Source organism: Spea bombifrons, chromosome 1 (genome assembly GCF_027358695.1).
Source record: "Spea bombifrons isolate aSpeBom1 chromosome 1, aSpeBom1.2.pri, whole genome shotgun sequence".
NCBI lineage: Eukaryota > Metazoa > Chordata > Amphibia > Anura > Pelobatidae > Spea > Spea bombifrons.
The window spans coordinates 37733866-38022223 of NC_071087.1; the positions used below are offsets into that span (position 1 = coordinate 37733866).

The 288358-nt window shown below is 38.5% G+C and overlaps 2 protein-coding genes and 1 long non-coding RNA gene across 4 annotated transcripts; 2 read left to right on the forward strand and 1 right to left on the reverse strand.

The window, feature by feature from the left end:
• Window positions 1–30798: 30798 nt before the first annotated feature.
• Window positions 30799–233368, forward strand: INPP4B (inositol polyphosphate-4-phosphatase type II B). 2 transcript variants are annotated; one of them, XM_053460982.1, is made up of 23 exons: window positions 30799–30978; window positions 36936–36980; window positions 73254–73372; window positions 77511–77627; window positions 130371–130409; window positions 141562–141641; window positions 161499–161613; window positions 164236–164308; window positions 170355–170502; window positions 181086–181216; window positions 182412–182516; window positions 186722–186830; window positions 187457–187634; window positions 191556–191765; window positions 201784–201922; window positions 206470–206642; window positions 208926–209049; window positions 211491–211608; window positions 212504–212644; window positions 213587–213684; window positions 218098–218210; window positions 223411–223565; window positions 232789–233368. In XM_053460982.1, the coding sequence occupies exons 1-23, from the start codon at window positions 30888–30890 to the stop codon at window positions 232919–232921; spliced, it is 2754 nt and encodes a 917-aa protein (XP_053316957.1). In that variant the 5' UTR covers window positions 30799–30887; the 3' UTR covers window positions 232922–233368. The 2 variants fall into 2 exon arrangements, with proteins under 2 accessions (XP_053316957.1, XP_053316947.1); XM_053460972.1 differs by lacking the exon at window positions 232789–233368 and adding an exon at window positions 230376–230740 and having other exon boundaries at window positions 30802–30978.
• On the forward strand, window positions 43906–44406 carry LOC128484608 (uncharacterized). The gene is made up of 2 exons (XR_008351177.1): window positions 43906–44126; window positions 44279–44406. It is a non-coding gene; the product is annotated as an uncharacterized LOC128484608 (long non-coding RNA).
• Window positions 233369–260155: 26787 nt separating the features above from the next.
• IL15 (interleukin 15) lies at window positions 260156–283423 on the reverse strand. Its single transcript, XM_053459339.1, has 7 exons — window positions 283043–283423; window positions 271142–271281; window positions 268879–268936; window positions 266918–266953; window positions 264678–264719; window positions 262672–262836; window positions 260156–260263 (listed from the first exon to the last, which is right to left on the reverse strand). The coding sequence occupies exons 2-7, from the start codon at window positions 271189–271191 to the stop codon at window positions 260156–260158; spliced, it is 459 nt and encodes a 152-aa protein (XP_053315314.1). The 5' UTR covers window positions 271192–271281; window positions 283043–283423.
• Window positions 283424–288358: the final 4935 nt, after the last annotated feature.

Consider the following 288358-nt stretch of genomic DNA (forward strand, 5'->3'; position numbering starts at 1 on the left):
AAAATGTCAGCTTACGGTTTTCACGTTGTATAATATTTATATATATGCACACGCACGACTAAGGGAATGGGAGGACATAATACATAATTTTAATAATTTATGTTAATATACTATTTCATATCCCCTTGCCTACGGGGTTAGGAAGATATTATAAGCAAAATGTTAAGTATTAATTATTAATAACCTAATTTCTCACACTTGTCTTAGACAGTGAGAGCCAGAATAATTTAATAATAATAGTGCAAGGTTACACTGCCATCATGTTTCTGACTTAGACTGAGCTTCTTATGTATCATGATCTCACTGGGCATGAATGATTTTAAGTAAGCATGATAAGGGCAGGAGCTGGCGCATCATTATTATCAAGCTCCCTACTGAACATATCTTAGGGGAATGAGTTGGATAAAACCTATCCTAACGCTATAATTTCACCTGGGGTATTTTGCGAACCTTGTAATCTCTTATTTGAAAAGCAATATTCAGTGCTTGATATAGGAGATTTTTTTATTTGCTACAGTCTAATGAGTCCTTCCTAATCAGTGTTTACCAATACCAAGTAAGGTATTGTACTGGTCTTTGGTATTATTTTTAAGGATGTTAATAGGTATGTCAATGGAGACATGGTATTTCCAGATTTAGACATTTCTACCTGAGTCTAAACAAAAATATTTATAGAAAGATATACTTAGGTTAAAACAATTATCTCATTGTTAAAATATTGTTTTTCATTTTTTGTACCCTTTGTGACAATGGCATTTCTGCAGTGCTCATGTTTAGCTGTAATTCTCTTCTTACTCATTTACCGACACATGTTATATATTGTTTTGATATAACTAGGGCTTTCTTTATATATCATTATTTTGATCATATCATATAATTTGCCATAAAAAATATACAAAATATGGTGATACATTTTTCTGACTTTTATTTGAAAAATCTTTTACTCCGCTACAAAAGCTAATGGAAAACCCTGCTAAATAGAGTCTAATATCTGAGTGTAGAAATACCCAATGTTTTTATGTTTTTTCGCAAGTTATAGGGCAATACGTACAAGCAGAATATTGTTATTTCAAAATAATTTTTTAAAAATATGGTCATACTGCCCCCATGTCTTGTTTGGGACATCTTTGAAGCTGTCAGTTTAATTTACCGCATCAAACCATATATGTTTTAAAACCAGACACCCCAAGGTAGGTGTTGATGAATGCCTCAACTGACTGCTTCTGTGTCCCTGTCTTCTTTTCTGCAACTCCACTTCCTCTCTTGTCTCTTCTTGTTCTTCTGTCTTCCTTCTTCATCCGCTTCTCTCAGTGCCTTCTTTCTTCTTCTGCTTCTCTATGAACCAGGCCTCCTGAGGTACTTTGGCAAAAGGGCAGAGGACTTCCGGACACACCCTCTCCCCCATTGAAGGAACTGGTGAGAGGCTGTCCCCATGGCTCTATCCTTTTGCAAAATTACTCAGAGAGGCCACCATGATGAAGAGAGATTCACAGAGAAAGAGAGGTACAGAAAAGCTTCTCTTCCTCTGCGAATCAATTTTCATTATTTTGGCATTATTCAAGCTTTGTATGATTGTGTTTATGCACATATATATACTGTGCAATCACTTCTATGAATGAGGATTACGTGCCATTCATAAATGTATGTTTTATCATTGATGACTCTTCTTAGATTTTTGTGAGTGCATCTGCATATTCTCATATATTGCTATGTGTCATGTATTTTTTCCTTTGTATATGTGCCCAATTTTGGAGAGGAGAGTGCTGAAGGGATCACGGTAGAGGACCGAAACTGCCACCATTTTGGTGGAAGTTCACGCCTGGTCATGTCCGTGCAGGTGAAGATAAAGGAGAGAAGATGAAAGAGAGAAGATAGAAGATGAAGAAAAAGAAGATCCCGAAGTGGAAGTGGTCAGCAGAGATGGTAGGGAGAGCATGAGAGAGAGAATGAATGTGAGTGAAAGGGACTGCGAATTTCAGACAAAAAAAAGCCTTTTGCTTTATTTTCGTTCACTTTGGGGGGGTCTGGCTTCAATTACATGGCTTCATATGAATCGCTGAATTTTCCAAAATTCTGTAAATTTGCAATTCATACAAATCCGAATGCACAAGTCTAATAATAACTATCCCATGTGGTATGCAGATCAAGCTCAGAAACTCCCTGCATATGCCTTTCATCTAAGCATCGTGTATATATGTAACATTTATGAGTAAAGCAGACCCATGACATAGATTGACCTATATAGTTTGACCTTACTTTTACCTTAAGGAATCAAGTGAAAAATATGTAGTGAGATTTTTTTACTAGTATCTGCTACATTTATGGCAAATAAAAACTCCTTTACTTTTTATATTTTTTTCTGATTTTTTACACATCTACTTTTTTATCCAAAACATTTTTATTCAAAAGTAAATGGATATTTCATCTTCAAATACTCATCACATCACTGCTACCATTTTAGTGTAAAGCTTTAGGATAAAATCATGCCCGGTATACAGAATAAGCTAGAAAATATACAATCTTCATGCTGCACCTAGTGACTAGACACTCAAAAACAAACATGATTGATCATAGGCAAGTTTTGTGCTTCCTTGATTACAGTTTTGTCATTTCATTTGTAAACTCATTATCTTTCCATGTGCCAAGCAGAATGTAGCTTAATAATGGCAGTTGTCTTGGCACTTATTTGCCTTTCATGGCCTTTATTCGCTTTTTATGAACTGAGCAGCGAATAAACTGTATTTTCTTATTTTCTTCCAATGTTCACTGGCCAGGTTTTTAAACTAGCATATATGATTCTTCTGTAAATTCTTTACAAAGCATATGACAAGGGTGCAGAATGGCTGGGTTTGTACTGTTAAACTGCAAGTGTTGACTGCACATTTAGAGGCATTTTTAAGCGACAATGTGCTGATGTGGTCTGCTTACAGAAACAAAATGTTACCTTAGGGATGTGTCAACCAGTATGTGTAGCTTCTGTTAGGAACCTAATGAGGTGGAACTGCTTCTGTGACACTTTTGTCACATAGAAGGAGTGACTGAGTATTCAGTTCTCCTTAGGTTTGAGATGGGCAAATCTATCAAGTTTTCTCCCAAACTTTTTTCTAATGTATATATATTAGATTTGCACACGTGGCCCAAAGCCATTCGGACAAAATTTTTCATTTTTAGTCTCTTAGTTTTGAGACTATTTGTCGCTCACTCTCGTTACTGTCCTAACCTTAACATGTGAGGAAAGGGGTTTAGGGGTAATTATTTCTGAGGATTTAAAGGTAGGTAGACAATGCAGTAGAGCAGCAGGTAATGCTAGTAGAATGCTTGGTTGTATAGGGAGAGGTATTAGCAGTATAAAGAGGGAAGTGCTCATGCCGTTGTACAGAGCACTGGTGAGACCTCACTTGGAGTACAGTACTGGAGACCGTATCTCCAGAAGGATATAGATGTGTTGGAGAAAGTTCAGAGAAGAGCTACTAAAATGGTTCATGGATTACAGGGTAAAATTTACCAGGAAAGGTTAAAGGATCTTAACATATATAGCCTGGAAGAAAGACGTGACAGGGGGGGTGGGTGGGCGGTCCTCCCCGAGTGCCGCTCATCATGGGGGTGCCAAGTCTAGGGTGACCACATGTCCCGGGCAGCCTCTTCACCACTCGGCGCCCCTCTCCGCGAGGCCTCTAACTCCATCGCGGTGCCGACATGTAATGCTGAGTGCCGGAATAAGACGTCATATTCCGGCGCTCAGCAGTGAAGCAGCGCGCACCGCGGCAGGGCAGGGAGACGAAGGCGTTGCGCTCCCACTGCAGTCCAAAACCTGTTTGCCTTTAAGAGAGGGGGTAGATAGTGAGAAGCGAGGGAGAGGGGGTAGATAGTGAGAAGGGGTACAAAAGGGGGAAAGGTAGACAGTGAGAAAGAGGGTAGTAAGTATATTGATATAAATAAACAGTTTGAATGAGTGAGAGAATGAATGAATTAATGTGTGGAGGCATTGTGTGAATGAATGAGAATGAAAGAATTCATGTGTGGATGAATTGTGTGAATGAGTGAGAGAATGAATGAATGTGTGGATAAATTGTCTGAATGAGGGAGATAATGAGTTTGTGAGAATGCATTAATGAATGTGTAAATGATTTGTGTGAAGAGAATAAATGAGTGTGTGAATTAATTATGTGAATGAAAGTGTGAATTGGTGAGTGACTGTAAATGTGTTTGTGTGTATCATAGATGTATAATTACAGAGTAAAAAGGCAGGGTCTAAGATGTGTACAAATCTCTACAACACTCTGTGGGAATCCCACTGTCCCACACAAAAACAATAATTCAAAAGAGAATAGTGGTGGTGTAACTCACCACAGTGAGTGGAGCAAATAAGCAAACAAAGAGATATAGTTTACCCCTTTGGGGTTAAAATCGATCAGAATCTGGGATGTACATAAAAGATAAAAGAAACAAATAATAGTGCAACCTGTGTGCAACACAAATTAATGCAATAGAAGTAATGAGCTAGAACACTCACATGAGTGGAGCCAATATGACTGGCTCCAATCGAAATCGTTATGTGTGATTTGGGATCACACACCCATCTGTTGGTGAAGATCTAATCCAGAGCCCCCACCCGGGCTCTGGTGTGGATTACGCTGTGCTGACTGAGGGCAGCACTTCCCCTTTAACACCAGCGTAAATATAGATAGCAGCAGGAAAAAATAATGGATCCAGTAGGGGATGAGTCTTTAAATGGTACTGTACAAAACTGAGCAATATGTACAAAGGATGCAGTATGTGCCAGTAATGCCAAATGTGCATAATATGCAAACTGCAGTATTTATTTTAAACACAATATAACAAATAAAAACACATAATCCAAATGCAATACTCAAGTGAAAAATAGTCCCCCCTGTGATCCTCCAATAAAGCGTTTCGCCTTGGGGCTTTCACAAATACAAATAGATGTATAATTGATTTGTGGAAAGGCAAAGATGGCACAAGCAGGATGTTTGAGCCATGGGGACCAAGATGACACAGGCAAGCTGTTTATGGGACAAAGATGGCACATTCCAGGCTGTTTGGGGACAAAGTTGACTCATGCTGGGCTGTTTGGGGTCAAAGATGGTAAATCCTATGTGTGTAATTTGGGTGCTGGTCAGGTTCTCTGTGGGCAGTGTGGACACCAGGGCTGTCATCTATGCCTGTAATTTAGGGGGTTTTATCTATACCTTTATTGTTTTTATGTGATTTCCAGTTGATCTATACCCGCAAAGCTGGGTTTCCATACATTATTATTGTATACCTGCAAATACAGGATTTGTATGTCTGATTCTATGCCTCCAGTGCTCCAGAGTTCACATGCTAACAATATTAATATATATATATATGATTGCTAACAGCAATCACACTCCTATCATGCCCAGGCAACCAGTACATGCTAGAACCTGGGCATGATAGGAGTGTGATTGCTATTAACAATCATAAATATATTAATATTCTTTAATTTTTTGTCCAATTTTGGTGTTTTATTTACTTTTGATAAAATTGTGAGATTTTTTTATGGTGGGGGGTCATTTTCGGTTTCGAGTGCTGAATTTTCAAAAATCAGTGTTTGGCTTAATATACAGTGATAGGGGTTATGCTGCACTGTTGTCAATGTATAGCGATAGGTGTTATGCTGTACCACTGTCGTTGTCTGCCTCAGTATATAGTGATAGGTGTAATGCTGTACCCCGTCAATGTCGGCCTCAGTATATAGTGATAAGTGTTATGCTGTACCACTGTCAATGTCTGCCTCAGTATATAGTGACAGGTGTTATGCTGTACCCTGTCATTGTCTGCCTCAGTATATAATGATAGGTGTTATGCTGTGCCACCGTCAATGTCTGCCTCAGTACATAGTGATAGGTGTTATGCTGTACCACCGTCAATGTCTGCCTCAGTATACAGTGGTAGGTGTTATGCTGTACCACCGTCAATGTCTGCCTCAGTATATAGTGATAGGTGTGATGCTGTACCCTGTCAATGTCTGCCCTAGTATATAATGATACAGTGGGGCAAAAAAGTACCGTATTTGCTCGATTATAAGATGACCCTGATTATAAGACGACCCCCCAAAATCTGAATATTAATTTAGGAAAAAAAGAAAAAGCCTGAATATAAGACGACCATATAGGAAAAAAGTTTTACCAGTAAATGTTAATTCATGTAAACTATTGCATTTTTTAATAAAAGCTATGATTGAGAAAAATATTTTTTTGTTTTTATTTCCATGTATTTTCCAACCTGCCCCCCAGTTACGCACATCTGCCCCCAGGTTTGCCACTCCAATATGGCACTGTGGCCCATCATATGTCTTTGAACCCTCTATATGCCACTGTGCCCCATGATATGCATTTTAACCCCCTATGTGCCACTCTGCCTCCAGAAATGCCTTATACCCCTATATCCCATTCTGGCATTTAGGGGGTTAAAAGGCATATTATGGGGCAGAGTGGCATATAGGGAGGTATAAGGCATTTCAGGAGGCAGAGTGGCGTTAAGGGGGTTAAAAGGCATTTCATAGAGCACTCTGCCTCCAGAAATGCCCTATGCCCCCATTTAACACTCCCCCACCCCACACACACTTACCCGTGCTTCTAAGTTCCTGCTGTATTGCCGGGGCAGCGGGTTGACGTCTATGCGATTCGCGTAGGTAACGTCCGCTGCAGCTGGAAGGAGGTGGAGTTGTCAGCGGGGGTTTGTCTGCATCCATCGCGCAGACCTTCCCCGGCTGTCAGAGATCAGAGTTCCCCGCGCCGGTGCCGGTGCTGGTGCCGGTGCGGGGAACTCTGATCTCTGGCAGTCGGGGAAAGTCTGCGCGATGGACGCAGACAACCCCCGCTGCTAGCCACACCTCCTTCCGGCTGCAGCGTAAGTAAGCGGATTGCGTAGACGTCAACCCGCTGCCCCAGCAATACAGCAGGAAATTAGAAGTACCGGTGAGTGTGTGTGTGCGGTGGGGGAGTGTTAAATGGGGGGGAGACAGAAGGATCCAGGTCCCCTGCAGCGGTGCGGGGGATCTGGATCTTAGTCTCATAGTCGGACCTCTATTTGAGGTCTGATTATAAGACGACCCCGATTAGAAGACGAGGGGTATTTTTCAGAGCATTTGCTCTGAAAGAAACCTCGTCTTATAATCGAGCACATACGGTATTTAGTCAGCCACCAATTGTGCAAGATCTCCCACTTAAAAAGATGAGAGAGGCCTGTAATTTTCACCCTTCATCGGGGGAGTAGGTGTGCGTCAAGGCTTCACCCCGTCACAGAACTACTACACCAGGCTGGGATTATGCTGAGGAGATCTGGGACAAGCAGACCACTGGGGAAGACAGAAGAAATAATATGCAGAGTGTGAAGGAGTGTGTGACAGAACTATCACTGGAGAGGACGGAAAGCAAGCCTGCTACCCACAGATTATGGACCCTGTCTCCCTGTCCTGGTGAGTGGAACTGTTGTCCTCGCCTGGGACCCGAATTCCCCAGTCTTCAAGTGCACCCCAGTACTGGTTAGTGGACAAGTGGCTCTTGCCAGCTTCCCTACATCTACTACTCTAGGAGTTGCGGAGCTGTGCTCTCCGACTGAACTTGTTGCAGACTCAGTTGGGGTCTGGCACCAGTTCAGTCTTCTTTTTGAAGGGGAGATATATGTGATGGAACTACATTGCTGGGCCAGACACAGACCCCCCTGAACTATGCAGACTCATGGGCACTTGCCCATATCCAGCCTGGGCATTTGGGCTATGGTTCCTCCTATGGGGGGGAGTGTGGGAGGTCCCTTGTAAAAATGCAGGTTAAAATGTACAAAGACTATCTGCTCACACCATGGGAGTTCCCTTCCATAGTCATTGTTTCCCTGCACTTTATGTTAGTTAGTTTTTAAATTGTTCTAGTTAAGTCTTGTTAATCTTGTGTGATGTAATTCAATTATGTACTGATGTGATTGAGCCCTTTTGTTCTGTTGTTTAAAACCTGGTTGTTGTCTTGATGTTTCTGTGGATAAATATGCTATATTCTGTTCAATAAAATGTTCATTCTTGCTGTACTCAATTCAAGGTAGTTGTGTCTACTTATTGGGAACACATAGCAGGGTTCTGAGGTGTGCATGCTGACTGGTGCTGGAAGTGTTTTTGGGGACAACAGGAGGATATATCTGGGTGATCTCTGGGAGTGACTAAAGCTCTCTTGGTGAACCTGTTACACAGAGCTAAGGAGAAGCAAAGTCACGGAAGAAGGTAGGTGTCACCCTCTGTGAGGTTCGTCTTACCAGGAGGAATCCGGAATGCAGGAATGGAACACACTTGCTCAGTACAGAACACGCACAAGGGGCCTGGTGAGGGTAACAGGGCGCTTGGCAGTGTAGCTGTAAGCATGGGTGGTCAGAACGTAGCCGTTTAGCAGACCAGGGTCAGGATGCCAGAGATACACAGGAGCCGTTGTGATAGCTGGGGTCAGGAAGCCAGAGGTACTCAGAGTCATTTAGGATAGCCGGGGTCAGGATGCCAGAGATACACGAGAACCGTTAAGCAGACCAGGGTCGGATACACAGGATAATAGTAACTTGAAACACGGAGGGGCTCACGAGATACAGGAAGCACCGGTATAACTGAGTACTGATGGAAGGGAGAACGAGGTTTAAATAGCCCGGGGGGGGGCCTTCCCCGAAGTCTAGGACGTGATCGCGCCGCCATAGCGACGCAGCGGAATCCAGTCGGCGGTCAGCCTCATAAATACTCATGAAGCGACCGTGCGCGAGCGGCTGCTTCATGTGCCAGTGAGCGGTGCCAGCGTTTCTGCCGGGAGGAAGAAGAGGACGTCCAGGACTCATTTAAGGTAGGTGCCTTACACCCTCTTACTTGCTCTCCCTGCTGCTGCTACCAAGGTAGTAGGGAATCCATGTGAAGTCTTCCCCGCAACACCAAGCTCATCCGCATCAAAGAAGTCCGATTAGTACCGCCAGCACTTCAGTGCCCATGTGCGAGCCACAAATTAAAGTAACATTCTCCTTATTTCTCCCCGCTCCTCATTTTGCCTTTGCAGCTGTTGCCAGATTCTTGATCAGTCCCTTTGTTCTTTGTTATGCACAAAAGTATTGGGACACCTGACCATAACACTAACAGGGACTAGACTTGGGCACAAGCCAACTCTTGGTGTTTGTCTTTGTGGGGGAAAAAATCTTCGTATTCCACGAATATTCGCCCGTTCCTGTGTTCGGTTCGGGCGAGTATTCGTGTACATTCTTCGTGATCGTTTTTTTCTTCTTTGTTTTTTGCCTGGCTCACAGTCTCCGTCCCAATTCATTCCAAAAGTGTTCCACGGGTTCAAGTCAGGGCTCTGTGAAGGTTGGTTAAGTTATTTTACACCAAACTCATCCAATCATGTCTTTATGGACCTTGCTTTGTGCTCTGGGGCACAGTCATGGTGAAATAGAAAAGGGCCTTCCCCTAACTGTTCCCAGAAAGTTGGAAGCATAGCATTGTCCAAAATGTCTTGGTATGCTGAAGGGGACATATCTAGAACAGATACATATGAGTTAGAAAATTTAGCAATGATTTACCACATATTGTTAAAGATAGACTGACAGATGCAAGAACATTGCAATTGGATTATGTCATATTATGTTAAATCAACACAGCAAAGCTCTCCTAACTTAACATGACACTGCTGACATGAAAATTAGTATAACACTAGTTGTTATGTAAGCATATCATTACCTTAGTAAATGGATCATTAAGTCATAGGATGTGACGAGTGGTATTGCTTTAGCTAGAATTACTTGCTAAACTTGACTTAATAGCCCTTAATGAATCTAGCCTCATGCATGCATAGAAATGGAAAAGGTTTAGAGGCTGGCTTTCCATAGATGAGTGAGCAGCTTGCGCACCTACACTGGCCAAGCACATTTAAATAATGAAAATGATATTATAAATTTATTGCATAATCAAATTTAAATTTATAAATCTACATTATCATTTTCATTATTTATGTGTGTTCTTGATACTTCAACATTTTTCTCTATTAGAGAAGACCTACAGGAGGAAAAGATATGAGAACTGAAAAGTGAATAGTGGAGACCAAATTATATGCACCTAATGTTTCTGCTCATTTTTTTTTCAGTGCCGAAAAGAAACAAAAAATGAAAAAAAGCTTTCATTGCAAATTAAATTGTGCCTGTGATAAGTCTACTGGCTGTAGTTAAAGTAAAAGTAATGTATGTGTGTATGTATCCATTTAAATGTTCCACCTGCTACCAGATAATTCAGGAACACGGGTACATTATGGGATCTCAAGTGCTCATAGTAACACACATACATTTGCTTACTACACAAAATAACTCCTCAGGGAAATGGTATTATCCAGTATTTCACTTTTTTTTATTTAAGTGGTTAAAATTGCTTGTGTTTACTCTCTGCCCTTAATCTGAGTCACACAGGCATAAAATAACAGATTCAGTTAAAGAAAACATAGAGACATACTGTGAAATGGCCATCAAAAAGAATAAATTGTGTTTAATGGCTATGCCAGCCTACATGTACAAAGTTGCTCGGAAATCCATTTCCAGCTTTTTTGGACAATCCAGTAATTAGGCCACCAGTAGGTTTGATGGGCAGAAATATATAATAGTAAAAAAAAACCTGGGTCCAAAACTACATTAACCCCTTAATGACAAACCCCGTACATGTACGGGCTCAAAATGCATTGTTTTCAATGGGTTTAGGGACCGCCCATTGTCCTTAAGGGGTTAAAGAATGTTAACTTGGTTCCTAAAATACCATATTGCTATTGACTAATGTACACAAGTGAGGTACATGTAGATTTGTTCTTTAAAAAAAAATGAAATTTATTAAGCTGTAAAGACAGAAGCTGCTGGCCAGCAAAATCAGGACACTTGGTAGTTATATTAGAGATCCGTGCATTAATAAGCAATTTTTTTATTGCCCAGAGAGCAAATTATCCATATTTTCAACAAAATATTGAAGCCTCATTTTTTAAATAATTGTAAATAATGAGGGGGTGTGTATAAAGAATGATTTGAACCAAAATTTCAAATGTTCCCTTATCACCATAGCAACCAATTTGCATTTTACTGCTGATTAGACCATTCCCTTGTTTGCTATGGTCACTTGACCACTTTTTTGGCTTTGAATCACTTGTTATACACAGGACACATTGTATCGATAAAAAACTGTTTACTTTGTTTGGCAGAACCCAGACACAGGTGGTAAATAGATCATTTCTCCATATGACCCTTTATCACTTATAATCTATTGCTAAAAATATTAGTGCTAAAAAGTGCATGAGCTGCAAAGAGACAGTAAAGAAACCCCATGTTTTCATTGATTTTTATTGAGTGATTTTTAAATTTTGCTGAACCCCACCTGGAAAATGCTTCCAAGCTTTATGGGGGGGCATGTAAACATTAAGTGATTGATTTCCTTCTGTGGATTCTATATTCCACACACTGTAGGGAAGCACCATGGCAGTTGGCTAGTAAAAATTATACTTGTCCAGGACAAATGGCTGATGCTACAATCCTATACGGTTCTGACAGCAGTACCCCCGTCTGTGGGAAGGTAACTATTAGCCATACTTCACCATTCCTGTTTCTGTCTGATCCACTGAGAGGCAGGGAGGGTAACAACTTACTACTTAAAGACCAAACATTTTCAATGAATGCGCTGGGGGTATCGGCATGTTCTATTGTGGCATTTAGTGTATTTAAGTGTGTACAATGGAATGCACGCACTTCACAGAGGATTGTGTTCACTGAAGGAGTGTGCATGCTGGTTATACAATGGATGGTGAAGGGCTGGCTTGGCTTGCATTAATAAATCATTGGTAACTCCGTGAGGGAACTTTCAATAAACCTTACTGATGTAACTATACAATATACAGGGCCGATTATGTCCTTCTTGCTTACCGAGCTTACTGGGGTTGACCCTTCATAACATGCTGGAAAACTGTAAACAACTTTTCATTTACTGAATAAACCCTTATGCCTCCATATTGGCAGGGATTGACATGATTATTATATATTGTTTTATATAGCTCCGTCAGATTCCCCAGCGCTGTACAAAGGGTAGACAGGACATAACAATTTGTGTATAACATAACAAGCTGACATACAGAAACAACAGGTGAGGAGGGCCTTGGCATGACTTTTTGTTCCTCTTCTATCTATGCAACCTAGGTAAATGCTTGCTCAAAAGGACTGCACATTACACCAATTGTATATTTCCAAGTATCCCTCTTTGGGACGAAATCCCTCTATACCTCTTTTCCCTTCTTTGGGCTCAAATGTTTGTTGGATGTGAATCGCACAGCTCTTACTTTTTATTGTAAATGAAATACATCCTTCTCTTTCTAAACACTCAATAACATAACCATCTATAGCTATTAATTAGTCACAAGAAACAAATAATTGCCACTTTAGACTCAAAACTTGGTTTCGCCACCTCTAGCAGCAGTAACTACAATGAAACCTTTCCTGTAGTAAATGTTTCATTCACTCCGCAGTGGGTCACCTTTTGGGATAGTGTGATAGTAGGGTTCAGAGTGTCACTTGTGCATAGAGAGCTCACCATTATAGTTTTCATTATTAACCTTTATTAATCACTAAAATATTCCGCAGTACAGAATAATTTATGTATAGGGTGATTAAAAAGTACATAAAAAAACCACTAAAATGTACAGATATAACAGTCATTGAGGACCCATCTTGTGAGCTTACAAGCAAACTTTATGGCACTTTCATACCTTGGCAGCAGGCCACTGGTAAACTAAATGGTGCTGCTAAGTGAGGCAATAAATGGTTGGGTAAATGGGGCAGACATCAATTACACACAGATACATGAGGAAGTCAAGTGTGTGATGGGAAATATATTAAAACCAGCATATTCACATAATGCTTAATTTTGATATTAGGTGTGTTTTAAAGCAAAACCAGTTTTTTTTTTTTTATCAAGCCCATTCTATTATTTACCACAACAGGGTGTTTATCAAGTACATAAGGCTGAGATAACCCAGCTAGAACACATGTAAGCTGCCTAAAAAATAATATTATGTGAAAACAAGAACTGTTTAAAAAAATGTTTATTTGTGGGGACAGGACTAGCCGTCTGTGGAGGTGGATCTAGCCATCTGTGGAGCTAGGTGTGCTGGACTAACCCCAGATAGTAGTACGTGGGGGTAAGGATGGGGAGCTGGGGGTAAGGATGGGGAGCTGGGGGTAGGCCAATGAATGTGAGCTTGAGACTGAGGAAGAAGACCATTGCCCAGAGAATCAAACCCAGACAGTTCCCAGTTATGTACACCTGCTGCCATGCATGTCTGATTGACACCTCGACACTCCTCTGTCAATTTAAATTTTAATGGAATATGTTTCATACAGATAACCCTTACTAGATTGATAAATTCTGTCTTCTATAATCTATTTAAGTGTGTTTACTACCGTACTTTTGTGTACTTAATTGACCCATTCCTCAGTATTGCAGCATAAATTACAATGTCAGTGTCAAAAACTCTGTTTGCAAAGCTCTCTTTAGCTGATCAGGCTGGAACACAGACATAAGTGGCATTACCTAATACCCAATGTGAAGCCATTGCAGTGGTAAGAAAATGTGATTAAAAAGCACATTAATCATAACTACACCTGGATTGTTTAAAAAAATCATCCTTATGAAATGTATATGCAGTTGGTATCCTGTCGTAAGGTTTGATTTGTCTGTAAATATTTTTCTTTGTGGGCAATTGCATTATAAATAATGATTTCTGTTTTGAGATAAGCATCAGATGAGATGCAAATGGAATACATTTCACAGATTGCAGGAAGCAAAACTGAACAATAACAGATTGAGAAGAGTCATTCAAAACTCCAAAACGCCAATTGAAAAAGATCATGGCTGGTCCATGTTTTAAATTGAGTGTATCTTCATATTGAAGACTACGAAAGGAAGCCAAGGTGCTAGGCAGATGCCTTCCATAATAAATGTGGTGTTTGCGCCAGTAGGAAAGTTAGAAACATACAGATATATGAAAAGAGCAAGGTTAGTATTAACCCATCCTTGATCAGCCTTTTTTTTTTGTTGATTAACCCATTACTGTTTGACATTTATGTTACGAGGCTTTAATTGTTAAGAGTGCCACATAATTGAAATCCCTGGAAGACAAGGTAATTTGAGTGGCTACAGTAAATGCAAAATGCACAGTTCAAGAAATGTTCTGTGTCACAGAAAAGTACCCCTCAAATGCTTGAGCCAGGGGCGTAACTAGAAGCCTCAGGGACCCGGTGCGAGAATCTGTTAAGGACCCCCCACCGCCAAACCCAATCTACCCCCTTCTCACACTATCTATCCCCTCTCCCACCCTTCTCAGGCTATCTACCCGCCCTTCTCCCTATCTACCCTCTCCCTATCCCCCATTCTCACTATCTACCCTTTCCCTATCCCCCATTCTCACTATCTACCCCCTCTCCCCCTTCTCACTATCTACCCTCTCCCTACCCCCTTCTCACTATCTACCCTATCCCTACCCCCCCTTCTCACTATCTACCCTCTCCCTACCCCCTCCCTTCTCACTACCTACCCTCTCCCTACCCCCTTTGTAGGTCACTTTACGTGCAGTCCTGTGGTGGGGGCGCAAGGCCTCTGTCTCCCTGCTCTGCCGCGGTGCGCACGGCTTCATTGAAGCGCCGGCACCCGAGACAGACGCCTCACTCTCCCATCACTGCAGTCGGGGCAGCACTGAGGCAGGCAATGGCGGCAGCAGTGAGCAGAGGAGACAGAAGGGTGCCGGCACCCCTTGGGCCCCCCTGACTGGCAGAACTCCAGGGCCCGGTCGCAGTCTCGACCCCTGCGACCCCGGTAGTTCTGCCACTGGCTTGAACTGATGAGCTGTCATCTATTCTTTCATACTGCATCAATTCATAAGGTCACATGCCTTACTACTGCTGCTGCTCCTCTGTCTCCTTCCTTATTAATTTTTCGAACGAAGGGAAAATTCCATTCTGCACCAAGGGACTGGGTTTGTCTGCCTGCCAGTGCCTGCCGAGTCCCAGTGCCCTACTGTGGCTGCTCCTCCTTTAATAAAGGGATCAGTTCTTTTAATTTTTCATATATTAAGGAAATTCAGTCTTGCACCAAGAGGCTGCATGTCCCTAACTGCCAGTGCTTGCCCAAGTCACATACCTTACTACTGTTGCACCTGTATTTCCTTCCTTATTCTAGGGTAGTCCATTTTTTTTTCATTTCTTATATTGGAGAAAATGTAGTCTTGTACTATATGGATGTGTCTGTTTGCCAGTGTCCACCCTGCCTCTTTTGCTGCTGTGGCCCAAACTCATTCCTTACTCTGAGGAATCAATTATTTATATTTTTTTCTAATTTTTGGGGGAAATCAGTGTCCTGAACTGTGAGGCTGGATGTGTGTATCTGCCAGTGTCTTCCCAGTGGTCTACTAATACTACTACTGTTGTCACATTACTCTGGGGGATCAATTCATCAAAATAGTAAAATCTTGGGAGAAACTCAGTCCCATAGCATGCTGCTGGATTTGCGTGTCCATTGCAGTGCTGCTGTTGCTCATGGGGGCCCTGCAGTGCCAATACTGCTGTGTAAGGTGAGTCCAGAAGGTGTCATGGACCCCCCCCTAGAGAACAAAAATGTGTTATCCAAAAACTAAACAAAATTTTTACATGCCGAACTCAAGTCTAGTGCATATCCATATACTCATCAGGTCAATAAGTTGTGGTCAACAGACTAACAGCTAAATAGCTGTTCTGATTTTTCGAACCAGGGACCAAACTCATACAAATTATATTTATTGTTTTCAAAACTTCTAATGTCACTGCTAATCGAACAGCACAGTGTTCTAAATTTTCAGACACTAGCACTTGTGTATGCCATTATACCATTGGCGATCATCTTGATGCTTTGTTTTTTTAATACTTTGAAATTAGGCAATGCAAAGGTACTACAGGCAATGTTCTAATTATCTCCCTGTCTTACTCCTCCACAGTTTTCTTTCTGCTATTGAGGTCTGCTGTTGCATTTCAATAAGAATATTACCATCCTACTACTGCAACTAATGAGACAATTGATCTTAAAGTTCTCCACTGTCATTTTAGTTCAGAAACATGCAGCTCCTACTCAATCTCCTAATACTGTATATTTAACATGGAAAAAACAATGTTGCGTGATTAATCTGAATTACAATTTCACAAGTGAACTGATCATTTCTTTATATTTTAGATATATTTAATAATACACCCAGACACTACAGTGCTCTATTACAGAAATGGCTCTTTTGCCACAAATGCTTGCAATGTAAATCAAGATTTATAGTGTATAGATGTATTTGTTGTTGATGGTATTAAAGATAGGGACAACAGCCAAGTCTGTTTTTCTTTCTTTTTTTTTTTTTTTTTTTTTTTACTAATGCAACATACCATATGTATCAAAAATATAAACACTGAATTACTGGCGGTTGGTCTGTTAATGTTAGCAACTTCTCTTGTTTGAGCCATGGTTTCATTCTGCTACAGGTCAATGCCTTCCCAGATGAGCTGTTGGCTGGCCATCTGTACCTGTCACTCAGACAGTGGCCTACTTATTAACCCTATCATCATACTTAAATTAGATCATCTGTTTTGTTTGCTGCAGGTTTAGTGGCTTAGTTAAATTTGGCCATGTTGTTGTTTGAACGGGTTGTTCGCTTTCTGTACTAAGTTATTATATTAACTTATATTTTATTTATTTGAGGTTCAGGATCCTGTATGTGTACCTTAATTCAAGCCTTACATGTAACAATTACCCTTATGTTTGTTATTTGTCGTTCTGTATCTCTGTACATTATGTGCTATGTTTTCCTTCTATTAGTTTTCTACCCCGAATAAAGTTAATTTATCCATTATTGCACCTGAGGGTTGAGCGGGATATGGGACTAGTGCATCATGGTCAAAAAGCATTAGCAATGTGTATCCCATTACATAATTTTGCTTCTAAGTAGATGCTACTGTGTTAAATTAATGCCTAACAATTGTGGATAAGGTTTTATTATTATACTATTTTAGTGTCACTGCTAATATTGAGTATTTGAGTACTTGAGTATTTGAGTATTTGAGTACTTGAGTATTTGAGTACACTTTAACTGGAACAGCATATGACTGTATATGTTACATTTTTTTATGTATCAGCACCATGGACAGGGCCTGTACATGCAGTTTGGGAAATACTAATCAGGACGTTCTGTATATCTCATTGTACTTGTACTAGACAACACGGCTATGATTGGTAAATAACCTATTCCTGCACCCTGGAAAAGCATAATGTGCAGTAGTAATGTCATCATATCAGCCATATTCACATGCAAAGATTAAAACTTTAACTTTTCAAATAATAGTTATAAATGAAAACAAGTAAGGCCTGTCCAACTATTATCCTTCTAATGGAGTTTGGTAGTGCTTAAGAAAAAAACATTCAACTCAAAATATATATTGATACCATCAGTTAAAAAAGGATCCTTAAAAATTCTTTTCTGAGAAGTTTAGTTAACCAGTTTTTGCTATCTACTGAAATGAGAAATCTAATTCAGATTGTATTACTTATTAAGCCCACACATTTCGCCCATTGGAATGCTGGAAGGAAAGAATCTTGCCCATTTGGGACATAATAGTCTATACCGGTATATACTTCTTTTGGAATATCTGTATGTGTAAAGGTAATGCTTGGTCATGTGGCTGAGAATAAAACGAAGAAAAAGCAATGCCAGGTGGAGTACTGGTCGACCTCTAGAAAGGAAATCTCTGTTTAGAATCTCATGCTGGTTTTAAACTAAAGACTCTTCAGAGCTTGAGTCTGCCCTGAAGTACAAGCAAAATAATTGTACATTTCACTCACATTAAATGCAAAAAATGCTTTACGTTTTTTAAGGTTTAACTAAAAACTTTTTTGTTTTACTCTTAACGATAGCCCATTAAACTACACTGTAATTAATACCATGTGTCCAAATAATAGATATTAAGTGCTGAAAACAGATGATGCCAACCTTGTATTCTGACAATCCTCCTACCATTCTGCATACAATGTCAAACGTGAGCTATGATTTCTTTTGCTGGATAATGCAATAGTATATCTACATTGGACTGTGCCATTAATTATTAGCAAACTGTTGAGTCCTTCTTCTTTTCTATTTGTCCCATGCACAAAATTATATAAGTTGTTGTGCTTAAATGGCAAATTTATTTGGCAGGAGAGAAAATTAAGGTAAGCATGGATGGTTTCTGTATAAAAGAAAAAAAAATACCTTCATTTTTCAGAACACGGTTATTTATTTCAAATAATGATGTTAGCACTATGTTTCCATTTGAAGTCGACCAGAAAGAATGATTTCATTAAATTAACACTTATCACTTTAATTACCTAAATCCTGAATCTGCATTCAACTTTTGCTTTCTATACTTGAATATTTAAGACTGCAATTGTGCTTCGCCTTCTTGAATCTTCTTAGTCTCATTGAATAATGAATAAACCTTGACATGAGATTGAAAATGAACATTCTGTGCTGTGCTTAGTCTATGGCTTAAACAGAGGGAAGCTTCCAGTAAAGAGAAGTGGGGCAGGGGGTAATAATTTAGGCTACTGTCTAAAGTCCTTTTTGCACTCTACTTGCAATTCCACATAGAGCCACTGGGGTGTCTAAAGTAACAAGGGCTTTAGCCATTATTTACATCGTGGCAGGATATGTTGGGGTGTATTCTCTAAATGAACAGATGTCATTGGAGTTTGCTGGAGAGTTGTTTCAAACTCCCTCACTTTACCATTCATTATGGTGAGCCAACACTGGCAAGTTTCTCCACCAAGAAGGACTGAGCTGGCTCTATTGAATGGGTGTGGATTAAATATACATTATACAGGGCCAGCTCTTCCTGCAGCTGCAGATCACATGGGTGCGCCTTCCATCATGTAAAGTCAAGTGAAGGAGTTAAAGTGCAACTCTCTTACTGAATGTGCAGTGAGGTGCTAGTAAAAAAAAACATATGGTCCAACTATTCAGAAAATGTCTGGAAAGGGGGCAGAAATGTATTATCAAAGGGGTGGGTATAACAGGGTATAAAATGCGTAGCCCCGAACACAATCTTTCATACCACCTGCATTCCATTAATTAAAAAAAAACATGCACATGGATAGTTTACTCCCTGTCCGATATTTCTAATGAAAGTGACAGAACTGAGATATATCATAAATTGCAAATAATTCATTGCTGTATGCATCTCATAAAACAGATCTTTGCCATCTTGGTTGCTGGAGCAGTTAAGAATGTCAATGAGGTGTTTCATTGTGAGCTATGAATGAACTGCCAGGTTTAAATACCACATGATGTCACAACTTGAAGAGTGTCTTTGATTCATAAATTGTTTCTGCAGGATATTCCAAATACAGACATCAGAAGCTCTGTTTCATGGAGCTTCAAAATTCTATATGCTGGTGCATTTCATGTTCAAATTAAAAATGATGTAATCATCCTGTGGTTACAGATGATGCTGAGTTAATCTCCTTTTGAAAGGGAAATTTGTCATCCAAGATAAGAATTTAATTAAAATTTTTATCTCCAGTGTCTCTTTTTGTATGATTTTACAATACTCAGAGTAAACTAATAATTTGCCATTATCGTGCCAATTGATATCCCTTGAGAACCTCACAAAGTATGCCTCAAGGCATCTGAAATTAATAGAATGTGATACTTTAAATCATTTTGAGAGAGTATCTATTGTCGTACGATAACACACTCATTTCTTCTTCTGGCTAGGATACCATTTTGCAATGGCACGCACACACTAAACGGTTTTGCTTTTGGGTAATGCAGAATGCCGTAAAATGTAAAAAAAAAAAATACAATCCAGTAAAAAGATGCTTTGATGTAAATGAGTTAACTGCCAGAATGATACAGATACCATCAAACTATAGGTTCAATTAACATACTTTACATGTTAGTTTAATAGAAACAGGCAGCCAGCAAACATTAAAAGTGGACACATGAAGTGTATTCACTAAACCTTGTGCTTACACTTAACTTTACCATTCCCAAGGACGAATGTGCTGAGCCAGCGCAGCCTTCATAGGATGCATTACAAGACTCGGAGCATTGGAATATGATTTGTTTTTTAAAATAACATTTTTATTAGTGCAGAGCGTGTTGAAGTGTATTCCCCATATAAAAAGGCATTACATCAAAGTTTACATTATTTTATGTATTAATTAAATCACATATAATTGCTGGAGCTGTCAGTGCACCTTAACTGTTTATGTAGAACATGAGTTTATCTTTTTACATTATTCCAAGCTCCGGAAAAAGATTTCTAGTCATTTTTTGTCTACAATACCCGTGCAAAATATATTTCTTTAATTTGTGCTAGTACTTTGTGAAACCATTTAAGCTTGACGTGGTTTCCTATTGATTTACATGTAGTATTCTGTACTGTAGCCACAAAATACTTTTAGACATGAAGCTGAATCACAAACATCACATTTTCTACTACCTTTCAACATACAGTGGGTGATTTGTTTAAAAAAAATAGTTGGATCATGGTCCCGAGAGTGATTTATGGTTTTTACCCAACAGTTGCTAAAAATATGGGATTTTTTATTTTACTCCATGAGGCATCAAGTGGATCCCATATAGCAGCTCATATTTTTCCTGTGCTAAGCTCATTTGTGACTTCTGGTGTAAGTTATACAATGACAGACATTTTTCATTATTATTTGAGAAACAGGCCAAATTCATCTGGGACCTGTCAGTAGCCTGGCGAGGGATGGGATATCAGTTTATTGGCATGTAACAGTTCTAATAATGGTATTACGTGGTAAAATTCAACAGATTAAAAAGAAAGGATTTCCTAGTTTGGACACTCGGATGGAATTTTTATTCTTGATTAAATGGCAGTTTTACCATGCAATTAAAATGCTAAATAGATTTTGATATCATCAGATAAATGAGATTAAGTGGAAACGTTTATTTTCTCCTGACACTTTTGAAAGAGGTAAAGTGCGCTCAAGAGGCTAGCCCCTCTTTTATGTAAATTAGATAGTTTAGTTATGTTCTAAATGATGATGAAGCTATCAAACAATATTCCCCTTTCCCCATAGGTGATTAACACATGCTACATTAAGCAGACCAATTTGAAACGGTACCGCTGATTGGAAATATGCTACCTTAAAGAAAATCTTAATTGATAACGTAATTAGGTAAGCAGCACTAAATTGTCTTTTTTTTAAGTCTGCAATTTTGAAAATAGAAATTCTCTAATGTGCTTGGTAAAGTGAAAACACTTCTTACTGCACAAAGGTGCAAAGTTCTGATTCATGGAATCCCGGTGAATATCAATAGAGATGTGTGGAACGTTGGCAGGTTAAATATCCCCAAATGGTTTGATAGATTTCCATCAATGTAGATTAAATTTAAGTGCACCTATTATGATAGTTGAGAATTTTTGACCTTTACATTGTGCTAGACAGTTTGCTAGCATATGTATAGGTGGAACATTACAATTAAATTACTTAGCATTGTTTTTAAGCTGTTGGCTAATTGTAATTAAAAGAGAGCATTGTGTGCACAAGTGTATACCTGGTAGCTGTCAAAAATTCTTCAAACAAGGCGGATCCAACTTGGACTGGCCTGCTGGCAGAGGAGGGAATGCAGAGTGGTCCATTTAAGGTGGTGTGGTGTGTATGAAGCGTGATTGGAGAGAGATGGGATGGAGTGATTATGTTTAGTGTAAGTACGTGTGAGTGGAGGGTCTGTGTAAGGGGGCAGAGGGCCACTCAGCTGCACCTCCCCTCCACCAGAAGATGTCAGTCCACCCCTGGTAATACCTCGTCTGTAACATGGACATATTTATGTGTGGCAGGTCCACTACAACGTATCACATCAGTCATTTTACATGCAATGCTTACACTCTGGCTGCAACTTAATGCTGGTTATTCAGCCATTTTTACCACTAAAGTGGCATTTGCCAATAACCATTTAGATCTATTTAAAGTGGTGTAAAGACAACTGTGGATGTAAAGACGCATAGGCCAAATCTCATTTTCGTTTGGCAGCGACAGCCAAACATTTTAAGCGTTAGTCCTTGCAGAACCCCTTAATTAAAATAAGTGGATGATGTAAAGAGGGCAGATGTTAATTGGTGAAATCCACTTCAAAATGGAAAGCAAATGAAATTCTTTAATAAACATTTGTAGCAAACAGTTCTGTTTAATAACTTTGTGGTTAATTTAATTGAGAAGAGGCAAAAAAATCTAATCTCTATTAATTTACTTTTTAAATGTAGCTCTTTCAGTGCAGGCATGCTTAATTAATTTGGGTTTGGGTCACAAAAACAGCAGTTTTTGTAGTGACAATAAACATTGATTTAGTACAGTGGGTGCCCTATAGGACTTAGGTTAGTACTTCAAATTGTTTATTCTGGGAAGTAGATTATATCTGTATGTTAAAGGCACCATTTACTGTCCCTGGAAGCCTCACCATAGAAGAATGCATATTAAAGTTGTTTAATACCTTCTTATAACAAAAAACACGTATCTTACAAACGTCAGGACACTTTTCTCGGGGTCGCGCGATTTTTAAGCAGCAAATCAGTGTCAGAAATCCATTGAAGTCAATCAGAGCACTTTCCACATCTGCACATGGGGACGTTCGCTGAGCCAACACTGTAGTTGACTGGTGGTAAGTATATCACATGCTAGGATATGTCTTTGGCTGTAGATATCTCCTGCATGGAAAGTAGCAGGAGTTAACTTTTAATCAATTTGACTGTACATTAATATTGTCTGATCTTTTAAGTTGTTCTTTGAATTCTCATCTGGTGCAGAGTTAAGGTTTTCTGTGCAGAGAATGTAATTATGTTTTCCAAACAAATCTTCCCCACAATCCTTTTTGTCTATTTATCTTTGTGTTATGCCAAGCCTACAACGCGAGTGTTCTTCACAAGAGAGAGGCAATGAGGTGTATATAACTATGGTTTTATTGCACCAAGATAATGACACCACAAGGTGTGCAGCAGCTGTGTACACAGGACATCTTCAAGCTTGTTTAGGAAAACAAGATTAGGAATGCTATAGTGAGTTGCAACTAATATTTTAATTCTTCGAATTTTGAAGAAATATTGATGTGTTCCCTAATAACAACTTGCACGGGAGGTGCTAGGAAAATTCAGCAACTGATACAAATCTGAATCTAAGTTTACCCTCCATGAAAAGCCACAAATATTTTGGGAATACCCAGAGAAGAACATTTTAATCTTAAAGCTATTCTCTAGCCAATTCATTCCCTTGTGTATAAACAGCGAACATTTGAACAGATTTCTGTTATAAATGTGCAGGGGGGAGGGAGTGTGTATGTTTGAATGCATGTATTTTTGAATGCATGTGACCATAAATGTGTATGTAATCATGAATATCTGTGTATACAGGGAAGGAAAAAAATATTTGATCCTCTTCTGATTTTTTATGTTTGCCCACTGACATGATCAGTGTATAATTTTAATGGTAGGTTTATTTGAATAGTGAGAGAGAGAATAACAACAAAACATCTAGAATAATGCATTTCAGATAAATTATAAATTGGTTTGCATTTTACTCACTGAAATAAGTATTTGACCCCTTTGCAAAACATGTCTTAGTACTTGGTGGCAAAACCCTTGTTGGCAATCACAGAGGTCAGACGTTTCTTGTAGTTGGCCACCACGTTTGCACACATCTCAGGAGGGATTTTGTCCCACTTGATTCTCTCCAAGTCATTATGGTTTCGAGGCTGACATTTGGAAACTCAAACCTTCAGCTCCCTCCACAGATTTTCTATGGGATTAAAGTCTGGAGACTGGCTAGTCCACCCCAGGACCTTAATGTGCTTCTTGAGCCACTCCTTTGTTTCATTGGCCGTGTGTTTTGGGTCATTCTGGAATACCCATCCATGACCCATTTTCAGTGCCCTGGCTGAGGGAAGGAGGTTCTCACCCAAGATTTGACGGCACATGGCCCCATCCATTGTCCCTTTGATGCAGTGAAGATGTCCTGTCCTCTTAGCAGAAAAACACCCCCAAAGCATAATGTTTCCACCTCTATATTTGACAGTGGGGATGGTGTTCTTGGGGTCATAGGCAGCGTTCCTCCTCCTCCAAACATGGCGAGTTGAGTTGAAGCCAAATAGCTCAATTTTGGTCTCATCTGACCACAACACTTTCACCCAGTTCCTTCTATGTACAGGTGTCTTTTACACAGGTAAGAAACTGATATTAGAAGCACTCCCTTTATGAGGGGGCACCACAAGGGATGGCTTAACTAATTAAAGGCGGGGTCATGATAAGGTGTAGCTATAGGGAGGGGCAACACTACAGTGGACCCTTGCCTTTTCACAGCGCAATACCATAGATACCTAATTTATTGCACTCTTTACTGCTATTTACCAGTTTTAATAAGTCAATGAAGATGTTTTCAGCAGTAGTTATCTGTTTATGGGAAGTAACTGCTGTAGATAGATAGAATTCACACTTTCCCAGCTGCCCCTATGGTTGTAATATTGGCCATTTTTGTTGGACACATACACATTGCACATTCCTACATTGCCCTGCGGTATTTACTACGTATAACTACGTAACAAATTCCCTTCAGCAAGTTTATACATTCCACATACGGCAGGACAGAACTTTAAATGTAAAATGTATATACATCATCGCAAAATGGCAGATATGGCAACTCTGCTTACATGCTTTGTCATCATATTTTTGTTCTTATCTTTTTTCTATGACATTTTCTTTGCTATACTTACACCTCCTGTGTGATTGTCTCACTCTGTATTGACTCTTTCAAAAGAGAGCATGAAAAAGCTTGCTATATTTACAGTGATTTTTCAGATGTCCAAGTAAACATACCACATAGAAGCCTTACCCAGCTGCTGCACTGTCAAAATAAACTGTAGTTACTGGAACCCCCCTTATAATCTGCTGTTTTGTATCAAGTGCATCAACCACAGCTCGCCTACATGTCTTAGAACAAATATATTAAGTCTAATGTGGCGCCAGTAAAAGTGTTATTTATAAAGTGTAAATGTATTCTCCCTCACGTAGCTTTGTGATAACTGTACAGCAACACTGTATGGAAAGAGCCAAACACACAAATCAATAAAGAAGGATTCTAGGTTCAACAATCTGGAGAGACAAATGGCTTACAGAGCGATCAATGTCTCAAGAAGGCATTCTAACTCATTATCATCCGGCAAATTGAGCCACAAAGAAGTATTTCCTGATTTTAATAGATTCATTGTCACCAAAAAACATAGAAAAAGATTTTTTTACTTTTAACTATTTATCTGTTTCAGTTTGTTGTGGACTGTGAAGAATATTTTGTAAGTATTTTTCATGCAATACATTGTACAAGTGTCTGTATGGGCACAGCATGAAATAGGTCTTCTTTCTTCAATTACTTTTATGCTACATTGTAGGAGCATGCTATGTCATGTTTGTGTGTGCTAACCAGATGTCAAGAGGTGAATGGATAGTTCTGATCATTACAGACATCATGACAGAATGAAAGAACTTATATAGAATTTCTCATTCTCATTCATTATGGAGGTGCACTTGCCTACACCTTGTTTATTTGTGGGTTTCTGCTATATTACCTGCATGCAATGAGCTGTATTTTGATAGCTGTCGAATGCATTGGTGTCAAAGCCACTGACTTGTCGATAACTTTTTTTGGTAACACTGTTAACCCTTTTTTTTATAGACCTTTTTTTCCATAGACTTTGTGTACTATATCCTTAAGAAAGCCAAAGGTGCACCTACCACCACCCCATATTTCCGTGCGGATAGCTCATCCCCATTTCCAGTGTTCCAGAAATTGTATTTTAGGTGCTCATTTGGGTTTGGATCATAGACCACTTCTGCAGGTGCCTATTGAAACGTGAACCTAAAACTTTGCATAAATGGCTAACTGTTGTCAGTTTCCCAAACTCAAACAAAGCCAGCTCCTCCTTTCCTTGAACATCACTTGAGGAGCCTGATAATTACTCATTGGGGTGCTAAATTGGATGGCCTTCACTTTAGTCTGGACATGTACAGTAACTTATGGCATCAAACGTTCTGCTGCACTATCCCAAGATAAAAATAATTAGTGCCATCGCAAACTAAGCTGAATATCAATATTACATTTCAGAGACAATCATGTGTCCAGGACTATTAACAAGCATATTTAACACCTGATTGCTTAGGTCTGTAGCCTGTGAAGCACTCGTCACAGCCATTATTACCTTTAGTACAGTCCGAATAACGCTAAATAATAAGTATATAAGTATAGTACGTATTTAAGTATATGAGTAAGGTATTAAATTAACCATTTTCAAGTTTACTAAAAATTACTGAAGAAAAAAGTTATTTAATACACAGAAATCAGATTTACAGTAGATAACAAGTAAATAAAAACTAGAGCTAAAGTGTGTGAAATGATTTGCTAAACAGTCTGCAAAATACCCAATTTTTTTCTTTAGACGTAAACATGTCCATTTTTTATCATTAATTAATTTTAGAGCAGTCCTACTAACCCTTTGAGTTTCAAAATATATTTAAGCTGTATTGTAAAAGTCCAAAAACATTCATAGGTCAAAATATAAAGATTTCATGGCATCTCATAAAGTAGGACTGTCTTGTAAACAACTGATTAACACATGTAAACTCTGCCTTATGTTTATGCATGTGGGGGGCCAAGAATGGCCTGTGTGGTCAAATCCACTAGATGAGCTACTGTAGCTCAAATTGCTAAAAAAGTTAGGTGTCAGAACACACAGTGCATTGCAGTGTGTTGCGTATGGTGTTGCATAGCCCATGTGGACCCCTGTCCAGTGCTGAAAGTGGCTACAGTGGGCATGTGACCATAGGAACTGGACCACTGAGTGACGGAAGAAGGTGAACTTAAAAGGGGTAGGATAAAAGCGCTAAAAGCAAAAAAAAAAAAAAAAAATGTCCTTTTTAAAACACAGTTATTGTAGATGATGATGTAGCAGCAGAACCACTTGCCAAGGTTTCCTCTTCTTGGCTTAGACAGGTAGAGTAGTTCACAAGGGGGTTAGTGGCTGCGCTCTCACGGATGTGTATGAAATATATAAAAGAAAGAAAAACACAATAGTGCAATATGTCTCAAAGCTTATTTTTGTTTGAAATGAAGGCCACAAAGGGCTACTCACATTTGGTGGGGGCTTCTTCAGTTAGCCCCAAAGTATACGCTTGGGCGATATAATCCTCGCCTTAAAGATTTCTTTGGCAGCACTATGTAATATGGGCTTCTTCAGTTAGCCCCAAGATGTGCATTTAGGTGGTATAATCCTTGCCTTGGAATTTCTTTAGCCTCAGCCTTTGAAGCAGTCTGGAGTGTCCACAGTTCCTTTTTGGTGAGCAATGATAGAATTGCTCACTCCACAGCGCATAGGTGGTAAAATCCCCACCAAGGATATAGTTGTGGCTGACAAGATATTTTGTCTTATAAATTAAAAAAGGTCCAGGAGCAAGATAAAAAAGTTTTTAAAAAAACTTATTTATTTTAAACTTATTAGAAATCTATAAGGCGAGGATTATATCGCCCAAGCGTATACTTTGGGGCTAACTGAAGAAGCCCCCACCAAATGTGAGTAGCCCTTTGTGGCCTTCATTTCAAACAAAAATAAGCTTTGAGACATATTGCACTATTGTGTTTTTCTTTCTTTTATATATTTCATACACATCCGTGAGACGGAAGAAGGTGGCCCGGTCTCATGAATCACGTTTTCTTTTACATCACGTGAATGGCCGAATGCATGTGCGGCACTTACCTGCAAAACCCATGGCATCAGTATGAATGCATGGAGGCCCCACTTCGCCCCTTACAGGACTTAAGGGATCTGCTGCTAACATCTTGTTGCCAGATACCACAGCACACCTTCAGAGGTCTAGTAGAGTCTAGTAAAGTCAGGGCTTTTTTGGCAACAAAAGGGGGACATACACAATATTAAGCAGGTGGTCATAATGTTATAGCTGATTGCTGTAGATCAAACCACATGGCAACACAGACCTCACTTGAGTAACCCAACTCAAATGAGAAACTTGCAGATTAACAGAAATGGCTATAACATTTTTTAATAAATAACAATTTATTCTCTATTCTCAATTTACTCTCTATACCCAGCATTATTTCCCCTTCATACCCTTCCCCAGCATGCCCTGATTCAAATTTTTGTGTATGTGTTAATCCTCTTACCTCCCTGCCCCGGCCTCTGAGTCTCTGATGACACTGGAAGGCACAGATCTTTTTTTATCAATTGCGGTGCAGCTGCACGTGTATTTAGATGGCCGGTCTTGATACATTTACACTGCCCTTTCAAATGCCTGCCCATATACACACATATAGAGTGCCCAGATACACACGCATGCCCATACACACATTTACACTGCTTTTACACACGGCTGCCCATATACACACATATATACTGCCTATATACATGTCTGCTCGTACATTCATACGCACACATTGACACTTGTACACACCTCTGCTTTGGCGCTCCCTGGTTGTGCATACGGTGATCAATACTGATTTCTGGGATATGACAACATATCCCGTCACACGGCACCAGTCTCCGGCAACATAGTGCTAGAGAGCACGGAAATCAAGGTCTGAAATGACAGACCTTGCACTCCCTTAATGAGGGAGATCTCTGAGATCTAACCGGTCTTGCTCATTGGGCAGTGGACGCTGTCTCGAAGCCTGCTACCCACACCACCACTCCCCTCGGCCCCAGGAGAGGCAGCCTACTGGGGAATTACCGGTATACCAGTCTAACCCTGCAGTTAATGTTAATTTTCACTCTTTTCTATTGTAATAGCGCTACTAAATCTCCTGGTACATTTAAACAACTTTCTAGCAGAAGTGGTAGAGGCATAGTCAGTGAAGGAATTTAGACATGCATGGGATAGGCATAAAGCTATTACCAACCAAAGACAAGACCAAGTCTGAGACTTTACATCAGGAAAAATGGGCAGACTAGATGGGTTGAGTGGTATTTATCTTTTGTCAACTTCTATGTTTCTATAGAGAGAAGGTGGGATGAGGGTGAAGCTGAGAAAGTCTGGAGGATTGTAAAACAGATTGATGGAATGGAGTGAAAGGGTGATAAAGTGTAAAACAAGAAATGGGAGAAGAAGGAGAGACTGGAAAAGGGAAAATGTGGTGATAATGTACAAACCTTCACCTCTCAATGATATGAAGCCTGCAGTCCTATGTGAGAAGAACGACTGATGGTCTGAATGCCCCTATCCAGTTCACATACTCCACAATTCTGTGGATTCCTATTTCTATAATTATGTACGTGCTTTAATTCTTTTTTTTCCCTATAGTGTGCATAAGAGACATTGATTATTATGACCGACATAAAGCTCACTAATATAGTATAATTTGACTTGAGTATTTAAATACAATGTACTTTTGCAAGAAATAGTCTTAAAAAGAAATCACTTCACTATTATGTCAACCTGCATGAGACTGCAGTGCGGCTAGCAGAGTAAGTTCTGTAAGTGTGCATCATTAGGTTTTTACAGAAAATATTATCAGCTCCCAAATGATCTATTCACTAATGGGGGGTACTTACATGGCAATTTATTCATCTAGTATAGATTTCTTTATTGTAAAAAAAAAAAACCTAAGCCTGAAAGTACTCAGTAATTCATTAAAACCAGGGCCAAGGAAAATGACTATATTGATGAATTCACATATTCTAACCCTATTATACAAATGTAGGAAATTAAAAAAAATATATATATTCATGTGTTTTTTATTGCATCTAGAATTGTATATATGTATATAGGTACACATCTATCATGGAGAATATATATTATATAAGGAATATGAGATAGATAGATAGATAGATAGATAGATAGATAGATAGATGATAGATAGATAGATAGATAGATAGATAGATAGATAGATAGATAGATAGATAGATAGATAGATAGATAGATAGATAGATAGAGTTTCCTCTCACTGTAGGAAAGGTCTTGAATGTCTAACCAGGTAAAATATTCTTGCCAATTAAACAAAATGGTTGAGCTTCCTGGCAAGCTTAGGCGTTGCTTCCCAGAAGGTCAGTCATGATGACTTTTATCAGGCATAACAGCAGCAGACAACTTGGCTGGTAGCATTGAGGTGTGCAGCTGCAGCTCCCCCATACAACCTGTTGCTCTTTGTCGGAGAAGCAGTGTCATCCTAAATTGCCTCTGCACCGTGGCACGGATGGATAGATGAATGGATAGCTGGATGGATGGATGAGGGACTTAACATAAAGGACAGGACTAATAGCCTGCATGATGGACACATTCCCCGCACGGAGTCCCTGTGGTCCGTTTGTCAGATTGCTGACTGCTGTCGCGGCTAATGTATCGAATTCTTGTTAAAGTTTGGAGCTCCGGTAGCTGCGAGAAAGCCCCGAGCCGAGCAGGATTTCACATTTCAGTTTGATCATTCTGCCACCTAGTTTTTCAATGCATTAATTGCTCGGGGAGCCGAGCTGGGAAACTCGGACTTTTGCAGTACATTGAACGTGAAGCAACAGGGGGATTGATCGTAAAGAGGTGTCGGAGGTGTCGGTTTCGCTGACAGGGAAGATAAATGTAGAATGGTGTGTATTAGGCTGCAGCATCAGTCCTGCTGCTATCTGCTACCTGCTCCTGCGCTCTTTAGGTAGCTGGAGGGGGTGTATTCCGCAGAGTGGGGGAGAGCAGCCTTTACCTTGAAAGCTGCACAGAACATATAAGCATTGGGCAAACGCGAGCAGACTCCCGAGGACCTCCGACCATTTATCATGGATGTGCACGAAGAAGGTGCCTCTGATCTAGCCCAGAACCTCATCTCCCTGGCTGTAGAAGACATTCGCGATGGCCCGGAGTCTGCAAGTAAGTGCGAGCCTTTAGCATCACGCCATGATCCCTATGTACTATGTGATCGTGTTCACCGAGTTTCAAACTCTCCGGTTAACCTCTTGTGTGCCGGCCGGCTGCCTGGCTGCTCCTGATGTTTTTCCTCATTAAACAGATAATACTGTTTGCTCGCCGAGTGTTAATACGAGGCGGCAGAGTCTATGCTGTATCAGATACCAAAAGTCACGCATCGCTTACTGAGTATTTTAACCCCTTGTAAACTGCTCTATAGGATACACATGTTATGCAACACCATGGCATTCAAACAATCCTAACAAAGAAAAATCTGCTATTTTCAAACCCATTCTTAACCCTGTTGGAGCAGAGACGAGGGTTGCTGGATAGTGCTGTGTGCGATAGATTTACAACGATGCAAAAGCAAACATATGGTACTCCAACAGCATTATGATCACAGACACTGTTGTGTACAATCGCACAACACATGCATGGCGACAAAGTTTATACTGGGGCTCACATGCAGCACAATATGCTGTTTTCAGAAGATCCCTGGCTTAGTTTATTGTTATTGCTGAAGTTATCTTTAGAAGGTGGATGTCTTGTTTGTAGTGATAGCATATGAGAAAAAAAAAGTAATTTCCAGGATCACATTATATTGCAAGAAAATATGCATATTATACTCCATTATGGCAATCAAAGGGCCATGCACTTTTTGCCCCCTCCACCCCCATTACAACCTGCTAGGTGTCTCTTGGACTAATATTTTGATAGGAAGCTTTAAGAGCATTTAAACATGCATGATATAGGGGTATGGCTGTCCCTCAGACAAGACCAAGGACAGATTAAGGTTTTACATCAGGAAACATGGACAGATTAGATGGACTATTTTTTTTTTTTTGGATCTGTCATCAAATTCTATATTTCTAACCTGTCTCGTTATAACCCGACTTAAAATGTATGAATGTTTTTTGGCTCAGTTTTTGTTTTGCTGTTGTAGTCTATGCAAGAATTGCTATTCCATTACCCGGGATCATTTTTCACTGACAACAGAATGTGGCCCAATATGCGGAATAGTGCAGATAGTAATCCAATAAACCTTTCCCATACTTCAGCACAGTCTGGATGCTCAGTTTAATGCAGCCTCGGTGCTACCGAGCTTACGCTGTGTTCTCAAACCTCATTTGTCACAGCCCTGAGCAGAGTTGATTTCTGTGACCTTTTCTAATCTGATTAGTAATGTAACCCTCATACAGACACATTTCCAGAAAGGGAGGGCTCCTAAGTCAAGATACTACTGAATTGAGACCTACTGTTGATTTGATTTGGCAGGTTTATAGCACTAGTCTTGGCATATGTTTATTTTACTATGGGTTTATTATTGCTGGCGCTCAACCGACTAAACAGAGGTACTTTTTTCCCCCATCCAACGTGTTTACTGTATCTTTCCTTTGCACATTTTATTTTAATTCTGTATTGGTCCCTTCTTATCCAGTGTCCATAGCAACCCTCATTGGCAGCAGGAGACAGGCATCAAGCCACAGGGTCTCACACTATTATACTATGTAGGCTGTATACAAGTTTATCTGGAGGTTTTGTGCAATTGCAATCTGGTATTGGATTTAAGTGCTGCAGGGTATTTCTGCCTCTAAATCTATAAAGGAGGATTTGATACAGAGCCTGGAGACCCAGTCTGTTTATAAACATGCCAGCATCTGATTCCTAAGCTGTATAGTAAACCAAGCAGGCCAAACAAAAGAGATGTGCATTTAATTCTACGCCAAAGAAGTCGATACTTTGAGGCTACAAGAAATCAAAACATGATTCTCATTATACGCGGATAAAAGTAAGGTATTATTGCTTCAGCATGGTGAAGTTAGCCAAAAGTATTGTGATTTCTCTTGGTAGGGAGTAGAGAAAGTGGCCATGGCATATAGGTTATTATGTTACACAACAAAGTCGAGTCTTTTAATCACAAGATCTATTTTCTTCGCAAGCATCTTTGCACACATGTAACGGCGGAGACAAACAAAATCTTTATTTACTGTTGACATAGTTTTCTTTCTAAAGTCACATCAGCATGACTCAGAAATTGAATATATCGTGGCCAACACGATGGCATGTTGCATGGAGCATATATATATATATATATATATATATATATATATATATACTGAAACTACAAATTAGTTATTATAGGTTCATCATAAAAAAAGATGTCCCCATTATCCATGGTAACCGGTTTAAATACTGGGACTTTAAGTGACACTCCACCAATCGCATGTGCTTTAATGCATATGATAGCTAAGAGGTCACTAAATCCCTACATATGCATTTGCACCTTTCTCCAACCCCTAGCCACCCTTTTTGACCTATGTATCTCACCTTGGATAAGGCTAAAGGCCACCTTATTTTTTCTTGTTTATTTCCTCTAATTGAATGTGACATCCTAGACCAAGATTAGTATTTCAAGTGTTTTCTTTACAGCCTAAGATAAATGTCGCTGCCCTCCGCCAACTTCATCATTATAGTGATGCGATGCTCGGTATCGCTCAGCTGATTGCTGCTGCATAGCTTTTGCAACCATGGAGCTCTTCGTGGTTTCACATGTCCCTGAGAACTCATCATATAGCACATGACTTAAAGAGGAATTCTTGCCATCACATTTTTGCTTTAGCTGTTTATTTCCCGATCAGGGTAATCATTTTACTTTACATCGTGTGAGCTGAGATCTGTGCCTTAGTGTGACATAGCTGGTATATCTAATTCATTTCACTCCCTTTTCCTTCTCATCACAAAAAAAAATCTTATAAAGACTGCTTCAACCAATCTATAACTAACAACTTAACAACAGAGGAGGTATAATTTAGGGAGAAGGGGTAAATGCGTACGGGGGATTCTGCAGAATTTGCAAATAAGGGCTTTTAAGAAAATTATTTAGATTTTGTCATTTTTACTAATTGGTTTGGTATATAAGGATAAATAAAGAAGGGGAATTATATATATATATATATATATATATATATATATATATATATATATATATATAAATATATATTTTTTTTTATTTACATCATTATATAATGTCATCAGATGCACTTTTAGCCTTAAACTAGGTATTTATGAATGAACTTGTCTTGAAAAAATGTCTTGCACCTTGAGAATTGTTGGGATGTCAGGATGGGTGGGGCTTAAACTAGGGTCAAAGTGCACTTATATGCCCCTTTCCTGTCCTTCTGCTCTTGCCCACCCCTTTTTACACCAGCAGTGTGTATCTTGCCAGTATAAAATCTTGCCAGTACACAGGAGATCAGGCTGTCGAGCAGAACCCTAGTCTCCCCTCTGACAGCTGGTGCCAAAATGTATGTCCCCAAGCTGTCAGATTGAATGCGACAGCACTCAGAATGCCGTTACATTCATCCGTCAACATGTGTGTGCTACAGCCTGTGACATCACCGGGGTTCTCCTGTGCCAACTGAGATCCCACGGGGGATCTCTAGACAGCGTGCGTTGGTCTCTGATAGATGTCATTCCACCAGTGCCATCAACACAACACTGGCAGAAAACAGTGGGACCCTGGCACACCCACCTGATGGTCAGAAGTGGCCTTAATGGAATACTTGCGGACGAAAGGCCACAACTCTAACGTGGAATCAAGGCCAATCACCTTAACTATTCATGAAAACACAGGAACTGGGGTGCAGAATATGGCAGCAGGAGGCAGTTTGTTCACCGAAGGGCTGGAATGTGGCACAAGAATGATTGTTTGCAGACAGCCAGGGCTGGCCCAAGACTTAATGCCGCCTGGGGCGGCATTTTAAACTTTGCAGACGCCATTATCTACCCTCCTCCTTTGTACTTACCGTTAAACAGTCCTGTGGCGAGTCTCCCTGCTCTGCCACGGTGCCGGCTTGTAATGCTGAGCCCCGGAAATTGACCTCACTTCTGGCGCTCAGCATTACAAGCCGGGACTGAGACCGAGCTAGAGGGCTCGCCGAGGAGAGAGAGAGGCGCCGAGCGGGTAAGCAAAAACCACTCGACGCCCCTCTCTCTCCTCCCCTTCAAACAACAACAAAAAAAGCGCCTGGGGCAATTGCCCCACTTGGCTCCATTGTAGGGCCGGTCCTGCAGACAACAGTGAAGCATGGTGAAGGTTCCTTGCATGTTTGGGGCTGCATTTCTGCAAATTGAGTTAGGGATTTGGTCAGAGTTAATGGTGTCCTCAATGCAGATCAATCTGTCATGCAATACCATCAGGGAGGCATCTGATCTCAACATCATCAAGTCTGTCTGGGATTACACTAAGAGAGAAAAGCAATAAGGCTGCCTAAATCCACAGAAGAACTGTGGTTAACAACCCATCTGCTGATTCCCTTAAAAAAAAACTGAGCGAGTTTACCTCGAAGAATTAATGGTGTTTTGAAGCATTTTACCGCAATTTTTGGTGGGCTAATTTTTTATAGTTTTCCTATATTAAATTTAGGTGAAAACCTTACAAATAGGCTACACTTTACCATGGAACGCTATAGTTTTTCAGGACATGTTAAGCTTTTCTTGGACACCTAGTTTAAGGTAAATTGTGCATTCAGTTACATGAAGCATGGTAGAAATGAAAAACGCCTGCATCGTTTTCCCATTATTCCTGCATATATTCCTCCCACATTAGAAAATGTATCCATTAGATGTGTTATTACATGCATGTAGATTGCACAGGCAGCGTTTGGTGAAAGCACACAATATCATCCAGGATAGGCATACATACAATTTAGTTTAGGTGAAATACAAACTTACTTTAAAGTTTCACAAATATGGACTTTGCTGAACTGTGAGTCCACAATCTCCTGCACAGCTTGTAATGCTGTAATGATTAGGGAGTGCATATTTACACAGCTCATCCAGCATATATGTTTGTGAAGAAGAAACTGCAGCTGCAGCGCTGCAGGGCAATGCCTCCTATATAGTAACATACTTATCTACAGTCGGCACTGCCATGTCCCTTTTTGCTAATGACTGTTCTACTTTAATTTAAGATGTGTGGAGTGAGGAAAAGTGTGTTGCGGCCTGTTCAATGAAAGAATTAGTTGTGTAGGTTATTCCAACAACTGTATTTGCTCTCTGCTTCCCTGGGGTAAGCTAGTGCCTTAGTTGCAAATCAATTATTAACAAAACAAAAATGCACAAGATATAACCAGGCTCACTAAACTACTTTAATGTAAAAATAACTACTTTCATTTGAGCCATAAAAACAGTACTATATGGTTATTAAATATATTTTATATACCTGCAAAATTGTGATATTTCATTATGCTCAAACACCATACTGAGCTGACCTTTTATGGCAATGCTAATGAAGTCCTGTTTATCCAATTAAATCATTTCATTAGTCAGTGTGTGTGGTTAAGACTAAGCCTTTCTATTTTTTACTACTAAATATGTTAATAAGTCATTGAATTTGTGTTGTAGATTGGGCTAAAATAACACAGACAAAAGACTAATATAGAGTTGTTTTAAAAAATAAAACTTTTTTGGAAAATGTAGTAATGTTAAATAGTTCTTTAATATATATATCACAAATGCCTTTTATGGGCAAAACTGGGCAAAGTGAATTTGCATTAATATACGTTCTTTTTGAAAGTGTAATAATGTCGGCCAACATGGCCCGATAATAAAATGGATCTCCGCTGTCAGATTATGATCAGCAGCTACTGTTCTATGACCACATCATTTTCTTTACTTTGTTCACTAGAACTGAGGTTAGCTTTATGCTTCATTTGATACCGCAAGGCTGTATTTACTCTTTCACTGCCAGAATGAGGTTTTTTAAAAAAAACAAGAATTTCTCTTCTCCAACCTGCCTGGTCAGGAAATAAAATATTAATGTGTATGTCTTACATGAATTTATGCTGAGCTGCTAATGAAATGCTGTTTAGTGAAGTCTTTATTTTTAATTGCAATTTATCTTGCTTCACTATCCACAGGGATGCAGAGAATTTTAGCTGAACCGAAGCTCGAGTTTGCTCTCGGTAAGAAAAAAAATCCCACATTTTTAAATCATAATATGGTTGTTTGGTATTACTGTATGTGTTACAGTTTTTTTTTATTATTTTATTATTTTTATTTATATAAATTTTCTTAATTTGGAAGTTATTGTGTGTTAAGGTTGAATGCAACTGCTGCGTTGGTAAGAACAGAAAACAGGCATCTTGTTTTGATGTTAGTACTGTCTAGCGGATATTTCTGATTAGGGTCAGGGGGGTTAGAGATCTATGCTCACTTTTTGGATTCTGTAGATGTGTTCCTGTTCATAATCCATAATTATCAGCATTCCCCTGGTTCGGCTTCCTATTGTCACAATACAAAGACAGCTCTGAAGTGTGAAATTTCCATTTGTTTTTTCAGTACAAAGTAATTGTCTTATAAGGAGGACTCATTTTCTGGATTCTATGAAGAAGACAGTCATTTTTTTCCCCGTTATGGATTATATTTTAAGATTTAAGTAAATTGTTACTTTCAGAACATGAATATTTCTTGCAAAACAAAATATGAAAATGTGCATAATACGGCAGTATAAGAGGAATTTTCCAGTTAAAGGATAAATCTGTAATTACTTTTCGGCAACTTCCTTTATAGTATAGGCTGTGTGGATTAGGTTCTATAATAAGACTTCAAAGTTATATATGAAACAAGCACTTGCTTTATTTGTAGCATGTTAAATTTAACAACGTGTATTCTATAGTTCCTAAAAGAAGTACAGAAGGTACGTGATATTCGCCATTACATGTTAGTATACATTGGCTGTGCCACACAACCTTCTCGCGTTATTCAAATAAGACAAGGCCACAAGTAGCCCTTTTCTTATTGGTGCAGCTTGGGAAAAAGTGGGTGTGGCTTAATAATACTACCCTTGACCCACCTGTGTCACAGACATAAAACATCTATTTATACATTTATTTATTTGAGATGCCATTCCCCACCACTGCCGTGATTAACCACCCTTTTCCATCCATACAAGAAATGACGTGTGCATACAATGGGTGGGTCCACCTTTTAATTTGGAGCAAAGTTTCAATACAACTTAAAAGGGACGATCTACTGTCCTTTTTGTATTGGAGTCCACTTTTTCAATGCAGGAACTGAAGAGTGTTGTCAGAGCCGGCCTTAGGTGTTCTGGCGCCCTGTGCGGACTACTCTTCTGGCACGCGCCCCCCCATCCCAAAAAAAGAAAGAAAGAAAAAAAAAATATTGTAACAAAACTCCCCTTTCTCACTATCTATCCCTCTCCCCCTTTATCACTATCTACCACCTCTGCCCCTTCTCACTGCCTTCCCCCTCTCCCCCTTCTCACTATCTACCACCTCTGCCCCTTCTCACTGCCTTCCCCCCTCTGCCCCTTCTCACTGCCTTCTCCCCTCTGCCCCTTCTCACGACCTTCCACCCTCTCCCCCTTCTCACTGTCTACCACCTCTGCCCCTTCTCACTCCCTTTCCCTCCCCCCTTTGCCCCTTCCCACTGCCTTTCCCTCCCCCCCTCTGCCCCTTCTCACTGCCTTTCCCTCCCCCCTCTGCCCCTTCTCACTGCCTTTCCCTCCCCCCTCTGCCCCTTCTCACTGCCTTCCCCTCCCCCCTCTGCCCCTTCTCACCATCTACCCCCTCTCCCTACTTCTCATTATCCTTACTTACCTTGTTGAGCCCTCTGCCGCGGTGCGCACTTCACGGAGAGTGAGGGGCGCCAAGTGGTTGCTGAAAACTTCACGAGCGACCGCTCGCCGCCCCTGCCCGGGACTCAAATTAAAACATTTTAACATGGAGGATGTTAAATAAAGTAAAAAAAACAAACAAACAATGTTTTAATTTCAGCCCCGGGCAGGCGCCCCTGTTGCCATGGCACCCTGTGCGGCCGCACAGGTCGCACACCCCTAAGGCCAGCCCTCAGTGTTGTTATTGTGTCTTTTATATTGTAAATCTTTCTGAATGCTCAGAATGGGCGTTTGGGTTCCTTTCCATAGCATGCTTAAAGTATGTGGAATACTATCTTTAGAAGAGTATATTGTGTTAGGTTTTGCATAGATAAAATGCTTTACTTTATTTTGAATCACTTATGTAATTGAACAGCATTCTTGTGAGGGAGTGAATGTAATCACCATTTGCTTTGTTTCACTTTATGCCTAAGCTCTGTGAAATGTTCAGAGGCTATTAAAGTAATTACCTCCTACCCCTTGACGTCACCGGTTAATTGAATAAATCTGGTCATCGAGGATGTTGAACATAAGCTGAACCTTCTCTTGCATAAAGCATAGAGATACTGTAGGTAAAACAATCCACAACAGTGTAGAATACACATTTAACCATTATAGCAAATAATCAATTTAATAATATGCAGTGTGACAGGACTGGAGCAGATTTTCAGATCTCCTGTTAAAGGAAGTTGTTTACACAAGGGAAGTGGGTGTTTATCACAAAAAAAATATTTTTAAACCAAACCATTCCCCAAAACTCAATGGAACGAAAATAAAATCTACGTCTAAGACCTAGACAAAAAAACACAAGCTATGTCACTTTTTGATTGCTTACGCATGGTTTTATGGGCATTCTTGTTTGCACACACCTGCAAATTTTAGACACAGCGATTGGAATACATGAGTCTGAGTGTTCCACCTACATTCAGTGGTTTCAATCTTTTTAGATCTCACCAGTTAAGGATAGGAATTACTTTGGCTTATGCAAATGAATCTTGAACGATGGCCAGCCAACAATTCTGTATGCTTATGGTGGGTCCATTGTGTAGGACATTGGGACAGCCACTTAGAACAGGAGGACAGTGCCCCATGAAAACCAGGATTGTTGGGAGCTATGTACTCTAAAGTGCTTTCTGAACTCTTTAACTATTTATATTACTAAATCATCATAAATTTGTCCTGTCAACTCTATATGATTCTGAATTTGAAATTGATGGTTTTGTCGAGAGTTTAGTGTGAAAATGTCTACAACACCCTTAAAAAGGGCCAGGCTCAGCTCAGTTACCCAATTAAAAAAAACACACAATATGGGTTTAAAAAGGCCACAGCCATTTTATTAAACAGTCATTCTCCTGTAAAACCTGAAATAACAAAACATAAATGCGTTAACAGAGACAACTTCACCAAAACCACTCCGTCAGGGTCCACTCTAGTCCATTCTGGCCCCCGTGGGGTTCAATACAAGAATTAAAAAAGTCAGACCTATTATTCTACCTAAATCCTAGATTTTTACTTTTCTATACATTTGATAAACCCATGTTTACAGATTATATGTATTAAATATACCATGGGAGATACACGTTTAAATACCTGTTCAGGATCTGATTATTCCTTCTCGTGATTATCTCTTCCCAGTTATGTTTCTGATTTCTATTTATACATTTGAAGTGAACACAAGGGAGATAACCAAAAGAATTGATTAGATAATGCTAGTTCTGTCACCTTTTGCCAAAGATCTCAGCTTGTCTGAAGAAAGCTTTGAAAATAAATATCTACAACACAACGACACTGACTGACAAAAAGCTGAATATTTTGGTAGATTTAATAAATTAGTATCCTAAAACTATTAAGGCAGCAGTTCCTTTTAATATAAAGCATTCTGCTATGAATTGAATTTTAAAATACATCAGTTTATTCAAGTTGGTACAGATGTATTTGACAATTGTCTTCTTTTTAGCCTACATGCAGATAAGCTGGCGGACATAGCGTTGACTGCAGGATGGGATTTATACCAGATATCCACAATCTAACTAATTTATTCCAATCTAAAACGCTTGATGTGGCTGGTTCCCAGTAAAACTGGATTATATATTCTGATTGATTCCATTCACAAAACTCACTGCTGGGAAGACCAGATATTTTCCTCAGACATAAAAATGTCTTGAAAAGATATAATAAAAAATGGCATCAATAAGTGAAATTGGAATTGCTGGCAACTGAATGATAATGTTGCTAGTGAAAAAAAACACCAGCAAAACTTTTCATACAGGTGTGAAAAAAGATACAGTTCAGATAGAGAATTCTTTTCAAAGAAAGGCATGCGTTACTTTCTTAAAAGTAGTTTAGTATTTTTCAGAAACCTTACAGTGTTGGCTTTTTGAGATCAAGACTGGGGATTTATACCGGGTTTGGTGCTTTTAAACTGACAAAACTAATTCTTTTTATTATTCTTATTATTATTCTTATCCACTATTACGCACCAACAAATTATGCAGCACTATACAATTTAATTGGGGTGGTTAAAAACATAAATAAACACACATACATACAAAACATGGGTGAAGGACCCTGCCCGTGAGCTTGTCATCTAGCTTTTTACTTTTACCTGGTTCCTGGCAGGAATGGTGGGTGTTTGTGAGGCTTACAAGCTAAAGGAATAGTACAGGTAATTAAAACAAAGGAAAGAGGGAGTAGTGGCTCTCTTGTAGCAGTAATTAGGGGGTAAGTGGTTTCAAGATGGAAAAAGCGGTTGTATAAATACTAAATGAACTTGTCTGCGGTCGTCTGCTGGATATTAGCATCCACACACTAATTTTCCACCAATGTGCGACCAGGTGAACCCAGATGCGGCTAGCATTGCCCCTGAAGAACGCCGCACTCCTAGAAGTGGGGGAGCTCCAGGTGGCATATGTATAATAAAACCTATTAATTCTATTACTAATGTTGCAGTTATGTATCTGCCTTGTCTCAACAAGGTTAAACTGATATCAAGTTACATTAAGATCTGCATCTCCTTGTTTTTTAATGGGCAGTCTAGTGTCCGAAAGAGATTTGTGTGGCCGAGTGCATTTCTTGCACGGAAAATAGCCGGGGGGGGGCAGAAAAGAGGAAAATGCGTTTGGGGGGATTCTGCTAAACGCTTCAATGCATTTGCAAAAGAGAAAACACGATGATTTAAAGGGACTGTGCAGCTATAATGTGTATAAAAGTCCATATGATGGCTGGGCTGTCCCTTTAAGATGTGTCTTTTAATTTGATTACTAATAATGTTGTACCTTCTGCTCCTGACCTGCGGAATGGAAAAAACCACAATAAGACTGCTATGTCATTTTCACAGCTTTATTGCCGGCTTAGTTAATCAATGCCAACTTCCAGTGACATTAAGGCCAGCGAAATGGGTCACTTTGGTATTTTAATTCAGTGTAAAGCTGCCAGTGCTTAATTTATTAAAAATAGAAGTGTCAGCACTTCCCATCAAATGTTTAAATATATCTACTCTGCGTCTCATAGTGTCTGTCATGGAACGTATTAGATTTGATTGAAGTTTAGAAGTTTTAGACCTAGAAGTTTAGTCGCTGGATTACTGAAACAGGTTTCGTTGGCCGATCTGCAACAGAAAGAGTTAAACGAGATGATATCTCAGTGGCGTTGCCAATTCTTATACCAGCAAATCCATTAAATAAATCATGCTCGAGTAAGCAATAAAAACTCAGTGTAATTGATGCCACATGCTCACAGTAAAATATTATGAGTTACTGTTAAGCCTTGTTATCATATATTGAGAAGTATATACTAGAAGGAAAAGCTTGTTTTTATTGCAATGGACATGGGCTGGATAGACAGATGCCCAGAAAGCATTACGATATATGGGTTCTGTACTAAGCATTAAGATGTTTTGAGTTTATGTTTTTTTTTTTTTTTTTAAGGGGAATCCTCATCTTATTATGTTTCTTTATACGGATACTGTAGTCACTTTAAATATTTCTGCATTGCTGTTCCTTATTCCATATCGCATTTCCCTGTGGCTTAGTGTTCTATCTTTGTTAGCGGCACGCTGTGATAATGTCCGTCAGCTTTGTCTGCGAACCTCAATTAAAGTAACTTGCTGGTAGCCCCAGGAATTGGATTCTGTGTTTTGCTATTGTAATATAATTGAGATAAACACCATTTATGCCTTTTTTTTGGTTAAATTAATTCTCGTATGACAGATTTCTAGATAATAACTCCTAGCTAAAAAACAAGGAAAGAGAAATAAACATGTCTGTACACTTTGTCAATTTGCTTAAAGGAGCAGCTCTACTTAGGGGGCCTCTTAAAATTCTCCGAGACATGTTCTGCATCATGTAACGAGCAGTAAAAGAAACCCATCTGTCATTTTGTTTTTCTCTTCAATGCTCCCTGACACTTGAAAACTGCATTTAAAAAGTTTATTGAAATACAACCGTTGCCTGGTAACAGTCCTGTCAATCCTCCAAAGTCCTCCCCGATGTATTACATCACAGCAGGCTGACCGCCTACAGCCACGCCCACACGCACTTGAAACAGCTATAGAGCCTGCTTGAAATGAAGAAAACAGCTTCACTTCTGATACATTACAACATGCCTAGGAACACACCACTGCACACACCGCAGCACACCCTATCACAAGCACGTTACATACACATTTTATGTAAGTAATAAAAATATACTTGCACCTGATCACAAGCACAGCACCACACCTGAACACAGGCACAGCACCCAGACTGGAACACAAGCACACCTCATCACAAGCACATTACATACAAGGTTTTGTGCACACCTCAACACAGCAGTACATCAGAATACAAGAATAGCAGCACACAATAATAAATAGACACATACATATTTTATGAACTGCAGGCACACATTAACCCCTCCAGTGCTGGGCTAGCACTGAAGAGGTTAATGTGTGTCTGCAACCTCTGTCATTCACAGATTGACAGAGGTTGCAGCATGAAGGCAGTGTGTTGGCACAAGTTAACCCCTTCAGTGCCAGTTCAGTACTGAAGGGGTTAGCATATGCCCAAAGTGTCTGCCATGTGCCTCCAAGATCAGATTGGAGGTGATCTGTCTGACCTGCTTCCGCTAAGGAGAGCAGTGATGAGGCTGACAGTGGGGTATCCCCCACCCCCTTTCTGCCACTCAGTGCTTTGAGAAGCAGAATAACTGAGACAGTAGGAAGGACATTAACCCCTTCAGTGTCGACGAGTTGGGTCGTAGGGTCGTAGGGGGGGTCTCCAGGTGGGCATCCATAGCAGTACCTATCATATACTAGTGCTGACCAGCAAGATCTGCAGCCGTGAAGAGAGCCCTGCCATGGGTCGTGACTAGGGCAGCAACTAAGTTAAATACATTTCTGGTAATATCATAAATATGTACTCCTTTACAATAATTGTCTTTTGTTCAACCACTTAAAGTAGATATGCCATCTGTCCTAAATCCTACATGTTGCAATTGTATGCCTTAAACCCCCCCTTCCACAGTATATACCACTGGATCCGTCACCTTAATTGGTTCTCATTTTTACCCCCTTCTTGTTAAACTGCCTATTTTTGTTGATTTGTTCAGGCAGCCATTGTGATGGAGAAGGGAGATTCCCGACAGGGACTGATTTCATAGTGCTAGTTTGGCCACATTCAGACATAAAACTCAGCTTACCTGATATAAACATTAAAAACAAATTCCTCCAAAAAAAACAGTTCCTTAATTTGCGGTGACAACAGTGCAACTTGAAGCTGTGAACCATGCCAGATTTCTTCTACCAGCGTGCATACTTATTTTTTTCTATTGGAATAATTTTAAATTTGATAGTGCTCACTCTTTTAAGCATTAAGTGTGTTTTTGGAAATAAAATAGCTCGATAGAAAAAAAAAAACATTAAAGAAAATCTCCAATAAAATATTGGAGAACTGAAAGCATGAAAAGGACCACATTAGACTGAATTAAAGTTTTTCTTATGTCTAACATCACAATTTATTGCAAACATTTGTAGCGAGATTATAAGAGGAATCTGTTTAAAATGTAACAGCTCAGTATACAACTACAATATACAAAACACATTAAAAAGGTGCTGGTGGTGTGGCTGGAGTTTGGGAGTGGGAGTGCCAGCAGTGGGCACAGTCAGTGGCTTATCCAAAGAGCCTGCTCATGGCACAAGGTGGCCATCTGGGAGCTGTAGACCTCTATGCTACAACAGCACAGACCTCCATTGGTTTAACAGTTCTCTGGACTCCCCAAAGATCCCAGTGCCTACAAAATTAGGACAGTGGGGCAGCTATGTTGGACAATGTGACCCTCATTTGTCGTTTGAAATCTTAAGAGATATCACCTTCTATTTAAAATAGACCACAGATGAGACAAATACAGCAAACTTACACATTTTGGTAAAGTATTTTTTTTCCGTATAAAAAAAGGTATTTAGAAAGAACTTTGAGACTATCTGCAAGCATGGCAATGAGGTTGCCAGGTTTCATGTGAAACAAACAAAATATACCCTCTGCCTTCTCTAAACCTCCAAAAGCAGAATACCAATTGACCATCCAACTGGTCTCAAAAACATCTGAATAAGCAGTAGTGCTGGACTCCGTCTGCTATGAGCTTAATAAAAAGAACGGTATTCTGTAATTTAGGCCAGCAACTTTAATTAGTAGGACAAAAAGAATCCAATTGTAAAAATGGCTCATGAGGCATTTAAGAGATTAATTGCAGTTAATATCCAAAAAAGAGCAGATATTGCGTAAACTGAACCCCAAATTCTGTTGGATTCTGCCAGTTAGCTCCTGATTTGTAAAATAAACCTCAGGCACAGTTTGTTGAAATGCCCCAAAGGAGGAGAGATTGATATCGTGTCCGTGGCCATCAGCCGAGACTCATACGTCACTTACATTATAAAATAGGTAGAGATGAGATTATCTTTTTTTTGCATTTTGAAATGTTTTTTCTGGCACAGTTCATTTCTGCCAAAAAATGGACTAATAGCTAAAAAAAGGGGGATCTCTGAGTCTGAAAAGCTATTTAACAGCTAAAAGGGTACCGCTGGGACTGGACTATTTTAAGGGATAATGATTTTATGACCGCTGTTCTGGAGTGTGCAGCAGATAGTGGCTCTGATGCCTGACTCTGCTGTGAAGGGAATGAAAGCCCATTCAGGGCTGCTTCTGACTACAGGTGACTGATTGCTTCTTACTCTGAACGTTCACGGTGCAAACCGCCTTTTATGAGTAAATATTTTAGCATTTGGAACATATATTTCATTTTTTTTGGTTATTTTGGCAATCTGTAAAGTTGTGTATAAAATGTTCTTTTATTGAATCTGAAGGTAATTGGCTCTATGTATGGATTATTTTCGTAGCTGAGAATTCTCTGGGTGAAGCACTGCTTCTCAAGGTCGTTTTCTTCTTTCTCCAGGGTAGAAATGTGGTATTTTAGCCACATCTACTCCTTGCCCAATTTCTCTACCATTCCCAACCAACCCTTGCAAAACCACCCATTCAGAAAAAAGGGAAAGCTGTTGGTAGCCTAACCTGGGAAGTCCCTGGTATGGTTATTTGTCTTGGTCTCAATGAACTAATCTGTGACGCGGATGTGAAGAATACTTGGGATGTTGTGGAAGAAGACAATTCTTATACTTTTGGTAGGCCACAAGGGACAAACGTTTGCCGCCGCACACTGCAGAGAAAGGGGAAAAAAATACACTTATGTAAATATGGACATGTCAAGGAATAAGACATGCACAAGAATAATTGTCCGGATTGGATTTATTACCCATGTCCATAGTGTTGTGACTGAAATAAGAAACAAAATGTATCTTGGTCAATTATGGTTTTTTCTGGACACCATTGTGAACTAAACTGCCCTAGTTGGGGCGTAAATGTTCTCAGATTAGCGCTTTGTTTTCCAACAATATTTCTAGGTTATACTTTTCATATTTCAGATGTTAACAGGCAGTCATTCTCAAGAGAAAATGAAAAGTCATAACAATGGCTCACATTAGAGTCTCCTAATGTATTTTGTATCTATAGTGTAAATTATAGGCTTTTTGTGACACTGAGATTTTGATATTTTAAGCATAAGCGGAGTCTTCTTGCTGTTGATTGCAAGTATTGCATAAGATAATACTTGCTCACCTTAAATTACAGAGTACCCTGTAGCAAGGTATGTAGCAACTAAAATACATAACGTAATAATTGCTGGCAGAAGTTGCATAGCGTTGTATCTTTGTAATTTTAAGATCCTAATTAAACTTTAATTTAGTTGATCAATATACTGTTCAGGCCATGAAAAACTGCATTGCAGAAATTAAAACACTCTATAAATAACAATAATAAAAAATAACGCAATAAAATGTAGAAAAGTTTGGAACCACATTTTTTATGTGAAATACCACATACAACTCAACTCACGAGTTTTATTTCTTTTTTTTCTTTTTTTTTTGCAACAGTTTATATTTTTCTCTGGGCTTCTGCTGATGTTTGACAGCTTGTGAACTAAAAGGGAGAATTGCTCTAAGCTTCAATGTCATAGATCGTAATCCAGATGGTATTTGAGAATAGAGGTCTGACAACTGGAAAACTCATGAATATATATTCGTATAGCAGGGACATCAAATGTGATAAATAACCAGTTTTATATTTTCTCAGCATTTGCACTTAAGTGTGTGTGTGTGCTTGGAGGGTGGACTGATCACCCAACGTTTATAAAGTACCAGCAGAGTCTGTAGCGCTATTACAGAGGAAAGTAAAGATTAATAATAACATTCAAATTGACACTATGTAAATTGACAGTAATATCAAAACGCATTAAGAAATACTGTAATAGAAGGAGAAGATGGACATTTACTTGCAATCTTATGGTCTTTTAGGAACTTAAGGAAGAATGAGACAGAAATGAGTGAGACAAGGGTTATATGGCTGTAGGGAGTGTCATGAGGAGTAATAAGGTACTTTCCTAAAAATTAGGGTTGTGGGTTTGTATGCTTCTTTGAATAATTGGGTTTTAAATGAGTATTTGAAGTTAGGATATATAATAGAGGATCTGAGAGAAGGAGGGAAGGAATTCTGGAAAACAGATATAGTATCCTGGATACGCAAAAAGGAAGAAGTGATAAAGTTGAAAAGAGATGAAAGTCATGGGCCGAGGATGATTGGGAGAATAGGGTCAAGGATAAAGTACTGTAAAGGGCTCTGAATGTAAGAATTTAATTCTGGATGATATGGGGAATAATGATAAGATAAGAAAATTAGTCTGGCAGAGGTGTCCAGAATGGATTAAAGTGGTGGAATGAGGGGGGGGGGCAGTTACTAGGAAATTGCGATAATCAGATAATCAACACTGGATATAATATGGGAATATATAATATCTTTCACAAGGAAAGAGATATGGTAGAAGTAGCAGAATTTAGTGTGTGATTGAATGTGCGGGTTGAAGGATAGAGAGGAGCCAAGTGTAACATGAAGGTAGCAAAGTTGGGTTGTTAGCTAAATCTTCAACAGTGATTGGGATATCAAGAATTGGGGATAGAGAAGAAGGGGGAATAATCAAAAGCCCAGTATTGGAGATGTTGAGCTTCTTGTTGTGGGATGCCATCCAAGCTGCAGTTTTAGAGATTTAATGAGGTAAGGAGAAGTATGGTACATAAAGGTGCACAATCAACATACATGTGGAACTGGAATCCAAGAAAGAGACTACAGAAGAGTAGTGGCCCCAGAACTGAGCAACAAGGCACACTAACAAAGAATGGGGGGGGGGACTGCCAGAGAAGGAGATGCTAAATGTATGGTGAAAGAGCCAGAAGAGACGTATGTCAATGAAGGGTTGCAGCAGGACGGGGTGGACTGCAAAGAAGTCCAAGAGGATAAGTAGCAACCTTTTGTTTTGGAGGGGAAGTTGTTAGTAATTCTGAGAAGTTCAATAGGACTGAAAGATCAGCAGGGTATAATATAGTATATAATAGCATATAACAGCATATATATATATATATATATAATTAGTGTGTGTGTGTGTGTATAAGAGCAGTGTATATCAATGTGTATGGGCAGGTGTGAGTAAGGGCAATGTAAGTGTATATGTGTGTGTAAGGGCAGTGTGTGTGTGTGTGAGCAGGCATGTGTAAGGACAGTGTGTGTGAATATGAGCGTGAGACTGAGGTTTTACAGCCAGATGGACAGGGTGAATGGGGGGTTTGCAAAAAATATTCTGCCCCGGCGACTGCAACTCTGGTTACGCCACTGTTGCTGCCTTCCTGGTAGTGAAAGCCAGCTACAAGACAGGCAGCCCTAGGTTCTCAGTCACATCATGACATACCGGTCAGGATCCAAAAGAACACATGTTATTGGGACTGGGTATAGTTTATATGGCCACCTTACCAAATGATGGAAAATTTCCATAATTAATATAACTAACACATAATAGCAAGGGGTTACATAGACAATATTGGCACTAGAGGTAAAGGGATTTTGGAAGTCGCGCTTAAATGTAGGCTAGACAGAGAGTCATCCTCAATATACATAGAAATGGAAACAAGAGCAGAAACACAAAATGTTACAATTTAACCCCTGCAAGTTAATCTAAAATTACAGTCTCAATAATCTTCCTAAAATGGAGGTCCAGCATCTATTACAGGAGTGTCCAACTTGCGGCCCTTCAGCTGCTGCAGGACTACATTTCCCATAAAGCTAAGGGGCTGACTGAGGAGTATCGGAGATGTAGTCCTGCAGCAGCTGGAGGGCCGCAGGTTGGACACCCCTGATCTATTACAATTATATATAGTGAAACTATGAAAAAAAAAGTGGTTTTTAAATACTTTTATTTATATTTTCATTCAAACACATTTCTAAGTTTTAAAAATGTATATAAATTTGTGTGGGTGCTCTCAGTTAGAAAATTATAGTTGAACAACCACCTTGCGAACATTTCAGAAAATAAAACCAGATAATCAGAAATGATTCAGATTTAAAATGCTGCACATTTTATTTCAAATGTGTACCTCTGTGGCTGTATGTTGAATTGCAATAAAAACTGCTGGTGGTGGTCCAAAATTCAAAACAAACCAGCCCTTGGGTACCTTTTGCAACGTTCCTCTGCTTTATGAATAGCTATAAGAACTTCTCAAAGTTACTACTGTGGAACCTGCATATCTCCAGCTTTTGAAGAGCTACAGCTCTCCTGAGGGTCGTGAACAATTTAGCTAATTAATAGCTGAAAAGTGGCTAGTATAATTTGTTCTTACTCTATACCACACATGTACATAAGGCATGGCAATTCAGATCTGCCGATATTGTTGATGTGTACGAATCTCCGAAAACCAGGGACCCTCAATGAAACAAACGAAAACAAAGCTCAGAAAAGTACTGTCATATGCTTCATTCAAACCGGAGTACTTACCTAAGGAGAAGCTGCAACTCCCTGTCCCCCTCTGTGGTCGGACATTTCACGCCACCAATCAATGAATGCGTATGGGGATCTTGTTGGATTTTCCCTTGGAGCGCTTGCTGAGCTAGCACTGGTGCGTGTTGATGACGGTACATCACCTGTCAGGAGATATGTTTGGCCGAACACATCTCCTGCATGGTATGTAGCTGGGAGGAGAGAAAAGGGGCAAATGTGTATTTAACGATATTCCCATGGAGGATGTTCACGAACTTAATAAATGATCTCTAGACCTCTGTTCTCTACTTTTAGGGATTCATGCCCTCGCAAATATATACAATAACAATTTTAGAAATGATCAGTAAATGGAACCAACATGAATCGCAAGCAACAACATTTGAAAAGGTGATGTGAGATTGAATGCTTTATAAAATATCAGTATCGATAAACATTGTTTGTAAGAAGAACAGATTTTTGCTCAACATGCCTCCTGGGCCTCTGTGAAAATGTGATTAGGAACTTAAATCAAGGCTATGCTGTAGATATAGTAGATTGCAGAAGCATTTTGGGGTGATCTTTAAAATAAGGCTTTATTATTTGTTTACTGAATATCGAGCCTTTTCTCTTTACAGCTGTAAACCTGAACTTTGCCTCCATTACTCTTTTGAGAAGCAAATGCAGACACCTATTCAAATTCAAATGTTTGCTATGCTTTTATTTACCAGTATTACATAGTCTGTATATATTAAAGTATTCTAAGACATTTTTTGATGAAATTCCCCATTTAACGCACATAAAGATGACATCTGTTATACATTTCTTACAGTAGCATAGCAAAAGTTTAAACGTATAGCACTCTGATGAGACCCAGGCTGCACCGTACCCAATTTAACCCCTTTTCCTGGTGTCTGGAACTTAATTTAAGTAGTACTCCAGCACAACAGGTATGGTATTTTTTTATTTCAGTAAACTTAAGTTGTTGCAGGGCCAAAAGGTTTTAAATCTGGCCTTGAGCTCGATCACGGCGCTCGCGGCACAGTGGGACCATTTTCTACTGCTGATGTACCAGGTAAGTCATTGGTCCTTTAGGGATGTCTTTTAATGACGTACCTGGTTGGTTGCAAACTGGTTAAAATGTGTTCAGTCATTTGTTATTTTTTTCCTAAATGTTTCACCATATTAATTTCTGTGGAGAATATATAGAACAAAAAATACTGAATACAACAAACAGAGCTGCCTTTAGATGCTCCTCCGTATATGAGAAGCCCTGTTGTCCCCACAGACCTGTACTGCTGTACTTCTTTAACATAGAGGTTCCTGGGGGAAGAGGGGGTTGCTTTATTTGAGGGATTGGCATGTTGGACTGGGCTCCAAGTTGATACTGGGCCTGAACATTTCTGAAGGTGACCATGCAACAATAGTTTGTTTAAGGAGCGGTAAAGTGTTTGCTTAACTTTCCTCGTCTCATTGAAAGCCACAGCACTTGGTAGCCCCTGTTATCAGGCAGTCGTGTCTGTGCATGCTTAACTGGTACTAGCAGTAATATTTATATTAGAAAATGTCAGCTTTGTCCTATATGCATACTCGTTGATGTGTCCTTCGTTAAAATGAGTCTGGGGTACAACGTGTGTGTACGCTTATAGTGCATTGGCTGATCACATGTCAGAATATGGCTCTATAAGAAATGTATCTTGAGTACAAAAATAAAAAATTATTTACTGAAAACAAAATCTCATAATGCTTACTTTTCTATATTTGACACAGAACATGTATATACATACCTAATGAACAAAATAATCTTAAAATCTTGTGTTTTTTCTACTGTGTGATAGGAGCAACTGATGTTGTGCAATTATAAATAGTGAGTAACTTTTTTATATATGTTATATGGCCCTGTCACATCAGTAGATAATCTGACCCGGCAATGTAGAACACATTAGCTACTAATGAGAGGGACTCACCTTTATTGCATAGAATTACTGCTTGATTGCACTGTTTTACACTTTCCGCCTTTTGCTGTGTAAATCTTCTTTAAGTATATTATATATCTTTTTCTATCGTTATCTGCTATCTGCTGAGGTTTACATTTCAAACTTTAAGTAAGAGCGATCTCCCTGTGGTCTTTTTGGAATGTGATTGTAATTTCAAAGTTGTACATACAGCATACTCCTATGCTTCCAGTTTTTCATATTGCCATTGTTCTGGCTTCCATCATTAACGATGCTTATAACTACCTTTAACATTCCCCCAACATCATGATCATCTCCATTCCCTCTATACCATTACCTTGCTATCCACCCTTATATTTATTATTGATTATTATGGCACCCCTATATTCCACAGCACTGTATAATGGGTACATGTATACTTTACATCCCCAACACCACTCGTCTTCTCACTTGCTGTTACATTAGGGTTTATTAACTAATATAGGAGCGGTTATGAGAGCTTGTAGGGAACTTGTGGTTTAAGCTCTTTAAGATCAATATGCATTAGAAATGTCCTTTGCAAATATCTTGCAGGAGGTGAGCTGGCAAAGTGATTTCAAGAAATCTGCCTAAATTAAATATGCTTTATTCATCCCCATTCATACTTCTTAGAGCTGAAGCTTAGAGGAGTTGGCCTTCACAATGTAAAGTGAAGTTTGGTGAGATGAAATGGCAACTCTCTTCCTGACTCCCTCTATAATAAATAAAACCCTAGTTATCTTTGCCTCCTCCAAACCATTATGACCTGCAATACCCCATATTATTAAGCTGTGCCCTTTATTTCATTATTTACAGGATTTGCACACTTTCAAGAATCCATGTTTTCATCCATATTTGTTAAAGTGGAACATTTTACTTTGAAAGCTGACATTTAGAAGAAAGAGATGGTAACTGGCTATACTCTTGTCAATGTTAGTTTTGCGGGATACGTAAGTGTCACCTTTAAAAGAAGATGTCTAGTATTAAATGCTCTTCACTCATTGAATCCCGAACACTAAGTATTTTCAGTAAAGTACTAGCAATTAGGGGAAAAAAATGTATAGGTTTCTTTTTTTTTTTTGTAAAAGTGGCATGGATGTCTGAGTTTGAGGAAAAGGGACCAGAATACTTCTTAACATATACCAACTCATATTAAATGAAAAAATATGTTTCAGTATTACAGATGTTTAATATTGCTTTAAAACTGTAATTCGCTGGTAGCCAAGTCTTGTCTCTTATAGCAGAAACCAGTATTCCAGGTGCGGACAGAGTTTGTGTAACAGCACTGATAGTGGTAATAAAATTGTTCTAACAGCCTTTATATATCATTACTTAGATCATTCTGAATTGTTCACCAGTATTCAAGCAGAAAAAAATTAGCTTTGCTGTACCAATGGGAAAGCACAAATTGGGATGCTTAGGTATCATCAAATCACCCTTACACTTACTTTGACTTGAGTTCCCAGGTATGCACCTGGGTGCCAAGTAACTGATATTGCTAAAACAAAAATTTGAGGCGTTAATCATACTGGCATTTGCAAACAGAAAGAAAGAGATTTTCTTAAGAAAATGAGAAGGTTTTGTATGCTGAAGTTGAAGAGGAATTATGACACATATGCAAGGCTAAGTAGTTGGTTCTACAGGTGGGATGTTCCATCAACCCCCATCTTGCTCAACGTCTCAACAGAAAATACCGTATTATACTCGATTATAAGACGACCCTGATTATAGGACGACCTCCCAAAATCTAAATATTAATTTAGGAAAAAAACAAAAAGCCTGAATATAAGATTTTTTTTATAAGTTTTACTAGTAAATATTAATTCATGTAAACAATTTATTCATATTTAATAAAAGCTAATATATATATATATTTTTATTTCCTTTTATTTGCCAACCTGCCCCCCCAGTTATGCACATCTGCCCCCAGGATTGCCACTCTGCCCCCAGAAATGCCTTATACCCCCTATTTGCCAGTCTGCCCCATGATGTGCCTTTTAACCCTCTATATGCCACTCTGCCTCCAGAAATGTCTTATACCCTCCTATACCCCACTCTGGCATATAGGGGGTTAAAAGGCATATCATGCGGCAGAGTGGCATATAGGGGGTTAAAAGGCGTTTCTGGAGGTATATATATATATATATAACTGCTAACAGCAACCACACTCCTATCAAGCCAAGGCAGCCAGTACATGCTGGAACCTGGGGATGATAGGAGTGTGAGTACAGCCTCCCTATGCCATGCTACCACCACCACCCCCGTACACATCCATGCTATCACACACTCATTCACAAACATTTAAATACTCATTCATTCCATTTATCACACATACTTGCTCAAAAACCCTCCCCCACCCCCTTACCTGAACTGCAGATCTCTCACTCTAAGACTTCTGCAGGGGCCCTGCTGTGCGAGCAACTTCTCTGGCCCCGCCCCCAGAGGAAGGAGGGGAGGCAGAGTTATGTGACACTCTTCCAGCTTCCTGTTCTCCTGCCGCTGGTAGAAGAGAAGCTGCTCGCGACCAAAGCACCGGTAAGCAGTCTGGCCCCAGCGGAGGTCTGATTAGAAGACAACCTCGATTATAAGACGAGGGGTATTTTTCAGAGCATTTGCTTAGAAAAAATCCTCGTCTTATAATCGAGCAAATACAGTATATCAGGTAGATATTGTCGCTCCTAAAAAGGAATGGTGGCACACCAGGCAATTGACCAATTGCAAAGAAATATTTGGGTAACTAGTTCTCTGACTCTTTATAAGCTATTTGGTTCATCATCTTAAAGATAATTCTGTTTGCAAAGGTGTTAATTCTTGAAGCCAACACCAAGTTGAACTGCAACCCTTAACCGTGGTGATGCATTATTTAGTATTTTCCAAGTTTGACATTTCAACCTTTTCAGAAATGTCAGTACCCCCCTGTCGGCATTCTCACAAATGCTTTTTTTGCTTTGCTTCATGCTATTTTTTTTTTCCTCTGCTTTTCTTGTTTTTAATGCCTGTGACGGTGATAAATGTAACACACTGTTCTGAGAAATCAGGAAATAGGAAACAGCAAAAATATACAGGAAACGCTCTGTTTTCAAGACTGGAAACAGCTCAGTTTCCTTTTACACATCCAATGAAGAATAAAGTGTGTTTCTTTACTGATGGCTCCCAGCTTTACTGGTGCAGATGTGATGCTTCCTTTGATGGAAATGTTCCTTTCTTACTTAACTCTCATAGTCCCCTTAATCGTCATCGATCTTTGCAGGGCTGCTTGGCTTCTCTCCTTTATTTTGCTGGCCCTTTAGCCGATTTAATAGTTTATTGTGCTGCTGTACCATTTGAATGCCAGCAGGATTTGAGTACTCTGGAAATCGGCAGTTGTGGGTGTTGGGTGCAGGTCCAGTTGGGGAGATTTGGGGCAGTGGGTATGGTAACTTTTCAAGTAATTGATAGCTGTGCTGCAAATTATCCCTGGAAGTTGTTTTCAAATGTTGGCTACTAGGAGGGGGATGGCAGCCATGTTTAAACTATAAATGAGCACTGATCCTGAGCACTGACATTTGCTTTGACACTGCTGGAAATAAATGTGGGCCTTACTGTTAGATGGACCATTTTGTATGCTCAACTCTTAGCAATATACATTAGTCTTATTCTTGTGAAGCTATCTTGATACCTCCATTTATTCTGCACCGTAGTCATCAAAATTTTCATTTACAGTGAGCTATTGATTGACACTTTTTTTTTTGTTAAGGTTAATTACTGAAATCAGTACGGGTTACTATTAATCCCACATGTAATAATTAGAATCAGGCACAATTCTCACTGGGTGGCTGGTGTGTTTTTCATGTCATGTTTAATGTCATTGGTACCTGGAATTGCACACACATTGTGATTATAAAAGTATGTGTCGGCATATCGTTTCTTAAAGACATCTGCTACAGTGCTGTCAGATAGATCGATATATATATGTATATATATATATATATATATATATATATATATTGATCAAAGAAAATGTTGGGAGCACTCACAGGACTTTTTGAAACTTCAAAAATCAATTTATTTCAGTGTACAGAAAAACAATTGCAGTTATCAAGATAACCCAACAGATTAAAAAACCCACATAAATAGGGAGGAACTCGCCACCAGGTGCACTACAGGTGAATAATCAAAGGATACAAATCCAGCAAACACTCCACCTCATCACCATAACAACCCGAGGAAACTACAGTGAGCGAGGGGGACAAAACAACAAAATCAAAACTACTTCACAGTTGAGGTTATATCTCCATCGCCATAGTAACTAAAGAAACAGACATCTATGCAAAGGAGAGAGGAATATTATAATAAAAGGAATATAACAAAAGGATAGATGAGAAGCAGTGTTGAAACTGGTTACAAATTCAATCCGGTCAGGAGAATTTTTCACATGTATAGGTGACTGATCTCCTAAGGCTCTATCCAGAGCTCCCTGTATGTTTTGTCTCTAGTAAATTGTCCCTCGTTGATAAGATCTAGAAGACATCTCTTGGAGCCGTACATCTCAATTTCCCACCGACGAGTTATTGCATTAAAAAAACCCTTAAAAATACCCTTCAAAATTGCAAACATGGCAAAGGCCTTTTCATAGGTTCAGCGTGAAAACCGTCAGCATGTAATAAGGTATTTCAATCTGTAGGCTTGCGGAATAATGTGTAACTAAGAGAGGAATCACTGCCACAAAATGTATCCAATCATGATGGTGGCACTTGCTTTAAATTATGTAGAAAATCAGGAGTATCCTTGAGTAGAAAGAGCAGTTACTGTCCCCTAAAATGGAAATCGATCCATTCAGCAACAGGTTCCAATGTGCTACCTCTTGCTGAGATTATAGGTCTCCCATGTTGACATTGGGTGTCTTTATGTAATTTAGGCAATGTGTTCAGCAGAGGACAAATAGGATGTCGCTAAAGAAGAACCTCACAGGTCTTCTCATCATGGGCTCCGGTCTCCAAAGCCTAATTACATATTTTTTTAAGTTTAGAGGAGATGACAGTAGAAGGATCATACAAAACGTGTTCAGTGGTGGAATCAGCCAATTGTTGAAGAGTTTTCCTGTCGATACCTTGTTTAGTTTTGTATTACCACTCCACCGTCCTTGTGCAAGCATCTTCAATGAAGGATTATTTGTGTGGGGGTAAAAACAGCTTTTTAACAATGCTTGGCATGTCCTTAAATTATTTCAGTGTTAAATTCTGATTACATTTATACTGATCCAGTGTACTGCTTCTATATTATTTGTTCCAGTGTGGGTTTTATTTTTGCACTGGCATTTTAAACTGTGGCTCTAATCGATAAGAGCTATATACAGTTCACTTAGTCTCTCTCTTGTGTCCCTGAAGAGTGTCTTCTGTGTTTTTTTCCCTTATCTTTGTGTCTGTTCCTCCATGTGGGTGGTAAACGGGCTATGGATTGTGATCTACCTCTTAAACAAACCCTTATGTTGGGAGATATGCCTTTGTCCACCAGAGAACGAGAATAGTGAAATCAGAATGTTTCTAGAGATTATATTAAACTTGTTTCGTAGTGGGGGTGTGGATGGGCAGTAGCTTACAGATTTGGGAGTAGCTTACAGATTTATTGAGATAAAGGTGGTTGAGTGTGGTATAAGTTCGATATAAATTCAAAAATTATGAATTATTATTTAAATAACATCACTTCCTTGACCACATCTTCCCTTTATTGAAGAAACTTTTCATGGAGCTATTTTTTATTAGCTACTTGGAAGAGTTGGCTAGACTGATATGTCCTGAAGCCCTGAGAAGTTGCAGGGCTCAACCCAGTTTGAGGTGAGGGAAGTTTAGTGATGATGGCTATAAAACAGATCGCTCAATAGGGTTCCAACATATCTTCAGCATACTGAAGATACAGTCATAGGCCCTAACTAAAAACAAGTACCCTTAACATCATTGACTAAATAACTGCAGGCTACAAGTAATATTGATATACTGTATACTTGCAGATATTAAACTGTACTGTGTTTTCCAACTTTTAATGAAATAAAACCAATCTTTTGTGTACAATACTGCTAACACCTGGCAAACAGTTTTGTTTATAGAGGTGCAATTTCTGAAATGGTGAAGTTGTTTCCTCTTCTTAAATAACTGTTCTTGTTGGAGTAGTATAGCAGATAAGACCTTTTCTTTGATGCCTTTTCCAGCATCATTGAGTATTGGATGTCCTGTTACTCTGGCAGAAGGAATCATTGTGAAACGCGTGGAGATTCCTGGTACCCTCAGCAAGGCATTAAGCAACATTACAGTACCTCTCTATGATCCTTTCTCTAGGCATAATATTTTTTTTAAAATAATGTGTGCATCCCACCAGGAATATCAGATTCCCCACCTCTACCTTATACAGGAAATAGAAGCAGAGAAGAGTTTTTATCTGCCAAACTTAAAGAACATTTATGACAGCTACAGTATGTGTATGTTAATTGCAGATCTTTTTATTCTGGCAGAAAAGAAATACCCTTTACTTTCTGATAAAATGTGGATCTGGATAGTTATTGGTGAATCCCAAGTAAATCTTAATATAGTTCATTTTGCTTATGGCAATACAATCTAACAGATGTGAACTCTTATCATTGCTCCTATATTTGGTAAAAGTATCAGCTGTTTGAATCTTTATTTCTAATTGTGATGGTGCTTCTAGCTTTCTTGCCGCTGAGCACCACAGAATATATGTAACTATATACCCAAAATGTTTTTTTTCTCATAAAAATAAGCTAGCAGGAATTTTTGTTGGAGGCAATTTCCAGTGTAGCAGTCACACCCAATCCAACTAGGACCGCAGCTTCAATCAGGGACAAAGCATTGATGGCTAGGGGAAGGTATTTAGTGACAAAGATGACTATAGGAAGCTGGTTAGTGGCAAAGATGGAACTGGGAGGCTGTTTAGTGACAAAAGTAGCACTGGGAAGCTGTGTGTGTGTATGTGTATGTGTATATAGTATATAGTGTGTCCCTGAATGGCAAAAATAAAATATGGTTACCCTAAATCAAGTGATTACCTTCAGTGACCATGTGTTGTCTTTATCTGATCTCTTAGTCTGTTATTTGACACCATACTAAAAACCTAAATGTTTCACAATGAAGACTAACTAGATGCACTTAGCAATAATGTCTGTTTTCTTGAAGCGTAGAACGATATTTTTCTTTTTTAAGTATGAATAAAAATGATAAAAGGTTCTCTTTTTTTAGTTTAAGTGATTCACTTAAATGTTACTTTGGTTCTCAGAAATGGTGGTTTACAGGTTAATTTTGTTTTTTTTTAAGAAGTTTAAACCATGTCTTCTTAAAATGGAATTTTTAATAGCACTAAAAACAGGGTCCACTGCAGGTCCACTGCAGGTAAGTAAAACACATTATATATACATTATGCTAGCAAAATAACTAGCAAATGTGTGCATATATATATATAAAAGGCATATACTTGCCTTTTGCTGCATGTGCAGATTTCTACAGAGAGAAAGGTCAACTCTCTGCTTAGTGAATACAGCCCTGAGTAATATTGAATTACCAAAGCTGTCAGCTTCTCAGGCAAGAAGGGTTGAGGTTACACTGCGTAATACAAAGGAGGCATCTTGTCACCCTGTGCTAGCCTGAACATTTATGTATAAAGATCAATTCTAGTTCAAAGTGATAAAAACTAGCAATCAGCAGGATGGCTCCATTGGGTTCTGTGGTAATTGCACCACTTTTACTGTACAAACAAATCACTCTCTGTGTCTTGCTAAATACAATGTACACAGTGTCCTAAAAAATAATCGGGCACATTAATTTATTGTGTTGAGAAAAAAAGCCTACATGTGTTTAAATGCGTAAACACTTATGGCATGAAGACATGGTTGAGATTAAGCATATTTGGTTTTAAATCATATTTACATAAAAAATTTGTATTTTTTTCCGCTCAGCTTGCTATTTAGAGTGTTATGAGAACAGCATGGAAGGTTGGCTAGGTGGTTAATTTATTCCTAATGAGTACTCACCTGTGGTAAAGGTCATCTAGCTGTTGTTTACTGCTGTAATCTCTTTTATATTAAAACATTATTTGCATGGGATTCCTGCAAAGCAAAATCTAGAGCGCTATCATAAACAGAAGTGACAGTCGTAATAAACACCTTTTCAGGCTACCGCAGCGTGTGGCCTTGTGATCTCTATTATTGTTACTACATCGACATACAGTAGTGTGAATCATTCCTTTGGTTTTATTGTTTTATTCATAATATAATAATAATAATTTATTTTATGTTTATTTTGTCATTTCACTTGGTATTTCAGATCTAGCAGTGCTGAAGAACAATGTTGCCACTGACCTATAATTTAATTAAAATAGCAAGAGACTAAATTATGGAAAATTGGATTAGTAAAGCGAGGTCTACAGCTCCACAGATGTGTGTAGGCATGTATTTTATTATATTTAATGCTTTAGTGCACCTATTAGCACTTAAAGTAAAAATTTAGATTGTTGTATATAAGAAACATTGACATTTTCCGCTACTTGATTGCAATGAAGCTTGCCAAAAAATGAGTTATCTGGCAGTTTCTCAAAGTTTAGCAACTTGGAAAAGCTCACATCTTGTTTGCGTGGAACTGGTGCGATTCTAAAGTGTCAACAACTTCCATGATGTGCTAAACTAGCATAAAACTAGCTGGCTGCTCAAGTGTACTTATCAGGTGAAATTTAGTAAAAAATATTTAATTTCAATTGGCATCAGGACCAGTCCAAGACCAAATGACACCCCAGGCAAGAATATTCTTTTGTGCCTCACTCTCGTTTTGTTCAATTTTAGACAGTGTTCTATTTTAACATCATTATTGTGTCCGCTTTGCCTTGTTTTTTCTAAATGTTATTTTGTCCTATAGAACTGTAGAACATTTTGATGTTATCAAACCCACCAAAAGGTGGGACATCAGGGGAGGAAACAGGTGCTCATTGGATTTTGATCCCAATAGGACAACCTAACCAAACTGAAGCAGCCCAGCAGCTGCCACCACTTTGGACATGCCTCCTAGAGAAAATATGCCTGGCTGCCTTGGATACCTGATGCTAAGACCACATTGGCCAGTAGTCACTTGCCCGTTCAACAAGCTCCTTCTTCATACTCTAGGTCAGTGACGTGTCCTGGCCTAGCAGGTCCAGTACAAAATGAGGCAGCTAGTCCTCTTAGCTGACCAAGCCCTCCATTGTCCCACTGTGCAATGGGCCGGTTACAAAGTAGATCTTTGGTCTCCCACACCAGCCTTTTTACACAGCCTTCATAGACTCTCTGTGTTTGAGTGATGTGCTGACATATGATGTCATATCCCAAGGCTCTGCTTCTCTCAGACCTGAGCGCCTGGGTCCTGAGTATAATAGGTTTGCATCACTGGAATCAGGTTGCCGGGGCAAGGCATAAGCATTCAAGAGTAGATGGAATCAAATTACTAAACAGTGTATACTTTTCTGTAGTTTTGCTAAGTAGAAACCGAAGGAGCTGATTCTATTCTGGAACAAAATTCTTTCTGTGTTGACAATAGTAATTTGAACAAAATGTGTTCTTTCATATGCAAATACACCCTGATTTTGGATTCGTTTTGAGTGTAACAACTCATTATTAAAATACTATCTAAACCTCTGAAGCCAACTGCGTAGTCTGTTTGTTTCAAGCCAGCCACCTGAATATCTACAAAGCGGTTTTCCATTCAAAATCATTGGGAAATTGACAGGTATGTGGATGTGGCGTGATCAGTCGTAGCAGCCTCTTCATGACTTAATTATCAGCTATCTGCACTTCAAACAAACCTGGTATATTGGTATTAACATACACCCACTTTCCAATATTCTTCAAATGGTTATGGCTGTAAAATGGACTACACAGCTAGGGAGGGGGCACTTACATTATTGATATGTACTTATTTATTTATGTGACGGTAACATCTTCCAGAGGGCCGTTTTATTCAAAGAATAAGGGTTATGCATAAAGAGCATCTCTGGTACAGGAAGTTAAAATAGTGCAATCACCATGCCAACTAATAGAATCTTGTTGGTGGTTGCTCCACCATGTAACACAAGGGTTGCTAAAAAAGAATGGTGTTTGTTTAGGGCCAAACCAGAGAAGACAAGGAAGTCCAGTAGACGTGATTGCAGCATCATCTGGATATGAAGGTTTACACGTTATGTTTTTATGCTCTTGGAGCATGTGGTTGCCGGGTATATCCAGACACACAACACAGTACATGATCTGCCAATGGTGGGGCAGATCTGGTCAGTATGAGATCTCATCGGGCAGAGACCCACTGCGCATTTGCTGGGTGTGCCAGATTGCCTACGTATAAGGTGTGTGCAGTTTCTTATCTTTGCATAATTATTCTATAACAGGGATAATTTTAAAATAAAAGGGGAATTTTGATTACTTCTCTCAGTTGGCACACTGTCCCATGTATCATATTTTTTATTCAAAGTTTTAATTCCAGCATTGTATTTTGCTTGAGAAATACGATTATTTAAATAGATATAGCAACTACTTTTTGTGTTAGTTAGTAACATTTCCACCCCCCCCAAGACATATGCATGATCTTTAAAAAAAATGATTTAGTGATTAATCACCACTAATACTGTCCTGATTTGAAACTCTTACTTGGGAACTATTTCTCTTGGTTATGGATTGCTGTAATTTTTGCCATTTTGTCAACATTGTTCCTGTAATGCATTTTCGCTGCAGAGTTTTTTATGGTATTCTGTTAGAAATCCACTAAGTGGTGGCTTGTCTTTGCCTCCGTACAAAAGGACCAGACAGCAATTTTTATGACAAATATATATATTTTTCATATGGATCCAAATGACTTTGGCAATTGCCCACTGATGTGAGTAAAATTTGCCCAAGATTATAAAAGAGAAGGCAGCATGTGACATTAATCATGTGAGCCTATATTGCCTTGCCTTTTCTGGTCAGCATACCTTCCAAGTGTCTGTTTAGGAGGCACAATATCTATTTAGGACCTAAGTGCCTCTTTTCTCGGTACTCTCATGTACATACCTGGGAACTTCTGGGCTCCAGCTACCTGGAGCCTTCCCTTGCGGGACGCGGCCAGGACTGCACACTGACGTCAGCGGGTGGTCCTGCTGACGTTAATGGGAGTTCCCGCTGATGTCGGAAACACCACCTTTTAAAGGAAAATGGGCGGGGAGTGTCAAGGCCCCGCTCCCGCGACCCGGAGGATTCGGGTCTTTACCCGGAGAACCGGAGCTCACCCGGCAATCTACGGATCAAACCCGGAGAGTTCCCAGGAATGCTCATGTGTCACAGTATTCTACAGCTCTAAAAATCCTAATAATCTAGAGAAAAAGCAGAAAATGGACGTATAACTGAAGCTATTTCAAGTGGAACAGTCATCCATAAACTTCTGGATGACAAGTTCCACAGGAGAGAGGTATTACATGCGCAGAGAGTTGAACAGGGGATTGTAGGCTTTGTGCCATTAAGGTGACTCCTTGTCATTTTTCAACATTTTAAATAAAACACATTCTAAATCTTCTAAACATGTTTGTTGCTTACTTAAATAGGTCACTTAGTCACATATAACTTAGTAAGGCGCCCCCAGCCATGCCATACCCTTAAAGGAAAAGTGTACCTGTTTGGCAGCTTAAATTTTGCAAAGTATAGTTTAAATGTGTTCTCTGTAGCACAGCACTACAACTCATTTACCACTCACTAATACAGTCGAGTTCATATGCCCATAGCGTCGGCCTCATTATGGACGCTAAAGAGTATGCGGCTCATTTCCACAGCTTATATGCCTCCTGCATTGCACCGCAGCTCATGCGTTCAGTGGTGCACTTCGGTATGTGTCTGCTCAGCAGTGCGCCGAAGCTCATATCTGCTCAGCAGAGCCTGGCAGTTAATCTCTGCTCACTGCTGTACTACATTGAATTTTCTTAGTACATTTACTGCTCTCAGAAGGCCTGTATCCTTGTACTGCACTGTGAACTCTAATCCAATCAAGCAGTTCCTGCCCTGTTCAGAGACAAGCACTCTGAGACTAATTAGAATCTTGTCAGGCCATTCGCGTATGTCCAGAAGGATAGGTTAAGAGAGAGAGAAAAAATAGTTCAAAATTTTCTTTTTTTCCTCCTAAATAAAATAGCTCAGCATATTGGGGAGTTTCAAAGTTCTTTTATGGGGAAGCTGTTCAACAGAGTAGCCTGCCAACGGCATGCATGGATCGTAGCAGGGTTCAATTATGGACCAATCTGGTTAATGGGGAGAATGCTTTGTGAGTGCCCCCCGATTCCTCCAACCCTACCCTTTAATGCTGAGAGGCTTTTACTGCACACAGCATAAGCACAGCAGTCATAATGTAGCCTATTGTATGTCTACCTGGCCATCTTCAAATCAGGCCAGCCCGGGGGAGCCTTCCTGCCCTCTCATCGTTTGGACCTCCTTACGGGGAATTCCTTTTTGGTAACAAAATTTACATGTGCCTAAAGAAGCAGAAGCAATTTTCTTGTTTACTGTACGTGCAGAAAAATGGTCACATACATCTTGGAAAACGTTGTGACCATCTGGTCCTTATCTTTTCCAACCTGTTTTGGAGATATATGAAGGTCTGATGTTGCCTGACATTAAAGTCAATAAGAGGTGGTGGATGATTCATGAATCCTAATGAGCTGACGGTAAATAATCAGAATAGTTCACACACAATGAACATAATGTCAGTCCCTTGTTACTGTTACAGAATGCCACCTGTCATGTTCCGTACCAAGTAGGATGACTGCATTTTCTAACTGCCATTCTGGGACACTTTCTCGAGTGCATTGCATCAAAGTTATACTTTAGACTGGCGGAAACCTGTCGGCCAGTGCCGATACATTTTAACTGCAATAAACTGCAAAAAATGAACACATGTCTTAGTGTATAAATAACTGATATATTATTGTAAATATATTCTTGAAAATCAATATAATACGAACAAGACTAAATTATAAATATAATCTCTCTGAAATATTAATATATTACTGTAACAGTTGTCATTACTATTTTATTCCATGGGCAGTCTGTGCAATATTTATGTATTGTTTAGTTGGTTAGTGGGATACTGGGACACTTACTGGAATAACACTTTGGCTCCATCACACAGGGGCTGACTCAGTGGGGGTGGTTCAGTGCGGCTCTGCAGCAGCCAGCAACAGACATGTAAAGCCAACCAGAGGCTCAGCTGCGAACCAGCCAACAAGAGGCGGAGCTGCTACCTGCCAACCAGCCAATGAGAGACTGAGCTGTCATCCAGAGGGCTTGTTTGCTAAGTGCCAACCAGCCAACCATAGGCAGTACTACTAGACTAGTTGTTGTGAATGACACTTCCTGCACTGTCTCACTCACTCTCCATTATACCTGCTGATGAAACATCCGATGATGTCCAATCCCTGCCGAAACAAAAGCTTATTGATCTGTGTGCAGGGCCGGCCCGACAATGGAGCTGAGTGGGGCAACTGCTCCAGGCGGCACTTTTTTTTTTTTAAAGCGGATCTCTCTCCTCTGCGAGTCCTCTTGCTCGGTCTTGGTGCCGGCTTGTAATGCTGAGTGCCGAAAGAAGATGACGTCATTTCCGGCGCTCAGCATTACAAGCCGGCACTGAGACCGAGCAGGGAGACTCGCCGCAGGACTGCTGAAAGGTAAGTACAAGGGGGGGCAGGATAGATAATAGGGAGGGAGAGGAAGCGTAGATAATGGGGGGGCAGCATTTTAAACTTTGCCCCAGGCGGCATTTTGTCTTGGGCCGGCCCTGTCTGTGTGCACTGCAGTCTGCTCATTCCGGGACACTACCGTGTTCCAGAATGAAGGCACTCTGGACCCAGGACAGTGGCTCAAAATGCATGGCTGTCCCGAGTGATCCCGGTCACGTATCACCCTAGTATCAAGTATTCGAATCCTCTATCAGGTAGTATATGATAAACTATGGGGTAGTATATACAAAACAACCACAGTGAAAATCAATAGATAAAATTTGATGAAGACAAACAACTTAATTATGTGCTATGAAGGAAGGAAGCCCAACAAGTTCATTGTATAAAATGTAAAGAGAAATATATCCATATCTTTTTTTCCTTCTTCAATCTATACTTATGCATTATCCAGCCCTTTTTGCATGTGTTAATCCATCATCATACATTGATGAGATGAAATGGTTGATTCTGCTGGAGCTTACTGACAACTCACTCTGTAGTGAATAAGCCCAGAGAAGACAAATGTTATGTGAGTGTACCTCCAATACTCAAATTATCAGTATGATGTTCATTTTGGATAGCTGGGCTAGCTGAAGATTAAAACAGATCTCAAGCGGACATAATGGAGTTCTTTTGAGACCAGTGTTTTGTTACAACTAGATATGGTTATAGCAAAAGTGTATTGTGGAAAATGGTCCTTATTTAAATCAACTTAAACCCTATAGGGCTCAACTAATGTCTCATTTGATATAACAAATAAATACTACCACAATTAAACTTATTATTGAACTCGCTGTATAAAAGTACATTTCCTCTTCATGCTGACCTTAATATTAGGCGCTGCAGGGGGTAAGCCTTAGTAATAAACAATAACAAAATGGCTTTTGAGGAAATTAAATGTAAAAAGATGGAAGACTCATAATGAAGCACAGCATACACGTGAGACAATAAATCACGTCTGTATAGTATATACATAAATTGTAAAAATACACTAATCTGCGGCAAGACAATACGGATTAGGGTAACCACGTTTTCCAGAACACACGTAATTGCCACATATTGTAAAGTTGAGTCTTGCATATGTTAAGTTCGAAAGTAAGGGAACATTTTATCTCAAGGGGGCCGAGATCTGTGGCCAAGCAAGGCAACGCTGGTAATTTTATTCTTTTTTTTTTGTTTTTAACATGGCTAATTGTCACGTCATTGCTGATGCCTACTAAATTGGCTGTGGACGGGGATATAGTGTGTCCCTGTTTAAAAACTAGCATTAGCTAAGCAATTTCCTGTATTGAAGTTCTCTCCCTTCTCACCCTGAGGCTAAACCAATAAACATCAAAGAACAACTCAGGGATGTAATACAGATAGATTGGTTCTAATAATCTGTGAAAGAACTACATAGGTTTATTAAGTGTATAGAACTATAACATGGATTTTCGGGAGGGTGTTGCAAAATTGAAAAAAAAAACAAAAACAAAAAAAAGCTGAATATTAATATACTTAATGTTATTTTGTCCATGTATATTATATGTGGGAATTTATAGTAGATTTTGAAGGTGAAAGTTTAATTGCAAAAACGGATGATACTTTTTCTGGATAGAAATTATGTAGATGAACATCAACATTACCTGTTCTTCCAGAGAATAATGCATTAGACAAAAGAAAAGATATCTATAAAATGTTATCTATTACCGCTTCCCACTCCCGCATCCATGATTTCACCCTGCTACAACCAGCATCTTCAAAACATGAAGATGTTTTGCCTAATTACCTCCTTTATAAAGAAAAATGCAGAAATGGAACGCATCCTTGTTTTAGATTTGTTTTAGATTTTTTTTCCCTCTGCAAGTCTCTTCTGACCTTCATCTTTAATTATTAATCAAGTTTAGTATAGGAAAGGAACATATAGGTAGTACCTTGATTAATATAATATAGAAGGCTAGTAAAGGTCTGATTAAGAAAGCTTAATTAGGAAATAGTTAGCTGTTTAAGGTCATATTGATAGCTTCTGTTAAATTATTAGACCATTACATATAGCCGTAAATTAAAATAACCTTTTATAAGCAATGACCAAAAACAAACATTAACGATATGTCATTTTTATAATGCCTTTATGCCAGAACGTTAAAATAATAAGTTGTGATATATTAATATTAAAAATACCCTTCTTAGCACCTTTGTCTCAGAATACAGACTTGTAGCCTTTGGATATACAACACCTCCTCCTCAAAACCTATTAATGGCAAATGCATAATTTCCAAATTCTACATTTTACATCTCTATACACTAAAAAAGTGTGCAAAATAAAGATAAAAATAAAAAAACACCCAACGTGTCCACACAACGGGAAATTTATTTTAACTTGCTGTTCTCAGTATCTACTATATTTCTGATTTCTCTCCATTGATATGTATTTACCCTATAGTTAATTGCTGATTTAATTAAAGATATAAAGCTATAAAATCCCATTTATACTCACTGAAGATCAAAAAAGCTATAGGTAGTTTTTAATCAATACATTTAGTTTGTTTCGTTCAGGGTAAAAACTGCAACAGTGACTGTTTCTTTTCTAAAAATGTATGGGTTTTAAAAGCCATGTCTGAGAACTCGATTTGACCCAGAGTCTCAGGATGAAGCACTACTTCCCTGGGTCTCTGGGTCACTTTCCTCTTTCTCTAGGCAGCAGGATTGGCTTTTTACCATATGCATTCCCTACACACTTTCCCTTCCACTTCTGGGGCTAGCTTTGTCCTTATGCAAGGCTAGCCCCACTTCATGCAAAACTAGACCTACATACACAACCAGCTGGCCATGATCCCTCACAAAGCCACACTCCCTCAGAAAAAGATCTCTCCAGGTAACCTACCCTGAGAAGTTCCCACATATGTGAATACAGTTCCCAGTCCAGACTACGTAAGTGCCAGTGCCAAGGCGGCTTTGAGGTCGGTGATAATATATTTTAGTCTTTTAACTATGCAACATAATTTGGGCAACATGACTTTGTGCCTTGTTGGTCCATTCAAAAGTAGTTTCATGTCTTCAGCAAGCAGGACGATGGTGAATCTTAGAGCTATATAAACTAGGGATGAGCATTTGCTTCAAAAATATTTTTATTTCTTGATATGGCTACCTCTGTCACAGAGTCATAAGAACAGAAATAAACATAACTACTTTTTTAGAAAATCAATAATAGAAGAACTTGTAATGTCCTGTTTTATATTTCCACTCCCCAGCTGTGTCCTGTGGGATAAGTGGTCAGGAATCCAGACTAAAGCTTCCTTCCATGAACAGCAATTCTGGAAATATGCCAACAAATAGCAGGTTTCAAGAGATAGTAACGGAAGCGTGGAAAGTGAGTAAACATAGAATGCTCACATATATCAGACTGCTATTTTTTTCAGGTACCAAACAGCCATAGTTTTCTAGAACACTCAGAAGCCAGATTTGTTTCTTCATAGAGTTCATAAATTTGATGCAACTGTTGAAGACGGTAACATTTTAATTGTATTGATTATTTAACACAGAATTTTGTTATATTTTTAGGTGAATTACAATTTGGTAAGTTGAATATTCAACCAGGCCGCCCCGCCGCACACTACTACTGAATACTTTAATATGCATTTATTGTTGATGAAGTACCGTATTTGCTCGATTATAAGACGACCCTGATTATAAGACGACCCCCCAAAATCAAAATATTAATTTAGGAAAAAAACAAAAAGCCTGAATATAAGACTACCCTATAGGAAAAAGTTTTACTAGTAAATATTAATTCATGTAAACTAATTTTCATATTTAATAAAAGCTATGACTGAGAAAAATATATTTTTTATTTCCTTTTATTTGCCAACCTGCCCCCCCCCAGTTATGCACATCTGCCCCCAGGCTTGCCACTCTGCCCCCAGTAATGCCTTATACCCCCCTATTTGCCACTCTGCCCCATGATGTGCCTTTTAACCCCCTATATGCCCCTCTGCCCCATGATATGCCTTATACCCCTATGTGCCACTCTGGCATATAGGGGGTTAAAGGGCATATCATGGGGCTGAGTGGCATATAGGGGGTTAAAATGCATTTTCTGGAGAATATATATATATATATACTGCTAACAGCAATCACACTCCTATCAAGCCAAGGCAGCCAGTACATGCTGGAACCTGGGGATGTTAGAAGTGTGATTACAGCCTCCCTATGCCATGCTACCACCCCCACCCCCCTTACACATCCATGCTATCACACACACACACACACACACACACTCATTCACAAACATTTAAATACTCATTCATTCCATTAATCACACATACACACACACGCTCAAACCCCCCACCCCCTTACCTGAACTGCAGATCTCCCACTAGCAGACTTCTGCAGGGGCCCGGCTGTGCGAGCAACTTCTCTGGCCCTGCCCCCAGAGGAAGGAGGGGGGAGGTAGAGTTATGTGAGGACTGTGCTAGCTTCCTGTTTCCTGCTGCTAATAGCAGACACACCGCTCGCGATCAAAGCCCGATAAGCAGCACGGCCCCAGCAGAATGAGGTCTGATTAGAAGACGACCTCGATTATAAGACGAGGGGTATTTTTCAGAGCATTTGCTCTGGAAAAAAACTCGTCTTATAATCGAGCAAATACGGTAGTATGGGGAAGTAGACTGTTACTTTAAGAGCCCTGCAGTTGCAAAAATTGTGTCACTCTACCCACTTTATGGAGGTGCTAGAGATAAGTAGCTGTGGTGTCTAAATCCCATCTGATTGTGTTTGATAAATTATTAATGGAGAACCCAGGCGTTATGTTTGTGCTTAAATGAGTCATGCTGGTAAGTGCAATTTGGGAGAAGAATGGGAGTAGATTTAGTGGAAAAGGAGTGTTTTTTAGAAGAAGGAAAGCCTGTGCAGCAACGTTTTGTTTATTTTATTCTTTTATAGCGGCAGTTTGCAACTGATCGTTAATGCCCACATCCTCTTCAAACTCATCTCATGCATTAAAATGAACATGATGTCTGGAGTGCTCCTTTAAGAGAATTTAAACTCCTGCAGCTTCTTTAGAACATTGTCAGTGTGTGTGGGAGTAAAATGTGTTGTGTACTGTTCCCCTAAAACTTGGGATTGGTTTGTATAGAAAAATGGAAACATGGCAATGGTTTGTTAAGATTTTTCAAGAGTCGTGAGGCTCGGGCCAAAGGCTGAATTCAATTTGCTAAGCATGATGAAGAAAGGTTCTAGCTCCAACTTAGCTTTATGAAATGGCAGATGGTGCAGGGTGTACCTAGTACTAACGTGACATTCTGTGAGCCTAGATAGAAACATATAATTTGACAGCAGATAAGACTAGTCATATCTAAGGGTAAGCTACCCATAGCACGCTCTCTTCTGGGAGAGTGGTTTTGTGAAGGAACTAGGTGGGTGAGCAAGGACAAACATGGCTCCCCTACCCTGAGAAAAAAACAAAAGTAGCTTCCTCAATAGACTTCCCAGCTATGGCTGTAAGGGGGGTGGGGGGCTAATTGAATTTGCTATGAACACTAAGGTTCTTCTGAAATGATTACAAAGCTACCAGAAATATATCATGGAATGTTATTATCCATTTATTTCCTTCAAGGTGATTCATGATATGTTTGTGTCTTGGCCCATCGTAATGCAAAATTAAGTTGGTGAACAGGAAATGTTTAAGTATATATTTTAAGAGTTTTATGTAAGTCTTGGGCCCTAGGGAGTATAAACGCCAACAAAAAGTATAGTTTGCAGGCCCATGGGTCAATGACATCTATGCGTTTTATGTTCCAATGTGGTCCAGTCTTATGGTCTAGGTGTCAAATATGTTTAGGTATTTTATCAATTGGGAAGGGATATATAGATCCTGGAATTATTTACTTGCCATTTAATCATTCAAACGTCAAAGATATCTGCAGGACACAATAGAAGCCATTATTTTACTATTTGATTTCAATATTTGGTTCCTGTAGAACATTTCATGTGATAAGCACACTTGACTATTGTTCCCACCGAACAATGAAGTATTAATGATACATATTTTAAAGCAAGATAAATTCACTTTATGGTTATTGCTTTTGAAGAGGAGTTGGTCCTAGTGTGTTTAACCCCTTAATGACAAAGCCCGTACATGTACGGGCTCAAAATGCATTGTTTTCAATGGGTTTAGGTCCCGTCCATTGTCCTTAAGGGGTTAATGTTAGAGGCAGTATTTATTTAGTTTCAAGTTAACCAAAAGGTTACAAAATAATGGAAATTGAGACAATTGATGAGCTTCACGTTTCCAAGCAAGTTGAATGGCATCGCATTTACCATTAGAAATGACTTGTTTACTATGATCATTGGTTACATTTTTATGAATAATGCCCTGACATGTGCAGATGAGGTATTGTGTACCTAGATTTGCTTAGATTGTAAAAGATGCCAAGATGGCTTGGCTTATCTCCACTTTGTGATGCTACGCAATATGGCTCCTAATTGTGACCTAAACACTTATCTCTTGAGCCATAATGCATTAACCAAAATGTTAGGATGACCGATAGTAAATATTGTTAAATCCAGGGCAAAGTTAGATGACCCATAGTTCAACAACGGCAGGAGCTGAGCGCATTGACCCAGGATTTACTGGCCTCTGTGCGTGTCTGAAGGTAGCTTGTCGTAGCATGATAGCAATGTTTACACACTCCAACTCGGTCCTATATTAAGAGTATCAGAACAAAACCCAGGCTTTGCTGAAAGACCCTGCTGTGTAAGATCACAATAAACCAATTATTCATGGTCATTTACAGGTATTCTGTCTATTCTACTATTTTTGTATCTTACGTTTAAATTGTGTGGAGATTCTAGTCTTAATAACCATCTAACGCAAATTGTGTTGTTTTAAAGCTTCTGAGGGTTATTAAAAAAATAAACTCCATATACATTAGCATTACAGCCTGTTTAAAATGTGAAGTTTTTATGCATCGTCTGTTTTTTTTTTGTACGATTTTACACTTTTTTTTATCACCATCTGTTTTTTTCAATGTATACAGCAGACACAATACTCTGGGAAAATCAGCTTTGTTTAGAAAACGCTTTAAAGTAGTATGCCAGAGGGGTCTGCAGAGAGAACACTGAATAGGAGACGCTGAGTGATCGGGTTTTAAAAAAGTGAATTAGGTCAAGCCGACGTAGCTCTCCTCTATTGAATCTGCTAGTGTATTGGTCTGTGTAAGTCGCTGCGGATTAGTTTACAATTATATAGCAATGTTTAGCCTCTGGCAGGGAAGTCTTGCAGGAGCTGCTAGTGCAAATGAACTCGCAGCAATAACATGTGACTTCCTATGTCTGCAAAGGTAACTCCAAGGGACTTCCTCTGCTAAATTGCTTCGTCTCCAGAGATGCAATTCAGAGCTCACTATACCGTTTCAGCCTGTAGCGGATTTGCTCTGCATTTGTTTTGTTTTTCTCTCTTTTTTTTTTTTTACTATTATTCTTTTTTGTGCCATTTACAGCATGCAAGGATCTCCTGACTGCCACCCGTGAACGAACTCTGAACACATTTGTGCAGGTCTCAGTAGCACATCCAGCAGAGCAAAGTTTGATCAGATATGCTAACACCGAAGTAGTCGAGGTGAGTTTCTTTTTTTTTCTTTTTGTTTCTCTTTCCCTTTTATTTTTCCCTGTTCTATCGTTACAGAAGCTGCTGGGCAAGTCAGAACAAAAAAGTGAGCAGGGTTAACAAAGTCAAAGCATGTTTAAGGCGTTTTACAAGTAGTCATAAAATAACTTGTTCCTTCTTGACATACGTATTTCAGTATTGCATAGATGCAGCTGCCTTTTCACTCCCGCATTTTGCAAGGGCACCAGGATTTAACCATTCTGAAGGGAAAGCATTGAATTTCTCGACTTTCAGCTCATTGGACTTTTAATAGCCAACCTGGCGCAAAAATGTGCTTACGATTACGAAAAAAGGTATGTACATAAAGCTAGAAGTGGCAGGAATAGCATACTTTGGCTTACCAGCCAGAGAGAGGAAAAACAAGGAAGTCTGGGACAATAATGGCAAACAGGAAGGCATTGTTTATGCTGATCAAGGCACCTCGTGTTAAAAAAAAAGTAAATGGAGTAAGAGACAGGAACCCAGCCGTGGAGCTTTAAAATCACTTTTCCAAGGCACGTTAGGATTTCCTAAGGCAGCCAAATGGGGATGTATATGCCGACATGGATGTTAATTTTCTAGTCGACTGCTGATCTGGCTGGTGGCAATTCGCTATTCAGCAAGTGAGGGGCTTCGACTGCCTGCTTCCGATCTGCACTACTTTCTGGAGTGCAAAGAAAGAGCGATACACAGATTCTTTTTCTACTTGAAGGATGACCCAGATTCTCCATCTAACGTCTTCATTGCCGACTGCATTTCTGCACAGCAATGGTTTTATAACCCACTGAGCATACCAAGGTGGTAGTTGGAATGACAACTGTCCTCTCTTTTTTTATTTATTTATCCTGTTCATTCTTTTTTTGGTTCAATACAATGTGAAAGACTGTGATGGAGCTTTTCTTTTTCTTCTCCGTATACATTGACAGTGTGCCCATCAAAGAGTTGTGTGTCCCACCCTTCTAGTATACGGGCTTCACTTAAGGTTCTAACGTTTTTCGCTCCTTATTTGAAGCATCCGTGCTTACTGAACTCTGAGATGTCATCTTCAAAAAGCCATAGTCGGTGAGATCTCTCAGGCTGGAGACTATAAATGCCGCTTTAATGGAAAAACCCCTTGTTAAAATAAAAAATAAAAAAGCTTTGGGAAGTCTATGATGCTAAATATGATGTCTCTCATGCAAAAAATTACTGAGACGAGCTGAGAACCAGCAGAACCTGACAGGTCTGCTAAACCAAGCTCATACCCATTGCTTCCCTTCCCCTCAGTGGCATTAGCCGTAATGTAGTATGATAAATCTGGGTTTCCCATTGTACGAAATGCCTTGACTCTTGTGTTCTGTAGAAGTAAGGGTTTGTAACACTATAGCTAAAAATCATTGCTGTAATAAATAATAATGACATTTGTGTTTTAACAGCCTTATGGTACTGCAGTATTTTTTAACTCCACGTTTAACCTCCTTGACTTGGTTTTAAGATTTGTAGCTTTACTGTGCAGGAGTCCTGCTGGAGGAGTTTATTAAATCAGTCTTGTAAAGTAATTTAAATGAATATATACTTTGTTTTGTGAAAAAGCCTTATTATCAGCTGGGGCAAGCTGGACAAGCTTTGGTGGGCTATTATTATGGTAGGAACCTCCCCTTGATACACAGTGCATCCTATCCAGTTATGTGGCATACTCTTTGCCAAAAGAAACTGTCCATAACTTGGGTAGAAGGAGCAGAAAAGAATCCAGTAATTGTTTCATGGAAGGTTACCTGATGCTAGTGTGGCTATATGGGGAACTGCAAGTGAAATGCACAGGGGACCCCTGTCCCAGCTCTCCTGGTTGGAAGTATTTGTAACATTTTTTGTAATATGAAAAAAGCTACAAGTCTCTGAGTAAAAGAAAAATCAAATCCTTAAATCTGACACATACTAAACAATCCGTTTTAGATGTGAAAAGAATAAAGCGATAAATAAGTCAGGCACCAGTATATTCATAAACCCCTTGAAGCAGATTTAGCATTTGTTCAATAATTAACATTTCCCCTATGTTTACAACGACGACTTGACGTATGGCAAGTGAGCCCATCTGTATTTATCACATGCTTTTTCCACTAACTGTTTCACCCCTGTAACATCTTAAAAATGTTTTGGGGGTTCTCCATTTTAATATGTCTATAGAATGGTTTGATTCGATGTACAGTAAGTCGTTGGGCCGCTGTTACGATTGCCTCCCAAACATAACTGAAAGAACACATGTAGAAAAGTATCAAACACAGATCAAACAAAGGTGTGTTAACCTGTGTCCATATCTTCCTACTCCACGCAAGCAGTGCCAGCAGCCAAGGGGGTTAAAATGCTTTGTCACAATATTTACGTGGAAATATAAAATGTCTTTTAATAAAGTGAAACTAGTAGTACAGGAAGCATTTTTAACCTCTTACGGGAAACAAACCTGGGTTTGTTTTGAACATTCTGTGTGAATTGTGTTACTGCCTGTTTTTTTTTCTTTGTAAATGGACTATACGGTTTCCCATATTAAAAAGTAAATAAACACATTACTAAGCTTAAGGAGAAGCTTCTCCGAGGTACCATTTCTGCATCACATTGCGTCACTGCGTTAATGAGCCAATCAGTGGCAGGGAAGCATTGGGAGAGCTTCCTGCGCAGGCACATGTGGTCTCATTAGAGTTCTGCCCTGCAGTATGTAGCATGAATAGCTGCTTCCCTTTTGGGAGTTTATACATCCCACATCTATAGGGAAATGTCTATAGGGAAAAAAGTTCTTGTATAACAACAGCTTTAATATTAGTTTGTAAAACCTTTTTGAGCCACTCTCCCGTTTCTGAAGTAAAAGTGTTACTGTTCATGTCTGCTTTCAAAGATTCTACTACATTATACAGTATTTATTTAAACTCATATTATCCGGCAGAATAAGTTCTCAGAAAATGTTACCATGCAGAAACTTTTTTTATTATCATTCATTGAGATCAATCACGTGGAAGTCTCCGTGGAATGATACAGAGATATGATCATATCTGGGCTCTCCTACGTCAAACCTGTAGAGTTCCCTAGTATGCATATGATGTCACTACAGCACCCTAGTCCTTGAATGTGATGTCATAAGCTAAGGATCTGACCTACCACCTGACACAAATACCAGAAAAAATTGGTACATGCCTGCATGCCTTACTAAAGTTGCTATTCAAAAAAAAATGTTGATAAAGTAATAATTGAATTATTTTGTACTGACTTTATTTCCCGATTAATCATTGCTGTTTGTAATCTCTGTAAAGTGTTGCTACGTAGTAGCCTATTTAACTATTAAGATATTTCAAGCTTACAACTTTAAACAATAACCCAACATTAAGCCTTAAAAAAAAGTGATGCTGTCCTACATTTTCGAAGTGTACCTCTGGTGGTCAGGTGAATGAAATATCCTAACGAATATGAGAAAAATGATTAACTATATTTGAAACCAGATGTTCTGGTCGGATATTTAGGTCAACTGGGTGTTATAAAACAGAGTGAGTGGATAAAAAGGCAACTGTCAAGAACAAAGTCTAAATCTCTACACGAACCTGACAGCAACAGGGTTTGCAGAAACAGATATCATTGTCAGCCGACTATTTGACTTCATGGATTTAATTCCCAAATGCTCCTGTCATTACCGATGCCTTCATTGATGTGGATTAATCAGTATAGTCTGTGGCTGTTTGTACAAATGATAGTACACGTCCCCCGAAAGCAGATACAAAGCATTGTGACAGCTGGCCTTGAGGAAACGCTTAAAAATAAGTTCACATAGGAAATAAACAGTTTATTACAGCGCACTAATAAAAGCAAACAGCCGATGACACACAAATCCAGTATTATCGGTGATGCTCGGAAAGGCGGCACTTTCAGCGAGCCTATCTTTCAGCGCGGTGAAGTATGTGGATACTTAAATACTGGCTTAAGACAGGACGGCAATTTTAGTCTTTTGGACGGAACAGAAAGTGTTCTTTGAAATCAATATCCTTTTTTTTATTTCCCCCCCTCTTGTCTGCATGCTTGTCTGTCAGTTGCTTTCTGTGCTGCCAGCAGCTGCCACTTCATTGAGCTCAGACTGTCTCCTTGTGCTATACAGGGAACAAGAGACCCAGTGTTTCTAACCGGCGTGACGTTTCCTTCGGAGTATCCCATCTACGAGGAAACTAAAATAAAGCTAACGGTGTATGATGTCAAGGAGAGACCTCAAGAAACCGTGAGTATCAAACTGGACGTTTGTTTCTTTTTCTCTCACCGCCTGGTTGGGGGCTTTCTGGAGAATTAGAGCTAGAAATGAAAAGGGTGAGTGTACTGGAAGTGCCATTTTGAAATGCGTCTGCTTGTGAATTGCGTTTTAAAGCGATGTGGAGTGATTACAAAGCTGGATAAATAATTGTATTTGCGTGTGTGTGTGTGTGAGAGAGAGCACATCCTCTCCTGAGCCACGTTGAGCGAGCAGCGGCTTTTTAAAAATGTATTCGACACATTCATTTTTCATGAACTGAGCCCTTTTGCGGTGAATGTGACCTGAGGTGCATTTTGCAGGAGCCGTTTTGCGCTCTCTCTCCGGTCTGGCATTTAAGAGGTTAAGCGCTGGCGTACTTAGAACTCAGCGGAGCAGGGCTTCATGCGTTTCCACGACTTGAGAAAAGGAACAGATGGATTTGATGCAAGAGGGCAAATAACCTTACAAGAAATACAATGCACAAATGGGCCTCTTCACAGCAATCTGCTAACCTGTTATATCAACGCTAACAAAACATTTAGCGCACTCACAATTCATGAAGCTTTTATCATCTATAGCCGTAGATTTATCTCTGTTTTAGCTCTACACGTAGGTTGCGTGGACCGCGAGGTTTTTGAATCATATTGGCTCTCTCGGTTTTATCCGCTGTTCCTTTTCCCAACTTTTAACACCGTAACGTGATGGGTGTTCCGAGCTTTAATTAATGTATTAATGTCTTAGCATCAATTGAAATGGATTGCTCCCCCCAGGGTCTAAATACATGGGAGCTTAGTTCCTCAAGTGTGCAATAAGTTATCTTATCACTGTTAATGGTTTGTAAGCCACGGTTGTCTTTTTTTTTTTTAAAAACGCTTATGTGCATCAAAGCAGTTACCAGCTCTCTGAAAATGTATCTTGTTGAAAATGCCACCCACAGAGAACACTTCCATATGCATACAGAGGTACAGGCATCGCATGTATAATGCATACTTTGATGTCAGGGGAGCTGGGACGTTTGGCTGAATACGGAGTTTGTTCCAGATACACACTCGCTCTCCTCTTCTTCTCCGTTTTGTTGTAGTGCTGCTTCCTGTAAACCAGGGTTCTTCTAGCATGGGGGTCACGACTTAGTACTGTGTCATAACTTACCCGTCACTGGGTCGTGGGACAAATATTTCAATAAATGCCTTAAAGGCACCAACTCCTTCCAGACGTATGGTCCTGGACATTTGTTCTCTTACATCTCTGTTACTGCATATTCATCATAAGCCAAAAGCCACCACCAAAGTATGCCACAGCTCCATCACTGCATCGGTCGTAGGGTGGGATGGTCCTCATGTCCAATTTTAAATGTGCTTAGATCATTTCTGCTGATTTAAGGACCACTTAAAATTAACATTCAAGATCTTTCAATTAGCTTATAATTAGCTCGTAATTTGTTTTATTAAATGACAGACATTTTCAAGCCAAAGTCACAAATTCCACTTTTCAACTGTATGCAAACTCGTTCCTGGATTTGGTCCCTAAGGACATTCTTGAAAACAAGAGAAATCTCAATATATTCTTTGTGGTAAAACACTTTTGAAATAAAAGAAATAAATAAGGCCAAATGACATTACTGCACTGGGTCTTCGGTAAAAAAGTTAAAGAACACTGCTGTAGACCATGAAACATTTAACGTGGGACCATCTTCTCTATTGTATGTATATTTTTCTAGTATTATAACTAGTATGTGGTGTGGATTAATGGGGCTAGGAAGTAATGAAAATTGATGCTTTGTTTCTTAATGTTATGACCTTTCGACTTCAAGATGTCTACAGGATGTGATTTTTTTTTCTCGGTGAAACCTACTTATTATCAGCTTCATAACCAAGATCCTGTCTGTGTTTGTAGGTCATTTCTTGTATATATTATTCAGTTGTGGGGCTAGAGTCCAAGTAGTCTAACACAATGCAGTGAGACAATGACATTTTCACTTGGTTGGCCCGGCATAGTGTTCTAAAGTTAATGCCCAACAAATAAAGTATACGGCTGTGTAAAGTGCTGGATTCTGCAAATGGAAAAAACGTGTAACACGTGCAATTTTCCCTAAATGAAAGGACTGTTTTTGAAATAAACATGAATCCAGCTGGATTTAAGCAATCAAATCCCATTATATGAATTCAGTGCTGTTACACTATATAGCCACCTCGTACCACAGCACCTCATTTAGGTTTGAGTGCATTGTACAGATTTCTTGTCGGGTCTGTTATTATGTTACCTTCTCTTTTAGCCAGAGTGGTCTTTTCATGAGACCACTCTGATTAGTTAATTGTATTTTTCAAACGGGCCGCTGTTTTGTGTAGCGTTCTTTGTAAGCTGTATGTCATTAGCTAAGTACAGGGCTATACGTTGGCGGGACTTAGTATGAGAGGCACATGCCAGCCTAATCTCCTCTGCTCTCTCGGAATGCGATCAGAAGAGACGTCTATCCAAATGAATCAGAGTACGGATCGGGACTCTGTCACTACGAGCGAAAGCACTTGCAAACATGTGAGGCATAGTGACGCTCTTGCGAGCATAAAGTGAACCGTTAATGAAATGCGAACACGTATTTACTATACCCTGTTAAAGTACCAGTAGTTTAATTTTCTTCACATGGCCATTCGGAATACGTAACCCCTTCCTATGAATTATGGTGGCCACGTTGACCATTTTTTTCCTGACATGTCCTTTTAACATGTTGCTGAGAGCGCATGGAAAGTACTGCCCCGCAGTATGTGAAGTGTATTAATTCTCAGATGGGCAGCGCTTCACCTGTACTGCTCAGCAACGTGCGAAAATGATGTCTGTCCTGGAAAACATGGCTGATGCGGTCGTTGTAGCTTGAAAAGGCAGAGTAAGTGGAACTGCGTTCATTTGTGCAGCGTTAATCCTCTCCTGTTTGGTACGGATATGGGTAAAGTTTAATAGACATGGTACGTAGTATACAATACGAGTCATTAATCACAACTTTGCCAAAAGTCAATGTCATATTAAATAGCCACTTCTTTTCCTTACTGAAGAATGCAGTCAGCTGTGTTCACTCTGCTGGGATATTATGAACAATTTATATGGGGAAATCAACTCCAGACTTGAAATAAGCAACAGCATAAGTAGATTAATCTAGTGAAAAGTGGGATGTGTCTGTGCAGACAAATGTTTGTCATCAAGGGAAGTCGATGATGCAGGGAAAGTCTGACTTCACAAATTGAAAGTCTTAACAACAACCAAATTCTTCTGCTGGTCAATTAAGTTGGACTATTAAATAAAGCACAATTTAATTAACTGCAACTCAGCTACGATCAGACACATCTCCGATGTGTTATTTGTGGCAGCGTCGCAAGAGCAGTAATGAGTAACGTCCAAAGCATTCGATCCCTAAAATATCGCACCCATGATGTATCTGTTGCGATGTTCCATCATCTTCCATTATTAACCTATTATTATTAAGAGACCACATAGTAATAGTTTGCCCAGATGCCCCTGTATGCTAGAAGGAAGCTGATAATTGCAAGAGCCATTGCCTTGATCCCAAACCACAAGTGTTTACTCACTCCCTGTGCGCCAGGACTATGTGCATTGCAGCATGTTACTTGGCCATCTGCCATTCAAAAGAGTTTATTTGCATTTAGAATTTACAGAAGGTATGGCCTTCATTATGTATTCTTCGTGAGCAGCCTGTGTTATATATGGTTCACGAGATATTTAAACACTTTCGCAAATACAATCCAGGGAATCGCAATTCAGGATAAGATCTATTATTAAACGACAACACTATACAAATATCTCCTATGGTCAGCGGATTTATGACTACCCTCCAGCGAATGCATAGTGTTCCCACTGTACATGTGTTCGCTAACCAGCTGTGTCTTGGGATAGCCGAATGAGTGCTTCCCATCAGCTGGAACATACACCCTCGTAGGATTTCAGGGTTGTCTGTTGATCAACATTTTTTTAACAGTCCCAGTTGTCTCTTGATGTACCGACATTTGTAGAGCGCTGTAAACCTTCATACTGTTTTGTTCAGTTTATTCAGATTGTTATGTATAGCTTTGTGTTTTGTGTGCTGCTAACTCAATGCTTGGGTCATAAAGTATAGTATAGGGTTCAGAATGCCTTATTTAAGCAATAGTTACATGATGAGGAGAACTCGTATATAGAAAAAAAGGAGCCATTACAAACACCATTCCTAGTACTTTCCAGAAATCATTAATCATGTAGATTTCTCATTTATAGGTTTTTTATCTCAGCTGACACACAAGCAGGAACTTATAGGTTGTTTTAATAGAACTAGAAAAAAGCTTCTTAAATGTATCATTTTGATTAAACCATATTGTTTCCTGCGAACCCTCAGAGAAAGGCATAGGATTATAGGTCTCTAAAAATTATTTGCTTAACATATGAGAGTTAAATTAACCCATTCATGACCAATTCCATACCAGTTACATCATGAAAAGATGGTCCTATAGGAACCTTGAAGTCTCTGGTATGTTATCGGTTAAATTGTCTCTACGTCACCATGAATCTCTGTGATTCTGAGCTGGAGTGCAATAGTAAGAAACAATGTTTCCCAGGACCCCAAACCCTGCTTTTTTAAAAATAGAAAAAAATATTTACTTCAGTTTTAACCTTTTTTTTAAAAAAAAATAGTTCATAAAAACATTTATGAATATGGTTCAAAAAATCCCTACTAGATAATTTTTGTGGGTACACTAAATGAGAAAAGTAAATAGCGGTTGAAAAATAAGAGAAAATTGCTCTGGTCCTGTAACGTAAAATAGCCCTGATCCCTAAGGGGGGGATAATGTTTATAGTAAGTGGAATGCACCTTTCACACAATATATTCCCTTTAAGGTTTTGAACTCTACAGGAAGCCAGAACCAGCTTCCTGCAGAACCACTGGCTCCTGGAGGGTTAATAATCGACTGGTCATGAATGCAAGGCAGTGATGTCACTTTGAGAAATCTCCACAGTGACATCTGTTTTCACATTACAAAGACTTTCTCCCCTTATCGCCATCAGCCAGTTTATTTATGTTTCACTGGTTGGATCCAAGCTGTCTTCAAGAGTCTGCCATGGAGCGGTGCACATGTTCTGTCTGCAGCTGTTCTGTACTAGAAAGTCAGACCTGTTTCCTGGAGGACTCGGTGGTTTCACATGGATTGAAGTCTTTTCAGTCCTCACAATAAACATATATTAGGATTTAAGTTATTAAGGGTAAAACTGAGTGAGCCGAACACCTCATATTCATTTAATAATAGTGGGCTCCAGATCTGGATACAGTGATAAGTGAGTGTGCGTGAAGTGCATCACTCGATCAGGTATAAGGCTCTCTGCTTTGTGATTTTTAATCTCAGAATGTAGTGACTCTATTAAGCAGATTCAGCAGCTGCTAAAGCCCCTGTTGATCAAGAAGGTACAGAGAGGAATTATTACCTTTTCAGCAATATGTTTATTTAAAGAACAAAATGTGTGTTTGTGTGTGTGTATGTATGTAAATATAAGAAAATAAAAGAGCACACCTAGAATTTCTAATAGAGTCAAGCACAACTTGTTTAATTTTCACATCATGGTACCATGGTTTTGTATGAAATCCTAGGTGCGCACTCTTACTTTATTTTGTATACATTCTAGTTTGTAGCTGTATATGGGTATGTGTGTGTATATATATATATATATATATATATATATATATATATATATATATATATATAATGTATGTATATCTATATTTTGACAGAGCTGCTGGGGCGTCCAGCATTGAGCTTTCTCAACCCTAGCCTTCAGGAAACTAGTGAGTTCATTTGGATATGCTGAGAAGAAGCGGAGTAGCTGCCAACCACTGGCTCTTTCATACAGAAAAAAGTGATAGCATATGCCATTTTAAAGAAAATTGCTTTTAGGAAAAAAGTGAATAGTCCTCATGGATATATTATTAATATGGAAGCAACTATCTGGATCAGCATGATGGTCTGATCGCTTTAAAGTCATCTCAATAATTTAACAATGCATTATACAGGGTCATCTCAGCCCTTCTTGCAGGAGAAGCTTTAACTGGGTTGGTGTTCTATTATGCATCATGAAGTCAGGGAATTGGATTGCGCTCTTATACAGATGTCATAGCGTAGTGTCATGTGGATGGGCAAGTCGCCTCAATGGCCAGAGAGACCGGGGCAAGGAGACACTTAGCTACAGTCGCTGATTTTAGGTGCTCATCAGTAAATCTAATTAGTAGCAGGAAGAAGAAGGTGGCGCTGCCACTTTACATATTCCTCTCTTCGTTCTTCTCATAACTTGCATCACTCTTCTACCATCATTACCACTTCTCACTCCCGCATTCAGGATTTCACCCGTGCTGCATCCCTTCTGTGGAATTCCCTTCTCCGTCCCATCAGACTTTCTCCCTCGTTCACAACTTTCGAAAGCTCTCTGAAAACCTACCTCTTTTGAGAAGGGTACAGCCTTTCTTCCTAACACTCTCAGCCATCATCCTAATCAAGCCATCAGAACGATCAACAACTTCAACTAATCATCCGGATCCTATCAACTCATCCAAGCAGTCCTCTGCTGCCGTTTCAATTCCCCCCCTAACCACCCACTAGATTGTAAGCTTGCAAGGGCAGGGCCCTCTTCTCATTTTGTAACGGGTTGTTATTGCCCCACCGATTGTGCTACGGAATCTGCTGGTGCTTTATAAAGAAATGTAATGTAATGTGGTTCTCGTATAATTGAATGCCATGCCCGTCATGTTAACATTTTCCCCACTATGAAAATTCCTCTGCCAGCATAAAATCTAGTTCCCTCAGTGTGCTCAAAATAGATGTCATCATGAAGACATTATGGGTTTTTGTTATTATTAAAAGCAACCAGTACTTGCTTGGTCTTGTAGTAAATCAGACTGTCATGGTGACTGATATTCTAGCTAGTGCATGACCCATGATAAATTGTTCCGCCACACCGAGATGACTTAATTGTGCCGTTCCACTGAGTCTTGAGCTGAAAGCTGGAAAAAGTTGTTTCCTATGTTGGCAAAGTGAATATAATAACATTTTGTTTCTTTTTCTGTAATAGAGATAAGGGATATTATAATGTACATGCCTGCATCTTGGAGTAGTAGGTTTCTCTGTTAGTTGCTATATAAGTACTAGCCAGCAGAAAGTTAACCCATTCTAGGCATAGGTGCCAACAATGTGTTACCCTGCTTATGTTCCAGGTTATTATCTTATTAGCGTTCATTCGGAGATAGTAACAACATAAACACATTTTTCTATTTTGCTAGTTTCATTTTATATTAGGATATTATAATAGGAGATAAACCTAGTTGGGTTATTAATAATCCAATACCTTTCTATTGATGCTGTGGTTATTTCCATGATCATTTTTGCGTATGGTCCTGATATTCAAAAGAAATGCATGGAAGCACCTCAAATTTTTATTTTGATCTCATTGGCATTTTGAAATTAGAAGTGAAGACGAATGAGATCTGGGTCTAGATGTGAAATACTGCTGTGCAGGAAAAAATGCATCACTGTGGGGGATTTTGGAAGGAGAGTTGCAGTTTCATCTCACTGGCTTGACTGTACATTATAAAGGACTAACCCCTGTGAGCTCCTGCACCAAGAATTCTACGGAATTTATTTAAATAATTTACATGTACCAGTAATGGCCCTTTAGGGACTTCAGGGAGTTCAAACCACAGCTCTCCTGCAAACTATCCCACCAGCTCTCACTTTAGTAAATAAATCCCCTTTTTCACACCAAAAATGCATACCAAAAACGTACATTATAGCAATTATTATTATAACATTATATTCACTGTTTTATGGAAATTAAAAAGCAGAAATATTCTTCTTTATATTAAGACAGCATACTATGTCCATATCCAAAGTAAAAAAAACATTTATATTAATAAGAGCACTTGAGTTCCCTAATAGATATATCACCATACTTGGGATGTATTCAGAACTTTACTGTCGCTGCAGAATATACCTTGATGACCTCATCATATCCTCGTATGCCTCCTCTGTTCTAGTAATCTATATGAAAATAAGATAACTATATATCCCAGGCAGTGCTGTGATCAGGTTTGTGGATTTATGCTGATGAATTACAACTCTGATGCACAGTACTTGAAGGTGACATTCCTAACTCTGCTGTATTTATATCCTATATCACATTTATACCTCAACTTGAGCTATGAGTAGTACGACATTATGCGTGGGTGGCACATTAAAATGTTTGTATGTATAATATATACATACACACACACATATTTATATATATATATATATTAATGTATAATAATAAATAGCATATTAAGTTAATTCATTTTGTTAGAATAGTTTACATTTTTATTAATTATTATATTGTAAGTTCCTGCGGGAACAGAGCCCTTCATTCCTCTTTTAACTGTCAATTGCTGTATTGTATTTGTCATTATCTGTAAAAGTTTCATCTTGTACAGCGCTGCGGAATCTGTCGGCGCTTTATAAAAAAAGTATAATACTAATAATGATAATAATACTAATAATAATTATTAAATATCTGACGGAGTTATATATGTATTTGTTTTGTATCTTCTCAGGGAAGACACGTTTGAATTGTGATCCGCAAACAGTCTTAGGGCCTGAGTTCTTCCCTTCTATTTGTTACTATAAGAATATGAAGTCCCCCAGTACATGTATATTGGTTTTGGTATAAAAAGTGAAATATTTCATTTTAACTCCCATTCATATTGGGGGTGAATATGTAATCAATGCAGGAACAGCTTCATGGTTTTAGGGGTCATAAGCAAAATGTTTTATTGGGTCCTCATTTAAAACAAGTATACAGGAAGGCAAAGCATGTATGTGTATATATATATATATATATATATATATATATTTATATATATATACTGTAAGCCCCAGGGAGATGATTTCTTTGATATTTGGGTGCAAGTGCTATACAATTCAAGTATATCGGTTCCTGGGGTTTAGCAGTTAGGTCCCTGGGGTTTACCAATTCTCCATCCCCCTTCCACTGGATAATCCTGCAGCTTTGAGCTATTCCAAGAGACTAGATGTCTGCAGGATCCCAGTCTGAGATTCCTACGAAGCCTGCATTAGGCACAGGCGCTGGACATTAAAACCCCCTGGAGCATCAGAGGGAGAAGTTGAGAAGTCCCTCTGTGCTCCCAAGCCAAGGAGAGCTCCAGAGGACAGCCTCTCAGCCAAGATACAGGAGGAGAAGAAGGCCCTGCTCTTGTGAGCTTACAATCTATTAAAAGGTTGAAGGAGAATTAGACAGTAGTAATAAAAGAATCAAATCCTATTTGCAGTAACAAGGAAATGTAGTCCAGACACAAGCTCATTACATACTGGAATCTGTTATATCGACCTGTATGAGGCTTACAATTAGTAACATCAGCAATGTATATTTGACAGCGAAGTTGTGACCAAACTCTTGATTTTCAAGGTTGAGTAGGTGTCAACACTATTTCAAATTAGTGCAGCCGGATAGTATGTAATCTAATATTCTCTGAGACACAGGTTTTTTTAATCCATCTCTGATATTAAAAGTTAATGTTATTGCTGAATGAAGTAGCAGATTCCAGGTATATTGCACACAGTAAATGGGACAGAAATATACAGATGGCTAAAGCTTATTACATCTCTGCTATCTTTCTATGCATGAAGAAGTAGCATCTGTGTGAGCCAACAGTGTAAGACAGAGTGTTTCTCTGGGGCTATGAAGGAATTCACATTCATTTTATTAACTGATTAATTATTTTGTAGCATAACATTAATGGCTGCTGCCCTCCTGTAGTATGCTTAATTAGCGGCTCGTTAATTTATCTAGGCTCTTTTGCGGTAACCTGAATGTATAACGAACATGGGCAAATTACTAGGGCAGAAATCAAGTTGTCTTTAATTCTCACCAATAGCTTCATATTCCCTGTAAACCAGGAACCTGCATTTTGCAATTTAGAGAGTGGTTAACCATTGTAGAGGAAGAATGTACCCATATCCACTATTTTCATAATCGATTCGTCATTGATTATTTTTTCGATTAATCGGATCAAAAACAATATTTTTCATTTATTTAAAATAATTTAATAAACAAACTGTGTGTTAAAAACAAACAGCGGAATAAAAAACTAAAACGTTAAATTTACATTAACATGTGTAATTCCTCTAATCGCCTTCTTATTTTACTACTACATAATAATAAAAGCTATATTACAAGAACCCAAACACAATATTTCTCAACCTAGGTTTTAATACCTAAAAAGCTTTTACTATTAAATATTAATTCACATGTAAACTATTTTTCAGATTTAATAAAAAATATGATTTCTTGTTTTTATTCCCTTTTATTTACCACTCGGCCTCCTGATATGCCACATACCCCCTGATATGCCTTATGCCCACAGATATGCCACTCTGCCCCCTTACAGACTTACCAATGCATTCAAAGACTTGCCCCCCCGTGCTCCAGATTCCCTGCTGTCTAGCGGAGGGGAGCTGGTGAGCAGAATATATATGCAAACCAACGCTGGATTATACAGTACTTTATTTCCCTTCAATGTTTCAATGGATAATAACGTAACTTATTTTTTGTGCATGTCAGAGTAATCACCAAGCACCTCCATACATTAATATCAGACTAAACCCGTTTGCTATTAAGAAGGACTTTGGTTTTGGAGCAATTATAGATGTCAAGTAACAGACACAACAGTGTTATTTTAAATTTAATTGGAATGACCGTATGTGAGATATTGTCCTCTCACTAATGGTTTTTATTCATTTGTTTCTGAAATGCTCACATCATTTCCTCATGTGTCACATCTTTTTTGTTAGTCATATTGGAAGCCTACAGCAGTGTAATTTTGATTGTAAAAAGTCAGCTAATTTGATCTGCTCTCAGAACAGTGTCAAAATTTATAGCAACCCAATTATTTTACCTTGGGGGAAGAAGAACTTCATCCCTTGTCACACTGCATTAACATCCTTTATATGTAGGCTTTGTCACGCAGTAAACCATATTATCAAATATGACATTTGGAATCAACTGCAAACTTCATTAATGTAGCAACATACTCCAATATTAAGATAGTAGCTCTGGGAGTGATGCTATTATATGTATGGATTTTAGTTTCGCTCTCTTCACCACCACTTCCAAAGACTGCATGAAACAATTAACATTAATCAGAAACGTAATATTAGAGGAGATATAATGCAATTGGGAAGAAGAATAATACGGATTCAGAGAACACTAATTTATGATACCTTTTGCCATCATGTATGAGGCAACATTCAGTCCAAATGGCTGGTCCTGCCAAATGACCCAATTCTACAACAGCCCAAGAGACATTTAGTTAATACAATGTGCAACACACTTTTCAAGAATAAGTGCACAAATATCAGTAAAGGAAGCCAAGAAAGAGTGTAAATTCCACTTGGAGTTATTTATGTGATAGGAAACCTAGTGGCTATTTGGGGAATTGCAAGTAAAACACACAGGAAGGACTGTTGTGGTTAACTGCCTTCTTTAAGGACTGATTTGTAACTAAATCTACTTAATCTACCAAATTATTATCACTTGGTGTGCCTTGATCAAAATACAGTACAAAATCATCATGTATTTGCAGGTTTGGATTAAAGTCTTGGTAATGTTTTTTTCATTCACATAAAGTTTTGCTTATAAACAGAAAACAAGAACGGAAACATATTGTTTTTTTTATTTTTGTAAAGAAAAGCTATAAATAATAAAAAAAATCTTCCTCCAAATTAAATAATTGCTTTTTTGTTGATTAAACATTCCAATAAGAAAAATTCAATTTATATACCACATATTGCTTATTGAGAAAATCTACATTAAATTACTATTTCCTTATGAAATATGCATGTTTTCATAATAAGGAAAGCCAGTTTTATGTGCAGTCTTTAAGCTCTAAAATGTGTGCATGAAGGACTTTTTTTTCTCTTAAAAAATAATACTTTTTAGAATCAAGTAAATGGTAATACCATCCAGGGTGTTCTCATACACAATTTTTTAACTTAGGTTCTGCAGCACCTTGAAAGGTCAAGCATTGGTAGACATATTTATCTTCACTACTACTTATTCAGCCTCGTAAAATACCTCTATGCTTTACAATAGACTCAAGATGTGATATGAGACAACCATTTTTCTTAATCCAAAGATACAAGACATTTTGTTTGGTTTAGTACATTTAATTTCCAAGAGCTGAAAACTTGGTATATGGCATTTTTGACATATTCCCATGGAACTTGCAAAATCTAAAACAAATCTTTTATTATCTATTATCTTGATAAAGGTTTATAATGGGATATCTTGAATAATATATAAAATAAAAATAAAATATATTTTGTACATAAATTTGTCTGAAACATCAGTAAATATTTATTACAAAAACACATATATATACACTAGGTTAGTTGCATGTGTTAAATCTGCCTTTTGCTTATAATCATAAGCTATAAATTAGTTAAGTTTCCATGCCTTATTTTGACCAAAGTCAAAGTAAACATGTTACGAGGATGTTAAAAAATACGCTAAAATCAGTATATTTAGTTTATGGAATGTTGTGTATAACAAGTCCCACTGCAGGTAAGTATAATTATCCTAGATAATGGTTCCTGGGGATTTTTAATATAGCTACCTATGTGCTGTGCATACATGCAGGGCCGGCCCAAGACATAATGCTGCCTGGGGCGAAGTTTAAAATGCGCCCTCCCCCCCATGATGCTGAGGCTGTCACTTACCTTGCAGCAGTCCTGCTGCGAGTCTCCCTGCTCTGCCACAGTGCGTGCTGCTTTACTGCTGAGCGCCGGAAATGACGTCATCTTCCGGCGTTCAGCATTACAAGCCGGCACCGGGACCGAACTAGAGGGCTTGCAGAGGAGAGAGAGGGGCGCCGAGCGGGTACTGACAACTTGGTAAGCAAAAACCACTTGGCCCCCCTCTCTCTCTTCCGCGTAAAAAAAAAAAAGGCGCTTGGGGCGGCAAAGTGCCGCCTCTTCAAAAGTGCCACTTGGAGACAATTGCCCCACTCTGCGCCATGGTAGGGCCGGCCCTGCATACATGCACGCTTATCCCAACTGCATTCTGTTCAATCCCAGAACACTGCACACCCCAACACAAACCCAAATAATGGAGGGGGTTGTAGGTATGTTCAAGCAGCCTACTCAGCCACAATATATGTAGTTTTTATCTCTAGGCCAGTTTAGTGCTAGCATAGAGGTAATCCTATAGATTTTGTTCCCAATTGGATAGCTACCTATGTGCTGTGCATACATGCAGGGCCGGCCCAAGACATAATGCTGCCTGGGGCGAAGTTTAAAATGCGCCCTCCCCCCATGATGCTGAGGCCGTCACTTACCTTGCAGCACCTATGAATTGACACCTTGCCATTTGTCAATGACAGGAGCACTTTATGTTCTTCAGGGCAGTTACCAAGAATAAGTGTTTCTAAATGTCTCATTCTTCTCATTATTATGTAATTCCAAATGGCAGTGAATGTTTTTGGTGGGCTTGTTGGCACTGTAAGACCACATTTTCAAGACAATGTAGATATAAATTCAGAAATTGTTAAGCGCCTTCATTCTACTACTTCACCCTAATTTTGTAATGCATGACCTGTCTAAATACATTCTGTTATATTCAGCATGTTAAAAATATGACTTGGCTAAATTTCACTCGTATCTGATCTGCGTTTGAAATATTACATGGTTGCAAAGACGAGGCAAGTACAGTTAGTAATGATACAGTCAATTGTGTGCCGGGATTTAAGAGCTATGCAGTTACATATTTATTAGAGCAAGTCTGCAATTTTCTCTAAAAATTACATTTTATGGTTTGAAAGACTAAGCTAAATAATTTATGGGATGGGAAATAACCATCATACCTCCCCTTTTGTTATGTTACTCCCCCACATTGGTAATAGGTAATGGTGGGGTGAGAAGAAAAAATATATCACTACTGTTGGAAATGTATTAAAAAAACCCAGACAAATCCCAAAACATAAAAAATGAAAAAGTATTCTCTAATTCATATTGTAATACAGTTTACATTGTACACAAATACAATATACCAAATGCCAAGTCTCACTGATTCAGCTCCTTGGTAAGCAATATAGCCATGAAAAAAATAGATAGGGCTTCCAAACTTGGGGTATTTTGATATTTGACATTGACACAACCCCCATTACTATATAGTAAGCCAGACATTGACGTGGTAGGCCTCTACCACTGAACCAGCATGCCTGTGCCACCTGTGCCCCTTTAGCAACCTGCATGTGCCACTTCTGCCCCTTTAAAAAAGTGGAGCATGTTGACACCATATCTGGAAACCCAGCAGAAAAAATGTCGGCACAGAGGGGGCAACATTGAAAATAAATATGACACCAAGCCACAATGAACATTTATCTATACTACAGACAAGGCTTTAGAAAATCGTTGGCTCTTGTGAGAAGTCTTAGAACTGTGTGACTAGGCTAAGAATGAGCCTGTATTAAAATGTAAAGATGCTGAATGTAACACTTTTGTAACTAAATCCAGCTTTACCAACATCATTCCTAGCACTTGAATGCCGAAATCTTTCCAAAAAATAATTCTTTAATCAAGTATACCATTGCCTTGTTCACAATTTTTTTGGAAACACATACTTGTCTAGGGGCATAAAGGCATACATTGATAGGCTGTTGCCATATATGTTGCAATAGTGGAAAAGCATTTGTGTTTATTTATATTAATTAATTAATTAAAAGTTCAGAGGAAGGAAAGGCTAGGGTTTATCAAAGTGCTATTAATGCGTGTGAAAAAGCTCCATTTTAAATGGCTAGAAATTTTATTACAGAAAACTGGTTTACTAAACCTTATGGTTTTCCCTTTGAATGAGATGGAAGAATATTACCGTATTTGCTCGATTATAAGACGAGGTTTTTTTCAGAGCAAATGCTCTGAAAAATACCCCTCGTCTTCTAATCGGGGTCGTCTTCTAATCAGACCTCAAATAGAGGTCTGATTAGGAGACTAAGATCCAGATCCCCCGCACCGCTGCAGGGGACCTGGATCCTCATGTCTCACCCCCCCCTTCATACACACACTTACCGGTGCTTCCTGCTGTGTTGCCGGGGCAGCGGGTTGACGTCTACGCGATCCGCGTAGACAACGTCCGCTGCAGCTGGAAGGAGGTGTGGCTAGCAGCGGGGGTTGTCTGCGTCCGTCGCATAGACCTTCCCCGACTGTCAGAGCCGGGGACAGCCGGGGAAAGTATACGCGACGGACGCATACAAACCCCCGCTGCCAACTCCACCTCCTTCCGGCTGCAGCGGAAGGCGACGTCAACCCGCTGCCCCGGCTGGAAGCACCGGTAAGAGAGGGGTGAGAGAGAGAGAGTGTGTGTGTGTGTTAGTTAAATGGGGGTATAGGGTGTGTGTGTGTGTTAAATGGGGGCATAGGGCATTTCTGGAGTGGCGTTAAGGGGGCATTTAATAGAGCCCCCATAATATGCCTTTTAACCCCCTAAATGCCAGAGTGGCATATAGGGGTATAAGGCATTTCTGGAGGCAGAGTGCTCTATACAATGCCTTTTAACTCCCTTAATGCCACTCTGCCTCCTGAAATGCCCTATACCTCCCTATATGCCACTCTGCCCCATAATATGCATTTTAACCCCCTGAATGCCAGAATGGGATATAGGGGTATAAGGCATTTCTGGAGGCAGAGTAGCACATAGGGGGTCAAAAGGCATACCATGGGGCACAGTGGCATATAGAGGGTTAAAAGGCATATCATGGGCCACAGTGCCATATTGGAGTGGCAAGCCTGGGGGCAGATGTGCGTAACTGGGGGACAGGTTGGAAAATACAAGAAATAAAAACAAAAAAAAATATTTTTCTCAATCATAGCTTTTATTAAAAAAATAGTTTACATGAATTAACATTTACTGGTAAAACTTTTTTCCTTTGGGGTCGTCTTATATTCAGGCTTTTTCTTTTTTTTCCTAAGTTAATATTCAGATTTTGGGGGGTCGTCTTATAATCAGGGTCGTCTTATAATCGAGCAAATACGGTATTAGATGTATTATTTATCTCCATCAAATTACTAAACATCAAAATTGACACAAAAATAGTATATATGATGTTGTCGTTGTACAATATTGATTGCTATTTTGTTTTGTATGCAAGTATTTCTACCAGTTTACGGATATAAAATCTTTGCTATATCACACAAGCAGGGTTACAATTTTGAACTGTGTATCAAAACCAACTTTTATTACTAGTTCTTTTGTTCTCATAACGTGGGCTATTTGGTCATTATCATCATATTGATTCGTTTCTCAGGACTACTTTTTACTGTTTTTCCAGCAGCCCTGCACTAGAAAAGGCGCATGTTGTTTTGTTTCCGTTCTCGAAGCTTTAGAAATAATTTCACCATGTATAAAGAGAGTCCTAAAAGATAATTACTGCTGCTGTTTTTGAAAGAGTGCTTTCTGGGTTTTTTTATTTTCAATTGCACATGTTCTATCAGACATCAATAGATGCATTTCAGTGATTTTCCAAAGAATATTTACAAGTGTATTTTTTACATAGAAGGTAACCGTGACATTGACAATAATTCACTTTGGCATTTTTTTCTTGAATAGTGTTTGTTTTATTTTTAAACCCTTCACTTTCAATGGTATTTTATACCCTGAAGCCGTTCACACAGGGTAACATCAATGCACGTGATTGCCGTGATTAGTTATTACATGTGACCTAGAAAGCACACTATTAGACCCATGCACTAGGAATCAGTAACTAATGGCGGAGAATTGCTTATGGTGTTCCAGACCGCCATAGCAGGCTTTGAAGCCCAATGTTTTAATCACACCATGAAACATCTTAAATATATGCATGGGTTAAATATCTCTTAAAAGTGATAACGCGTAACATTTATTGGCTTCCATCCTTGTGACATGACTTTTCATTATTTGGATACAACTTGTCTATATTATTGTACCAGGGAAGGCCAAGAGGGACACATATAGAAGAAGAATGTTTAAACCAAGATTATAGTGATGCTGTTCAAGTGTCGAAGGTAAAATATTGAGGGGTCAGTACCATCCTCTTTCTCCTTTTGTTTGTCCTTAAATTTCCTGAATTATATGTTACGTTTGTAGCTGGAAATCTCTAACATATGTTGGCTTCCATATGAATGGGGATTTGGAGCCCTCAAAGCCAACATGTAGGAGAACTGCATTAACAAGCTAGGGGACATGTAAGAAAGTGGACAGAACTGTACAATGAGTTGAACAGCACTTCGCTATACACAGATAAAAGGTCTGCTCCTTAATACAGTAAGGGAATTAAACCATGCATGGGATAGGCATATGGCTGTCCTGAATCTGTGATGAGAACGTTAATGATCTACAGCAGGAAAAATGGACAGGCTAGGTGGGCTAAATGTTTCTTATTTTTCATCATATTCTTTGTTTCTATGTATCATATCTACCATATCTAGATTGATCCAGGTTGGTCCCATGTGTGTTCATAACCGTCTTAACCTCTGCTTATATTTTATAGAATAAAATCTTTACAGATTAATGTTAAATATTATGGCCAAGCACAGGAGGTCAGTCACTCTATATCTGGGACCATCCTATATCATTATTGAAACCTGACCGGATACATAAAACACACATGAATATGCAGAAATCTCCAGACAGGTCCCCTCTTGTTAGCAACAAAAGACGAACATTTAATCCACTTTATACCTGCAGTCCAGAAAAACCAATACATAGATTGAAATGTTTACCAGCAGTTGGGTAGCTGAACGAATGCAACCCTCATTTTTTTCTTTTTTGTTCTCCTTTTGATTGTTAATCAGTCAGAATTGTATCATTGCATAGTTAAGTACGGCAATGGATCGTTACCTGTTAATTAGGTAGACATTTGCACTTTAGTGCATTTGAGGTTTTACTGCAATTACTACCTTATAACAACTGCTACGTGACAATTAGCTAAAGAATGCTGTTCAGAAAGTAACTCTGATCTTGGTTTTGTTATAAATTAATATAAATGAACGTAGCAAACAGCAAGAATAGACACGCTTGTGAGAAATAATACACTCCCTAAGCCCTATGTAGAACAAGAGAAGCATTAGGCTTTGAAATTATCTACAATTCTACAATGTAGATTCATTTTCATTTTTAGCAACAATCAAAAAGCTTTTGTTGCAATTTGTTTCATGTTGACCTATAAAAATATAATTCTCAAATTCACAATTATGTTTTTGTTCCATGTATGTATATTGCTCAATGCCCCCTCATATTATGTGTCTTTATCTTTATAAATACGTTGAATTATGTCTTCATGGGAGAGTGCATTTAGGTGAACTTGGCATAACGCATAGAGAGTTGAGAGTAGAGGTTACAAAAACAGACTATTTTGGATTTAAGGGAAGGAAAAAATGCAGATGACCACAAGCAAGATGCACTTGGAATATGTTTCATCCGAGGTGGATGAATAGATAGATATCATAAGCACAGCCCTGTAGGGCAGGCTGCACAACTCCCCAAGGACTGATGGAACCAGTATTCATTTTTACTGATTGGTAATTGTTATTTTCACTGTACAAAATTTTTGATATGATAAAGCATTGTCTGCCATCCAATTTGATGGCAGTTCGTGTCTTAGTTTCAGGATAGCTCTATGCCTATGCCATTTACTCTTTTAGCCTCTACTACTTCTAATGGGAGGCTGTTATCTACCACCCTCTCAGTGAAACCTCCTTACATTACACCACGACCCCTAACACTCTAGTTTTATGACATCTTGTACTTTGTTAAATCCCCTTAAAAAGTTATTTTTCTAACACATCTCCCCTCTCGCTTTTTTCTTCCAAGCTATACATACTAAGTTCCCTTTAGCCTTTCCTAATAATTTTTTTTCCTACAAACCATTCACCATTTTGGTAGCCCACCTCTCAACTCTCTCCAATGAACTGTACACAATACCCTGACCAGAGATCTATAAAACATTACAAGAGACACTTTTTCATTTTAGGAGGGTGTGCTCAGAGACGTGGCCAAGGCACAGGACTTTATCAAGACTTTTACATGCCATTATGTCTTATTGAAAGAAATTGTCTCAGTTCAAGGATATTTTAGTGTAAACAATACTCATAAAATAATACTATTTCTTTTATCATACATATTCAGGATTTTAGAAGAGGATTTTGTGGACACAGATTACCTTTTTACATATCACATCAGAAATACTATAGGCTTAATCGTGCTATTATTATAATAATATTTATAATAATACTTTTATGTTAAACGATTATGTTTTTTTATGTCAGCAACACTCTAGGTCAGTGCTGTCTAGACAAGTGTCTTTTGGATTTATACAGTCTTTGGATTAGCGTGACCCTGATTGCCCCGGACAGTCCCTAAATCAAAGGAGCTGTCCTGAATCCTGGGCATCTCTGTTCTGGGAACATGTCATGTTCTGGAATGAAATAAATGTAATGCAGCTGCCCCTGTGAAACCCAGCAATAGTGCCGATGGAGGCTTCAAGCTCTCTGTTAACACTTTCAGTGATGAGCTGGCTGCAGAATTGTCATTCATTTTTAGAATATGAAAATGTCAATATAAATACAAAGTCACATGAGTCCAATACATAATGGAGATGGAAAGGACATACAAAAACTACACTGAGGCCAATATATATATATATATATATATATATATATATATATATATACCGTATTGGCTTGAATATAGGCCTCACTTTTTTCCCCCACTTTAAGTCTTTAAAGTGGGGGTGCGGCCAATGTTCCCTCTAATTTTTCTTGGGTGATGTGCGCAGAAAATTTCTGTTGTGCAAAATTTTTCCCAGAGCCAAAATTTTGTGCACACAATATGCTTCTACAGTCCATATAAAGTTGGTGGAGCGGAAAAAAAATCACATTGCAAGGGGGTGGAGCTATATATTTCCAACTCTTTTGACTCCATGGTCTATTCTAAAGGTGAAATTCTCACCGCAAAAATGAATTATGAGTGAATCATGAGCGGGGGCTCCGGGCTGCATAAAGGATCAATATATATATATATATATATATATATATATATATATTACTATTTTTGTTATTGGGAAAAACTGCATACCATTGACAGGGGTACAGCATAACACATATCACTATATACTGAGGCACAGCACAACACCTATCACTATACATTGAGCCAGACATTGCCAATAATGTAGCATAACCCCTATCACTATATACTAAGCCAAACATTGATGTGGTGTAGGCCTACTGCTTCAGTGTCTGGCTTAGTATATAGGGATGCACCGAAATGAAAATTCTGGACCGAAAATTCAGCTATCACTTGACCGAAACTGAAAATGACCCCCCTTTAAAAAAAACCCCACTTTATTAAAAATAACACACCCAAATTGGACAAATCCCCCCAACAACATTATATATATATACACACACACACATATATATACACACACACATATATACACATATATATATATATATATATATATATATATATATATATACACACACACACATATATATATACACACACATATACACATACATATATATATATACACACACATATACATATATATATATATATATATATATATATATATATACACACATATATACATATATATATATATATACACACACATATATACATATATATATATATATACACACACATAAATGCATATATATATACACACACATATACATACATATATATATACACACACATATACATACATATATATATATACACACACATATACATACATATATATATACACACACATATACATACATATATACATACACATATATATACACACATATATATATATACACATACACATATATACACATACACATATATACATACATATATATAAATACATATACATATATATACATAATGTTTTCCTACCTTTCCTCTGACTTTTCCTCCTCCTCTTCACTCTTCTTCTTCTTCTTCTTCTTCTGTCCTTCCGGTGCAGTAAAGAAGGTGGTCGTGGCTTCAGTGCTGTGTGCCGGGATCTCACTTCAAATACCGACACACAGCATCACTTGCCAGGCGCACAGCAAGGGAGCAGGATCGGAGGTCTGTATTAATAGACCTCCCGCTCCCTTGATTGATTTTAAGCCGGTTGGGGTGAGATCCCCAACCGAGCTTGCTCCTCCAGCGGCGGACATTAATGTCCGTCTCTGGAGGAGTGCCAGGGTCACCCTGGACGGACTGCCCGCCCTCCCCCAGCTCCCCAGTAGGTACTGTGCGCACAATGTTAGATTGTGTGCGCTCCCTCAAAAAGTTATGTGCGCGCGCACACAAGCGCACAGCTTAGAGGGAACAGTGGGTGCGGCCTATATTCGGGGTCTAGCGCCCGACGCCCGGGACAGGCAGCGGGGTTAGGATACAGATCCCCCGCAGCGGTGCAGGGGACCTGTATCCTACTGTCTGATACGCTCAGACAGCCTCCCGTGCCAGCACTTCCCACGGGGGGGAGTACCGGCACGGGAGGTTGTCTAAGCGCATCGCACGGACGTTCACCGGCAGCAGCGATGCGCCGTTGCCGGTGAACGTGCGCACGATGCATTCTAACCCCCCCGACTTACCAGGGCAGACTCCCGGGTGTCTTGCAGGGCCGGCGGAAGACATCTACGCAATACGCGTATACAACTTCCGGTGCCGGCACTTCCGCTGAGTGCCGGTACCGGGAGTTGTATACACGATGTGCATAGATGTCCCCCTCCGGCCCCGTAAGACACCCGGGAGTCTGCTCTGGTAAGTCGGGGGGGGGGACAGAGTGGCAGCATATCGCGGGGAGGACAGAGTGGCAGCGTATCTCGAGGGGGGGACAGAGTGGCAGCGTATCTCGAGGGGGGGGAGGACAGAGTGGCAGCGTATCTCGAGGGTGGGGAGGACAGAGTGGCAGCATATCTCGGGGAGGGGGGGAGGACAGAGTGGCAGCGTATCTCGGGGAGGGGGGGAGGACAGAGTGGCAGCGTATCTCGGGGGGGAGAGGACAGAGTGGCAGGATGTTTTTTGGTGCTTTTTTTTCTTTAAAAAAGCACCAAACTTTTAGGGTGCGGCCTATATACGGGGGCGGCCTATATCCGAGCCAATACGGTATATATATATATATATATATATATATAAAATCTGTGAATGTGCGTATTTAATCAAGGCTTACTTGACATATTTTTGCTTGGCCTACACCCCCTGAACCCCAATTATAATGTGTGGACACTCTACTTTTGTTAGGTCTTGATACTACAGCTATGGCATATAATAAAAGAATATTATTATTATTATTATTATTATTATTATTATTATTATTATCTTTTATTTATATAGCGCCAACAGTTTACGCAGCGCTTAATACAATACATAAATTCAAGGGGTATGACAAGACAAGAATTGACAGACTAAGACAAACCGATACATTTGGTGGAGAGAGTCCTGCTCGCAAGCTTACAATCTAGAGATTGTAATATATCCTCTACCCCCCCAAGCATAGTTTAGATGGCTGTGGAAAAAAGGTGGTAAGTGTGTAAAACTGAGTGTTACCGATAGAGCTTTGCACCCATTCCTGTCCTTAGGGGGTTCAAGGCCTTCAGTTACTTCACTTTTGTGGAGCCTTCCTTGGCTCTGTCTTTACCCCATGATATCTACCCAGTAACCAGAGGTGTTGCAGATTCTAAAATGATCTGGAGCAAAGCCTAACAATAACTGTGACAGGTGTCATGCCTATTCTGCAATTCCTATACCTTTATATATGCATGCAATAGTACATTTTATTTAATAAATATGGCATTATTAATAGTTTACCCAGCCGATTTTAACCTTACTTGGATGCTTGTGGCTTCCGTCCTCGTATCATAGCAGTGTCACTTGTATCATGGGCAGCCTGCAGGAGTTTCCCTGCATTTTTCTGCTGGAAGGGGCAGTAAATGATGCCCATTCCCTACAGATTGGCAACCTTAGTTAACAGCCACACTCACTGTAGCATCATATAGTATTAAGTACATACTCTTAACATGCTCACCATACATTTACACATACCCTCTCCTTTTCCCAGTCTCCCCTAACCGTAGACACACCCCTGACACACACACACACTTATACACTATAAAAACACCATACTCGCTCTAACACCATACACTAATACACACGCAGACACACTTACTCTTACACATACACATGCTTTCTAACACCATACACTTACACAGCCATATACACACACTCTTGCAGCTCTCCAGTTTTTCACTGCCTACCTCTCCACAATCACACAATCTCCTTCCTCAGCTCCCCACTCCCCATCAGCCCTCACTGGGAGCAGAATAGGTGGAAGTGCTGGGCCCAGAAGAACCTTCCTATTATGCCCTATACAAAGGATGGCCCTGTTTACATCACACCCAGACTGCCTGAATGCCCATTCCCAGAGTCTTCAGTGCCATTCAGTTTCCAGTTATTATAATAAAGCCTCCGAAATTGTTAGGCTGCCTGATGAGCATTGTGATATTCTTGCAAAAAAAGACTGTAGATTGTAAATGATCAGAGGTCCCTAATACAGATAAAAATTGCTTCTGCATCAATGAGTTAAATGTCATTTCACAAGCATCTGTGACATTAGCATACATAGTATAGCAGGCTTTGTTGTTATTTCATAAATCACATCTCTGTTCATCACACTGTGATGTGGCCTTATATCACATATAACTCGTATTTTCTCAGATCTGTTGCGATAACAAAAGATTGCCCTATATTGCGTCACCAGGATCCCTGGCGCACCACTCCCTTGTAACCAGCCCATTCACACTATGGAGGATTGGATCCAGCCGGCTCAGCATCAATAGCATTCTGTATGCACACTGTCTGCCTTTAAGAGGTGGAGCATTAGGGTAAGATGTTAGAGAAGACAGCAGCAGTAATGCTGTTCTTGGTCAGGCCTAGGGCAGCCTCCAACCTAAATACTCTACCTCATACACATACCTGGGAACTCTCTGGGTCAGGCTACCTGGAACCCCCCCCTTGCGGGGTGCAAGTAGGAGGGCCCGCTGACAGTGGGCTTTCCTGATGGCAGTGGGTGGTCCCACAAGGTCAGTGGGAGGTCGCACAAGGTCAGTGGGCAGTCACTCTGATGTTGTGAGAGACACACCATTTTTGGAGGGGAGTGGGCCGTGCTGCAATGCAACTCCTGGGACCTGGAGTTTCTCCGCAGTGACCCTGAGAAGCCGTGCTTCACCTGGAGTATTAGGGCGAAACCCTGACAAGTATGCTCATACAGCCTCATAGGCAAAAAACTGCTTCAAATAGATACAGGTCATCTTATTGTTACTGATTTTCTTAAATAAAGTTAGTTGTTATAAGCAGACAGTATCTTGGAGCTTCATTATGGAAATAATGCAATTTGTGGCAAAAAAACTATAAACCCCAGAAGAATAGCTGAGAGAAGGAGAGTGGACTCATGCAGACACCGCATCTTTTTTTTTACACGGGTATAATTATATGAATGAAACCACAGATGCATTTTTTTCTGAAAGAACAGATGCTACAAAAACGTTAAGACGTTCATTATGTTCCAAATTACATCTATTTCATGTTCATATCCTGTCAAAAAGGAGGGTATTAGATGATTATATATTGAAATACATCGATCTATGTTAGATAACAGAACAAACAGTATAATGAGATTGGAATAATAGAGTTATGAATAGGAAGTCGGGCAGGGGTCATTTTGTGACGTTACATCAGATATCTTTTGTTATGATTTGGTTATTCAGAATAGAGATCCGAAATAGCAAAATTCACATGGAAACAATGAGAAGCTTAAAGGTATACCAAAACCATTAGTGATGCTTCCTCAAACATTGTGTACATTTTGTAATGTGTATGTCTTGGTGCTTGTGACATCACAACTCAAGCGGAAATCCCTTCCCCCTCTCCATTTTTTGGAAGCTCTTTGCCCAGCTTCACCAGTGAGATAATTTAGTCTAAGCGTAAAAAGCCCCATTAACCCATTGATAATAAAACCTTATTTTTCAATAGTACCCACATAGTATCACAAATGAGTCAATTTCCTGCATTGGCTGAACCTATGACTACCTAAGTTTGAGGTTGAATGTCTGTATTTGATCTCTTTGGTAAATGACATCAGCGGTTTTCAGGCTTCAAACATGTCACCTTCCGATTGACAACCAACTTAAACAGTCAAACGTCTGCTCCTCGTGAAGGACCCCCTCTGCCGGAAGCCTGACGCGAGATCCACTCAACCCTCAAATAAGTCCAATAACCTCAGGAAGGATGGGCGGCACACTTTTCATTTCTTGCTGCAATGTCAAAAGAGGGCATCTGAATGGACCCCCCCCCCCCATTATAAATGTCTCTAAGCCCTCCTTCTCCACCTAGGGTCCAATTAACACCGGTCTGACCCCACTGTTGGCACAAAAGCCACCCCCTAACCCTTTTTGCCAGTCTTCCTGGTTCAGGCCCAGTCTCGGCTCACCTTATTAGGGTACTTCTGCTATATTGTGACATTCTCTGTAACCACTGAATATCCTGTCTATGACACTTTAGTGTATTTAACACCCGGCAGTTATAGGCATCTTGACTGTTTAGAGAATTGTGCCTTCTGCTTCACGTTTTTTCGATACTCTGACCATTCCAGTGTCTCTTTTTTTAAATGAACACTCAGCTGAATACTCAGCTTTTTTGGTCTTTTATTTCAGTCAAAAGTTTAAGCTGAAGGAACTCTGGAATTAAATAATTGTTTTTTTGTTGTTTGTTTATTTCCCCAACCACATACCTTTTCATATCTGATTCTGTACAGAGGTACCTACGGCAAAGTAATCCCAGACAAATATCAGACTGTAATGCTTAACAGCTAAAATATATTAAGTATATATTATATTAAAGTACTTAAGTTTTTTGCTTTACTTTATATTCTTTATCTCTAGTGTAATATAGCTTTTAAAATATACATCAGAGCTGCTTGTTGTGTTGTACCACACAAGGAATGCTGTAAAGCAGTATGTACATTCATTATGTAGCAAATACCTTGAGGATATTTACCTTTCTGAGTACAGGGTAATAAACAGACCTGTTCATAAGAGGAGTAAATTACATCTGAAAAGATCTAGAACTCTACTAATTGAAAATAGTGTTTTGGTTGTTTTTTTAGGCGCCTATAAATTAAAAGAACTCAGCAAGAGTCCAATTACTTTTCTGGCTTGTCACTGTATTTTTATACTACTTCACGGAAATGTAAGGGCAGATAATTAAGCTTTCTCCACACTTAACAATCTTTGTGAATTGGTTTTAGAGTGTCTGGTCATTTCTGTAATGCTTCAGGGATTCTGCAAATTGTAGGATCTTGGTCCCAAATAGAGACAGTCTTGCCAAATCTGGGACAATTGCTTGGTGTAAGACTGGACTGCAGGGGTAAGATGAAGCATCTGATTTTCCTTTAGTGAATACTGTGCCTGACCAGCATACATGGTAAATCAAGAATGTTGTATCATATCTGGAAACTTTTATTGTAGTGACCAGTTGGTGGCACGACAATTATTATAATAACTCTTCTTGTGAAAGCTTTCATCATGACTATTCCCATTACTTATTGTACCTATACCCTCTTCCTGACACCTGTAAGGAGGAGAAGGAAAGCTCCTGCGGGGTCAACCCTGGGAGCGTCCCATGTATGGCTATTGTTTATGAGGAGGTAAAGGCATTAGGAATTGACACCTGTATTTAAACAGATATTTGAAATGGGTTATTACAGTGAGAATGCTCTGAATGGAATGCTTAGTTATCATTAAATCAGAGTGCTGCTCTAGACTGCTTGACCCTGAGATGTTATAACAATCAAGAGGCTCTTTGGCAATCCCAGAGAGTTCCCAGGCCTGCGTCACACACATGTTGGATAGATAGTACAGCAAGCAGGGAACAGAGAGCCACACAATGCTGAGTGAGTTCCCTGGAAATTACCTGTTGTTTTTTTTTTTAAATCATACTGGTGCCACCCATCACTTTCTGATAATTTTTTGGGTGTTTCAGTACCAGCAGGTTAAGCAAAATGTTTGTTCCTTTTGCATGTGGATCTCATCTAGGGATACTTGGGTGGTCTGATGACATACATGCAATGTCATCCTCAGATGTATATTGTTAAATACATTTTTTAATTATCCCTAATATTTACCTAGTAATAAAGATTTGATTCAGACTAATGGAATTATGACCTCTTGAACCAGAAGACAATTAATTACGTTTTAACTATCCAAACCTTTTCACATCACAAAGTCCCAAGCTGTACAGTAAAAATACCATACCTGGAGCCTTCCCTTGCGGGACGCAGCCAGGGTGGGCGGTCCTGCTGACATCGGTGAGCGGTCCCGCTGACGGCAGCGGGAAATACCCACAATTAAAAGGAAAAATGTGGGGAGCGGGGAGTGTCAAGACCCCACTCCCGCGACCCGGAGGATTCGGGTCTTTACCCGGAGAACTGGAGGAGCAGCGCTCACCCAGCAATCTCCGGGTCAAACCCGGAGAGTTCCCAGGTATGCAAATTACATGATCATGTGATAGTTCAGCACTTTAATGTTCCTCGTGTATAATTAAGTAGGGGGTAATATCATACCATGGACATGAAGAATACAGAGAAGGCAAAGGGAATTTGATTTGTTTTTTTTTTAAAAAAATGGAAAAACACCAACAAAATACAGTTAAATTAACTGAAAAATATTCCAACATGGGAAACATTGCAGCTAAATAACTATATAAGACATGAGTTAGAATCAAAGGCAATGAACTCTTGAAGGTTGATTCTTTCTAAATGATCTCTATTACTACCATATGGATAGAGCCGCAATTCCATTAGAACTGGTTAAAGTCAGAGCACATATCTGTTTAACAAGTTTAAGCAAAATTATCATTAAAAATGCATATGTTCTCATTTAACTGACAGCCGCGCATTCATGCACCATGCCACTAATGCCGATAGAATATTTGTTTCTGCTCAGAAAAAAAGTCATTATTTTTAATGAATACAGGGGGAAAAAAATGATCATCCTTCCCAGTTTCTGAGCTTAACGGGGCTAATGTGCTAACGAGAGTGGCAGGAGACAACTAATGCGGATTTCAACAGGTCACAGTGTGAGCACAGGGGAATCTCATGCTTTTCACACCCTTGTTAATAGGAAGGAAGCCCACATTCTATATTTCTCAGCGGAGCCATTTTCGTTTGCATAATTTAATACTGTAACTTTGTTTTAAAGAATTTTCTTAATGACAGAATAAACATGGTGTGAGTGTGTATATTTTAACAGCCTTGGATTCCTTGTTTACAGAACGACGGTGCCATGCCACCATGTGGCATGTTACCAAGGGCTTGCCTTCCTACACAACTGTCTTTTTTATATATAGCATCTGTATTTAATTCAGGACAGTGGGTGGTTGAGCAGGCCAGGGTATAATTTTTTTTTCTTTATAGGTACTAAATAGAGCATATTTCAAAGAGTGAGTTCCTTCATGGGTGCTGTGCTGTGGTCTAATTGAGCTTATGTAAATGTTTAATGATAATTTTCCTTTAATGGTTACCATTTTTTATATTTGTGCAGTGTCTCTGCCTGACTGCATAATTAACATGCAGGGCAATCTACTGATAATATATGGGGTTGCCCCAAAGGCTGTGTTGAGTCTGCTTCTACAATCTAAATGTATATCAAAAGAACTGTTTGGGGATTAATAATAATAATGATAATAATTATTAATAATATCAACGCTACTCTATTCATGTTTAAGACAGAGACTCTTTATAAAGGCTTAAGTTCCACCTCTTTATTACTATTTCTAATAATTTTCTGCTAATTATATCATCCATGGATAAATGTGCTTAAATATATTGAAGTGATGCAGTGCACAATGTATAGCTTATTTAAATGCAAGATTGTTGGATATATAATGTTAGATTTTAGATTATTTAGTAACCATATAATTCCCACCATGTTTCCACTTGTTCTTTAAAGGCCACTTGATGTCTTCTCCTAATTCACTGATTAACAATAGCAGGCATTCAGCTCTGATGTCTGAACATGGCATCTTCTTTTACGTCAGCTGAGAGTGATGTGGAGTGCACTATATCAAAGTAAAGTCTCATTCAAATTACCTTTAAGCTCCTATGCTAGGGGGTCTTCATGCCACAAAACTCCCCATTGTTAAACAAATGTTTATTTGTGTTTGATCATTAAAAAGAGGTGTGGAAGCTGAAGCCATCGCAGGAGGAAGGCAGCTGCACTTAAACAAGGAAGGACATCATTACTCAACTCTAAGCAAAATAATCCAGTACAATTTATACTGTAAATAATAATGCTATGCTTCCAACTTTGTGGGAACAATTTGGATGAGTTTGGAACATGGATGGATGTGTTTGGTGTGGAAGAACTTGGCTGGCCAGCATAAAGCCCCAAGCTCACCTCAACCCCATTGAACATCTTTGGGATGAACTGAAACATAGATTGCGAGCCAGACCTTCTCATCCAACATCAGTGTCTGACCCCACAAATGCTCTACTGGGTGAATGGCAAAAATTCCCACAGAAACGCTCTAAAAAATATTGTGGAAAGCTTTCCCAGAAGAGTGGAAGCTGTTATATCTGCAGAAGGGAACCAACTTCATTTTAATATCAATGTATTTAGAATGCCCCTGTTGGTGTAATGGTCAGATGTCCCAATATAGTGTATGTAATTGTGTTGATTTTATTGAATAATTATCATATGACTGTGTGTCATTTGCTGCTTTTTAATTTTTTTTTTGGGGGGGGTCTGTGATGCAACATAAGTGAATTATATCATACAGCAATATGCTATTTAAAGTATACTGCTGCTCTTCTACATCTGAATTTCTATGCTCTCTAATCTTTCTGTCTCCTATTTACATAACACTTTGTGCTTAAACTTGCTCATCAAATACTTCATTCTAAAATCATGGGCACATTTGCTTCCATCAAGCAACGACAGCATTAGTAAGGTACTGATGTTGGGTGATCAGGCTTGGCTTACAGTTGGCGTTCCAATTCAGCCCAGAGCTATGTGCTGTCAAGTCGAGTTCTTCTCTTTTACACTTTTACCAATATATCATGTTTTAGGGTACAAAAATGTGCCCTGACCTCTAGCACTCAAACCATCTCTAAAGCAGACATCCCAAATATTCCGTTGATTCTTGGTGAAATAAAGTTTTTATTTATCCATCTTTTCTGCTTTCAAGAGAACATAAATACAATGTCAGTCATTACAAATCACTGCTTACATTTGAGAAGGTGCGTTTTAACTCTCACTAGCCATTTGATCCGACATAGTACTAGACTTTGTTCTGTGTAATTGTGCTCTGATCAATATTGTGTCATACACATTGACATTACAATTTAGCTATGGCAATTATATGGCTATGTTAATCGTGCCACTACTGTGTGTTACATGGATTTATGAAATGCTTATTGATTAAGAAAACCGTGTATAAAAATGTAGCAGAGAATTTACAGTCTAGTAGTTTATAGAGTGTCTAAAATTTGCAATGATTTAACTGACTGAAGTAGACAAAAAACTGGACTTTGGTCCTATAATACCTGTGATCTCTTAAGAACCACTCATTTGTTTAACAGTTAACGAGATTCTTGTTATCACGATGAAAAACTTTAAACCAAGGAGGTCATGTAAACCCAACATTTTATTGTTTATTCATGTTGGAGCCCATTTTGAATGGACTTCGATGTGTTTTACTATAAGCAAATTGGTAGTTTGTTTTCTTCAGTTATTGGGATTAGGAAATTAGATTTACGTCTTGTTTTCAGCAACTTCTGGTTGCCCTAATGAAACAAACAGTCTTTTTATGTAATCTTCCTGCAAATACTCAGTAGGTCTCTAAAAAGCAATTACATTACATGTTAGCAAAACCGCAGTTTTCATTCATGTGGTTGGATCCTACTACTCTCACTGACTTCAGTGGGATCTCAGCTCCCTTTAACTAGAATGGGAGTTCTACTGAGCATGTGAAAAAAGTATACTGCATAGATGCAGCTGGGGAGGAGTTAAATAAGACAGAAGAGCTGCAAGAACAAAAGAAAGCCTGTACAAATTTACATGGAGTCAAATCCATTACCATATAAAGTTACCGTATGTATTTAACATGATAACCTGTGACAAAACCATGTATTTGCAAAGCATGGCTTTGTTGCTGTAACCATACATGCCAAGTATGCATGTTTAGGAGGGTCTCTTGTCCCTCATTGATGACCAAACCCTCTAATATCAAAGTGTCCCTCATTGGCCATTTCAGATATATTTCAATGTGTTTGATTGCCTTTCAGAGCTAGAAGGCTCTATATCTCTAACTAAATGTAATGCAAATTCAGTGGTATGGAACACTCTGGGCAACGAATAGACATCGAAACTCTGAATACGAGATAAAGGGCTATCTTCAACGTTGTTTACAATATTCTATATTATTAAAGCAGTCTGTTGATTAACATTTCCCCTTACCAGGGCCAGATAAATGTGTGCAAAACTAAGGCTAGGTAGAAAACAGAGTAGCCATCTTTATATGCTAATTTATATGCTAATTTCAATCTGCTTAATTAACCTGGCTAAACATTATGAGTGTTATAGTTACACGGTGTAGAGGTAGGCAGTATAACATTTATGTGCTTCATGACATTTCCAATTTCTTTCAAATTAATTTTTTTTAGGTTACATTTTTTCGCCCCATAGACATGCATATTGCTAAGCAGTGGACTTCAAATGAATGTTAGTGTTTATATTGCATGTTGATTAGCAGAGACTATAATTCATCCACGTTAAAGGGGTTATATGGAAATAAATGCTAATGTATGTTTGTGGCTGTTCAAGTAGCTCCTTATATATTCAGCTGCATTGTACTATAAAACAGAATAACAATAATGCGAAGACAGTAATGTGCCAATAAAGCCAATATCTGTCACTCTCGTGCCCAGTTGGAATAAAACGTGCGTCCTTAGCACATAGTCTGTTAGAATTAGGACATGCCAAATATGCTTAGTCAAGGTACCTGGCTTGGTGTTTTGGGAGGACTTCAAGCCAAACTGTGCCAGATCAGGTCTGTGGCAATCAGTTTTTACACTCAAGTATATGACACCTTTTCATCTAAACGTTGTGCTTGGCAAAGTCTTGGCCATTGTATGGTTGCAATTATTTAACCTGCTGACAGCATGCAATGTTATGATTTATCGTGGGTAGTTTTATTCTGTAGCCTAGAAAATGTTGCAAGGTTCACGTGTGCCCTGAACATCCAGTATTATTCACTAGACTTTTGCTAGATAAAAGGTATACTATACACATGTTCTAGAGATACAATAGGCACTGACCTACTTACATAGGCATTATAAAGGGTCAAACTCATACAAAAAATCTATGCTGGTCCTGTATGTATGTTATGTATACAGTGCATGTGGAAAGATTTAATAGAACTCGTCTCTCTGATATTACTATACATTACACAAAGCCAACGATATCTTCTACCAGAAGGTGCTCACTGGGGTTGGGTTAGGGAGTTGAAATGTTTGTCTCTCCTGCAGACTCACTGTTAAGCGAATACACACTTTTAAAATGATGCCTAAAACATTGGTAAAAGTAAAAAGTAAAGATAAGTAGATATGCGTATACATTATATTGGAACATCAACAAATTAGGAAATATTTTAATACTGTTTATGTCATATTCATTTATTATATTGTGATGTCTATATAAGTGTATATATGTGTGTATGTATGTTTATGTGTTTGCACATGGTGCTGACAGGTGATTCAGATGTGAGGCATCAGAAGTTTAGCCGGTTTAAGTCTTGTCCTCCCTCTTTAGTCCGATCAGTTTAAATCCTGCTTCACAGGAGGAACAGTTCAGTAGACAAGGTCTGGCTTGCAGTCTGTACTTAAGAGCCCACATGCCCTCTTTAAAACAGTTGCAGCAGGTGTTGCCACGAATGGAGCAGTTTTTTTTCCTCTAGTCTCCTCAGTACCCAGCTGCTGCGATTCACTACATTTCTCTTACTGCGTGAGAGATGTTTTTGTGCCAGAGCGATTGCGTGTTTAATCCAAATAAGCAGCACTTGAAAGAGATGTGCTAGTTCCTTCCAGCCTAAAGGGAGGATGCAGAAAGGTAAGGAAGCAGTGTGTGTGTGTGTGGGGGGGGGTGATAAGGGACGCGAAAATCTGTTATTTCCTTGGGGATTCATATTACGTATGAGAGTCGGACAACAGTTTTTGGGACATAGTAAATGCAGACGTACAGTAGCTGGAATCCATGACGTACTTTAGCTTATGTGTAATGTGATGCATTTTCAAGGTGAAACCACTATCATTTTAAGGACACTTGCAGCAGATAGCCAAAGACAAATGTATTAATGTCCTAAACAAAATCTGTGATAAACTGCAGTGCATGTTCAATTAACTTTCCTTTTGCATCATCTTTAAAGACATCATCAGTATTGTTATTAATGAGTGACTCATCTGGCCGCGTTGATTAGTACCGTGGACCTATTCAGGGTTTGAACCTATGCAGATGTCACAGACAGAAACTCGATCAGTCTTTGGTGGGTCTCCAGCCAAGTTTTAATTAGTCTACTTACTAGCAATGCATTTCCGCTGATGTCTGTTTTATCTGGAAATTTGGGATGTATTTTGTGTTGCATTGTATTAGATTGAATTATTTTCCCCCTTTAATTCCTGAAGGTGATTTATTGCTCTTTAGACTACGGCTTTACAAAGGTTATTTAAAATAGGGTTTGGGCTTCCTTCTGAAAGATACAGGTGACTATTACCGTAAAGGAAAGCGAGACGCAGCAAACATGGGTGATAACTTATTCATACATTAGATGTGAACATGTAGAAGCAGATAGCTCATTGTTAGGATTTCTTAGGTAGTCCTTGTGTTGCCCAGTATGTGAAAAATAACTTTTCCTTAACTTCAAACATTAAGGACATTGATGAGTGGACCAGTGGATATGCCAACATGGCTTTTGATACCAATTGTAGTTTTGCATTTTTTGGCTACGCCTGCTTAATTACAGGGACAGACGTCATTTTAAATCGCATTACTTAATTTGGTACATTTAATGCAGACGTGTTGCTTTAAGAGAACATTCTGGGCCCATCAGTGGTTTACTTCTTTCTCCGAAGATAAGCAATTAACTGTGTCTCTAAAAAGCAGAACAAGGCAGGTACATGACAAGAGATTTGACAACTCTTGCTTCTCCACCTTTCTGGCAGCTCCACTTTATTAGAGAATGAACGTAACACAAGGTACTTGTTTTTCAATGTTATAATTGGCACGTACAGGTGTTTATTTATTTATTTTGCGAGATGGCTTTATTTCTGTGCATTTGTTAAATGGATTCACCGACAATGATCGGTGACCTGAATTCTCTCTCGCTCCCCTCATGCTTTGTTTTTATTTCATTGCCTTTCATTAAATCATTTATTTCAAAAAATGTAAAAGTGTTATTCAGCTGACCCATGGTAAGTAAATAGCCACTGGAAACGTTGTTTAGAATAGTATCATTGTTAAGCAAAGTAGTTAATTGCTTCCCAAACACAGAGATGTTACCTTGACCTGCATGGAAGAGAATGGAAACTGCATTGAATAAAAGAGACCATTTGTGCAGTACCGACCTACATAAAAATCGAATAAAAAGATTATTTTTACTATTATTTATAAATCTAAAACTGTATTGCACTGTTAAATGGGGAAAAAACACATTTGTGTTACAATGAAAGAAACATTTGAAGATGCATGCTCATCTTATTGACAATCTATACATAAGGAATGAACGGTTTTAACTACAGGTCCAAGACAGTTGTAGGTAAAATCTTTTTGGCGTTCCTCTAAGAACATCTACTGAGCTAGTTTCATCAGGGTAGGAATGCAGGGAGAGGTTATGGTTTGCTGACAAACAGTTGTGAAGCAAGTCTGATGAAGTAAAGAACACGGTGAGGTAGAGAATATTGTTATCTAGTGTTGGATAGTATTGGATTGATGAGATTTACTTTAATGATGGAGGACTCTGGTTGTTGGCAATGTAATAGGCTTCTCTGATGAAGCTTGCTGGAAATACTGAGGTTAATTCTGTAAAGGAAGAGTTGTCGAGGGCGTTAGCAGGATCCTTTTTATTTGAACACATTTATTTCACTATTCGTTATGAAAGGCCTATCTTGGTGAGCTTCTGCTGCAGGAAGAAATTGGCTGGTCCTGTATAATGCATAGATCAATCAATAAGATTTCAAAATGAAAGATTCTGAAACCCATTGAATTATGCATCATACAGGGTCATAAAAAACTTTTTTTTTGCTGTAGAACTTGCTATCAAGTACTGTAGTAAGGGAAATGAAACTCTCAGCTCCCCCTTTAATGAATAAACCCCTTTGTTTTGTAGTTATGTACATCAAATTAAAGTATCAGTTGGTTTACTATCTACTTTATACTGATAGTCATGGTAAAATGAGGTTGGATTTGCTTCATAGAAATAGTTTTACATCGTTAATTTTTGTAAAGATTTTATATTTTCTCTTGTGGCATAGAAATGTTGTTAGTTTCTACGTTTTTTTTAAAACATTTTTATGTAAAATAAGTTTGCTCAGAGGTTAAAAAAATTAGGCTACTGCCTATGATGGACTTATACTCTTTTTTTTGTAGCTACCTCGCTAAAAAAACTATTTTAGTGCACCATGTTGATACCTCGTTCTCATGATGGCAGGAATATGACGTTTGGAAAATCATCTGCAGCCGAGTAGGACTACAGTACCAAGGCAGTGATACGTACATTGTAAGAGACACAGACATAATAAACAAAGCATTAAAGTAGACATTATGTGTATCTAATCTAATTCAACAAAAGTACACAGCGGTCTAATAAAAACTGTACTAATTGAAACTGGAACAAGAAGCAACAAAGCCAAAATTGTAAATATTTTGGTAGTACCATGCGCCTAAATTTAGAGGACTTTCTCAAGGCTGATAAATTAGTTTTGTTTGAAATACTAACACTAATAACAAACACAAAAGCATGGCTAAAAATAATGCCAGGTGTGTAACTGGCTGCTCCAAGTACGTCTGTTTATGTGATTAGTGCCACCAACATAACATGAGCTCATATTGGCACACCAGTCTATTGTGTTCTGAGTAGCGTCTTGGGAAATACTTTTCAAAAATTATTTTCAGTCCTTTTACATATTAGAAAGACCCACCTGGTCTGCCCATTTTTCCTGATATAAGGATTCAAACCCCAACTCAGTCCTTGGTCTGGTCCCATAGTCAGGATGGCTTTATGGCTAAATCCCTGTAAGTATTTACAAGTTTCTGTTATATCTCCCCTCACTCTTTTTTCCTCCAAGCATTACATATTAAGATCCCTTAGTCTTTCTTGTTGATTTTTCGATGCTACAAACTTACCTTTTTTGTAAATCTTCTTTGAACTCTCTCCGATGTGTCAATATCCTTATGTAAATGAGATCTCCAAAATTGTACACAATGCTTTACTAGACCAGGGGTCTGTAAAGTGGCAGAACCAACTCCCTCTTCCTGCTATTAATGCGTCTCACTATACAACCCAGCACCAGGCTTGCTTTTTCTGATACTTTATTCTATTGTCTTCTTACCTTAAGTCATCAGAAATAATTACTCCTAAATCCCTCTCTTCCTTCATCACTGACTGAACAGTGTCCCCAGTGCTATCATCTGCCTTAGTATTTTTAAGTCCCAAGTGCGTTTTTTAAATTGGTAAACATCAAACTGCAGCTGCCACACTCTTGACCATTCTTCTAATTTACTATAATTTCCCATTTGACTAGTTCGACCTGAAATGGCAACCCTGTTGCAGACCTTTGTATCACTGGCAAAAAAGACATACCTTGCCCTTAGGACCATGTGTAATACCACTATTAAAAATATTGAAAAGTACAGGTCCCAATACTGACCCCTGAGGCACCCCAATAGTAACAAGTCCTTCCAACGAAAATACGCCATAATCTACAACCTTCTGTCACTCAACCATTGCGTTATCCATTCAACTTGACATCCAACCGAAACACTGTGATTTATATATATGTTTTCTATTGGGGCAGTGTGACAGGACCGGCCCTACCATGGAGCAGATAATAGGGAGGGAGAGGAAGGGTAGATAATGACCCCTGGCGTTGGGCCGGCCCTGCTTACTGAAATCTATATAGGCTATATCAACAGCTCCTCCCAGGTCATACCATATTAGTTACTGAGTCAATAAATGAATTACGTTAATTTGACAAGATCTCCCTTTAGTAAACCACTGCTGTTTCTGATCCACAAACCATTTACTTCCAGGTACATAACAATGCTATTTTTTAGCATGGTTTGCCAACTACTCACGTGAGTATTCCCTGCTACCTGTTACTACAATTGGTAACTTCCAGTCCTCTGGACGTACTCCTGCCAATAATGACTGGTTAAATAGGCTGTTAGCAGTTTTGCCAGGACACTTTGGAGTCCATTTAATAACTTTGGTGTATCCCATTATACATGTGACATCTAGCGAAAGAGTAAATGTTGGTCATATATTTAAATGTAGAAAACATGAATAACCATCTCTTGGTAGTTTACATCTAAGATAGATAATGGTGAAAATGTAAAGACATTGTATTGCTTTATAAAGAAATGAGCTTATATCAAAGAATGGCAACTTTTCAGTCTCACAGTCATTTAATGTCCCTTTCACTTTTGACACAATGTATCATCTAATGACTAGGCTTCACCGGTTTTCCTCTGAACACTTGAATGAACTGTCTTAGTTAGTTACATTACAAAATAGGTCAAAAGTTTACTATCGTTAATATGATAAAAGCTAAAGTGCAGCCTGTAAATTGATTTCAGAGTTTGTATGAATGTTACCACAATCCTTTAGGGATTACTCAATGTAGTCTTTCTCAGCCAAAAAAAAAAAAAAAAGAAAACAGAGCGCGTTTTTGGCCTAAATATTACTTACAGGTTTTATTTTTCAATTTCTTTTTCCTGCTTCCATCTGTAAAGTACAAGTTTTTTTTAGTAACAAATTTAATATATATGTGTGTGTGTATATATATGTGTGTGTGTGTGTGTATATATATATATAAATATATATATATATATATGTGTGTGTATATATATATATATAAATATATATATATATATATGTGTGTATATATATATATAAATATATATATATATATGTGTGTGTATATATATATATATATATATATATGTGTGTGTGTGTGTGTGTGTGTGTGAGTGAGTAACTGAGTACACATTGTTTTCAAATGGAAAAGATCAGTAACAGCTTTAACATCTTTTTAAAGCTAAATAACTAGCTAAATTCATGCTTACATCTTAAGTAAAATACACGGTTGAATATAATTTATTGATAACCAGTGTCACGTCCTAGAGGCAATTTTACTGGCATTTTGCCCTTAGGCACTTGAGTCATCCTGCTTTTGCACTATGTGGGTCAATGAATACCAATGTGCATTTTACACTTGATCAAACTTTGGCAGTTTTCTGTTTGTTTTTTTCATTCTAACTTTGTTTACACCATGAAAATTGAATGTGTTGATCTGTGATAAATCAATGTTCATATTCTTAATTGTGCATTCTGATGGGCCTTCTTTTTATAGTTTCTTCCCCATTCATGGTATAGCTGGTCCTTTTATATATTTAAATTAGCCCTTTATGATGTATAATAAGACACATGTTTTAAATCTAACTAGTTGGAATACTAGTATTGTCACGAGCTGAGGACACAGGTTGATAAGGAGCCCAGGTGCAGGGGATACAACATACAACAGACATGAACAAGACAGGACACACTATACAGAAACTAGCCTAGGACTATTAGATAACTATTGGAGATTCCGTCACATCTTATGGCCATAGTATGCTTAGCCCACCACTACGCCAAAGTACTCCAATGACGGTGGGTCCTAACGCTAATCCCTGCAAGACATAGATACGGAACAAACCGACATGTAATCAAAACACATAACACAGAGACATACCTTTGGACTACAGACTAAGACAAACGGAACACACGGATGGGGCAAACCTCATAAGGGAAGCAGAACTTAAGAAAGGAATGTCTCTTGGCTGGAAGCCCTATTGCAGGGCACACGGCAGGAAGCCCAATTGCAGGGCACACGGCAGGAAGCCCAATTGCGGGGCACACGGCAGATAAGCCCTCTTGCGGGGCACACGGCAGATAAGCCCTCTTGCGGGGCACACGGCAGATAAGCCCTCTTGCGGGGCACACGGCAGATAAGCCCTCTTGCGGGGCACACGGCAGATAAGCCCTCTTGCGGGGCACACGGCTGGAAGCCCACTTGCAGGGCACACGGCACGGCTAGAAGCCCTCTTGCGGGGCACACGACTAGAAGCCCTCTTCCAGGGCACACGGCAGGTTGCCCACTTGCAGGGCACACGGCAGGTTGCCCACTTGCAGGGCTCTCAACCAGGGTGGTCCACTAGTGGCAGTCATCCTGGGAGTCGCGATGCAGGGCACTCCTCTTGGGAGTCCACTAGTGGGGCGCTGGCCGCAACTCAGGAACACGGCAGATTGCCCACTTGCAGGGCACACGGCAGGTTGCCCACTCGCAGGGCACTCAACCAGGGTAGTCCGCTAGTGGCAGTCATCCTGGGAGTCGCGATGCAGGGCACTCCTCTTAGGAGTCCACTTAGTGGGGCGCAGGCCGCAACTCAGGAACACGGCAGATTGCCCACTTGCAGGGCACACGGCAGGTTGCCCACTTGCAGGGCACTCAACCAGGGTAGTCCGCTAGTTGGCAGTCATCCTGGGAGTCGCGATGCAGGGCACTCCTCTTGGGAGTCCACTTAGTGGGGCGCAGGCCGCAACTCAGGAACATGGCAGGTTGCCCACTTGCAGGGCACACGGCAGGTTGCCCACTTACAGGGTACTCGACTTTGGAGTCCACTTACTGGGGCGCTGGCCGCAACTCAGGAACACGGCAGGTACTGGAGCAAGGCAAGGTACTGGAGCAAGGCAAGGTACTGGAGCAAGGCAAGGTACTGGAGCAAGGCAAGGTACTGGAGCAAGGCAAGGTACTGGAGCAAGGCAAGGTACTGGAGCACGGCAAGGTACTGGAGCACGGCAAGGTACTGGAACACGGCAAGGTACTGGAACACGGCAAGGTACTGGAACACGGCAAGGTACTGGAACACGGCAAGGTACTGGAACACGGCAAGGTACTGGAACACGGCAAGGTACTGGAACACGGCAAGGTACTGGAACACGGCAAGGTACTGGAACACGGCAAGGTACTGGAACAAATCAGGAACCAAACAGGTAGTCTTCAAACATTACTATGTCAAGGCCCAGACTGCAGGGCTGGGCAGGTTTATAAAGGCTGATTTGATCATGAGATCAACTGCAGCTGGACCTGATAATTAGTCTGAGAGGCTCTGAATAGCAAGGGCGGCCACTAGTGGCTGGAAACAGGAAATAAATAAGGCAAAGTATAAACAAGTCCAGCCAGCGCATGGGGAAGCGTTACAAGTATACTAGGGGAGTATTCATTGTTATTATAATTTTTTACATTGTTATTATTATTATAATTTTTCAATATCTTTACACGTTGAATTTGGAACTAGGAAAACATGCACCAGTGACCCAGCACATATAAATAGTGATTATAATATATGTGTGATATTGGGAGTTATGTACCACCGCCAATACTGGTGCAGTATATAGTGATGGGGGTTATGCTGTACCACTGTCAATGTCTGTCTTAGTATATAGTAATGGGAGTTATGTTGTACCACCATCTGTGTCTGGATCTCTATATAACAATATGAGTTGTAGTGTACTACCCTCTGTGTCTGGATAACTGTATAATGGTAGGAGTCATGCTGTATCACCATATGTGTCAGCATCACTATATAATGATAGCAGTCATGCTGTGCCACCATCAGTTTTTGGATCACTATATTATGATATATTAAATTGTGGTATGCCACTGTCAGGCTCAGATTATATTGACGGTAGTTATGCTGTACCACTTTAAGAGTCAAAATGTGATTAAATCGCTGAGTTTGGGGACATTTGTTTTACTACATTTTTTTTTAATTCTCTGTAGTTTGAATATCAATGTCCTTGTTATTTATTTATCTACTTTCCTCAAGTTATCCTCTATAAAAATATAGTGGGTAGGGGCACAAAATGAGCTAGTTACGGATTGCCCTTACTCAGCAGCTTCTTTAAAGTCAGTGTGATGCTGTTTGGGGGCAAATATGTAACTGACAAACTCTTTGGAGGTAAGTATGGCACTGACAAGCTGTTTGGGGCTAAAAGATGACACTGGCAAGCTGTTTCGAGGTAACCTTGGCACCGACAAGCTGTTTGGGGACAAAGATGACACTGGTAAGTTTGGAGGACAGAGACGGCACTGGTAAGTTGCTTGGGTGTAAAGATTGCCCTGACAAGCTGTTTAGGGGGCAAAGCTGGCACTGTGGGAAGTGAGTGCCCTAAAAATGAGTGGGGTTAGAAGCATGTTTGTGAAGGGGATGAGTAAGCAATATACCCACTCTCGCATATGGGCACCAAAAACAAATTCTTGCATCACCCAGGCATCAATCATCCTACGCTTGGCCCTGACGACACTGTTGTGTATGGTAGCATGAAAGAACCAGCTACAGGGTTATGGGCGGCCAAGGCTTGTTGAGGCACGTGTGGCTGGCCTGTGTGGCCAATTCTAACAGATAAGCTACTGTAGCTCAATTTGCTGAAAAAGTTAATGCTGGTTCTGTTAGAAAGGTGTCTGCAGACCAGTCAGGGTGTCCACTGCTGAAAGAGCCTACAGTGGGCACGTAAGCATAAGAACTGGACCACAGAGCAATGGAAGAAGGTGGCCTGGTCTGATGAATGACGTTGTCAAGTAAATATTACCAGACTTCCAGATTAGATTTATTAATCAGTCAGTTGTAAGGATTTCTGTATTTAAGAAGATTTAGTGGATTTTTGTGTCTCCAAGTCTTGATTAGTAAGCTTTGCAGGGCAGTTAATTACTGATCTATCCTTTAGCATTAAATGTTGTTAAATTGGGTGAAAGAAGCCCCAAGCCATCTAATCTGTAACAACCAGCTCTGGGATTTTTGCAAAAGTTACAGCACTCGACTTCTAAAACAGCCAATACATTTTCACGCATGTGTTTTCAAATCAAGGAACTGAAACAGCAAATCCCCTGCTTTAATCTTTACTATCTTGAATTTCTACAGTACACTGCAACAAACACTGTAGGATCTTTGGATTGGGAATGCCACTTCTGTTTCACTTATTGTATTTAAATGTGTGCACTTATTGGCTCACAATTGTGTCAGAATCTGTGTGTAGATATTATTCGTTTTTGTAAGTACTGTATATTCTGTTTAATATTTGAGCTGATCTTTTTCAGATAATATTGGAATTCTTTATGATAGTGAATAGAGAGGTTACCACATTCTTGATTTAATGGGTTCCCTTGCGATGTTTGATCGACCAAGTTCAGTTCATACTTCAATTGAGCTGCTGAACTCTGGAACCATGGAACCTGGACTAGCCATTGGGCATACTGTGCAACTGACCTGTAGGCTGTTGCTAGACAGAGCTGCCTCTAAAAGTGTAGCATGCATCAGCACCAATGTGGCTTATCAACCGTTGCCCATCAACTGTTGCCCTTAACTGATGTTTTGTGACATCCTTTGTAATATGTTGGGTTGAAGGGAGAAGTTTAGAACGCTAAACTAATGTACTAGTTTTGTCACCTTTTCCCACTTATCTCAGCTTCCTCGAAGTAAAATTGCCCCTTATTATGAAGCCATATATATCCACTGTATATTTAAGAGATTTAAGAGATAACTTAAGTAAGGAAATATATTTTCCACCACATATTATTTTAGCAAATTGAAAGTTGTTTAAAAACACATCTAGAACAAGATGCCATAGTGAAGCAGTCATCCAAAGATGAGTTCATTGTTATCGAAAGTAAATGAGAAGTGCACAAAGTCATTTAACATTATGGATCTCTTTTAATGTTAGGCGTTCATGAAATATTTGGAATCTGAAAAATTCTCTGATTGGATATAATGGAATTTTCATAGCAAGCTCTTCTTTGTCATCACCTGTTACTAAATGTAGGTGGGATATTCAACCCACAATAAGTTGGTCACTTTAAGCATATCCATCCGTGATGTAATGGTCTTCTAGATTGCAAGCTTGTTTGAGCAGGACACTTCTTACATTTCATATCTGTAAGTGAAAATTGTTATACACTTCCTTTTATGTCCTGTGTTTACGTATTGTGCAGCTCTGTGGAATATGGTGACGCTATATAAACATACCTGGGAACTCTCCGGGTTTGACCCGGAGATTGCAGGGTGAGCACCCCTTCTCTTGACATGCCCGCTCCCGCCCATTTTCAGCGGGCAGTCCTGGCCGCATCCCGCAAGGGAAGGCTCCGGGTAGCCGGAGCCCAGAAAGTTCCCAGGTATGTATATAAATCAATAATAATCATACAAGGGAACTTTTAAGCTCCAGCTTGCCTTGCAGAATGCGGCCAGGACTACCCGCTGACGTAAGTGGGCGGTCCTAATGACGTTGCGGGTGGTCCCACTAGCGTTGCGTGCAGTTCCGCTGACATCAGTGGGCGTTTCCCTTGATGTCACAGGACACACTCCCATTTATGGGGAAAACGGGCGGGGAGTAGGGCATATCAGGACCAGGCTCATGCGCCCTGAGGGAATTGGGTGTTGACCCACAGAACTGGAGAAGTGGTGCTTCACCCGGTGTCCCCAGGCGAAGCCCAGAGAGTTCCTAGGTATGATAATAATGCATATCAGCTCTTAAGGTTCAATTCTGTCCAGTTGGTTTGAGTGCCACTCTCACAATTTTCTGCTATAGGTATAAATTGCCGGGATCTCTTTGATGATTTTTCTAAAAATAAAACTGTTCAAAACAGTTGGCAGTGACTTGTTGGTTATTGCCTTTTATTGTAATCACACAAACAAACCTGCTTCCTCTGGCAGTACTTCATATCCAGGTCCATTGTACTTTCCAATTGAGCACTATTGTCATAACAGCCAATAACAAATTATTATATCGTAAGAAGGAAAGTTTGCATTTTTTTTCTCTAAACACAGATGCATTTACATTTGTACATGAAAGGCAAAGGAGGTTATTGAAGGTGAAAGCAAGAAATCAGAGCCAGAATCTTACTTTTGAAGTAAACCATACTGTGCTTGTAATTAAAATGCGAGCTTTATCGTCTAAACTTTTTATACAATATACTTTATTGTTGAGCTGGGTAGCAGCTCTTTAGCACTTAAAGGGTTTTAGAAATAAGGGGGAAAGTTTTTTGTATGCCTCCCATACTCTCAATGTCATTTAATAAATTGCTCCCCTCCCCCTAGCTCCTCGTAACTAGCACAATAATTATATTATTTTCTTTCTTCTATCCCCACACTACTGTACAAGTCAGCAGCTACCAAATAAGAGCAATAACTTAACTTAAGGATAAATACCTTAGTGGATATGGGGGTAATTATGCAATTCATTAAGATGATGTGGTCAAGATGGCTGCTTCCAGTTCATACACACAAGCTGAGATCCTAACACTTATATTACTTATTTTCAACAATTACGTTGGTTTATTTAGTGCACTGAATTGTTAAACGTAGGATTTGGAAAAGGGACAGATCCATTCAAGCTGCAATCTGACATATGTATTTTAAATTGGCAGTGTGGCATGTTCTTGCTACATCCTTGGCTCAAGCAAAAGTCTCGTCAGCTGAATGGCCAGGTTCATTTAACAAAAACATAACACCAGAAAGGGCAAAAGAGATCCTCGCTTTCCACTTGTTCTGTAGTCAGTTTTTCTTAATCGCACAAGATAAAGTGTCAATCATTTTTTGCTATTCACATGCACCTGTTGGGTATTCCAGACCCTGTGCAGTAAGATGCCTATTGCGCAGTGTCAGGGATGGGGTAAAGAAGTCCAAAGAGGTCCAAGAGTACTGCAAGTGTTTTGGTGAGTGTGCCTAAGTGCCACCTGGGTCACATGGCGTAGTCATTGTAGTCACCATGCAGTAGTTGAGAACCTTCTACTTATAAGTCTTATTGCCAATTGCTTTAAGGTGTGTGTGTATATTATATTATGCAATACATACATACATATGTTTATATTTTATAAAAACTGCTACTTTTTGAAAACTATGACATACCAAGAAGGTTGTTTGTAAGAGGGAAAATTACACTTTTCTGTAGAGGAATTAGTGCTCGCTACACCTTTAAGAGATGATTTACATTTTCAATTACACATATTACTGTTCAGCATGCAGCTTTAGATTCCTGTGTTATACTTATACATTATTTTCCAAATGTTAGACTTTCTATTAACACATCAGGAGGTGATTGTACTTGTGATTACCACTGCTAGCTGCCAGTACACTGTAGGAGATCAAATGTATAGGTATCCTGTTGTTAGTGTCATAGAGAAGAGATAATTTTGGCACCTTAGCCTAACAGTTTCTCCTCTGAAGTGTCATAATGAAGACCGAAAATTGGTGACATAATGATCCTCATTGTGGCAGTTATGCACAGTCAGCTGAAAACTTAACATCCATGTCTCATCGAAAGGCAACATTGTAATTCATGATTTGCACATTTCTATTACCATTATAAAAACATGAATAACATCAGTTATTATTATATCTCCAGCCAGCATCCCCTATACACAAACACCATTAAAAAAAAAAAAATATATATATATATATATATATATATATATATATATATTTATAGGGAAAAGAATAGGTATAGGTAGAACACAAACAGGGCAACGGGAAATCTTGTGCTTGGTAAAAGCATGGTTATATATGGGGGTGGTCAGAACCATTCCTAAGTCCCATACTTTCTCCACATACCCATAAAAAGAAAAAGGTGGTCATAGCCTTATGGAAGACCTGGCCCTACACATAGACAAAATAGATTACCCAAAAGTTCAGTTTAAGTTCTCGGCCCCCCTATCCCACCAAAACATAAAAAACTGATGACTATTAAAAACGGTTTGATATTTCTTTTTAGATATCTCCATTATTTTTTTTAGAATTCCGGCTCTAGACAACATGAAATAAATATTCTGTGTGGTAAAAATATTGCTCATGGCAACAGCAATAACGTTGAGCCAAAACCTAGACTTAGGCTAAAAAGAGCTTATTTTTAATGAAAATAAACTGTCATTTTTCAAATAAGCAAACAAATGGTATAGATCGTCACATCTCATAAGAGCACTTCCCTAAAGTATTTCAGAAGATTGCTTCGAACCTGCGGTTCTTCACACCCCCAAACTAATTCAAAACTAATTAGTTCTCTCGAGAAAAATATCATTTAAGTAAAAGAAAAAGTAACTCCCAAGCATTGTATCACATTACCGGCAGACATTTTAATGGTTTAAAGAGCAGTGATTAAAATGCAGCATGAGTATTATCCTCACAGACAACTATACTTTTTTACAATATATCTATTGTATTTTTAAAATAAAGTTTGTATCTAATAAATCTTTATATTGAAAAAGCAGAACATAAAACATTTCCACAGTTTCATAGATTAATATCATTTGTCACTTATGTTTCTTGACTCTGTATAGAATCTTTCTATCTTCTATCTACCTACCTTCTATATGGCCCATATGGTGCTCTTTAAAAGAGAGGGTTCATACTCGGCTGTGATATCGATGCTACAATCTCTGTATAAATATGTGACGCTTTGGATCCGGTTCAATGACCTGTGTAAATTTTAATTGGGTTTTAACGGCGGTGAATAACATGTAGTTTGCGATTTATTGACCTGTATGAAACCCGGTTCACAGAGACTAGGCACCGAGTGCTAAGAAATTCTACAAGAAAAGCCAATGGAAATATTGACAATTTAAGAGATTCACTGTGTTTGTGTTAAATTGATACGTTTTAGTCAGATTTCCTAGACCAACAGAAATTTGTAAACATGTCTAAACTCGATTAACAAAACAGAGCCCCGACAATAGATGCCAGTGCGGCAGTACAGGATTATGTCGTTTATGTAATGCGTAGGTATATCATTTGATAACTAATAATGACAATAATTATTATTATTAATACTTTAATCGTAAAAGTTGTAGAGCATATTGTTCACACCCAAACTGTGTCAGATTGTTTTCCCCTTCATACTCTGAGTATCCATATAAGTTACAAGATGGCTTTCACCAATGAAGACTTAAACTACTGGTCTGAAAGTGGAAGGTGGAAAAAAGATCCTGAAATACTGGTGCCTTTTTTTTTAACCCAGCCCTATGTAAAAGTATAAAGTATGAAAGCAAATTATTTCTGAACATTATTTTTTTCTACACAATAGGCCCGCTACTTCCACTATGGATTCTAATATTAAATTAAGCTTAAATTTAATGGGGGTTTTTTTTGCCTTAATGTCTCGTTTTATTACTTCTAAAAAAAAATAGTAATTAATTATTTATTATTCTTCTTTAACCCCTTAAGGACAATGGGCGGTCCCTAAACCCATTGAAAACAATGCATTTTGAGCCCGTACATGTACGGCTTTGTCATTAAGGGGTTAAAAAAAAAGAACATATTTAAATGCCACTCATATATGTTTGCAAACTCTTGTTAAAGAAATATGATGATGAAGTGTTCGATTTTAAGCCTATATGTAAAAAAATGTGTTTGTGGGTAAACATACATTTGTATCAAGGGGATCTGGACCCATTTTTGCAGCCTTTTGCAGCCATTTTGGCATAATTGAAACAAATTCTAAAATTACTTTGACCTGAGTTGGCTGCCTGTGAGAAAAAACTCCCAGTGTATTTCAAATTCTGTAAGGTACAAAATGTGAATGTTACCTTTGTGCCCTTTTCTGTTGCAGAAAGGGTGCGTTAACATATATATCAGTAACTGGGACACGGAATGGTGATATTTGTGCATTTCCCTCCGGTTAAAGCCGGAACATTACATTAGTGTACATTACGACTTATCTCTGAGTCAATACTGCATTGAAATCCTGCTTAGGTTGCAAACACAACGCTCTGCCCCCGTGATATGTATACATAATTCTCCATTGATGGCTACATTGTGCTGAAACAAAGCATTTCTTGACATACAGGTATGTGACGCTGAAGATTATTTTGTGTTCGGCTGTTAATGTTGCAAATGGAGCTCTCCTTTATATATATCTTATATGCAACATTCATGGTGCTCTTCTTTAGTTATTTATGGGGGGGCAGGGGACACCCATAGTTGTTAACAGGGAAAGGTTGACTCACTGCCTCCAAACAGCACGCATGATATTTGTATTCCCTAATAAGGCCAGATAATGACAATTTTAGTAATGTGGGTGTCTTTTATTGCTATCACAACACACAAAAATATCTGCTCATGATTGCAGCAAATGAAAAAACAAACTTTGGCTATAGATTCCTATAGATAACCAATGTTGTTAAGTGACCGAATGTTAGTTTCATATTAAAGGAAAAAGGAATACTTTCCCTTTAAGAATATTGATTTGTGTGTCCACACAGTCAATGGTAATATAGGCAAAACCCAAAATAAAAGAATGCATAGTGTAAATTAGCTTTGAATCAATTAAAACCAAACCCTTGTATATCTTCACACAAACAATGGTGCGGGGGTCAACACAATGAGGGAGGGGTAAACACACGGGAGAGGTATCCAATTAAATTAATATTTCATGCATCCGAAATGAAAACATAATCTCTGCTTACATGTACATGTAGAAGCTTGAGCATAAAAGTGGAGCTGCAATGTCCTAAAGAGTATCTGAAAGTCGCAGTCCTGTGTATTGAGCTCGCGCTCGGTTCTGTATTTTAGGATTTTGTGACGTTGCAGCCCTCCACGTATGCGCACAACGCATTTCGCCTGAAGTCGGCTTCTTCCAAGGGCTAGTGTTCATTAAAATGTGCAGAAACACTATGTTTCACATATTTGTTACAAATGTTTTCCCCTATGCGTATATGTAAAGGTCTACTGTAGATGTGTGGCCTATGTACCGGAGGCCGCAGTACATAGGCTGCAAGTCTAACACTTTTATTGTGACAGGTGATTAGTTGTTTTATATGTATTTGTTCTCCTGTAGCTGTTGAATAAAAATAGTAATTTTTCTCTCTTTAATCCATGTTCTTCGGCAGGGTTGACAATCCTTATAATAACAGAAGCCCTTTGATTTAAGTAATGTTGTCTCGGTGTGCTCTTGTAAGAAATCATTTTAATTCTTTTTTTCTTTCATATATACACACACCTTAGGCTTAAATATAATGGGATTTTCCAATGTTTCTGACACCACTATATACTGTATTAGTCTTGGCTTGGGTTTCTTGTTCAATCGGTTGCAGTCCAGTAAAGAGTGTATATTTGTGTGTACGTATTTTAGCCCAATTTTTTTTTCCGGTTCTAACAATTATATAGCTAATTTTTTGAATGGTAAAAGACCCCAAATCCATCAAGTTAAACCAGACGGTTCATCCAGAAGGCAATCTTATTCTAGTTGAGTTCAGTTATCCGTTGACCTCTCTGTGACTTCTGTGTAAACACGTGCGAAGCGCTACAAATTAAATATTATAAATATTTTGGTAGCGTAGAAAATGAAATTAGTTTATAACACATGAGCTGGCAATAAGCCGTTTCCCAAAGGCAAATTTTGCTTGCACAAAGATACGACAACTGTATATGTCATGGACGAGAGATCTTTAAAAAGTGATGTCGAACTCATAATCCTATGTAGGCAGATTACAGGAAATCCATTAACAGGGAAAAATTGAGCCCTCACTGCCAATTATTCTTCTCTTCTTTGTGAATATATAACATTATTTATATGTTTGGGTTTAGGATCACTAGCAAAATGTTACATTAAATCTCAATACTTTTAAGTGAATCAATACCAAGATATTAAGCGTTAAGGAAGATACATAGATTTGTGATGACATGGCGGTTGTGCCAAATGGATTTTGAGATTGATCATGGCTACTTTGTAGGAATCCTTTTGTCTAACTGTTTTAACAGGAATTGTTAATAGAAGGAGTGTGTGATATAAATGGCTATAGTTCCACAATCACTATCATTGGGTAGGATTAAAGGTATAGGTACACAGCAGAGCGGAGGGACAGCACTCAAACATCTTTGGCTACAGTACAATCCCATCATGTAAAAATAAGCTTTTGGAATGCCCCATTAAATATTGGAGAAGTAAATCTCGGTGACAGACCCTACAATAATTCTAGGGGCTGAATCCATGAGAATATTACACCCCTGTAGCAGTCACTTAACACAGCTGGCAGATCTTGTGTAAAGCTCAGGTTACAGTGGAATATATTGTGAGATATCAGATCTGTGCATAACGGACTGAATTTACAACCCACGGAAAGAACAAGTGAAACATCCAGCCATGGCGAGAGAACCGTCTGCAAACCAGGCTCGTGTTGCAGAATCTGGCATAGAAATTCACATTTCAGCATTTCAATCTGAACAGCGCTGGTTTAAGCAGAAGAAGTGTTTCTTCTTTAATGTAAGGACCGTTTTACTTTTCAGGGTAGTAAAGCCTCACATGATCGGATCAATACTGATCCGAGTATTACATCAGGAAAGATTGGCAGACTGGATGGGATGGATGGTGCTTATCTGTTTCTATGGTTCTAAGTTTCTATGTTTCTTGGTCTCTCTTCCTTCCGATATGTCACAATAGCAACAATTAATTTATATAGTTCCATAAGGAGCTTGTAGCATGCAATACTGCAATCCTCTCACCGAATATATGATTTAAGTACATTACTTCATTACATTCTTACTTGTTGCTACAAGAGAGGTTATTTCTTACAATGAACTTTTGAGCTGTATGTATTCCCTATGCAGAAAGGGTGTATTTAGTGGCAACCTCTACTGTTTTGTACAAACCTTTGTATTATAAGGCGTGCATTACCCCTGTGGAACCCATAAGATTAATTTATTTGATATCCCTTAGTTCATGACTACAATACACTCCCCCATTTCGCAACCCGCTATCACAACCAGGCTGTTAATCCTTAGTTGCGACTTTTCGGGTAAAGTGCTAAAATCAGAGCTGACATTATGTTCATTCATATTTATTAAGAACTTTTTTAATTATTGTCTTCATTTATCTGTCAAATCCCACGACGCACTGAAAGAGCAGGACTCGAGCAATGTCACCGGCTCCCATATCGGAACGGTCCGTATTCTTAATCATCATAAACACAAAGCAATCCCGAAACAGAAAGCCGTCGCAAGATCAGTCAGAGTCTGGTAATAAGCTGGCGGTGGAGGCTTTTCTTTAATCAGATGTGTAAGCCTAATTAGGCAAATGCTTCAGCAATCAGTCACTTAGTAAACCTGACATGGGAAATTGAACTGTAGAGCGATGCAGGTTATTTCCTGTTAAGAGGCTTGTTAATGGTTTATAGTACTTTTTAATGATATCTGTTAACAGACCATACCTCAGCTTGAATATTAAAGCCCCAGATCACTGCCATATGTGAGTTTTCATTGACAAAGTCCTAAAGCCAAACGTTAGCCGCCCCTTGTTTCGGAGCACTGATCTATATTAGATAATGTGTTACATTTTTTTTTAATTGTCCTGAGTGTTTGTTACATGTTTATTTTACTGTTTGCTGCTAGGTGTTTTCATTTGCATTTGCATTTAAATTCAACCTCTGTGTCATCTTCTGCAATATAATAAAGTGATTAAAGGTAGCGCTTGGAGCGTATACTGGCTTTAGAATATGAGATATTTAAAAGTTAGTGGAAAAGCTTGAAGCGTTCGCACTATAAGAATTTATATTTGAAAGCTTGATGTGCTGGCTCCAGAAAACGAAAAAGCTAAGCTATGCAAATTGAATGTAATGTCGAATATTTGTAAGCACATAAAGAAAACAAAACAAGGAAATAAACAATCAGATAGCCCCGCAGAGGATTGTATTCGTGCAGAAGGAAACATTCAATGGAAAAAAATGCACAAACAGTAGAAAAAGAAGTCTATCCACACGAAAGTTATATACGGGCGCAGGGGAATTCAGTCTTTAATGAGCAGCGCTAAATAGATCACCTTGAGCCTTTACATGAGCATTAATTTCTATAATGTGGACAGGAGCTGGGCCAGGATGCACCTCTGTGCCTCACTTCTTGTTGCTGAGGGAAGCTGGGTAAATCGGTACTAATGAACTATTCATTCTCATCCATTTTACAGTGGTATTGATTTTGCTCCTTCTCCTTTAGAAGGGGATATGAAGGTTGATGATCATGTTTAAGAGTCACCGAAATGGCCAGAATAGCACATCAGGTGCCAATTAACAAAGGGTCTGAACGTTGACTTCATGCGCTTGCCTGCCTGTTGGGAATTGAGATAAGGCCATTGTGGAAGCCACAGGGCACCAGAAAGTCAAGAGAGAATGTGGAAGGGTCAGATCAATAACCTGGAACAAATGCGAATAAAGTAATAGCAGTAAAACCCCTCTAAAGAAGAACTGATATGCACATCTTGTATATTTTTCAAGAATATTTTTGTTTAATTTTGTTTTCTTTTTTCACCTAGGTCGTTCCAGAAGCCAATGAGCCAAGAACAAACATTGAGGTAAGCGAATGGAGATTTTCTGTATTTTTTCTTTAAATGCACTTTTTCTACTGGATTTGTCTAACTGCATGCCAGCCGTCCTACTGCATTTAAACCTGTTTTGGAACTGGTTTTCTCTGTTTAAGGACTGTTTTGTAACTGACCTGAGATGACTGCTGATGTTAAGCTCTGACATTTCGATGCCTACGCTGCTGGGGCCTTCTCAAACCGAAACGCATTCTATTTATGTCAAATGAATCAGACAGCGGAAATACTCAGTGACAATATAGAGTATATGTAGTTAATTCTTAAAATAGGAATAAAAAAATGAATCCATTTGTTGTCCAAATGTCCATTTGTTGTAAGTACCATACTTACCTACAGTGGACGCTGCATGCTTTTTTTTTAGATGGTAGGTCTAATTTAAGGATGTCATATGAGCACAGTCAGCGTATGGAATCATTTTTTACACACAGTATTTTGGGATTTGCAAAGTACTATATACAAGAATATTGTTATTTTTAAATTAACCTCTGCTTCTCGTAGAAAAAAAAATGTATAGACATAGTTACGCATCTGGTAAGCTTTCTTGAAATTGCCTATTTGCTTTTGTTTAGTTATTGATATCAAATTGTGCATTACAGTGCAGTGCAATTTAAAACCTAATAATGCCTCATACTGTTAATGTGTTTGGTAGCTTGGATTATTTCTAAAGAATGGAATTCTTTTTTTAAAAAAAAACTTTTGAGCATAGGGACAACTGATGCCACTCATCATCACCAAGTTAACAATGCATGCACACTCCACGCTGCAGACTTATGATGTCATAGTGCAGCAGCATTTCCATACAGCCTATGGGATTTTCAATACCTTTTGTGGCACAATGATTGCAGATGTTGCGTATCACTATTTGACATCTTGGTTTCCAGTTTACAAGGCACACAATATTCCTCAGCATTTTACATTGCGCAAACACTGTGAAGCTACACATTTACCAAGTGTGGCAATAGCGGTCCCCTTTTTGGATTGTTCATGGTTGTTTGCAGCCATAACCATATTTTGTAAGTCTAAATTGACATCCATATATATATATTAAGCACTTACATCAAACCTAATTACCTAATGTATTCACATTTACCCTGTCCTAAAAATGGCTGACCATTGTATTTACTAAATCCATGCACTTAACTCCACCTTTTACTGCACTGTATCGTAAACTATAAAGTGCTATACATCAGTCAGTGCTGAATAATTAAACATATCCACATGTACAATTTAGCAAAATCTATAGAAAGGGCTGCTTTCTTTGTCACGATATTTTAGTCTGTGCCAGACTTATCTCTTCTTAAACACAAAGCAAACAAAATAGATTATGTTAATACAAATAGCTAACAAGGCACAAGACCAAGCCACTGTCATTTATTTTGATGACTTTGTCACATGAAGTTTCTCATTTGAGTCAATGTTCTTGTTTTTGCAAGTCTGCATCCTTTCAATAAGGAATGCATCCTTTCATCTCTTGAAAGTATTGGGAATAGTGATAATCCTCTAATGTCTTATGAACATATAGACAGATCCCCGGATTAAGACATGAAACTATTGAGTGTATTGACATATTAATGACAGATCATTGTTGAAAATTTCATCCATTACCGCTGGTGATGATTTCTGTCAATAGCCTTGGTTCTTTAAAAGACCTGCCGCTGGAGTATATTTCATCATTACTAAAGACCCTCTATCTCCCACGAGAAAGTAGGCTCAATGTACGCGAGCAAATAGGCGCACTTACAGTATGAATTACTGCAGTTTAGTTTGGCTTAGAAGATGGTATTGCATGAAATACCCCAAAAACATTTAAATGTTTGTAGCCGTTAAGTTAAAGTTGGTAAATGTGAAGGCTTTATGGAACTGACCAATTCTTTTTGTCTTCCCTCTTCCAATAGTGCTAAGAAAAGCTTATGATAGAAATAAGTGCAAATAAAAGTTGCTTCTTTTAGTGTAGATACTCTGGAGGCCATTAGGTGACCTCGCATAAAAGGGATTAATTTGTCATTGTTATTTTTAAAAAAGTGTTTATTTTGTCTGTTGTACTGTGGACGCTGATATTTACATAAATGTTCATTTTAACGATTCTTTACATTTGCATTCGTTAGTTTTTTTGAAGAAATTGTGCTTTTTATCCTGTGTATGTAAAACTTCGAAACAAAAGGACTGACTGTGAATTATCGAACCTGCATTAAACGTCATCCAGATAATTACATCTCTTCAGTTCCTATATTTATCTATAATTGCACATGCAATTGACAACTGTCTCATTCTTTCCTATTTTTGTGTATCTTTGGCCTTTTCGTTTAAAATGCTATTAATTGTACTTTAAATTAAACGTTACATTAAAAGTTATTGGGTATTGGGACTTCAAAGCGAGAGGGCGAGGATCAAGAAATGCGTATGAAATTTCTTTAATGATATACTGTATATGACCTGGCTCGCAGTACAGTTTTCTATGGTTAATAGCATGATTGACAGACGTGATTAACTCAGAGAGCCACGATCCTGCCTGAGACCTGGGAATGTATTGCCGACTCCATCGGAAAGAAACAAATGTGTTATTTATCCGCAGCAAGTGAGGATTTGTTATCTGCTTGAGAAAAGAAGTGGCAAGAAGGACTTGTAAATGGAAACCCATCCACAACATTTATTTTGATATACCAATTGGCAGTATTATTACTGACTACTGAGTTACAAAAACACATTAGAACAAGTGCCGAAAGGGAATTCATAGAGAGGCTCTTTTTCATGTGAATGATTTTTGATTGACCTTGAGAGGAGAAATAATTATTCCACTGAATGCACTATTTATGAGATGGCAACTTTACATAAAGCACCTTTTTTAAGGCACCATTAGTATAAAAAATCCCTTTTTGTGTGACAGAAAGTACATGGGAAAATGCTATCCCTTAGTGTGAAGATTGCGCTCTGGCATTGATATTTGGATGCCATTGCACCATCATTAGTTAAAGCTCCCTCTTGAGAATCTGAATTGGGTTTTTGGAAAAGGGCTTTCCAGCTGTCAGTTGGCCCCACAGAACATCATAAGTGGAGCTGTAGATTTCTCCTGGCGGTATCAAACATTAAGCAGTACTTGGCAAAAAACAAGCCACTCAGAAACTGACTACCTGAACTGTGATGTCACAAGTATTAGACAATGTGCTTAAGCTTATAACACACAAACAGCAATAATCTTTCATGTCCTTATTGAACACACTACTTAAACATTGACAGTGCTGGTGGAAAAAGTAAGTGAACCCTGGGATTTAATAATTGGTGTAACCACCTTTGGCAGCAATAACCTTAAACGAGCGCTTCCGGTAGCTGCGGACCATTTAGACCAGGCATGTCCAAAGTCCGGCCCGCTGGCCAATTGCGGCCCGTGTTCCGGACTGATAAGGCCCCACAGATAAGTTGCCCAAATAAAGATCTTACAGCCCCCCCAGTGAGTCCCTGAGCGCCACTCAGGACTCCTGGGATCTCTCGCCGCGGGACTTGATGTCATCAGCTGGCGCAGGGAGAAGGAAAGCCCAAATCTCGTGAGATCTCGGACGTTGCAAGATTTGGGCTTTCCTCCTCCCTGCGCCTCCACACACAGCCACAAGGGCGACCATTAAGGGCTATTGAAGAAGAAAAAAAACATCTGCCTACCAAACACCTTGATAAGGAGCAGTAACTGCACAGACAACACACTGACAGGCAGACAGGGCTGTGCACTCAGGATACATGTATAAAGCAGACAAGGGAGCATATAGGAATCTGTGGTAGCAAGCTGTTATACCCTTCATTAACCTCTGACTGTCCGTGACTGTGCTATAATTCCATTATCTGATGACCTAGTCTATGTGCTGCAGTCCAGATCTCAGTTTCACCCTTCACATTAGTGCAGGCACGTTTTTTCAATTGAGATTAATACATTGTATTCATATAATACATAACCTCAGTTAATGTCAGTTGGTCTAAATCAGGTATAAATATATTTGAACACATGTATACTTGGTGTTATGTTCCTGTTCACATTTTTGAAGTTAAAGGTGACAGACAACCTTTATTACTTTGTGTAATGTACTTTACAATGTTCCTGACACATTTCAGCTTCCTGGTTTTTTGATATTAAAGGCAGAGTGATTTAACACCTGTTTAGATTTGTCATCCAAGTCACAAAATGAAAAGTATGCCTTTTTTAATAAACTTTGCACAAAATAGTTCATTTGCATTTAATTTTAATGGTTCAAAGAATGTCAGGCAAAATGGTCGGCCCTCGCACATGTTCACTTCATCAAATCTGGCACTCTTCGAAAAAAGTTTGGACATGCCTGATTTAGAACCTTCCTTCTTACAGAACTGCTCAGCCATATTCTAAGGATGTCTGGCGTGGTTCTTTTTTTTAAGCCATTCTGTAGTAGATTTAATTCAATGTTAGTGTGTGTATATATATGTGTATGTATATGTGTGTATATATATATATATATATATATATATATATATAAACAGACGTATAAAAATGTTGATAGAAAGTATATATGTCCTGCTTTGCCAATTTCTATTTGTCCTTACTAAGAAAGCGACAAGCCCAATGACTGTATAAAAGCATGGCTAGTAAGACTTGTGAATTGTGTTATGGTACTTGGTTGAAGTGTTCAGAGAGGGGGGGAAGGCCAGTGATTTAAGGCCAGGATGAAGCTTTTACATGGCTGGATCACATTAGTAATACAAACACTGCTGTAATCAGTTTTCTTGTACTATGGAGTGTGTTTCAGTTGGTAAGTCGGGAGGCCGACCCAAAAGTAGAGAGAAACATTTATGTTTAGTTCTGCCCCGAAAGAGTAAGCATTTATTTCTTATTTAGCCTCAGTTTCTGATGAAGCGTTAAGTAAATAAAAAACACTTAAACCTGAGCATGATCTGGACTTTGCTATTTTTTGGTACCCTAGAAGATATTTGTCTTTAAGAACAAAACTCCAATATTCCAAAGGACATTTTTTCACAATGTGTGTGTATAGATAGATAGATAGAAGCAGCTGAATGTCTGGTAGAGGAATGCCTCATCAAAATTCAAATGAGCGTAGAAAACCTTTTTGCGCAAGGCAGAGGAAGCTGGCATCAGACCTTTCCCGTGTAGACAGGTCGGCTCAGGCCTACAGCTTCTCAGTCAAGTTGTTTTTCATACAAGTCATTGCTTTGCTTATCTAGGCATTAAATGTGACAGATTCCAAACAGGGTGATTTATCTTTTAAGAAAACTTGCTATAGCTGCATGTTAAGGCAGTTTTATTGAGCTATGTGTAGCGTTAAATTGGCAAGCACTTGATAATATAGTGTTTATAAAGCTTTGGTCACTGTACACAATTTATGTAAATATTTAAACCTGTTTTTTGTACGTTACACTGCAGTGCAATTACATTTTTGCGCAGTTTGTTTTAGTTTCAAATTTTCAGTTTTTTCTTTTTTAAAAAAAATATCTGATTATGGTTACTATAACTAGATTCCCATATTAATGGGAACATCTTAACAGTAAACAGTTCTGCTGTTAATAAAAGGCTATTGGGCGATAAGGAAACTATAAAAATTTATAAACCAACCCTGGTTTATAAAGGCCCCCGATTACATGATGAACGACAGGTATGTCAGGAAATGATATCATATCCATAGAGTCCACTGACCCCAAATCCACCTGGCAGTGACAAGAATGGGTGCATTACCTCCCACATGCAAGGTTGCTGGCTCAAATCCTATCATTCCTGATCGGGATCAGATATAAAATGAAATTAGACCGGATCAGTTAAATGCAACATTTTGAAGGTGAAAAATGCAAAGGACAAAGATAACCAATAAAATTAAGATCTAACATGAATTTTTGGAAGAAAACGTTTAATGCCTGCATGAGATTTTTATGGCTTTTACTGCATGAGTTTTCTAAAGCTTGTTTTATGAAAAAGAAAGTCCTAAATTGTGACAGTCATGCTAAGCTAATCTTCCATTTCGTAATAACAGACCTTCTAATACACCATCTATATTTTACACTGGGAGCAAGCTATTCTAGGTGCTGTGGGAACAACTTTGTACAAAAGGAAATCCAGTGTTATTATAAAGCCTCTGCAGAGATGAGAATACTCATGTGCGCTGTCAAAATAAATCCTGTTGAAACCTTTTGTAACTGGGAGAAAAATGCCAGAACCCATTGCACTGGAAAAAGAAGAGCTTATAACTACAAAATACAATATATCAAAATAAAAATGTAATTTGGATTTCCTTATTGTTAGAGACGGGGCTTCAAGACCGATGTGGGTTTAAAAAATATATATTTTTAATTATTTGCTACAAACTCCTACACATTGTGATTTACCATGTTTCCATAGCCCCTACATAACGAAAATGTATAACGTGTATAGAAAGAGCACACAATGTGTTTATAGATTTAACTGTGTTAATAAAGTACTTCTTCTAAAGGGGTTAACTGATAATGTAAATAGTTATCAATAGGTAACTAAGTCACATAAGCCTCAAAGCCTTTTTTTTTAGCCAAACCTCTAACCACATAACCTAAACCAAAAGTGTCTGTCTTCGTCTACTTGAAATGTTCGTTGGTAGCTAATGCTTGGCAGTTGGCACTCTTAATCAAAAGGCCTCCCAGAGGGTGGCATGCTGAAAGCTGTATGATGACTGTAGTGGCGACAGTCCCCCTTTAAGGCAGTGTGGAAAATATTAATTTAATTTTTTCTAGTACAGTTCTATTTGTATTTCCCTTTAATTGCGGTCGAGAGAAATTGGGGAGTTACTGTAGGTGGTTAAGTCTGAAGGCTACTGGCTTTTAAGGAACTGGGAGGGCTTTTAACGTCCCTTTTATGAAGTCAGCACCTTTTAATTACTTACCTGGGATAAGGATAGCTTCATGAAAACACCTGAGTGTATTCATTATATAAGGGATAGTTGAAGGTTTATTGAATCTGTATCTAGTCATTTGTGTGACTGCATTGTATCTGCAGTAAATAATTTATTGTCCTCTTAGTTCTTTCATCAATTTAATAGAATTAAACCTGTTTTTGCGAAAAATGCAACAAAGAAGCTGCACAGAAAAGCTGATACATTTCTATTAAAGATTTTTTGTACAAATCCAAAAGTAATAAAATAGACAAAATCATTGGTACAGCAATAAAAGCTAACCCACAAATGATGGAGAGAAAGCTGTAGATAGGTGAAGATAATTAAGGTTTATTGTTGGGCATGCTTCTTTTCAATATTTTTTTATCAATATCTTGCAAATGGGTTAATATCATTCTAGCAACACATCCACACAGACCTTATTACTTGATGTCCGCACGGAGTTGTGTCTGTGAGGCGCAAGGTCGTTAGGTTAAACCTTCATAATGTGAAGTCTCCTGCTTTAATGAAGAAACCATTGTGAACCAAAAACTGTTATGGAGAAAAGCAACATATCAATATCAATAACATTAATATAAACAAAAGTTAAGACGTACTTGTACAAGAGAAGAGAGCAGGCCTTACAACCTTTAAGAAATAATCAAATATTATTGCAGGTCTATTGTATATGCAAGTCTTTGTCTTCTGCAAAAGATGGAGGAGCTGAAAATCAGACAGGGGTTAAAGGGTTAAATGTAAACATTCATATGATACAAGGATAGTAAAATTTAAAAAATATGCAATTATTCTAATCCTCATTGAATGGGTATGCCAAACCCCAATAAGCCTCATTCTTCTGATATCTATGTACCAACCTGGGAGAATAATATGGTCAAGCTCAAAATATGATGCATGTTGATGCAATTTAAACCTTACACATCATTGTGGGACATCAAATTCAGAAAACTAAATTCCCTGAGTTACTCTTATGATTTCAGATAGTGTAATCCATACCTGGGTACATTTGTTGAATTGTGGCTACAAACCTAGTTCCCTGTTCCCTGTAATGATTTGGCCGTGAATTGAAAACACTGCACACCTGGTAAAGTTTTAGGAATTAAAATGGGGAGATGAGGAAGATGATGTGAACTTTTACACATTCCAAAGTAATCTGGAAACAGGATGAGCAGTCCTTGCACACAAAGGGGTTCACTCTCAGAAGATTCAGTTGGCTAAAGGATACCCAAACTTGTTTGAAGGGACAACTTGGCTTTTTTGGGGGGGAGAAAACTTGCTGAAATTAATGGGGAATGAATTTGAGATCTCTAGAAGCCAAAATTTGTTCTCTGCCAAGCACCCTACCACTTAAAATGTTCACATTCCTGTGAGTTACCAAATGCTAACAAGCTTAGTGTTAAAAGCTAAACTCGTGGTTTTGTGACTAAATGTGCTATGGAGGGAATATAGGTGGATCTGGAGGAGGTTATATTTTAATACCATGAATTTTTTGACATTTCTTGTTTATTAACGGTTATCTTTTAACCATGAACATTTTTCAAGCAGTGTCTTAGGTCATAACTAGTATTCAGTCCTTTGTATAGAAGTAAAACAATGACACAAGTATCCCACCTCTGTAGTGGTATTTATTACAACTAAGCAGCTCCAATAAGTCTGATGCATCGAGGCCTCCTCCTGTTGGGTTTTATTGCTAGTTGCAGGTCATAACTTTTTATTGAATCTACGTAACGCATTATTGAACTAGCCTGACAGTAACATAGCCTTTGGATGTTTGTCAGACAGGTTCTTACACATTCCAAGATTCACAAGAAGCTTGTTTGTGTATTTAGATGTTGGAAGGCGTTTGCAGAACAGATCACATGGCTAATAGCAGATAAAGGTAACGAGTAGTATTGTTAGAATTGGACCATATTAAAAGGCTTATAAGATCTGAATTAGGTGGCACTAGCGACTGCTTCTCTTTAGGGAGTGCAGAAAGGAGAGAGTTACAGCGAGGCAAGAACCCTGGAATCCTATAGAAATTCAGAACTGGGAAGAATGTATCAGAATGATAAGAAAATAAGCCATTAATATAAGTGAGATATATAGACAAAAATGTTTGTCTGTGTCTTATCCCCCTATTTCTTTTTGTTTTGTTTACTATTCATACTGTGCTTTAGGCTAGTTGTATAAACTAAAACAACATAATTCAACTGCTTTTGCAGTTCCTAATGTCCATTTGTTTCTAAGAAAAGAAAATTTCAAAAATACTAATTGCTTCCATTAGGAGTTCTTATCCTACATTAATTACTCTTTAACTCACATCTGCGGTAAACATTTTGCACTCTAACGCTTGAAACGCACACAAAGCAGACATAGTAGTGTCAATTATTAATGAGATAATTGGGCTTGCTAGGCACATAATTCTTCTAAAACGCATTTCCAGTTGCATTTCCTGCTAGTATTCTCCTGTCTGCAGTTTATCCCCTTGCATTGTCTGGCAATACTTGAAGTCTCATTGGTAGTGGCCTTTCATGTTCCAACACGATAATAACAGACAAAGGACAAGGCAGCTACTAATAGAAATTGACATTTTAGAAACATACGACATTTTAATGGCAGTGCAAACCAGGCCTTTTAAAGCAAAGTGCTCATCGTCCCTTTTGGATGGGATGCAGGCCGTCTTTTTCTCTCCTAAAGAAAGGCAGTCGCTAGTGCCACCTAATTCAGGTCTTAAAAGCCCCGCCATCCTAGAGCCACATAGATCTGCAAAGGTACTCAGAAAAAAACTGGAAAAGAAGGTGTCCAGGTTATTGTGTGTGCGTGACAAAAGACATTGAATAGAAACTCCCCACTGATACCAACCTAATTGTTTGTTACTGCTTGCTGCAGTGTATTATGGGTAACGCCATTTTTTTAATGACTGTGCCTTTCATATCATCTCATGTAAGCACCATTTACTAGATGTGAGCAAGCAATTTTCTACAATTATATTGATTTCATAGAAACCTGGGTAATATACATATTGAATTATGCATGAATAAAAGAAAAAAAGCAATGCTGTGTTTTTGCCGGTACCTCAAAAAAAGGTACAAATAAAAAGATGTACCGACTGCTTCGCCAACATCAAATGGGAATGAATTCTTATTTAAGAATGTGATTTTCGATGAATGTAGTTGCTAAAGTGACACTTTCGCTCATGTTTGTAGTGTCACAATGAGACACACACACTGGCATTCTGTGCCTCTCAGTCCTAGGGTCACCTGCCTACCTCAAAGCTCTCTGGATTTTACCCTGGTGTAGCGCTGGCGCTCTCTTCTTCATAATCTCCTATCTCCCTCACTTGCGTTTTATCGACACCAGATGGGTGTAAAAGAATGGCAATTTAATTATTACAATGCCAGAAAATCCTTAACAGTTTGGACATAAGAAAACATTGTTTATTCCATCTAACTAAAAACTAAATCTAAAACTAGAGTGTATATCTGTACATACGTCTCTTGAACATTGTTCTAATTTTTAGCCATACACTCAAAAGGTAACTGTGACCACCACAGCTTTTATTACTTGATTTTTTTTTTTTTTTTTAATATTGTTTTTTTTGTTTAATTGTAAGCGAGATTTAATTATTTTACCTTCTGAAAGCTCTGGTCTGTGGCTGAGCTAGCCTTTACTAATAATGTTTTTTTGTCATGAACCCGTGTAACGATAGCGTCTGCTAAATGGGTAAAGTAACATAATAATAGAATAGCATTCATTTTATGGAGAGGAAGAATCATGCAAAACCAGAAGTTAAAATAACTCGTTCATAGATGTTTCTAATTGATATATATTGCTTATTTAAACCTGTAAACACCATTACAGAGGTTTATTGAATGCACTAAACTGTAGTGATTTGGAAAAAGTGAGATGAGACAGACTGGGAGACCTAAAATCAACAGACAAGGAACAGAATATCTACTCTATACACTGTTCTAATTTTGGACATATAGAAATACGGATATAAAGTTGTAACTACAGAAGCGTTTTAATACAGTGCACAAATTAAACTAATGATAATGGAATAATAAAAAATATTAGCTGCAAAATTCAGTTGTAATTAAAATTTCAATGATGCTGATTATGTCTTTGTGAATAAAATTAAAATCCGTATTGTGGCCGGCACCAGGGACTTTCTGAATTATCACTGTCTCACTTTATATTCGTTATATAACCAATTACAGCATTCGTTTATTAATTAAAATTGGATTTTCTCTTTTTAACTCTAGAAAAGTCTCCTGGGCTGCAGTACCTTTAAAGTAAGAGATCTGGTAAAATCAAAGGAGCAACAGCTGTCTCTTAATCTCAAGTAAGATTTGTTTTATTTAAACGTTTAAGCTTATTTTGGGTCCTTAAACATGTATTACTTTGTGTTTCTGTATTTGATAAAAGTGTTTAATTAAAAAACGTGTTGCGGTGGTGTGTATAGTATGCTCAAATAACATAGACTATCTCAGAGCCTGGGAAATTGCTAGAGGTCTGTGCCAGTGGCAGCACAGGCCTCCACCTCCATGGGTGTCTGCAACTTGCCCCTACTTTGGAAATTCCCTGTCAGAGCCTCCCTTAGGTAGGGGCAAGAGGACCAAGCATACTTTGGCCTAGCTGTCTGTTGGAAGACAGGGGACAGACTGCCCAATTGGGCTTAATGGGCCATTCACTACTGGTACTGATCGCCTGAGATACCATAGGATGTTGGTCAGTAGAAGATGAAGAGAGGGCAATTGGGTTACATACTAAGTATAATGGGTACAATGGGTCATGTATTTTTAAGACACGGTGTTCCTCCAGACAGTTCCTATAAAATTGTACTTAAAATGGTGTGTATGGAGAATATTAAAAGCTTATGGCTAAAAAAATATTTACAATCAATAAAACACATAAGGCTTCCAGACTCTCTTAACCTATAATGTCAATTACTTGAACAAAAAGAGGCCAGTGGCAAGGTATGAATGCTTAAAGAGTAAGAATGCTTCAGCTTTTATGTTCAGCTTATTTAGAGGATCAAGAAGATATGTGTGTGTGTGTGTGTGCAAATGTTAAGGAGCTTGGACATTTTTCCCCATTCTGCTTCTTTTGCTTGGTGAGGATGACTTCCATTTCATTCTCACCATTCCATTATTATTGGCATTGGAAAATATTATTACCAATTTTGGGGGGCGTCATTGTATAGAAACACACACTCATGGTTTGCCTTCATTTAGTTCATATATTTCTTTTGGTTTTGGTGAGGTGCTCAGTTGGGTTTATGGGGTATTATATCTGTGTTAGCCATGTTTCATACACTAGTTCAGTCCTAAACCTTGCTGGAGCTAGCTGACCTGGTGGTGTGGAGTATGCGAAAGTTAATGGCCCACATTTACAAAAACCAAGCTTGGTATAAACTGCTAAACATATCAGTAGAAGTATCTTTATGGTTTCCATAGTGACTGCTTCACATTTGGAACTCAAGATCTGCTCTTTATAAATATGCTAGAAGTCACAATCAATATTTCTTCTTTGTTTCACAACTACAGAATGTTCTTTGTTAAATGCATTGTTCTGTGTGAAACAAATACAAGTGTTTACTTGCAGTATGGATTGTCTTGTATTCTCGGTAGAGTTGCTTATCTCAAAGTTCCTGGCAAGAATGGTGGACTTTTTGAGGGTCCTGCTCATAAGCTTACAATCTAAAGGAATAGTATGGGTACTATGCGTGAGAAGAGGGAGTAATAGCTCTCTGGTAGCAGTAATTAGGGATAGTTGGTTTCAGGATGAAAAAGAAGATGTATAAATAAATAAGTGAGTGGGCTAGTGCTTGTGGCAAGATGGTGGCTCGCAGAGAGCTTGCGGTACTAAAGGAAAGCTGTAGGATACCAGAGGGGGGAGGGGATCAGGAGGAAAGGAATGTAAATTTGAAAGGTAAACAACAATTTTTAGCCAAAAAGAAACAATATCCCAAAATGCATTTTTTGGTACGTATATAGAAAAAATGCATAATAAGACAAAATATGAATTAGTAAATGTGCTGATCTGGCAAAGTAATCCAAATGAGGTTGAATACATTTTCTATCTTGTAAGGAGCCTCTCTCAAGATGCTGGCTTAGAGAAAGCTAGTGGGGGTTTATACTGGGGATGTGGATGCAGTATTCAATGTATTAATATTATTAATATTATTAGTGATTATTTTACACAAACGCCCTTGTGACCATATGTATACAAAATCTATGTATGTATTCAGTGATTTTTAAGGAACAGTCCTCATTTATGGGGTACCCCCAAAACAGGTGTCCCGATGAAATGTTGGGGGTGGTATGGTTAATCTTCCCTAGTTGTCTCGTTAAGTAATGCCCTGAATATGCTAAACTAATCTAAGAATAAAAAACATATTAAGGTACCCTTCCCGAGTTCACTTAACACACAAAGGTAGCCCTGGTAGCCTGGTGAAGTGTGGGGGAGATCTACCACTCTTCTAGCAAGAAGACCTCAGTATCATAGCTCTCTTGCTGTGCAAGCAGCTTCACAGTGCACAGTTCCAGATAATGACATCATATCTTAGCACCCCGTATTAGAAAGGGATGTGTAGCTTGGGGGACCTGTAGGATGGACAGACCACACACTCATTATTTTAACTGTGAGCAGTTTGTCCATGGATTACTAATGAACCCAGTCTGCCCTGCTCAACGAGTAGTAGAATATTTACCGGAGTGATGGTTGGGGGCAGTGCAGTTGTGAGAGGGGTGGGAGTTCTAGATATATGAAGTATGGCTACTGCTGCTTCCTTATACAACGGTCCTATGTAAATAAGGAAATAGTAGATTGCTTGCTTGCACAAAATACTTCTTTAACCTTAAAAGTTGTAGTAACAAATCTTGTGACAAAAAATGACATCAATAAATGAGGGCTCTTGTCTTGCTACAAAGTGTTGTGCTTCCGGGCACTGTTTGGCCCAATAAGTAAAATTTCACAGGTTCTTATTTATATAGTGGCACTTGATTTACAACTTCACTGGAACTATTGGTTTAGAACATAAAAAATTGGTTGATGTTTTTCTCTCCGTGTCAAAGTTTAGCACCTGTTTCCATCCTTCCGTAAATTTAAAGTAAAATGCCAATTACTGAATACAAGTATGTAGCTGTGCTGTGTCTGCAAAGGTTACTGACTCTTTGATATGATCCCCTATGGTAAGATAGCAGTAAATCTGGGTTAGAGGAACTCTTTCAAGATTTCAGTAGCAGGAAGGAAATTCATTGCTGCACTCCTGAAACCATCTTTTGCTCATTAAGTCAGCTGTTCCCTTTCTTGTTCGGTTTGATTGAAAACCAAAAACCATTTGAAAGAAAACTTTTGAAGGGTTGCGGTTAGAAACATTTCTTAGCAGTGGCTTTTTATTCTTTCTTTTGTATCCAATATCATCCATCTTAATTTATGGGCTCAGTTTTTATACCAATTTAAAAGTCAAATCATTGCCGGTCCCTAGGTCTAATTAGGAAAATATGCTCAAAATCAGCTTCTCTTTTATTTGTGAATTCTTAAACTGAGTTAATGTATCTATTGAAATAGATGTCAGACGGGTATAAAGATGCACAGCGGAACATCACAGACATGCAGTATACAGAATAAGATTCCTCCTCTCTTCTCACAAAGCAAAGCCAATTAGAGCAGCTTTTATATTTGTAGACTTAAGTATCAAAGCTTGTGTTTCTCATTCTCATGTCTTGTTAAAGATATCAAAACATACACACAGACATGACTGAAAACTCTAATCATCAATGGGATGTTTTTAAACCATGAAAGACATAACAAGAAAGACATGTGTGGGGTATAGGACCATTGTTGGTCAATATGGCAGTAAAATCACTTAATCAACTTTTCACCTAAATCCCATTTTTTCATAACCCTTACATCTGTTGATACAGGACCTTTGTTTTTTTTGTACTTTTTTCCCCATTATCTGGCAATCAAGATGTTAGCCAAAGTTCACCTAAATATGACAAGAGAGCGTAAATAGAGTTATCATTTGAATCACATTTGGCCGATATGTACCAGAGACCACCTGTAAGTCCTTACTGAATTACGGTTGATTTTTCTACAGTACTTTGAATTCCACACAATTTCGTGCCGTACATACGTTATGTCAGTTCTTCCATACTGATATTGCTTATAGTTTATTTTGTTAACCACACGGCTATATTTTTTTCTACAATCTTCAAAGGACAGACTTCAAATGTTGTTCTTTAAACTTATCTTTTCAGGAGAGAGTTTGTGCTTCACATGCCCTGGACTTTCTGCCTCTTGCCGAAAGTGAACGCATTAAATAGTACACAGAGAGAAGTAATAAATCAATATTCAAGGGTTTAATGAGGCCCAAACTTAGGTTTCTTTGTTTTCTATAATGGATGCATTTCAGTAAAAAAAAAAACCAACAACTGTATGTCTTTAGCATTACTAAGTCTGTTTTTTTTTTCATTTTCAATCAATGCTCCAGATTCAATGCCTTTATCCAGAATAAAACTTGTATATAGTACACTTCAGTGGAATCTTGCACAAAGAAAATCACAACAAATGTTGATAATGAGTGCCAGTGCCTGCCCTATGCTTTACATAGAAAACCCTAGGGCTCACACATTGATAATATTGTAGTGTAGAATTCAATCTTAAATATCTATGGACCTGCAAACCATAGAACGCATCAGTACTTGCGTGCACAGACATGAAGGCAATCTTAAACTAATAATGACCATGGTTGGTGTTAGTGTTTCTCAGTAGAGATAGGTCCTAACTGCTGAGCCCCTTCTACTTTGGACCTCTTGGCTCAAATAATGCCTAAAACATTATGATCCCTCTGCATTCTAAATTCTACTGTGTTATTTTCAATAATTTGCAAAGAGAATTCATTTTGGGAAACTGCCCCCCCCCTCAAAAACAAAATCCAGAAAAACTTTAGTAACTTTATGAACCTAGCTGTTGAGTTGCATTTGTGATCAAAATGTTTCTCCCAAAATTTCTGTGCACGTGTGGTCCTGAAATTCACCTGCTGTGATCTAATAAACCTCATTTTCGAATAGGGATTTTTTGGAAGATGTTATTTTTCGGTTTCAAAATGGAAAATTGAAATTATGTTAAAAACTTCCACAGTGTATTCGCCCTTTTATTGCTTCCACCATAAACAGGATAAGCACATTTCAGTTTAAAAGCAGTACGGTTTACTTAGCATATTTTCTGACTATATAAATGACACATCATTGGAAACTGCTGCGTGTGGGAATTGCAAGAAAATTATGTCAGCGCAACTTAGTACAAACTTTAGCAATGCAGGTAAATGTCTTTAAAAGAGTCAAATATTCTTTGACGTGCATGTTACATTATCTGAGACTTTTGGATATATATGTGTCCAAGCCTCTGATACTCAGTTATTTACATTTATATTGCCTGGTTATTTTTTCCCCATTTACTATAAGCATCATTAGCCCTATGATGCAATAGTAAGATCAGCGATGGACCATTCTGTTTCATGCATACATTCTTTATGCTGCATATAAAAATGGAATTGCCTGAACCGTTAAGATATGTTACCTTTTTAATTTACTTAAAAAGGCCATGTTTAGTGTTTATATCACATTGTACCTTCTAAATTAACACACTTGTGAATTATACATCGTTCTATAATTCTAGTCTTATATCCACATGCCGGACCCTAAATTGTTACCCTTTGTGGGTAAATAATATGAGAATTGGGATCTTGTGCTGATCAGTGCGGGAGGAATTAGTGTGGCCTCTATATATAAAAGAGTGAGGAAAGAGTATATAGAAACATAGGGAACTACGTTAGACTGGACACAATTACCAAAATGGTCCACAAAGCCTCTAGCGTTATCTGTAGAGCATATTTGTTAATGTTTGTAAGACAGGAATATTTACTGCCCTGCACAGGTTGAGAGACGGGTAAAGCAAAACGTTATCAGCAAAGGTTTTACTATTGGGTTACATTATGGTAAATATATAGAGGAGTATTGGTCCAATAAAAAAAAATCTTCGGTCGAAGGTAATACCTTTTTCTGGACCAACGTAAAAACATTGGTAGCGTCACGCTAGCATTTGGGAACGCTGAGGTCCGATTATTTTAATCAATTGAATGAATTGATTCCATTTTTGGTTCTACTAAGAAAAGTACTCACCTACTGTCCCAGGTTCTAAATAATTTGGGAACCTCAGTCGCTTATGGCTCTCTCATGCATATTATTTGTCTTCATGCACATGATGGGGAGTAAACAATTGTTCAGTTATCCCTTACAACTTCATAGACAGATACATGAATTACCGTATTTGCTCGATTATAAGACGACCCTGATTATAAGACGACCCCCCAAAATCTGAATATTAACTTAGGAAAAAAAGAAAAAGCCTGAATATAAGACGACCCCAAAGGAAAAAAGTTTTACCAGTAAATGTTAATTCATGTAAACAATTTTTTTTAATAAAAGCTATGATTGAGAAAAAGATTTTTTTTTGTTTTTATTTCTTGTATTTTCCAACCTGTCCCCCAGTTACGCACATCTGCCCCCAGGCTTGCCACACCAATATGGCACTGTGGCCCATGATATGCCTTTTAACCCTCTATATGCCACTGTGCCCCATGGTATGCCTTTTGACCCCCTATGTGCCACTCTGCCTCCAGAAATGCCTTATACCCCTATATCCCATTCTGGCATTTAGGGGGTTAAAATGCATATTATGGGGCAGAGTGGCATATAGGGAGGTATAAGGCATTCCAGGAGGCAGAGTGGCATTAAGGGAGTTAAAAGGCATTGTATAGAGCACTCTGCCTCCAGAAATGCCTTATACCCCTATATGCCACTCTGGCATTTAGGGGGTTAAAAGGCATATTATGGGGCAGAGTGGCATATAGGGAGGTATAAGGCATTTCAGGAGGCAGAGTTCTCTATTAAATGCCCCCTTAACGCCACTCTGCCTCCTGAAATGCCTTATACCTCCCTATATGCCACTCTGCCCCATAATATGCCTTTTAACCCCCTAAGTGCCAGAGTGGCATATAGGGGTATAAGGCATTCCAGAAATGCCCTACACACACACACACACACACACACACACACACACACTTACTTACTTACCGGTGCTTCCAATTTCCTGCTGTATTGCCGGGGCAGCGGGTTGACGTCTCATTCCGCGGCAGCCGGAAGGAGGTGGAGTTGGCAGCGGGGGTTTGTATGCGTCCGTCGCAAATACCTTCCCCGGCTGTCAGAGATCAGAGTTCCCCGCACCGGTGCGGGGAACTCTGATCTCTGACAGTCGGGGAAGGTATTTGCGACGGACGCATACAAACCCCCGCTGCCAACTTCACCTCCGGAAGCACCGGTAAGTGTGTGTGTGTGTGTGGGGGGGCGTTAAATTGGGGGGGGGCGGCGACGACAGGAGGATCCAGGTCCCCTGCAGCGGTGCGGGGGATCTGGATCTTAGTCTCCTAATCAGACCTCTATTTGAGGTCTGATTAGAAGACGACCCCGATTAGAAGACGAGGGGTATTTTTCAGAGCATTTGCTCTGAAAAAAACCTCGTCTTATAATCGAGCAAATACGGTATAACTGATGTCCGGAACGAACATCTAGTTGTTTATAGCCTTACGCAGTTACATTTTTTATGTAGATTCGATGTAATCTCTGTAAAATACTACTTGTCAGATCAAATAGTGTGTGATCGGAATGCACAATACTGTCTGTCAATAGCACTTATTTGCGCTTTGATTAACGTGGTCCATGAATCTGAATATCAATAATTTACTAATGCAAAATATATCATATTGACTATAATTTGCTGGCTTTCATCTATCTACAATGACAAGGCACCAATACAAAGTGATATACTGTATGTGTTTGGATAGAAAATACAAAAAGAGATACACAGATCATCTGCAATATATCTATGTAGACTGAGATGTTAGTCCAGTGGTGTAAATGAAAAAAAATAAATGATTACTGCAATATAAAATAATACCTTTTTATCGGACTAACATTCCATTTTAAGGGGTGAGCTTTCAGGAGCATAAACCTTTCTTTTTAAAGTCAAAGGGAATACTTACATCTATTATTATTATTATTATTATTATTTATTGTTTATATAGCGCCATCAAATTCCGTAGCGCTGTACAATGGGTAGACAGGACATAACAAATAGTATGTAACATAACAGTTTGACTTACAGAGACAACGGATGAGGAGGGCCCTGCTCAAACGAGCTTACAAGCTAGAACTTGTAGCTTACATCTACTATTATTTACTCAGGACTAGTAAATGTCATGGCTTTGTGCAATAGCTTAACAAATTAGACAAACATTGCCTACATTATTAAAATCCAATTGTTGCAGTAAATGTGACATTATCGAAAAGATCATTGAGCTGATTAACTGCTCTATGTAACATAATGTAAGTGCCCATTATTAACCAGAGATAAAAGGTGATGTTTTTCACTAGATAAAACAAATGTTGCCAGTAACATTATATACATTTTTCCAGCTTTGTTAAATCAATACAATTTTTCTACAGCTGGGCAATTTTTGTTACAATGGAATGTCTATTTCTGGATGGTGGAGAAGACTTTGTGACAGAAGTGCTCTCAGTCATGTTAGAGAGCAAAGGCTGTCACTTTGATGTATGAAATCTAATAACTTATAACACAAGGCAGGCACAAAGATGTGAAGCCTACGACATCACAGCCTGACTCTCCCTGATGTATGAGGCTTAGCTCAAAAGAAGGCTTAGGGCAGAAGTGGACCATGTGTTCAAGTAGTCAGAGAAACCTCTCACAGGTGGACAGCTGGCCTTTGGTCTCAACCAAAAGTATAGCACAGGGGCATAACGGAATAAAGTAAAGGCTTAAGTTATCTTATTCTGCGTATGTTTATCTTGCTAACAGCTTCAGCAAACATTAAGCTTTATAGTTTCTAAAATAAGGATTCGGCATTACACTTCATATAGTAGCTGACAAACCGGGTCTAGTGAAGTGTGAACATGTGCATTAGGCATGTCTGCAAGGGTGATAGCTGTTAATGTTCCTTAGTGGGAAGACAGGAATAAAATTAGTTTAGTAGATGAGGTTAATTATGTATTTAAGCATATCATGCCAATAGTTTCTTCCATTTTGTTTTAAAGAACAAGCTACCTGGGGGGAATGTTATGTAGGTTTACAGAACACTGGATATGTGTCCTAAACTACAGATCAGATTAGATTAATATAGTATGGATCATGGTTTGCACTGGGAGGTAAAGGGTTCCAGAGCTATCATAAGAGTAATTTCTATTTATCTGATCAGCGATTCACGTAATACTACATTGCAGAACATGGCATTGAAGAGATAAAGACAACTGAGTATTAATATCAAAGATACTGCTGTGGCCTAAGAAAGTAAACAAAAATCCAGCTATGGGTGGTAACTCTAGTATTGTAAACACATAGTACAGTATATCCCAATGTTCTGCTCACACGACAATCTGTAAAGGGTAGTAAGAGATTAGGAGTAGGTGGTAGCTACTACCATATATCGTGTAATTTCTGGCCATTTTATGGCAGGCTAAACGATATCTAAGACATGGGAGTTAGAAATCTTGAGCAGCTACGAGATACAACTTGTTTACCACTGCTCTGGTACCACTGTAGGCACCAAATATCTTCCCTATTCATCTTTTATATATTTAAGTGTTTTCATTTCTCTGTCATCACATCTGAACAAGGGGTCTCTGAGGTATTCAACACTTGTGACCCTACAACCTGCTCTGTGGATATGTTAGCAAACTATTGGTTTTCATAAACTTATGAAGACCCCACTTAAAGTCAGATAAACAGATTTCAACACATTGTGCATGGATCCTGGTGGGAGTGATGTGGACAGTTCAGAGCCCACAGTTTGGGGGTGGATGATAATTTCATTAATTTGGAGAGGATGGTAATTTTATACAGGTGAACATGACACATAGCTTATGTTCCACAGCTCTTTATTGTAGTTTTTCTGTATAATGTTTGAAATATGGAAAGTAAAGGATGTGAGAGTTTTTTTCCCTCAGTTAACCCTTTACTTACCGGTAAATCTGGGCTAAAAATCATTCTGATGGAAATTACCTTGGGACCATCACCATCACCATCACACCTCCTTCTGCAGTAACTCTTGCATGAATAGACACCTGCAAAAGCTGCCCTTTTCCACCCCAGTGATGTCACAATCTATAAGTAACGTACGTTCTGATGCATCATTCTCTGTCCTGTGACTGAAATCTCACAATGCGAATGGCAGCAGGACCTCAACATGCAAGCATGATTTTCCCCACAGGATTTTTCGCTGGGTGGAAAATTATACTTTCCACCATTTTCTGTATATTTAATTATGGTTCTATATACAAGCCATATTTGTACAACTATGTGCCATATCAAGATTTTTTAAAGCCCTAGGCCTCGTACTGAATCAGAGCCAGAGGGATTGGGTCATATTTTGCTGCTTAACCCGCTATAAGAATACAACAAGATGCATTGCTTTCTAATGTTTAAAATCACACTACAGATAAAAGATTATTGGATTAGTTCAGTTTATCAGTGAGTTGTTTGGGTGTGATAGGAAAGAAGTGCCTTTTATCCAGCGTCCCATCTGCTTTTTCATATATAATTAAGAAGGTTATGCAAATATGCTATCTAGTATTTTTTGCACATTAAAGGGTAGTGATGGCCATGGGAACTAATTAACAGATATCCTATCTGTATAACCCAAAAGACATATTAATAATCGAGGAGAGGATAAGAAGCATTCCATTTTTCAGTTATTTAAGCAAAAATGAAGCCACCTTAAAATGTTGATGAATGCATGAATGTCTTGGTCATAAATATTACAGCTAAATGTCTGTCTATTTTCCTGTGACTAAGGGCAGTAGTTGGTCTATGAGCAACGTGTAGAGTCAATGTAACCCTTACAGAGCCTACCTCATATAAGAAACCTGGTTGGCATCAAATTGAAATTCCAAATACATACCCCGTATGAGGGAGGGGGACATGTGATGTTCCAGTCTGTAAAAATGCCGCTTCATAGTGTAACTTCTATTCATCATGATAAAATGTCATTTCAAAGAGGCTTTCTTACAGGCTAGTTGACCTATGAATATGGTAACACTAAATGAAACACCTTCATATTCGTATTTTAGACCACTTTCTTTGTATGATATTAATTGTCTTATAGTTTTTATAGTTGGCATTCGCCAAGCCAGAGCTAGAGCTGACTGGTGGGAAGTATATCATGCGTAGGGAGATGCCTTCAGCCGTATACATCTCCCGTGCTGCAATTAGCTGGCGGCCGGAAGGGGCAAACTTACACGGGGAATCCCACCATGCATCATAAAAATTGAAAGGAGCCATGCAGCTATCATATGCATTAAAGTGTATATGATGGATGAAGTTTTTTAATATTGTTACCTACTTCTTTTAGCAGAAGCTGTAAAAAGTACTCCTTAAATAGCATACTTGGCATGTGGTATCTTTTTTCTGCCATTTGTAAACTGTCTAGTATATAAAACTAGAGTTGGCAAAATAAACCAAAACTGAAAAAGCTAATTGCCGCATCACTGTCATTGGAACTTGGCAGGAATGAGTACATTTCAACAATCAGTCTGACTCAGACCCATTGAATCAACATTGTCATTGCAAACTCTGTTGTACTTGTCACAAAAAAAAAACAACCAAATTGAATGTATAAATAAGCGGTTGAAATCGTTTTCTGTATACCGTATTTGTAGAGGTGCAAAAGTAGCGACTATGCAGGGAGTCAGTTTAAATTTCACAACCCAACGGTGAAATGTTTCCTTTTTTGGTGAATATAGACCAGGTATAGAATATTTTCATAGCCTTCACCGTATCTATGGATGTTTGAGTGGGTTTTTATGCAAACCATCCCAAAAGCAGAGGCAACATAGGTACAATCAGGGGAGGCCAGGCCCCACAGTCTGAATGTTGCCAGGCTTCTCCTGATTGTACCATTACCTGAAGCTCTTTACCTGAAGCGTGTTCCAGCGATTTTAGAGTAGCCACCAGGGTGTCTAGAATAAAAAAGACGTATTACGTGGCATTTCCTTGATGTTGTGTTCTTTTATTGCTTTTCTATACTTTCTGTAAACTTGTTCTTATGAAGGATTCTTCAAGTGAGTGATGAGTTTAGGACATGTTTCACATCACTCACTTGAAGAATCCTTCATAAGAACAAGGGTCCTTTAGTAAAGAGACCCATCTATGTGTAAATGTATATCAGTATAGAAGCACAAGCAGTATCTCTGCATCTATGACATATGGAAAGTTTTATATTCATACTGTCTTTTCTGACAGGTACTTGGTTATGGTGATACATTCAATTAGCTGGTGTAATTTTCATGCAACTGTCTGTTTTTTTGGAGCAAAAACTTTGCACAGGAGTCCTCCCATCATAGTTTGTGACCCACTTTCTGTCCCCTTAAAGATGCTGTTCCACTGGAACAAAATCTTCAGCAGATGTTATAAATTAGTCTTTCTTCTGAAGGTTTAGTTGCATTAAAAATCTTTTAAAAACTTTTAACCTGCTTTTATGCCACATGACAAGTGATGTTTGCAAAAGTTCTGAATGACACACAGAAAAAGTTTTGACATTCAGTGTTACAAGTGTTACGTTCAGCAGAGAACAGCGCCTTTAAATGATTCCTGGGGCTTCCCTACGCCAGGCTGAATTGTGATGTGACTGCCCCTCTTGTGAGAAAAGTTTCAAAACTATAGAAAGGAGCTGTTGTTATAATGAGCAATGAAGGGTTTAGTAATGCAATGTGATGTAGATTTAATTATATTTTATGGGGTTCCTTGTAGCAGTTGGACTGGTAGAATTCATTTTGGAAAACCTGTTGTCACAACATCGACACACACTTTGTAATCACAACAACTTATAACGCTTTCCCCCTATTGAGTTTGGGTTATGTGGGTCATTTTACTTATTTGTTTCATTTCATACTAACTGCGGTTTATGTTAATTACTACTCATTTTGAGCAAGTAGCAAGCGGGTAGTTGTGCAGTGGAATAATCGTTTGTGGTTCAAATGAATCTTTCAGATAAGTCAACAATGGGATTTGGCAGGATCTCATGGAATCAGCCAAAGATCACTGAGCTCCTCATTTTTTCTGTCAGCGAGCCTGACAGCAGTGTGAAATCATCTGTATACTTATGCACGGTGCCTTTTACTTCATAGCAAACAAATGCTGCATCTGTTCTGTTTTGTTCCCAGAGTGCTTGATGAGGCACTAAGCATTGAAAGTTCTTGGCCCATTTCGCAGATCTCCCATTCATGCCGAGGAATGGAGGAGTCTAAAACCTCGTATTTGTCTTCATGTAGCTCACTGTAACTCTTAATCACCGGCTACATTGTCCTAATATTTTTGGGGGGTGTGCATTGTCCAGGGACACAATGTTTAGGGACATGCCTGCGCTCCTGACATTAGTCAACAATAGTCGTTTTAATGCCAACAAGCAATGTATGGAGGCGATTGACCCTTTAATGGGTAATGTCCTTCTCTTTTGAAATCTACCTCTTTATTTAGTTTTCTTTTTTATTATACATATGGGCCTTATGTGGGCCATACACGTACATAAAACTACACTTATTTGATACGGTGTACTTAGGGAACTAATAATTGGTTACCTAGGTCATTTATTATATTAGTCTATTACTGGTTTCATTTTATGGCCGCATCTGGTTGTTTAATGCGGAGAAGCAATGTGCTTGTCTCAGTATACTTGAGATTTATACTTACTCATTAGCTATTTTAGCACCAATTAAAGGTTTATGGAGTACTATATAATTTTTTTTTCATAAACAGTAAAGTATGAAGGCAAACACGACACAAACCAGTAATTTAATTGTAGTAAATACCAGCAGATTTTGCTTTTTTTCTGGGAAAAAAAATGCTTTTTGAAACTTTAACCTATAAAAGTTGTTTCTGCCTCTGCAGTTTTATGGGCACTTTAACAACGAACACTAGACAGACCCCCTCCTTTTGTTTCTGGATGCTGCATATGAGTTTTTGGTCCACAATAGCTGCAGACTTAACTCTATTGTAGATCATGTTTGAGGCTGAAGATGGAACACAATCACGCTTTCAAGATCAAATATACATTTTCATTGATCTGTAGTTTGTTATGTAATAATTGCTTTCAGAAAATGAAAACCTAGAAAGCATGGCATTAAATAACACAAGTTTCCTCTATCCCCGTTTCACCTGAGTAAAATTAAAGAAGCACAGACGCAGCGTGCGCAGTTTCTCTCACATCCGCGTTACTCGATATATAGAATGAAGCAATGATACGAAATTGTTTTCTGTGGAGAAAACCCTGGGCCAGCATTAGACTGTTTTCTCTCCCGTTGCATTGGCTTGTTTGCTTTGCCTCTAGGTTACGCCACTAATGTCAAGTCCTCGAGATAGAAAGAACTAATCTTTGTAAATAAAAGATTCTGCTAGCAGAGGCTATGGAAACAATAATGTATTTTCCAGAACTGGACGGCGTTTTGGTGACATAGTCTGAACGTAGGTGTAAGTGCTGAGTGATTTACCGAGAATCTGTAATTTACTTTTGGAACAGAGTGGGATTTCACATCCTCGCCCTACTGAAAATGCCTGGAACAAGCTGCCACCTAAGCACAAAGAAATGTCTTTCTCATCCTTATTGTCAAGTGCTCCCAAAGTTTTTTGTTGTTTTGTGACTAGTCCCCGTAAGTAAATACTAAGATCTTCTTTTAAGAGGTTTGTAGGAGGGGATGTTAAATTAGCATTTACCACAGTTAACTAAAGACCAGAGCCTTAACCAGCGTCTCTCGTAAGAAAGAAACAGTCTTAGAATACCTGCAATCTAGTCCATAAATGAGGAGGATGGTTTTCTCAGTTTTTTCTGTAGGGCGATATATTTTATACAGCATGCTCCTTTTTCCTCTTATTATTGTGAGGTCTCTAACCGTTGTTGTATGTCAACCTGTCTTAATAATGAATAGGAAAATTCTTCATTTAAGATGAGTGCATGTAAGCATCCCCTAGAGTGCCATTTGGTGGGTAAAACCCAAATGTTCTTTGGGTTTGCCTCAGACGATATGGCTACGGCAGCAACTTATTTGGCTTCCAGATTTCTACATTTCTAGTAGCCTCAACCCATTTTTCTACCTCTTTTATCTACTCCTCGCAACCTGGATTAGTACTCTGTGCTCATCGTGGCCCCCAGGGCTACTTCACTTGTTTCTGTGGTGAAAAATCATTGTCCTTCTTTGGCCAGTTTTTGTCATCTCACCTGGGAAACGCAGCTTCAGAAATGCGCTAATTATTATTGAATCTTTTGTGGTGTGTAAGATACCCTTCAAATAAACCGTACATATACAAACAAAGACTATCAAAGGCCGGCAAATTCACACATAGCACATGCGCTTCAGTCATCCAGATATTTTGCATGATGACAGTCAAAACGGATTATATTTCTAGATAGCTTGTTCTGCCTGAGCACAATGGCAACATCTGGCATACAATATATATATATATATATATATATATATATATAGTAATTATCATATAAAAACACATGTGATTGCTTTTTTTATATAAATTATGCACAAGACCTCTGTCATATGATTAAAAAAACCCAAATGTTCCTGGGACTTATGGCTCACACATACCTAACGCAAATATTGTATCGTGAACAACAAAACAAGTGTATATATATAGTCTCTTCCTTTTTATGTCTTCATCTACCATTTCAGAGAGTGTTTATGTCTTGGGAACTTTCAGTATGTTTGTTATAATAATAGTCAAGTGACAAGGCTGTCCTCCCCTCCACCACCACCAGTGGTTTTCCCACAGCCCACTCACTCTTTGTGCCGTGGGAAACACTATTAAATTGCTACAGCCAATGTTTTTAACTCTGTTTACCCACACGTACCAAAGTGGTTCTCCTTTTCTATTGGTTGGTAAGCTCATTTATCAACAAATCAATGTAGAAAATGAATCCCCCAGCCCTAGGTTGTAAAATCCTTAAAATATTCTTATTTTCTGGAGAATGGACTAACAATCTCTTACAGTTCCCAGGTATGAGAGTGACTCTGTACGAATTTCTTACTATCAAGAGCCGTTTTTTATAAAATTAAATGAAAGAACTTGTCTGGAGTCTGTGATAAATACTTGACCCTTCTAATGTCTTCACATCCAGATAACATCCAAACTTGCGCTAGGTCCAACTCTGCAACTGATTATTTCCATGATCCACAGCAACTTATATGACCAGATGCTATTTTGACATTAAAATTGTGACTTGTTTTTTTTATCACTGCCTTAATTTCTTTAACTGTTACAATTTTTTCCCAATACCAAATAGACATTTTCTACACACTGTTGCGTATTTGCTACATTTCCATTCCATTCGAAATTGTAATTTTATCTCCAACATATTCAGTGATCCAGAGTTTGGTAACTAAATAAATAATTTAGATCTAATTTAACAAAGTCTCTTGCAGAAGTCCTGTTAATGTTCCCTGCACAGTTTGGTCTGTGATAAACAAAGCGCAGCCATCTGATATCTACTAAATTTTGCATACTACGCAAGCAAATGTTTAGCATCGCTTGGTATTCATTAGACTTTTGTGCTGAATTGATTGGAACACACCAACTATGATTCTGTTCCAACAACTAAGTACACATCCCAAGAAAGTATTTCTGGCATTGAGACGGCAGCTAACTACAAGGCCCATGTTTAAGGTTCCTTCCATACAATCTACAGCAGGACTTGGAGATAAAACACCTGGCTCAGCACATTTTCTATAAAACTAAAAAGAATGCAAACAACAGAGCAGGACAGTACAGTATTAAGGCCAGAAACGTGATATTTTATCCTATGTTTGCTATTGTTTTTATTATACGGAAATATCACCTCCCATTTTGGCCAGGCTGGACATTAATCCTATATATCTGCGCTGATGTGTTTTAAATGCACAGCATGCTCGTTGTTTTGATGGCAAAGCTGCACCAGTGGTATTTTACATTCACAGCGGCCGGCAAAGCTAATGATGGCTGTTCCCCAGACATTTATGGAGCTGTTTGTTGATTTGTGCACTGGTATCATTCACACGTAAAATATTAATTTCCTTGCGGTGGATTCATGCTGCCAAATACTTTTAAAAGGAGTTTGTAAAGAGGGTTTTTGAAATCAAATCAAAGAAACCCGGAAGATGTCAAGCAAAAACGGATTCAGTGCTTAAATACCTACAAAAAACATAAATCCTAGAAATTACACATATATTATTGTCACAAGCATTGTGAAGGCTCTGCACTTTGTAATAGTATATGTGTATTTTCTACATTTCACTGCAAGTCCAATTGCTTTTATTGTTGGATTTTGATTATATTTTGACCAAATAAAAGGTATCCTCTTTGACCTTTGTTGGCAGTTGACCTTCATGGTTTTAATCTTTTTTTGTATTATTTTTAAGACTCCTATATCCTAATGTGAATGATTGAGAATAATTAAAAACCACCAATCTGTTCTGTTGCCTAAAACATACCAAAGCATTTGCTTCAAGCACATGGTAAATCTAGAACCAGTTTCCAACCGCTGGTGTCTCCAGTCATGTGACGTATACATCACCACGCTTGTGATGTATACATTGGTGCAAATGCAACCACAAGAACACATTTGTTGTGAGAGTTTTTTTCCCTGGGTGAAAAGAACTAGTTTCTTCCCATTTTTGGAGACAAGTGGGTTTTTTGACCTAGCTCTTGTCTGCTCATTCGCTGGAATTTTTGGTTTAAAATTTAACGCTTCTTAATTTTTTTTTTTAATTATGGCCAGTGGAAAATATAAGACATGCGCAAGGTATGTCACTCTTTGATTCCCTACCTATATGGGCTTCCTCATTCACATATAGACATGGATCTCAGCATAGAGCTTGAAATGCATGAGTCTGAGTGTTCCACCTACAGCTGTTTCGAATGTTGAATTAAATCCATGACAGAACATACATATCAGTTACAAGACATACTGCAACACAGCTCAGAACACGATTAACAGCATAAACAAGTATAATACAGTCTATATAAAAAAGGTACACCTAAAAACCTTCAAGGCACAGAAACCTCTGTAAGGACTGTACTGACACAGAGACAAACATTAAGACGTTGAATGGATTCAGAGGCAGTGAAACTGCAGAATCATGGTAGGAATGACACCCGGAGGTGAAGGGTGGATAAAAAGTGGGCAAAGGAAAGGGTTACATCAAATGTACAAGAGCTGAGGGAACAGGAGAGATGCGGCAGGAGATTAGCCCTCCTCCTCCTCAAGACTGTCAATGAAAGAATAATCTTTAAGCAGCACCTTTAAAGATTTATTTGGTTGCAAGGCAATAGAGAGATTTGCCATGTATGATTATATTGTAAGGGGTTCTAAACCTATACCACACGCTGTGTATTTAGCACTTTCCATTAAATGAATGTGATGATTCAGCAGGTCAGTTAGGTAATGAGGCTAGCAGCACTTGAATGACTACAGCTTACAAAATACAAATGGGAGAACATTCTAATTTCTAAAGGTATATAGTAGACGAAGAAAATAAGTCATCATTAGACTTCACAGATATCAAATAAGTTGTTAATACATGAGCTGGTGGTGCACTTGACCATGTTTCAGAGCTTGAAGATCAGTGACAAAAAACATTTAGGCCTCCTGTAGCCTTTGTTGAGGGACAACGTTGTGATGTTCGTGACCTCATAAGGATGTGAAGTGGCTGTCTCACACATCCAAACAAGCGTGAACTCGGCACCCGCTTATGTCTAGTTCTGCTAGGCAAACAGATAAATGCTAGGTGTCAATTTTGCAGCAAGAAATCTCAAAACGGTTTCGTACTCAAGTGAGGTCGATATTATTTCCTTCCTAGAAATGTAGGTGAAATAAAAAGCCCGTGAGCCGTGTTTTGATAATTGCACTGACGCCATATAAATGTGCAGACTGTTAAATATACTGCCATGTATCAGATCAGCTGTGACCTTCAGCAGCCAGCTAAGGCAGAAAATAGATGAATCTGGCAGCATCGGCCAGTGATGTCACACAGTTAAAAGAATATCTATGTAATGAAAGGTACCTAGAGGTGAATCAGACTATGAATGCGCAGAAGGGTATTTTTAGAACATTTGGACTGTAACAGGTAGACTTCAAACAGAAATTTGCAGCCCAAAATAATAAAGATTTATTAACCCCTATGATGCTTGATGCTGTCAGAGGGAATACATCTGTGATAAGTGCCTTTGCTGCAGATTCCTGTAAAATTTGCAGAGTGGTAGATGTAGAGCAGTCTCATTGTTTTATGTGGTTATATGGTTTTTCGGAACTTTGAGCCTATGGCTCATTGCCTAGTGGCAGTCTGCTGGGGACGATGTGCTTTGGATCTTCTATTCTAATGATAGTGTACCTGTGGCAACAGTCGTGTTATATAAACCCAGATATGAGAAAGGACGCCATGATCCAGCCTGAGTTTGGATAAGTAGCAAGGCTGTGATAAGTAGCGTGGGTGATAGTGGGTATGGGAGGGGGGCTTGTTTGGTAGTATATGATAGGTGGGTTTATAATAAAAATAAATACAAATATATATGTATATGTATATAAAGGTGTTGTAGCAATAGTTTACCTTCCTTTTTCTGCAACAGACTTGAAAGCAGAGACATTTCCCTCTCTTCCCCTTGTTTAGAGAGTTATACGTTTTAGCCTGCTAGCATGGTGATTGGTGGGATTATTGGACACAGTTTTGTTCAAGTTGTGGGGGTGCCCATCTCGTTGGTTAGAGTGTACGGTGTGGGCCTTTCCTGCGGGCAGGGTCCCATGGGGAAGCTGGGTGGTAGCACTGACCCACCTGCTGTTGCAGTTTATGGCTGGTGGGAAAAGGCAGTACATGCCAACAACTTGGATGGTGTCCCTGAAGTGGGACTGGTATTGCGTGATTACGTGTTTGTATGTGAGCAGAGTCTGGAAATAACTTGTAGACACCTCCTGCATTATCATTTCTTTTGTTAATAGCAGTATCTGGTTGTAATGATCTATAATTAAACTTGTTGAACAAGTCTAGTTTTAATGAAGTGTGTATCTCACTGGTCCTCCCTCGTTCCGTTTCAGAACCTTAAATGGTGGAAAGAAAATCGGTAATATCGAAGTCAATTTGTTGAAGATGGGGGAGATACAGAATGGGGAAGCAGCAGATCACATTACAACAGATGCACAAGGACAAAAGGTAACCAATTGGTCATATCGTTGAAATGTAAAAGTAATAAAAGCTATTTCAGTACAAAGTGATAAAAGTAGGCAAGTAAAAAGAAACGCTCAATAATCAGGTGAGATCTATAGATGGATTTCTTTTTGTGTATGTGTGTGATGTGTATGTATATACATAATGTCACTTATAGGGATCTTAAGCATGGTCCTCTAGGACGATAATTCTCAGAAACCTGCTCCACACAAGGGAACCACATACATGAATTGTATAGTAAATACCAAACAAATCATCTCCCTAGAGCTTACAATGTCATAATATATATATATATATATATATATATATATATATATATATATATCCAATTAAATGTATTATATAATATATTATTAGCACGACGAGTAGACTAGATTGGCCAGCTAGCTTTCATCTGCCTTCAAATCTTTATTTTTATGTTTTTCCAGAAAACTGCATTTATAGATTATGCATGAGGTTTGGGCTTGAACAATTTGTGTAAAATGTCATTTTAGATGATTAGCAAGGCTAAAAACATAAGTTTTGCAAGATTAGAAATATAAGAAAAATTGTTAAAATTATCCCACAGCTGTGTTTATCAACAGGTAAAATGTTCTTCGCGGGAACATACCTTTAAAATATTCTACTCGGTGGTTATGTCAATTTGCATAGCAATTCGGACATGGAAAGGGTGGTAATGAATGCTCACAATTTTCTACACCTGCTTGCTATGTGATAGCACAAAAAAAATAGAATTGGCCTTTTTCATAGTAAATATGATTCACAGTCTGTTCAGTAGATTCCCAGGCAACCTTTTATGTCAATTCTAAATTCCCTAATCATGGAAGATATTGTGGCTATTGCAGATTAGTCACAAAAGGTATGCTGGGGATGGGAAGAACGTATTTCCAATGCAGGATCAGAAAGGACAAGTGCTATCTGGAATTATGATACATATTTTTATGAGTATTGTATTCCTTTAAATCTCCTGTAGTAATGAAGTTAATGGCTCTGATATAATTTATTGGGAAACACTGTGAATATTTTTGATGCCAACGCATGGGGGGGGTATGAAATAAAAAATCTCAATCAAAAGAAGTTTTGGATAGGCTAATTGGAGAACATAGTCATACATTTACAAATTCAATTCAATATTAGATAAAATATGTACTGTATATTATTATTTATTAAGCAAATGTGTGAAGAACTTTATAGTTTACTCCATAATAAAAAGGGGATGTACAATAAGTGTCAAGTAATAAGTATAGTTGTCTACAGACATATTGATTTAGTGTAAATTGTGCCTTTTATTTTAGAAAATCAGCCCTAAATTTTACAATACCCAGTTGAAATAAAGCAACATATCATTTTTACACTCCACCAGGAAGTGTCTTTGAACAGCCGTGGACCCCGAGCCCAGTTCTCCTCTAATACTTCCTCCTGGCATAGCTAGAGGAAGCACGTTCCGGTGACCAGATAGACCTCTGGTTTGTGGGGGCCTGATGGCCAGCTGTAACGGGCCCCTAAAGTACGCCTGGGCAGCTTCTTCTCTTGCCCCATGTTAAAGACTGCCCTGCTGTCCACTTTAAACAGTCTAGAATGGCACAAACACATTGTCTTAAGAATAATCTATAGCTCACACATTGCTTAGTTCTAGACACATTAAATATTTCTATTAATTACATATATTAATTAAATAACGAAGAATACCCGTGCCCTCTAGGTCATTTGACACCGGTTGGAAAGGTATAATGAAAAACAAGTACCACTACAGCTTATACAGAGCAGTCAAGATGCTGTAAGACACTAATTATGGAAACAATTTAAAAGGTGCTTGAAATTTTTTTTTTGATTCTTTAACCTATTTCATAGAAACGAAAGAAATCAATTGAAACAAAAGTGAAAATGTTGTGATTCATGGCTTAAAGCTCTCTGTCAAGTAACACATAGATGGTATTTGTGTGTCAGAGGAATCCATCATTATTTGATATATCTATTATAGCTCTAGTCTTGTCATAATTTTCAGTATTAACAGAGAAGTGTTTGATCTCATTGCCCCTTGCCTCGGGGAGCTAATAAAACCTAGATATATTACCTTGGTGAACTTTTGTGTCGCATTCTACTGAATGGGATGAGAATACTCTAACCGTATGTTAATTTACATTAACTTTGGCAATCTAAAAATATGCATAAGGCATATAAATACATCTTGGTAAGTGGTGTGCTGGGATTTCCACAATGTTGGCAAAAAAACTGTATGAAAATGAAAAACATGGAGCAGAATAATGCGTGCCTGTGTTTTGAGAGGCTTTAACAATAACGCAGAGAGGGGCAGGAGTTTGCTTCCATGCAGAGTGTTTCTGTAAGGTAAGGATAGTGCGAGTCAGTAAGAGGACACATCAAAGAAAGTCGTGCTATTGTTTGAATATAGTTGAAAGTGACCCCTGTATAATTCCACAACATGCAATTCATTCAGCTGCTTACAAGCAGTAACTGAATCTAGTCAAACAACGTTTGGGTCTGATTTAAGGAATTGTTTTTTTTGTTTTTGTTTTAAAAAAAAATCCATATTTTCAGTAATAACCATATTTTTCCGAACAGTAACCCACCACGTTCATGTCTTTACAGTGTTCTTTGGTTTGTGAATGCTCGGCACCAGAGGCAGTTAGCGGAAGTGACAATTTACCTCTACTAAACACAGGTATGGTGTGAATTCCAATCAACCTTCCAGGACATGTTGAGCATTTCTTTGCAGATCTATTATTGTTTAATCATGTTATAACTTGCAGTTATATCAGAATGCAATGAAAATCCAAAGATGTGTGCATAATACTGCTTGTGTGTTTGTTTTAATTGTGTGAAGGAAAAGGATACAAGATTGTGCAAGTAAAATTAATATATTCCAATTCCCAATAAGAAAAGCAACATGAAATTTCTGGCACCCTAGGCAAGCCCTGCCACCTTCCACCCAACCCTTGGCATTTTCTATTAAACAAAATCTAACCACCAGCCAAACCCCGGAACATTCTGTATTTTAATCGGAGGCTCCGGGTGAAGCCCTATGACTAGCTTTCCGCTTCACAAATCCACTTCCCCAGAGGAGGGAGAGATCCGTGTAGCCTACCCCATGAAGTCCCCAGGTATGGATACAGCAAACCTGCCACCAGCATCAAAACAACTTCATTTGTTGTATCTATTATGTAGAGGAGACATGGCAAATATGTTTCAAACCCATCTTAACAAAGTTAAGGCAATAATGTGCTACATTCCCACCAGGTGTGGGCTGCAGCAGACTTTGTGACGGCGCTTAACTAAATGCCCCATATGCACCATAGAATTCACCAGTCTTGTCATGGACGTCGGTGTCTTTGTACCTTTACTTTGTCTGTCCTGAATCCCTCTGTACATAATGTTCATTTGGTTCCACTGACTACAATGTAGGGCTTTTCACGGATACGGTTTTGTTTTTTTTTTTAATGAAAAATAAAGCTTTTGGTTCATTTTCTATTATTGCCAAAGCTTACTGAAGTATGTTACTGTTTATTGAACCGAAGCCTTAAGCTTTTATATTGCTTAATGACTTCTCTGATTACAGTGAAAACCACAAACTTTATGTGAATAGGTGCTTATAAGGTACATCAGGGGCGCCACAAAGGTATAGGAATACCTACTGCAGCCTTCTTCAAATGCTATACGCAACATTGGGCACAACTAAAAATGAAGCAAATTGTGATTTACCTAACTTTCCATGAAAATAAATATTATTCCTTTAAGTTCCTTGTCAGTGGAGATCTATAAAATGCTTTTTCCTGCTGTTCCACACAGGTTCTATGGCTTTATTGCACAGTCTACTATCTGATGTTTACCAAGTCTTATCTCCTGAGTTTTCTGTGTACATGTATATGATAGAACTTCCACCCACTCTCTCTTTTTCCGCTGTGTTCTTCCATGCAATCTTCTCCTTGCGGTTCCGCTAAGGCTCTGTACAACTCATTCATTTGCAATATTTGAATTGGCTGGTTTATATGTAATCTGTCTTGCTTTATATTTCTGTTTAGCAGTTCTGTGCTCCATGATAAACTAGCCTTGTTTGGATTTTTTTTTACACTACTGCCAATATTTTAGGATTAAATGGATTCGATCGGTAAAAGTAAAGAATTACTTACGCACGAGAATATCAACCAATTAAAGTACAGGGTGATAGAAGACAAAACAAAAGCAGGTGATCATGATGATCATAATTACAATAAATACAGAATTCTATTTCTGAACTAATCTACAAATCAAAACTGAGACAATATACTAATTCTAAAGTGATTTGTAAACTGTTGAAGCAGCTAATTTGCAATCTTTGCATGTTAGATTAAACTCCTTACCTAAAGTGAATTCGCCTGATAAAATTGATGTCATTCACTGTGTTAAGCTAGTGCATGCTGGCTATCTTAGTCAAACATAGAAGCTTCGTATTTACAAACATACAAACTCAAGTGACATAAATTAACCATAAAGCAGTAATTAAGAGTTATATTTGTTGACACTCAAAACAAGTTGAAGGACCAGATCCAATTTTACATAATGATACCGACATTCATTCCTATATAATTGTCCTTGTCAAAATAAGAGTTAAATGAACTGGGTTCGTCTAATAAGGTAATTATGGGTATGTTATATAATTGCAGTGGCTCTAATTATCATCTTGCCTCACAAGTAGTAGCATATACGTAAATACATTTTGTAAATGTGAGGCTATTGCTCAGTTTCCCTTCTTTGGCAGGTATGCCAACTTCTTGAGTTGGGTCTTGAGTAGGGAAGAAAAGACATGGAGAATTTCACCGGCTCTTGATGGGAAGGTGGAACCGCTATCCATAGTTTAATTAATTCGAAAGCGATAAACAAAAGTAATTGATTAGTCTATCTAAATAAATTATAATAAAAGATCTTTTGGTGTTATTCAGTGCTAATTTACACTACCACTTTCAGATATGGAGCTACACGTATAACACCAATGTACTGTGCTTAGTGGATGCATCTTATCCTTAACCTTTTCGGATGGATAATATTTCCTCAAAAAAATCATTAGGAGCCATAAGCTATATATATGCTGATCCCACCTTAGAAGATTTTCTAGAGCTGAGCAGTGAGCAGTCCATTAGAGTACTTTAAAGCTTAACGTAACTAAGAGAATATATGCTTTATTAATAAAAAAAATAATCATTTTCTGTGAAGATACTTAAAAATTTTATAAGCCTGAAAATTAAATTCACAAGATTGTTTAATATTGCAGGGACTTACCTTATATAATCAGTACTAAAATTGTAAAATGTTTTCCAACAAGGAAACAAAAATCTAACAAATATCTTCATTTTTAATCTTTACAGTAAGTATTGTGAGTTTAATAGGACATAAGCTCTGGGTTAGAGGAGGACAAATCTTAGGAACCATGTAGCTGTGGCTCATAGAATTTTATGCTCGCCTCCTAACTTTTTGTGATCATTTTGATTTGTTCCTGGCTGCTACATTTTGCCTCTCTGGTAGAAATCACATTATAATCTTTATCTAAATCCATATTAGAGATGCAGTTCTCTACTTAAAGTAACAAATAAGAAATGGCAATAAAATCCTTAAAATGATTACGAACAGAGCTTTCCTTTCCTTTGCAAATACTTAATTAAAAAATAGCCACCGTAATTTTCACTGGGCAGCAAATTCAAGTATATCACACAATGGGCCATACAAAGTTAATAAAAACTGTTCAGATGTTATCACTAACCCTTACTTTTCGCCCACAAGGTTTCATGGTTAATACAAATAAATAGTGATTTTGGTGCCCCTCTACAAATGCCCTCATTATATTTTACATTTTTCATGTTCAGGTTCCATAAAGTGCTCTGAATAGTCCCGTTCCCAAGGTAGCCTCATTTAAAAGGCTCATAATAATCCTGGCAAGACATGTTTTATTTAACCGACGAAAAACATTTAATAATGGCTGCCAGCCTGGCTTGAATGCTAAGCTTCCACTGCACTTGGGAATTAAATGCCTTTATTCTGTTGACACAAACATTATCCGTTCACCTCTGCTGTTTTAATGCTTAAAAAATAGATATGAGTTGTTAATTTTTTCCCTCCTGATACTCTTCAGTAGAAACAGTTTAAAAGCGAATGCAGCTGTCATAACTCAGCCATTTTATGGGGAATAAAGAACTCCATGTAGTTCTTCCTTGAAGTTTTTTTAATGGTTACTTAAATAAAGGGTTTTATGTGAAGGTCGTTGAGCCCACATATCTGGCATAAACACACCGTAATCATGGCATTTATTATTTCTCACGGTATAAATCAGGCAGAATTATTGTGAGCTCTTTTTATTTCTTCTTTCATTATAAAAGTTTAGACTAAATATATCATATTTATGTATAAACGTAAAGGTAGGACATGCACATGAAGATGCTGCCAAGGGAGAAAGGTACCAGGGTTCCCACTAGGATTTCAAATCACCTCTCATAAATTGCAGTGCTTCCAAATGACTTGCCTGTAAATAATCATCTTCTGGCTTCATACAATATATTTGCAGGTACGGCCATTCATGCAATGCACAGACTGTTTTTAAAAGGTCAATTCTTTATTTTCTTGCAGTCATCTTTTTTTAATTCCTCAACAAAGCCCCATGCGTTGGAAAAAAAAAGTATGCACAAACCCTACCCAATGTTCTTGGTTTGAAACAATGAAAAGTATGGAAAAGCAGTGGCTGACTTTGAACTGCATTCTTTTATGTGTTTTACTAGTTTTTTAAGCTTCACTGCATGGATTCTGTTTATAAGTTAAATCCATATGGCTTTGATAGATACAGATCACATTTATTGAATGGGCATATACAAACCCAGAAATGTAGTGTTTTGCCTGTGAAAATTATTTTCCTGAACTTTTGGATATCTTTATCTAAGTGAAAATTCCTACTAGTTGTGCGGCTGAAATTGTATTTTTAATTCGTGTCCTCCTATATTTAATTTGGAATTGACCAGTGGAATGGTACAATTAGCAGAAGCATTGTATTGATTAGTAAAGCCATTTTGCCCCAGAATTACCATTTTGTAAAGACATCAATATCCCTGCCCAGTAAGCCTGTTGGACTGTTATCTCGGGGGCTTCACCAATCTAATATATAATAGCCGTGTCACAGTGGGAATTGTCAGTCATGCTGGGCGGGGCCTGCAAATGCTGCACTATGATTGGCCGTGTTGCCATCCAGCATTACAGTTCCCACGCTGGCAAGTGTTGCCCTCCCTGTCCTTCTGCCCTGCGAAGCCTCTCTCTGACTCCTCCAGCTCCCGTCTTATCCTCCAATCCTCTTCCTGGCCCCTGTGCTCTAACCTGCTCTCTCCAGCATCCATTTGCTCTGGCCTGCCCATTGCCATCCCTTCCCACAACCCTCTGGCTAGATCCCTGCAACTGCATGAAGAAACAGACTGACACAGTTACATTCAAAGTGATCAGTGCATATCCCTGTATGCTGCAGCACCTGACAGCTGTACTGGGGAACCCTGAAGGTGAACCCCCTGCTGCACAGGGCAACCCTGTGCCAATTGAGATCCCTGGGGTCATAAAAGTTTCCGTTTCTAATAATGTTTGATGAATAAATCATGGCATCGGTGTAATATGTCATGTGTCGTTGTTCATCTGAGGTTGTACAGAGGATTGTTAGTATTAGACTTGTGCATTCGTATTCGGCTTTCGTTTTTCAAAGTGAATACCGAATACTGGGGAGGATCCAGGAGTTAAAGGTCTGTACGAAATCCCTGTTCCTTCCGAGCCAAGTTGCTTAGAGTCTTAGACAACCGCTTTGAGCAACTTGGCCTTGGAGGAACAGGGATTTTAGTCCCCCTGGCAAAGTGCAGGGCAAGGTACAGCTCGAGGCAACTTGGCCTAGGGAGACTTCGGCCTCATGAGTTAAAGGTCCGTAAGAGCGATTCTATTGGTCGCCACCAGGGGGCTCGTCTGGCATTAACCAATGAAGAGCAGTTGCCCTTCATTGGTTAATGGCAGAGGAGCCCCCTGCCGGTGACCAACAGATTCCCTCTTGCAGACTTTTAAAAGCCTGGCGCCAAAGCTGCTGCGTATTTTAACAACGGGCGAATATTCGTGGCATATGAAGATTTTTTTCCCTGGAAGACGAACATGAAGACTTGGCCGGCACCCAAGTCTAGTTATTATATCCTGATATGTTAAACCATAGAATTCAAAGAAGGAGTAATTTATTTTTCACACGACTGTACATGATATTAATACATTGCAAGGCTCAGCATATATCCTTTCAGTACTGTTCATCTTTACAAAAATCTTTTACATAACAAGTATGGGAGGTTGAAAGATCTTTATCACTTTGAACTGTGATAAATATAGTGGTTATTGGCAGGTAGATGTAGAATCAGTGTCTATTCATCTCTACATTGAGTGTGTATATGTTAAATCAGTACCATTCACGGTATCTTAAAATATATAAAGATTATATGTACTCAATCATGGCTGTATTTTAAAGACCATATGGCTTTTTATTACAATTGTTTTAAAACGGGAGAAAAAAACAACAACTTTCATATAGGCAATATCAATGATATGGCAAAAGTTTTCCGTATAGATACAAATGCCACAACATTTTATATGTGGAGACATAAACAGTCTTTAAGTAGTTTACAAAATGCTATTGATGTTTTGTGGTTTCAAATATGTGTGTACCTTTTTCTTCTCCTTAACAGTGCTAAAGAATCCCATCTATAAGTTTTACAGATTCCCGTCAGCTGATAACAAGTGGATATGTGTCCGAGAGCAGATGTCGGAGAGCTGCATGTCTTTTCATATCCCGAAACAACTTCTTACCCTTTACTTAAAAGAAGACACCCAAAGGTAAGAAAACAAGTCAACAATGACATGTTTTTGACTCAGCAGAAATGATTAGCTTCCCGAATATTTTATTTTTAATTGCGCGGCAATCATTGACCATAAGGCAACATCTCCAGTTTGTTCCACGGCTCACTGTAAACGCACATCGAGTAGTTAGCATTCCCAAGGCATCAGCTTTCCTGTTGGCAAGTACTTCATCTAAGTGTTTGCATGGCCAACTTTTAATTGATCCCAGCTACATGTACAAATGAAAGACAAGATAGTGTTGGCATACTGATTTTTTTTTCTCAGATGCAGGGAACATAGCCTCCTCACCCCATTACACAATTTGGAGTGTGCTCCTAGCTTGTAGTGGCTGTAAATTATAAAATGATTTAAAAAATGTTTTTTTTTCCTGAGAGGTAGACACACAGCGTGTGAGCATCTGCTTACTAAACATTTCACACACTCGTCGTTTTGGCAGTGAAATCACAGCCAAAGATCCCTTGGGTTTTTGCAGAGGGATAATGTTATAAGGATGTGCTTTTTAAACCTTTTGTTCATTTACCGAAGGAAAGTGTTCAGGATATTGTTTTCTAGCATTTTGCATTTTCTACTTATGAAGAGCTGTCATTTATAATAGAATAATAAAGTCAGTGGAGCATTCTCCAATTATAATCTGATCATCTTGTTATAATGTAATATATTGCGCACAACTAAAATGACCGTAAATAAATAAAGCTAAGGTGTACATGAACACACACTTACGCTGTCTCACTTTCATTCACTCTCTTGCGCTCTCTCTCATGGGCGTAGGAACCCCTAAAAATATGGAGGGGACAGCATTTTCCCCCATCAGATCCCCACTTTCTCCCCATCTCTCACACTATCTACCCCCTCTCCCCCTTCTCACACTATCTACCCCCTCTCACACTTTCTTACTATCTACCCCCTCCCTTCTCACACTATCTACCCTCTCCCTACCCCCCTTCTCACTAGCTACCCTCTCCCTATCGCCCCCTTCTCACTAGCTTCCCTCTCCCTACCGCCCCCTTCACACTAGCTACACTCTCCCTACCCCCCTTCTCACCAGCTACCCTCTCCCTACCCCCCTTCTCACTAGCTACCCTCTCCCTACGCCCCTTCTCACTAGCTACCCTCTCCCTACCCACCTTCTCACTGTCTACCCCAGGGGTGTCCAAGTTTTTTCTGCAGTGGGCCACTTCATCAGAATTGTATACGTGCGCGGGCCGCACTCATTTTTCACTGTGAGAAAATATGGCCTTTAATAAAATATGCAGATTAAAATAAAGTAAATGACACAAAACCTTTACTTTTCCTCTCACTGATTTCTGGGCCTAGAAAGACAACAAATTCAGGACTCAGGATTATTAAAAATGAAATAGTTCTATTTATTCTAGGGATGCACCAAAATTAAAATTCTGGACCAAAACATTCACGGTTCACTTAGCCAAACCAAAAATGACCCCCCACTTTAAAAATAATAATAAAAACTCACATTTTTAATAAAAGTAGGTAACACACCACAATTGGACAAAAAAAATTAGCAATATGACTTGGCATGATAGGAGTGTGATTTCTAACAGGAATCACACTCCTATCATACCCAGGCAGCCAGTACATGCTGGTACATGTGGTATCTGTCTAGCTACCATATATACACTAGATGGGACACCTGACCGTTACACCATCAGGGACTTTTATGACATTGCATTGAAATACATAGACATTACTATCTAGTTTGTCCCCCCTTCGCAGCTATAACAGCTTCCACTTTTCTGGGAAGACTTTCCACAAGTCCAACCCTGTCTTTACAGACCTTGCTTTGTGCACTTGGCACAGTCACTGTGGAATAGAAAAGGGTCTCCCAAACTGTTCCCACAAAGTTGGAAACATAGCATTGTCCAAAATGTCTTGGCATGCTGAAGAATGAAAATTTCCCTTTACTTCCCTGAAAAACAGCCCCACACCATTATCCTTCCTCCACCAAACTTTACAGTTGGCACAATGCGATCAGGCAGGTAACGTTCTCCTGGGATCGCCAAACCCAAACACGCCCTTCAGACTGCCAAACAGAGAAGCATGATTTATCACTCTGCAGAACACGTTTCCACTACTCCAGTGGCGGCATGCTTTAAATCACTCGATCCAACGCTTGGCATTGTACTTGGTGATGTGAGTCTTGCATTCAGCTGCTCTGCAATGGAAACCCATTCCACGAAGCTCCCGCCATTTTGTGCTGATATTAATGCCAGTTTGGAACTCTTCAGCTGTGGAATCAGCAGAGCATTGGCGACTTTTATTTACCATGCGCTTTAGCACTCCGTGACCCTGCTTTGTGACTTTACGTGGTCTTCTCCTTTGTGGCTTTACGTGGTCTTCTCCTTCGTGGCTGTGTTGCTGTTGTTCCTAAATGCTTCCACTTTCCAATAATACCACTTATGGTTGAATGTGGGATATCTAGCAGGGATGAAATTTCACAAATGAATTATTGCAAAGGTGGAATCCAATCACAGTACCACGCTTGAATTCACTGAGCTCTTACGAATGACCTATTTTTTTCACAAATGTTTGTAAATGCAGACTACATGGCTAGGTGCTTGTGGCAATGGGTTTGATTGAGACACCGGAATTCAATGATTAAGAGTTGTGTCCCAATACTTTTGTCCACATAGTGTAGATCAGTATGGAAAGTAAATCAATGTTCTTTTACATAAGTCTCTGTAGCATATGATGTAGCTGTTTTTTTTTCAATATACTGTTGATGCATTTATGATATTTTTTCAGGTGACTTTCACTTTACTGAAGGTTTTAAGAGTTTATTATCACATTTTAAAGAATAATGTGCTGCATCAATGTCATGGTCTGTTACCTTGCCAGGAATTAGAAGAAGTACTTAAATTCCAATCATGGGAGGGCTGGCCACATTCTTTGCAAGGTGTAACTCCTGCTAAGTGGCCCAAAACACATTCCTGAGAGAATACATTCTGTTTTGACATACACTTCCCAGGAAGAACATCATATAAAACCATAAAAGAAGTATTAAAGGATCCGCTCAATGTAAACTATGTGTGATGGCCTGGTGGTTCTAGGACCCCAGTCGCTATATGTGGAACTCCACACCGAAAGATACTTAAGGCAGATGACCACAATTTTCAGATTATTATACTGTAAGCAATGCTTGTTGTCAGATACACAATACAGTTGAGCCCTGCTCCCACTGCACATAAATGTATTGAGACTGTCATCAATTGCCATTTCTTCTGCTATGTTTTGCATTTTTGCTCAAAATTAAAGAAAAGTGATATACAAGTTTTTCTACACACTTTTTTTTAACACATTTCAGCTGCATAAAAAGGTTTGATTTTCCCTGTAGGTAACAATGAATCACTTAATCTTAATTGCTTCTTGTGCTTTGAAGCAGATAATGTATTACTGCTGAATATCATGGGTTAGTTTTGCAATTTCTTTCTACGTAGAGACAAATTTACTTTTATCCAAGATTTTGTGGGCTATTTCTTAAACTCTGAATTTGGATCTGTGTATGGAATATAACTGGATCTGATAAGGCTGATGAATTCATTAAGAGTGAACAAATGTACGGAAAAGGTGCAGATACAGAAATAAACATGATATACCTTCCAGCATACGTAGCCAGCATCAGAAAGTAGACGTACATAAATTATGTTTATTGAATGGCATATCATAAAAGACTGTGCCATTTGTTTATAAAATGAAATAATGCAGTTAACTATATGCCAGAAGGCTTGTGTTTGACATTTAATTTGCGCTGGCATGGTTATGGGGCAAGTCGTGGCAACTATTTATTTCCATTGTATTACCTATGCTTTATGCTGGCCCAACTTTAATCTCACACTCAGTAGTTTAGCACTTCATAATGCATTGTTAATGTGCCCAAATTGGCACAGCCTACAGAGAGGGTGGCAGATAAATGTAACAGCCTCCCATCAGAAGAACTGATAAAGGTTTGAGTCTCTACATCTGGAAAAATGGGCAGACCATGGGAGAATGGTTTTTATGTGCCGTCAGATTATTTTCCTGTGTTACCATCACTCACGTGGTTGGCAGAGCATGATGAACAGCCCTGTTAAATGGAGCACAGTGCCTCCGTGACCCACTACCACTTTTGTTCTCTGGTGTTCCTCATTTTTAGGAGCCTGGAACATTTAGTGGTATAGGTGTAATTATGTTCTACCGCATTGAAAATCATGGTAACTAATATAGGCCGGAGTTTCCATCATTGCTATAAGCATAACTACAAAGCAGACATTGAGAATGGCAAACACTACAACTCACGAAATTACTTCCTTGCGTTCTGTTTGAAGAAAACATAATGTAAATAAAGTGCTCTTAAAGGAAAAACTTTTTCTTCATTTTTATTTAAGTCTTGAGGTATTTGAGATGCTTTTAACTTATTTCCCCTTACTATTCAAATGGTACTATGCATAGGCTGATTACGAATTATTTTGGACTTCTTTTGTCATTACTATTTCCATAAATTAATCATCTTACATAAATGAATCCATTGCCTAAATGGAGATGTGCTATTTACCTCCTTGAAGGTCAGTAGGAGGTACATTAAGGCAGCAGAACACAGACATATCAAGTAGTGCTGTAAACTACACAACGTGCTAGCACAGGTGGCATAATGGTGTGCCAACCATCCACAACCACTAGGGAATGTATCGCCATGTTTTCCCGTACAGAACTTATACTCATTGTCCTAACAGCAAAATTCATGATGTCTGCTAGCGGGATACCAAATTGTATTTTTATTTATTTTTATATTGTGTTGACCTATCACATTTGACATTTCAAATACATCTATCTACCTAGTTTGGGGGTAAGCCCTGAATGTTATAATAAAACCAACAATGATGGTTGTAATAAAAAAAGAAAAAAACTATTTACTTATTTTTTCAGTGACTTCTGCTTCTAAATTAGTATTCAGATCTATTCTGTAATCCTAAAATCTCTCTAAGATGCACGATCAGTGGTTAAAAACAATAATTTATGTCAGCGGATGGTTTAAAAGCTGTAAAAATGTTGTGCCTGTCAAATAATTCCTCCTTTCTCACTTTTAAACATTACCTATTTTTTAACAGTCCTATTTTGATGAAGTGCAAATACTTCATGCCTCAGAGGCTTAGGTAATCATATAATTAATCATATGCTTGCTCTTTTAGAGAGAAAAGTGCTAACAGCTTAAAATAAAAACTGTATATAATTAGTTTACAAAGCACAGAGAAGAGAAACTTATTTTAGGAATATAATTTGTTAAATGCATGAATGGTGGTTGATGCCTGTGAGTACAATAGCCTCAGATAGAATGCTACTTATGAGTATAAATTGCATACTAAGTATACTAAGACTTAATTTAAAGGAACAGTCATGTCAAAATATTTAATGTGCATTGAGCTTAATGTTTCTAAACATATGGCTTCTTTATTACTGGGTTGTTTGGCTAGCCGTTCTACTTGGACTTAAAGCTACCTTCCCTGGAGAAGAAGTCTAGAAAGAGATTTTGTAGAACCCTGGAAATTTGTGCGATACTTAATACTTAAATCCTGGTCCTCCTGTACCTATTCCAAGAACCACTACCTCTACGCTCACCCTTGACACTTCAATACCATATTCTGACACATACACTCATGATAACACAATATGCTGATGCCCACCTACACATGCAATGGGTGATGGCTAGACGACTGGGTCAGAGCATCTCCAAAGCTGCAGCTCTTGTGGAGTGTCCTTGGTCTGCAGTGGTCAGTACTCATGAAAAGTGGACCAAAGAAGGAAAAGCTGTAAACTAGCAACAGGGTCATGGGCAGCTAAGACTCATTGATGCGCATGGGGGACAAAGGCTGGCTGTGTGGTTTAAATCCAACAGATGATCTACTGTAGCTCAAATTGCTCAAAAGGTTAATTCTGGATGATAGAAAAGTGTCAGAACACACAGTGCATCGCAGTTTATTGCGTACAGTGTGCCTGTGCTGACCTCTGTCTTCTGCTGAAAGTGCCTACAATGAGCATAAGTACTGAACCACGAAGCAATGGAAGAAGGTGGCCTGGTCTAATGAATCACGTCCCTCTTCCTACTACTAATTTGTCTTGCTGTACAACCCAGCACCCTGGTTGCTATTTCTGACACTGCTTACCTTTAAGTCATCAGAAATAATTACTCCTAAGTCTCTTTCTTATGCCCACAGATGTCAGCGGGTAGTCCTGACCATGTCCCCTGGTATGCTCATTAGGCTTTATTTATACTAAACTGGGAGCTTAAAAGTACATTTCCAGCATAGTTGTGACTTCAACTTACTGTCTTTCTTGTGCATTGTGAATACATGTCATACAAAATTTGGTTGGTCGGATGACTGGGGTTTATGCTCTTAATGGAGAGTTCACAGGAGAGTTGTGTTTCCACTCTATACGTTGAAGAGCCAACCCTGGTGAGTGGCTGCTGCAGAATGAGATGGATTCTCCCTGTATTATATTATACTTATATAAGTAAGATTTCTTCACCCGTTGAAAAACTTGCTAGTGCTGGCCTTTCATAATGAGCAGAATTAAACTCTCCTGAAAACTCTCGCCTTAGTGAATAAACCCCCATTGATTTAACTATGTATTATGCAGGGTCTACTAAGCACTTCTTTCAGGTGTTGACCTCTCTGGGGGTAACCCTTTATGCTGTATGTTGGTAAGTTAATATTATACTGCAGTTTAGCATATACATTATTGCATATAGACCTTGGGTTATTATTGTGTAAAATAACAATGAATATAAGAATGGCTGTGCACAGTTTTATTCCCATCCAGCCTCTTTTTATTTCTGTTGTAACAAAAGGAATATAACAAAGAAAAATGCCTTAGCTGTAAAAAAAAATATTACAATTAAAGCAATAGGTCTACAGGGTTTTTAGTGAAATACTTGGAAAGGCTGTTAACGTTCTACTAAAGTGAGCATGTGTTCCTTTTTATAGGCCTCGCAAGTTCATTTATTATACTACATAATAATCCTTTTTCTATTGTGTTGAAATTTCACAGCCCAAATAGCTTTCTTTCTACTAGTGTCTAATCAAAAAATGTATTTTCATACACTAGCTAAGTCATATTTACTTAAATTACCTGAAAGTGTCAAATCCACTTTTTGTTGCTTTGTAAACATTTACATACATAATAGTTAACATTTTTGTATTGTTTTATTTTTAGAGCTGCGTTTATTGCTGCCACTTCTGTCTTTAACTGACAGCAGTATCATAAGTACATAGGAAAATGCTTTGCTCACCCCTCAGGCTTATTGAGTATGTTCACTAATTACCCATATTGGGTGTGACTCCGAGTTAACTCATCACAGAGAGGTGTATTACTGTATGTTCTTGTTTAAAAGACGACCCCCCCCCCCCAAAAAAAAAAAATTGAATATTAATTTAGGGAAAAAAGAAAAATCCTGAAAATAAGAATACTCTTTAGGAAAAAAGTTTTACTAGTAAATACTAATTCACATGTAAACTATTTTTTTAATATTTAATAAAAACTATGAATGAGAAAAATGTATTGTTTTCATTTCCTTTTATTTGCCAACCTGCCCCTCAGTTATGCACATCTGCCCCCCAGTTATGCACATCTGCTGTGTGGTAAGGGGGGTTCTTCATATCTGCCCCTTGGTACATCCATTGGTACAGCCATGGTGCATTGCCTAGCAACCAGGTGTCCAGAAGACATGTCAGAATTGTCAGGAGACTTTGCAGGAGCATTGTGATTTCAGCTCCCTCACTTTACTATTCATTATGAAGGGCCAACACTAGCAAGTTCTCCAGCAAGAAGGGCTAAGCTGACCCTGCATAAAGTACTCTTCAATGTAAGGAGGAGACTTTGAAGAAATCTTATTAACGAAACTATAAATTGTACAGGACCAGCCAAGCTCTTACTACAGTAGAAGCTCACTGGGGTGGGCCATTCATAATGTATAGTGAAGCCCACCAGTCTGCATTTGCTATACCCCCTACCTTATTTGCAGTCCTCTCCCTTAACACCGGTGTGTACACTTTCCTCTTCGTTGACTGGGCCCTGGTTCTTTGGTCCAGTTTCCCACTATTTATATATTGCCTCTAAGGGAACTTAAAAGAGCCTGTCCTTCCATACCCATTAAATAAAGACTAGACCAACTACGAGCAAAAGTGCTTGTTGGTCTGCAATTCCTGTCTCAATCATGCAGGTCTTGAGTGGTGCCATTTCTCTCTTAAGGGAGAATAAATGTACTTTATGTGAAGATATTCCACTACCCTGACTGTGCCACTCCACTGACCCTATTTAGAAAGCATTAAACAGACCTATTTCTAGTTAAATATATATTTTATGATATCTATTGGGACAGATAAATAAGAAGAAGTAGGTGCTGGAAATTTGCACTATGAATCTCTCAAACATGAAAAGATCATATGCAATTGTAAAACACAGCAAGCATAACTGAAAAGAGTTTTGATGTCAAAGGAGAAAACTCCCTCGGGGATAGTTTTATTTTCATACTATAGTATTATTATATATCATTTCAAATTCACAGAGGATAAATAGAATAGTTTCAGACTGATGTGGCAATCCAGTTTTCAGTAAGGAAAACAAACAAAAATCACCGTTCTGGATGTTGGTTACACAATTGCAATGGATGCAGTTTTTTCATGGGCTTATTAAATTTTTCAGTATATTAAAAAAAACAGGGAGTAGGTGTTGTTGTTGTTTTTTTTTTAATGTTCTTTTTATTACCATAAAATTTTGAACAAACTGCAAAAGAATTAGCTTGCAGTGGACTCATGAGCATCGCCAGCGTAGAGCTTAAGTGTCCCCCACCAAGCCAGGACTTGCCCCTAGCACTGCTCTGTTATTAAATCTGATTGTGGTATACTGGGCCCCTTCATAAGCCTTGTCTGGCTTATCTTTTGTGATCAATGTTGGGGGGCGTTCAATAAAAAAGAGCTGACCACCATGAAAACCAGAAGAGGTGGAGTTTTTGTTATTTTATTAGCAGGCGTAATGTGAACATTAATGCAAAGGTAGAAACCTCCATGTGGTTTGTAGTTTTATTTAAAAACATATTAAACCCATGTTAATTGAAAAATAACCAAAGGATTCAAATACAGTGAAAACATTTTTTTACAAGTTTATTCTGTGTGGTGTTGTGCTTCCACTGTGGAAGAGCTTTTCCTTTTATCATACTTAAATCTGGGAACTCTACAGATTTAACCCGGAGGCTCCAGAAATCAGAGCGGATTACGGAGCCTCCGGGTCAGTGTGTTTAATCTCTAGGCAGGGAAGCTGGTCTTCAGATATACGATGTCTCTTATTTGAGAACTATCTGAAGCAGCCCTGGAAAGTCCCCAGACATGCACACTGGTATCCTTTTACATGCAAAGACAAATGTGCTGAATCAATGGTGGTTTGGTTTGTGTTTGTTCGAAATGTAAAAAAGTGTGGTCCTAATTTCATGTTTCATTGACTTTAGCCCAAATTCATTACTGTCTTGGCTTCTTTCTGGCAGGATGATTTTTTTGGGGTGGTACTGTTAAATATAGATCATTGTACTGCAAATATGTGGCTCTAATTTGTTAATTTAACATGCAGTCTGGTTTAGTGGGGCTGTCAGAGACAGTAAATTATCCCTTATAAGTATGCATTATGGAAGAAAAAGTTGGCTAGTTAAATTAGATGAAATTCAAGAAATCTTACTCATCTTAATACATGCTTTCTCTTTCTTTACACCAGTAATACACACAGGTATCATTGGCCTGTTCATTCATGCTAAATGCTACTGCTTTGTCCTCCAGAAATAAATCTAAAGGACATAGAAGCTGTTATCTTGTCTTATCTTTCATGATAGAGTCATTTAGATATTCTTCAAAATCTAATGTGACTTTAAACTACTACTTTCGGTTTAGTGATAAATCTCTAGTATCATCAAATGCATTCAGCTATAGGTAAGCATTGTGAGAGTGGAACTATGGTCCACCCCCTACTCATGGACAGTTGACCACTGCCTAGAGGCCTCTGAAAAGCCCTGCACACTTAGATTATGTGGAATAAATCTAGAGAGATCCTAAGTGTTGAAATGGTCCAGTAGATAAACAGCCACTGCGGATTCTTTAAAAAGACCAGGTATGGGACAGTATTTTAAAAGTGGTCGTATCGCCATAGCAACTGATGGAATGGCCCAGTCTGTGGTTGCTATGATCACAACATCACTTTTCAAACTTTGCTTCAACAGCACACACCTCCATTGATATTACAGCTCCCTGGGTCAGTCAGGGGAGATCAGAGGATCTATTTATCCAGCCTTGATCCCCACTGCCCACAAAAGTCGGAGTCGGAGAGCTATTTGGGACAATGCCCAAAAATCAATATTGTCCCACAAAATAACAAGACTGTTGTGAGGCATATGACACAGGTACCTTTCAATGTTGTCCGAGCACGTCAGTGGTGTATCTGATGATGTCTGAGCATCACAACGAAATTTGTTCATTCAGAGAACTGCTACAATTCTAGGATTACAAAATTATTGTTTTCTTTCCAAACAGAATCGAAGAACTTAAAGAGTTGGGTGAGCTATCACCACACTGGGATAAACTGCGTCAAAGCGTTATCACTCATTACGAGGAGATGGTTTGTGTCTACCAGGAAAACCTTACAGAGTTGGAGAAATATACAGGTACCCGAATATCGCTTTTATACTCATTTCATATACCTACTAGTCCATAAGTGTGTTTTATGCATGTCATGTTGTCACTTTGCAACAGGTAAAATTAGCATGTAGCATGCAACACGTATGAAGCCTTTTCTTCATAATCATGGAATCCCGTAAGCATTTTCCTAGTTCCCATCAGCAGAAAAGCACTAAACACAGCAAATGCCATTCTATTAAGAGACTCGGCTTCATCTCTTGTCTGCATTAGAGCAAACTGCTTATACCACTAGATAAGAAAGAAAGAATTCAGTCACAGCCATACATAGGCGATCCATTTACAGTTTTACTATCTGATCCATTAGCACTGACGGTTCTAGATGTTTTCTGTTGCCGCTGCATCTCCAAGGAGGTATTAGGGTTAAGTGAGCGCTGACAGCTCATGAATGAACTATTGGATTTGCTAGAACAACCTTTAGATGATGCGTTCACCACTCTTTCCCCTAAAGTCATTGACATCATGGAGGGAATATATTTAGTGAGAAGCTATGTTATCCTGTTTATGTTTCTGGCTGGAATCAGCACTCCTTTGATATCAGAAACACCAGCACTGTGGATGGGGATCAGACACCAGGCATTGTGGAAGTTTGCCAGTTCCTGCAGCAATGCCATTGTTTTTACTGTGAAATCAAATTGCAATTCCAATTTAGAAAAAAAGGCAGAATTGCAAAAAAAAAAACACACACAAAAGAGTCGTATGGAACAAGAGAACACAGAGAAAAATATAAAAAATGGAAATGTGTGTGCATTCATTATTTTAATTCTTCTAAGTAAATCAAAACACGAGTTGTATAGCTTTTGACTTATTTAAGGCCACATTTTAAATGCAGCCCAGATATAATGTGTAATAAATGTGGCATCACTTTTCTTCATGCTGGGTCTCTATAGTAAACAGCAGGGGATGGCTGTCACTGGAAATACATTAGCATATCTGCACATTAAATATTGCTCTAGAGATTACAGAGAAGGTACATGCTGAGATGGAGCTATAAAAATCTATTCATTTCTGAAATCGGAGTGCGGGATGGAGTCGAAAGAAGAAACGGGAGAGATCAAATTCTAATATTCTGGTAAAAAAACACAAAAAAGTAAATGGAGGACCATCTGCTTTGCTGCATTACATGTCGGTGCTTAAAATTTTAAATTTCTTCCTCTCCCCCAGGGTCTTCTTTCAAATCCAGCTGTAGTAAAGGAGAAAAGAGTCTAGAATTTGTTCCAATTAATCTACATTTGCAAAGAATGCGTGTTCACAGCCCAAAGTTAAAAGGTAAAAAAAATGCTGATTTTAAAGATTATTAAATGTTTAAAAAGAGTCTCATTTAATAAAAACAAATGCTTTCATCTGTAACTTTCTTAAATTAATTGCACTTCTAGCTAAATTTTAATTGTTTTGATTATATAGCAAAGTTTTAGCTGTTTTAACACAGATGCGTCTTTCAGGTAACTGCCTGCACTGTATTTTAATGGCCCAAATGCTCGATGTTCTTGCGATTCTTTAGATGTATTTTTCTTACTTAAAGCAAAAACATAATAGAAGGAAATTACATTTAAAGGGCAAGTCATATTTTCCTTAAGTTCTAGAACAGCTGATGTCATCGCAGAATTGAATATACAAGCTTTAAAGTTGATAGCTCTCTGCCTTTTATGGATATTAACAAATGTGTTCATTAGCACATAGTATTGAATTGATGATGTCACAGATGATGCCGTGTATTTGTATCCATGTAACTTTTTATTTCTATGTCACAATTGTTAAACATACATGTATAAAATATCCTATTATTGCCTATCTTGCAATGTTTCTGATGGTTTGTAAATACCACATTGTGCTCTTCAAACAAATGTTTCTAGTTTTTGCAAGCTATTGTGTGGCTCGTATTTGTTTTTTTTAAACAACGCAAATTAGGAAATAATTGCTTTATCAATATTTCATTTACCAATAGTGTTGGACAAGTTAATGTTTTTGGCCTGTTATTGAACTACAACTTTTTATCCTGGTCATCATAGGTTTTGCATGATTGCATGGTCTTAAAGTGTTTGATTATTACTATGTTAAGCAACACAGACAGATGTCCAAGTGCCACCAAATTTCGTAGAAGCACTGGAGCATCGTGTCTCTTTGTGCACACCTAAATAAATGACTACTCTACAGTAACTTGGGGTTTGAAGGCTCTTGCCCCTAAGTGGACTGCCTCAACACCTTGAAAATCGTGTCAGCTATAGTTTATCATTTCTAGTGGGAGAAAATCATACAGAAGCAACCCTGAGAAAGGAAATACATACAGAATTATTTAGGATGATAAGAGAGGAAAAACCTAGATCCCAGACACAGAGTTATTTGAGAATGGCCATTAGGGAAGCGTGACTTATCTATCCTTTCACACATAATGCTGCCCTAGACAGTCGTGGAACAAACACCCTGTTTATTGCCTTTTCTTACTACACAACCTTGAAAATATGTTTTACTTTTATATCCCGTTTTCCGACCAGACTCTTGAAAGCGGATGTAGAATCAATCAGGGTCCGACGCATCCATAGCTGGCAAAATACACAATGCGAACTCTCAGTCCCCTACCCACCGAGTAATTTAACAGCGTTGTTGGTTTAATCAGTTCCTGGACTTCAAACGGGAAACATATTCAACAAAAGAACAAAATGACAGCCATAAAACCATATGCAAATCTGTAATGAGGATATCTCCAGTAAAAGAACCAGGCTAATTTGTCTTATATCCTGCTGACAAGCGAAATAACCTTCCGTTACAGGGTACAGTTTTGATTGTGCAGGGTTTTTTTTCTTTTTTTTCCATCTTCATGCATTATGCAAATAATGTGCAGCAGGAACAGCAGCTTTGAGTGTCATAAAGATATTATCACTTTCGGTGGCACAGAAGGGTAGATCACTGGGAGAAGAAGGCACCTGTCAAATGGAAGATAGTACATTTGCAGTGTTTTATAATACATGACAAACATTGTTGATAGTTACATTACTCTTTAGACTTTGTGTCATAAAATGTTGTGACATGCTGGAATTGCAATGGTAAAATAATGCTTTTGGCTGCGTTTAAATGTCGCAGTAACACATAAGAGCGTTTTATGACAATAACTGATATACAATGGTGCATATGTAGCCCCTTTTCTAAAATCATCCTGTTACATTTAATAACAAACTAAAGGGTTGCTTATTGTATCAAAAAGAACCATACTTATTAAAGCAAGTTATTTTCTTGCAAACTTTTTGCGGCTCATAACTTCACGTTTACGGCTCTGTTTTGACACATATGGCCTTGGTTTTTGTTACCAGAGCTGTATTAAAAGTCATTAAGCATAGGATTGAGAAGTGTGGCGGGTCTAGACTATATGCATGTAATTAAACTACAACATTCAATATTTAAATGCTTTTTTAAGTAGAAATATAATAAGATTATATAACAAGAAATATAAGAATAATACACGGCAAACAGTTTGTGTATTATTATATTGAGATATATCTCATAGAATAGATGGGAGGTAATATAACAATAATACACGGCAAACAGTTTGTGTATTATTATATTGAGATATATCTCATAGAATAGATGGGAGGTAATATAACAATAATACACGGCAAACAGTTTGTGTATTATTATATTGAGATATATCTCATAGAATAGATGGGAGGAAATTCCACTTAACATGTTAAATGCAGGTTATAGATTCAACAGTCTACATGGTAACTACACCGGGCATAGAGCCGAGTAAACCTGCTGGGAGTCTTACGCAGAATATACCTTGCAAAATTATACAAATAAGTCCCAGAATCATACAAATCAAATTCAGTAGATTCACGTGCGTTAAATAGTACTATGCATATATATGTATCTGTTTATTTGTGGCAGGGTGGCCCGGTTATTGACAAGAAACTCCAAATACAAATGTCAGAATAAAAGTAAAACTTGGTTTATTGTGGCTTTTCTTTAAGGTACACAGTGCTGTGTTTCACAATGTGTGTGTATGTGTGTGTGTGTGTATAGATAGGAAGAGAAACACTCCAAAACCAATTGCAATGGCAGAGCCCATTTAAAAGGATTATTCTAATTTGAATCATAGTACAGTGATAACATAACACTGTGTCAGATGAAATCTGCACGTACGGTTTGTGGTGGGTTGTTAAAGGAGGGTGCATGACTGGCCACTAATGACTGGCGCTAATGTCCGAATGAGCCAGCTCATGAAAGCGCCTACCAGCTACCTTTCATGCGCAGCCGCATGCCTATGATTTATTGGCCACTGGCCATACGATGCTGAGGCCGATTTTATCTTTTCAGTCAGGTACTGGAGGGAGAACAAAGTTAACACTGGGATCAGCAGGAATTAGAACGCTATATCCTCCCAGCAGATTAACCTCTCGGCTGCTTTTATCACTGTGATTTAATTAATGTTAGAATGGTTGATTAAAAAGGACTCGCAAATACAAAAGTTTACTTATCGATTGACACAGTTATAAAATAAGTGCAGTAAGGAATGAGAATACTTTTGTCTTTAAAGGGCAGTTTTGGTGCTATACTATAGTTGGACGCTTTCTTTGTATTATTACATATGTAGATTTTTCAAAGGGCAAATATCCTTGGATATAATAATCTCAGTTTAGCAGATGAAACTGCAGATATTGTATTATGTTTGTTAATAATACAAACATGACTTACAGGAGATTTGGGGTATATTTTGTCTTATCCTTATAGTATCTTTCCAGGAAAAACTCATGCCATCAGTTCAATGTACTGAATCAGATGAGAGGATTATAGATAAGTGGAAAGGCCTTCCAGTGAAAGTGGTAGATGTTAATATAATGCATGGATTTAAAACGTGCATGGGTTATGCATACGGCTATACTGTGAACATTAAACAAACCCAAAGACTACATAAGCATGGAGGTCTTATAGCTGAATGTGCAGACTGGATTGGCTGATTTGTTCTTATTTTTTTATTGAATCATTTGTTTCATTGTCAACGGTGGTATATCCCAACTTTGATATAGGAGTGAACCTCAACATAATAATAATAGTAATAATAGTAATTATAATTAATAAACACTTAAACTATGTAACGTGATATAGAATGTCTACATAATATTGTATATAAAAAGGAAGCGTTGTACATAATGACAAATATCCATACTTAGTGATGAGTCTCATTTGCACTTAATGAATACACAATTCATTTCTTTCAGACAGAGAATACTATAACATATTGGTTCACACCATGAGAAGCAACTAGGGATCTGGGAACTATTAAAAGCTAGTTAGTTGCTTGTATTTGCATGGGACAGTTAACTAGCTTTCTCCACACTTCCCAAGCCTGTTGGTTTGCAGCAATTAATCATTTGGATAATGATACACTCAAAAATCCCCATTAGGTTGACCATGTACCTACTGTAGCTCTGTTCTCATTGATTCTCTTAATGAACACACTTTTGTTTTCTCTCTCTTTACAGATGCCCTGTATGATGTCATTACCATTGGAGCCCCCGCAGCACATTCTCAGGGATTTAAGAATGGTGGTCTCAGAAGACTGCTTAGTAGGTTCGAGACAGAAAAGAGAAAGTGAGTTAATAAATAACATTTAGAATTTTTTAATTTTTTTTTAAAGTTAAACCATACTTCCCAGCTACTTCCCTGTTCTTAAGTTCATACTAGGAAGCTACCTTGGATGCCATTATGCAACCTGTCACTCTAGGTAACTTGAGAACACCAGCTACCCAGGGTGCCGTAACTCAACCCGAACTTAAACCTCAAACAAAATAGCTTGAACATTAAAGATGACTAGCTGTTGACCCACCATAATCTGTGATCTTGTGTCTTGCTGCTTCATCTATGTATATATCAGCGGAAATGAAAGACTTTCGCACCAAAAATATATATTTTTGAAGCTACTGTTACCTTTAAAGAACTATATGGGTTTCAGAAATTATAGTTTCAGGCCATTTCTTTTTTTCTTTTAGGAACACATTCAAATGATTTAGGATCTCTGTCTGCGTTTATGTTTTAAACAGAAGGCAAATCAAGAACCCCAGCACTCATTTCTAATTTCTTCTAAAGTTAGAGAGAAAATCTCTATGTAGGATGCATAGATCTATCGACCTGAATACAACAATAGAAGCTACATTAATCCTTGTATATAAGACCTTTTCCCAACATGCTAATAATAATTTGCATTTCATGTGTTCCAGTACTGGGTACCAATGTATTTACTATTCACCAGAGAAAACAGCCAAGGCAAAAGAAATTCTTAGTAGCATTCATCATCTCCAACCTCTTATAACAAGCCATACAGACCTCCTGCTTAATTCAGCAAGACAGCACTCTGTGGACAGCCTGAAGAGTTCTTTAAAGGCGCTCTCGGAAACGGTAAGATTGAAAGGTGCCAAACAATGGTCTACGGCTAAAAATAGACCCATTCAGAATACTTATAGGACATTTTAATGGGCATGTTGAAGGTGGCTGCATCACAAAACACGTATTGCTTTACATGGGTAGACTTTAAAATGCCAAGTTATCATTATCAGCAGCATTTTTGGTTTGAAATAAGAAAAGATTAAGTTGTATTTTAACGTTATAGCTAGTAACAAAAAAAAAGTAAATATTTCAATACCATCATCCAGTGGTGATATTTTATGCCATGTAAATATTTTTTAGCAGACAGTCTTTGTGTAAATCAGTTTGTGGTCTGTCCGCTTAGTCAAGCCGCTGTTTCTGTGCATTGTGATCTGAATTTTTGAGAGGTTTATCAAATGTGGTGCTGCATAAAAATGAACATGAATACAAGATTAATAAACACTGCATTTTACATACCTAACTCAAAAGCTAAAATGCAGTTTGCCTTGTATATCACTCTTAGATATAGTTGCTAGTTGTTGGTTATGATGATGTATTAGAGTATTTTTATGTGGTCATGTGAGGATGGAGAAAAGCTAGTTGGTATCAGGAAAGAGGTAAAAGTATGCTATTGTTTAAAACTTTAAAATCAACGAGTGTTATAAATTTACTATAAAGTCATGACTAAAGCCTATTGCGTCTCCTTGGATAGCCCCTAATTGTGGTTTTTTTGTTACACTTGATAATTGCATCAAAATCATGGAAACAATATGTAAGCAAATCATTTTTTATTACTACTCTATAACATCATGCTAATACATTTACTCTCTATGTATTTTCATGCTGAGAGAAGCAAAGTGCTGAGAAATGACACCATATCTAAGCTCTCCACGCAGTGATATAGAGAAAGCAGTTAGTGGTGGCACTGCTGAGCTCTGATTGCCCCTGGTTAAAGGCGTCCCACAACAGTCATCAAGCTTTTCATGCTTTGCCTGCCCTTTTATGATTTTCAGCCCAATGGAAGCCAAGTTTCCCTTGTGCACCTTACTTTCTGCACGCTTTCGGTGCAGTCATTTTTATTAATTATTATCATTTTTAGTCATTATTATGTGCCAGGTGCTTCCGTAGGTGGATATTATGAGGTGAACGTTATTTTGTGGATGATGTTTTTGTGGATGACAAAAATTGCTTTACTCTTTAGCACACACACCTTTTTGTTTTCTGTTGTTTTAATTATTAACGCTATCCACTTTTTCAAATCTTCTATTCTCTCCATGCTATGTTTGACGTGGGTTTAAATCATACCATTCAAATAAAGTGACTTATTTTTACCAGGAATGGAAATAGCATTTCAGGTTAAAATAAGCAGAGTTACCAGAACGTATTTGTATAACCTATAAGGATAAGGTAGGCCTTTCATTCATGGTTTTGACATGTCATTTAGATGGAAAATTGGGCCAGGCAAGTGTCTTAGCAATGCAGTTGCCCTTAGCGTGTGTTATATTTCCAGCGCATTATTTATTTATATATATATTTTTGATTTTGACATTTAGTTGGAATAACTTAAAAAAACAACTACTCCAAAACTCATTCCCTTCGAAACCGGAAAGGCCCCAGAAGTGGAATACAAGGAGTCTATGTAGACAGAGGGCCTTTAAAGCCCATACCAGGTTGCAATTATTTCAAAGCTTGAAACAGTTTGAAATACCGTTTCCTTCCAATGCACAGGAAAGATTGTCAGCGTGCAAGAATTAATGTCCAGCGTTAATGTTTACTAAAATGGAGCAAAGACAGGGTAAAACTCATTGGTTAAGGAACAGTCGTTTGCTAAGAGATCATGACCCTCACAATTACTTTTCCAGAGGACAAGCCAATTTTTCTGTGCTTTCCTTGTTTTAGTATGAGCAGAATAGTATTTCTGTAAGAAACGCTGCTTGGTTATGTAAAGTGAGTGTTGCTTTCCCCAAATCCTATATCTTACAATTCTAAATGCTAAATAACAATATATAGTAGTGTTTAACCATTAAAACATGCAATATAAATGTATTAAAAATAACGTATGAGAAAATCCCCTTAACTTCATTTTTCATGAGCTGTCTGATTATTTCTACCCATTAACTTAATATCCCTATTGTAGCTTTACTAACTGTTCTTGACTAGGTCAGGTAGCCTTTGTAGTGGTCAGTGAGTAGATGAGATATAACTTTAGCAGCGGAAATTGATTAGATAATGTTGGGCCGGCAACAGTCTACTGCTAATATCCAAAATCATGAGGTGAACATGGAGTGTCTCCAAAACAATTACACTCCATAAAAAGGTACAATCTACTGATAGCTTCAGTACATTTTACATTTACTAATGCTAAAAGCTGCGATAGCAGAAGCTCTGACGTAAGTGGTCCTTCTGCCCCTTCAGTTTATGGGATGCTTAGTATCACTAATTAGAACTACCGGTAATTTGCTTCGGTGAGTCCATACATCCCACACTTTACTGGTCGCCACCATTAAAATATATGTGCCATAGAAACAAATTACCATGGTGGTAGAATAGACACAATAGACAATTAATGGTCGCCACCATTAAAATATATGTGCCGTAGAAACAAATTACCATGGTGGTAACTCAACTCCCTAGCTATGGTTTAATCCTTCTTCCTAAAACATTGCTAACCAATCTAGCCATAAATGTGGGCCTACAAAACCAACGTCTTCACTGTATGCTTATTCTGCAGTTTTACCAGAACTGCCCTTGATTATGTATGGTTAAATGATATGCATTTGATTATTTTTTTTTTTCTAGCTGGCATCATTCAGACTCAGAGTAACATTTCAGTTCAATCTGAGGAATGACGGTTTATATTATCTCATCTATGTAGTTAAATTGTTAAATAAAATGTTAATGGGATCTTTTAAACCAGAATTATTTTATATCTGTTTTTGTATTGTAAGTTATGGCCCTTGTCACTGCTTTCAAGAGTATACTAAAATACAATGGTTTAACTTAGTAATGAATGGATTTTTTGAAAATGCTTATTGTCTGGTGCTCTGGCAAAAGAAAAGAAATGTATATACAATGTTATGCCTTACACAGGGCAAGGGGAGGCAAGCATTTATACACAGTGGGTTATTGTATTATGACGCTGATAACATTAGGACTGAGTTAAGGTCAGAGGAGCTGTATGACATCATAGTCTGTTACCGTGGCGGAACTAAAGGGGTCGCAGGGGTCGTGACTGCGACCGGGCCCTGGAGTTCTGCCGGTCAGGGGGCCCAAGGGGTGCCGAGCAGTCGTTTTCAGCAACCACTCAGCGCCCTTCTGTCCCCTCTGCCGCCGCCTGCCTCAGCGCTGCCCTGACTGCAGTGGTGGGAGCATGAGGCGTTTGTCTCGGGTGCCGGCGCTTCACGCTGAGCGTGGGGGGGGCCCTTAACAAATTCTCGCACAGGCGTCCTGAAGCTTCTAGTTACGCCCCTGGTCTGTTATGAGAGTGGATATTAAAACAATATTCTAATTTCTCCCCGTCTGTTGCATCCCCTGGCATAAACTGTCCAGATTTTTAAGCAAAATCCAGGACATTTTCTTAAGAAGTTACATAAGTATTTTAAACATACTTGATAACATTCTGCCTTGGTTTCCTGAGACAGAATGTGGAAATATGGATTCATTTTGTGGGCAAACCGTCAAATTCTGATCATGTTCTGCCTACGTTACTAATCTTAAATATGTGATTTTTGTTTTTTAAATTCTCTGACTGCCACAGAGTTGTATTCAATAACACAACTTAATAAATCGCTTGGGTTTATATAATGATATCAGCTGTGGCAGATAAGGAAGCCGGTGAGGGTGGATAGATGTGCGTAACAGGTGAAAAGGAATGGTCAACTGTAGACAGCACACACTCTACACCTATCTTATGAAAACCGTTACGTGATATTACATTCTTTTCTTTCTCCACAGACAGAGTTATTTGTTCATTCATTTAAGGACCAACTTGTAAGCAATGCTCTTTTGGCTTTATACACAGCCCGGCCAGGCTGTGCTAATAAAAAGCTTACAGACCCTCAAAGTGACACAGGTGGAAGTGATTCAGATGGCCCAGAGTACGCACAGCCAATAACGCGGCAGGATTCCATACCCCACCACTCCGAATACGACGAGGAGGAATGGGTAAGTAGCTCTTGTTCAACTTTAAAGGCAGGCATTCGCATAGTTGTGTAACTCTAGTTTAAGTATTACAATTGTTGTTAGTAGGCTATGGTTCAGATCACCAAAAGCTTTGATTTTATGATAGTCGCAGACTGATTTTTTGTTTTGTTTCGTATTAATGGTATATTAATTAATAATTAATTAATGGTAAATAAGTATCATATCACAAGCAGGACATATATAGATCTTTTTATATGACATGGGCACACTTAATTGTGGTAACGATAAATGCAAACATAGTTTCAGATGGAGTTACCAAAAAAACAAAAAAAAAACACCCATCTCTAAGTACAGTCTCTCTCCCAGGAGAGGTCAGATGGTTTAAAAATTAACAAATCTCTTGTACAAATACTGCAAAAGGACTGCCTTGGCAGTTGGTACTAGTATTTGGTCCAAAGTCGGTTAAGTGAACACAATAGACAATGCAGTATTTCTTCTAACTCCTGCACTTTAAAATAATGAATAAAGAACAATAGTAATTCCCTTGCATATTACATTACTGCTGATCTTTGGCCAGACTTAATTTGCCTGCGTAAAGGACTATGAATTTAACAATTTTCTATACTTTTCTAAAAATATATTTTCATAACAGTATTTCAATATTTCTCTTAATATAAAAAAATAGGCATATGATAGATTTGTTGTTATATGATGTTAAAGCAAAAGTTACATCGCTATATCCACTTGGGAAATTAAAATACAAACCTATGTAGTGTAGGAATAGTAAGTAAGCAGAAGGTAACGCTTAAAATCTATAATGCAGAAGGGTCACCTAGGCTAACTTCAGTGTTGAAAAACTAATGTTCTGCTGTAAGGGAGTTTACTGTGTGTATGTATGTATGTATGTATGTATGTGTGTGTATATATCAATATATATATATATTGTGACAAACCCTATAGCATGAGGGCCATACATGTCACTTTTAAGGGTCTTAAGCACAGTCCTCTAGGGCAATCAGAGTCAGGAACACCAGTGTTTCATAAAACAGCGCTTTATTTGTAATTGCTGAAACCCCAAAAACCAAATCATAAAACAAAAACCTAGCTCCCAATTGGAGCCCTCTCTAACTAAACTACGCTGGTGCAGACTGACCAGCCTAATCACCCACTATCTCAACCTCCCAGCCAGACCCAGCTACGCCAGGCTCTGGAAAACCTCCCCCAGACAGCACACAAAAGAGTCCAGGCAGGTATTGCCTCACTTGGCTCAGGGATGATCTTGTTCAGGGCCTCTCCTTGCCCTGGGAGTACAGGGAACTTCCTCTTCCCCCAACAGTCTCTCTGAGTATCAGGCTCCAGGGGTTTTTAATGTCCAGCACCTGTGCCTGATGTCAGCCTCATAGAAATCCCGGACCAGATCCTGTGGACTTCTTGCCTCATGGAAAACCCGGCATGGAGTTTCCACAAAATGGGGAAATGGAGCATTGGCCCACCCTGCTCTCCAATTGCTCCACCCCAGGGACCCATATGTATACTCTGCATAGCAGCTGTACCCAGATGCCATGCTAATCATCTCCCTGGGGTTCACACTGTCACATATCCTCCCCACCAGCTCAGAACCATGGGGCTGAGCGACCACGGGACTAAGCAGCTCTGCTGATGACGTCCCTCTTAGGTTGGCATCAGGGGGCTTTCCTTTCCACACACCATAAATGTGGCCCGGTAGTGGATACTTTCTCCTTGTATCCATCTGCCCTTCTGGGTTTCTGCAATGATCAGTGAATGGGTAACACTTTGCACAGCCACGGCGCTTCTCTGTACAAATGAAGACCATCGTAGCTTGCCCATTGAGAAGGTCTACTCTGTGTGGTCTACACGATACAGCCAAGCGCACACCATCTTCAAGCTGTTTCCCTGTAGCTTGTTCACCATCACTCCATTTGATGCGAAGCCCATGTTTATGGTCATTTACCCTAGATGCATGTAAACTGTGTACCTTACTGTCACCTGTAGAAGGTTCCACCTTTGAAGTAGGGTTTCTACCGGACCTGGGACCACCTGCTCCCTGGAGCAGCTTAATGCCATGTTGCTCTACTAGTTGGTCAGTACTCCTAGCACCATGTATGGACCCTCCTTCACTTAACCCATAAAGCTTACATTTACTGGCATTCTTAATCACAGTCTTTTTCTCCAGACATCTTGTATTGTACTGTGGCCGCTCATCTGCTGCTTGTACAATATTTAACGTTTCAGATACGGTGTCCTCTTCCTCCTGGACCTTGATCTGTTGCTGCAGAGCTAGCTTGGCCTCCCTCTCTTCAGCTAGCTGTAGACCCAGTTCATCTAACTGGAGTTGTAGTAGTCTGTGTTTTTCTACTGCAGTAACCCTTTGTTCCTCAAGGGTTGCTTTCACCTCTCTCAGCTCTAAGGTTGATATTGCCAGTTGATGCCTGAGGGATTTATTGTCTTTATCCAGTTCAAGCCCAACTTGTTGAAGCTTTACATTCGAAGTCTTGGCATTCTCCAGACTCTCTGCCATTTTGTCTCTCTCAGCCTGGATATCAGCAACCTGCCTCAATAAAGTTTGCTTGTCCCGCTCTGTGTTAGTCAGTATTGCTTCCAGCTTACATTGGACCGTATCCCTTTCCCTTAAAGCTTGATCTCTGGAGCTGATAGCCGATGCTAACTCCTCCTCTTTTAGAAGCATAACTGCCTCCATTTGCTTTAGCTGGGCTTCTGTGGCTTGTAGCTGTTCCTTGCAAGATTCCAGTTCTGCCTTTTCTTGGGAATACTTGTCTTTTAGTGCCACGTTGGCCTTATGAAGTTCAGTGTTCTCTTTACTGGCTTTAGATAAGACCTGGATTTCATCTTGTAGTGGTTTTACGGTCTCCTGCAGCTTTACTTTTTCTAGACGCTCAACTGCAAGTGTTAAATTCACACTGCTATTCTGAGACAGGAGCTCGAATACACGCTCTGCATCCTCTTTACCTTTCTGGGACACCTCCGCGAGACGTTTTTCAACCATCAGCAACTGTTCCTGCAACTGTTGCATCTCTTGCAGTTTTGTTGACAGGTCAACACAATGCTTTTCTCTAGAAGCAGCCATTTCATTTTGCAAAGTGAGGTTCTCTCCCTCAAGCTGGCCAATAGTTCGGTGCAATTCCTCCTGTGATTGTGCTGCTTGGTTTTTAACCTTTATTAATTCATGTTCTTTTAGCAAACACTCATCAGTCAGCTTTTTGTTCTTGCAGATCTGTTTCCCAACATACTCTGACTGCTCAAGCACATACTGATTCAGCTCATCTCTGGGCATAGCTTCCACTTTCCTGAGCTTGGTAGTCCATGCCACATTGTTACCTTCACCACGACTCTGTTTGTCATAGGAAACATTTAACTCTGTCAGTCTCTTAATTTCATAGTCTCTCTGTTTGATAGCATCTCGTTTATCAGTTACTTTCAGCTGCAAGTTCAAATCAGAGACTTCACCCTGGTGCAGCCACTTTAAGGATTCAATTTCCTCCTTTAACTCCTGAGCCTCAACACAGGACCCTGCACACTTTATATCTGCCTCTTGTGCCAGCTTCAGTGGTTCCACATATCCACTGCAGGTTGGCTGGCGAGTGAAACATGGAAAGGACATTTTATTTCTGCTTTGCTGTCCTTTTCCCATCTTGCATTAGACCAACAGTCAGTGCAATACACAAATCCCAGAGTCTTTAATCGCTCCCTCTGCAGTATGTAATCAAGTAATTACCAGCAGGTCATAGCGACAAAATGCTTTTCTTTTGCAGGTTTCACAGATACACAATACTTTTATCCAGCAAATAGAAACTTCACATTCGGATCATCAAGGCCATCCTCCATAAGCATATGTATTTGAGCCAGCAATACACAAAGGCACATACCATGCAACAGTCTTTGCAGAGTTTCCACTCAATCCTCCGGGTTAAGCTGTAATCACTTCTGGCACATCCACTGCAGCTTGGTAGCTTCAGGCTGCACAACACTTGGGGTTCCTGGATCCAGTGTAGCACTCGTCACCAGCATCCACTCAGTTGTTCACTTGGTTCCTGCTTTCTGCCCACAGACCATAGCAGTGCTTTGCCCGCATTCTCCACCATATGTGACAAACCCTATAGCATGAGGGCCATACATGTCACTTTTAAGGGTCTTAAGCACAGTCCTCTAGGGCAATCAGAGTCAGGAACACCAGTGTTTCATAAAACAGCGCTTTATTTGTAATTGCTGAAACCCCAAAAACCAAATCATAAAACAAAAACCTAGCTCCCAATTGGAGCCCTCTCTAACTAAACTACGCTGGTGCAGACTGACCAGCCTAATCACCCACTATCTCAACCTCCCAGCCAGACCCAGCTACGCCAGGCTCTGGAAAACCTCCCCCAGACAGCACACAAAAGAGTCCAGGCAGGTATTGCCTCACTTGGCTCAGGGATGATCTTGTTCAGGGCCTCTCCTTGCCCTGGGAGTACAGGGAACTTCCTCTTCCCCCAACAGTCTCTCTGAGTATCAGGCTCCAGGGGTTTTTAATGTCCAGCACCTGTGCCTGATGTCAGCCTCATAGAAATCCCGGACCAGATCCTGTGGACTTCTTGCCTCATGGAAAACCCGGCATGGAGTTTCCACAAAATGGGGAAATGGAGCATTGGCCCACCCTGCTCTCCAATTGCTCCACCCCAGGGACCCATATGTATACTCTGCATAGCAGCTGTACCCAGATGCCATGCTAATCATCTCCCTGGGGTTCACACTGTCACAATATATATATATATATATATATATATATATATATATATATATATATATATATATATATATATATATATACGCACACACATGCAATTGCAGCAGTTTAAGGGAAGCTATCCTGATGGAACATAGTATGAAAACCAGGTGCATAATGAAGTACAGTAAACGTAGTCATACGTAAATAAAAATGGAAATTTGCTTCTTTTATTAAGAATAATTTCATAGTAAAGCAGTCAGTTTTCAAGCTGCTGCTTCTTAGTGGCCTGCACTGCCTGTTTATAGTTTTTACTTTACAATTATACAGACACATACACATTTTAATCTATAGTGCGCCCTGTTCTTACAATAATAACATTCAAATTTACAACAACATTAACAGACATTAAGGCATGCCGGTATATAAAGGAGGTGCCCTTTCCTTGTAAACTTACAGTCTAATGCGCCCTAAATTAACACCAATCTCTCAACTGATCAGCAAAGTGGCTACCCAAGGTATCCTTTCTGAGAATATGTAATATTTTTTTGTTATTGATCTTCCAGAGGGAACTTAAAGTGTCCCCCGTAGGAAATCAGCACTGTTGAAATGCCTTATACACTATCCTTATACACTATCCATGGTACTGAAATAAATAATATGGGCTCGCCATAGATCTCTGACTTCCCGACAGACAATGTCCTTAAACCCATTAAAAATAATGCATTGTGAGTCTGTACATGTACGGGCTTTGTCATGAAGGGGTTAAAAGTGTAGCTGCTTATCACCGTATTATATTTTGGACAGAGGCGTATCTAGGGTATGGCACCTATGGCTCGTGCCATAAGCGCCATTTGAAAGGGAGCGCCAGTGAGCGGCTTTTAAACGCCGTTTTTTTTTTTTTTTTTGATGCGGAGGAGAGAGAGGGGCGCCTAGCAACCGCTCGGCGCCCCTCATTCTCCTCCACGAGGCCTCTACCTCCGTCCCGGTACCGGCATTTCATGCTGAGCGCCGTAATATGATGTCATATTTCGGCACTCAGCAGTGAAGCAGCGGGCACCACCGAGCGACTTTTAAACGCTGTCTTTTTATTTTTTTGATCCGCATCAAAAAAAAGACAGAGTTTAAAAGCCGCTCGCTGGTGCCTGCTGCTTCACTACTGAGCGCCGAAATATGACGTCGTATTATGGCGCTCAGCAGTGAAGCAGCGGGCAGGGAGAGATGGGGACCAAGATGGCACAGGCAGGGTGTATATGGGACAAAGATGTTACAGGCCGGACTGTTTGGGGACAAAGTTGACTTGTGCTGGGCTATTTGGGGACAAAGATGGCAAATCTTATGTGTGTTATCTGGGTGCTGGCCAGGTTCTATGTGGGCAGTGTGGACGCCAGGGCTGGCTTTGGGGTCTGCAACCTGTGATCTATGCCTGCAATTTAAGGGGGTTTAAATATACATTTTAATGCCGTGTTTTTATGTGAATTCCAATTGATCTATACCTGCAAAGCTGGGTTTTTGTGTTATTCTGTAGATCCATATCTGCTATGTTTCCATATATTATTTATGTGTACCTGCAAATACAGGGTTAATATGTCTTATTCAGTTGATTCATACCTGCAATGCGGTTTCCATGTATTTATTTCATCTATACCTGCGATGCTACATTTCATATATTATTATTGTGTACCTGCAAATACAGGATTTGTATATCTGATTCTGTTTATTTGATATATACCTTCAGTGCTGAGATCACAAGTGAATTTCAGTTGATCTGGGTTTGCGTGTTGATCTATACCTGCTTTCGGCAGCAGGGTCTAATATTTATATATATATCGGCAGCAGGGACTAATAAATGGGTTTTAGATATTTGGACAGGGGCGCAATTTCAGTGCTTGCCATAGGCGCTATTTTCAGTAGATACGCCTCTGAATTTGGACTTGAAACATAAGAATAAGAGGTCCTTTTGTAACTATGAATTAACCAAACTTATTATAAGTAATTTTTTTTGTCCTGTCCTTCCACAAATTGAGTATAGTGTCAAACAAAAAAGATGAGTGGGGAAAGTAAGAACACATAGCTATTTATTTTCAGGATTTACAAGATTTTTTTTGTTGAGTTCGCACAGCTTTTTTTTAATCAACTGCAAAATAAGGGGGATATGTGATAGAGTGAACTTGACATCTTCAACCTCAATTACCGTGTTAGGATGCATATCATTTGTCAATAGTTTCGTAAAATCCCTGCTCATTTCCTAGATAGTCGAGGCAATCTGAACACTCTATTGATTGAAAGTGAAAAGCTGGAAGAAGGAGCTCTCCCCTACAAACATTCCTCTGTTCCACCATTTCATTTATTCTTTGACAGCTAACAGGCATATTTACAAACTAAAATAAATTGTGAGCTTCAGAGATAACCGTTTAACTCGTGCATAATTGCAGAAAATAATAATACCTTAGAGGAACATTGTTTTAAAGACCAGCGTGAATGTGGGTGGACTAATTTCGGCTGTGGTAATTGAAGTTGGCATGATTCATTAACGTTCCTGATGTGGAGGTAAATCACACAGGGATATCTACCATACTGGGTTTTATTTTTATTTTGTTAATAAAGCGTATGCCTTGTATTTATTTCACATATCTTATTTTCCAGAGAGGAAGTCTTAGTTAATTGACAGTTTTAGTTACACCATGCCATTTGTAGGGTGATTTCTTAGGTATTCCATCCCCGTGTTGGTTTTTATATTGCATATTGCTTTTAGAAGGTAAATATATCATACACAAAATATGTGGTTTTAGTTGGGTATAGAGCGGCAAAAAAGTGCTTTCCTCATTAAACTTTTTGTTTTTTTGTTTAATACAATGTCTTGCATAGTAGCCACCGTGAGAATGAGTGATGGTAACTAAACCCTTAAAGACAAACTTTGGTTGACTGTTACAAATTGATCTGAATAAAGAGAAAAGCTCATCGTTGTCATGATTTCCTTAATACTCAATAGACTTTTGAGTCACAGCGGCAATACATGGCTGTAAAACGCCAAAGAAATTAGGAGCACCAAATGAGCTTGCCTTCAAGAACCGAATTACAGGCACACAACGTATTACCAGCAACAGAATTATATATTCCTTTCCAGATGACCAACTATATATCATCTTAGACTCTCTATCTCTTTATCCGTATTACATGTGACCATAGGTCATGTTACAGCAATGTTGTTGTTAGTTGTTGACTTGTCTGTCAATGTGTTCTTTGAAACAAGTACAATAGAGATACAGATTGGGTTGCCTAAGGGTCAATTAATTAAACAGATTGTGAACTGAAACATATCATATCACAAGCCTAATTATGCATCATGCAGGGTTCAACGCCAGCAAGTTTGTCTTGTTAGAATGGCTAAGCTGACCCTATCTAATGCATAGTCATATACTATGGGAGATTTTAGAGGTTTGCCTATGAATAGGGTTTGCCTATCTAATCTGCGGCCTCTGACAGCTGATTTCCTTTTTTATTTCTGGCCACGCTAATAATAGTGTCGTTGACTTTAATCAATATTTTCAACTTTCCTTTAAACTAAGGTAAGTTTTACAGTTTAACAATTCAAGCAAGTGGGTTTTAACAGAAAGAATAAACAAGGCAAATAAAGAAAGATATATGGATGAGATCATGTTATAACCTAGCTGTACATACACATGCAGTGTGTATATATATATATATATATATATATATATATATATATATATAGTTAACCCTTTTCACCCCTATGTCCCTCCTTTGCTTCACAAAATACTACTTTTTTATGTATTTGTCGTAGAATGCCAGTGAACTTGTATACAGCGTCCACCGCCAAATTTGTTACTTTCTCGTCCTTTTATAGCAAATGACTGCCCTGTAATAAAAAAAAAGTACAACAAACCAGCCATTGTGACTGACCCACTTGCGCTTCATTAAGCAGGGATATCTCTTAGACCTGGCCTGCTAGGGATCCCTGAGGACTGTCTGTCGGGAGGCAATGCTTTAAATCATATGATACAAAAACCTAGAAATCAATTGTGTTCCAGAATTTAATGAGCTTCAGTCCCAAATGTCTGTGTGCTTCCGTTATTACAAGTCATAAACCAGGGGACTTGCTTTACTTTTGTTATCCCATCTGCTTATTTTTTTCGTCATAACCTTACCTATTTCTTTTTGTATATGATTAGAAAGTAGGTTATCGAGGGAGTAGCTCACACAGGATTTTCTTTTAATTCCAAGCAAGTGATTTGATTAAATCACCTTAGTACAATATTAAAGGAACACCCCTGAACCCTATTTCCTATATGTTAAATAACAAGTTAAAGTCAATTTTGCTGCAAATAAATCGGCGCAGGTATTGGAATTAGAAAATGAGACTTCTGTGTCATTACACTCCTCCCCAGCTGCCTCTACTAAAAGCAAGGGGCATACCTCAGTATACTTCTTGCACATGCTCAGGAGAACTCCCATTCTAGTCAAGGGGAGCTAAACGCCAATTAAAACCAATGGTAGTAGCAGCAGCCAATCACATGTATGCTGTCTGAACACCAATGTTCCGCTACCGTACATGTGATTGGCTGCCGGTTTGGTGACTTCAAAGGAAGTGCTACTGAGCATGTGGAAGAAGTGTACCTACTAATGCTGCCTGGTTCCTGAAGCATTCAGGGAGGAGAAAAATGATATGACTAAGGAATGCATACACCAATTTGCAGGCAGGAAAATGCTTTGCAGTTTGTTCCACAATTGATGCACTCGAATTCAATTTGGTAACTAGACTGATCGTTTAAGAATGATTTAGGTGGAATGCAGAGGGATCCATATGATCCTAAATGGATAGAAGTAATAGGTTTCTCTTTACATGAACACATGAAGGACGGATGCTGATTTATCTACCGTACTTGTGTGCATATGAGTTTTATTTCCAGTCAAAAAGGGAATACACTGGGGTATCAATAGCATCATCAATAGCCTTACACATTTCCATCTGACTTTGCATGTATTTGTAGACATGCCTGTGGTTTAGTAGCCCTTCCTTGCAGAAAAGTAAATAGGCTGATGTGTCCTTTTCTCCCCTTCTTTTATGGGTGTTTATGCTGTTAGACTAGTTATATGGTTGATGAAGCAAAGTTCTGCGTCTAAGTCTGCGTCTATGTACTTAGTCTGATAGATAAATGGATGGGGAAGATTGATTTCTTACGCTTAAACTTTACACTAGTAACTTGATGATGAGAAAGTTTGTCTTTGTGTGTTCAGAGTGTTTTGTATATGTTGTGATACTTATGTTCTTTTCAGGATAGGGTGTGGGCCAATGTAGGAAAGAGTTTACATTGTATTATTGCCATGACGGACAGGCTACTTGAACAAAGCAACAGCACAAATGAAAACAGACTGGATGGCTCCGCTGCAGACCTCATCACGTCACACATAAATGGTAAGCTGAAAAATAACATCATCCTGATCCTGCAGAAGAGCAAAGAGTAAGCCATAGAGCAATTGTGCCTGTGTCTGATGGAATATGCTTAGCACGATAGCTCTCTAACGATGTTTCTTTATATAAGAACCTATTTCAAAGATGGACAATGCTTTCCTTTCAATAAGAAGCTTTGTTTAATAAATATCTTGCTGTAGCTGCACTAGCTTTGAGTTTAACGTTATTTCATTTTGTCTGCAACCAAAAACTACGGTATGAGCAGTACTTACTAGCAGTGTTTACAGAGCAGATATACAAATGCCAATGTTTGTTGGTAGACTTTGTTTCCATTTTCCAAGATATAATGTCTAAAAACCTATTTACACTACCAAAATATATGTATAAATACTTTGCAGACAGGGCACAAGCAGAACAGGTACATGGCAAATCTGGGAATGGTTGTGGACGTCTCTTCTTTTGCCCAAGGCCAAGGGAACTTAAATGGTTAAGCATATCTGGACAAATCCCAGGAGCCATGCCTCCTATTCTCTTGTGCTATCTTATTTCAATGGATTTATGCCATCATGTCTCTTAACAAAAACAAGTTGGCTCCTAAAATTATCTGACTAGCTTCTAGATTCTTTAGATATGTCCAGCCCATGGTTAAGGTTTGGATGAATCATTTCAAACATATTTTTTAACCGTAGAGGTGCCATGATTGTCTCCTTTTTTATCATTGTTTTAATAGTAGCAGCCATTAAACATTTTCACTGCTAATAAGATCAGCTACTTCTTAGAATCTGAAGCAAACCAACAATCCAGGAGCTCCATAAAATCCATCGTGAGATCACAATATAACAATTAACGTTTGTCCTATCAGAAAAAATAACCTCTTCCACAGCTACATACATGCCATGTATACCATAGGATTTAGCCAGTGGATAGTCACTGCTCCCCAATGTGAGCATTTAAGATGACTCCTGGACATGAGCATCTGTACCATCACCTCTTAAAGTTGTTCCAATTTCTGTTTAATCACATATGTATTTGTAGATAAACAGTCAGTTACAGTGAATTTGTTAAAAATACAAAAGATATATTTAAATTTGAAGGTACCGCAAAAGAAGCTGATATTCATGCATACAACACAAACTTTGGGGGGAAATAAATTATATGAAGCGCAAAATCAGAACAGTAAATCAAGATTCAGGATTTTATGAAGCTTCCATAATGCTGTTTTTGTCTGCTTCCAAGCGGTACTTGATTTGCCCTGCCGATCCTGTTTCCTAATATTGAGATCAAGTGGATTAGCTATCGTCCAGTGTAGAGCATCATCGATTTTGTGTTAAACAGTAGTTTACCTGTTAAATTACCAGCCACTCAAGGCGCCTGCGAAGATGAGAGTAGAACTATAAAAATACCTGGTATTTGGTGAAAAAGGGCTTAAATTAGATCGTCCCTTGTATAGTTTGTCATTTGTATTTAATGGAAGGAGTTCTGCCATTACTATGCCGAGCTGCTATAAAGAGTGGTTATGCATGAAGATCACTGTTGCAATTTTTGCAAAGAACGGTGTCAAGAGGACCTCAGTATAGGTTGCCTTTGTGATAATATATATGTATATATATATATATATATATATATATATACATATAAATATATCAAAGTGATTGATCTTCATAGTTCCCTGGTGACACTGAGTAAATTATATGCGGTGGAGTGTGGAAGACCAACAAGTGTTTATAGCCAAGGACACTAGGGATAAATAAATCCGGGTTTTGCCTTATAAGCAGTTTATATGCCTGTCTACTTAAAGTTATTTCAGTAAATACAAGTAGTTGAGCGGAATAGAAAAACACATCTTTCTTGAACAGCACGCAGTCAGTATTATTTATATGTCATATCGTGCTTTTTAAAATTCTATCAATGCAAAAAAAACAGAACAGTGCTTCAAATAGTGTATAAGGAAACAAGAAGTTGTTAGTATTGGAAAGTATGAGGCTTTAGTTCATCATAAGTACAAGCACGGAGCGACCATTAAATATGAATCTTTTCAGTTCCGTACGTGAACATAATTTAAACATGCATTTGTGAGTGTAATGAAGTAGTGGAATCAATAGTGGGAAAAAATAATGGAAACCATGTTAAAGGAGAGAATTGTTAAATATCTGAATGTAAATGGCTTGCAGGATCAGAATCAGCTCTTGTTTTCTGCAGGGAGATTTTGTCAAACTAGCCTACTTGATTTTTTTTTTTTTGACTGGTTTGCTAAAAGAATAAATAGACTGGGGGAGGAGAAGCAGATATACCATCACTAGGAGGATGGTAGTCTAATGGATCAGTCTTTCAGCAGAAGTGGGAGAAGTTAATACAGGGAACATTAATGGGACAGTTTACTGTTTCTGACAGCCCCACTAAAACGCAACTGCTTAAAGCAGCCAATCAGTGGCCAGGAAAGCACTCCCATTTAAATCAGTGGGAAAGCTTGCTGTTCCTCTGCACAAAGGTCTGAATAGATCGCCACCTGCAGCATTCACCAAGCCAGTGCTGGAGCAGACTGGCAGTAAATAAATATATCTCGTGTAGATAGATGAAGTTTTTACAGAATAGGTTCTTATCTTATTTTGTGTTTTGGTTGCTCCATGAAAGCATCTAATGCTCCATCTGTGAATCTTATTAGTTATTTTGTGTTTAATCAAAAGTATCTTTTGAATTATTCATAGAATACCGGATACTCTCTCTATATATTGGCATTTACAGCAGGCCTGTCACCTTAAGTTACAAAAACTGAGTTTTAACACACCATACGGCAGTCACATAAATGAAATGGTTTACAGGTTTACATGACTGGCCCACTGCAGCTCTCCATTGGGTCCCCTCAGCAGCTGCCATAGTACACTGGTGGTCTGTGCTTCTTCTGCCAAAGACCTTTCCCACTGCATTTGGAGACCACCATGATGTCATATTCCAGTGCCCAGCAGCAGGTGGCACACAGACCACTCAGTGGAATATTCTGGGCCAGTAGCTGTACCTCCACTTAGATACGGCTCAGCTGGGGACACCTTCAGATTTAAAGATGGTCCTGCATACGACTGACCTATCCTTCTTAATTTGCTGATTTAGCTTAGATGAATCCCCAAAATGTTCATGGCAAACAGGTGGCTGAAAACGTTATTATAACCATTGCTGAAACCGCCGTATGTTGAAGCCAGTTTCTATGTTCTATTGAATCCCAAGTTTATCAGCTAGTCTGCTTTTAAACCCTTGAAGTTTTCTTATGCTTCTGTATCGCAAACACATGCTAACGGTACTATGACACATCAGAAATTATTCTGCACACTCCAGACCAAGGACTCCAGTCTTCTAAAGATGACTTTAATGCTTTCCTCAATACATATTTTAACATGTACCAGGGCTCACAGGTTTTAGTCATTTAATTGCAACCTCTGGGATTTCATTATATCATTTAGACCAGATGGGAATTTGTTGGCAAGCTGACATAAGCATTTTCCACCCCCCCCCCCCACTGTCAGGGTCCTTAGAGGACTATGTGGATGTTTTCACATCTAGCAATTTTCATCTTAACGTACCCACAACACAGTAGATAGACTAATCCCATTAAAAATGACATCTAAATTGTGCAAATGATATTGATTGATGATGTCACATGCTGTGAGACACATCTTATATTCCCAATGGATAGTTGTACATAAAATATTTGGGCATGAATGTGTTTTATTTAAAAAATTATGTATATAGTTCCAAAATGTGTATTTTATACATTTACACTTTATACTACCATACTACAGTACTGTACATACAAGATACGTAGGCTTTTGGAAACCTCAGAAGTTTCATCTTCAGATGGCAGCATTCAATCCAAAAAAGGAAACCTCTGAGGACTTGAAAGCTTATCCAACTTTACCTTTTTTTTTATGTTAGCCCAAAAAAAGTGGTTTAAATCTTTGTCAGAATAAATCTCCAAATAGTGCATATTGCCTATGCATACATCGCCCATTTTATACCTGTGACCCCCAAAGAATAATTAATATTATTATTACCGGTATTATTGTTCATGGCAGCCCCCAGAATATAAATCAAGCCCTTCTTATGTATGAATATAGTTTGTGGCTCCCCGAGACGTAAACACGTGTACTTCCCAACACTTATTCCTCATTGTTTGTCTTTTGCGCAGCTGACAGACAAAGCTATTTTGGAAGCTCGGTGCTAATTTTAAGCTTGTCTGCATAGTAATTACGATAATTGTAATAGTATGATCTTTTTTAAGAGCAAAGCCGGTCTGCCTGACACCTGTTCCTAAAAACACACACACTTTAGGGAACAGCTGGTGTTTTATAAGCCTGTCACTACTCGGTATTAAGAGTGACTGACAGCCGGCGACTAGCTGCAATGCCTAATAAATTCAAAAACCCGCGTCTGTTTTATGAGCGCACGTTTGCATAATATTTTCATGTATTCAGTGTTTTCTCAGCATGCCAGCAGATACTCCTTTTAATAATGTTCTTTTTTCACTTTCTTTTGATTGTCGTATCCCCCCCCCCATGCAGAAGACTGGCACGAACAACTTTATCCTCTGGTAATCACGCTGAAAGAGTGCGTGGAAGAAGTGGTGGACAGGGCGCAGAAGTCAATGACGTTTGTCGTATTCCAAGAGTTGGCGTGCGGCTTGCCGCTGTGCTTACAGCTCACCTTTCGAAGAGACGTGGTTTTCAGCCAAGCAGTAAGTGTCCGTGGTGAATGAAGCAAAGTCATTGCTAAGAGAAAGCGAGTGGATTGATAAACCTCCATATTAGCGGCAGCACCACCTGCTTTATAATGTGCGGCATCCATCGTTTAATTATAAGAGAATGTTAGGGGTTTTTTTTTTTTGACCCCCTAAGAATCAGGACATTATGCTCAGTATAGCCACGAACTAATAGATCTGTCAGGACTTGGTTCCTAGGAAAATGAGCAAAATCTCAATGTATTTTCCCCATAAAAAAATTCTAAATAAATTGCTAGTAATAAAAAAAATAACAATAAAGGTTAAATGAAGTTTTTCCTAGACGTGATGAAATCACAGTGATTTTCAACCAGGAAAACTTAAATCTCTCATTCAACAAGCAATACAGGTATTCACTAAAGTTTGCCACAATAAACCCATAATATTGCTTGGGAGTTCTCATACTGGCTAGTATAACACGATTTTCATGTTAACACGAGGGAAACTCTGGTTTGAATTTTCCCCCAAGAGGAGGTCCTTCAATGATGGTATAGTTAGTAGAAAGTAAATTCAAGGTTTTTTTTAAGTGTGTATGGCAGTAACCCAATGGGACGCATAGATAGGGAATGAACACTTTGAACAATTTGTTTGCTATGTTTGCTCTTATTACAGATCGAGTTCTAATGACCCAGTAGATTTATTTAGGCTTAAGACCATACAAACCCTAGATCAGACCTGGGCAAAGCACGGCCCGCGGGCCACATCTGGCCCGCTGAATAGCTCGGACCGGCCCGCAAAGAGTGTCCTGGTGACTCACCAATGAGTCCGGTGTCCCCCCCCGCCCCGGTCACTTACCTTAAACTCCTGTGTTGGAAGCGTTTGTCTCGGGTGCCGGCGCTTTACGCTGGGCGCCGGCATATGACGTCAGACGCCGGCGATCAGCAGTGAAGCGCCGGCACCCGAGACAAACGCCTCACGCTTCCAACACAGGAGTTTAAGGTAAGTGACCAGGGCGGGGGGGGAGATCCTGAGAAGGGGGGGTTAGGGAGTTAGAGGGGAGATACTGAGAAGGGGGGGTTAGGGAGTTAGAGGGGAGATACTGAGAAGGGGGGTTAGGGAGGGAGGTCTTACTGTGTGTGTGTGTGTCTTACTGTGTTTGTGTGTGTGTGTCTTACTGTGTGTGTGTATCTTACTGTGTCTGTGTGTGTCTCACTGTGTCTGTGTGTGTCTTACTGTGTCTGTGTGTGTCTTACTGTGTCTGTGTGTGTCTCACTGTGTCTGTGTGTGTCTTACTGTGTCTGTGTGTGTCTTACTGTGTCTGTGTGTGTCTCACTGTGTCTGTGTGTGTCTTACTGTGTCTGTGTGTGTCTTACTGTGTCTGTGTGTGTCTCACTGTGTCTGTGTGTATCTTACTGTGTCTGTGTGTGTCTCACTGTGTCTGTGTGTGTCTTACTGTGTCTGTGTGTGTCTTACTGTGTCTGTGTGTGTCTCACTGTGTCTGTGTGTGTCTTACTGTGTCTGTGTGTGTCTTACTGTGTCTGTGTGTGTCTTACTGCGTGTGTCTTACTGTGTTCATAGCTTATTCAGTTATTGTAATAAATATTTTAGCCCATTTTTTAGCTCAAAATATTTTTTCCTTTTTTTTCTCCTCTAAAATCTAGGTGCGTCTTATCAGCAGGTGCGTCTTATAGAGCGAAAAATACGGTATGCACTCCGAAGCCTTGTTCATTTTGTTCACTTCTGTGCTGTGCTAATAGTTATTCAGGCCTTACTTATTCAAGCACCTCTACCAATGACGTAGGCTTGAATAACTTTATTAAACAGCACATAAGTTAACAAAATGGACAAGGCTTCGGAGTTTGTAGTTTGTAGAGGTCTGGCCCTCTAAAACCATTCCAATTTCTCATGTGGCCCCATGGGAAAATTAATTGCCCACCCCTGCCCTAGATGGTTGGTTTCAGCTCTCTAGTTGGACACCAAAAATATAAAGAAATGTATATGATGGAAAAATATGCTTTTTAAAAATACCAGCCTACTGCGTAGGGCTCCCGCCAACACCACTTTTGTAAATGCTTCAATTGCAGGCATCCAGGCACAAAAAGGAATCCCAGGTGCGCAGGACTCTGTGAATTGGGCAGAGACTAGGCGACCTGCAAAGCTTTTCTGACTTTTTCTAGAAAGTAGCCAGCAATCATGATTCACCATAGTATCTAATAATGATTATGCAATCTGAAATATAGTATCGTGTTCTGTTCTGTTGTGCAAAATGATCATAACAGTTTATTTTTTTTTTATTTAAAGCTTTCTGGACTAGTCTGTGGGTTTCTAATCAAGATACATTCAAGTTTACACAATCACAGCTTTCTACAGCAGCTGCACACTGTAGGATTGCTTGTGCAATACGAAGGTCTTCTGAGCACATACAGTAAGTGTTGTAACGTCTGCGTTAGGCTCACCTATCATCTCTTTTACTGATGGGTGCTAAGTATTACGGTGTCATTCTCATCTACAAGCTTAAACGACGAAGCTGGTGACAGCTACTTATTACAACCCTTCCTGATTTAATAGCTAGAGAAATATGCCCCGCCTGTAGCTGGCGTAATACTTTACTAGTGCTGTTCCACCATCTCTGCTGAACTAGTTCTCGAATTATAAAGACCTTAGATTTTCTTAAGGAATGTTTAATTGTCATGTGACAAAAAAGCTAGATAGATTGAAAGTTGTTGTCACTTTAAGAACAAAGAAGACGTCCAAGAAGTTTTTGTATTGATCTTTAACTACTAAACCACCCTTAAAGAAAACTAAATTGTCCGGCTTTATTTTCTTAAGACCTTGACTGGCTTTATCCACTAATGCAGGAGTACACATTCTTTTTCCCCTCTCGAATAGAGGCATGACCATATCTTCTAAAGGTAGATGATGGACAAAAGGCAAGTCCACTTTCCCCACCATCAAAACTTTGAGTCTTTGGGGACTTCATGTGGCATTCATTGGTGCATTCATTATCATGTGTGTCAACATGGAATAAACATATACTAAACTGAAAAAAATCTGTGAAAAAAATAATGGACATATGTACAAGTACCGTATATACGTAGTGCAATTGTGAGAATGAAACATTCTGGCCCCTGTGGTGTTATAAAAAAGAATCCAGATTTTGGTAAAGGTACAGTTGTGATAAAGTTAAATTCTCTGAAGTATGCGTGTCATTGAGTCAAGTTTTATAAACACCTGCTTTAGAGGAAAGCTGCATGGATAAGATGAAAAGGGTGAGCTGACGTTTCTTATAAATACATACAGAGGTTATTAGCATTAGTTATGAACAAATCTATAGCTTTTGACTCTGAGCCCAACTTAATTAACCATGCAAAATGACAATTCTTCCCTGTTGGTTTTGGTAATCAGTAAGTGATAATCTCTTAACTGCTCACAACATACTGAGTCATTTCTTTCCTGGAATAATTATTATGGCTCTCTTGCTTCACAACCAATGCACAGCCACTTAAAGAACAAGGATGCATAATTTGTTAGATTCTCATACCTGCGTAAAGCTATTGCAGCTGTGATTTACCCACTCAACCAGCAGCTATGAAAATCACTCATCAACATCAGAAGCCTGAAGAGAGCTGTAAATCAGTCATCTGAAGTGTCCAACCAGCTCAGTGTTCTGCTCTACCCTATCTTGGCATGCAGAGCATATTAAATGATGAATGCAGACAGGCAGGCAGCCTGATTAACATGAGCTCCTATCTTTTTAATATCCTAGAATGATTTGTGCAACGTTCTATCGCATGCAGCTAACGCACTAGAAAAATGTAAAGTAAAAAAAAAAGTCACTCCAATGAAGAGGTTAATATTGCTTTATATTTGGTGTTCATTCAAAAGGGCAGGGCAATTCAGGTTTGCCTAAATCCAGTTGTGTTTAGCCAACAAACCATGCTTTGTGAGGATGTAAAGCGTTTGCAGTTACACATCATTTGTGGCGGCAGCTGTGTTGTTGGTGGGGCCCTTTGGACTGCAGACAGGTGGGATGAGAACATAGGGCAATAATAGGTGGGATGATAATCGGACTTACATTGTACACATATACGGTTAAAATGCTTTGTTACGTGGATAAAAGTAAAATGTGAAAAATAAAAGTAAATTTGAAAACATATAAAATGAAGATGTCATGAGGGGGGTAAAACAGAAAGCTGGATCACTTCCCACAAACATTCCATCACCCACAATGGAAACTTATTTTCCACAGATAAGTATGTATTATTCACAAAGGTGGTCGCATATAAGAATTGATTCTGGTACAAATTCAGAAAGTGGTCTTGTCACTATAGCAACTACTGAAATACTACAATCGGAAGGATTATTTTGTTGTTGCCACTATGTCCCATAAATTAGTGTAATGGCTCATTACAAAAGACGTAACTGAAAAAGAGCATCACCTTTTGCACTATATACTTGTTTACTATGACAGGATATTATCTGATTGCCGTAGCACCTTGAAGTCACAAGTGCACAATGAGATGGACTGAATGGTGTTGACGAAGAGGGCTCAAATTCCGAAATTATTGCTCATTACTAACATTTCTAAATCATTTGTTATTTCACATTTTGACAACCTTTTTTTGTGAGGCTGTCAACTAAAAAAATAAAATAAATACAAAACTGAGTTTTTATTTAGTGCAACCCTCCACTTTCTACCCTATAATGTTATGACCCTCAGTTATTGAGTATTTGTCCACTATTGTTTCTGGTTGGTTGCTGTGGTGGTTGACCACCTGTCAAACTTTGCACCAACATTTTATCTTTCTAATCCACATCTAAGACTTTTCATTTGTTGCTCGCTTTTTCTCCCCTTGTTGTACATAGGTGAGGAGATTGGCATGCTTGAAGATATGGCCGTTGGTATTTCAGATTTAAAGCACGTATTATTTAAGATAACAGAAGCCAAATCAGATGACTTCCTGCCAGTTGTTACTGGAAGACGGTAAGCATTTTCTTTGCCAGATATGAGGTTTCACACATCTGTTGATATTGGATTAAAAAAGCATTTATTGTTTATGGGAGAGCAGAATATTTCACTAGTAATTAGTGTCGTAATGCATTATGTTGATATTACCATAGTTAATTAGTTAATTAAGTCACAGGTTCTGTCTGTTCCTGTTAGTAGATTTGATTTTTGGAATGTCTGTCATCTTCATTTGCACATAATGGCGAAAGAAACAAACCTTTTAGTTAGCAGACAGAACGTAATATATATTTTTTTAAAAGTAGGCTTTTCATCTGCTTCTGTATTAATTTTCTCAAAAGCATTGTCTGGTGAGAAAGTTGTCAGTGAAGGGCAGTTTCCCGCCACTAATGTCATGCTACATTTCCAGAAACAGAAACTCGGATACAGTGCTGGCTTTTTACTACATTTTATACTTATGTTTGGAGAAGACCACAATCATTTAATAATAATGTTAAATGATGAATAATTCTCCCAAAAACCATTACCAGCTAAGTAAAAACCTAGAACAGAGGTGTACAAATTTCAGGCCATCAGGCTGTCGCACGTTGAGCTCAAACTTCTTAAACAAAATGGTTGAAAATGGTTAAATCACTTATGGTCAAGTAGGGGAAATACAATTTCTGGACTGTTCCCCAGGGCCCGGAGTTGAAGATTCCCCAATTAGAACTACACATGAAATGGAGGTTCCAGCGATTATCTAACACCAAACCTCAACTGCAAAAATCTGCTCAGTGTATTTTCATACATTACCCTGCAGCTATTAAGTACTGTGCTGGTCTGTCAAACTATTGCTTTTGGCCATGGCCCTGGTCAGATGTATTTTTTTTGTAATATATTCTAATTTATTTTGTTTATATTGTTGTGCTTCTAGCGGGTGCTTTGTGGTAGAGATCAAACTTCCCACAAAAATGTTTGAGCTGCTACCTCAAGGAATTAAAGATGGCAAAATGCTGTCGGTCTACCCGGTGTTTTTTAATGTCGGCATTAACGAACAGCAAACAATTGCCGAAAGGTAAGATTGCAGCGAAGCTCTTACGCAATTTATTTCAATTTTAGACATATTTATCCATAATTTTCGAGTTTAGAAAAGCTTAATTAAATGAGCTGTAAATCCCTGAGTTTGCATGCGGGAGCTTTTATTCCATTAAATTGTGCAAAACATCTGATTGTAGATTTAGTACATCTTATTACTAATCTAAATTACATTACATGTTTGAGAATGAGGAAGAAATACTTTATGAGAAACAGCATCGGGAATCAATGCTATCCTACGTTTAGGGAAAGTCTTATAGATTAAAAACAAGTTTTCCTTTCAGCATTAAATATTGTTTAGTGTATTACAGAAAGTTTGGTTATTATATTATGTTTGCTTTTTACCTCTTGGCCCGCTGTTCTTCAGGTGTTATTTAAGTGCCATTTTTTTGCAAATACCACTCTTTACAGCAGATCACATTTAGCTGAGATTTACCACTAAGAGTTATGGATAATGTACCATAGTTCTGCAACAGATAAAGAACTGCTATACCAATTGCCATGTCTGTTGCAGAGAATTAAGATAAAATAATTGGAAGGCTTTTTGGTTTTAAAAATAATCTGATACTTGAGATGATTGCTGTATGATGCGGGTTTTAGTTAGGAATTTAGATTTATTCTCCCTAGATTTCATCTTTTGTACCCAAGAGTTATGTTTTTTTGTTAGTTCATCTCCTTAACCAAGGTTAGAACTACCAGAGAGTTAGAAGCACGAGGATACTTAGCTGAAATGTTTGGCAGAATGATTAAACCTGATGCAGCAAAACATTAAAAAAAGTAATAAAACAATATAAAAGCAAAGCCAGTTTACAAGAAGGATTAGCTTTGTTTATCACTGTCAGTCACCAACGTCACCATTGTTTATGACTGGTTCATTACTTTTCACAGCGTAAGCCTTGTTTCCCTTTGTGAACTTTTGCAGATTTGGCGATACCTCTTTACAAGAAAGTATTAACCAAGAGAACGTGGAACACTTGAAAGAATATTATAGGCTTTGTACAGAAAAAAGCACTCCAGACTGTAAGTATAACATACAGAACAATGATTGCAATAAATCTATTTATATCTTACTTCTAAATATTATTTGTGTTGGTCTTTGTTTTTTTTTTTTGTCTGGTCTAGCAAAAGGGAGAAATAACCATTGTAATGCACTCTAAAATAAATATAAATCATATAAAACATCTCACAAACTGGCTGAATGAAAAGTAACAAGTACAACAAATTAAAGAACAAGACAGCCAGAGAGATCACTTTTATTTTGTATTATTAATTGTGCACACATTAACAATTGATGTCTCGATTCTAACACTTGTATAATGATTACGATTAATTTTTCATATACCTTCTTATTTATTGAGCACTTTGGTTCACATTTTATACCATTAACTGTTATATAGTTTATGCCTTGGTTGTAATATATGTTACTCTTTCCTTCCATTTCCTAAATGTTTAACATGTTAGATTGTGACTGTTTAAAGCATGTTATTTATAGGAACATGCGTGTCAGTCACAGCAAGAATTTAAACATGTTTCTACTCGGACACAGTACTTGGCTTGGTGACCGGACAAATTAGTGTACATATAGTTCAGACAATGTCAGGGGGTACATTGGTCAGGAAAACAGGGTCCTCATACGAGCACCCTAGCGGCCAAGGTCCCATACAATTACACCAGCTGTTTTTGTGGTCCTGTATATGTGGAAAATAGAGCAAAGAAAATTACCGGAGCACACTGCGTTAAAATAAATGCATATATAAATATCTGCAAATTATAAATCATCATGCCATATCTCAAATCCACACGGGGTATTTACATCTCATGGTCTCTCCGGCAGAATTAATCACTCGCCTACCTCCTGTGAAGGTGTTCTCAGCAGTTGGCCTTAGTGTCATAGCACAGCACAGTGTGTAACAGGACACAGCCAGGAAGTACTAAGTGCGGCCCGCTGTTACAAAAACAACCAGGGACAGTAAAAGTAAATAGAAAGTAAATAGATTTTAATATGTTGCTTGATGCCTAGACATTACACATTACATTTAGCCAGAATGTAATCAAATACGGGTAGAAGAGCGTGGTAATAAAGTAAAAGAATATGAAAGCGCATCTCACATTGCAAAATAGGAGAGACGGAAGCTAATGGTCGTATTATGGATGGTTGGGCGGAACACCATTTCTTACTAGAACACACCAGCTTTATCACCCTCTTTCTTATTTCCTATTTAAATGCAATGGGATGACATAATTGAAACAAAATGTTGTGGCAATCTGATGCTTGCCTGCCTTAGAAATAAATGCCTCTACTTCGCCATAAAATGGATGTTCTGCAAAAAGCTTTTGTCTCACTAAGCATTTGTAGGTGCAGAAGAAGCCCATTAACTTATGACAGAGATGTGTTTTATCGAGAGAGGCTCCTAAACCACGCTAGCAGAACAGTCACTTTGCGGGAGTTTTATATAGCATTTGTTTGACAGGTCCATACATTTTGAGATATACTGACTTGATATTTTGAGAAGAAAAATGCAATGGCTGTGTTAATCATAAACTTTAGTTTCGGGCCACCACCATTTATGCTTAAGTCAGGTCATGTAGTGGGAGCTAAGGTTACTAATATCGACACACATAACAATAACCAGCCGTGGTTGGCCCAAGCTTCCGAACCGTGTCCTGTCGGAATAGTTTGCTGTGGAAAATTAGCTGGACTTTGTTGTGTAATACAAGTACAAAGCAGTTGTTATTTTTAGCTCAAAACAATGTTCTATGCACTTCTTATGTATAGAATTAAAAAAATTGTCACCATGATATCAAACGTATTAATGATGTTTTTAGTGTATGCGTGAACTGTTATTTTTTGTGCTGTTTGTGAGAGCTGCCACATCACATTTTAACTTGCTGATTCGCCCTTAGATATTCGTGATAATGGCTTTACAGAGGAACTGTATGGTTGTAAACAATCTTTAATGCCAAAGGCTTATGTTCTGTCTGCTGAAGCAATGCGCAGAGCGTAGGAAGTGTGTTATGACTTCCTACTCGGGCTGACAGAAGGGTTCAAATGCGATGTGTATAGAGGCATCGGGTAAACGAGGCAAAATGTGCATGAAGTGCTATGATCAGGATTTTGGTGGATGTCAGAACTAATAAACACAAATTTTAAGTAATTCAAAAATGGGAGATTAAAGAAAAATATTATCATAATATTGACTGTTTTTGAGTGGGGAATAAATACAGCTATATTCCAAATGTGACAGTTTCTCTTTAACATGTTATAATTGTTATTAAAAGGACCCTCCAGTGTCCCAAGGGGCCCCCTTTCTCGTGGGACTGGACTCCCCAAAGGGGTCCCTTCTCCACCTGGCCAAAAGGACTGCAGGATGGCCAAATAGTTTTTTGCATTGCAGTTGGTTCTTTTTCATTATGGCAAACTCTCCCCTAGTAAAATGCCACCTTTATGGGAACTCTGTGGAGGTCAAGGTAATGAGACTTAATTGTAGCTTCACCTATATTCATTTTTTTAACCATTTTAAACGTGTCAGTAATTTGGCCTGTATACCACACAGTATCTGTGCAATTTATGTGATAATTTTAATATGTGGGGTAGGTGCTTCCTTTAAAAAAAAATTGTTTTATCCCCATTTACTACTTAGTTTGGCATAAATGGGGACATAATGTAAATAAAAATATGTTTTGGGGTTTTTCTTTCGCATTTTTTTCATATTATATTGTGAATGTATGCACGTATTCCCTAGGTAAAGTGAAAATGCTTTTGAAGTCTATACAAAATTTATAATATACATTTTACATGAAAATATGACTGCAATATTCCTTTTTTACTTGTACAATCTCCAGGCTGCATCTCATCACTGAATCCATACAGTGGGCTGTCCTTTTGTTTCTAAATGGATAATAGAAAAAAATGAGAAAAAAAAGCCAGTCTGTGTATTCTGTTAATTAAATATTTTTATTTTTAAACAACTGTAGACATTTTTAGAACATTCTGATTTCCCGTCCACTCACAACAAGGACCACCTGATGGCACTACGCAATTAATTTCTGACTTTTGTAAAGGAATTGTGGTGGGATTGTCATGTTCCTTTGAGCGTAATGCATTTACTTTCTACCTACATGCTGTCATTCCATTGAAAAGTCCAGAAGTCTGAGATATAATCTCCAGATGAACACTTGCCATTAGTTATTACATCTCTTCCAATTTTCAGGCAGGTGAACAAACTGCATCCGTCGCACAGAAAAAAAAGCAGAGAACGCCAGTGCTGTCACATGAGATCATAGAGTAAAACATAACACTGTCCACAGCGCTGAAACCTATTGTGTTGACTTGTCAGTGTTTATTGCTATGATGACTCTTAAGTAAAAATCAGAACCTATCATCATGACTTGTCACGTACAGAGTTCATCAGCACGGAACAAAGAATCTCACAACTACAAAATATCAGTATAATTTTTATGATAAACTTTTAATATATAAAAAAAGGATTGTGTCCCTCATACCCGTCTAATTTAAACATGCATGGGATAGGCAAAAGCTATTCTGAATCTACCTGTTTTATTATTTAATATCACCTTAGTTCGTGTTTTTATGGGTCTATGAGTAAGAGGTATTTCAAAAGGGGAAAAAATATGTGGTTAGAGTATTAATGAAAAATAATGTCCTTACACACATTGATTAAGCGATTAAGCAGCATTTTTATACTGCACTGTAAGTATGAAACTTAATTCATGGCATATGTGTAAAGAAAATGAACGACAGCAGTAAAGATGACATAGCGGTTAGAAAATATAATGCAGACCCATTTACAAGGTTTAATATATTCATGATTTCTGTGCTATTGTGGCACTTGGGGGTCAGGGGGGTATTGCTCTATCTGCACCCTTTTCATGAGTTTCCTCTGTAAGCTCACAGTCACCAGTCATTCTGTAGTAACAAGGGCTTTAGTTATCATTTACAGTTGTATTTGTATCTTTTTGTGTTCTTTGAGTTTTTATTTTCTTGCACCGCCTTTGTGTAAATCTGCTTTGGGCAAAACTGCATAGCACACAAGGAGAGTATTATAAAGGGCTACTTGGGTGGACTTGGCCCTTGGGCTGAATGGAGCCAGTCCTCCCCTGGTAGTACATACTTTTTATCATGGTCTTCTGGATAATTGCATTGGGCATGGATAACACATTCTAAGACTTTTTTCCTCTTCATTTTTACATTTCTTAGGAAAAAAGCATCGGCTAATACTTCTTTTTAGCTTGGCTTGTGCTTTTGAACTTAAGCCTGTTTATGCTACACATTTCAATTAATCTGCTCACATTGAACCAGGTAGATTCCTGAAGGGAAGCCATACTAGTCTAGTTTGGGTATGACCTCATAATAAAAATCCTCATTTTAAAAATACAGCTTATTTTTAATTGCATCATTTGTTTTCACTTTAGGCCTCCAGTTATTCCAGGAACAAAGTGACTTGAAAGAACTTCTTGAAAACCTTCACCAAAACACACAAGCCAAAAAGAGGAAAAACGTTGAGATCATGTCATTGGCAGCTACTGTAAGTCACCGAGACATGTTAATGGCTTTATATCATATTTTATGGCAGAGACAATTCGAACAAAATGAATAGTACTATCAAGTTCTAGGTATACGGGTTGTTTAATTTGGTTCTAATGTCCTCACTGCCTTAATGCAAACTGTTGCTTTAGTGACATGCTGGCTTAGGTGAAATCACATTAACATGCAGCCGATGTAAACTCCATTTTAAAATAGAGAAAGAAAATGAGAGCAGCATTCTTCTTCTTCAACAATATCCTTTTTATACAGACATTAATGTTTAAAATCCAAGAATCAGAAAACATCCTATCCTCTTCAATTTACCAGTACTTGTAACTAAACACACCTTTGTAGTTATTTAAAAGAAAAACCAAAACGTTTGGCAAAAAACAGTTTTGTCCATGATCCTGGGCAAAAGAGTTGAGTTGGTCGCTTAAAGGTTCACTCAAGAACCGGAGTGCTAGGGAAGGATGGCTACGCATTAGGCCTAGCTGTGCTTCCTGACAAAAATTAGAGGTTTATTATACTACTAAGTAAAATCCACCTCATTTTACTGAAGGCAAAAATGTTTACTTTGCTGATCCCTTCAGGAAAAAAAAAATCAGTGTGACTGCCACTTTAATTTTAATATTCTAGTATAAATATTTTTTTTATTATTACCATTAACATTATAATGTTCATTCCTTTTGGACAAAATGCATTTCTAGAATAAAGATTTATTTAATATTTGCCTTCATTCAGGCATGAAACTGTATTAATTGCCATTAGATTTGTTGGCACATTACGGAATGCTGAAATGAGTCTGATTGCAATTTTCAAGAATGAGCAATAAAGTACTCTAATAAATTGACTGTGGTGGCCATAGTAATGACCTGGAAATATTGTTTTACATCAATAGTTTTCATCATAACAAATATTAGAGCGGTAATTCTCAGTGGGTAACTAGTTATGTTTCTAGTACAGACACATAAATGCGTTCATAGTCTACGCGTTGCTTCCCTAAGGCTCATGAGCCTTTATTGATCGCTGCATGCTTATAGGCTGCAGATCAGCTTAAGCCAGTCATGAAGCAATAACTACATACAAGAAAAATAATATTTGGTCATATTGATATTGTTTCTCACATTTCAGTGGGCAATATCAGTACATAAGATCTATTAGTAAATTAATAGCATATCCTACACATTTGTTTTATTTTGAATTAGGCCACTTTTTTGTGTTGTAGTCCTATGGATCTGTAGTATAAATATGGCAGTTTTTTTAGTATCTGGTATTTCCAAATTTTTGAATGTTTGAATCTGTTTCATTTACGGTATGCAGTGAAATTCCCTTACAGTATTACAAGCAGGAGAACAGCTATAGATCTTCAGGTCCATTAAAATGCCATTCAGCTTGGCCGAGTGAAAAGATATAGCATGAAGTCTTCTTAATGGCGTCTTTTCATGTGGAAATATCAGAAGTGTGACTTTTTAGAACAAGAAAGGATTCAGTGGAAACTAACGCTGTGTATAACATTTCTACAGCAGTACAGAGTATGCCCCCCAGGAACTGGCGGTAGGCAAAGAAGAATGGGGCAATTCTTCTAAATCTCTTTATGCATTTGCAAGGGGAAGAAAATGGTAATTTAAAGGGGACACTTATCTTTAGCATTAAAGTGCATATGGCGGCTGGAGTGTCCCGTTAATGAGAATGGTCCGATAAATTGCAGAATAAGTAAAGTATTAATACATGTAGTATACACAATATTTGTTCAGATGCATACCCAAAGTTTTTGGAAAGAAGGCTAAACTTTCTACAGGGAAGCCGGTCTGTCAAAGGGTAAATTGAGGGAGGTTATAAGAGCAGGTGCTGAAATAAACGTGTGCAGAGATGCAGGGGTGGAATTTAGGAAGGCAAAAACAAAAAAACTGCTAATGTTGAGAGGGTTGAGTAGTTGGTTGTTTACTACACTTTTTTCCCTGATGTAAAACAGTAGCCTAATGGATTTTTCCTACACTTAAGAATCCCAAAGGCACTTCAGTAGCTTTGTTGATGTCTGCACAGAATGTCCCTATCTTTTATAACGTATCTGTGCTAGTACACTCCCTGTATGTGATTCACAATTTGGTGCTTTACTGGCTTTGTGTATTCGTATATGGCTGCTAAAGAAAGGGACAACTTATAAAGTAAAAAAGATCAAACGTGTCCAACAGTCCTCTTAATTCAAGGACTGTTTCACTAACGCTAAATGCCTGTAACTATCAACACATCAAACACGGTAGTTAATGTAACTTGTTTAAAAAATTATTGTGAGAAACACTGTAGTTTGTTTAACATATATATATATATATATATATATATATATAATATTTATAATATATAATATTTTACCTAAATATGGTCCCACTGTGCTGGACTCTATATTAAATAATACTCTTACAAAACATGCTTGATAAGACAAAACAATATATGATGTGTTTACATATTATAGCAGTAAAGCCTTAAAGTAGGCCAAACACCTTACAAAGAAAGGAAAAACAATTGGCAATCAGTAAATCATCAATATGTGCCTATGTCGGGGGTTGCCTACCCATAGATTTATGACCATTATGGGGCTCCATATAACTTTCTGGCCTACAATAAAATTAAAAAGACACAAGGACCTTAATCCTTTAATTAAAAGCAAATACCTTCTTATTCAGAAATAATGCTACCACCTTACTACAAAGACATCAACAGCAGATCATAGCAGTTTAGAGTGTCCCAGAAGTAGAGTCTTTCTTGTGGCCCCATACAAAGACAGCACTTATGCCACAAAGCAAATCGACATTTGAGTGAACTCTGAATTATCGTTCTTTAACAACTTATAAAGTCAGTTGCTTAAAGCAGAGCAGAGCTTCTGAGCTGCATTCTTTATTCCAGCTCTCATATAGAAATATATTTAACATGAGCCCTCGTTGCACCATGCTGGTTTTCTTTTCAAAAACAAGTTGCACTGCAGGATCATATCCCTTAATACATATTCAAGTGCTTTCCCTGCGATTTATGTTAAAGTTATTGACCAGAAACGTGATTATTGTGATCAAGCCGTATCTCCAATTATATTTCACTTCTTTGAGCTAATCTCATGGCGCTGCTATACCTGCTGTAATGTAATCCTTGAAGATTAATTTAAGTTGTCTAGCAGTGACTGAACTATGCTCTTTAAGAACCTTTAAAAGTGAATGCCTGCAAAGTCTGGTTCTTTTTTACATATGAGCTTTCAAAGATAGTTTCCCCACTCAGCCATTGAAATATAAGGGCCAGAGAGGGGACTACTCATACTGAATGCACTTAATATAAAGACTATTTTAAAATAACCTGTTAAATTCAATGAACAGAGAGATCACCAAAGATTCCTCGGATAGATGAATCTTGTAAAAGTCCCAGTGAAATACTCCACTGTAGATTAGGGTGACCAAAAGTCCCAACTTTCCGGGAATAACCACTGATTAAGGCTGATATCCTTTTGCCTTCAATGTCTTTACCATAGTTAATATCATTATATTAATTCCCACCAGCAAAATGATTTCGTTGAAAACCACCATTGGAAATAACACGAATGTTCCTACAGTACAGCGTTGCGGAATATGATGGCGATGCTTAAATCAATAAATAACAATGATAGCCTTAAATGAGATAGCAATTATTTGTTACAGTGATGTTCGTGATAAAAGTTTATTTCTGATGACAGTTCCTTTATCATTTATATGGATTTTGTTTTTCATTTTATCACACGCTGTGTATACTTAATTTGCCTACGTGTAACTTGTTGGGATTATATAGATAAAGCTATAAAACATGTCCCTGGATTTCATTATAAAAATCTGGTCAATGTACTCCAGGAATTGTGAAAGAATCCATTTGTGGTCTGGACTGTGTTTTCTGAGGGCTACAATGTAACTGTACCTATTATGAATTGCCGCGTGGAGGATCTAATGCCCATCACGTACAAGGTTGGGTTCCACTCAATGTTCTTATGAATGCGTTTATTGGGGCATAAAGCTTCAGAAAACTCTGTGCCAGAGGGGTGAGCAACAGGGTGACCACATCAGCCTTGTTTTCCAGGACGTGTATAATTTGTACATATTGCTGACCAGCCCAGATAAAATGCTGTCCTGCATTACAGGGGATGTATACTACAGGGCAGCATTTTATCCGGGCTGGTCAGCAATATGTAAAAATGGAAAACATGGCCATTGTGGTTACTCTAGTTAGCAAATAATTACATTACAATGCACTGCCCAGCATAGTGTGGAAGAATATAGGGTTAATGTCAGAGATTAAGGGAAGAAAGCAGAGCAATTAAAGCTGATAATGTTGAGAGGAGAATATTGGTTGTTCACTTCACTTTTTCAATGCTTCTTTCCCTGATGTAAACCAGTAATGGATTTTCCTACACTTAAAAAATCCCAATGGTATTTAGTAGCTTTGTTGGTATCTGCACAGAATGTCCCCATCTTTTGAAACATACCTGTGCTAGCACATGTCCACCGCGTACCCTGCCATTCGATGCTTCACTGAAACTTGCATCTAGATTTGGCCATTAAACAAAGGGAAAACTAAAGCAAAACAGATCAAACGTGTCCAACCTTCTTTTGCCACCACCCCTTAGAGACACAAAAGGAGGGCTCTGTTTAAATAAGCTATAACTATGTTACTACATGTATTGCTTTTGCCCTGGTTTCTGCATTATGCAACACTCTTATGCGTTATAATAAAAATAAAAAAATATGTGTATGTACATTATGCATTTAATGGGTTTATGAAGTAATAGATCCTTCTGTCATTGGTCCCCTACCTATGGGCTCCTGACCACTAAGGGCCTCCATATTGTATGAAACCACACAGGGTAGGAAATGTTGTCTTACTGGAAGTATAACAAGTTATAAGTATAAGTTATTAGGCAAGCATATTTTCTTTAATTTAGCAGCACATTTCTTTTGTGTAAGCACATTAGAAGCATATTAAACACATTATAACTTTTTTATTGCTGTCGACCATTGTGATAGAGAGGATAACTCAAGGGAGATGGAACCAGGGTAATTAAAAATCTTTGAAACGACTGAAGCCCTTTAACAATGTTAATGATCTGTTGATTCACATAAAACGTGTTTTTATGACTAAAAATGTAAGGTAGTTATGTAACCCAATACATATTTTTTTGTAATTGATTCTGTTAGATTTGCCGCAAAATGAACGGCGTTCGATTCACATGCTGTAAAAGTGCCAAAGACAGGACCTCTATGTCGGTAACATTGGAACAATGCTCAATCTTAAGAGATGAACATGACCTACACAAAGACTACTTCATCCGGGCACTTGACTGTATGAGAAGGTATGTGTTCACCAACAGTTTTTTTTTATATTATATTTTTTTCCCACACACAAAAACGTTTTGTTATTTTTACAATTGGAATACATTCTATCAATTATGTCCATGATAAGACAAGAGCACATTCTCTGTCCAGGGGAGTTAGGAAAAGTAGGACAAGTTAAGATGTTTTTAGACCCATTCATATTCTTGATTTGTAAGTGCCTCAATAAGATGTTTAAAGAAAGCCAAGTTCATTTTTTCTTCATCTAGATAATAGTGTAATTGATTGTAACCAAAGAGAATATTTAAATATAATTTTAATGACAATTCTGCTCATATTGGTGCATAATATTGCACTCTCACATTTAGTACATAAAACTGTCAGAAGAAAAACACATCTTTCAAATAGGGAGCGGAGTAGTGAAACAAATCAGTGCTTATCTTTAGAACGGTCACTCCAGCCTTGACATTCTTTTAGAAAATAAGCACTATGTTCTACTCAGAGTTGGCCCAAAATGGAAAGATGAATATATATATATATATATATATATACATATATATATATATATATATATATATATATATATATATATAAGACAAAGACAACATGAGTAAACACAAGATGCAGATTTTAAATTATGATTTCATTTATTCAAGGTAAAGTGTTAATCAAAACCTATATCATGATGTGAAAAAGCAATTGCCCCCTAAACCTAATAACTGGTTGAGCCACCCTTGGTGGGAACAAAAGTAATCAAACATTGGCAATAACAGACAATGACTCTGTTACAACGCTATGGAGGAATTTTGGCCCAATCTTCTTGGCAGAATTATTTTAGCGTTAAAGCAACCTCAGACCATCACGCTACCACCACCGTGCTTAACTTTTGGTATGATGTTCTTATCGTGGAATGCTGTGTTAGCGTTACGCCAGAAATAACTGGACTCGTGTCTTCCAAGAAGTTCCACTTTTGACTCATGTGTCTACAGAATATTACCCCAAAAGTCTTTGGAGTCATCAAGGAATTTTTTTTGGCAAATCTAAAACAAGACTTTGTGGTCAGCAGTGGTTTTCGCCTTGTCCCATGGACATTTTCGCATAGTCTGTTTCTTTTTGTGAAATTGTGAACACTGGCCTTAGCTGAGGGAAGTAAGGCCTGCAGTTCGTTACATATTAGTCTGGGTTTTTTGTGGCCACCTTGATGACTCGCTGATGGTGGAATTTTGGTAGGTCTGCCGTTCTTGGAAAGATTCACCACCGTTCCCAATTATCTCCATTTGTACATAATAACTCTCTTTGTGCGATTTGCTGGAGTCCCAGAGCCTTATGACTTTGTTACCCTTTCCAGACTGATAGATGTCAATGACCTTGTTTCTCATCTCTTCTTGAATTTCTTTAGATTGCAGCATCATGTGCTGCTTTTTGAGACCTTTTAGTTTAGCCTACTTCACTTTGCTTTGTAAACATTAACTGGGACAAATATACAAACATAAGAGAAAGGGGCAAATACTTTTTTCACAGCACTGTAAGTTGTATGTTCTTCATTTCCTCTCACGTAGACTTTTTTGGATTGTTCCTTTGGATGAGGGGTATCAGCTGATTGCTCCATTTGTCTGCTTTTTAGTTGCATTCATTTTAAGAGGCAGTTAAGTGGAGGCAATGAGAGTCCTTTTCTATGTTGTAGTTGTGAACAGTTAAAGTGCTTGTTAAATCAAACACCTTATCAAAATTCAGATAGCTTTATAGAATGAAATAACAAAAGAATACACTGTATTTCAAGTATATCTCTGCAAAACAAAACAGCCCCACAGACATTCTGCACTTTTGGTTTGGCTACATAATCTCTTAGGACACATTTTCCAGTCAAGAACAACCCCAGAGGCTTATTCTTTTATACTCTGAATCAATAATATCTTCAGCAGATCCTAAAAGCTTCCAAATAGCTTTAAATAATAGCTCTGTGTAGTGCTCCTCTGTCTTTCAATTCTACTGTAATGTCTTGCAAGAAATAATTCAGACATTGTTTTTACCAAACAGGAGGGTAAGTCACCCTATTGTACCTGGTATCTCTTTAATATGGGTCCACGTTTTTCTATTGGTGCATGTTTTTAGTTCCACTGTCTGTGTGATGCAAATGTTTTTTGCACATTGTAGGGCTTAAATTCAATTGTTTTGACACAAGACATTTAACCCGGAACACAGAGGGATATAATATTTAGTCCCTGTAATGCTGGGGACATAATTGTCTGCACTGTGGTGTTCTGCATTACTGATGATCAGGGCATCAGGTTGTCTAATGGCAGCTTCACCCTCCTAAAGGAGCAACAGAACAGTATTCAAGGATGGATACTTTAGTCCCAGAAAGCCCTTGCAGAATTTTAATACTAGTCTAGTATATACTGTGTTGTATTTCTAAATGTGTGTATTTTATATATAATATATACACTGATGGAGCTGGATAGTCCGACTGACTACCTCCGCTGACTTGTGCTCCCGTGTGCCTGAGACAACACACCCTTTCCCCATTTTTCCAGTCACTAGCCGAGACTCAGTGTAGGGTATAACCAAAACGAAGAGTGCTTTACTTTTCACCCACGGGCCGGATGCGCCATCTCCCGCGGACTCACTCAGCCACTGGGGAGTGATGCCGCCTGGTGCTCCCACTATCGCTGAGGTCATGGGCCGGCTGTCAGCCGCTGGGGAGGGAGGACAATATCCTCAGCTCCCAGAATTGGGATCTGCGGCTGGGCAGGGAGGACAGGTTCCTCCGGTCCTGGACTTGTGAGCTGCCGCTGGGGAGACTGGCCAGCTGCACCATCTCCTGGGCACTCACTCACCCGCTGGAGAGTGATGACACCTGCAACTCCTCCCCGGTGCTCCGGCTGCCACTGGGGAGATGGGCCGGCTCCCGCATCTCCCTGGATCCCAGTAGCCGTTGCAGGTGGGGGGCAGAGGCCAGCAGCACTTTCTTGTTCCAACATGACTTTGCCCCTGTGCACAAATCATAAAGACTACATATGAATGTCCATGGTTTTGGAATAAGATGTCCACAAACTCTGTGTGATGGTCAGCTGTTCACATACTTTTGGTCATGTGGTGTATATTATCCAGCATGCTCTCAAAATTCATACAAAGTAAAAATAAGTAAAACAAAATTAAATGCCTTGCGCAAAATGTTGTTTAATATGAATATGAAAGTTTATCAAGATAAATAAGATTAATGCACACATTGATATGTCAAAATGCATTGATAACTGAATTCCCTTATGCTGTAGAGTGTAAATTACAAGCAGGACCCTGTGTTATCTAATGAGACTCCCCTGTGCAGAGATAGCGATCCTGTTGATTTGAGTGGTTTCCTGGCACTGATTGGCTGTTTTAAGTGGCCAATAAGTGGCAAGAATCATCAGACTACTGAAGAGCTTATACATAGAGAATTGTTTTTTGGTTTTTTTTTTTTGCTTAACCAAAGACAAGTCCTATTTAATGCTTATATCCCTATACCGCTTATAATAGAGCTGAATCTGTGGTACAGCAACACTTTTAACCCACTAAGACTCCCATTCAGATTGTATGTTGGAAGGGAGGGCAAGGGGCAATGATGGCACAGAGCAGCTGTTGAAGAGGGTGAGAGCTCTATGAGTTATTATTATTATCTTTTTATTAAATAGTGCCAACGATTTACGCAGCACTTCATACAATACATAAATTCAAGGGGTATGACAAGACTAGAATTGACAGACTAAGACAAACCGATACATCAGATGGATCTTGAGTTGCACAGATAATAGGAAAGTGTGTGTGGATGTATGTGTAAGTGTTTGGTGTGTGTATGTATGGGTTACTGTGTATGTATGTGTAATTGTATGATGTTAAGTGAGTGATGTTATTGTATAGCGGTAAAGTGTGTACTGTTTGTGTGTTTTACTGTATGGCATTAGAATGTGCATGTGTTAGTGTATGGTGTTAGCCTGTGTGTAAGTATATTAACACGTTTTTTTGAGTGTATGCTGTTACTATGTGTTTATGGTGTTAACATGACTGTGTGTGTGTGTCAGGGTATGGTATGTGTTTTAGTTAGCTGAGGACAATGAAGAAATACTGCACCCAGGCTGTATTAACCCTAGGCTAACCCCTGATCCATACCTGCAAAATAGCTTAGTCCAGGATAATAATCATTTTGTCTCTGTCTGCCCCATAGCACTTGGCTAATTATGAATATTTAAATTTATAAAAAAAGAAAGATGTTTCAAATGAAACCTAGTACAGTCAATTGTGTTATATTATTAGTACTTTCTTTTAAATTAGCTTACAATTTCCCTGGCACAGCAAGTCCTCTATTGATGTTCTCTTGAAGCAAGTTATAAAGCTGCCTAATGGCACTTCATAAATAAGCCTGACATCTTGCAGCCCTTAATAAAGTATGCCTTTGTTCCTTGACAGTTAAAGTTTTTTACTTTTTAGGTTTCAGTGAATGTATGTTATGTTCTCTTGTAAGTCACGAAATGCTATAATCACACACGGTCTTATCCAGGATTATAAAAAAAAAATCATTCGGTAGGTCTTGTAGGCGAAATAATGATATGTCCTGTGAACCTCAGCAGGCATGCAGATCAATATAATTATAAAGAAATGCCATGAATTAGAGAGAAAACTGGATCAGCAGTTTTTGCAACCTGAGCATTGTGGAGCGTAAGGTACAAACATTGCTTGCAGCATGCTGATGTACTTACAGATCACACCGTGAATTAGCTACCAAACAGGGAAACGGTCCAAATGTCCATATTTTATTTTCTTGTTAATAACACAAGGTTTCTTAACCTCAGGAGTACAGCTTCCAAAGCACTTGTACACAACTGAGATGCAGTTAGAGCCTATTGAATTGGCAAAAGTTACTATTTCGCATTATGGCGGTTGATATAAATGCTGTTACCATTTGTGCAGTTGCATTTTACATTTAAAACACATATTTCACATCATGCCGTCATTTCCCCCCCTGGAAAAAATACTTTTGTTAACACCTAAGATTGCAAAAAGTTGCGATCGCTGTTCAAGTCAGCTTCACACAACAATTGGTAGTCAGTTTTCACATCCAAAAACCTCTATGATTATTATTTGTTGCTGGCATCTGGCCATGGACCAGAAAAGAATTCCTACAGCTGTTTTTTCTTTTGCTTAGCAGCACATTAAAACCTTTAATGTTGCTAGAAAATATGTACAGAATTTTAGTTTTCAGTAAGATAAACATAAAAAGAACAGTATAATACATATTTGCACACAGTCACGTGCTTGCTTTAATATCCTTATTTACTTACATAGAAGGATATGTAACGGAGAAAAAGTTCTGGAAAGGGTCTGGAAAGTGTTCCGCCACTCTGATTGTGAGCTACTATCAATTAAGACAATTTAAACAATAATTATGAATAAACATATATAAAAATATATAAATAAATTGTTGCAGAAATAGGAAAATGCATCCTTTATTTGCAATAGGACTGCAGCTTCACATATGATGTTTCCGAAGTCAACTCAGGCTACTTCCACCCCTTGGTGTTCACCTCCAAAAGGTGAAGCTTAACTTTAGAGAACGCTGGATCCACTGCCTGTAAACCACACTAGGATCATATTTATGAAATAAACTAAAATGCAGGCAAACACACTTTGCTGTTATTGATTGCAATGACTACTTTGGTCAGATTATAAAAAATGGTTGTTACTATAAGAAAGACAGGCCATATGAAGCCTAATAAGGTGTCTAATTAAGGATAATTCTGTGATTTATATATATGTATGTGTATGTGTGTATTTTGTAAATTCATATCTCTGTTGTGCGTGTGTTTTTGTTTTATTGTACAAATACATGTGAATGATATAGAATTCTTTAAGAATACTATATTAGATATAAAGGGCATAGATAGGGAAGCAACTAAGAAAGTAAACACTGAACAAAGCAATAATTAGGTGTATGACGATATGGCTTGGTCCCTTGAGTCTGGATTATTGAGATGGATAGTGGCATAAATAGAATTCTACATGGCCCTGTACAGCTGTATAATCCTTTACTGAAATTTTAAATTAGGACATGCTAAATGTTCTTGATGTACAATTTCATACTGTAGAATTTGATTTGCAATAATGAGGTTATATAAAAATATTTGTTATGTTACCTAACATACTAGATGTACAGAAACATATTGTGAAAAAAAATAAAATAAAAGGCATTCTGAAAATGAATGAACAGTGACAGTTTAAGTTTAATATCGTGAATTCCACATGCTATCTCGTGATTAACCCAGCTAATCTCTCCCATTACCTTACTTACTTTGAATAAGGAAATCAAATGTGCATTTATTTATTTATTTATTTTAAATGTGACATGAGATAAATTGCATTAAATGCAGGTAAATGCACATGGCCATGCGGGCAGATTCTTATATTCAAGAGTGTTTTGTAATGTTAGGGGTTGGGAGGTCTGGATAGATGTTTTTTTTTTAATCTAGGGTATTTTGTCAACGTAATTATAGTAATTGCATTTTCCGCTGAAAATCACAGCTGTTGATGTAAGCAAATAAAAATGTCACAGGCATGTATGATTGTAGGGTATTTAGAGAATCTGCCCTAATATCCCTGGCGATTGGTGTGCAGGGACATTTCGTTTTAAGGACACATGAGAATGGAGTTATCTCAAGAGTGATTTTTTGTTAGAGTGTGGACTTTTACTGCCTGCCTTTTCTTTCTTCTTTGTAGAATTAATGCTAATCAAATGCACGTTCTAACTTTCATTTCTATAACTTTGTTCTGTTTTGTTCCTAACTTCAATCATCTAACAGTGGACAAGCCCAGGGAGTGCTGAATGAGTCAGACGATCCCGAGAAAGGCTGTGTAACAGATAACAAGCCAACCTCTCGTCACTTCTATCCTGTCGCCTTGCTTCTTGTCAGCTCGCATTTGTTAGTTGTGTGGCTTATTCTAAGTCTTGCTTTGCTATTAGCCAAATATCAATAATATGCACTTTTCCTATTCTTAATTTTAACGGATGGTAATGATATTTTAATTTGTACAATATATTTTTAATCATTTATACTCTGGACCCAAAATGTGTCCCATGAACCATTGTTCAAAGTCTAAATACAAAGATAAGAGAAAATTGCGTAATTTTATTAGTTTCATTATAGTACTTATTGTATTCACTTATATTGCATTATTTTGATTACACGTCTTTTGTAGTCTTTTTTTTATTGTTTTACTCATCTTCTTTGTTGCCTTGGGTAGAAAATGTCTAAATATAGTTATTTAAGGGAAATCTGGAGAAAAGAGAATGTTCTGTAATAAAGAAATGTTCTGAATGCTGAAAAATGGAATGCTTAAAAGGCAAATTAGTTTTTAGATTTACATTGTATGTACAAAGAGCAATTCTGGTAAAAAGTCATAAAAGTGGAGCAACACGTCTAGCAACTAATATTCCTACTGAATGCACTAGTTTGAACCAGAACTGTAATTGTTGGAGAAAAAAAAGTATTTTCTGTGATATATGTCATAGAAGCCCTTGAATAACATTATTCAGCAGTATAGTTTAATAAAAAAAAATAGATTTGGCTAGAGGTTTGAAAAAAGATACAGGGACAAATAGAGGGTGCAAGAAGGGGGTAATGTACAGCACACAACACCGTTCTTGTTTAAAAAATGTTTAAAAATGTCATTCGCGTGATTGTGTGTCATGAGAGGTACATAGCAAATTGATATGTTTCTTTTTACCTTATATCACATATAAGGCAACACATGCCATCACTTGTTGTATTTGGACAAGATTTGGAAATGTCCTCCTTGAAGGAAAACGCAGCTCACCCCCACCAGGTTATTCCAGTCTGGATTCCTCAAGCTGTTGTTACACCGATCCCCGAAACGTTTTGTTTTTTTTTAGTTAACATTTTTGCAGATTATAAAGTAAAATGTTGCAGGTCCTGTACAGCATGTTATTTAAGTTAACTCTTTGCATGCAAAAAAAAAAAAAAAAAGCATTTTACAGTCCGACACAGATAAAGGTTTCCCCTACAGCAATATAGTGCATGGTAAAAGAACACCGCAAGGGCTACGTATGCTTTGAGAGCAGGTGAACCTTGAATGGGGTATGATGAGCCTTTTCACCTTGTGATGAAGGACATTTTACTGACTCAAACTAATAACTGATGTTCGTGAAGACTTTGAATATGTCACCAATGGGTGATATATTTTTGAAGAAATGCCAGGAAATACGTGTGTTAGAGCTAATGAATGACCTTTCAATGATAGACTGTTATTAAAGTTATACATTCCTGCTAAAAATATATTTCTTTTAATTTGATAATTCACTTTATGGTAGTTTCAGTGGTAAAAAGTCCTTCTTCACATGAAGTTAACATTTTTTTGGCCATTAGTGCTTCTGTACGAGTAAGTCACCACCCTATGACGTGTAGTTTCTGCAGTCGTGTGTTGGGCGTAAATTGGTTCTTAAAACCAAATTCTGTTTTGTAATTAAAGCAACCTGTTTGTATCACGTTATTTGTGTTTACTCTTCTGACACTTTTATATATGTTTGTTTTTTTATCATTTTTCCTGAATGCGTTGGTTTAAGAAAGTGCAAACAGTTTTTTGTACTTTATGTCAATATGCACTTTTCTTTGTACAATAATGGAAAAATACTATAATGAAGTTAAAAAAAAAAAAAGGTTAGCATTAATTGATCAGAATGAAAAATGTTTAAGTATTATTTACAAATCTTTATGGCCAGATATATTTCATGCCTTATTGTATGTAAGATTTGAATCGGATTTCTAGATTTACAATTATAATTGTAAAATTATATTTGTAATTTTTAATCTAATCAAAAGAGGGTATTGCTAAGTGAATATAGGATTTAATTATATGTATGGGGAAATGTATCAGTGTTTCAGAGTGCGTGTGATTTGCAGGGTTACTATGAGCTCCTGTTGATAGATGTAATACCACTCTTTACACTCACGTGAGAGAAAACGCTGCTGAGTGGATTTTAAACACTGATGTTTCATGGTGGTTCTGAGGGCATTTTACTATATCGGTCTGGCCTTTGGATTTTAATCTGTAAGATGTATCATCACTTGTGAAAAAAAAAGAACAAAATGTATAGTTGAAACCTTGTTATTTTTACTTAAAGACTGCAACGATCAAATAAAAGATATTTCTGTAGCTTGTGTTTCATGAAGTTGTCCTTTCTTTCCCTCCTACCAGAGAAGGATGTCGCATAGAGAATGTGCAGAAGAATATCAATTGCAGGAAATATGCATTCAACGTGATACAGCTGCTGACTTTCCCAAAGTACTACAGACCGCCAGATGGGACCTATGGAAAAGTTCACAATTGATTATAGGGAATGTTCTAACACAAATCTGCACGTTGTCACATATCACGGACTGTACTTCACAGTCTGGAGTACATATAACAAGGCATTCACAAGCAATGGATGGTTTTTAGAGGCACATGTGGGAGCATAGATTTACTGTTGCTGTTTGTAATATAGGAGATTTATTCGAGATTAGTGTAAAGGTTGCAATTGGGCAGGGGTGCTGAACTCGACCTTGAGTGCCACACAAATCGATACCAAAGACAGGTGATTCTGTCGATTCCAGTGAGCTAAACAGTTGTAGGTGTTCAAGCTGCTCATTCTTTATGCAACCATCAATGCTGGGGGATTTTTTTGTGGAATCACAATCCCATGTAATATAAAAGGTCACAGGGGCATACACTGGCCAAGTGTTAAAGCTATCTATGTCCTAGCTGGTTTATCAACTGCTGTTGAAATTATTTATTTTTTAACTTTTTCTAGTAAGTTTTCTTTAGCATGTGTAGCGTTTGCATATTGGTCTAGTTTCCCTTTTGGTTTCTAAACATTTTGTAAATATTGTGAACAGGACAAGGCCAAAGGACATATTGAAATTACTATGTTGCCACTGAGTTACTGCTGTTTATTTTTTCCACCTAAAGTGCTCAGGTTTCTATCATTAACATACCTTCAGCTTCCTTGGAAATATGTATAACAGAGATTGATTTGTTTTTTTCTTTGGCGCAGTTTCATACTACTCGTTTTGCACAGTAATATTCCCGGTAGCCCTCTATGTACAGACCTAAAGCTATAGTTCTTAAGAAACTTTAAAATTACATTCCCTTATGTTATTTCTACACCAAAGACAAAGTGTCTGACCCTACACATTGACACAGTGACATTTAATAAAGCAATGTATTGACGTTATAATGCCTATTGATAAACATAGGACATCTCTCTCATTAATGTCACCTTATTGTACCACCACAGCAGCTCCACCTTTATTACTTTCCACCTTTCTAGAAGATTTGCTGCCACTATGTTCAGTAAATGTTCATAGTACGAAAAAAATACAGTAGGATGTTTCAAGTTCTTAGTAGCTTCATTCTGCCTAGTTGAGTCCAGTTTGGATTTTCCACATAGGTATTTAGTGGTGGGCTGACGGGGGATATCCTTGAATGGATGCAGGGTAGTCTTTCTGGACTACGGTTCATTCACAGTATGTTTATTTTCAGTGGTGCTCCAGTTCTGTTGGAATTACACGTGAGCTTGTGGTCCTTATGATTCCTACTCTTATTTTAGGGGCATTGTTATATTTGATGTCACACAATAGGAGGGGATCTGTTGCGTTAAACTAATTATGATTAATAAATACACAGTAACCCCATTTTAAATAAGTATACGTTTTGGCTTATAACCTATGCATATTTTAATAATGGGGAGGGGTGATGATTCAGTAATTCTACACATTTTCCCCAAGCAGTTTGATAAAGGGGAGTTGGTACCTGGAGTTTGGATGTTACTTAGTTGATGAGTTCTACCTATTTAAGTTTTATGTTTCATTTGATCACATGCATTTTTCCCTTTGTTTTGTAACCGTTGTCAAACTGCATGCAAAGTTAGTCATGCTCTAATTCCATGTTTGTTTCATTTCTGTAAATTCATTTTTTTTTTCTATTGCTATGAAAACCTTTGAATGTAATGTTCAGAATTGTGATGTTCTATTGGTCATTATTATTTCTTGAGTATTGAGTATAACCATATTCATTATACACCATGTGTATGCGTTCTATTTTTAAGTTAAATAAATATTATTTTTATTACTTTATGTTTCTATGTTGTAAATGTAAATGCCTTTTCTGCAACGCTTTAAAAAGCAACCTATCCAGACAGATGTTATATATATATATATATATATATATATATATATATATACATATATATATATTGGTGAAGAATTCAATGCACGTACTATACAGGGAGATTAAAATACATTAAACAGGTCAGACAGGAAATTAAGCTGTATTGTTTCTTAAAATAATCCCAGCCTTGATTAGAGAGCCGATACTGGACATGATAATGAATCACCATATTTTTGCATTTAGCCAATGCTATGTAGAGGGCAGGTTGAGAATAAATGCTTGCATTGTCTTTTTTTGCAGGTTTTTTTCTATATGTATACTATGGGAGATTTATAGATACATTTCTGCATTGTGTCTGAAATGTGTGGTGACGACTCCATAGTTCTTTGCTTATGTTGAATTTAAAATAGTAATTTTATTCAGGATGATGGGTTTTACCTTCATTCTGAATCTTAGAGTGAATCCAGGGCAGAATAAGTGGTTTTATAAATACTTTTATTGTAAGTTGTCTTACTGTTCAACTGTTATATCTTGTTCAATAAGAAGTTTTTGGGGCACCCGCACATTCTGCCATTTTATAAGACTCTTTGACACAAATCGTATTGTTATGCATCATTACTTAAGGCTGTCGTCTGGTTCAACACCATTACATGGAAATTTCATTACCCAATTCAGTATCTTCAGTGCTTTTCTTTTCTCCTTATAAGTGTCATATATCCTCTTCTTATATATATATATATATATATATATATATATATATATATATATATATATATATAAGTGTGTGTGTATATATATATTGATGCTCTTTCGAAGGCAAAGGGACCATGGTCGCACCATATATTCATTTGATTTGCTTTTTTCTTTTGTTCACTCACTTAGCATGATAGAAATTAAAATACCTATTTTTGAAAGTATTCTCACTTTACAGAATTCACACCTAAAACTATACAAGAATACATTACATTCAGATGTGCAGCCAAGCTTGCATGGTATCCTTCTCATTGTTCTCATGTCTGTTTATGCCCTATGACAAAAAAAGTTATTGTTATTTTTTTACCTTTAGTAGAGGGTATGTTTTGTATATTAAAAGTATCCTGCCAATATAACATTCATATAATCCAGGCATCCTGATATCGCAACAATATGGGAAGCTATAAACTGAGTAACGAATATTACACAGCTTGAAAGTGAGCCATAAGCCAATCAGTACCCAAGCGTCACATTTTCACTTTCTAAAATTAACCTTCACGAACTTTGCAGTGAATGTCTAGTCAGACTTAATGCTCTCAGACTGCAGGCAAAACAGCAAAGTCATTAAAATAGGGAAAAGCAGTGGGATTCACAATTGTGTGTTTCCAAATACGAACAGAGACAAACTATATCTTTACAAACAATCTTTGCACAATTTCACAAAACATAGGTCATTTGCAGGCGGGGCACATGGCATCTGTATGTTAAAATATACAATTTTATGTAATTATAAAATGCAGATACCAGGGTTAAGGTCGTTAATATGACATTGCTATTTGATGTGGAGAAGAGCAGCAACCGTGGATTCTCAAAATGGTGAGTGGTTTTAAGGATAAAAATGATCAGGAAATACTACTGAATCTCCATTGTTACTATCTCATTTAACATCAATCATACGGGGATGGACCCGAGTTCATATATGCCTGTAGATTTTACTCCACTGCTTGTTAATGCTGTCCTGGTAGCGTTATGTGGCCACTAACAACAAAGAGAAATCCACGATTCTTGTAATATTTAACGCTTCACAAGGCAGGACCTTCAGGTTAAACGTTTATTCGGATAAGTTTAAAAAGCAAGAATCAACCTTGAAGTCACAATTTGGTCCTCAGACAAGACGTCAACTGTCATATAACATGTTTCACCCACCATCTTGGGGCTTAATCATAGGCTGAACCTCCTCTCCAGAACAGAAGATTATCAGGAGGAAAGGGTGTTCCAATCCATTACACAATTGAATCAATTAACCCCTTCTCCCAAACGGTGATGCTGAAAATCCAGAAGAGCTTCCAAATGAGGTAATGCATTCCAATATGTCAATTTATGGACCTTGTTCGGCTAACCTCAGTGAGGTATCAACACACAGTAGGCGAAAGCCTTACGCGCTTCACACGCAAAAATGGTACATAATCATAGGCCTATCTTATCCTTCATATCTGCCAAAAAAAAACATAAAACATTGGATTTGTCTACATTCAGGAGAAATATTAGACTCTATTTGGCGGTTTGGTAAAGATCCAATAAACCTCCCTCTGGCACAACAATGCATGCAAATGACCTCCTCTTAGTGGCAATTTAACCCTTTCAATAATTCGACACCTAAGCTTCTCCGCACCCCCTGTGATTGAAAATGTAATGCTACTGGTGATTTTGTGCCAGATTTTTGGATAGGCCCAGTGTGCTTTCTCATTCGCTCCTTAAAGGAGCATTTAGTGCGTCCAACACGCTTATTGCAGTCTAAACGTGTTACAGACTAATTACCGGCAAACTCAAAGCAAATCTCCCCAGACAATGATATCACTGCCGTTTGCTGCGTTTTGTATGCTGCAGCAATTTAGATAGGAATATCTGCTAAATCCTACAACTTTGTGTTTCCAAATACGCACAGAGATAAACTATATTTACCATTAGAAACAAGCTTTTCACAATTGTTTAAGTGTTATTATCTCATTTAATAACCTAATAAAAAACAGAGATCATTTTCAGATAAAAATCATGGCTCTTTAAGGTATAGTGAAAGATGTGTACATTTAAATATATACAATTAAGCAGGCTTATGTGACTTAATAACTTTATTCCTTTATAGTGGGAACCATATTAATACAATAATAATTAGAGCCATATGAACTTTTAAGACCTCAGACCACATTGCCAACAATATTGTTCTAACCGCTGCAACTTTCATATCTTTCAGTAGCTTTAATCACATAAAATTGCCAATGTTTTAAATTAGCAGTAGTACATGTCACTGTGTGTGCTTAAGTTTGTGTTTCTCTGTTCCTTGTATTTAACCTGTCCCACCTTGGTCCTCTGTTTGATTCATACCTGCTACAAGTGAGCGCCTTGGTTCTGTTTCTCCTGTTTTGCTTTAAGTGTTGTGTTTTTTAGTTTAGTGATAGTGTTAGGACTTGCCTTATGTGAAGTTCCGTGAAGTGGCGACAAGCTTACATCTTATGGCCATAGAATAAACTAAACCATCATGTTTGCATTCATGTCAGCTCCTACAGCTGGTCCGCATGTTTCTTTTGTATCCTTGTTTTGTCCTTCCTGTATCCTTGTCCTCTGCTCGTTTTTGCCTTGACTGCTCATCATCTGGATCTGCCAACTATACCATCAATCGAGGCCTCGACATGGATCCTGCCGTTATGGCGTGCATTTACTTTTGTTCCGGATGCCTACTACTGTGCACTCTTTTGCATGTTGAACTTTCTCTCACAGCACCTGACCCCCATGTGTGTCCTGACAATCACATACTATAAGAAGAAGATAATACACATTATCTATGGCAACACCTTAAAACTAATAATTAATATGATTAACATTGTTTCCAACCCCAATCAGAATATATGTAGTAAGATAATCCTCCTTATGATTACATGACGCATTAAATACACGTGTGTATTTTTTTTTACGTATAATAAAGCCAAAACAATGTATTGTATGAATGCAAATTAAAAACAATTTTCAAATAAATCTGAGCAGAATTTCTCAGTAGACACAAAAAAAAAATCATACAAGAACAGCGTACATTTACATAGACATATAAATGAAGTCATACTATTGAAAGATAAATTATAAATCACTGGACTAATCTAATCATGTAATGCAAAACAACATGAATCTACAATGCAGATTTCGAATCCTCTGTATACACTCGCATAATATTTATAAAGTATTCAAAAGGATACCAGTTCAAGTTTAATCAAAACTCTAACACAGCATAATGAATATATGATATTTTAAGTGGAGCATTACTCTTAAAATGACGCTCCAGCCATTATATGCAGAATGCCTCCATATGCATTTACTTCTTCTACAGCCCCCAGCTGTTTTCTGTACAGAAGATTTGTTTGGCCAAGCACATCTCCGTGCATGTGATATATTTAGCCCCAGCACTGACTTGGGAGGTGATTCTGGACAGGGGTTTGTTCAGATGCCCATGCGCATGCACAGAAATCTCTGGGAGGGCTTTCTGTCACTGATTGGCTGTTTCAAGTAGCCTATCGGTGGCAAGAATCACAAGAGCACAGAAAAGAAAAGCAGCTCCAGAGCTGCAGTTTCTAGCTCAGGTAAGGATGATGGGGTGGGTTGCTATGATAGCTCACTGGTACTGTTCAGGACAGTACCAGTGCTGCATAAGTTACACTATGGCTAGCTGCAGCACCAATCACGGCTCCAGTACAGCGGTGTCCCTCTTCCTCTGAACAGCATTAGTCTTGTCTATCGCTGAAGGGGTTAATTGCTGGGGACCGGGAGAAGGAAGCACATTTTGGCAGGTGCACCTAGCCAGGGTCCTGTCACAGGTGGAAAGATCTATTATGACGGGCATAAGATAATTCCACCCAATATAGCCAGTAAGTCAGAAAATAATGTTTGGTTATTGACCCCAAAATTTACTCCAGTGTCTTCCTTATATTGTGTTATATGTAATTTTTTCCCTGTTTTTCTTTGACAGGAAACACATAAGATCACATTATGTACATATGTTTATATCTTTAATTAGGTTTCATTATGGCTTTGCACTTTAAAACAAATGTTATCTCTTCAGTGGCATTGTCATTATCACTTTCCTACTAGCTACTTTAACTTAATTATGCATTTATAACATATAATATTGAGATCATGCTCCAAAATCACTTAAGTCTATGAACCAATTAATATATTTCTTCAAAGTTTAGATTTTTTTCAAGAACAGAAAAATACTTTATAAGTTGGTCAATATTTACTCATTTAATTGTAATTCCTATATCACTACATTTTGTCTTTGCACGAGAACAAAAAAATCATGCATATTAATATATATGTTTTAATTGTTACTCTGGTTGAAAAAGAAAACAATCCATCATCTTCACCCATCATCATCAGCCATTCATCATCTCTTGATCAAGAAGTAGGCAAAAATAAAGGCACCGTAAGACCATGATTACACAGCACCCATTCATGGAGATGCCAGCTGCAGTGAAGATAGGGCTTCATGTGAGGTGCTGGGGATAGTAGGGACTCTGTCTGTACCCCATGATGCATGACTTTAGCCAGGTAGATATAGACAGGCTAAGAAAAACACACACACTAGGCTGTATACACAAAATAAAGTTTATAATGGAATGTGCAGGATGGATTGGTAAATACAACAGGACTGGTATTCACAAACGGCATAATGCAAGCAGAAAACAGACTTCAATAGACACAGGACTGCTTTATTGAAACAAGGCAGGAGACAGACATGGACCTCAAACAGGAACCAAGGCTTGGAAAGTCTATAGACAGAAGGCTGTGGCCATAGTGGCAGGGGCTCACTCTTTGTGGTCATAGTGGCAGGGGCTACAGCCCATGGGCTGGAAGGGCACATTGCAAGAAGCCCTCAGGCAGGGCACACGGCTGGAAGACATAGCTGAGCAAGCCGGGTAGATACCAGAAGATAACAAACAACAGGCCAATGTAAGTATATGTAAGTGCATGGTGTTAGAGTGAGTCTGTGTATAGGGTTGCAGAGTGTATGTGTGAGTCTATGACATAGGAGTCAGAGTAGGGAGAGAGTGTGTGTTTTGTATGAGTAACTGTATGGTGTTAGAACACGTTTGAATGTCCAGCAAAAAGGCATCCAACCTTTTCAATGCTAAAATTGTTTTTTATTGCAGTTAGATCAGTTTAGATGTGAAATACTGTCCTAACTGCAATAAAACCTTTTTTTGCTTATTTATATGGTTAAAGAACGCCGTGTAAATCGATTTCTGGCCAGTAAAATATAACTGCTCAATCTTAACATATGAAAGTATTTTAATTGATCTGCTTGCTACAAATGCAACAATTTTAAGTGTCTTGGCACAGGTCTGTGTTTATTTTCTTATAAGGACTTTTTTTTTCTTATATAACACTCATGAACGCATAAACACACAGGATATACTCACATATATGCAGTCTACATATATAATTTGTGTAAATACAACATGCTTGATAATGTAGATTGATTTCGATCCAGATAATACTGAAATAGTATCAAATATATATACCGTTCATAGTGAGAAATAATACTAAGATGACAATTACATTTCGGCTGATGACGTATTTTTCAGGCAGACAGAAACGTTGTTAGCATCCTATGTAATATTTATTTAACCTTCTATGTGTGCAAAGTAGGCTACTCAAAAAGAAATCTTTTTTTGGACATGTTTTTGCAGAAATGAAAATCTTGGATCATAATAATGGATGGCATTGTAATGTTCCAAGTGTAAATGCAGGTTCTGTCTAATGGACTGACTATACCTATACCTTGGCTATACATTACAAGTGTTACTGCCTGCTCGCTGACCTTACTGCTTTGTTATCTGTCACAGTGTTATGACCTATTCACTTGTTCGTAATTGCTTGTCTACCTGTCACAGTGAAAGTTTGCACAAAATTGACTTACATACTGTAAATATCAACTCAAAAGGCTACGTTGGTATGCGTATTGAGTACATTGCACTGTTCCTTTACTCCCTGTGCTGCCTTGTCCTGATTCTTTCACAATGCTTAGTAACTACTGGACTTCCTGAGCATTGTTGCTCTTTAATTGCTTATTCCGACTTCATCTGGTCATGCCATTACTCTTGCCTCGGGTTTGAAGTCATGGTATTAGTTCTCCTAATATCCGGGCTATCTTAGCATGCCTATTAGTTGAAGATCTAACACTCATCCCTTTGTTCCAATGGCTTTGATATGTTTTTTCTTCAGGGTCTTAAATCGCTCATTCACTAAACTCAACAAAGCTCAAAAAAAGAAAATACATCTATAAATAGAAATAACATAATGTGCTGCTCACTATATTCATTAATTCATTTAATATTTGACTCATATAGACTGTTAAGACATCCAGCTCAAGGGCAGGAATTAGGCATCTATAGATCTAGTACAGCCCTATCCATCAGTATTCAACATGCACAACTCCTAGATTTTGCTAAAAGGGTGGTATGTAAGTGGAACAGCCTTTCAGTGGTAGATGTTCATACAGCTAGGGGACTGAAATATGCATAGGACTGGAATATGGCTATCCGGAATCTTGGAGAAGGCCAAAAACTGCCAAGTCTGTACATCGGGAAAAATAGGCAAACTAGAAGAGTTTTTATCTGCCGTCAAAGTCTTTGTTTCTATAGAAGCACATCTCTCCCTTGTGGATATCATGCAAAATGCTACTCTGAGGCAGGAGGATTTAAACTAGAATGTAATAATTACCATAAATAATGCTTTAATCCTTTTCAGGCTGCTCAGGAAAAGCTGTTTCACCAGATAGAAAGATGGAGTTGCACTGAGGTGTAGCCTAAGAGATGTTAACACGAAATTAATGATTAGTTAATACAGTTTTCTTTTAGAATTTCTTGGCTTTGTCTCTTTACCTCAGCTCTGTGATAAATATCAGAATGTCAACAGTTTTGTTTTGAAATGTAGAAAATCATCCTGCAAATTGCTGATAGTATAAACATGAAATTTGATGTCTTCATGAAAATGCATGTCTCAGTTAACCTTTAGATAAATTCAGAATCCCCCCCATAAATCCAGAGAGTCTTCATATATAGTCTGTTTCGGCGATGACAGAATAAATGATGCAGTATGTCAAAAGACAATAATTTGGTGACCTAGGAGGAACATTTAATCCACTTATAGCCATTTTAGCCTAAGAAATAATGGTATAGCAGTTCTGTTATACCCTTTGAATGTGTATATTGTAAGAAACACTGAATACAGGTGAAGTAAACAATAAGAGTAGTAAAATTATTCTCATTAAATGTAGAAGTAACCCTGTCCTTTGCAGATTAGAAGACACATCAGACAGAAACACATTATAACATATAGCTACAAACAAAACATTTATTGGAAACGCTTATACAAGAAAAAGCTCAAACGGTACTGGACCACAGTAGACATTACAATAAGCCAAGAACAACCACAGACACAGAAAAAAACAAATTAATAAACTCTTTAGGGACTACTATTCTGAGCTATACACAAAAGCTCCAGACAAGAAGGACATGGGACTACAAGAGGCTTGCTAATAAGCAAAGAGAAGTTTTGAGTAAAGCAATATTGGCCCGGGAAAATACGAGACTATTAAAACACTACCCAATGGGAAAACACCAAGTACCCCCGTACCAGCAGACCCCTTTAATAATGTTCTAGACAGTCAGATAGCTATTCAATCCCTAACAGCTGATAGAACGATATTAATACCCAAAGTGGGAAAAAACCCTCTAAGGTACAATCTACCGCCCAATAACTCTGATGAACAAGGGTATTAAAAAACAAAATGATGACAAACAGACGTCAAAACTTTTTGCCAGGTATACTGACAAGACACCTGTTAGGCTTTGTCAGAGGCAAGCACTCTGTCCTGGGGATACAAGCAGCACTCTCAGGATACAAGCAGCTGCAATAGTGATGTAGGCATACAGGATTTAATAGATTACGATATTGTAACCAAGGTTGAGTGGATATCTTTGCATTTACGTTGCTGAAACACGCAAAAAAATGACACAAAGTGGCAAATGTGGAATATGGAAGCAGAGATAGCATTAGATGCATGACTAAGGTCAGGCTTTACCAAGACTTTTTCTGTAACTTTATGTGACTCTCTTATAGCTACATATGTAATTTAGTCAGCCATTTGGAAGAAGAATAATGTGTTCCATTTACACATTTTAATTTATAAACATCATTTCTGTCATTGCCATACATATATTACTGTGCCTTTTCAGGGCTGTAGAACTCTGATACACTCATACCCAGGAAACATGAGCACCCAACAAAACACGACATCATGGGAAAGAAAGAGTGGCCGACGGATTTGGGTAACAGAGAGCGGCACTTGGACGGTATGCCAACATTTGCCACCACATTGCTTGAAATAAACAAGGGCATTAAAGCTGATGCGTCAATACTCCTTTTGAAAGCATAACATAAATAATATTTCTTTTGTATGATAACACTGCCTTCACAGCGGTATACATAAGGAAACTAAATATTATTTATTGGTATTTCACTTTAAAAATAATTATAACAATAATAACAAATGTAAAAATATTTTACATATATACACACATGTCCATTGTGCTACTATAAATCAAAGATATTACTTTTGTGTACCATATTTATTAAAAAGGTAATAGGAAATATTTAACTAGAAATATATAAATATAACTTAAATATGTTAAGTCCAATCAGGATGGCAGATTTTACCTGAGGAAACAAAATAATAGGTTTTCTTTAGGCTAATTTTTGACTGTTTTGACTTTTTATATTTCTCTGGAGCCACATAACTGTAAATACAATTCACTTGACACAGAGGTTGTTTTTCAATATCGCCTATTATGTCGTTAGGTTTCTTTAGTCCTGACATCTTAATACCAGGGTGTCAGGAGACAAGCTCCACAGAGAAGATTTAGAAGCCAGTAGAATACCATGAAGAAGTGAATGTTCTGGACAGAATGAATGTTTAGTATGAGGTTTTTTTTTCGAGGCCACGCAATTGTTTTGAAGAAGAAGCTCAAACAACGCGACTTTTATTTATTTACAAAAATGTAATCAACAGGAAAATGCTATTTTGGTTTTACAATGAGGTTATTACTCAAAACTTAACCAGACTCTCTGTAAAATATGTTCTACTGCCTTGTGCAATACCTGTTTCTCAGAATTAATCAGGTCACAGTAAAACAAAGTAAATATCTCCCGTTACAGAAAACATTGTTCTCCTGCCAGCTTCTCTACATATTATTAACTCTTTGTGATTGCACAGATTAAATATCATAAAATGTATTTCACAAGAAAAATGCCATTTTGTTACTGTGCAAATGGCCAATGACAGTCGTTCTGTCATGATTATTTCCTCAATGGTCCTCCTAGGCTGGGTCCGGCATAGTTTTTCCTAATTGCAAGTCAAAGACATGGAGTCTCCGCTTTAGATTGCCCCAGGGGACAGCCCTGCTGGAAGGTTATAATAACAAGCGTGTCCGGAGGCCCAGTCTATCTACAACAATCTTCCCACCATTACTGAACACTCTGGCCTTTCAACTCTAGAATACTTTTTTTGCACGTGTCATAGTCATGTGTATACATTTCTTTCTACTTTATCTCTGCATAATTACAGTATTTTTTTTATTGACCGGGTTGAACATGATTTCCATCTGTTTACACACCGCGCAAATTAAAATGGCCTCTTGCCATAGATCCTAGCATCTTATTTGTTTAACGTCATGCTAGACTGGGGACTAACGTAGATTACTTCCACTTCTGCCCTTCTCAGACTACTTCCCATATTATATCCTCTCCGTATCATTTGCTTAAGCAAAATTTATTTTACGTTAAATTGCTTGTCACTTCAGTTTAATTGCCTCGGCAATAAATTAAACACATCTATTTTGTTTCTAATGCAAAGTAATAAGCCAATTTTGTTTTTCTAGACCTATCTTTTCAATTGATGTGATGAATGCTTGAATTAATTCAGATGAGTGTTCTTTAAAATAAACAGCACTGCTTGCTGCCAGAATAACTGATTTATTATCTATGGAACAGCTATTGAGGAAGGCTGTTTACTTGGTTGTGTTCATTAAGATGTACTGTAGTCAACATGTATAACATTTCACTCCATGCAATTCTGATGTTGGACAAGAAGGCCTGGCTCGCAATCTCTGTTCCAGTTCATCCCAAAGGTGTTTGATGGGGTTGACGTCAGGGCTCTGTGTGGGCCAGTCAAGTTCTTCCATACCAAACTCATGCAACCATGTCTTTATGGTGTTATAGAATGTGTGTTACAGTATTTGTGTACGCATTTAGTGTTAGATGAGCCAGGGAGGTGGTGTTCAGAGACACATGCAGGAGCAGAGCACTGAGTAGTGAAAATTATTTTCTGGGAGTGAAGCACCCTGTTTTACCTGGTCGGCTAATCAACAATCCATGGACTCCAAGGCTAGCTCCACTGGACCTATGGATATCTTTGGTGGCAGTAATGTGATTTTCCCTTCTCCTCAAACCTGGTTCAGTTTGAGCCAGAGCTAGCTCATCAGTGGTGTTATTGGTTATAAAGAGGAGCACTGGCTTTGTGGTCTAGCTTGTCACAGCATTCAGGGTCTATTGCCATAAGCGCACCGGTGGGGTTGCGGTGGAAGGCTAAGAGAGGGCCTAGTCTACCCCCTAGCCCCAGATGATGGGATGCAGTAGGATACTGGGTCCATGGTTGTCACTTAGTGCAGGCGTGATTCAGCAGGTGGTTTCAGGTAAAAGGGAATGCCACATTAAGGTTTTTGTCGCAGATCATTATGTTTGTTAAATAAAAAACACTTCTTTTGCTACAAACACTTGTGTGTGTTTTTACCATGCTGTATTTTATTATTTAAGGTAATGAATTGCTGAAGACATTTGAAGTTCACAACTTGATCAGCCAGGTGCAGGAGGGCCGTGTGGGACATGTGCACCTAAAGATGCTGTGATTGTTGCTGTGATGACTGAAAAAAGTTTTTAGTTAAAATGGCATTAAACCTTTTTGAAAAAATAAGCAAATCTTCTTCCTTTGTTAGAAGAAAAAAGCTACTTACATGCTGATTTTTATAAATAACCTCTAATTATGTACTGCATTATCATTTAATAGATGTGCAATATACAGGGCCGGTCCTAAACCAAACAGCACAACATGCAAGAATCTTCTCCATGGGGAATCTGTGCTGCTCCAAGACTAAATTTTAAAACTAGTAGCTTGAGGGCCACAGAACACCTGGAGTTTTTACTTTTTATTTAATGTAAGGACTTTTACTTAATGTCAGGAAGATTTCGTTTACTAGAGGCTGTAGGACAGGCTATGGGATAGGCATATGGCTACTGATCCTAAAACAAGGCCAAAGGCTGATTAATGTTTGAACCTTTACAGCAGATAAAAGAGGCGGGGTGGAGTGCAGGGGGTGCAGACAGGACTGGAGAAGAGGACAGGAGAAACTTTATTTTGGGCAATAAATTTTATTACAGGAGAAGAAAGTTTTCCAGATCTAAAGGGCAAGAAACAAAATTTGTTGTCTGAAAATGAAAAGAAGATTTGTCAAAAATTATTTTGGGATTTAAGTCCCGATAGAGTGATCTGCCCCTTGTAATGGATCCCAGGGGCTGCCACTGCCTTGGCAGCTGGCTGCAGGCCCGTGCTGGCCATCTGGCATACTGGGCAAATACTTGGTGGCCCACTGGACAACATCACCTCATACTCACACAATCTGCCTCTCCAGCTACGCAAGCAAAAAGTAGCACATATCCAACTGTTGGCTGCCAAATTTAAAGTATCAAGGCCACCCGACCATTGCCAGTCCGTCTCTGCCTGCCGGTGATGACTGGTGTTAAAACCACACCTGGTAATATAAAGTACTGTGTAAAAGTTTTAGACAGGTGTGAAAAAATGCTGTAACGTAAGACGACGTAAATAGACGCATGTAAAAAGTTTATTTTGATCATTTAACAAAATGCAAAGTGAGTAAACAGAAGAAAAATGAAAAGTATAAAATCTTGTACCTTCCCAAAGAACTTTTATAAGTAAAGTAGATAAAGTACACTGGAGGAAAAGTTCATGTAATTTTATTCCAATACGTTATCAATTTAAAATTGTTCCTATTTTAAACAGATATCATGGGAAATGTCCTTAAATAGTCGGATATCTTCACATAACATACTGATACTTAGACTTTAATCTTGTTAGTATATTTCCTTAACGGGATTTAGGTGGTAGCTGACAGGTTTATAATTATATCTTCAATCTAAGTTCAAAAGTCTATTCTAGAGTTGTAGTGCTCTATACTTTTATTTTAGTGAGCTAGTGCTTTGGATTTTTATATCTACAGAATACCAATGTTATATTCTTCTTCACGTCCCAACATCCCTGCATCTTAGCTACTCATATTTAAATTTTAAATATAATTCCCATAGGCAGTCACTGATCCTCTGCCTCCCAATGCATATTCTATTTGATTTTTTTTAGCTTAACTTGCCATGTTTGCTGTCTCCCCATCAATGTGAACATGAAAATGTCTTTAAACGTAGACAATTGTAACTAATTACTTTTAACAAATCATTTTAAAAGCAAACTAGTAGAAATAAGATAAAACAGAACCCCACAGACTACTATCAATAGTCAGCAAAACTGTGTGATGATGCTAAGCCCCTTCAGCTGTATCTGTTCATTAAAACTGCGTGGCATCCTGCTTCTGATCTGAATGTCTGTTGGATTCTGATAGCATTGAATCCTTTTTTTCCGTCCTCACGTTTTTTAATGATGTGAAGGAAGCAACGGCTTCAAAGTGTTTTTTTTTTTCGTTCTTCAAAAATGACGGATTTTTTTGAAGACTAAGCAAAATAAATACATAAAATAAAGAAATAAACTTTTGTGTACAACCTGCAACAATCTCCCTATGAGAAAATTTAAGATGTTGTAATTTACTTCCCATAAATGTAAAAATGCCCAGTATTTGCGAATATACTACTATATGATAGGCACCTTCTGATCCTGGGCTGTCTACTTTGTAAATCCTTATGATCATATTCTGTTTAGAAACATAGAGATTGGAGCACTGCTATTCCCCTGCAAGATCTGGAGCTTGAGTATACTAACATCAATGATTCTACTATACGCACTATGTATACCCTCTCTATATGCACACATAACACATTACATGCACGCTGTTCCATTCTATGTGATATGTCCTCCCAGCCTCCTGCTCCCCATTATTTGATACTTGTTGGGGCTACAAATTGATAATACATTGGCATTTCAAGGTAGATACAGGCTTCCTTAAACCATTGGTCATACTTATAGTCCTTTATGTGTTCATTGTAATGCGTATAATACAGTTTAATGTATTTGTCATTTGTGCCACACTTACCAGAGGTTCCTAGAATTTAACCCCTTCATTTTTAAGGCATTTTGGTGCCATAATCACCATATGTTTTTGCCATTTTACCATATATGGGTTTCATCAAGATTCACCTTTTTCCAAGTTTTATGTAGCCATCCAAAGTATACAACTGAAATGCTTTCATTTGAAATTTTCATTTTTGCAATTTTCGTAGAATTTCTTCTACACAGTAGGTGTCGCTGATGAACAATATAGTGCCAGGGCAATGGCATGTAAAATGGTTTCAGATTCAATTTTCATTGAATTTTTGCTGCATTAAATTTTGGCATTAAATTTAATTTACATGCTGTTCAGCTCGGACATAATTTGGGCTGCGTCCTCAAAGGAGGAGGTCCCTGACACTTTCTGGATTTACCTTTCACCTACAGCAGCACCATCTCAAGGTTAAGCAAGAGATCCACACTCGGCTTTGCACCAAAGCTACCAGTAACCACTGGACCACCAGTAACAGCAGCAATGCACCAATAGATACATCCAGCGGCATGCTATGGGACTCAATTTCTTTGTTACATTGTGAAAAATGAACCGTAAAAGAAAAATCAAGTCTAACTACCCTGTAAAACAGGACGAGAATGCCGAGGGTTCAGTGGTGCAATAAACTTTAATTACCATATATGACGATAAAGCATTTCTATTTAAGTATGTTCTTTGTTAACACTGATCTTTGATCATCAGCATAGCCCTAACATTTCAGAATACTGGATTGGAAGATGTAGCAAGAAGTGAGAAGGGGGTGGCTAGCCTGGGAATGGGTGTTAAAGGGGGTGACTATCCTCCTTCCGCCTACCGATGCTAACCTGCTGTGTGAGCTCCAGTGCTGTTAATGTGTCGCATGATATCATAGTATGTGACTGTGCTGGATATTAAGGGAAGAGTGATCTATGGTGAGCTAGATCAAATGTAGCTGGCTCTGCATTCATGTGTGTGTGTTGGAATGGGCATGATGGGAGTGGGGACATTTGAAGAGTGACCCTGGATTTAATAAACATTAAGCTGAACTGCCTGTGCCTACCCACTTGGAGTAATATGGCGAGTGTAGCACCATGTAGTAAAATACACACACTCCATATGCTGGCACACTCTAACACACACTATAACCTCAAACAGTAACAGACACACACATGTTAACAACATACACTCACACATGCAACACAATATGCTCACACATCATAGACTGACACATGGACACTCTACAGCTATACAGCAACACACAGTCATGCTAACACCATACCGTAACATTCTGCCACCATACACACAAACTCTCCAACACATTACACATGCACACTGTCTTTTACTTTGCACAAATCTTCTCTGCAGCTTGTGCTCTCCCTGCTAGCTGCCCCCTTACTATCATATAACACACCCGACCCTGCTGATATCCTTAATTATCGGGTGCCTGGATGTCATGCACCTGAGCAAGCCCTTGGGGCTCATTCATTAACACCAATCACCCATAGCATTATGGCCATTGACAAGTGAACTGAATAACATTGATAATTCTGTTATCATGGTACCTGTCAGTGGGTGGGATGTATTAGGCAGCAAGTCAACATTTTGTCCTCAAAGTTTATGTATCAGAAGTAGGAAAAATGGGCAAGTGTAAGGATATGGGCGACTTTGACAAGGGCCAAATTTTAATGGCTAGATGACTGGGTCAGAGCATCTCCAAAACTGCAGCTCTTGTGGGGTGTTCCCGGTCTGCAGTGGTCAGCACCTATCAAAAGTGTTTCAAGGAAGAAAAAGTGGTGAATCAGCCACAGGTTAATGGGTGGCCAATGCTCATTGTTGCACGTGGGGGCGAAGGCAGGCCCATGTGGTCAAATCCAACAGACTGTAGCTCAAATTGCTAATAATGTTAATTATGATAAGTTGTGTTACCAACATAGAAATCTTGCTGATTGGACTTTGCTATTGGATGTCTGTCCAAAAAAGTTAATGAAACCTTTAAGTAGGCTTTGAAAGTCTCCGCTTGTAAATGTTGTTTCACTAAAAAGGTATCACATGTGTCTCTGGACCAGCTTCTCTGGGACACATACAACTGTATCATTTTTTGGTTGCTCTATATATTTTACACCAAGTCACTTTTCATATGTAACCTGTGGCTGCTGCCAATGACAATTCTGCTTGCTGATATTTACATTGCTTTTCAAGTCACCATATAACATGGAATTTGCCCTAAGAGTCAACATACTGTTAGCCATGTGTACCCAGCATACCAACCGTGTATCCCGTGCATGCTATTGTTATTACATACCAATACATATATACATACCAATATATACTTATATAAACCAATGCCAATAATTTACACATCACTTCTTACAGTACATATAACCCGGAGCCTTCCCTTGGGCGACGCGGTCGGGACTGCCTACTGCCCACGGGAGGTCCCACTGGTGTTGGGGGCATTACTGCTGATGTCAGGGGGCGTTCCCGATGACAGCAGCAGGAAACGCCCTCATTTAAAGGCAAAATGGGCGGGGAGCAGGGCATTTGAAGGCCCCCGCTCCGGAGGATTCAGGTCTTGACCCGGAGAGTTCCCAGGTATGATAATGATCATCATTTTAGTTGCTGTCCACAATATCACATTTTGTCTTAAACTAAACATCTACAAATAGTTTAAATGCTGATAAAAATTGCAGAGTTTATAGGTAAGGTCACAATTTATCTGCAGTCAAAATAAATTAATACCAGGCCAGAGGCTCACAATTCCTGGGACAAGAAGCGTTTTATTGAAACTGCTTCAAATTGTTCGGCATGTTTTGGGTAAACGCATAGAAGATTCTTGAAAATAATGACTGATTTCTTGGTAACAGCCCAAAACGTTTCAATCTTTTTATTATGGATGACTTTACTATTCTCAGGGGCTAGCACATTATAACTGTAATTTATGTAGAATACAAAAAAGAGTATTTTAAGTGTTAGGCTCTAGGGATAGAAGCCTGGAAGGTAGTACATATTTTGTAGAATCTGACAACTTTACCTTCAGTTTCTCATAGAAACATGACACATTAATTTCTACAAAAATGTCAGTTTTATATTTCGTTTTTGTTAAATTGTCTCAGTAGATATGTTTAGCAATAGGTAGAGAGGTAGGGATGGTAACTCCCAACACACTCATCATCAGTTTGGCTGAGAGTGGAACCTTTGTCTTTTCTAACACATTTTTCTGAGAATAGCTTTTTTCAAAAGACATATCATGGTGTCATGAAATAAAACAAACCAAGAAACAAAATGGAACCATTATGATGAATAGAAACTCCCACTAACATTGTTGATGATGTTGAATGAAGAGATCATGTTTAAAATTCCCCAAAAGTCAACTAGAAATATAGTGAATAAAATAAAATACACTGAATTTTTTTAAAATAAAATTCTACTCTGTTTCTTGACAAAAGTGCACAACCAATTCAGGATGTCTTTAATACACAATTACAATGCCTCCCCCTTATAATTATTATTATTTATATATTTCATATGTGTATGACATGGTAAGCCGCTGTGCAATCACTTTGAAACACTAATGTGTTCTGACTTTAGTACGAATCAAACCGTGACCACTATACTTACCTTGTTTCAGCAGTGGTCTTTATCACACCCACCTGATTTATGTGTAGGTTCTATACAAAATAATAGAAATGTAATTCTGCTTATTTGCCACTGCATGGCCTGCTCCTTGCTGTCATTACAAATGTGCTGAGAAAACAAATCCATTTTTTTATGCTTTTATAGCTTTTGTATTTTTCAGAAAGTTTTGTTATTGAATGCTAATTTACTGGGCTTTCCCATTCAAGTACAAATTACTTGCAGGCTGCTCTGTTACCTTTTTACTATTAGAAATCACGTACTTGTGAAGTTATAATCTTGTCTGTAATGTGCAAATGCATGAAGTATCTATATTAACATTTTTAATCAAAACTCAACCCCAGGGTGCAGCCTTAGAATAAATGAGCATCACCAATTAGACTGAAGCATCATTTGCTTAATAATTTCCCTTGCCGTTAACTTATTATTTCTTGTGTATTTCATAGCACAATACATACTGCACATGGGGTTTCTATATGCTTTACTTGCCCGTTCCTAGACATTTGGGATGTCATCCAGCAGTCAATTAACTCTTGTTATATTTTATCAGATGCCCTCTCTGCAGCACAGAGGCAGAGGCACATAGGTGCAGATAATAAGTAACATGCCTTTCCTTTTTTTTTTCTTTTCAATTGTTTTCTCTCGTAACCTTTAAACCTGTCTACTCTTTCTTTTTCCTCTAATTCCCTCTCTCTATGCCTCTTTTGTTTCTATCTATCTGTTTCTTCTCTTTCTCATCGCCTTACTGTCTTTTTTTCTCTCTCTCTTTCTGCTTCTTTTCTTCTTTCCCTCTTTTCCCTTTCTGCCCCCCCTTGTCTACTCTTAACCCATTTTCTTTTCTCACGGTTTCTTCTTTCACGTCTTCTTTACTTCTTCCCCTTTCTTGCTCTCTCTTTCTCCCCTTCCCACTTTCTTGACTCATCTTCCTTTCATCTTCCTCCGTTTTTCTTTTCACTCCATCTTTCTTCTTTTTCTCCTTGTTTCTTTGACTATCTTTTTGCTCTCTGTCTATTTCTTTCAATCTTTCTTCATTCCTTTCTACATTTCTTTCTTTCTTCTTTCTCTCTCTCTCTCTCTCTTCTTTTCTAATCTTTATTTGTCCTCTATTTCTTCTGTCTCTCCCTTTCCCTTTTCTTCTTCTCACTTTATTGACCTCCTCATCCCACCCCTGCACACATTATCCAGCAGCACTTTTTCCCTTATACAAGAAAAAAGGGTTCCCCGATACGGTCTTTTTGTTCTTTATCAAAATTTTGGCCAAACTGGAAGGTCAGGAAATGATTTTGCTCTCAATGCACACGCCTAATACCTAACACAGTGGCTAAAATGTTCCCATTATAATCATTGGGAAGTTGACGGTAGAGTCATTTTTACTGTGTGGCTCCCATCCCCTGCAACAAGCTGAAATTTTACCCCTTTCATAACCTGGGAGTAGAAAGTTTATATTTTTGGACTATGGCAGCACTACCGGAGCTGGCAACTATGTAATACATTGCTTACCTAAGTGACAACTGGCTATCTGTGTGTAAGGCCCTTTTTAAAACCATCTCATGTTGTACTCATTTTACTCATTTATATTTTATCATTGTAGACATAAATACTTTATCGTGTTGACTCATATTAAACACAGTAGTATCGTATACCTACTACTGCTGCTTACAAAACTATTTTTGAGATAAGAAATCGATTTAGTCTACAACTGTGTCAAATGGTAAACATTAAGTGTATACATTTTATTGTCTCTAAAGTTCACAGGAATTTCAAATACATTTGTAGCAGATGGTAGTAATGTGGAAAAGCACTGGCTAATGGATTACGAAAATAATAATTCCTTCATTTATATTTAATATGATGCTGCAATAGCAAGCATAAATAATTCACAATTAAAAGCACGTGTAATTGAAATTATTATTGAGGTTTCAATGTACCAACAGAGATAAACAGCTGTTCATATTACAAGTCCTGATATTTATGTTGTAGGTAAGCTAAATGGTAAAGTTCAATGAGCCATTAAGACACATTTTTAGAACAAGCTTTGACGTATTAGTGCTAATGACAAGACGCAATTTAAATAGTGGTGCACATTATACAAAGAAAAAGGGTCAGCTCCAGATCCCAATTAGAAGTAGGTTGTCCACATCAGACATGTATTGCCAACCAGCACATGTAAAGTACCTTCCGGAATATGTGAGTATATATTGGATATAAATGGCCGTAGCTTTATTAGAGGGTTTTAAGAGGCATTAACAAACAACCAATTCAAAAAAACATTTCAACATATAACAAATTACAATCCACCCTTCCTTAGCCAGATTGTACCACCTCAAACCGGAGGCAACCTTTACCCTTTTAAAGACTACGACAGTATATTACAACAACCTTCGCGATTTTAAATGAGGTAAGAAAATTTAACTTGCGTGCTGCTATTTATTTAAAATTAAAACGTATCGCGCCGCTAGCGCACCAATCAGATTCGCTATTTTTCCCGCCGCAAAAAACGCTCGCACAAACGCTGGCGCTAAAGCACAGCTCATTAACCAATCAGCCGTGCTACCTGTCCTACCTGCCTGACAACCTGAAACATGGTTTTAGCTGACCCAGCCTGCTAAAACTATCAGTGCCCTGATCTACCCTGACCTCTAAATTATTATTTATTGTTTTATATAGCGCCATCAAATTCCGTAACGTTGTACAATGGGTAGACAGGACATAAGTAGTATGTAACATAACAAATTGTAACGCTTCCCCATGCGCTGGCTGGACTTGTTTATACTTTGCCTTATTTATTTCCTGTTTCCAGCCACTAGTGGCCGCCCTTGCTATTCAGAGCCTCTCAGACTAATTATCAGGTCCAGCTGCAGTTGATCTCATGATCAAATCAGCCTTTATAAACCTGCCCAGCCCTGCAGTCTGGGCCTTGACATTGTAATGTTTGAGGACTACCTGTTTGGTTCCTGATTTGTTCCAGTACCTTGCCTTGTTCCAGTACCTTGCCGTGTTCCAGTACCTTGCCGTGTTCCAGTACCTTGCCGTGTTCCAGTACCTTGCCGTGTTCCAGTACCTTGCCGTGTTCCAGTACCTTGCCGTGTTCCAGTACCTTGCCGTGTTCCAGTACCTTGCCGTGTTCCAGTACCTGCCTTGCTCCAGTACCTGCCTTGCTCCAGTACCTGCCTTGCTCCAGTACCTGCCTTGCTCCAGTACCTGCCTTGCTCCAGTACCTGCCTTGCTCCAGTACCTGCCTTGCTTCAGTACCTGCCTTGCTTCAGTACCTGCCTTGCTTCAGTACCTGCCTTGCTCCAGTACCTGCCGTGTTCCTGAGTTGCGGCCAGCGCCCCAGTAAGTGGACTCCAAAGTCGAGTACCCTGTAAGTGGGCAACCTGCCGTGTGCCCTGCAAGTGGGCAACCTGCCATGTTCCTGAGTTGCGGCCTGCGCCCCACTAAGTGGACTCCCAAGAGGAGTGCCCTGCATCGCGACTCCCAGGATGACTGCCAACTAGCGGACTACCCTGGTTGAGTGCCCTGCAAGTGGGCAACCTGCCGTGTGCCCTGCAAGTGGGCAATCTGCCGTGTTCCTGAGTTGCGGCCTGCGCCCCACTAAGTGGACTCCTAAGAGGAGTGCCCTGCATCGCGACTCCCAGGATGACTGCCACTAGCGGACTACCCTGGTTGAGTGCCCTGCGAGTGGGCAACCTGCCGTGTGCCCTGCAAGTGGGCAATCTGCCGTGTTCCTGAGTTGCGGCCAGCGCCCCACTAGTGGACTCCCAAGAGGAGTGCCCTGCATCGCGACTCCCAGGATGACTGCCACTAGTGGACTACCCTGGTTGAGTGCCCTGCAAGTGGGCAACCTGCCGTGTGCCCTGCAAGTGGGCAACCTGCCGTGTGCCCTGGAAGAGGGCTTCTAGTCGTGTGCCCCGCAAGAGGGCTTCTAGTCGTGCCGTGTGCCCTGCAAGTGGGCTTCCAGCCGTGTGCCCCGCAAGAGGGCTTATCTGCCGTGTGCCCCGCAAGAAGAGGGCTTATCTGCCGTGTGCCCCGCAAGAGGGCTTATCTGCCGTGTGCCCCGCAAGAGGGCTTATCTGCCGTGTGCCCCGCAAGAGGGCTTATCTGCCGTGTGCCCCGCAAGAGGGCTTATCTGCCGTGTGCCCCGCAATTGGGCTTCCTGCCGTGTGCCCTGCAATAGGGCTTCCAGCCAAGAGTCATTCCTTGCTTTAGTTCTGCTTCCTTTATTAGGTCTGCCCCATCCGTGTGTTCTGTTTGTCTCAGTCCAAAGGTATGTCTCCGTGTTATGTGTTTTGATTACATGTCTGGTTTGTTCCGTATGTCTGTCATGCAGGGATTAGCGTTAGGACCCACCGTCATTGGAGTACTTTGGCGTAGTGGTGGGCTAAGCATACTATGGCCATAAGATGTGACGGAATCTCCAATAGTTATCTAATAGTCCTAGGCTAGTTTCTGTATAGTGTGTCCTGTCTTGTTCATGTCTGTTGTATGTTGTATCCCCTGCACCTGGGCTCCTTATCCATCTGTGTCCTCAGCTCGTGACAGAATGTCAAGGCCAATACGAGGAGTCCGCGGGGATGCCTGCAGTACTGGAATTAGTGGTGAACACGAAGACCCAGACACAAAGAGACCACAGGTCCCTAAGCATCCGGGGGCTGCTCCTTGCGGTGGGGGTATGTAACGCTTCCCCATGCGCTGGCTGGACTTGTTTATACTTTGCCTTATTTATTTCCTGTTTCCAGCCACTAGTGGCCGCCCTTGCTATTCAGAGCCTCTCAGACTAATTATCAGGTCCAGCTGCAGTTGATCTCATGATCAAATCAGCCTTTATAAACCTGCCCAGCCCTGCAGTCTGGGCCTTGACATTGTAATGTTTGAGGACTACCTGTTTGGTTCCTGATTTGTTCCAGTACCTTGCCTTGTTCCAGTACCTTGCCGTGTTCCAGTACCTTGCCGTGTTCCAGTACCTTGCCGTGTTCCAGTACCTTGCCGTGTTCCAGTACCTTGCCGTGTTCCAGTACCTTGCCGTGTTCCAGTACCTTGCCGTGTTCCAGTACCTTGCCGTGTTCCAGTACCTGCCTTGCTCCAGTACCTGCCTTGCTCCAGTACCTGCCTTGCTCCAGTACCTGCCTTGCTCCAGTACCTGCCTTGCTCCAGTACCTGCCTTGCTTCAGTACCTGCCTTGCTTCAGTACCTGCCTTGCTTCAGTACCTGCCTTGCTTCAGTACCTGCCTTGCTCCAGTACCTGCCGTGTTCCTGAGTTGCGGCCAGCGCCCCAGTAAGTGGACTCCAAAGTCGAGTACCCTGTAAGTGGGCAACCTGCCGTGTGCCCTGCAAGTGGGCAACCTGCCATGTTCCTGAGTTGCGGCCTGCGCCCCACTAAGTGGACTCCCAAGAGGAGTGCCCTGCATCGCGACTCCCAGGATGACTGCCAACTAGCGGACTACCCTGGTTGAGTGCCCTGCAAGTGGGCAACCTGCCGTGTGCCCTGCAAGTGGGCAATCTGCCGTGTTCCTGAGTTGCGGCCTGCGCCCCACTAAGTGGACTCCTAAGAGGAGTGCCCTGCATCGCGACTCCCAGGATGACTGCCACTAGCGGACTACCCTGGTTGAGTGCCCTGCGAGTGGGCAACCTGCCGTGTGCCCTGCAAGTGGGCAATCTGCCGTGTTCCTGAGTTGCGGCCAGCGCCCCACTAGTGGACTCCCAAGAGGAGTGCCCTGCATCGCGACTCCCAGGATGACTGCCACTAGTGGACTACCCTGGTTGAGTGCCCTGCAAGTGGGCAACCTGCCGTGTGCCCTGCAAGTGGGCAACCTGCCGTGTGCCCTGGAAGAGGGCTTCTAGTCGTGTGCCCCGCAAGAGGGCTTCTAGTCGTGCCGTGTGCCCTGCAAGTGGGCTTCCAGCCGTGTGCCCCGCAAGAGGGCTTATCTGCCGTGTGCCCCGCAAGAAGAGGGCTTATCTGCCGTGTGCCCCGCAAGAGGGCTTATCTGCCGTGTGCCCCGCAAGAGGGCTTATCTGCCGTGTGCCCCGCAAGAGGGCTTATCTGCCGTGTGCCCCGCAAGAGGGCTTATCTGCCGTGTGCCCCGCAATTGGGCTTCCTGCCGTGTGCCCTGCAATAGGGCTTCCAGCCAAGAGTCATTCCTTGCTTTAGTTCTGCTTCCTTTATTAGGTCTGCCCCATCCGTGTGTTCTGTTTGTCTCAGTCCAAAGGTATGTCTCCGTGTTATGTGTTTTGATTACATGTCTGGTTTGTTCCGTATGTCTGTCATGCAGGGATTAGCGTTAGGACCCACCGTCATTGGAGTACTTTGGCGTAGTGGTGGGCTAAGCATACTATGGCCATAAGATGTGACGGAATCTCCAATAGTTATCTAATAGTCCTAGGCTAGTTTCTGTATAGTGTGTCCTGTCTTGTTCATGTCTGTTGTATGTTGTATCCCCTGCACCTGGGCTCCTTATCCATCTGTGTCCTCAGCTCGTGACACAAATTGACTAACACAGACAACAGGTGAGGAGGACCCTGCTCAAACGAGCTTACAGTCTAGATGACCCTTTTAACCCCTTAATGTCCAGCAATGGAATTAAGGCGCCGTTTAGAAATCCGTTACCTAAAGCCTTCCTACTCACACTGCCTGTTTTGCAGACGGACAATGGGCGAATCAGCTGGCTCTATACTGGCCTAATCAGGAAATATACATACATGCTATAGAGCTGACTCATCTCGGCTAGAGTCTGTCCGTCCCTCATATTAATCCAGAGCTCACAAGCAGCACAATTTGTATTATATAAGTGAAGCATCTCAAACTGCTACCAAGAAAATAAGTGTACTACAGGATAGAGGCTCAGGATACCCTACCATCTGGGGTTCTGGGGTACTTTTTATGTCTTAACCTCACATTTACCATTAGGAGAGGATGGAGATGAGGGACATATATTTCAGGAAAAATTGCCTTAATTATGCCCCACTATGCATAGGAAGAGATGAGTGATCTTTGCTGTTGTTGACAGAGCATCCTGGGTACCCCATTTAAAAATGAGCTGAGCTTGCAGTGTGCGTACTGTGGGGGGGGCACAGGTCAGGGTATTTTTAAGAAATGTCCCTTAACCAGGGTTGCACTAAGGTGAGTGTATGGCACCCAAGTGTCTAGTGGTATCATGTAACCCATGTTTTGTGACCCCCGTTAGTAAAAGGGAGGCAGCAGCTTGCACAGAGAGTGTGAACTGCATTGAATACAGGACCTTGTGCAACGTAAATTGCGGGTGGTGAAGAACTAGTACACCAATTCACCATTAACCCTAGGATCACCCCTAGCCTTATCTATACATTATGCAAGTTATTCTGCGGTTGGCACTTTATAATGTATGGTGAAGTGAAAAGATATAAAAGTCACATTTCCTAATATGAACTACTATAATGAATAAGACATTTTGTGAACAAAAACTGCTTTGCAAGTGTGACCTATTAAACTATAAATGAATGTGATTACGGCATAACCAACATCTTCACTTCAAGCGCTATATATAAAACAGAATTATAGAAGGCAGTTCTAATACCTGAAGCGCATTTACTTTTTACAAAAATAGAGAATAGTCTCAATTTAGCCTGAAACTAAAATGGTTTACATTTGTCAATGCACTTCTATGATATACACAGATATTCTTCTTCACCAACTAACCCATGATTAGATATTGCAACAGGCTTTTAAATTCCTTCATAAATTCTTGAAAGTTTTTCTCTTCATAATCTTCACATTTTGGACAGTTATCCGGTATAACAGGCTACAGGAAAGGGTACATAAACAATGCTTTAAATCAAAGACCGTCACAGAAAAAAAGGCATTGTGATTATAAATATGATTACAAGGGACATTTTATAACATTATAACATTACAACATTTTCCATATAGAAACTTGTACACAGAGAAATGGCATGTTTTTTCTCTAGTCAAGTGTAACCCGACATTGAGGTCTATTCACTAAGCTGCAAGTTAGTTGGCCAAGAATGCAATTTGGGCACTCTGATTTCATATAGACACACATAGCTTCTTGGGTGACAGTTTAAATCAGCTAGCAACTCACAGATTCATTAATTTCAAGTTCAATGGATGACAAAAACATAAATGGGACACATTGAACTCTGCGGAGGATGCAGTACATCTGTCAACCACTTGGGTTCACTGGTGCACTATATATATATATATATATATATATATATATATATATATATATATATATATATATATATATATATATATATATATATATAAAAATTTTAAATAATGTATTTTGTAACTCACTATCCCCCTTAATTCCACAGGGCAGGGATGGAGAGAAAGTGAGGCATTGCATGACACCTGTACCTCTCCAAAGGATTTTGACTACTTGAAGCCCCATCCTCAAAGGTTTCTTATATTTTTTTAAATCCCTACCATCCCACTAGTAACATGATGAGGGATATGCAGGAGTTGTAATAATTATATATATATATGATAAAAAAAATGTTATTCCATCTTCTAAGTATGCTAACAATTAATCAAGGCAAATAGGCAGAGCACAACAATGTGAGGCCGGGGATACATTTGAGAGGAACGGAATATCCAAACTACCGTATATTCCGGCGTATAAGACGACTGGGCGTATAAGACGACCCCCAACTTTTACAGTCCAAATATAGAGTTTGGACTATACTCGCCGTATAAGACTACCCCTCTACCCAGCGTACAACAACCAGCCAATCACGGCAAGCGATGTACCTTACCGGTGGTTTGCTGGTTGATTTGCTGACATATACATACATGCACTGCCCTTACACACACACACACACACACATATATAATATATATATCTATATATATATCTACACATATGCCTGTCCATACATACACATTTATACACTGCCTTCACCACACACCCCTGCCTTTACACACACATGTATATGTATATGTGTATATATATATATATATATATATATATATATATATATACACACACACGTATGTATAGATATATATATATATATATATATATATACACACACGTGTGTGTGTGTGTGTGTGTGTGTGTGTGTGTATTTCTCCCCCCTTTCTCCCTATCTCTTACCTTATCTTCTTTCTTCCATCCAGTTGTGGGAGCCCGATGTCTGGCACTTCAGACCTCGGCTTCCCTGCTCTCTAATCACTACGCGCCGGCTATTGATGCCGGGCGCCCGGACATGACGTCATCCCTGCGTTCGGCATCAATAGCCGGCGCCTAGTGATTAGAGAGCAGGGAAGCCGAGGTCTGAAGTGCCAGACCTCGGCTTCCCTGCTCCCTCATCACTACGCGCCGACAATTGATGCCGGGCGCCGGGACATGACGGCATCCCTGCGCTCGGCATCAATAGCCGGCGCGTAGTGATTAGAGAGATTGGTGGCTTCGTGGGAACCTCCGGCTTGGTAAGTACCCGGCGTATAAGACGACCCCCCACTTTTAAGAAGATTTTTTGGGGTTAAAAAGTCGTCTTATACGCCGGAATATACGGTAGTATCCTCTTGCTTCACTGCGTTTTAGAGATAAAGCTGACCATATTTTTGAAATGAAATCTGGGGATATTTTCATGCTTTCTTTATAGGGCTCCAATAAGTTATAGTGAGCATTAAAATATCCACAGTTTTCATTTTTAAAATCTGGTGCTTGGTGAGATAAACTGTGCAAAATAAAAGTGCAATATCAAATAATTGTTTTATCGGAGACATAAGCTAAGCAAATCTTGTTATCACATTTCATATAGCTGGTGTTATTTTAAGAGAAGCATTCAATAAAATAATTCTTGTAAATATACTGTAATAGCATTGAAAGGAACATACAATTGTAAGTTACTTGTGAAACATAATTTACTTATACATAAAGTCTCCAGGGACAACAACAAACTATGGAAAGAAGTCTACATTAGAAAAAAAACACTGTATATCACAAGGGTATTTGCGTTTGTACAGCAGAAAATTTAGGTATATTATTTTCATTTATTGATTTATACTGTCAATTTCCACAGCGCTGTACGATAGGTTAAGAAGGCATAGGTAGTGTATCACATAATTTCGAAAGAAAAAAAGGTAAGGCTGGCCCTGCACAAACATACTATAAGATATACTTTTCACCAGCAATATGTTAAGAATAACTAATTTAGTTTGCACTCCCAAAATACTTACTACAAAATCCCCTAGGGCTTTGTGTTGACCATCTGGAAAGTAATTATCCTTCATGAACTCAAGGAGAATTTGTGCTTCAGTGTTGTTTTCCACACAAGCCACCTCCTCTACAACAACAGCTAATTCCAGCAGATAACAATGTATAATAGAATCATTGCAGGTGTCCTGAAATAAAAAATGAAGTATCACACATAGTTTATCAAATTCTTCTCCATAACATATAAAAAAAGGTATAGTCATGTTGCACTGAAAGACTATTCATTGCATACAATGAGGGTTATGTATAAAACAATCTTGAGAGTTTAGAAGTCACCAAAGACATTCCACTGGTTGTCATAGTAACTGCACCACTTACAAATCCACACCAGAATTGTTATTTCTACATAACCCCCAAAACACCATTGATTACAAATAAAAGAAGATTCAGAATCCAAAATATCCCATATACCATTTTCCTAATTGTTTCTTACTGTTAGATTACTCAAAATGCTAATCCATAATAAACAGCTAATTACTAGATTTGGGCACCAGGGGGCTATTCGTGTTCGTATTCGTGCTCGTCTTCGTGCTAGTCTTCGGGGAAAAAAAAATCTTCGTATTCCGCGAATATTCGCCTGTTCCTGTCTTCTCTTCGGGCGAATATTCGTGGACATTCTTCGTGTTCGGTTTTTCTTTGTTTTTTCCGGTTAAGGGGTTAATACGGGGTTAACGCGTACTGCAGCAGCTCTAGCGCCAGGAGTTTAAATGTCCGTATGAGCAACTCTATTGGTCGTCAGCAGGGGGCTCGTCTGCCAATGGTTGATGGCAGACGAGCCCCCTGCTGGCGACCAATAGGGTCGCTCGTACAGACTGTTAAACTCCTGGTGCCGTAACTTGTCCGGCAGATACCATTGGTCTCCCTGTTCTATCAGTTAATAAATGATAGAACAGGGAGACCAGTGGGATCTGCCGGACAAGTTGCTTCATTAGGGGTTAACTTTTAAAAGTCTGTACGAGCGACTCTGTTGGTCGCTCGTACAGACTTTTAGGCTCCTGGTGCACTTGTTGCACCTTAAGGGGTTAAGGGGCCGTGCGAGTGAGCCTATTGGTCGCTTGCACGGCCCTTTAACCTATGGATTTCCGCTCCCGTTATCTAACGCAGCATCGAAGGGGTTAACGGGCCGGAAATCCATAGATTCGCTGTCAGGGGTTAAAGGGCCGTGTGAGTGAGCCTATTGGTCACCTGCAGGGTCTTCCTCTGGCATCAACCAATTGGTTGATGCCAGAGGAGGTCCCTGCAGGCGACCAATAGGCTCATTCGCACTGCCCTGTAACCCGTGACGGCGAACCTGCGGATTTCCACTTCCGTGAACTGCCACGATGCCGCGATGCCAAGGTAAGTTAGAAGGGGAAGGGACCGGGGAGAGTGGTAGACGAAGACGATCACGAAGATCTTCATGGTGTGTGTCTTCGTCTTCGCCTACGTTTTACCGCCGCTGTCTTCTCTTCGGCGTGTCTTCGAAACGAACACGAAAACACACTCTTCGTGTTCGTTTTCATGTTCGCCCGAAGACGAATGCACAAGTCTACTAATTACTTGTTTGCGTAAGTAATGAGGGGTACATCAACTTTTGCCAATATACTGTACATCTAAATGTAAAAACCGTGTCTTATAGCCTACTATAAATGTGGAAAGTTGAAAATATTGGCTCAGACATTTGCAGTAAAGTTTAACATTTCACCGTCCTGTGCATTATGCAGAGTAAACCCCAGTGATACTCTCCTCCAAGACACGCTGTATTGGCCCTGCAAAATGCATACTTAAGGGATAATTTCTTTTACATGTGATATCACACATTTGATTATGCACTATGCAAGGCCAAGGACAGCTAGCCCTTCTTACATCACGAATGTATTTGTCAGTAAATCGCAAAACATTTAGCATTCATCACAAATAGAATTCCGTGGTAAGTTTCCAGAATCGAATTTTCTAATACACAGACTTTACTTATAATACAGGTACTTACATCAGTCTGTATGTTTGCTGTATACAGGGTTAGGTTCATGGCCTTAAATAAAGGGGATGTGACAACAAAACATGAATTAATTGATGGTTCTTTCAACTAAATACAGTAGCTATTCTTTTACAAATATAATATCTATGAAATAGTGTAACTTTCAAAAGATTATTATTATTATTATCATCACATATTAATACATTTTATGTAGTGTGTTGCATATTACATTAGGTGTAATGTAGTTGAACAGACAGAACCACATATACACGTTAAAGATATCCATGTATAAATGGCACTGACCACACAAGGAAACATCTGTTTTCCCAACAAGCCCCATGTATTGTCATTTGTCTTGTTCACGTTTAAGTGAATCATTAAATAAATTACTATAAGGGTTTTTTTTAATGCCAATTCACAACTATAGATCTATAAATAAAATAAACGAAGTAACCAACACAAAATTATTCTAATCAAAGGTAAGATGAACCAGATAATTTATTTTCGAGGAGATACATAAAGGTCAGATGTACACACAACACTCAAATGGTATACTAGATTGTGGATGGAAGTAAAACCGAGGGGTGCAAAGGAAACTACCGTATTTGCTCGATTATAAGACGACCCTGATTATAAGACGACCCCCCAAAATCTGAATATTAACTTAGGAAAAAAAGAAAAAGCCTGAATATAAGACGACCCCAAAGGAAAAAAGTTTTACCAGTAAATGTTAATTCATGTAAACTATTTTTTTTTAATAAAAGCTATGATTGAGAAAAAGCTATGATTGGGGCAGAGTGGCATATAGGGAGGTATAAGGCATTTCAGGAGGCAGAGTGCTCTATTAAATGCCCCCTTAACGCCACTCCAGAAATGCCCTATGTCCCCATTTAACACACACACACACCCTATACCCCCATTTAACTAACACACACACACACACACTCTCTCTCTCCCCCCTCTCTCACCCCCCTTCCCCCTCTCTCCCCTCTCTCTCACCCCCCTTCCCCCTCTCTCCCCTCTCTCTCACCCCCCTTCCCCCTCTCTCTCACCCCCCTTCCCCCTCTCTCACCCCCCTTCCCCCTCTCTCCCCTCTCAGCCCTCTCTCCCCTCTCAGCCCTCTCTTACCGGTGCTTCCAGCCGGGGCAGCGGGTTGACGTCGCCTTCTGCTGCAGCCGGAAGGAGGTGGAGTTGGTAGCGGGGGTTTGTATGCGTCCGTCGCGTATACTTTCCCCGGCTGTCAGAGATCAGAGTTCCCCGCACCGGTGCGGGGAACGCTGATCTCTGACAGTCGGGGAAGGTCTACGCGACGGACGCAGACAACCCCCGCTGCTAGCCACACCTCCTTCCGGCTGCAGCGGACGTTGTCTACGCGGATCTCGTAGACGTCAACCCGCTGCCCCGGCAATACAGCAGGAAGCACCGGTAAGTGTTTGTATGATGGGGGGGGTGAGACAGGAGGATCCAGGTCCCTCTATTTGAGGTCTGATTAGAAGACGACCCCGATTAGAAGACGAGGGGTATTTTTCAGAGCATTTGCTCTGAAAAAAACCTCGTCTTATAATCGAGCAAATACGGTAAATTAAGCAAAATATATATTAAAAACCCAGCTATTGTACTTAACATGGGAAAAGGTATGTTGACTTCCCTTTGTCCAATTCCATCTAACCTAAAGCTATTCTATAATTGCTGATTGTTGTTGATTAAACCAGCCAACCTTGTAAGAGTTGGGGGGTCTGAATAAAAGAAATTGATTACATAATGCTGACCCTGCTACAGGCTAACACTGATTACAGCTTCCCCTTGAGAACTTTTTTAAACTAGATTTCTTCAAACTTACATTGATTGACAAAGTAAGTTTGAAGAAAGTTATAGGTACTCATAGCTGAGACGATGACAAAGTTCCTCTAAAGAATGATGAACAAAAAGAAGACAGAAACCAAAACACTAGTTTTCATTTCAGAACTGATTACTTCATTTGAAGTCCTTTTAATTTAATATAACATTTTATCATCATAACCCAAATTATTTTATTTGGGAATAATCAATAGCTGTTGTGTGTGCTGATCCAACGTTAATCATGTATTAAGGGTTTAATTTAATTACGGTATATAAAACTGGGACTGGCAAAAATCTAACAATGGCCTAGCTCTAAAACAGTATCGCCCGCATGTTGAGCCTGTGTATAGCAATTTCTAACAAATTACTAATATACAATTCAAACCAAGAAAGTTTGGAAGCAAAGTACTTACCGAATGTTGCGTCCAATATAAAGTTCCATTGATTACCTATATAACAAAATATACAAGTCTGCGTAAGACTTTGTGGGAGATTATAGGTTTCCAAAACATTTTTTTACTGTGGAACAGTGTTTTGAAGCTCTAGCGCCTGGGGCAGAACCAAACTTTGGAAGGACTCATGCAAATAAACTTGCTTTTTCACTACTCCCTACAACATATAATAGTATTTGCAATTCTTATTGAGCAAGGGAGCACTATGATAATAATTTGAAATAGCATCTGAGAGACACATCTCTCTTGCCATGCTTCTTTATACAGCTCTATCTGCTGTAGTAGTGACTACACATTGTTGCATTTCCCAATAAACAATAGCATAGAGGTTATAAGGAGCTTCTGCCTAGGACCAATAGCAGCATATGGGTCTATATATTTGGCTCCAGGAGGCCAACTGGGCCGATACTCACGTTTACCCCTATGCTGTGAAATTTTGGCTTGGCGAAAGGGAGGGAGCCTTTATTTGGTCCCATAACTAGACATTTTTGGAATCTACATTCATCTCAAGTTAATCAGCATGCATGGATGTATTTAATGCCTATAAATCTAGAATAATGTGGGCCCCAAGTACTGAAAGTTGGAAAACTCTGTTCTTGAACTTTTTATTTATGTTTCGAAACATGTTAATACCTTTAAATGTTTACTTTTCTGAATATATGTACATGAGAGTGTCACGAACCGGGTCCATACAGACGACTGTAAAGACCCAGAGAGCCCAAAGATTGTGTTCAGGAGTTACAGTGCAGTAGCGGACTTGGACAGGGCCTGGTGCAGGGCGACAGCGCTCTCCCAGTGGGCATCTAGGGTTGTGCAGCCACATACCAGCGCCCTGACATAGCAGCGGATGATGGCAGAACAGAGCAGAACTTGGAGATATCCTGCAGGCACCCTGGAGCAGGCATGAGACATAGCACTGGAATCATGTGCAGGATGCTGCAGGCTGGAAGTATGGAAGCTAAGCAGAGTACAGGAGAAACATAGCAAGCAAGGGGGACAGAGCAAAAAACATAACCAGACAAGATATACATAATACAGAGCACAACAGGGAACAAGACAAGGAATACAAGGATCCGACACAAACAGGACAGGACACCCCTCTACCGGGGTTACAAGCAATGTTCCATCTAATTTTTCTTAGTTGGCGTGCGCAGAAAATTTCTCTTGTGCAAAAAGTTTCACAGAGCAAAAATTTTGTGCGCACAATTTCCGCGCCGCATAAAGTTTAAAAAAAATTATTATTTTTTCTTTTTTTGGGAAAAACTGTTGTTCGCACAATTTTTGGACATGTGCGCTCTCTAAAAAAGCTATGTGCGCGCGCACAAGCGCACAGCTTAGAGGGAACACTGGTTACAAGACAGGACACCCCTCTACCGGGGATTCAAGACAGGACACCCCTTTACCAGGGATTCAAGACAGGACACCCCTCTACCGGGGATTCAAGACAGGACACCCCTCTACTGGGGATTCAAGACAGGAAACCCCTCTACCACATCTTATGGCCATAGTATGCTTAGCCCACCACTTTGCCAAAGTACTCCAATGGCGGTGGGTCCTAACGCTAGAGCCTGCCCACAGAGGAACTAAACATGAACCAAACATGAAAACCAAACACATATCAGAGAGACATACCTGTAGACTGCAGACTGAGACAAACAGAACACATGGGTGGGGCACACCTTATAAAGGAAACAGAGCTGAAGCAAAGAGCAAGACTGGAATCAAGGAATCAGAGGTTCAGGGCAGAACATACAGAAATCCAGATATGGACCACAGCAAGACAGGGAAACAAAAGACATGCAGCTCTGCAGCCTGGGTAGAGCGTGACAGAGAGACTGTTTCAAAAATACTGTACTGTATTTTTGTATACATATAAGGAATAAAATAGTTTATTGATGCTCATGCTTCCATATAATATTTACCTTATGGAAAAGATCAAGGTCTTGAAGAATGTACTTGGACATTTCTAGTGACTTGTATCTGTAACAAATATTGCACATGGAAAAAGTTACAACTCTAATTTGGGGTGTGTATTTTTAACCCCTTAAGGACAGAGCTGTGTTTTTTATTTTTTTGGTACCCTTTATGATAATGGCTTTAACATTTCTACGGTGCTCATGTTTAGCTCTAATTTTATTCTCTCTCATTTACTGTACCCACACAAATTATATATTGTTGCTTTTTCATGACTATAAGGGCTTTCTTTAAATACCATTACTTTGATCATATCATCAAATTCACAATTAAAAGAAATTTTAAAATATGGTGAAAATTTGAAAAAGTGCATTCGTAATTTTATTTGGAAACTCTTTTACTTATCTACAAAAGGTAATGAAAAAACCCATGAAGTAGAATTTATTTGTACTGAGTTTAGAAATACACAATGTGTTTTTTTTTCAAAACAAGTCATTCTGCCCTCATGTCCTATTTGGGTGATCTTTGAAGTTTGTCAGTTCAATTTACCCCCATCAAACATGCACATCCTGAGTTCAATGATACCACCTATGACTAGTTGTCATTTGGGAAGTGTGCATTTTTCAGTGTTGAACTGGATAGTGAGAAGCGAGGAAGAGGGGTAGACAGTGAGAAGGGGTAGAAAAGGGGGAAGGTAGATAGTGAGAAAGAGGGTAGTAAGTAAATTGAAATAACAGTGAGCATGCATGAGAGAATGAATGAATGAATGCGTGGATGAATTGTGTGAATGAGTGAGGAAATGAATGAATGTGTGAATTAATTATGTGAATGAGGGAGATAGTTAATGAGTTTGTGAGAATGCATTAATGAATGTATAAATTATTTGTGTGAATTAATTATGTGAATAAAAGTGTGAATTAGTGAGTGACTGTAAAAGTGTTTGTGTGTATCATAGATGTATAATTAGTTTGTGGAAAGGCATTGAGGGCACAAGCAGGATGTCTATGAGACAAGGATGGCACGGGCTGGGCTGTTTGGGAACAAAGTTGACTCATGCAAGTCCTATGTGTATAATTTGGGTGCTGGTCAGGTTCTATGTGGGAAGTGTGGACACCAGGGCGGGCTTTGGGGTGTGCAACCTGTCATCTATGCCTTTAATTTAGGGGGTTTTATCTATACCTTTTATTGCTGAGTTTTTATGTGATTTCCAGTTGATCTATACCTACAATGCTATGTTTCCATACATTATTATTGTATACCTGCAAATACGGGATTTGTATGTCTGATTCTATGCCTTCACATGTGAACAATAATATATGTATATAATTGCTGTTAGCAATTACACTCCTATCATGCCCAGGCAACCAGTACATGCTAGAACGTGGGCATGATAACAGCAATCACACTCCTATCATGCCAAGTCAGCTAGTCCGGAATCTGGGTATGCCTGGGCAAGTGTGATTGCTGTTAGCAATGATATATATATATATATATATATATATATATATATATATATATAAATATTGTTATTGAATTTTTTTGTCCAATTTTGGTGTGTTACTTACCTTTAGTAAAAGTGTGGGGTTTAATTGTTTTTGTTTTAAGATGTCATTTTTGGTTTCGGCCAAGTGAATGCTGAATTTTCGATTTTGGGCCAGGATTTTAATTCCTACACCACATCAATGTTTGGCTTAGTATATAGTGATAGGGGTTATGCTGCATTATTGTCAATGTCTGGCTCAATGTTTAGTGATAGGGATTACGCTGTACCACCATCAGTGTCTGCCGCCTCACTATATAATGATAACAGTTATGCTGTACCACCGTCAATGTGTGCCTCAGTATATAATGATAACAGTTATGCTGTACCACTGTCAATGTTTGCCTCAGTATATAATGATAACAGTTATGCTGTACCACTGTCAATGTGTGCCTCATTATATAATGATAACAGTAATGCCGTACCACCGTCAGTGTCTGCCTCAGTATATAATGATAACAGTTATGCTGTACCACCATCAATGCCTGCACCAGTATCTAATGATAGAAGCTATGCAGTTTTAAAGTGTGCGTGTGTGTGGGGGGGGTGCCACATACAGGATCCGCCCCAGGTGCTAAACACTCTAGGTACGCCCCTGCTTTATATATGCTTCTTTAGTGGGACTGGTAAACTGTCCCTTTAAATATGGAATGGTACATATTTACTATGACATGGTCTGTGAAGAACATAAGTGTCCTACTTGTTAAAAAAAAAAAATAGTAAAGACTTACCCATGTGCAAATGTAGCAAGAATTATGAATCCAAAAATCGCTTTGATCATGACTCAAAGAACAGGATTTTGATCCATACACTGGAGCATACAGGATTACGTGGGACATCTCCAAAGACTTAGTCAGACCAAATTGCTGAGCTGAAAAACATCGTACTTTTCAGTAAACCACATTAATGTAGATGTATAAAAATAAACTGCAACTTGTTTTTGACAATGACTCTTCAACCTATGAAAACCTTTTTGGCTTGCACTGTTACTACTCACAAAAACATTCCAATTTCAGGTCAGTGAGATCCACATAATAAAAAGAACACTAAATGTTGATAATAAATCCTAAAAATATAAAATTAAATATCGATGGTCATACCAATTAAATTACCATAAGCCAGCACATAATTATCGCAACAGGTTTGGTACACAGAGGTAGAGAAATGGCACCTGGATTTTATTTTAATTTTTTTTTTGGACATGTGACCAGTGTTTAGGAACATAACTGTAGTTGTACAACGATCCTACCTCTATCCCATCACCTCGGTTGTTGACCTTCCACCTTACTCTATTGGCAGAACTCCCCAATGTCATTATTATTAATTCACATCAAGGTATTTTACAAATCCTCCCAGCACTTATCACCAATTCCATCCAAGATTATTTATAAATATGTTTGTTACCTTAAGACAAATCTGGCTCTGACTTTAACAAATGTTTTTGATGTATTCACCTACTGTGATAGAGAACAGCAATATTACACCACGATTAAGCCGTGTGCTCTTGAACTAAAATGATAGTAGAATTAGGCATTCTGATTCATACGTTTGCACAAGTCTGCACCCTTGTAGCACCCAAAGGATGCTCGAATGGACTTTACCGCCCATCTAGCGTTAGAAGGGTAAGCCAGGATTTATGTTAGTTTACATTTGTTTTTTGTTAACCCCTCCATCATGCCAGGCAGGAATGGATGGAGGGGGAGAGACATGGAGTTTATGCCCATCCAAAAGGTTTTTACAGCATTTTAACCTTCTTGTCCCATTAAGGATACTCCTAAAGATATTTCAAATAACACCCCCATCCCACTGGATACAATATGGGGGGGTGAGGCATGGCTTGGGGTCTGTGACTCTTTTAGGGTAATTTTAGATACTTCAACCACCCTTCCCTCTAAGTAGAGGATGAGGGTGAGGGCGTATATTTGGGCACTATATCTCCTATGTGAGTTTATTAAATTACCCTCTGTACACAGCATGGGGAAGAAGGGGGGCACCCCCCTTGGTTAATAAGAATTTCCTGTGGACTAATATTTATTTTAATTTACTGTGGTAAGGGATTGTGTGTAGGAGGGTGCTCCAAAGGGGTGCATGTTCCTATCATCTGCCAGTGCCTGCCCAGGCCAGTGCCCTACAACATTGCTGCTGCTCCTCTCTTACCTTCTTTACTCAGGTGCCTGGCCTGTCCTGCCCTGTTCACTGCACTTAAATGCCCTTCCTTACTCTGGGGAATACATTCTTATTTTTTCTTATATGGGGAGGGGCTGTGGCTGGATGTGTATGTCTGCCACTGCCATTGCTTGGTCTGCCCTGCTCTGTGCCCTGCCCCGTGCCCCACTGCCCTTCCTTTCTCTGGTGGGTCAATTCTTGTTCTTGTTTCTAATATGAGGGGAAATTCAGGCTGTCTTCCAGTGACTGCCATGTACTCTGTATTGCCTCTGCTGCTGCAGTTCTATTTTCGTCCTTAAGCTGAGGAATAAATATTTGACTTTTGGCTGTTTGTATATTTTCATCTTTGTACTGTTTTTGCAGATAAGGAAATGCACCCTGCAAATTATGGCTTTCTTCCCGGGTAACTTTAAAGGCTAATTTCAGAACATCATAACTTTAAAGGCTAATTTCCGCAACATCATAATCTCTTCCTGTTGGTCTTAATTTTTCTTTTTTTTTTCTTTTTTTTTTTTTTTTTTTTATTTTATTTACGAAAATAGAAAAAATGACATAGAACACCACGAAAAAACAATCTCTGTGATAAACAATAAAAAATAGACAATAATTTATACTGTCTGTCGGGATCCCAAGCTAAATAGGGGAAAGCATTTGTAAATAAAGAGACAGACAATCAATTGGTCATCCCCGTTCAGTTGTGTAACCAGCAGACCATAGAGAAAAGAAAAAAAAAAAAAAAAAAAAAAAAAAGGAAAATACACAAAATATTAAACAAAGAGATGGAGCTGGGGCGAGGGCGAGATATTTCCGAAACTTCAGAGGGACTTCTAATCCAATTGAGATCGAGATCTATTGATTTTTTGAAAGCATAAATCCCAATAACGGAATTTTTTTAAAGATATATAAAGAGTTCGAGAAATTTCCCTTTCCATGGTAATTTGATACAGCAGTTGTTTCTCAAAATGAGACCAAACGAAATGTCTAGCTTGTTTCCATTCCCTAGCGATACATTTCTTGACTGCCAAGCATGTGTGTATCGTTAGGTTTAACTGAGTCGGAGACAATAAGGGCCAACCTTGGTGTAATAAAAGAGATAGGGGTGAATTCGGCAAATTTATATCGTCAACCGTTTTCAAAAAAACTAGAATGTCTGCCCAAAATTTAAACACTATTGGGCAGGACCACCAAATATGTAGGTAAGTTCCCTCCCCCTGCCCGCAACGCCAACAAGTATTTGGACACGTTGTAAACATAAGAGCAATCTTGGTGGGGACTCTGTACCATTTGTTGACGACTTTATAATGAGTCTCTAATAATGAGAGATCGTGGACTCTCGGAAGGAGTTGTTTATACATATTTAACCATTGGTCATTTGAAATTATAATGTTTAGATCTTTTTCCCATCTTTCTTTTACCGAAATAGTGGGTAAGTCTCCCTCAATTACTCTCATCAGTTCTATACATTTTGATAATAATTTTATAGGTTTAGTAAGGCTAAAAATAGATGTAATTCTCCTATGGATTTCACTCTGTGTGCAAACTACATGTTTATTGATACAATGTTTAATCCTTAAATAATTAAATATGGATGGAGAAAAAGGTTTCAGTTTTTCTACTAGATCTGGTAAGGGAATCAGTTGTCCCTGTATCATAATTTCAGCTATTGATTGTATACCAGCATCTGTCCATTGAGCAAGAGAGATGTTATCGATCGTTTTTTCTAACACGTCTATACTTAATGAATCTATCAATTTCCCTTTAATACCTAATCTTTTTTTAATACGTAACCATTCTGGGATAATTCCCTCTAGAACCCTGTTTTTCCCTTGGATTTGAATTAGTGTGTCTCTATCCTTTATAGACCATACTAATTTATTAAGATGAGTGTTTCCCAAGGCATTTTGTTCTATTATATACCATCTTTCTTTTTTAATGGTCTGTTGATATATTTTAGTTATATGTAACAAAATGCTTGCATCATATATCTGTTGGATCAAAGGGAATCCCATTCCCCCATTTTTGGGTTTAGCACCCAGTAATTTAGAATTTATCCTAGGAATTTTCCCTTTCCAAACAAAGTTTATAAAGGAAGTATGAATTATTTCCAGCCAATTCTTTGGGATTTTTGCAGGAAGCATCCGAAACAAATAAGTCCATTTCGGAGTTAAGTAGGCTTTTAACGCGTTGACCCGTCCCCACCATGAGAGATCTGTTTTCCGCCATTCTCTAATCAATTCAGTAGAAGTTTTTAAAGTACGTAGATAATTTTTAGTTACTAGATCTTCCAATTTATCTGGAATACAAATCCCTAAATAATCAAAATCACTCGCCTTTGTATTCAATGAGTAACTCATTGAAAGTCTGTAAACATGATGGGGTTTCATATTTTTAACTTGCGCGATGGACTTATTCATATTTAACTTATAGTTCGAAACCTTACTATATTTTTCTATTTCGGAAAGAAAGATGGGAAGTGAGGACAGTGGATCAGACAAAAAAATAATCACATCGTCCGCATAAAGAAGAAGTTTATATATGTTATTACCTATCTCAATGCCCTTGATTTTATAGTTATTTCTTATCTGAATAGCAAGGGGCTCAAGAGACAGAATGTATAGGATAGGGGATAGTGGGCACCCCTGACGGGTGCCATTCTGAAGGTCGAACCAGTCAGAACAAAAACCAGAACCCACTACCCGGGCGCTAGGATTAGAATATAAGGCATTAATAGCTGTGTACATCCAACCAGAAAGACCGAAATGTTTTAAAGTTACTTTAAGGTACCCCCAACTGACCCTGTCAAATGCTTTCTCTGCATCTAATGACAGGGACAGAAGGGGGCACCTATGTTTTTCTACATAGTCCAATATATCCACCAGACATCTAATGTTATTTGCCGAATCTCTGCCCGACACAAAACCCACCTGGTCTGGATGGATCAGAGTTTGCAAGATTGGTTTTAATCGTTCCGCAAGTAGTGACGAAAATAATTTTGTATCGACATTTATTAATGATATGGGGCGGTAATTTTTTATGTCTTCAGAGTTTTTATCTTTTTTTAATATTGGTAGGATATTGGCCTGTAAAAATTCTTTTGGACAGGAGCCTGTGATCGTGATTTCATGAAACATATCTAACATTCGATCTATAATATCTTTTTTAAAGGTCTTATAAAACAGATTCGTAAATCCATCCGGCCCAGGTGTTTTAGCTCTTTGTAATTTATCAATTAGTGAACTTAGTTCTTCCCTTTGCAGCGGTTTAAGTAATGTTTCTCTCTGTTCTTGATTTAAAGCTGGAAAATTTATCGAATTTAAATATGTCTCTACCTCTGACTCATTAGTTTCTGATGGTATATTATATAATGAATTATAATATAATCTGAACCCCTCTGCAACATCTTCAGGAGACATTCGTATGTTTCCTTGTGTTACAATCTTCGTAATTCTTTCTTTGGCCCTTTGTTTTTTAAGTAGATTTGTCATTAATTTATCTGGTCTATTGCTTTTATGATAAAATTTTAATTTTAATTTTTCCATGCAATATCTAGTCTTTTCCAGTTCTTTCTGGTTTATTTTATCTCTAAGACTTGCAATATCTTTTATACAGATTTGTGTAGGGTCCGATTTAAAATCTTTCATCAAATTATAATAAGACACATAAAGCTCATTTAACAAGTTCTCCCGTTTTGCTATCATATTTTTTTTGATCTTAATAAAGAAGCCCCTGGCGACCGCCTTATAAGTACACCATCGTATCCCTTGGGATGTTTGACCTGCTTTGTTTTCTTGAAAAAAATTTTTAGTCATATTTGAAATAAGTTCTCTATTTATTGCTGAAAACAAAAGCGAATCATCCAACCGCCATGTCGTACACGAAGTTGGACCCCAGATATCTTTAAGATCGAAAAAAATTAAACTATGGTCAGACCAAATGTTCTCCCTCAGTAAAATCCGTTCAACTTGGTTAATTGCTCTAAGGTCACCGAGGACCATATCAATTCTAGAGAATGACTTGTGTACATTTGAATAATGAGAATAGTCTCTTAGTGAGGGATGCTTAACTCTCCATAAATCATAAAGGTTAGCTTTATCTATAATATTACGAAAGGAATTAGTTCTCTTTTTTAAATTTTTATTAATTTGTTTATGCTTACCAGTTTCTTTATCCATTGTTATGTCTAATATGCAGTTAAAATCCCCTGCAATAATAAGAATTCCTGTTTTTATTTGTTCAACTTTATCCAAAATAATTTTAAGATGTGTAAGGGGCTCCTTATTAGGAAAATAAATATTAACTAATGTATATTTTATGTTATTTAATGTACCCACCCATATCAGGTAACAAGCATTTACATCTTCTTCTATATATGTTGTTTCTATACTAATATTATTTGAAAAGGAAATCGCTACCCCTCTTTTTTTTTTATCTTGCAATGAAGCATGAAAGGTATGTGGAAAGAGTCTCCCCCCCCATCTTAATTTATCAATAGTCCTCCAGTGCGTTTCTTGAAAAAACGCTACGTCAATCCTTTCTTTCTTTAGACACGAATAGATTCTACTACGTTTTTCAGGCGAGTTTAGACCTTGAGTGTTGACCGATACACATTTAAGACCCATTTAAATGATAATAGAGAAAAGGACTTTTCTGGTCTGTCACAACGGCCCTAGCCCACCTGCAAAATCTATATAGCCCCTCTGTTTTTCCGCCTAAAGCCCCAGCTCCATCTCGCAAACCATAAAAAACATTTACAAAAATACAAATCATATTAGAACATACATAAAAACCAAATTGACAAAGAGTACTCAACCAATATACTCCATCACAGGGGCAAAAAGGCGAGACAAAAATGCACCCGCAAGTGCGACATAACATAAGTAGACTAAACAAATGCATCCCGGTGATAACAAAATTATCAAGATACATACTTAGGTTCAAATGAACCGAAAGGAGGAGAAGAGATGGGAAACCTTGTTAGAAATAATGGCAGGCGTTGAGAACGGTGGATAAATCATATGTTATGACAAAAAAAAAAAAAAAAACTGAATAACATTATAGTAACATTATATAGAAAAGGCAATATATAAAATATATAGAATATCAAAGATGTATATTGAGTGAAATCTTTACACTCAGATTGTCAATGATTTTTAAAGCAAATATGACACAATTTACAACAGTACCATAAAGGTTAAAATTGAGTTGAATTTTTATCCCTTAATTATTTCTAGTTAGCTCCCAGGTCTTTTCCGAATTTGCATTCTTGGACTCAATACATTCAATATGACCATGAATAGAACATTCAAATATTAGTATAGAGAGATTAATATAATAGAGATCTCATCTGTAAAGTACCTCTCAAATAGATTCAGGTCTTAATGAAGATGCAATAAAAAAAGTAAATTCTTTAAAATACATTGACATAAATCTATGATTGACCAAACCCATAGAAAATTAACAAGTATGCATAGGAAGTTTGCGTCAATATCCTAAAAGGAGTCATAACGAGTGCTATGTGCAGCAATCAATTCTTAAATAAAGTGCTTAAGTGTATAGATTATGCATAAAATCTATATTAAATATGTTATTTAGAATAAAATTAAAATATTTATAGTGAAAGGAATTACTGTGCGAACTACATATATTATCTAGTATTATTCTACTTCATAAGGTGCTTTTATATAAAAAATTTATATTAATTAAATTATTTGTTATATTTATTGTGCAAACTGATTATAATAATCAGCAGTGAAGGAAAAAAAAAAAAATAAAAAAAAAAAAAAATAAAAAAAAAAAAAAAAAAAATAAACATTATGTAGAAAAAACAAAATGTGAAATATATATGATATCAGAGATGTATATTGGATGAAATCTTTACCCTCAAATTGTCGATAATTTTTAAAGCAAATATGACAATTTACAACGGTACCATAAAGGTTAAAATTGAATTGGATTTTTATCCCTTAATTATTACTAGTTAGCTCCCAGGTCTTTTCCAAATTTACATTCTTGGACTCGATACATTCAATATAACCATGAATAAAACATTCAAATATTAATATAGAGAGATTGATATAATAGAAATCTCATCTGTAAAGTACATCTCAAATAGATTCAGATCTTAATGAAAATGCAATAAAAAATATAGAGTCTTTAAAATACATTGGCATAAATCTGTGATTGACCAGACCCATAAAAAAATTAACAAGTATGCATAGAAAGTTTGCATCAATATCCTAAGAGGAGTCATAACGAGTACTATGTGCAACAATCAATTCTTAAATAAAGTGCATAAGTGTATAGATTATGCATAAAATCTATGTTAAATATGTTAATTAAAGTAAAATTAGAATATTTATAGTGAAAAAAAAAATTACTGTGCGGACTACATATATTGTCCGATATTATTCTACTTCATAAAGCGCTTTTGTATAAAAAATGTATATTAATTAAATTATTTAGTGCAAACTGATTATAATAATCAGTAGTGAAAGAAAAAAAAAAAAAAAATAAATAAACGAGAGTGATCAGCCGTGTAAACGTGTTGTTCTTGTAAAAACAATCATATTATTAGAGATCTACTGTGAACTTCCACACAAAAGAAAAAAAGGAAAAAAAAAAAAAAAAAAAAAAAAAAAAAAAATAAATAAAGATCGAATATTCATAGAGTGTAGTGTTAATCTTGTATAAGGTTCAATCTTATTTTAGAATCTACTGGGCGCCTAACGATTGATCTCAGTATAGAGCTTGCCTATGTAAATCCAAGGCAGCACAAATATTTAGGATATAACTTATGAAAACAAAGAAGAGAGAAGAGAGAAAAAAAAAAAAAAAAAAAAAAAGGGAGAGAAGAACACAATCAAATATTCTTCTGTTTTATCCAATCATTTAGAGCATTTGCATTCATGAAAGTCTCTGCGGAGTTATTCCAATACACTCTTAGGGCTCGCGGAAAAGCCCACATATATTTGATGCTTTTTCCACGCAGGTATTTTAAATCTTGTAAAAAGGTTCGTCTCCAATTCCTGGTTCCCAAAGAAAGATCCGCGTATATTTGGATTTCTGAAATTTTTTTATCTTTAGAGATCTTTTGTCTGCGTGCTCTTAGAATATTCTCTTTCCAATGGACCGAAGCAAAGGAAACAATAACGTCTCTAGGAATGGTGTCCGGCGAATCTTTAGGTTTCTTCAAGCGATGGCATTTATCTATTAAATTATGAGGCAATGGCTCTTCTATTTGCATATCCTGAATGAGTTCTACTACAAATGTTTGTAATTTGTCAATTGTATAGGATTCTGAAATATTCCTAAAGCGTAAGTTGGAACTACGCGAACGATCTTCCAGCTCTGAAATTTTAATTTGCAGATCATCATACTTATTTTCTAAAGATTTAAGCATTGTTGAAGTTAGGTTCTGTTGATCTTCTAGAAGTTGATATTTAGCTTCAATATTTGTAACTTTCGTTGTCAAATTCGCAATATCCTCCCTAATTTCTATAGAGCTGGAGGCAATTTCTTGTTTTATATTTTTCAATAAATCTTCTAGAGCATTTCGTAGTATTTCTTGTGTTACATAAGAAACCTCCGGTCTAATAGGACTAGACAGAGTGTCTTCCATTGAAGCCGATGACTCAGCATGTGAATACTCCAGCGATTCCTTTGTATGTCTCGGAGAAAAAAAAGATGATGGTCCTTTATTTGATTTGGATTCTTTCTTATCTTTTTCTCTATTTTTAATAGGCTGCTGTTTGGGAGGCATAGTTGAAAATTTATGCTACTAACAGCCAATTGTATATATATAATGAAATTAAGAAAAAAAAAGAAAAAAAAAAAAAAAAAAAAATCAGGTTTTCAGGTTTATCGTGAATTTGTTGTCCCATTCATTTAGTTAATAGAGCTCTTTCCTACGTCTTCAGTGAGTCTCAACTATCAGCATACAGCTATCAGTTATCTCATTTGAGTTCATTTGAGTTTTTTACCAAGCTATAACCGGCTTTTGCCGACTAGTGACCGCTCTTGAACAGACCGTAGTCCAGCACTGCAGCGACAAGTATATACTTGCCAGGTCACGGTAGCGTCGTCGGCAGCATAACAGTTTCTGCACAATAACTGCTCGGCGGCTCAACGGCTCAGCAGCCAAAACACAATAAGTGTATGTTTAAAAAAAAAAAAAAAAAAAAAAAAAAAAAAAAAGGATTTATCAAGATTGTCGTGAGTTTATCGTCCGGTTCCTTTGGTTAATAAGGCTCTTTTCTATGTCTTCTGCTGTCTTGATTCAGTATTCAGTAGTCAAATATCTCCTTTGAGTGCATTTAAGTTCTTTACCGAACTGTAATCAACTTTAGGCAACTAGCAACCGCTTTTAGGCAGACCGTAATCCAGCACTACCACGCGAGATGTATACTGCCAGGGTCTCGGTAGCGTTGACAGCAGAATAACAACTGCTACAAGGTAACGGCTCGGCGGCCAAACACAGCACAGCGGACAACTCCAAACAGTCTCCCACGGCACCTCCGCAGATACTGTAAGTATCGTATGACGAATATAACATACCGCGAATTCCCGGCAGTAACGGTGTAAACACGACTGCTGTGGGGGCCGTGGAGAGCAGGCACATTCCCCGGCTCAACTTAGCTTGCCTCAGGTTAACTCAGCCTCGCGGCATCGCCGCGTGGATCCCATCCTCCTCCTCCTCCTGGCGCGTGTAGCGTCACGTCCTCACGTGCGTCACGCCCCTCATCTCTCCCATCAATGGTCTTAATTTTTGAGAACAGAATGCAACTAGGTGAAGAGTATCCTTTGGGTCAGAAAGCTATGATATCTCAATTTAAAATATAGCAACTGAATTGTCCCTTAAAGTGATTTTGTGCTGTACAATCATTTGTTAATTTAGTTCTACTGCTAAGGAGGTTTGTGAGGATGTAGTATAGTATGTAGTTGTGTTCGCGGTTATCAACTCACACAGATGGTGTAGCGGTGCTTGTTGAAATGGTATAGAGTTTGGTGTCAATCATGCATACAGTGTATCTTTCAGCCTGTTTCTGGAATCCATGGGTATGTCTTTGCAGCTGTCTACAATACTACTGCCAGAATACTTTAACTGCTAGATTTTACTGTGTCAGCATTGTTGGCTGCATTAAGCCACATTAACCCCTTAAGGAAGATTTTGTTATTTTTACATTTTATTTTTTAGCTACTTTACCGTCGCTTTTGCTCATGACCACAGTACATGCCATTTTGTTTTAATATGCTGCTTCCTTTTTCTTTTGGTTGTGTTTTATGTGCTTTTCACAAACTCAGTTTGTCTTTTTTGTCTCAGTTAGAAAACTCCTCAGATCTGGTTTTCACCTCACCCTGCTGGTTTGCCTAGGTCGCACTTCAAAATACATATGACACACACCTTTCCCAAGGTCACCTTGCGCTTTTATTTTTATTCTCAAGCTATAACACAGACACATCTAATTCACGCACGTAATTCATAACACACTATGCCTCACGCATTTCATGTCCTTTCTCACTTTTAAGGCATTGAGACCATGTAGTATCGGACACTGAGTTTCTCCATCATTGCAGGGATATTCTCATTCTCGGAGGTATGCGACTTTTATTGCCTCTGCCTGGCTTACATTAATTGCTTTTGCTATAACATTTGTACTTATCTCCATTATGTATCTTTTATGTTATGTACTCCTGCTTGATGTGTGCAATGGCATTGAATACCCTATTCCTTTTGTATTACTTGGCTCTCCGTATTGTGATATTCTATACGATGTGAATCAGATATGAATAAAAAATGTAAATTAAAAAAATATATATTTTCAGCTATGTTTTTGTTTAATAATTTCCCTAAATTAAAATAACATTACTGGCACAAATTATATATTGTTTTCCCAAGAACAAGCTAGGATATCTATGTGAACCATGCTAATACATCTAATTACTAATAAAATATAAAGAAAAATGTAATTGGTTTTACTTGTCACGAAATATATTGCAATTACATTGGACTGTAGCCTTAATGGTGTTTAGACTCCAATACCATCACACAAAAGTATTTACTTCCAGAAGCAGAAAACGTTAATGTTAATTCACAAGGGGCTTTTCACCAGTCTTCATTGAACCATTTTCTAACAAACTCTTGTAAAGCATGAGGCAAAATATAAAAGTACATTTTTTAACACTACTTTTGCAATTTTGCTTGGATTTCTTCCACATGATAGGTGTAATTGTTTTTAGCTCTAACTCCCCCGAATGTCTTTTCTTTGTCACCTTTGCCTCGCATTTCACTTCCTTCTTATTCTATCTTGTCAATTTTTACTCTCTTTTCTCATCCCACTTCGATTGTTTCCATTTTTCTTTGGCCCATCAGCATTTTCCCTCCCTTTGCTTCCCCATAAGCAAATATATATATGATGTATGTATGTATGTATATATTATATTAGCTCCCTACCACTACTTTTGCTTACCTTTTAATGATTCTGATAGTCCAGCCTTGAGGCTCTCACCATAGCCCCGGTGTATGACACCAGCTATGCTTTTCAATCTTTAACACAGCAAATAATAAACTTTTTCCAAAAACTGAAAAAAGTTGCAAAACATACCACACCCAGTAACTCTAAAATATGCTCTTTGTAAAAACCTCTGCTGTTGCTAGTAGTGTCAATATCCTTACTTTCTCTTTCAGGAAATGTTTATTTTTTTCACGGTAATAAGCATCAGATGTATAGCTTCCTATTATCCAAACACAGGAAAATAATTGGCACCATTATAGACATGTTAATAGTTTATTGTTATCACTCAACAAAATGCAAAGTCAGTGAACAGAAGAAAAATCTAAATCAAGTCAATGTGAATGTTTTCTGCCAATGCTTTCCTGATGGCACAGCTGGACATTTTCCGATTGCAAAAGGGATGTAAGCATTATGTGACTTTCATCTGCTGCATCAAGTTCCCGTGGCTGACCACTGTATCCTCAACATTGCGCTTTTGTGCTTCTTCAAAAAGAACTTGGACAGGACATCTGGAAACCCCTGCCTTAAAATGTCTGCCTTGGAGAGATCTAATGCAAGTCTTGGCATGCTGTATGACTTTTGACATTAAGCTGTCTTAAGAAACCTCATCCAGTTTTATTCCTCTAACACAGCTGTTTCTGTTTTAGTTAATGATTGTGTCTTAACCTTCATGTTAAATTGACGATCACGAACAACTGTTTAATATAATTGTTTAATGATCACCTAACTATATGGCTACAAAATCCCTGAAGTGTACCTAGAAGAATTAATGCTGTTCTGAAGGCAAAGGGTGGTCACACCAAATATGTAATTTTTTAAGATTTTTCTTCTGTTCACTCACTCTGCATTTTGTTAAATGCTAAAAATAAACTGTTAACATGTCTCTTTTTGAAAGCATTCTTACAGCATTTTGTTACACCTGCCCTTCTGCATAGTTGAAAGTTAATATAACAGGGGTTAATATAACAGTTTGGCAGTGCCTCCACCTAGTAATTATCCATGGTATTAGAATATAGTGTACTTGGACACATGTATCACGCAAAAGACGAGAATCAAGAAAATGTAATGTAAAGTTGATTTAAAAGAATGTAACCTGTATACAGATTACATTGACCAGACCGGGCCATGCTGGACCAGCCCTTTGTGAACAATCTTGAACAGTTAGGTTGTATTTACCTATTTTTTAGACCTGCTAAGGAACAGATGATTCTTATTATGTCCTGATCTGTAAACTATAGAATTCAAAGAAGGTGTACCTTTTCCACACCACTTTACACTATATGGATAAAAGTTTTGGGACACCTGACCACTACACCAACAGGGACTATTATGACATCATATCCTAAATATATGGACATTAATATGAAGTTGTGCCCCCCCCCCTTTGCAGCTATTATAGCTTCACCTTCTGGTAAGACTTTGCACAAGATTTTGGAGAGTTTCTGTGGGAATTTTTTTTCTCATTCATCCAGTAGAGCATTTCTGAGGTCATGTACTGATGTTGGACATGAAGGCCTGGCTCACAATCTCAGTTCAGACTATCCCAAAGGTTTTTGATGACGTTAAAAGGTCAGGGCCAGTCAAGTTCTTCCACACCAATCTCATCCAATACTGTCTTTATGGACCTTGCTTTATGCACTGGGGCACAGTCATTTAAGCATAGCAATGTCCAATGTCCAAAGGTATGTGGCTGTCCGCTAGCTGAAGGTCAGTAGGAGTTATGGTGTAATATAGCAGGACAAAATCAACTACAGAATGGATTAAAAAAAAAAGAAAATCTGCCTTTTGGAAAAGGGGAATCTTGATTAAATCAACATACAGTAAAAATGCCAAAATACTGTACGTAGGGTTATTAAAATATTTATGGTATGGAAAAATACAGTATTCCAATAAGGTCATCAGATTTTCACAAGGCTGGGTTGTTGAGAGGTTTCGTACATATACTCTGACAAACTGTTCTCTTATGATGTAACCACCTTACCTTTACATCTCTGATACTTAAAGGGAAAGTCTGATGGGAAATAAATAACTATTAAATATTTGGTATAATATACACTAGACTTGTTCAAATGGACCAAAAATGATTCAGATAAATATTTCATTTTGTTTTTGGTGCATTCATTTTTGGCCAAGAAATTTAGCTTCTTGGAAAATTCAGTTTCAATGGAAATTGGAGGGCATTTTATATTCGGAAACTAAATTCATTGTCACTCATCCTCAATCACTCTCTCATGCTCTTTCACATTCTCTTACAATTACGATCTCTAATGCTTCTTCTCTTCCCTTTCTTCTTCTTATGTCTTCTTCGCTTCTCCCTGGTATGAACACTTTTAACCAGGCCTCCCGGAGCGCTTCCTCATAAGGGGCAGAGCCTCCGAAAACACCTCCCTCAAATGGAGCAACGGGAGGAGGCTGGCCCCGTGGTTCTGTCCTTTTGTGAACGTACTCCAAGAGCCCATAATATTGTGGCTGCATTTTCTTTCTCTATGAATCTGTCTGCATTATTCTGGCTCTGCTGCCAAAACCCCTACCAATCTCCCTGAAGCCCATTTCCAAGGCATTTTTACCCTTATGGCAGAGTGATAAGGGCTTTGTAAGTTTGCCTAGTAGCTAAATCACATGTATCATAGTCTAAAAAAAGGAATCTCTGAAAATTTACAAACAACATGACATTTTATTTTTATATATACTGACCTTATTTATGATATATATTGCTAGTACTATAGACAAAAAAATAGGTATGACATGAAGTATAAGGAGAGTATCTTCAACTTTGATAGTATGTACTGAATGTACAGGATTAATATCTTATCTACATTACAGGTCACAAGTCCTAATGTGTCATGCATAAGTCACTTTCAGACAAATATATCTTACATTTTAAGGGGAACTGCCTTCTAAAGAAAAGCTTAATTTAATCAGAAGAAAATGAAAAACAGTCCTTTTTAAATAGACTTAAATTTATTGTGCATTTTCTGAAATATTTGCAATATTGGTTTTAATTTTTCCTTTGTACAAAAGGTTTAAATGCATGAATAATTTGCTTCAAATCTATTTATAAAAGTGTGGGAATGAGTTTAGGTGTGTATGCACATGTGTAATTCGGTGATAATTCCATGGTGCATGTACAAATTGTAGAGCCTGCTTTTCTCTAGCATTTGGTGAAGGATCTACCCAAGACAGATGAGATGAATCTCAAGTTAGAGGGTTTATTTTATGGATATAACACAAAAATGCCAGCAATACATAGACCACGGTAACCGCTTTGGCTTTCTCTGTATCAGAGATAATAACAGTATCTTCTGTATGTCAGCAGCTGCAGTTGTGGCCAAAAGTTTTGAGAATGATACAAGTATTGGTCTTCACAAAGTTTGCTGCTTCAGTGTTAGATATTTTTGTCAGATGTTACTATGGTATACTGAAGTATAATTACAAGCATTTCATAAGTGTCAAAGTCTTTTATTGACAAGTACAATTAAAGTACTAGTTTATGCAAAGAGTCAATATTTGCAGTGTTGACCCTTTTTTTTCAAGACGTCTTTAATCCGCCCTGGCATGCTGTCATAACCTTTTGCAGAATAACAGTCTGTCCCTGATGTTTTTCCTGGAGAGAAGTTGCTTTTTTACTGCCCTTCTTGACACCAGGCCATCCTCCAAAAGTCTTCGGCTGACTATGTGTGCAGATGCACTCACATCTGCCTGCTGACATTCCTGAGCAAGCTCTGTACTGGTGGAGCCCTGGTCCCACCACTGAATCAACTTTAGGAGATGGTCCTGGAGCTTGCTGGAATTTCTTGGGCACCCTGATGCATTCTTCACAACAATTGAACCTCTCTCCTTGAAGTCTTTGATGAGGCGATAAATGGTTGATTTCGGTGCAATCTTACTAGGAGCAATATCCTTGCCTGTGGTGCCCTTTTTGTGCAAAGCAATGATGACAGCACTTGTTTCCTTGAAGTTAACCATGTTCTTAAGAACAGAGGAAGAACAATGATTTCAAGCACCACCCTCCATTTAAAGCTTCCAGTCTGTTATTCTAACTTAATCAGCATAACAGAGTGATCCCCAGCCTTGTCCACGACTGACCCCGACTCAATATTACACACACAAAAAAAAGAATTGATCCCGAAAGTAAGGAAGGGCATTGACGCACAGGGCTGGCACTGGGAGGCAAACACATCCAGCCACCAGTGTCATGCTCAGCTTACCCCAGGATATACTGGTGCAGGGTAAGACAGTGTGTCCCCACAAGAGAAAGCCTGTTTGTCTCAGAAGAGTTCTTCCCCATCCAGCCGGTAGCCCTTCGGATTGAACCTTTTGGTTTGAGCAGCCATGGGACTTTCTGATGATCCTCCAAGACCAGGGTCAAACTCTTAAGGTGCACATCCAGGACAGTCAAGACAAGCCATAGTCAGTTCAGAGTAGTTGATATCAGAGCTGAGGTCAGGAAGCCAGAAAACAGAATAGTTGACATCAAGCCAGATCAAACACAGGATCAATAGTACATAAAACGCATAGGTACATTATGAAAGGACAATGGGTCTCTGGGATTTATATAGGGCTAAGGAGGAGAAGAGACACCAAATTTGGATGAGTTTGGTGTGAAAGAATTTGACTGGCCCACACAGAGCCCTGACCTCAACCCCATTGAACAGTTTTGAAATGAACTGTAAAATAGATTGCTAGCCAGGCCTTCTCCTCCAAAATCCGTGTCTACCCTCACAAATGCTCTGCTGGATGAATGGGCAGATACTTCCACAGAAACACTCAAAAATCTTCTTCCCAGAAGAGTAGATGGGTGTGTGTATAAATATATATACACGATCTTACGTTCACACGTATGAACGTACACACCGATAATCACTCAGACCCCTTTCCTCTTTCTTTCCAAGTGCTCTCAAACAAAGCAGGTGCTGAGGTCACTTTAAGTGTATCGCTCATTTTTATAGAAGTGGGTGCTGCCAACAAAAGGTAAATATAAGTGAAGTAAAAAAGAAAGTGAGTGGCGCACATCAAAAGTGAAGAAATAAAATATGATACTGCCCAATATGTGTTTTTTCTGATTTTCTGACTTTCAGGCAAGGAGGTAAAAATGAAACAGATAAAACACTTCTAGTGTAGTAATTTTTAGAATAGAATATATTTAGGAATAGAACGGCCCCTTACTTCGATAGAGCAGTTTCTGCTCAAATTTGTACTGTATGTACAGACAACCCCTTGAAATGGCAGTAAAAAATCAACCCTCCAGGAAGGGGTTACGAATTGGAGCTC

Coding starts and splice junctions, on each gene's coding strand:
- INPP4B (XM_053460972.1), top strand. CDS start 30,888: ATGGATGTGCACGAAGAAGGTGCCTCTGATCTAGCCCAGAACCTCATC. Junction 181,217..182,411: donor AGAGTTGGAGAAATATACAG/GTACCCGAATAT, acceptor CCTCTCCCCCAG/GGTCTTCTTTCAAATCCAGC. Junction 223,566..230,375: donor GCACTTGACTGTATGAGAAG/GTATGTGTTCAC, acceptor ATCATCTAACAG/TGGACAAGCCCAGGGAGTGC.
- IL15 (XM_053459339.1), bottom strand. CDS start 271,191: ATGATCAAAGCGATTTTTGGATTCATAATTCTTGCTACATTTGCACAT. Junction 268,937..271,141: donor CTTGCTACATTTGCACATGG/GTAAGTCTTTAC, acceptor TATTTGTTACAG/ATACAAGTCACTAGAAATGT. Junction 266,954..268,878: donor ACCTTGATCTTTTCCATAAG/GTAAATATTATA, acceptor TTTGTTATATAG/GTAATCAATGGAACTTTATA.